Source organism: Chionomys nivalis, chromosome X (assembly GCF_950005125.1).
Source record: "Chionomys nivalis chromosome X, mChiNiv1.1, whole genome shotgun sequence".
NCBI lineage: Eukaryota > Metazoa > Chordata > Mammalia > Rodentia > Cricetidae > Chionomys > Chionomys nivalis.
The window spans coordinates 29292483-29579247 of record NC_080112.1 but is presented as its reverse complement, the minus strand read 5'-3'; the positions used below and the strand labels follow the sequence as shown (position 1 = coordinate 29579247).

At 49.0% G+C, this 286765-nt stretch overlaps 1 protein-coding gene across 6 annotated transcripts; it reads left to right on the top strand.

The window, feature by feature from the left end:
• Positions 1-128772: 128772 nt before the first annotated feature.
• Bcor (BCL6 corepressor) lies at positions 128773-251277 on the top strand. Of its 6 annotated transcripts, none has more exons than XM_057759641.1 (15): positions 128773-128844; positions 226169-226294; positions 227549-227627; positions 228495-231338; positions 231981-232034; positions 232514-232700; positions 238484-238741; positions 239105-239449; positions 240035-240360; positions 240640-240894; positions 245776-245942; positions 247159-247304; positions 248574-248651; positions 248839-248995; positions 250135-251277. In XM_057759641.1, the coding sequence occupies exons 2-15, from the start codon at positions 226209-226211 to the stop codon at positions 250424-250426; spliced, it is 5274 nt and encodes a 1757-aa protein (XP_057615624.1). In that variant the 5' UTR covers positions 128773-128844; positions 226169-226208; the 3' UTR covers positions 250427-251277. The 6 variants fall into 6 exon arrangements, with proteins under 6 accessions (XP_057615624.1, XP_057615625.1, XP_057615627.1 ...); XM_057759642.1 differs by lacking the exon at positions 128773-128844 and adding an exon at positions 159665-159732; XM_057759644.1 differs by lacking the exon at positions 128773-128844 and adding an exon at positions 208061-208803 and having other exon boundaries at positions 239207-239449.
• The last annotated feature ends 35488 nt before the right edge of the window (positions 251278-286765 follow it).

Here is a 286765-nt window from a genome sequence, read left to right as displayed (position 1 = left end):
TTATTTATTTATTTATTTATTTATTTATTTATTTTCGAGACAGGGTTTCTCCGTAGCTTTTGGTTCCTGTCCTGGAACTAGCTCTTGTAGATCAGGCTGGCCTCGAACTCACAGAGAACCGCCTGCCTCTGCCTCCCAAGTGCTGGGATTAAAGGCATGCGCCACCACCGCCCGGCTTTTATTTATTTATTTTTAAAGAGGGTGTCCACACAGCCAGGAGTGGCCTTGAACTTGCTACGTACCCAGAGATGACCTTGAACTTCCCCAAATCTCCCGCTTCCATCTCTGGAGTACTGGGATTACAGCTATTCACAACCATAATCGGTTTATGCTGTGCTGGGGCTGGAACACAGGACTTCGCTTCATGCATGATAAGCATCTGAGCCACATCCCCAGCCTCCTCCTGCAGCCATCTTTAGCCATCTCTCCAGACACCCACAATTCCCCTGTTGCTGCTTTGTCTCAGCCCTGCTTCTGGAAAGCTCAAACTAAGACAGTATGATGGCCAGCAGTTGCCTAGGCCGTCACTGTAGATGGGATCCACTGCGAGATCCTCTCCCCTGCAGCATCACGAAGTGTGGGGAGCTCTGGGGTCTCATACTTTACCATGGAGAATTCTCTTCCTGTGACTGGCAGGGTTTTTTTTCACACCTTTGTTACAACTGGCTGCATGCAAATTAGCTACGCCAAATATGTCTATCCTAGTTATGATTCATGCACCAACCACTAGCCCTGCTGGCTACAGGATTGCTGTGGATATGCAAATTAGGCAACGCTAATTTGTTGATGCTGATAAGATGCTGGACTCGGGCTGCCCTCCTGCATGGTGCTGATAAGGTCCAGAAACTAGAATACAATTCATATGCTCACACAGTGACCAACCCAGTACACTAAGGAGCCAGAGACACTAGCTGAGAAACTGTGACAGACATCTGGGGGCCAGGTGGTAGTTCCTGCTTCTCCATCAGTTGGTTGGGTGTCACATTGCATAAGCCTGACAGAAGGAGCCTACTGACCAAGAGACCTGGTTACACAGCCTCTCGCCAGCACCTCCCAAGTATGCCGTGTGATACGCTCATGGAATGCCTCCTCCTACCTCAGCGCCTTTGTGACAAGCCTTCAAACTGGTAGAATGGGAATTGTCACCATCATCTTTGATACATTTCTCTTTAACTCCTGAGGGTTCAGAAACTGTCTCAGGCCCACTGCTCAATGGGTCTAGAACTACCCTGGCCTTGCTGCCTGGATGTCCCCTACGTATACTACTTGGGCTCAGGATACAGATACATCACCTTTAAATATGACTGTAAGAAAGCAGAATATACCACCCCAAAGCATCCCTCTTTGGAATATTGATTGTTTTGAGCTGGTTATTTTGAGAAACTGCAAACACAGAAATAGCTATGCAGAGCTCCAGTTCTACAAAGGCAAATTTCACCAGTGACAGTGCCTGCATCAGAAAGAAAGCTGCCCACCTTTCGCAAGCCGGGAGACGGGGAGCCACATGTGGAGACAGCCTTTGAAAGGGGTCACTCCCCATGGTCCCGGACATGTTCCAGTCTGGTGAGTAGACTGCTTGAGGGCCACCTGAACAGCATAGTAAGCAAGACTCCAAATTGTAAGAGGCGTGTGTGTGTGTGTGTGTGTGTGTGTGTGCAAGTGTGCATGCTCATTACATGTGTGTACATGCCCACCCAGCCAGAAGAGGCCTCTTAGATCCCATGGAACAAGATTTACAAGTGGTTGTAAACCAAATTATGTGTATGCTTGGGACCGAACTGGGGTCCTCTGCAAGAGAAGTGCACGGTTAACCACAGAGCCTTCTCTCTGGCTCCTTTTTGAAAAATTGTATTTCAAATCTTTTTATTCTTTGTGCATGTCCTCTTTCAGCCTCATAATTTCTTCCTCCCATTTCTAGAAGCCCCAGGTTCCTATTCCTTCCTGTGGCTGAGGATGCGGATAAGTTTCAGTCACCTGACCTTCTCTGACTCACGGTTTTGTGGGACTTGTATGTGTACTTACAGTAATTAAAATGGTTTTTTGTCTGCTAATCTGTTTTACATTCATTTAATGCATAGTGCAGTCAAAATCCCTAAGAAGAATAGGAGGGAGCTACTGCGCCTCCCCAGAAACCCTCCACATCCTGTTGTGACTACATTCCTGGGTGGCAGCGTTTGGGTCAGCCTGGACAGTGCCCCTGCTGCCCAAAATCATCAGGGAACAGGTTCTGCAGATTTCATTCCCACCCTTGCCCCAGCCTGCTTTACAACTGTGGATTTTTCTTAGATCCTGACCTTGGCTTTGAGCAGCCCAGCTGTTTTTTATTACAAGAGCTGAGCTAGCTGGGGGTGGGCAGGCAAGGTCTGGTTCACACAGTAACCTCCTCAGTGGAGGAACGCAGGCCCTGACAGAGCTGTGCACGGAGCACTTGGGTGCCTCAGATGGGTTTATTCAAAGTTCATAATTACCCTGAAATCTCTTAAAATGAAAACATGATTGAAGAATTAAACCTGGTAAACAAATTAGTCAGAAAGAAAACCTCCGCATAGCAAATGACAAAATCCAAAGAGCCAAGCCAGCAAATGAATGGGCCTGCGCTATAATTGGCAGCCAGGGCTGCTGAGGACCCCCAGGCTCTGGTAGAAGCAGGACTTGGGAGCAGTAAGCTCCCTGGGGTAAGGGGAGGCCAGACCGGGAGTGTAGGGACTTTGTGGTCAGTCAAGCAGCCAGCGCTTTGGGAGGGACATGGTCGAGGACCCAAAGTCTTGCACAGCTGGCGCGGGAGATGGGGCAGCAGCTGGCTCCCTGCTGCCAAAGTCCAGGTGGTGACCCTGGGTCTGGCAAGGTTTAGAGGTGTGGCTGGGGGAGGCCTGTCCTGAGTGGAGCTGGAGCTGTTTGTATTTTCTGTGCACCCCCTGCAACTCACTTCCCCTAATCTCTCATTCTTGGTTTCATCTGTCCTGAGGACCCCGGGCCCGATTCATGTTTATATTCTCCCTCCTGTTTGGGTGGAAGCTTCACCTCAGCCCCTGGCATCCATATACCCAAAGAGTCTGGGATGTTTGGATAGAGGCTTCACCCCAGCCTCTGGCATCCATATACCCAAAGAGTCTGGAATGTTCGGGTGGGAGCTCCAGCCCAAGCCCCCTCCCCCGGAGTTGCCTCAGTCCAGACTCCGCTCCTGAGAAAGACAGCCAAGTGATGACCCCTCCCAGAGATGCTCAAGACCACTCCCACAGGGTATTTAAACTGCCCCCCCAGGGAACAAACACGTGGTTTTCGGTCTTCCTTTTCAGTCTCCTCTCTGGAGGGCTGGAAGCCACCCAGGAGCCTTTGTATCCATTAAACCGGGGCTTTTTCTAATTTGGTTTGATTTGGTCTGATTCAGATTATTGTGTTGTCAGAGAGGCTTATGGGGGGCAGAAACTTTTTAGTAACCCTTCTCTCCATCTCCCCCTTCTCTGTTCACCCTCCTCCCCTCTTCTCTCCTTCTCTGATTCATGCCTGTATTCTTAGAAACTGCTACTCCACACTTAGGGGTTTCTCTTTCTGGATGAGAACAATGTTCTGGCTCCCACTGATATGCAAACAACCAACCCAAGCCAAGCACAGTGGCACATTCCTGTAGGCCCCTAATCCCAGCAATCCCAGCACTCCCGAGGCAACTGAAAACCATCCTCGAGTTCCAGGCCAGCCTGAACGCCAGGAGACTGTCTCAAACAAACAAACACCCCAAAACTGAGAAGCGGGACTAGATAGACAGCTTAGCAGTTAAGAGCACTTGCTGATCTATCATGAGGACCTGATTTTTGATCCTGGCACCACAACATTGTGTCACAAATGCCTTCTAATTCCAGCTCTACGTGGTCCAGTGGCCTCCTCAGGCACCTGCACACATGTGTGCATGCATTCACATGGATATACGGACACACAAGTCATACACATTTAAAAATAAGTCTAAAAACCAAGAGCTTTCTAAGCAATCATTGCTCAAACTCACAGACTATGGTTCAGTGCAAGGGCTGATTAGACAACCAGGCTGGAATGACCCAGAAGCCTCCACACTCGCTAGCCATCTAAGCCTTGCTGCCTGTCACTGGGACCTTAGCTAGAGCTACTGATTGTCATGCCCCCATGTGTAGTGTGATGTTTTGCTTATTCTTATTCTTTTGGCTTCTTTGAGGGACCCACCACCCAGCTCCTAAATAAATACACAAGGACGCTTATTCTTTGCTAGGAATACCGAGCCTTAACTTGGCTTGTTTCTTGTCTGCTTTTCTTAGGTTATCCCGTCTACCTCTTCCTTCTGGGCTTTCATCTTTCTTCTGTATAGCTTACTTTCCTTCTTACTCTCGGACTGACTGGGTGATCACTGATGTCCTCCTCTCGTTCTTTCCTTTCTCCTTGCTCTGCTATTTATCCTCTCTGCCTGCCAGCCCCACCTTTCCTTGCTCCTGCCTTGCTATTGGCTGTTCAGCTCTTTATTATAACCATCAAGTGTTTTAGACAGGCAAAAAAAAAAAAAAAATCACAGCTTCACAGTTAATCAAATGCAGCATAAACTAAAGTCACACACCTGAAAATAATATTCCCCAACACCCATGGAGCCTGGCTTTTCTCCCAATATGGCAGCCTGGGGACACTCAGGGGTTCCTAACTGCTCCTGCTCTCTCTCTCTCTCTCTCTCTCCCCACTCAGGGGTTCCTAACTGCTCCTGGTCTCTCTCTCTCTCTCTCTCTCTCTCTCTCTCTCTCTCTCTCTCTCTCTCTCTCTCTCTCTCTCCCACTCAGGGGTTCCTAACTGCTCCTGGTCTCTCTCTCTCTCTCTCTCTCTCTCTCTCTCTCTCTCTCTCTCTCTCCACTCAGGGGTTCCTAACTGCTCCTGGTGTCTCTCTCTCTCTCTCTCTCTCTCTCTCTCTACTCAGGGGTTCCTAACTGCTCCTGATTTCTCTCTCTCTTGTTTTTTTGGGACTGGGTTTCTCTCTCTCTCTCTCTCTCTCTCTCTCTCTCTCTCTCTCTCTCTCTCTCTCTCTCTCTCTCTTGTTTTTTTGAGACTGGGTTTCTCTGTGTTACAGTTTTGGCTATCCTGGAACTCACAGAGACCCACCTACCTCTACCTCCAGAGTGCTGGGATTAAAGGTGTGCGCCACCACTGCCTGGCTGCTCCTGACATCTTAACAAGATCATATCACACCCTAGTGAAAAACCCAACTCCACCTCCAGTATCCAGAGTAGGTTGAATGATGACTTCAACATGATGTATACACGCTAGCCCCTGGAAGCTGCGCGTGCAACTTCAGTGTGAAGCAGGCTCTTTGCATTTGATCCCGCAGCAGCAAGAATATGCGAGGGAGAGCGCCTTTGCTGGTGAGGATTTTGATACTCCAAGTATCCTGGCCAGAGCTCCAGGAGGTATCCTTGTAAGAGACACTGTTGCCAGCCTCTTCCTGGGGGCGTGGCTGCCTCGTAAAGATGCAGATAGTCTAAGGAGCCAGGCTGGCCACTTCTTTTGGCTCTCAGACTTTTGAGACAATGGACCTTAAGAAATGGAAATTATCCCCCACCCCCCAGGAATCTCCTGCTGGGAGAAGGAAATGCTGAAGCCAGGTGCCAACCAGAGGAGGACCTTGTCTCCGGGAAGGAGATTTCCCAGCTTTCTGAGGACTTGTTAGACCACCTTTCTGGGGAGACCTTAGCTATCACGGGTGGGAGCCATGGGTGGTGAGAGCGGTCGGTGGTGGGAGCAGTCAGTGATGGAGCAGGTCCACACCTTGAGCAGGACTACTTAGTGATGAAGCATAGCCCTTGCCCTCTTATTCAAACCTAAACCTCATATCAGGACCCTGAACGTGGACCTCTTTATCCCTGTCTTCGGACTACATAAAAGAAGCTCCTTCACACTATTTTGTTTTCTCTTATTTATCTCTTTAATTGACCTATTGGGGCTGAGTGGCCAAGACTAGTTTGATAGATGGCTAGGGCCCCGGCTCTGACCCTAACAGCTTTGGTGACAAGGAGACATTGAAGAGCATTTATTCCTCCCAAATAGGGTACCAAGAAACGAAAGACTGCCGGGCGGTGGTGGCACACGCCTTTAATCCCAGCACTTGGGAGGCAGAGACAGGCAGATCTCTGTGAGTTCGAGACCAGCCTGGTCTACAAGAGCTAGTTCCAGGACAGGCTCCAAAAAAAAAAACCACAGAGAAACCCTGTCTCGAAAAAGAAAAAAAAAAGAAAAAAGAAAAAACCGAAAGACTACCCACGTCCAGCTTGGTAGAGCAATGAATTTATTGGGGGCTACTTGCAGGAGCATGAGCAACTCAAAAGGAACTGCATCACACAAAAGCCCCCCAAACATGGATGACAACTGAAAAAAACCTGAATCACTGGAGGCCCACCCTCGGTCAGCTTTCCAATCCTGTGTACTCTCTCATGCACACGCGTGTATACACAACAACCTTGGGCAGCTGCAACCCAGGAGGGATCAGTGGGTGGGGTCTCAGAAAAGGGTCTGGTGCCCTTTCCCCACCGTGCTTCCTGTGAGGGACTGTCATTAGCTCCATTGCCACAGACTTAGCTGCCACTCATTGTTCTGTTTGTTTCACTGCTGGTACTGCAGGCTCAAGGGAGTCTGTAGGTTTTATCCTCTTATGCATGGTTGAGCCCCGTACAGGGTCATGCACTGAAATGTGGGGGTGTGAAAAATTTGGCTCCCCTGCACTGTATTGTGAGACTTTTCTGCAGCCATGGGATCTGAAGTCACAAGAGCAATCTTCTCTGTGCATACGCTTTATATACAAACGTTTCTGCTTCTAGAAGCATCGCAGTTTAATTATGGAAAACGACGACTTTTAATATTTCCCCACTACTCTCATTCCTCAGCACGCAGAAACAAAATGAGTGTATCTTTCTATTCATGTATCTAACTGTGCTGGAAGAAGGTCATTGGTTAATTAATAAACTGCTTGGCCCTGATAGGTTAGAACATAGGTAGGTGGAGTAAACAGAACAGAATGCTGGGAGGAAGAGGAAGTGAGGTAAGATGCCTCAGACAGATACCAGGCCGCTGCTCTCCAGGGCAGACGCGATGAAGCAAGCCGCCAGGTCAGACATGCTGAATCTTTCCCAGTAAGACTGGTGCTACACAGATTATTAGAGATGGGCTGATCGGGATATGAGAATTAGCCAGTAAGGGCTAGAGCTAATGGGCCAAGCAGTGTTTAAAAGAATACAGTTTGTGTGTTGTTATTTCAGGGCATAAGCTAGCCAGGCGGCTGGGAGCTGGGTGGCAGGAACACAGCCCGCAGCTCCCCTCAACATAACTGGGTTAGATGTTTATATTTATTATTTTTCTGTGTGTGTATATTATGTGTCTTTGTGTTCATGCATGTATGTGCCGTGTCTCTGGAGGCCAGGGTGTGTATTAGTTACTGTTCTATTGCTGTGATAAAAATACCAAGGCAACTTAGAAAAGAGTTTCTTTAGGGTTCCAGTTCCGGAGCACTGGAGTCCATGATGGAGGCAGCAGGTAGAAGCTGAGAGCTCTCATCTTGTACCAGAAACATATATGAGAGAAAGATCACTTGAAGTGGTTCAAATCTTTAGATTCTCAAAGCCCATCCCAGTGACACACTTCATCCCACAAGGTCACACTTCCTAAGCCTCCCCAAGCAGTATCACCAACCGACAACAAAGTATTCAAATGCTAGGAACCATGAGGGACATCTCATTCAAACCTCACGTGTCTTCCTGCTTTCCCTCCACCTTGGTTTCTGCTGTTTGGGGTTTTCAGACATGTTTATTTGTGTTTCAGTGTTTGTGAATGTGTGCATTTATGTGTATCTATAATCCACACACAGAGGAGGGATCTCTGCCAGAACCTGGGGTTCCCTCTTTCTCCGCTAGTCATAGGGAGCCTCCTGTCTTTCAACACCTTTCAGAGCTGGGGTTACAAGCATGGATGGGTGGCCAGATTCTTACTGTATGTTGGAAAAGGAGTCCTGTCCTCAGGATTTTAAAGCATACTCTTTGAACCTCTGACTCATCCCTTCAGCCACTCTGCTTTGTCTTTTTGAAACAGGGTCTCTCACAAAATCTAGAGCTCACTGGCTAGATCAGGGGGCCAGTGAGCGCTGAGGATCTACCTCCCAAACACACCACCCCAATCTAGGACAGACATGAAAGCCACCATGACCAACGAATCTAAACTCAGGTCCTCCTGCTTGTGTGACAGGCACTTTAATAACTGAACCATCTCCTTGCCCCCCAGAATGCTTTTTTAAAAATTACTTGTGGTAGGGTTGCAGAGATGGCTCAGTGGTTAAGAACACTGGCTACTCTTCCAGAGGACCAGGGTTCAATTCCCAGCACTCAGCAGCTCACACCTAACTGTAACTCCAGTTCCAGGAGATCGGACACCCTCACACGAACATATAAGGCAAAACACCAGTGCAACGCACACAAAATAAAATAAAAATTAACTTCGGCAAGATGGCTCAGTGGGTAACAGTGTTTGGGAGGCAAGGCTAGTGATCTGTGTTTGAGCCTCAGAGCTTGTCCTCAGGCCTCCACAGATGTGGTGGAACATGTGCCCCTCCCAACAACAATAATATTTAAATTGATGTTGAGTTGATCATTTGAGTTTCATTTTAAAATTAAGTGTATTTTGACTCAGGATTAGGACAGAATTTCCAACAATTTCTGAAGTGACCCCAAACGTATTTTTTGCCCTTTTCTTTTTTCTTTTTGGTTTTTCAAGGCAGGGTTTCTCTGTGTAACAGCTCTTGTCCTGGAACCACTCTGTAGACCAGGCTGGCCTTGAACTCACAGAGATCCCGCTGGCTTCTGCCTTCTGAGTGCTGGGATTAAAGGCATGCGCCACCATGCCCAGCCAAGGAATTGTTTTAAAAGAACTTTATTATCTACCAGTAAATGTTTGATGTGTATGCCTATTTTATATTTCCATATACCCAAGGCCACATAACAATTTCTCAGGTAAAATGGCGTCATGAGTGGAAAGAGTTCGAGCAGCCGCGCTGAAGGCCACTGGGACAGTGGCCTGCTACATGACGGTTATGGGCATGTTACACACAGAGGAAACAGCTTCACTACAGGGGACACACAAACGACAGGCATCTGGAAAGACAAAAAGGCCACATGAAAGTGGAGGCAGAGAGAGGAGTGGTGCAGCCACAAGCCAAGAGCATCTGGAGCCCTGAGAAGCTAGAAGAGATAGGAACCATCCTCCCTTGAGCCTCTAGAGGGACCAAGAGCCCACAGCCACACACACCCCCCCACAGGGTTTCTTTGTGTAACAGCCCTACCTGTCCTGAAACTTGCTCTGTAGACCAGGCTGGCTTCAAACTCACAGACATCCACCTACCTCTGCCTCCCAAGTGCTGGGATTAAAGGCGTGCGCCACCACCGCCGAGCTTGTCCACAGCCATCTTGATGACGGACTGTTGGCCTCTAGACTATTCTGTGCTTACAGCCACCCAGCCTGGGGTCGATTTTTCAAACAATCTCAGGACATGAATACACCATGTTTGGGGCCCTGACCACATGGCTTTGCTTCACTAGAGATAAATGAAATGTGGAGGTGGCAGTAGAGAGTGGTGGCCCAATGGTTAAGATCATTTGTTGTCGCTTGCCTCGACGGGTTACTCTGTCTAGGGTTTGTAACCCGCCTGGCTGGCCAGTTATTCCAGGGTCACAGAGAGGCACCACCTGAAAGACATAGGCTGATAAGGGGAAGGAGGCTAAGCGTATTTGTCAAAGCCTCCCTTTATTAGAGTCATGGTTACAGCTTATATAGCCCCTGGATGGGGAGCTTAGGGGGCTGGGGCACGGGGTCTTGCCACGTGGTCCACGCCCCTCACGTCCAAGAGGTTACGATGGGTCAGGTCAAGATTCCTTGGTCGGGAAGTCACAAGGTGACCCACCTAGTTCTCTAGATAGTTTGGAATGTGAGGCTGGTTCCCTTAACAGATAACTCTCTATTAACAGTTAATTTGGGTGTGAGATAGGCTTGGTCAATAAGACTATTCTCAATACAATTGGAAAGTGAAGCCCTCTGCAAAAACTCCTCACGGCGGTGCTTCCTGTAAATTTTGGGGGACACGGCTCCTGACATATCCCCCTTCCTTTTATAAAAGCAGGCATCTATCAAGTGGAGGGCACCAGGTCAGAGTCTAACCCTGGTGTCAGATCTAAATGAGAAGGGACTGGGACAAGGAAGGACCCTCCTCTCGAATGGTGGAGCAATTTACCTCTCCTGGGAACAGAGGGGTGCCTTATGAGTAGCATTAGTTCCTTGGAGGTCCTCAAATAAAAGGTATCTAGCAAGACCTAAAGTAAGCAGGTCTTTGACCACAGGGCACCCTGTCTTAGGCCATGTGGAGGGCAATCCTCGTGCCTGGCACCATGCCTTGTTGAGCCAGTTTCTACAACCTCTGTATGGTGTGCTGTTCAGGCGAGGTTCCACACTAACTCCCGTCATTGGGCCCCTGCGTCTATCATTAATGAAAAGACTGTGAGGAGCCCCTCAAATAAAAGATATAATGATATAATTTTGGCACCAATAGCTCCATCTTCCAGACAAGAAGAAAGGGCGTTTTCCAAACCCAGTATTCACCTTTAGTCTGGCCTAAGGTATATCCTCCTTCCTAAATGCCTACTCCACAATAAGATTATGAGTGCTGCCTGCCAAAAATTAGGGCAGTGTAAAAGGGATCAAAATCTAACATTTTTAACATATGCATTAAACCTAAACATTTTACAGCATGTGTCAAAACCTTTTCCAACATCTATAAGCAGTTACAAATATCATTAGGTCAATTCCAGTAAGAATACATACATTGACAGACATTGTTGTTATCAAATATGACCAGTTCCAGTCTCTGAGCAACAGTCAGAACCCCAATCTTCCCCCTTCTTAAGTAAAGAGGGGTTAGTATTTTAATTAAAATGAGTTTTTGTGTCCCAAAGTTTAAAACAGTCAAATGTTTAGTCTACACCTCAGCTGCAAAGCAAACAGAATGCAGACTGCAGAAGCAGTTTAACATTTGTGCTTCAGGGCAGGTGGGCTTCCTGGGTGAGGTGAGCTGTAGTCAGCTATCTGAAGCACATCCTGGCAATTAGCCCAGGTCTCCCTGGACCCTCTAAAGGCAGCATGATGTCCTGCAGAGTGGCGTAGCAGGTTCTGTTATCAGGCACTCCTCCTTGGGGGCAGAGGAAGACCGGATCAAGGATTCCTCTCCAATGGCCTCTGGAAGTCCTCTCTGGGGTGTCTGCAGCCAGGTCCAGCTTTTATATTTTTTTTTTTCTGTGAAAAAAAGCATAAACATCTCCTCGACCCCAAATATATATAGGTCGGGTTTTTTTTATAATGCATTGTAAGGGCTTTTTTACCTTGCCTTAGTAAAGGTCAGCTTGATGTCATCTTGCTAGATCCGTTTGCATCAGGATCTGTGTGCAACTGTTATAAGTTGTTGTGTGCAGAGGACCAGGGTTTTGGTTCTCAGCACCTACATGGTGGTTGACAACCATCCATAATTTCAGTTCCAGGGGGTCCAATGCCCTCTTTTGTCCAACACCAGGCATGAACATGGCATACAAATATACATTGAGGCAAATCACTCACATACAGAAAATAAGAACTTTAAAAAAAAAAAGAAATAGGGATAAGAGTGGGTGAGGGTACAAGGATTGCCTACCACACACAAAGCCCTAAGAGCCATCCATGACACTGCATAAAGCAGGGGGCTGGTGTACACCTGTAATCTAATACTCAGGAGCTACAGGGAAGAGGATCAGAAAGGAGTTATATAGCAAGAAAAGAAAAAGAAAACAGATGGGTATGTAGATACATTTGTAGCCGGAGGCTGCTTGTTTGTTCCCAGTCGCCCAGACCCGAAATAATAACATAAAACCATATTATTACAACACTGCTTGGCCTATTAGCTCAGGCTTCTTATTGGCTAGCTCTTATATCTTAAATTAATCCATTTCTATTCATCTGTGTATTGCCACGTGGTTGTGGCTTACCAGTAAGGTTCCGTCCAGTGTCTGGCATCTGTCTCTTGTGGCAGCAACATGGCTTCTCTGTCACCCTGCCTTCTTTCCTCCTCTATCTGCTTGGAATGCCCACCTTGCTTTATTCTGCTAAACCACTGGCTGAAGCAGCTTTATTGGTTAACCAATAAAAGCAACGCATAAGCAGAAGGACCTCCCACACCAGACATTAGTGAGTTACTGTGGAAAGGTTCACAACTCAGCCCCTGGCATTCTAGCATTATTGTAAACAGCCAACGTGGGGACACTTGTGAAGAAAAAAACAATTCAGGTGTGCTGGTGCTCACCTTAAATCCCAGGACTTGGGGGGCAGAGGCAGGTGGATCTTTGTAAATTGGAGGTCAGCTTGGCCTACAGTTCCAGGACAGTCAGGGCTACACAGAGAAACCCTGTTCTCCATGAGACCCTGATTAGAGAGGAGGGAGAATCAGATTCGAGACAATGACACATAAAAGCTGACCCCTACCAGGAGTCTTCCCCTTTCCTCGCCTCGTCCTGGCCACTGGCTCCATTCAGGGTTGCATAGGACTCAGGAGCCCCTTCTGGCTGGCTTGACCTGCCCTGCCCTGCTGTCTCTCCCCTTCCTGCCAGCCTTCCAGGCTGCTTCGCTGCTTCTCCATGAAGCCCCTCACTGGAGTGGGTTAGTTGCAGCGTGCTGGTAATGTCTTCACTCCTTTGAAGTCTTTAAGGCTGGGCTCTGTTTCCCCTTCAGTTCTCAGGTCCCTTATAAAGTTGTCAGAACCTCCTGAAGGCATTAATGCCCACAAAGCTCAGGACCATTGTCTAAAATGGTATAATATTTGCACAGAGCACACACACTTCTGAACATTTTGCTTTTGATTTTTCCAAATATTCTTGATTACTTGAACTTGATGATATGGAACCAGGGATATGGAGGGTATATTAGTCAGGGTTCTCTAGAGGAACAGAACTTAAAGCATGAATATGGTTATATAGAATCTATATAAATTCTGTAAACAGTGCAGGGATGATACATTTTAAGGTACTCAGAAGATATACATACATACATGATTTATTGATTTATTGGAATGGCTTACAGGCTGTGGTCCAGCTAGTCCAACAATGGCTATCTACCAATGGAAGGTCCAAGAATCCAGTTGTTATTCAATCCACGAGGCTGGAGGTCTCAGCTGCTCTGCAGTGTATACAGGAATCCCAAAGAAATAGACTGTAATGCCAGTGACGGAATGGATTTGCCAGTGACGGAATGGGTTTGCCAGTGACGGAATGGGTTTGCCAGTGAGAACAAGAGCAAGCAGGCCACGAGCAAGCTTCCTTCTTCCACGTCCTTAATTAGGCTGCCAGGAGAAGGCGTGGCCCAGGCTACAGGTGGATCATCCCACCTCAAAAGACCTGGATTAAAAGTGGGTCTTCCCACTTCAGATGATTTAATTTAGAAAAAAAAAAATCCCTCATAGGTGTGTCCAGCCACTTGAGTTTTAGTTAATCCCAGATGTAGTCAAGCGGACAACCAGGAACAGCCATCACAGAGAGGCACCTGTCTGTCACATACAGTCGTCACAGCTGGGTGACTCATCATGGGACATCGTTATGTTATTCTTACTACTTTGTTCAAGTTTCATTCTGTTTCTGTAACAAAACACTACCGACCAAGAATGCCACAGGGGCAGTCAGAGCAGGAATTGGAGGCAGGGACCTTGGACAGTCTCAGTTGTCTTCTCCCCTCCCCTTCCTCTCCCCTCCCCTCTCCTATCCCCCTTACTCATTTCCAGGCCCATGCTTGCCTAACATATTTCTACGGCCCAGGACCACCTACCTACCTAGGAACAGTGAGGCCCTCCAGCGCCAGTTAGTCCTCTCCTGCAGGCTTTCGCACAGGCCACTCTGACCTAGGCAATTTCTCCTGAGGCTCCCTTTCAGATGCCTGTGGTATGGTTAACTAAAACAAAAATACTTTCAGATGGATCTGAACTTTTTCATAATAAAATATGTACTCCATCAACTGTGTGGGTGTGTGGGGGGGTAGGGGTCATGTCAGCTGTTTCCTGTCTGGGAAAAAAAAAAAACAATAACAGCAACAACAACAAAAGAGAAGCGCTTCACCATCTCCCCAGCTTCCTAAAACAGCTTGCTTGTTTATTTTAATGTCTTTTTTTTTCTTTTTTTCCCCCGAGACAGGATTTCTCTGTGTAACAGCCCTAGCTGTCCTGGAACTCACTCTGTAGATCAGGCTGGCCTTAAACTCACTAAGATTTTCTTGCCTCTGCCTCTGGAGGGCTGCAGCACTGCCCAGCTTCAATGGCAAGTTTCAAATGGAGACTAGGTTCCCAAGGAAGTCAGTCACGTGGGAGGTGGAGTTTGAGAAACAGGAGATTCAGGATGAAAAGCTGGTGGCAAGACAGCAGGAATGGTGGGGGGGGGGATTGACAACTGGGGGACCCCCGCTGATCCCCCCCCCCCAGTTCTAGGTATCTGGGTGAGAACAACTCTTTGGAGTTAGATTCCCTTTCTTTCTAGGTATTTATTTATTTATTTGGTTTCTCTGTGTAGCCCTGGCTATCCTGGAGCTCGCTTCGTTAGACTCACTTTCTAATGGTTCTGCGCCAGATGATAATAATTGACTTGAAGGCAGACATCCACATTCATTCTCTTACAGTTCTGAGGCAAGGAGTCTTAAGCTAGGGTGTCCATTGGCTGGCTCCTTCCCTTCTCCAGTATCCAGAGGTCTCGTGGGACCTTTGATTCGTGGTTCCTTCCTGCGACTTCAAAGGTAGCAAGCACACCACGCTGGCCTCTACTGATTCAGTTACCGCCGTCTCCTCAGAGCTGGCTCTCTTGCCTCTCTTTGTGAGACGGTAGCTCAGTGCATAGCATGCTTGCTTGTTTGGCACACACGAGGCCCTGGGTTGCATCCGCAGTGCTGCATAAACAGGACATGGCGGCACATACCTGTAATCACAACACTGGGGAGGTGGAGGCAGGAGGATCAAGCTTTTAGGTAATCAACAGCTGTAGTCTGGGCCACACGAGACCTTACCTCAAGAAGAAAAATAAAAGAAAGACCTTTGCATTGCTTTCTGATACTTCGAGCTCACCAGATAATCAGACAAGGCTCTCAGAAACCTGTGGCTCTAGGCAAAAGATCTGGAAGGTCAGTAAACCTTGAAGGGGGGCTGAGGGCGTCTGGTGCCCGCTGTGCTGTTCCTTCTAAACCCTGGTGCAGTAACTGGTACTGAATGGGCACTTGAGCTGCTCCAGCTGTTGCTGACCGTTCCCTGCAGACATGTCCCCAGAACAGGACCATCTTGAGTCCTGCCATGAGGCCACACAGCTACGGTAAAGGGAGGACAAATACCGTGTACTGTCCAGTGCTATAAAAATCCAACCAAAGCCACACAACTGTGTGTAGAATGCGCTAGAAACTCATAGGCTAATGGGTCCCCTTGGTTGTTACCGTGTGAGTGTGGGTGTTCTCACTGCTCCCACTAAAATGCCTCTATATGGGCTAGTCCTCATCCTATCCCAAACCCCCAGCGGCCATGACAACTACAGCAGCAGATGTCCTTAGAAACATTCTCACCTATCCTAGCAGTGATGAAAAGTCCCACTGGGAATGGGGTTGGTGGTGCACGCCTTTAACACCAGTATCGAGGAAGCAAAGACAGGCAGCTCTCTGTGAGTGTGACATCAAACTGATCTACACAGTGAGTTACAGGACAAGAGCTACAAGGTGAGATCCTGTCTCAAGTGGTGGGGGAAAAGAGGAGAGAAGAGACAGAGACGGGAGGCTACCCTATCTCTGTAGAAAACTGCACGGTGGTGCTTCAAAACGCTAGCCTTGGCTATGGAGCTAGCTCAGCTGCTGAACCTCACAAGCAAAAGGAGCCGAGTCCGATCCCCAGAACCACTGTGATTTTATAATCCCAGTGCCGAGTCGGGTGGTGGGGGCGCACACCTTTAATCTCAGCACTCAGGAGGCAGAGGCAGAGGCAGGTGGATCTCCGTGAGTTCGAGGACAGCCTGGTCGACAAAGTGAGTTCCAGGACCACCAGAGCTATGTAGAGAGACCCTGTCTCGAAAAACCATCATAATCATCATCATCCCAATGCTGGAGAGATGGAGGCAGGCAGATCCCTAAGAGCTTGTAGGCCAGACCTACACATGTCCACATGTGTACCCACACAAAATTAACCCCAACTGCCACATGAGCTCACAACCCCACTCCTGGAGGCATATACCTCAGATTTAAAGGCAAAAAGCCAAGCAGATTTTTGAACACCCATCTTCGCAGCAGTTATTATACCCAACAGCCCCAAAGAGGAAGTCATCCGAATGTCCTCAGACAAAATGGGGATGATGCTGCCACCAAAACTAAGCTCTACTCAGCCCCCACCCCTAATACACCAATTAAAGAGATAGCTACTAGCGGATGGAGAGACTGCTCAGCAGTTAAGAGCATTAGCTGCTCTTCCAAAGGAGCCAGGTTCGATTTCTAGCACCCACATGGTGGCTCGCAAGAGTACATGGGATCCAACATCCTCTACTAGCCTCCAAGGGCACCAGATATGTACATGGTCCACAGACATACATGGAGGCAAAGAGTCTACACACATAAAGTATAATTTGAGAAAGAGAGAGAGACACACAGAGAGAGGGGAAGGGGGGGGAGAAAGGGAGGGAGGGACGGAGGGAGGGAGAACTACTCATGAGAAGCAAGACATTTATTCAGTGTGACCACAGTATGGGCAGTGATGGCAAATACCTTTTGATTCTAGCACTGGGAAGGCAGAGGCAGGCGGATCTCTGTGAGTTCGAGGCCAGCTTGGTCTACAACAGCTAGTTCCAGGACAGGCTCCAAAGTTACAGAGAAACCCTGTCTCTAAGAGGAGGAGGAGAAGGAGAAAGGAGAACAGATAAAGGGACCCAGCTGTGCTAGGTCCATCTGGTTGGCATGAGCCTGAGGTATAGAGAGGAACCAGAGTGTGGGGCTAGAGGTATAGATTAGGACAGTCTGTGGTCCTGCCCTCGCCATTTCTCCTTCAACTTCCTCCCCAAAGTGCATTCCACAGTCTAGACAGCCCTCACCTCTTCCTTCTATTACTTAGCTTCTCTGCTGCTTTTTCAAGCATTCATTCCTGTGCACAGATCTTTCAGCTCTGGGAACTGCCCGTCTGCGTCTGTTCAGCTGCCAAACTGCTGCTCAAATATCTCTGCCCAAAGCCTTCTGGCTCCTCCCTTCCCGGGAAGCACTGTATTTCCCCCACCTGTCACCTCAGTGCTTTGGGTTGTCATTGCATTGTGTCCTATTTTTAACAGAATGGTGAGTGTGCACATGTGCCTGCATGTGCATGCGCACGTGCGCACACACACACACACACACAGACATACACACTGCTTCTTGAATGAAGAGGCTGCTGTATGCCTAGCAACCAGGACACACAACACTCAGCAGATATCAGAGAATCAATATTAGAATCTTAGAAAGCTTCCTTCTTCTGCATGAGAATTAGGAAGTATCCTACTGGGAACACCTATGCCCAGCTGGCCACAGAGTCCCATGCCTGCACTTCCAGCACTCAGTAGATGGAGCAGAATCTGAGTTGGAGGCTAGCCTGGGAAACACAGTAAGATCCTAGCTCAAAAACCATAGCAGGGACTAGAAGGTGATTCACTGGTGGTGAGCAGAACTGCAGAGGACCTGAACTTGTCAACTTTTGTTCCAACTGTCACCCTGAAGAGGCTTCTCTGAGCATCCTGTTCAGATGGGAGTTTTGGTCTGTTCCAGACCAGATCCTAGCACTTGAGGTCGTGGGTTCCGTGGTAGAAAGAGCCACTTCCCGAATCCTTGCCAAGGTAAAAGCTTTATAACTGCTCTGCGGGTAGGGTAAAGTGTGCCTTTCAGAGGGAGAGAATCAAAAGTTTGAGGTCAACCTGGGCTATATAGGAAGTTTCAGATCAGCCCAAGATACAGAGACCTAGTCTTTAAAAAAAGAGGAGGGACCCGATGATGGTGGTTCACACCCTTTAATCCCAGCTCCAGAACTCTATGAGTTCGAGGCCAGCTTGGTCTATGGAGCAAGTTCCAGTACAATCAGTGCTACACAGAGAAACCCTGTCTCAGGAAAAAGAAGGTGGAGGAGAGGAGGAACTGATGGAAAAAACAAACAAACAAACAAAATCAGTTGCCAGATGTCTCCATTTATCTGCCTCCCCAAACAGGTGCGGTGGAGGAGCTCCCTCCTCCCTAGCATTGCTTCCCCCAAATATATCTTATCTCTGAGCAGCTGCTTTCCTGCAGCAAGAACTATGTAGTCACCAGGTGAACTATGGCCTTAAACCGGAGGAAGGGACCGGAGCCCCAGAAGCAGACTAATGGAGCCCCATGTCCTGTAAGGAGCAGGGAGCCGGGTGGCCCCCTGGTTGAGTGTGCGAGACCTCATTTCCCTTCTCACTTGGGAGTGCCACAGCACTGCCTGCTAAAACTTGGGCTCAGATCCTAGGACAAACCGTCAGGTTCTCAGGTACACACAGGAATTCCTACCCTTGACTAAAGATGGGGAGAGTAGAGCTAATCCCAGCCTCCTGGGCTAAAGTCTAGGAACCTAGGTAGGATCTGCCTCTAATTGGAGCCCAGAGGCAGGCAGGCCAGAATTCACTGGCCTATCCTTCCTTTACAAATAGATTGGGATTCATGATTTCTGGTTTTTCTTTTCTTTTTATTTATTTATTTGTTTATTTTCTAGAGAGGCTCCCGTGTAAGCTGCCTGGTTTCAGCAGTCTAGCCTGATGCAGTACACAGTGATACACCGGCCTTGCTAACCTTCATAGCTGCTGATTCAGTAAGCAACCGGGTCCCTGCCACAGTCAAGGCTTGCTTTGCTGGCCCAGCTGGGGAACAAACAGGAAGAGGCGGCAAGGACTCCAGGGTGGTAGTGGGGGTTGAAGGGATGCTGGTACATCAAAGGGGTCCCCTCAGGCCAAACCCCTGGAAAGTGCTTTGATGTCCTCATTACAGCTATTCATCTTGGGTCCAGCCTGAGACAAAAAAAGAGTATCCTGAAGGGGCAGCCTAAGAGGGCAAGCCCTGTACTGGGCTCTGGCTTTTCTCTGTGGTCTATAGGGACCCCAGGCAACTGGAGGCAGGCACGAGGTCCCCTGAGCCCTGGCCAGGTCTTAGCTGATCAAGACCTGCCCATGAAGAGAGGGAAAGAGAAACCTCTGGAATGAGACCTGAAGCAGCAGCCAGGCGTGGGGGGTGGGGCGGAGTAGGTTGGTCCTCAGTGACTTTTAGCCCTCATCTCTTAACAACACCTTAGAAGAATAGCGCTTGTTTCGGACTTGGCATTGCGCTCATCGCTCATCACTTCCTCTTCTTCCCCATAGCTCCCTGTCATACCGTCTAACAGGCACAGGGAGATTAAGTACCTCATCTCTCCAAAATGATGGGCTGGAAGGCTTCCACCCTTCTGTTCCCTCTCCTGTTCTTCCTTTCCTTGCTCAGTGTTGAGAGATGAACAGTGAACCCCTCACTGAGCCAGAGCAAGAGTCCACTGCTCTTTTCATTCCTCTTCTCGGCTTCCTTAGCTTCCTGAGAGATCAAAGATCTGAGAGGTGTGGAGAGGAAAAGCTGTGGGGAGCAGAGGTGTGGAAATAAAGGTCACTTTAGCTTTCTAGCTGGAGAGGGTCTGACAAACTGTCCTGTCGGGACTTCTGACTCCAGGAGGCGCCATCCACATGGGACATAGTGTTCGTGGCCCCCACCCCCAGACTTTCCACACACCCCCCGTGTAGGGTGGAGAGTGCGGAAAACTTCCAGAAAGGGCGTTTCTGTCAAGGCAGCAGGCAGTCTAGGTCCTGACCACAGCCCCCTGGGTATGGGGAGCAAACCGGAAAGACCTGAGGTGTTGTGGGAGGAGGATGCAGGGAAGGGGCAGAGGCCAAAGAAGGGGTGTGGGGAGGGCAGGCCAGTACTGGGGGCCTTGCCCCCATTCCCACCGGTTGGGGGAGGGTGACCCTGACCACATTACACAGGGATGTGTGCTGAGGAAATGAGGCCTCCTCAAGAACGAGCTGCAAATGAGAACCTTCTGGAGTCTCTGGATCCCCAAGGAACACAGGGAAAGAATACGGTGCTGGTGGTGTCCATGAGAGTCTTAGCATCTCTACTGGTCTTAGCCAGTCAGGAAGGCCTGCTTTCTGTCTCTGCAGCCTGAGAGCTTTGGGACACTCTGGGAGGGGACTACTCAGGAGGTCAGTGATCTGAGAGGGGACTCCAGGACAGAGAGGAGTTGCCTCAACCTGCCAGGCCCTGGGGTGCTCCTGAGGCATGGAGTCTGGTTGATTTTCTCAAGTGCCCAAAGCCATTGTTCTTCCCTCTATGCCTGCTTTGTTGTAGGAGGAGGCAGAGGCCATTGCAGGCCTCCTGAACAGATGAAGGAATAGGAAAAAGGACCTGCTTCCCTAACCCCAGCCTGGCTCCCAGTCTCAGTGAAGCAAAATGGGGAAAGGAGAGCTCAAAGAGCCCTGAAAGAGGGTGAATAGCTAGGGTCTTCAGGTCAGTTCTCCCCTCAGAAGAAAGAATGGAAGAAGTCTGGCCGTGAACCTTGGGTGGTACGGAGGATTCAACATCTGGATGCAGGACTCCAGAATCTGCTGGTGACCTTTAGGAGAATTAATGTGCCTTAGATAATAATTCCCGTGCTGCAGCTGCCCTCTGAGGTCAGGGAGAAGCTGGCCGGTCCCATTTCAAGGGAGCACGAGCTTGGGGCACAGGGTGCTGCTGCTTGGGAATCCCGAAAAGCAGGTACCTATTTGGGGCTCAAAAAGATACCCATTTCCTAAGTATGGGGGTGGCATCAGGACCTGCAGCTTCACAACTTCTCATTCTCTTGGCTCCTGGCCTTCTTGTGACTTTCTGGATTTTCTCCGGTGAATTCTGATGGAGATTTAAGAAGGACCATTCCTGGCATACCCTTTTTCTGGACAGAACACATGGTGTCACGGGTGGACAGGTGGGGTACAGCAGGACATGGGCCATGAAGACCAAGCCTGGGCCCCAGATCTGTCCCTGTCAAACCATACAATCTCTGAGCCCAGTTCTCTCCCTTCCAAAGCGATGAGTTACACTGGTAACCAGACTGGTGGCTTGAGGATTCGCAAACATAGTTCAACTAGCAGGAAGGGAGGCATGTGCTTTCCTTTCTCGCTTCCTTCCCTGTCCAGGCTCAGCTCTGAGGAGACTCAGACACTGAGAACTAGAACTGACAAGTGCCAATCCCAGAGCTAACGGCAGAGCTCTGCACAGATGGGGATCCAGAGGTAGACAGCCTAAGGCTGGACTAGTCATCAGGGACTTGGCCTTTCTACATTTCCACGGCATCTCAAGGTCCAAAGACAGCTGCTGGAGTCGCTAACACGGCTCCAAGTAGGACGAGGGAGGACCAAGGAAAAGGGAAAGAGAGGGACCAGGGGGACCTCTCTGCTGAATGAGCCCCTTTGGAGACTTGCCTTTCTAGCAAGTCTGGAAAGTCTTGCATTGGCCACTTTTAAGCCTCAAGAGGAGCTGGGAATATCTGAGGATGATGTTTGCCACTAATAAAAACAAGCAAGACAGAGAAGCCAAAGCCAATGTTCACAACTTCAGTGATAGTGTTACTAAAACATTAAAATATCTCCATCCTGATGACAGATGGCCTCTTTCTTCAAGACTCAGCCCCAGTGGGCTTCCCTGACCTCTCTTCAGTGTTCCCCATAGCCTAGCAACAAAAAGGCTAGTGCCCAGTGGTGGCCTCAGTACTGGGCAGATGGCTGCTCTGATTGGCCAGTGCTGAAACTACCTGATAAAGCTTCAAACAGCTACCTTAAGCGATTGCAAGCCCTAATAAAAGGTGCCTGCTGACTGCCCAGGAAGAGAAAGAAGGAACTGGCCACTCACAGGACACAGGATGCTTTTCCTGAACAAGGCTGGACTGTTCTCTGGGATAAAAATGATCTAGCCAAGCCGGGCGGTGGTGGCGCACGCCTTTAATCCCAGCACTTGCGAGGCAGAAGCAGGTGGATCTCTGTGAGTTCGAGACCAGCCTGGTCTACAAGAGCTAGTTCCAGGACAGGCTCCAAAACCACAGAGAAACCCTGTCTCGAAAAACCAAAACAAAAAAATGATCTAGCCAAGTGTGGTGGTGCACATCATAATGCGAGTCCCAGACAGGCTAAGGCAACAGGGCCAGAAGCTCCAGGCCATCCTCATCTATATCAATGAGAACCTGACAAAACCAACCAAACAAAAACCTTACAGCTGAGCAGTTTGGCCACACCTGTGCCTATGGAGTAAAATTCCCTAAACCAAAGAGACACCAACCCGGGCCTGTTCTCTTCTTTGGGGGCAGAGTCTGGGACCCTGGCATCCCAGCATTCCCTGTAGACAGACCTCAACCCACTACTGTGCCTGTGTAAGCCTCAGTCACATGACCCCATCTCCGTCCCTTCCTGCTACTGCAGCGGAGTACCCGAGACTGGATGATGTTTAAGTCACAGGCGTTTAGTCATAATTTCTAGAAGTATGGTTCTAGAAGCTGGGATGTCCAAGATGCACTTAGTGATTTGGCATGTGGCAAGAGCTGCTCTCTGTCTTCAAGATGGCATGGCCCCTCTTGCTCCCCTAACTGAAAGGGTGAGCAACTGCTCCACACCTCTTTCCTTTGTAAACATTTCGCTTATGCGTTTGTTTTGAGTGTGTGACAGAGAGTACGTGCATGCCATGGTGTGCCACGTAGAGGTCAGAGGACAATGTGTGGGTGTCGGTTCTGTCCTTTCACCAGGCAGGTCTGGGAGATGAAGCTCAGACCATCAGGCCCGGCAGCAACCTCTACCCACTGAGCCACTTCACCAGCCCCTCACACCTCTTTTATATATAAGGGTACAAATCCAGTGCCTGAGAGCTCTCCCCTTGTCACTTAGTCACCTGCAGGTCCCTGCCTCCCGTGATAACTCACCATGATAATCTGGGGGAGAGGTGAGAGCGGGGCGCACAGGGTGACTGCTGTCAGGAGGGCCAGCTGGAGATGGGGGCAGCTGGAGGTAGCTGGGCGCAGAGAGCAGATTGAGACAAAGCAGCTGGGCTGGGGGTTAGCACAGAAAGCCCAGCTTGGTGTGGTCATAAGAAAGGGAAGGACAGAGAAAATGGGAACCTGCTCTCTACACTTCTATGCTTCAAGTTAAAACAAAATGGAGAATTAAAAGAAAAAAAAATCTCAATTCATGCCTGGCCCTCGATATCACTGGGAAGGCGTGCTCATGAGCATATTCTAAGAAACAGCTTGCAAGCTCCATTTTCATTGTTAAATATTTACAGATATGGTGTGTGGGCCTCTGTGTGTACACTCGTCCTAGATTCCCATAAAGTGAGGGGCGATCAATAGAAAGCTTGGGCTCTGTTTCTTTGAGGAGAGGATTATCAGAGCACAGCACACCAGGATAGAGCCAGCCAGCTGGAAGTCCCAGGAGGTACGCCTGGGCAGCTCCGTCCAATCGCCCCAGTTCTTTCTGCCCAGGCTATACCTTCCTGCCTGGTGTAGAAACCCTGGGTTCCTCCCAGTTGTATGAAGCAGGAGTGTGGCATGAAAGAGTTAGGCTGTGTGAGCTGGAGAGATGGCTCAGTGGGTAAAGGCCCTTGCTGCCAAGTCTGACTACCCGAATTGGATCCCTGGGACCCACACAGAGGAGGGAAAGAGCCAACTGCTGACTGTCCTTGGAACACACACACACACACGCACACACACACCATAAAGTACAGTTTACTGAAAAAAAGCCAAGCTGAGTGATGAGGAAGCGTTCCTGCTGCTGATATTTACTGAGCATGTTACAGGGGCAGGCAACGGCAGAGCCATGGCTGTCGCTCACAGTGGAAGGCAGGTGGGGACGGGGGAACTCTGAGTGCCTGCCATGAGGTCCATACCAAGGTCACACATGGGAAAGTGCTGCATGTGACATAAAGGCCCATTGGCCCAGCAGGTGCCATGGCAGGCAGATGGAAAGGAAGCACCCACTCCTCAGCCCACCGATGGAGAAAATCAGGCACATCCCGACCAGTCTTGGGCTCACCTTTGGAGGCCTACTACAAGGAGCTACTTCTTCCATTCTCCTGGTCTATGACTGACAAGCAGACCCATGACAATGGCTGGGACAGACTTGATTTGTTCCTGGGACTTACCCACAGCCTGCGAGCAGTCTTCGCTCCTCTGGATTTCCCAAGTGTCACTGGCTCTGGCTCTTATCCTGTAAGCTTCTCTAGAAACAGGTGTGACTCCCTGAGCTTGGGTTTCTGGAAGCAGAAGGTCCTGGCCAAGCCATGGCCCATAAAGTGTGGTCTCTGTTTCCCAGGGAACTAAGAATCCGTCCCCTAAAGCTTCCTGCTTAACTTCGCACAATGAAACAGCTTGACATTTGGATTTCTCAGGATCCTCTAAAGGAACAGAACTGATAGACCAAATAGCCAGTAAAACAGGACTTGCAAGAATGGCTAAGGCCGGGTGGTGGTGTCGCACGCCTTTAATCCCAGCACTCAGGAGGCAGAGGCAGGAGGATCTCTGAGTTCTAGACCTGTCTGATCTACAGAGCTAGTTCCAGGACAGCCAGGGCTGTTACACAGAGAACCCCCCCTCAAAAAAAAAAAAAAAGAGAGAGAGAGAAAGATAAGGAAAAAGAAAAACAAACAAAAACCTCACAAAAGAACAGACTGTAGCAACAACCTGGCCCTTCCCTCCGCCCCTCCGCTTGCAGGGTCAGCTGCAGCTGTGGATCGCTGCAGTTACCTCCTATTTCGCTCGCTTCTCCATCACAGGTGTGAACAGTTGTGTTCACACATTCCAGCTGTTGAGCACACCTATGCCGGGAGACAGTGTCTCACACCTGTCCCAGTTATTTATGATTGAGGTGGGAAGTTAGCTTGGGGCCAGGAGTAAGACAACCAAGTGAGACCTGTCTCAAAGAATGCCAGGAGTCAAAAGAAAAGGCCACTGAGTGTTGCAGCCCATACCTGTGATTTCTGCACCAGAAAAGCTAATCAGGGTCAAGGCTAGCCTGGGTTACATAGTGAAAGCCCATCTTTTGTTTTATATTTATCTCCCCTTCTTCAGGCTGGTGCGTTTGAACAATTAACCTCCAGCTTCTGACACTGTTCTGAGAACCTGTGAAACTCCGGGGATCTGGGGTGGGGATGGGCATTGAGGCTCAGAGCTCCACTTCCTGACCACTCTCTCTGCACACATCACTGAGATGTGGAGAGGGAAAAGTGACATGCTCCTGCCACCCACCATGGAGCCAAGCTGTTGCCATGCCTCCCCACTGTGGGAGACTGTATCCCCCAAACCATGAACCCAACCGAACCTTCCTCCCTTAAACTGCCTCTTGTTGGCTAATGGTCACAGCAACAAGGTCGTAATGAATACACTACCCAGTCACTAACTGTGGAGGTGACAGAAAATGGCACCGGAGGCTGGATTATTAATGACGGTGTGATTTGTTCCCTATTATCCATCTATATGGAGGAAGACAGCTTCTGGGCTGAGGGCACTCGAATATTCCTGGAGAAAGATCCACGTGGTGAGAAACTGATCCCCATGACGGACAGCCATGCAGGTCGGCCATCTTGGAAATGACTCCTTCAGCTGAGTCAAGTTTTCAGGTGAGTCCAGCCTCAGCCAGAAGGCTGCAATCTCATGAGAGACCTTGACCCCAAACCACGCTGTCTACACAGCGCTTTGGAATTCCTGCCTCACAGAAACCATATTAGCTGGAATTGGTGAGCTCTGCCCCGTAAGTAAAGCAGAGAAGGAGGGGAGTACAGCCTACATCGACATGTGTCAGGAGCCGTGTCCCCCCAAAATTTACAGGAAGCACCGCCGTGAGGAGTTTTTGCACATGTACACCTTATACATAGTTGTATAAAAGAGAAAAAATGTACAAAAAGAAATGAACTAGTAGACAGGGAGCTGAAGTGGAGATTTAGAGACTGTCAGCTCTTGGCTCCCATGTTTGACCAAAGTTAATATTGGCCAGGTTACCCGTTGTCACGTGGCACCCCCAAACCAAGTGGACTTTTTTTTTTTTGCATTTAGTGTGTGTGTTCTGTTCATGTATGAATATACCATAGCGTGCATGTGGAGGTCAAAGGACAACATGCAAGAGTCAGTTTTCTCCTACCACGGACTGAACTCAGGCTTCCAAGCAAGAGCCATGTTAACAAGCCCTAAGCTGACGGGTTCAGAGGCCGGGGTTTATGGTTTTCTTTCGCAGTTGGGTAGTCACTGCTGGAGGCATTCATGTTAAGTCCCTTGTGTGGTTACATTCAGGCATTCTCTGGGGCTGTAGTCTAGGCTTAGGTGGAGCCGGAAGTCCAAGATGGAGCACCCACAAGGCTGTCAGTTCCTGTTGGCAGCAGGCTGGCAGCTGTTGGCTTATAGTATGTGTCCACAGCATTCAGCTGTTGTGGCGAAATGACAGGAAACAGCTTAGGAAAAACGTTATTTGTTGAGGCAAAGTGGAGGGAGGGGCAGGAATAAAAACAGAAATCAAGGGAGCAGAACACTAAGGAGAAGATAAACCCTCCCAGGGCTTGCCTCGGTGATCTGTTTCCTTCTGCTAGGATCTACCTCCTACAGTTCCCATTACATCCTAAGAGATCATTCAATCACACAGCAGTCAACGAGCCAGTCCAAGAAGGAGATTCCAGAGTGCTCGTGATCCAGTCATGTCCCAAGGTCCCTTATAAACGCTGCTACACTGGGGAACAAAGCCCTCAACACACTGGATTTTGGAGCGCCATTTGAGATAGAATCACGAAAGAATGTTTTGATGCTGCTTCTTTGTGTAGACCAGACTTTTCATAGCAAGGTAACTGGGTTCGGGGGGGGGGGGGGAGGGGGGGCGGGGACGGATTCAAGAACAAGGACTCTAAAGTTGCCCAGGGGTGATACTTGGGTGGAAGCTACAAGGTTTTCTGGGATCTTGCTCTGAGAAGTCAGAGCATCACCATGACCCTGTTCTATCAGTCGGAAGCCTCCTGGAACCCACCCAGACTCAAAAGGATGAGGGAATGTTTCACTGAGGAAGAAACAGGTCCATTATAGGGCCAACTGCAATTGTTTGTTTGTTTGTTTGTTTTCGAGGCATAACTTCTTTGTGACTTCCTGGCCCCGACCTGGAACTTACTTTGAAGACCAGGCTGGCCTCGAACTCAGAGATTCACCTGCCTCTGCTTCTAAGTTCTGGGATTAAAGTCATGCCCCACCATGCCCGGTTTATTGCAGCAATCTTTTAAAAACAAAGATGGATTGTGATAAAATACCAAATAAAAGTATTCCAGATGCCTCTCTGGTAAACTTCAAGGCCACTGCAAGGCTGCTCAGCCACAATCAAGTTAAATGTGGTGATAGGGAGGAAGAGGGAGAAGAGGGAAAGAGAAAATTGACGCCATGACTAAGTGTGGAGGGAACTAGAATGCTTCAGAAAGTCACACCTGTGTCTTCGTTACTGTTCTATTGCTACGAAGAGGTAGCATGAGCAAGGCAACTCTTAGAAAAGAAAGCATTTAACTGGGCTTGCTTACAGTTTCAGAGGGTCGGTCCATTATCGTCATTGTGGGGAGTGGACAGGCATGGTGGTGAGGCAGTAACTGGGCTATGGGGCCATTCTCAGTGGAACCACCACCATCTCTATGGGAGATTCTGCAGAATGACTCCTTAGAACTCCAGGGCTGTGTGGTCTTCTCAACAGCGGTGGATTGCCCATCTCTGTATCTGGCTTACTATCCTTTTAACTATCAGGCAAAGCCTGTGAAACATATTGCCACTAGCTGTCAGCAGACCAGAGCTGGGCCTGGTAGCAGATAACACTTTAACCTGACAGCAGAAACTCAGCCTCCATCTCTCCATCCGGCTCACTTAGGCTTCGCTGTACAGGTCACCTCTCTGATGTCCCAATGTATATGGTGACTGTATAGATTTTTTAAGACTTTCTTTTATTCGACGACTATAAAAAGAAACAAACTAAAAACCAAAAAATCCATGTACTTCCTCCTTCCATGTGGAACATGTCACTCAGGACAGTTTGAATCTGTGTGCCCAGGCTATGGGCACTTGCATTGGGCTCAAACCATCACTTACTCCCTGTGGAGTGAGAGCTGGGCTTTGCATTGACAAAACAGACAACGGGAAGGTGTATTGTAGGAAAAGACAAGCTTCACTTGACTGGAAAATGCAGACAAGTGTTAGTACCAACGAGCTGTAGTACCAACAGGAATCTCGGGAGCTATCCAGCCCAAAACTCTGAACTTCTGCAGGGTCACAGTCAGCTAGAGAAACACCCAGACCTGACGCATGGCTCTGACTTCTGAGTTTGGGTGCCCTCCAAATATTGAACAAGTATGATGTAATGCAGGCAAAGAAAGCTGTAACTAGTCCAAGTTTCCAAGAGACAGCGTCTCTTTATTTATTTTCACTCTGCCAAGGATTAAACCTGGGACCTCGCATTTGCTGATCAAGCATTCTACCATGGAGCAGAACCCCCCAGTCATAATCGCTTTCTTTTTTCATGGAATCCAACTTAGGAAGTTTTCCACCTCCCTAAGGGATCTTGGGAGGTCAAGTCTCCTCTCCTAGTATCTCCTTTGCTGGCTTCCAGCAAGACAGGATCTCATGCATTCCAGACTGCAGTCTCCACCTCCCAAATGCTGGGATTACACGTGTGCACCACCAAACTGATATATGAGGTACTGGGGATCAAACACAGGGCTTTGTATGTAATTACTAATTACTTGGGAAGTTGAGACAGGAAGATCAGATATATGAGACCCTGTCTCAAAAAAGGGGGAGAAAGAATTGGCAAAATATAGCAGCAGTTAAGAGTACTTACTGCTCTTGCAAGAGGACCAAGTTTCAGTCCCCAGCACCCACATAGTGACTTACAACTGCCTGTAACTCTGGTTCCAGAGAAAGAAACACCTCCTTTCGCCTCTGCAGGCTCCTGCACAAACCTGCTGCACATGAATTCACACAGGCACACACTCAGCCTCCACAAAAATGCTAAATAAAAAAGTAGATATTTTTTTAATTCTCATAGGTAGCATTCTAGTTTTATTCTCTTTTAATGATAAAACGCTGACGAAAAGCAACCTAAGGGAAGCTGTGTTTATTTCAGCTTACAGGTATAGTCCATCATTGAAGGAAGTTAGGTCAGGAACTCAAGCAAGGACTGAAGCAGAAATCAGAGAGGAAGGCTGCTAAATTTAGCTAGCTTTCTTATACAAATCAGGATCACCAGCCAAGGGATGGTGTCACCCACAGTGGGCTGGGTCCTCTTACATCAATTAACAATAGAGACCATCGCCCCAGCCTTGCTCACAGGTTAATCTGATTGGGCAATTCTTCAATTGCAGACTCCCTTCTCTGAAGACTGAAAGTTGTATCAGGTTGACAGTTAAGGCTAACTAGGAGAGGTAGTGAGGACAAAAATGATCCAAAATGACCAAATATCTCCAGGACCAAAGACAGGAATAACTCATGGCCCACTTTCCTATTGAAATTTCAGGGTAATTTTTCCAAGACCCAAGGCAAATACTTCCAGCCGGGCGGTGGTGGCGCACACCTTTAATCCCAGCACTCGGGAGGCAGAGGCAGGCGGATCTCTGGGAGTTCGAGGCCAGCCTGGTCTACAAAGGGAGTTCCAGGACAGGCTCCAAATCTACAGAGAAACCCTGTCTCAAAAAACCAAAAAAAAAAAAAAAAAAAAACTTCCAGGGGCTGGAGAGGTGGCTCAATGAGTAAAAATGTTTGTTGTACCTAAATTGAAATCCCTAGTATCCATGAAGGGGAACACAGACACACACACACAGCATGGCCATGCATGCCTGTGATCCCAGCACTTGGGGACAGAAACAAGAGGGTTCCAGGAGCGTGATGGCCAAGAAGCCTAGCTGAAGCAGTTAGCTTCGTGTTCAGAGAGACCCTGTCTCGAGGGAATAAGGCAGAGGGCAATAGAGGAAAAGACTGAGCATCTTCCTCTGGCCTCTACAATGGGTGCATGTACTGTAGATGGACATACACGCATATATTCGCATATACACCCCCCCCACACACACGCATGCGCACACGAGCAAAAAATGCAATAGAAAATTCTTTCCAAACAGCTGTGTCTCCTTGTGCTCTGGGAAATGTGTTCCAACTCTAAACATCACACACACACACAAAGGTCAATGGGCAAGATCAGAATGTGGAGAAAAGATGAATGCATGTAGGGCGATGGCAAGCGGCCATTTTTCCAGCCAGCCAGCCCTGTTGCTGTTGCTCTCCGTGTCTGTTCGTTTGCATAAAGGATCTGCTTTTCCAAATGTGATGTTTAAACTGCAACAGCGAAAAAGCAAAATAAACACAGAATGGTCAGCCGAGGGCCTGCACTTTCTGGGCCCCAATTTCAAGTTAAATTAGCTAGCCAGTAGCCAGGGCTAGAAGATTTATTTTGGTCTGAAGTCAACCCACAGATTAACAATATTGGCAAGAACTGGATGGGGGAGAAAATATTTTGGACAGGGCTGCATATGGTTGCAGATCCCGTGTCTCCCTCTGCTCAGCAGCTAAGGTTAAAGAGAACAGGCCTAGGAAGAGGCCGCCGTGTCTCCTTCTTGGGAACAGTCACTGTCCCTTGCCTGACGCCAAATCATGCCAGCTGGGATGGTCTGCACTTCACACTGTATGACCGAGTAGAGGTGAACAGGAACATACACTCCAGATAGGATTTAAAACAACAACAGAAAAGAGAGGGGCCTCTCATTCCCCCTCTCTTTCCGCCAAGGCCACATTCCATTCAGAGCGTAATTTCCAGGCAGTAACTATTTCCGGATTTTCAAGGACTTGTCAAGAGCGGTATCAGACAAAATTATCCCAAATTGGAAATAGGCAAAAGAGATTATTGGGTGTTCTTTTGGTTGCCTGCACTTTTGATTGATTTCCTGAGGCTAAGGCTATTTCACAGCCCCCACGCCCACACAACCAGGATCAGAGGTTCATTCTGAGAGTTTTTTATCTGCTAGGAGAAATGGAAATAATTTCTAAGCAGCCATCTCTTCTCCTAGTAAATCACCTAGAAATACAGCTCTTGCTCAGACCAGTTTAACATCTGTACGTTCTCCTCAGGAACTGATGAATTAAATCAAATCCTTGCCATGGGATTGCTTTATATTTGAACAATTTTTTTTAATGATTGCATTTTATATCTTCTGTGTGCATACATGCGTATGTGTGGGTACGACACAGCTTACCTGTGGAGGTCAGAGAACATGTTCAGTGAATCAGTTCTTTCTGTCCACTCTGTGGGTCCCAGGTGTTAAATTCAGGGCCTCAGGCTTGGCAGTAGGTACTTTTACCCAAGGCATCCAGCTCACTGGCCCGCGAAGAGTCAAGGGTTTTAAGCTACTTAAGACCCTGCCTTAACAAAGGAGCACTTGTGGATGTTGACATGGCATGACTCTGGCACCTTTGTCACCACAACTGAATCTTTTGTTTTGTTGTCTGCTTTTTCGAGACAGGGTTTCTCTGTAGCTTTGGAGCCTGTCCTGGAACTCTCTCTGTAGACCAGGCTGGCCTCGAACTCACCTCTGCATCCCGAGTGCTGGGAGTAAAAGCTTGCGCCACCACTGCCCAGCTGCACAATTGAATCTTCTGTGCCCATTCTCCTTGAGGTGAATCCCAGACACAGAGCTACAGGCAGTCCTGTCCCCTTTATGTAGAGGGGACACCCGTGAGAGCTTGCCTGTGGTTTCACTCACCTCCACACTCCGCTAAAGTGCTCCGAGTCTCTGAGGAATAACGACAGGTAGGACACACAGGAGTCTCAAATGCAAACCCTCTTTCTTCTCTAGATGTTTGTGAGCGCCGCAGAAAATGTAATTTTCTAATAATTTTTGTTTCAATAGCAAACAATGTAATCATCTTTTTTGTTGTTTTGAGGAAGAAATCTCCCTTTGTAGCTTAGGCTGCCCTCAAACGAGTAGCAATCTTCCTGCCTCAACTTCCCCAGTGAAGGGATTCCAGGTGTGTGTGACCGCAGCCACCTAGTCACCAATTCATTGAACACTTCCTCATCTTCAACTAGGAAGTCAGTGGGGCACATTTCACAGGGGTTGCAGAAGCGTGAGTCATCTGGAGATCCCTCCCAAATAACATTACTTTTGGGTTTTGGTTTTTTGGATTTTTGTTGTTCTTGTTGTTTTTCACTCTTAAAAATTGCATTTATTGGGCTGGAGAGATGGCTCAGTGGTTAAGAGCACTGGCTGCTCTTCCAGAGGTCCTGAGTTCAATTCCCAGCAACCACATGGTGGCTTACAACCATCTGTAATGGGATCTGATTCCCCCTTTTGGTTTGCCTGAAGGCAGGTCACTCATATACACAAAGCAAGCAAACAAACAAATAAGTATTTTTTAAAATTCCATTTATTTCTGTGGTGAGGGAGCGGGTGTGTGGGTGTGCACTCGCCACAGCACACCTGGTGGGGGTCAGAGGACAACTTTCAAGAGTTGGTTCCCTCCTTCCACCATGTGGGTCCTGGCAGTTCGGACTCAGGTCATCATGTTTGGTGACAGGTACCTTTACCCGCTGAGCCATCTTGATTACCGAGCCTACTTTGAAAAGAACAGGGTGATAGCACTGGTCTACTGGGATCTATGATAAACACCGAAGACTCCACTCCCACTTTAAAGCCAGTACTTGTGAGGGCCAGCCATGATAATCTACACATCTTGGAATAGATACCAGGAACAGGCAATCCTGAGCCTAGAGAAGGCCAGAGGACCCCAGTCCCCTCCATATACCTGACCTCTCCACAAGTTGCCTGTGGGGACAGAAACTCTTAGCAGCCCTGACCAGAAAGGACACCCAGACCCAGAGAGAGGGAGAGTGGCCCAGCACCAACTGCCGGTACAGCCTGCCTCGCGAACGCTGCTAGCTCCACTCTGACCACATCGCTTCCTTCCTCACCACAACCCTGCAGACTGTGCAGAATTTGAAAGGGACAGGGGACAGCTTCCCTCTTTACCACATGGCCTTTTTTTTCTGTATAGTTCCCACTGAAGCTGACAGAGGGGGAGAGGAGGACAGCAGGGGCCTTTCAGGCAGCCATCAAGGAGGTCGTATGCCCCAAGAGAAAGTATTGAGTGTACTAACTAACCTCCAATTCACAGATGCCTGGGAGGCCTTTGTTTTAGGAGGCCCTCTGGCCTTCTGGACAGTTCCATGGATCAGTAGAGCTTTTGGTCTAAGGACATAACAATTTTGAACCCCCGCCCCCTTTTTGTCAAGACAGGGTTTCTCTGTAGCTTTGGAGCCTGTCCTGGAACTAGCTCTTGTAGACCAGGCTGGTCTCAAACTCACAGAGATCCACCTGCCTCTACTCCTGGGATTAAAGACGTGCGCCACCACCACCTGCCCCTCCCCCCTTTAATGGACTGGGTATGAGGAAAGGACCAGTCAGATGGCAGGTGAAGGGGTAGGGGTAGGGTGACAACCACAGAGCATTCCCGTTGAAGGTGTGTGCCGATAGGGACTTGGTGCTCCTTTGCCAAATTAAACATCAAACCAGTAAATGTTAATGTAGCATGAAAAAGTGCTGATTTGGGAGAAAGTTCGGGCATTTAAAAGAGTTTGTCACAGAAGGCACTCAGGTGTTCCAGATACCAGAGAAGTGGGGGACAGAATCAAGAGAATGAAATTTTCTGCTCCATTCTGGGTTCTGGTATGCCTGGCCACCTATTTCCTGAAGGGGGAACCTGCAAAGATGATGGGGAAGTTCACAGTGCATGGACGGAGCCCCAAACAGCACACATGAAGTCAGATCCCTGAATAGCTGGCACCAGCAAGGAAGACAAGGAGACGGCCTGGTGCTGTACTAGCATGCCATTCAGGTACAGTGTCTCACACCTGTAATCTTAATATTCAGGTGGAGACAAGAGAACCAGTTCAATGCATCCTTGGCTACATGTGGAGTTCTAGGCTACCCTGGGATATATGAGATCCTGTTGGGGGAGGGGGGGGACTAAAACAGAAACAGCAAGATAGCTCACTAGGTAAAGATGCCCGCTGTGCAAGCTTGGCAACCTGAGGTTGACACCCCAAGCCACATCAAGGTGGAAGGAGAATTGACTTTCTAAAGGTGTCCTGCGACTTCCACGTGTATCTCATGTCTCTCTTCTCTGTCACTGTCTCTCTCTCCAGTACGTACATGTATATATAATTTTTAAAGATTAGAAACTAAAACAAACAAAAATGTCTGTGGACTTGACACTTGCCTTGCCCAAGATTCTTGGCATCTTTCTGGGTTTCCTGAGCTGGGCCCAGCCACATCAGCCCATCTTCAGGGACCCGTTTGTGCCGGGCAGCTTCAATCATTTTCCTCTCCTCCTCCCACGCTCGTACTCCCGTCATATCCCTACACTCTTGCAGGGAGGGGATTGGTGCAGGCTCCCAGTTTGTAGGGAGCTACAAACTGGCTAGCCCCAAACTTGTGACTCTCTTGCTTCAATCACCCACACTTCTGTCACGATCTCCCAAATCTCAGAGCTGTTTATACCTCATATCTGCCAACTTTGTCACCTCACACATGCGCAGGAGAGTCCCTGAAAACATTCATGAACTTGATGCTATGTGGGAGCCACGGTACTAGAGAACAGGAAAGTGTTCTGGAAGAAGACTTGACTTCGGGTTAAAACAACTGGGATCTAAAAGAAGACAGCGGACCTTCCTGAGCCTGTAGACCTCAATTGTTCCATCTGTAGAAGGGGACAATTCCCACAGGAAGAATTAAATGAGGAAGCATACATGTCCTGGTTTTGGAAGCCTGTAAAGTGAGAGTTGTCATGCCCAGAGTGTGGCAGCAGCTGGGTCTCACCCTAGACAGGTGATAGCCAGTATGCACGACATAACGACTCAAATTGAACTGGATCCTAACTTTTCTGGAGATTTTCTGATCCCAAGACGTTGACTGAAGAGAGGGAGAGCCACTCACCAGAATCTGTGGTGTGATAGTTTGAATGCATTCTGACAATAAAGTTTTCTTTGAGTCAGAGGGTAGAGCTAGTCACTAGCTGACCAAAGTAAAGCAGGACAGATAGGAGACAGGAAATAGTAAGGCAGGGTGGAGAGAGGATCTCAGCCCTTTTTCCCTTTTTTTTTTTTTTTTTTTTTGGTTTTTCGAGACAGGGTTTCTCTGTGGTTTTGGAGCCTGTCCTGAAACTAGCTCTTGTAGACCAGGCTGGTCTCGAACTCACAGAGATCCGCCTGCCTCTGCCTCCCGAGTGCTGGGATTAAAGGCGTGCGCCACCACCGCCCGGTGGATCTCAGCCTTTTGACTGAGGAACGAGAGAGGTCACTGGTGGCTCTCTGCTTCTCTGGTCATTCAGGTTCTTACTCCAAATTTTACTGATAAAGAATAATTAGATAAATGCTTCAATTGTCCCCATGTCTTTTCCTCTATTCTAAACTAGTCATTCAATCTTATCAAGTTCACATCTAAGCATCCCTCTGGCCTTCCTCCCCCTGCCCTCTCCCCCTTCTCAGGGCTATGAATTAGGTTCAGATCATCATGATTTTTGTTTCTTTGTTTTATAGTTTTCGAGACAGGGTTTCTCTGTGTGGCCCTGGCTGACCTGGAACTCACTCTGTAGACGAGGCTGGCCTTGAACTCAACAGAGATCCACCTGCCTCTGCCTTTCAAGTACCGGAATTAAAGGCGTGTGCCACCCCTGCCCAGCTCATCATGGCTTTTTTTTTTAAAGTGATTGTGTGCGTGTGTGTGCGTGTGTGTGTGAGGGTGAGTTTCTATTGTTTTGACTAAACATCATGACCAAAAAGCAAGTTGGGGAGGAAAGGCTTTATATATACTTCCACACTGTAGTCCATCACTGAAGGAAGCCAGGATAGAAACTCAAACAAGGCAAGAACCTGATGGCAGAGGCTGATGCAGAGACCACGAAGGGGTGCTGCTTACTGGCTTGTTTCCCCTTATAGAACTCAGGACCACCCACCCAGGGATGGCATCACCCACAATGGGCTGGGCCCTTCCCCATCAATCACTAATTAAGAAAATGCCTTACAGCTGGATTTTATGGAAGCATTTTTCTCAATTGAGGCTCCTCCGTCCTTTCAGATAACCCTACTTTGTTAAGACTAGACCAACACAGTGTGTGTGTGTGTGTGTGTGTGTCTGTGTGTGTGTGTGTGTGTGTCTGTGTGTGTGCTATGTGTGGATATGGGCACACACATTGCCATGGTGTGTGTGTGGTCAGAGGACAACTTCAGATGTCAGTCGAGCCTTCCATCTTGTTTTGAAACAGGGTCTCTTATCATCTGCCCCTACATATGCCAGGCTATGTGGCCCATGACCTTCTGGATTCTCTTAGCTCTGACCCTCATCTTCCATAGGAACACAGGGATTACAGATGGGCACTACTGTGTCTGGCTTTCACATGGCTTCTGAGGGTTCAAATTTGGGCTTTCTCACTTGCGTAGTACTTTACACACCGAGTTATTGCTTCATCCTGTTTATGACTTTTGCCTAAACACTTGTAGCCTCTGGGCTTCAGATTCCCCATCACAGCTCCTGGTGGCTTCTAATTGTCCCACCATCCAGCAACACGGTCTTAAACTTCTCTTCTACCCTCATGTGGCCCTGACCCTGCTCCTCAACTATCTCAGAATCCACTCCCCTATCTCCTCATTTCCCACCTCAGGGCCTTGACACAAGCCGCTTAATCAGAATAACAACTGTGGCCAGTCTTTCTCCACTCAGCAAGAACTCCCAGACCCTCAGCTATGTGAGGTCTTCCCTGTGAGATCCCAGGCCACTATTAGGACCTGTGCAGTGCCCTGCCTTGTAGGACAATAATTCGGGTTTCTATGAAGTGTACTCAAGACACCAAAGCAGGCCAGTAAGATGGTTCAGTGGGTAAAGGCACTTGCCACCAAGTCTGACAGACTGAGTTCAATCCTCAGGACCCACGTGGTGAAAATAGAGAACAAGCTCCTGCAAGTCGTCTTTTAATTTCCACGTGACCACTGATGTTTGTTTTTTGTGATCCCCCACCTCCAACAGTCACAGACCCCTAGATGAGGTCATAACTCACAGATTAGGAAACTGGATTCTAGGTGACCCGAATCACAACACATGGAGGACATTTGGGCCTCTGTGCAGGAGGTCCACTGTCCCCCACCAGGCAGCATCAAGCTGTAGGCCCTGAGCATGTGGCTCCGGGAGCAAGTGCTACTGTGTGCCACACTTTCAGGTAGCTGAGCTCCTAACAGCTTCAGATGCAGCCACTTGAGCCATCGTAAGCACAACTGCCCAGCCAGGATCTGTTCCAAGTCACAGAAGCCAAAAAACAGAACAAAAAACAACTTTTTTTGTTTTATTCGGGGGTTGTTTTATTTCAATAAAAGACTTTTGTTGTTTGAAGCTATTAAGTCTGAGGTGACTAGTTCTCAGGCAGTCTGTTATTAATGCCTTGCCATAGATGATTAGATTCAGGTTGCATCAGGCATAGGAAAATAAATACAATTATCACGATAATAGCTACCAAGGCTGGAGTGTGCCTCGGTGTTGGCGCGCTTGCCTAGCACAAACTAAACCCTGGATTTCATCCCTGGTACAGCAAAACCAAAATTAAACAAACAAAAAAACTCCCTGAAGGGATAGTGGAGATGACTCTGTGGCTGAAGAATCTGCCATACAAGTATGGGTTCATGAGTTCGAATCCACAGCATCCACATAAAAGTGGAGCATCAACACTGGGGTGATAGAAACAGGCAAATCCCTGGGGCTTGCTGACCAGTCAACCTAGCCAATCAATGAACTCCAGCCAGGCTTCGTGAGAGAACTTGTCTCAAAAAGTAAGGTGGATGCCAGGCATGGTGGCAATACCCCTTTAGTTCCAACACTTGGGAGGCAGATACAGGTGGATCTCTGTGGGTTCGAGGACAGGCTCCAAAGTTATACAGAGAAGCCCTGTCTTAGGGGAAAAAAGAAAAAAGTAAGATGGACAGAAATAAGGGCAGATACCCAATGTTGACCTGTAACCTCCACATGCATGTGGACACGTGTGCACATGCACACACAGATGTGTGGACACGTGTGCACCTGCACACACAGCTCTACATATGCGACACACACACCTCAAGAACATTAGAACAGCTACTGTCCGCTGAGTGTCCACTATGAGGCAGGCACCAAGCTAGAATTTTAATAGCTTCTAGAACCTACTTCTGATCGTCCAGAGGCTGGACTTGGCGTCCCCCGTTCAGACTTAAGACACACAAATGTTAAGTCACTTGTCCACACAGGCAATAAGTATCAGAGTTTGGGACACTGTCCCATGGGCTCATGCGAAGAGATTCCCCTTCTGTCATCTCTTTCTCTCCCTTGTACATCCCACTGAACTTAGGCTGGGGCTGGATCTTAGTCCCTGCACTCTGGAACAATGGACACCATCTATTGGGTGGCTTCTAAATGACAGGAATCCTTTACTTTCTGTCCTAAAGACTGGAAGTCTAAGTCCAAGGCTCCAACAGATTTGACATCTGGTAAGACTTTTCTGCTTCACAGATGGGGCCTTCTAGGTGTCCTCACATGGCAGGGACAAGGCAGGGGCAAACAACCTCCCTGGGGCCTCTTTCATAAGGGCACTAATGTGACCTAATCGCCTCCCCAGGGCCCCACTTCTTAACTCTACCATCGGGGATTAGGCATTGACACATCAATTTCAGAGGGACCCAAACATTCAGGGTATTGCAACTATTAGCCTGTGAGCAAAAATATCAACTATTGAGACGCCCCTGTGGGACCCCTGGCCCAGACGCCCCACACTCTCACCGCTCCTACCTGAAGACGTGGAAATCAGAGTGAGCAACAGATTGCGTTTTCCAACAGTGGCTGGAAAATATCAGCCAGCTCTTCTTTGAACTCTGGTAGGCTTGGGACTGCTTCAGGCAACAAGAAAGAGGTGAGGTTAGATGGTCCCCCAAGGCTAGGTCCTCAAGCCTACTCCGTTTCCACTTAAGTCAGCCGAACCCTGAACCTTCTTGCCAGGCAAAAAGTGCCACTGTAGGCTGGCTTTTTTTTTTCTTTCTTTTTTTTTTTTTTTTTGGTTTTTCGAGACAGGGTTTCTCTGTGGTTTTGGAGCCTGTCCTGGAACTAGCTCTTGTAGACCAGGCTGGTCTCGAACTCACAGAGATCCACCTGCCTCTGCCTCCCGAGTGCTGGGATTAAAGGCGTGCACCACCACCGCCCGGCTTGTAGGCTGGCTTTAAGCTCCATGGTATAGCCTGTGCTTGTGGGGCGGGCGAAGGGGGTGGGGTGCATTTAGGAAAGAAGAAGGAGGGGAATAGAAGGAGGGGGAAATGAAAGAATTGCTTCTAAGATGTGTGAAGAAGAAGCAGGATGGTGGAGAATTGTTTTTCTCTACGTAGTCCTGGTTGGCCTGGAATTTGCTCTGTACATCAAACCGAGCTATAACTTGTGATGATCCTCCTGCCTCAGTCTCCCAAATGATGGGATCACTGTGTACTTACGTCATCACGTAACTCATCCCACATTTAAATAGATGACAATAAGTACAACCACCAGCCGGGCAGTGGTGGCGTACGCCTTTAATCCCAGCACTCGGGAGGCAGAGGCAGGCGAATCTCTGTGAGTTCAAGTCCAGCCTGGTCTACAAGAGCTAGTTCCAGGACAGGCTCCAAAACCACAGAGAAACCCTGTCTCGAAAAACCAAAAAAAAAAAAAAAAATAAGTACAACTAGCCTCGGTGCTCACCCTAAGAGGTAAGCTTCCGAAGTCGGTGCTTCCGAAGTCAGCTGTGACTGGCACAGGCCTATAATCCCTGTAATTTCAAGGCCACACTGTGAGTTCAAAGCCAACCTGGGCTACACGTGACCTTGCAGAAGAAAGGAGAAGGAAAAGAAGGTGAAGGAGGAAGAAGAGGAGAAGAAGGAAGAAAAGAAGAAAAGCTTGCTTCTGGAAGGTAAGGTCGAAACTAACAACAAGGCCAGGCGGTGGTGGCGCACGCCTTTAATCCCAGCACTTGGGAGGCAGAGGCAGGCGGATCTCTGTGAGTTCGAGACCAGCCTGGTCTACAAGAGCTAGTTCCAGGACAGGCTCCAAAACCACAGAGAAACCCTGTCTCGAAAAACCAAAAAAAAAAAAACAAAACAAAACGAAACTAACAACAAAAGCTCAGCCTGTTACTAAAGACCAACAATAGCTCATCCAGGCCTTTACCAATTTAGAGCTGTTCTGTAAACTTTTTTTTTGTTGTTTTATTTTGTTTTTTTCAAGACAAGGTTTTGCTGTAGCTTTGGAGCCTGTCCTGGAACTAGCTCTTATAGACCAGGCTGGCCTCCAACTCACAGAGATCCACCTGCCTCTGTCTCCCGAGTGCTGGGATTAAAGGTGTGCGCCACCACTGCCTGACTTCCTGTAAATTCTTTAGGCCTAGCCAATGTCTCCATCTTGAAAGACCTGTCTTAGAAATCCCCCAATATAGGGCCTGGAGATGGAATTCATTGATAGAGTGAATGCTTGTGGGATTCTGCTGGGTCCGGATTCCAGCCTCAGCACCACGGAGAGTAGGGGAATCACCCAGTCTGTGTTCTCCACTCTCACAAATGCCTTTTCTTACTCTGAGAACTTAGTGTTTCCTTGTGGGGTGGGAGGTACTGTCCCTGACTTTAGTGGTTCTGGTTCTGATAAACTTAGTTCTGCATCACTGAGAAGTTTCTCTGATGGTTTATTTTTTGCTTTTCTTTGTTGTGTGTGTGTGTTGTTTTGTTTTTGACAGTTGATAGACAGCACTATTGCCTCAAACCAAGGCTTCTCATTTTGGATTTTATTTGTTCATTCAGCAGCAAGTAGCTACATGTGACTATTTAAATTAATTAAGCCGAGATAAAACTGAGTTCTTTGGTTACATCAGCCACATGGAAAGTACCCTATCTGCTGCTGTGGCTAACCCCAGTTAGCACAGTCATGGGATGTTTACCCCAGAGAATGTTCCCCCAGGCAGCAGGGTTCTCTTGGGGAGAGGGAGCCATTTGCTTCAGAGGATGAGTTCCCCAGAAGAAGCCAGGACTATACATGACTCTGCAGGCTGAGCAGCTGTAAAAAAACAAAAAAGCAGCCAAGTGATCCCCAGTCCCATGCCACCTCGAGCCCTAGCTTGTGCATCCTGCAACATCACCAATTTTGTTTTCAAAACTCACTGTGGCCTTCAGAACCTGCTTAGCAAGTTTCCTGGACCCTTGTCACTCCCCAGGTTGGGAAGAAGCTTGGGAGGACCAAGGTCCCTAGTGCCCTGGTGCCACATTCTCAGGGACTCACTGTGTGGAGCTCTAACTAACCTGGAACTTGCCCTGTGACCAGGCTGGCATTGATCTCTCAGAGATCCTTCTGCCTCTGCATCCTGACTGCCGGGATTCCAAGCATGTGCCACCACCCCCAGCTGAAGAAATTTTAAATTTTCTTCTATAGTAACTTCCTGGTTGGGGACATGTCATTTCAAATAATTCTGTCCTTAAAAACTTTTGGTCTGGGGGAAAGAAACCTGCCATTTCCACCCAGGTCCTCACCAAACAAATCAAACAGCTAGCAATCTGTTGGAGGACTTCAAAGGTGTTCGGGTCCAATTACACTTCATTTGGGGTGTGAATTGAGGAACTCCGGGGGAGTTGGCCAGGGCAGGCCGTGTCAGGGTCTATACTGCGGTAATGAACTGAGCCTTTGTCCCTGGCAGCCTAGCAGCTGACAACTGAGCTATTTCCTGAAGGGGAGCTCTGGGTCCCCTGCCAGGTGCGCCAAAGCCGGGAGCGCTAACAGGGCGTGGAGCTTTAACTGCCTTCGGAAAACCAAAGAGAAAGTTGGGAATGTTGACTGGAAATGCCGTACAGCACTTACCTAGCGAATGGCGTATTCAGGTCCCAATATCATAAATAAATTAGGCAGGCATGGCTGCTCACACCTGTAATCCCAGCTGCTGAGACAGGAAGATTGTCTCAAGTTTTGAGGCCAGCCTAGTCTACAAAACGAATTCCAGGGCAGCTAGGGCTGTTACACAGAGAAACCCTGTCTCGAAAAACCTAAAAACAAAGCAACAACAAAGAAAACCCCAGAGGGTTGCACAATTTAAAATAAAAAATGAGGAAATCGGGGCCTGTAACCTAGGCTACCATATAAATCTTTTCATCTTCTAAGGAGAGCCCCACAATTTGGCTGAACTGGGGGAATCTGATAAGTTATTCCTAACTTGTAGCATAGGTAGCACCTTCATTCCTGAGGCTGAGGGTTTCTCTCCCAGCAGTGGGAGAGGTCGGCAAAGCGGGAGCTGTTTAGCGCTGGCCTTGACTGCCCGGTTACGGTCTGTTCCGTTTTAATGCCTTGTAGTTTGCTAGCTGGTGAGCATGGTTACAATGTACTGCTACTGGCCCTGGAGACCCAGCCCTCTGTGGGCAAGACGGAAGCAAGACTTTAGAAGATTCAAGAAAGAACCATTCAAGTTCTTCTAGCACCCATTCACCTTGGAAAGACCTCAGATCTCAGCCTGGAGTAGGTAGGAGCTAGTGGACTTCCAGACGTGGAGTGAGCTAGAGTCCCCAAACCAAACGCTCCGTCGTCGTCGCCCCTCCCCTGCCCCCCACCCCGCTTACTGAGGTGCTTATCTGCTCCTTCTCTCAAGCCTTCCCGTTCTGTTTTCAAATGCAGATGCCTAGAGAAAGGTGCCACAGGCGCCTCTCACACCTCCACACTAAGCTCCTTCCTGGCAAAAGCTTGCTAGGGCAGAGGCAGCTGGATGAAACCGCCTGTTAGTTGGGAATAAAAACTGCAGATACCGGAGGGTCCCCACCCCCAATTCTGGAGTTTTAGGGTGGAGCTCTAGCATCAGTAGAATTTTCGAAGCTCGCCAGGTGATCTACTCAAGCTACATCCGGACTTGGTGGCTCGCACTTAAAATCCCAGCACCCCCAGAAGTTAAGATAAAAGGATTCTGACAGGTTTGAGTCAACTTGTAATACAGAGACCCTGTCACTGTCTGTCTGTCTGTCTCTGTCTCTCTTACACACACACACACACATGAATAAAAATAAATGAAAAGTAAAAACACCTCTCAGTTGTGAACCCTTTCAGAACTAAAAGAAAGTGAAGAATGGGTTGATAAAGCCAGAAGAGAAAACAGTTGTTCCGGCTCTGCTCGGCATCCAGCTTGCTGGCCCCGAGGTCCAGCGAGGGTTGCTGATCCCATCTCAACTTGGTTGGTTGGTTTTAAATCTGCTAAATGGAGACAATATCAGAGTCTTTCCAAATGCTTGGTAAAACTGATTCCTAGGGAGGTGGCAGAGGCAGGGGGATCTCTGTGTGTATGCTAGGGTTGCTAGGGAGAAGTTACTGGGTTACTAGGGTTACAATGGCATCCTAATAAGTAAATAGATTTCCAAGCCCTAGTCTGACTGTAAAGATTCGGACACAGTAAGTCTAGAGTAAGAGAGTGAGTAAATTGACCTTTTCTGGTGGGTGGCTCCTGACAGTGCCAGGCACCAAGGCTTTACTGCTGAGTTATACCTCAGCCCTTCAGAAACTTAAAATGGAGTCATCAAGATGACTCAGTGGGTAAAGGTGCCTGCCACCAAGCCTAAGTTCAGTCCCTAGGGCCATATACATGGTGACAGGAAACAGCTGATTCCTGAAAGTTGTCTTTAGTTTTCATACCTGTCTGTGTGTGTCTGCATTCACTCACTCACACACACACACACACACACACACACACTAAATACATGTTTTTAAAAGAAAGAAAAAAAGGGGGTGGGGCGACTGAGAAGATGGCTCAGTGGTTAAAGTGCCAGCCACAGAAGAATGAGGACTTGAGTACTGATACCTAAAACCCACATAAAAGCCAGGTATGAGCATGTGCTGTAACCCCCGGGGGGGGGGGGGTCAGACAGAGGCAGGCTGGGTCTTGGAGCAGATTTAGTCATAGTATTGAGTTCAGAGAGAGACTCTGCCTCAAAAACCAAGGTGAAGAATAGGGAAGGAAGGCACTCAAAGCCAACCTCTCGCTTGCACCAGAAAGTGTGACACGCACAATACACACACATGAGAGAGAGAGAGAGAGAGAGAGAACGCATGCCTGCCCTGTCATCCCAAAGAAACCTGGCCTTGTGTCTCTGCCGCACCGTCCGGACTCACTGTTTCAGTGAGAGTGGGTGTGGCAAACCCTGTCAGGGTCTTGATCCGGTTTGTTTTCTCGGCCCATTAACAAATTAAAAGGCAGGGAAGATCTGAAGTGCAGCAGGTCGCTGCAGAGAAATCTCGAGGCCGGCAGGCAGACTCACCAGTGGAAGGAAGGTGTTTACTGGGAGTGAAGAAACACAGAGAAGCCGGGCGGTGGTGGCGCACGCCTTTAATCCCAGCACTAGGGAGGCAGAGGCAGGCGGATCTCTGGGAGTTCGAGACCAGCCTGGTCTACAAGAGCGAGTTCCAGGACAGGCTCCAAAGCCACAGAGAAACCCTGTCTCGAAAAACCAAAAAAAAAAAAAAAAAAAAAAAAAAGAAACACAGAAAAAATGACGCCCGCAAATCTGGAGGGCAGGTGGGCTCGGAAAGCAAAAAATCCAGCCTCTTCTCCAGGGCTCAGGGTTTTAAGGTTCTAAAGAATCTTCTTCCCCTAATTTATTGTTGGCTTGGTTTGAAGACAGGATGGTTGATTAGCCTACAACTGTTGTGTGAAGTGTAGTGTCCTGGGGGGGGGGGGCGCTTGAACTTGCCTAGCCAGTCCATCAGCAGGGGGCCTGCTGGGGGAAGACAACAGCCTACCTGGCCTTTGTCTTAAGTTGCCAGGCTTTTGTCTCCAGTCGGGAGGAGGAGGAAGAAGTAGGCCATCTTTATTACTTAATCAAGACCTCTCTTCTTATCAGTTTGCTTACCAGGGGGTCTGTCTAACTCCTGGTCTCTCTTGGGTGTGACCAATCAAAGCTGCTGTTTGAAGCAGGAAAGACCACTCTGGTCACTTACTCTTTCTTTCCTCTGTTCCTGCCACCTGCCTCAAGCCTGGCACCCCCACAGGGCCCAGGCTCTTCTTTGTCTCCTGCAAGTCGGCTTTCTCTCCACCCAAACCTCCCCCTCCTCCTAGCAGGGGCCGGCACAAACTTCCAAAGTTCTCAGTGAGAAGGTGATAAAGAGGGCCGGTTATCTTGTATTTGGAGCTAGGTAAGGGCTTGAGTACTTTTATGAAGCCCAGCATTTCCCCGGGGACTTTCCAGTGGCGTGGTCTGTGTGGAAGCGTCTCTAGTACAAGGCAAGGGCCAACGACTGTGGGCTTAGATCCAGCAGACTCTTGGCTGAGAGAAGAGAAACTGAACAAAGGGAAAGGCGCACCGCCAGTATGGTTTCATCCGCTATCTCCTCTCCTACCCTGAGCACTACAGCCACCCACGGCCTAGCTGCCCAGGGCAAACCTAGGAGAGGCTGCCCTAGACTCTTCGAAGTCGTGTTTCTCTGAAAATCTTGAAGAATGTCTGATGAAATTGGAACATGCCAGATCATTCTACTTTGACAGGGCCTTGCTCTTAGTTCACCACAGCTGGGATATGTTTCCTTTTGACCAGAGCTGGTAGGCTAGGCCCACTTAGGGCACTCCTGGTCTCAATTACCTTTAAGGCCACCTCCTCCAAATGGTGCCCATTTGATTACCTGCTTCCCTAGGTTCTAAGCTTTGAGACCCAAGATGATCATGACCTGAAGCTACTTGGTTGGGATATTTTGTTTGTTTTGTTTTCTTGAGGTAAATTTTCAAATTTTCATCTTATATACTTGTAAATTATGTCATTTGTGAAAATGCTGGAAATGGCCAAGCCTGGTGGCTCACACCTTTTATCCTGGCCAGCACAAAGACTGAGGTGGGTAGATCTCTGTGAGTTCAAGGACAGCCTAGTCTATATAGTAAGTTCCAGGCCAACCAGGGCATGCAAGTGGAGAGGTGGAGAGATGTATGGATGGCTAGTGTTAGGTATATTTCTCACGAGGAGCCCCTCTGCCGATGCAAATAATTCCAATCAGACCAAGTTAGACCGAATAAAAGATGTCCACATTTAATGCAGCGCTCCCAGGTGGCCGGAAAAGCAAGGTCAGAAAGGAGGGAAGACCTAGGGAAACCTGGAGACCACGTGTTCCTTTTCTAAATAGCCTGTGGGAGTGGTCCACCACTTGGCTGGCTTTTTTGGCCCTCCCTTGGGGAGGGGTCACTGCTTGGAGGGCTTTCCCGGAGGTGGAGTCCGGACCCAAGGCAACTCCCAGAGGAAGGGAGCTTCCAAAGATGGATGCCGATTATTACATTCCAGACTGTTTGTATAAGGGGTGACAGGGAGCTGAGGTGATGCTTAGAACCAACATTTTAGGCTCTTTTTGGATAAAGGGGCGTCGGCTCAAGTCTGACTACATCCTTCCTAGAGGCTTGTCTTAAGATATATATAGCTAACAGCTACAGGAGAGGATAAATGAAAGACAAATGTGTAAGTGAGTAGATGGGTGGAGGATCAGTGGACAGACAGACAGACGTCAGAAGGATGGATGAATGCACTGGTTGTCCACTGTGCTAAGGTACTTCTCCTGTGAATACCTAGCCACTGAGACCAACAGTTCTCAAATTTCTAGGCCTTAGGCCCTGTTTATTTCTTCTTTTATTATTAAGGATGCCCAAAGCTCTTAGCAACACTGGTCATATCGCTTAGTAGTTTTTACATTAAATGTGAAAACGGAGGGGCTGGAGAGACGGCTCTGTGGTTAAAAGCACTTGTTGCTCTTCCAGAGGACCTGGGTTCAATTCAGTTCTTAGAACCCACACAAGGGTTCCCAATCATCCCTCTGTAACTCCAGTTCCAGGAGTTATACCCTGGATCCAACACCCTTTTCTGACCTCCATAGGCAGCAGGCACACACGTAGTACACCAAAACGCATATAGGCAAAATACTTATAAAAATACACATAAAACAAACTTAAAAAAATAAAGCTGCTAGGGGTGCATGCCTTTGATCCCAGCACTCAGGAGGCAGATTCACACAGCCGGGTCTACAGAGTGAGTTCCGGGACAGCCAGGACTGTTGAGCAGAGAAACACTGTCTCAAAGCATCAAAACCAGACAAAAAAGGAAACAAAAAAAAACAAACGTTAAAAGAAAATACGATGGAAACAGTTTTAATATTTATATATCTCTTCTGAGCTCTGTAGGCACCAGAACTCACATGTATACACCCACACAAAAACATGCATATAATTAAAAATTAAAAATAAATATTTAGGATCAGTAAGATGGCTCAGCGGGTAAAGGCATAAAAATGACAATGCTAACTTGAGTACATTTGCAACCGGCAGCCGTTAAGATTACCCACAATCCCACCTTCCACTGTGCACTCAGTGACTGAGAGCTGCAGCCACCTCCTTTCTCTGGAGCTGAATTAGAGGGAGGGCGGCAGGATGCCTCCTGGACCACACCTTCGCTGCAGTCTCCTGGGAGACATCCAGAGCTCCCGCCACCAAGGCTGCTCCTTGTTCTGGGACCCACGCGGAACTGTGTGAAAACAAACACATTTGTCACTTTCAGCCACTAAATGATTGGTATAATTTGTTGCATAACAATAGGTAATTAAGGTACATAGTAACATCAACAGCACACTTTGATTTTTAAACACTAAATAGCGGTTGAAGAGGTGACTCAGTGGTTAAGGTTAAAAGAGCTTGTTGCTCTTCTAGAGGACACCAGTTGTTTCCCAGCACCCAGACTGGGCCACTCACAAACTAACTCCAGCTCCAGGGACTCCCTTCTCAACTCTACAGGCACCCGTACTCACATGTGCACACACCTACACATGCAGTCTCAATTCCAACCCTAGGACCCACGTGGTAAAAGGAGAAAAGCTACGCTGGCACGGCTGTCCTCTGACCTCCACACGTGCCATGCCCTGCCCCCCATCTAATTTTAAGTTTCAAGAAAAATTTACAGTATGTGTGTGTGTATGCGCGTGCGTGCGTGAGCAAGAGGTGGGCAAGGGGGAGGGGAAGAACTAAAATAGTGACTCTTACAATCTCAGCCAGCACTTGGGAGGTGGAAACTGCTGTGAGTTCAAGACCAGACTAGTGAGTTCCAGGAGAACTTGAGCTACAGAATGAGACCCTGTCTCAGAAAAACCGAAACTAAATAAACCAAAAAAAAAAAAAAAAAAATCAAAACCACTTCATTTTCCCCAGACTAAAAAATTTGGAGAGGAAAGTGGCATAGGTTTACATTCCATAAAGCTTTTGGTGTCTGGGACCTTGCTCTCTCTTATTGCTGTACTGAGGGTGAACCCATGCTTCGTGCTTACATGGCAAGCACTCTGGCACCAAGCTAGATTCTGGCTCCTGGATGTTATCTTTCTTGATTTTTAAAAAAATTACATTTATAGGAGCTGGAGATCCATGTGGCAGCTCACAACTATCTATAACTCCACTCACAGGGGATGGGACACCTGGTAACCTCTGTGTGCGCCAAGTACACATGGTACAGACATAGATGCGAGCAAGACACCCATGTACATAATATAAATACTCTACTTGTGTATGTCTTTGTGCTTATGTGCTGTGGTGGTCTGTGGAAGATACTTTACTCCTCCATGTGAATTCTGTGGATGGAACACACTCAGGTCCTCGGGCTTGGCGGTAGCAAGAACTTGTGCCTTTTCTTCTCCTTTCCTTTTATTTATTGATTGATTTATTCTTAGACAGCTGCTTGGGGCATCCACTAAGTTGAGATACTGACATGCAGCCTTGGTTAATGAGAACACAGCCTCCCCTAGGTCTGCACTCCTACACATCTTCTTAGAAGTCTTGGCTAGCAGAGAGGGCCCTGGGCTACAGAGGGATCCCAGAATCACACGAAGGGACCTGCTGACCTAGATAATCAGGATCTTCAAGATTCTAGCTCTAGATCCTTTACCCCCACCCCCAGTTCTGTTTTCCTGTTTGAGACCTTTATTGGTTCAACCACTAAGTTGTGATTGATGTGCCACCCAGGAACCGTTGTCCCCAGCCAGAACGCATTGATGAACAAAGTCCCCAATCTCGCCTGTGTGGTCGCCAAGAAATTATACAAAAGGGAGCGGATACCCTTCTCAAAGACCTATAGTGAAGGCTGTGCTATATCTGGGTGTGTAGGGGGTGCGGAGGAGACACAGCCAGGGTTGGGACAGAGGGCCTTGTTCTACCAAAGAGGGATTCTGCTGTTACTCTTAAGTCTGCGAGGAATTTCAGGGATTTCTTCCTGTCTGTCCCTTTCCTGCACCATGGACTCCTTCTCTCCCCTGTCACCTCCACACAACCCTCCACCACCACCCTTGGGAAAGTTTAGACTGTTTCCAGTCAGTCCAATTGTCCCTGACTAGTCGCTCAGAGAAAGGCACGCAGCTATAGCAGATACTAAAACTAGCCTCCTCCGTGACCAGTGTCTTTCCATGTCCCCTTCTCCATGCTTGCCTCCCTTCTTGTCCCCACTTTCTGTAGTGGCAGGAAGGTCCCCCATGAGGGGTGAGCCTACTGGGACCTGCCAGACGTCCATCCTTGCCTTCCCTACCAAGCAACACAGGTTCCAGGTTTTGTTTTGCTGTGCCCTCCATCTCGCCCCGCCCAGATCCGGAGAGCCTGGTTCTCCCCTGGCGGGTGGAAGGCTAGACCTCCAGGGCTACAGATTTTCTGGCATTTTAGAGGTTAAATAGAAAGCCTAGGGCAGGAGGGAGGACCGCGCCGTGCTATGCGCGCAGGCTCCAGGCGGTGTCCCCAGCGTCGCTCTTTCTCCGTGCGACAGAAGATGGAATCCGAATGCGATCGTTCTTCCAGTTAGGTAGCCAGCCGGGTTGAGCCATCCAGCCTGCGGTCCCCGGCTTGCCAAAGCCTTAGCGTTGTCGCCTGCCTTCCAAGAGATTGCATTTTTGCAAGAATCCACACCCCGCGCTGCGGGCGCGACCCGGGAGCTCGACGTGTGACCCGGACTTGCCTGGATATCCTGGGACCATGCACCGGACAAGATCAGCCACCTCCTGTATTTCAGGGGTGGCTTGTGGTGTCCGGTGACCTTTGCCACTGTGTACTGCTGCAGTTTCGAAACAGCAAAGAATGGGGAACTTTGCCAAACCACACAAAACTTCAAACCACACCAGCTCCAACTGGGCACGTCCGGAGAGAGCTGCCTTTATCTGTCCCCTCTGGCCTTCCCTGCCTTGCAGTTGACTGAGGTGTTGAAAATCACTGGGTCACTTTATCCTTCCCACTCGTTCTCGAGCTCCCTGAAGATCCTGGATTGTTCTGGAAGCTAAACCCAATCCGGCTTCCACCCAGCTCGGGGATCTGAGTTTCCATTATGTGGCAGGAAGCTGGATGCAGTGAGGGGAACAGTTGAAAGGTTTGGGTCCCTGGGAGGAGTGAAGGGGAGAATTGGGAGATGTGGGCCCACGAGGAGAAAGGAGTGATCTACTCAGGGTACCCAGAGTAGGGTAGGTTCCTACAGAACTCTGTGCTTTTTCTCCACTCCCAAGGAATTTCCTCTTCTCATTCAGAGAAACCCGTAGATCCAGCATGCTAAGACTGCGGGTCCCACAGCCCAGCCTTGGGTTTTGAAATTCCAGGAAAGTCGAGGGCAAAAATTGCCTTTCTCTCCAGGATTTTCTCCGGAAACTTAGGTTTAGTGTGGTGGTTTGAATGAAAATGGCCCCCACAGACCCATAGTTGAGTAGCACTAGTGGGAGGTGTGGCCTTGTTGAAGTAGGTGTGGCTTTGTGAGAGGGGTGTGTCTCTGGAGATGGGGCTTTGAGATCTCATATGCTCTAGCAACTCAAGCCAGGGCCCCAGTCTCTCTCTCTCTCTCTCTCTCTCTCTCTCTCTCTCTCTCTCTCTCTCTCTCTCTCTCGCGCGCGCGCGCGCGCGCGCTCTCTCTCCTCTTCCTACTACCTGCTGCCCATATATAGAACTCCTACTACCTCTCTAGCTCAATGTCTGCCTGCAGGCCTCCATACTTCCATGATGATACTGGACTAAACCTCTGAACTGAAAGCCAGACCCAATTCCATGCTTTTTTTTTTTTTTTTGGTTTTTCGAGACAGGGTTTCCCTGTGGTTTTGGAGCCTGTCCTGAAACTAGCTCTTGTAGACCAGGCTGGTCTCGAACTCACAGAGATCCGCCTGCCTCTGCCTCCCAAGTGCTGGGATTAAAGGCGTGCGCCACCACCGCCCGGCTCCATGCTTTTCTTTCTTTTTTTTTTTTAAATATTTATTTATTTATTTACTATGTATACAATATTCTGTCTGTGTGTATGCCTGCAGGCCAGAAGAGGGCACCAGACCTCATTACAGATGGTTGTGAGCCACCATGTGGTTGCTGGGAATTGAACTCAGGACCTTTGGAAGAGCAGTCAGTGCTCTTAACCGCTGAGCCATCTCTCCAGCCCCTCCATGCTTTTCTTTATGAGATGCTATGGTCATGGTGTCTCTTCACAGCAATAGAAATCCTAACAAAGACATTTAGTTTCTTAAAACAGCTTCATGTTGTCCAGAGTGGCCTCAGACTAGGTGCAATTACCCAGAGTTTCCAGTCCTAATCAGATCACAGGCACCCACCACAGGTCAGCATCTTTGCAAACAGCTCACAGGCCCAGTGCCACAGCCATGAGCATGTTTGCTGTTCTCCACAGAAAGAGACCTTTCTGCAGGCCAGTCTCATGGCAGAGGAAGGGAGTGTGTGTGTGTGTGTGTGTGTGTGTGTGTGTGTGTGATAAATACAAACATTTAACGGAGGGCTAGTAACACTAGTGACAATGGTGGGAACACAGGTACAGGCCTGGAAGAGTCTTTTGCAGCTGACTTTCTCTCTCACAGTGGAGCCTGTCATCTTTCTCAGGTGTCTGCGTACCTCAGTGGTGCCAGGCATTGTTCTGTCTGCAGAGAGGGGGGGATCCTCACTCCCAAACAAGCAAATGCCTCTTTAGCCTTAGGAAGCCGGTGAGCTGGAGGAATGATCTGAATGCTTTCAGGTTGCTTTCTCCCCCGGTGACTCTATGTAGAAGTGACGAGGAGCTGTTAAATGTAGAGTGGCTCAGAACAACTCTTCCTCACATCTAGTCTGGGGTGCAAAAGGATATATCCTTCCTCGGAAAATGACAACTGTCTGTCTACAAGGGGCACTATAAACAACATCCAAAGCTAGGTGCCACCTGCCATCTCATGGCATTCCATCAACACCCGGGCGGCGAGCAAAGAGGTGTTGCCACCACTCTGCAGCTAGAGTTCAATTGCAGGGAACAGAGAATGTTTGCAGCTATTTAAAGCAAGAATAGGAAATGACTTCAGGAAATTGGGTGCTCACAAAAGCCCTGGAAGGTCCAGGAGGAGCAATCTCTGAACTCACAAACACTGCCTCTGAATTGGTCCCTAAATTACTGCCCTCTCTGCCACTAGCAGGAAGGTGAGAAGCAAAGGGGGGGGGGCTGCCTGCTTCTAGGGGTGTTCCTTTCCAGATCATAGCTGAGATCCGAGGATTAGGATGCCACTGCCACAACAGCCTCTCTCTATACCCACAAGAGCCAGTGACTGAGGAATGTCAAAATATTGCCACTATTCCCCACACACAGTGTGTCCAGCCACTACAGTCAGAGCAGAAGACAACCTCATGCCTTCGTTCCCAGCCTCCTACAGATATATCTAATTACCAAGATTGAATTTTCATCCAGGGCCCCAGCTGCAAAGGTGTCTGGGAGATGTAGTTTTTAGCTTTCCATTCTTTGGAGTAAGCAGGCTCCATAGGATAGGGTTAGAATGGGGGTGGAGCGCCTGGCATCACACCTCCGTTTTACAGATAAGGAAGCTGAGGTTCCAAAGAGTTAAGGAACATGCCAGACAGAAGCAAGGTGGTGCAAAGGCGGGCGAATCTGTGAGTTCAAGGCCAGTCTGGTCTACACAGTGAGTTCCAGGACAGCCAAGACTACACAGAGAAATCCAGTCTCAAAAAAGAGGGTGGACATACCAGGGTCAAATTGTTGGTGAACAGTGTCTTTATGACTACAAAACTCACGCTCAACCATTACACAAAACCAGCAGCTTCACCGTATTTGGAGCTTTGGCAATCTTGGAGCATCTTTTTACCAAACTGCCCAGAGCAGAGCAGATGCCACCCACAAACCCTTCCACCAGCTCAAAGTCTGGATGGTAGACAATGAAATACAACTGAGCCAAAGGCCAAAACAGCTTATCTAAGGTTGCTAGGCAGAGCATTGAAAAGCCAAGGTTTCTAATTCCCATTTCTAAGTCTGTTCACATGTGTACATAGAGAGAAAGATCACCATTGGGAGGAAGAGGTTCCCTGGAGACACACAGGTCTCTAACATTCATAGAGGACAGCTATTCATTGCTCCAGGAGAAGCAGCTGGACAGCCCTTCCATCCAACCCCTCCTGGAACATCCAGGGAACCCTCCTTATTTGCCTCCCATCAGCCAAGTTAAAACTACCAGAAGGGTACTCTCCCAATTGTCTTGGGCTCTGTCTCAGGATCGACCAATCAGATGTCCCCATCTAAGACCTGGGAATGAGGGGCTGGTGACATTGAAGCATGAGGAACACAGAGATCCACTGTGACAGCAGATGGCACTGGGGCAACGGGGACCATCTCCATGTCCAGATAGGACAATGTACTCCAGGGTTTTCTGGACTTGTCAGATTGGCCTGACTTTGACTCTGCTCCAGACTGCTGGACAGCTTCCCTTTTGTTTAGCCTGCTTTCCAAACCACTCTCTGGCCTTCCTGGTTATTTTTTGACTTCTCAAAGATGATCTTGATAAAGTCTTTTTCTGCTTAAATAAGCCAGAATTGCTTCCGGTTGCTTGAAGTCAGGAACCCTGACTGTTAGAGCTGAGTCGCCCGATTTTGCCTGGCTTCTCTCAGTGAGACCACCCAGAACACCACTAATTCCTAGATACCCCAGGCATCCCCTTCTACTACCGAAAGGCTCCAAGTTCCTGGACCTTTGCCTGTTGATCTGACGTCAATAGTGCTGGCAGGGCATGTTGGGGCACGTCTATAATCCTAGCACTCTGGAGGCAGTGAGAAAGGATCAGGAGTTCAAGGTCAGTCTCAGCTACTTAGCAAGTTCAAAGCCAGCCTAAGAGACCCTCCCTCAAAATAATAAATAAATGCATAAACCACCAAGAAGGGGGTGAATACATAACTCGGTAGGCAGGGTGCTTGCCTAGCACACTCAAAGCTCCGGGTTCAATCTCCAGTACTGTATAAACTACATACAGCGGTAGTACACACCTGTGATCCCGTCATTCAAGAAGGACATCCGGTTCAAGGCTCAGCACTGAGGTTGGTTTTTAGTAGGGTGTTGAATAAATGGCTGTCTCAAAGCCTTAAGAGAGGTGAGGATACAGCTATAGTCTGCTGAGCAGTGTTCCTTATGGACACCAAACATGGAATGGGGAAGCCTAAGGAGGACCTGAGGTCAGAGCTGGGGGAGGTCTGGGAAGGTCAGGGAGCTGGGGAGGGTCTGAAAAGGTCAGTGTTGGGGAGGTCTGGGAAGGTCAGGGAAACCTGGGGAGGGTGTGGACAGTTAAAAGCACTGCTGCCCTTGCAGAGGACCCACATTTGATTCCCAGCACTCAAATGGTATCTCACAACCATCTGTAACTTCAGATTCAGGGGGATCCAATATTCTTTTATGACCTTCACAGATAATACACACCTGTAGGCAAAACACTCAGACACATAAAACAGAATAAGCTTAAATTTTCAAAACCTTTCTTAAAATTTTATATGTGTGATTGTTTTGCCTGCATGTATATGAACCACATACATGCAGTACCCTTGGAGGCTAGAAGGCATGAGATCCCCCAGTGACTGGGGCTACAGATGGTTGCCATCATGTGGGTACTGGGAATCAAACCTAAGTCCTTTGCAAGAGCAGCCAGCGCTCTTAACCTCCGAGCCAACTCTCCAGCCCCAAGTTTAAAATTTTTTAAAGTAATTTAATTAAGGCCAACCAGCAAACAAGCTCGAAGTTTACCAAGAGAACAGTGTGCTACAAACTTGAACTTATTTCTGTGACAATCTCGACAATCCTTACTTTCCTACTAAAATCCCCTCAGTGTGGTGGGAGAGAGGGCTCAGCTGCTAAGCATGCTGTGCTATTGCTCTTCCAGAGGACCAGCCCTGTGCAGAGGCAGGAGGATCAGAAAGAACTGGGGGGGGGGACGCAGGTGCTCAAGGCCATCCTCAGCTAGTGAGTTAAAGGACAGTTTGAATCACGAGACTTGTGCTAAAAAGACAAAAACAAAACAAACAAAACCGGGGGGATGGCGAGAGAGAGAGAGAGAGAGAGAGAGAGAGAGAGAGAGAGAGAGAGAGAGAGAGAGAGAGGGGTGTGAGGGGGCTAAGCCTGCTACGTAAGCATGAAGATCCGACCTTGATTTCATAAAACCCAGGTTTAAAAAACAAACAAACAAACTTATAATTGGAACGGTGAAGAGCACAGGTTGCTCTTCCCGAGGACTGGGGTTCAATTCCCAGCACCCACATGGCAACTCACAACTGTCTGTAACTCCAGTTCCAGGGAATCTAGCACCCTCACAAGACATACACGCAGGCAAAACACCAATGACAAATGCACAAAAAAGTAAATAAATATTTAGTCCCAGCACTAGGGAGGCAGAGGCAGGCGGATCTCTATGAGTTCAAGACCAGCCTGGTCTACAAGAGCTAGTTCCAGGACAGGCTCCAGAGAAACCCTGTCTTGAAAAAACAATAAATAAATAAATCTATCTTTCAAAAAAGTTTGTAATCAAAGCCAACAGAGTGTAATGGATGAGGCCCAGGCCAAATGAGAGAAAAGACAACAACAACAAAAGCCATGAAGAGAACAGGGAAAAGAAGAAAAGGTAAAGGGCACCAAAAGAGCAACACTCATGGTTGACGTCTGGCTTCCACGACCACATGGGAGCACACATGCCTACATACAGGCACACAAAGACACACAAGAAAAAAAAAGTGAGCCCAGACCCAAAGAGGAGTGCATGCCTTAAAGCCAGCAGAGTCAAAAATGTCACCAGTCCTGGTGTGATCCTAAGAGGCCAGGAGTGATGTAGACACCAGCATCCTGGCTGGGACTCCGGAGATAACAGGGGCAGTTTTCTAGAGCCCAGGTTTATGAGAGAAAGACAAGTGGATCCCACAAAAGAAAACAGCTACCTTCTCCTCTAGAGGAGACATGACTGGACTTCCAATAGACCCAGGTGGGGAAGCCCCAAATGCCAGCCATCATGCTTGAAAAAAGAGGATGGACTTTGGAGTTAGACCAGGCAAGGTTTGAATCCCAGCTATGCCAATCAACACTTATGGGACCCTGGGCAAGCCTTTTTAGGCTAGGTAGTTACAAAGGTGATGCCCAAGAAGCCATGCTTCCCAGGATTTGTGTCCTTTTGTCTCTCAGTATGTCCATGTGACTTTCTTTGGCCAATAATATGTCATTAGCATGATGAGAAGTAAAGAAAGAGAGAGTATTAATGTAACAAAACTTAGAATCATCCCTCCTGGACCCCAGCTGCCATACTCCGGGAAGCTGAGTCTGGCTATGTCAAAAGATCCAGAGGAGTCAGCAAAATGGCTCAGTGGGTAAAAGGGCTTGCTGCCACAGCCTAACAATGGGACATCAATTCTTGGAACTCAGGCGAAAGGAGAGAACCAATTCTACAAAGATGACCTCTGACCTCTCCACAAGCACACCATGGCACACATACCCATATACACCACATGCATGCTGATAATAACAAGATTAATAATTTGTTATTGTTTGTTTGTTTGTTTTTTGAGGCAGGATTTCTCTGTGTAATAGCCCTAGCTGTCCTAGAATTAGCTCTTTTAGACCAGGCTGGCTTCAAACTCAGAGATCCTCCTGTCTCTGTCTTCTGAGTGCTCGGATTAAAGGCATGTGACACTACTACCAAGCTTGTTGTTTGGGTCTTTGTTGTTCTTGTTGTTTTGAGATAGGGTTTCTCTGTGTAACTTTGGAGCCTGTCCTGGAACTCACTCTGGAGGCCAGAGAGAACCAGCTCCCAGAAATTGTTCTCTGAGTGCTACACATGTGCTGTCGCATGCTCTCTCCCCCATTAAATATATGTGCTTTCAAAAATTAAAAGAAAAACAAAACAGGAATGAGCAATGACACATGAAGTTGATCTCTGATTTCCACATGCATGGGAATACACACTGTTTTAGTCAGTGGTCTATGGCTGTCAAGAGACACCATGACCATGGAAAGTCTTAGCAAAGAAAACATTTAGCTGGGGCTGGGTTACAGCTTAGAGGTTCAGTCCATTATCATCATGGCAGCAAGCATGGCAGACATGGTGCTGGAGAAGGAGCTGAGAGTTATACATCTGGATCTGCAGGCAGCAGGAAAAGACAGATCTGGGGCTTGGAATTGGGCTTTTAGTAACACACTTCCTCTATCAAGGCCACACCTCCTCCCAATCCTTCCAAGTAGCGCCACTCCCTGATGGCTAAACATTCAAATATAAAGCCTATGGGAGTTATTCTCATTCAAAGCACCACACACTTACATATGCACCTGCACACAGACATGCATTTACACATGCAACACCAACATACATCCACATCCACGGCCACGTGAGTAAATTTAATCCATAGCAACAACGATCATTTCTGGGCACATGCTGTGTTTCAGGCACTGTGGGAAATGTCTGATGTCTGCACGTCATTTAAAGCAGTCTGCAGAGGGACTGATTGGGTAGCATGTGGGTTTAAGCTGTGTGAGCCTCTCACTACGATCAAAATACTTGGGAGAACAATCTAAAAGAAGGAAGGATTTATTTCAGCTCAGTTTCAGTCTCCAGTCCTTGGCGCCACCGATCCTGAGCCCATGGAAGTAGGAGCACATGGCTCAATCTGAGTTGTTCCCTTCATGGTTGACAGGAAGCAGACAGAGCTGTAACAGGAAGACACCATCACAGGATAGAGCTTTTAAGGCTATCCTGACCCCAGCTGTCTCCCTCCTCTGACAAGGCCCCACCACCTCTCAATGCGCCACCATACTAGGAATCGTCATTAATGGGTTGATCTTTTGATTAGGTCACAGCCCCCCCCCCCCCCCCCCCCCGCATCCCCTCCCAGACACACCCAGAGGTGTGCTTTACTAACCTCAGGTCTCTCGAGCCAATTAAGGTGACAATCAAGGTTAGCCATCACAACTACCCAAAGTGGTCCATCCCGGGCTGAAGCTGGAACTGCTCAGGTCTCCAGGGCCTACCTACTATGGCCATGCAGAGCCTCTCCCACTGATGTGAATGAGTGATGAGTGGCTAGGCTCCCAAGGAAACTAAGGACCGGGAACTTCTGCAACTCGCTCTTCATCTGGGGGTTGACAGAGGGAGGCCGGTGCTCGAGGCCAATCATGTCCCTTTGAGGGAGTGTAAGTATGGCTCTGTTTGGTGGCCAGTTTTTTGCTTTTGGCCCTGTTCCCACATGCCCTGGTGTCACAAGAGATGACAGAACTTGAAGCGAATCCATTTTCACTTCTGGAAACAGCTAATAAGGGTTTGCAGCGCCTGGCCAAAGCCAAAGCCAGCTGGTTACTCAGGACGGGAAGAACGTCTGCCGAAGAATCTCAGGGAAGCAGAAGCTAGGAGGCTGTCCCCTGTGTTCGTGGACACACACACACACACACACACACGAGGGAAAAGGGTACCCATGCGACCTGACTCAGGAAGAGGGAGTGGGGGGATGAGGCATGAATAGAGCTCCTGCCATTGGAGACTTTCCTTAGCCCCACAAACCAGCCAGCAACACTGAGAGAAGTACCAGAGAGATCTGCCCTCAGGCCGAGCTGGCAGAATCCTTTTCCACCCCAGGCGGTGGCTCAGGTGGTGGGCAGAAGAAAGCAGCTGAACAACAAGCTCGCTACTCCTCCAGACTCCAGCAAGCCTTTGTCCCCAGGCAAGTAAGTCACCCTCTCCCCTTCACTGCCTCCAAGACAGATTTTCACTTGGTGTCCTGCAGTCCATTATGTAGAAAAGGCTGGTCTCGAACTCACAGAGATCCTCTTGCCTAGGTCTCCTGAGTGCTGGGATTACAAATTTGCACCACGTCTGGTTGATGTGGTGTGGGAGGATGGGATGCAGGGTGTCAGACATGTGAGGCGAGCACTCTACCCACTGAGCTACCTGCCAGTTCAGCCCCTCTTTCTTTCTCCATGAATCGCTTTCATGCTCAGAAAGTCTATGGCTACCTGGGTTATATGTATACACATGTGGAGAGGCCAGAGAGCAACAGCGGGTGCCCTTGTCTTTCTCTACTACCCACCACCTTTTAATTCAATTAATTAATTAATTCATTCATTCATCCATTCATTTTTATACAGGGTCTCACTATGTAGCTCTGGCTAGGCTGGAACTCCCTAAGTATACCAAGCTAGCCTAGAATCCCAGGATTCACCTGCCTTAGCCTCTCAAGTGCTGGGGAAAAGGGTGGGTGTCACCAACTGGCTCCCCCTCCATTTTTTGGAAACTGTCTCTCACTGAACCTGGAGCTCACCAATGGTTGGGCTGACTGGTCAGGGAGCTCCTGAGATCCTTCTGTGTCTGCCTCCCCAGCTCTGGGGTTACAGGATTGCAAGGGAAAGTGGGAAGCCAGGCTTACTGGGGCCCGACATTTACAGGAATGGCCCCTACCTCCCAGGCAGTTCTGAAGAATGCCTCTCACCAGCACCAACTTCTTCAGGAGAACTTAGCACTTCTCTCATTCCAAGCCAGACAAGGACCTGGCTGTGCCTTGCCCTCAGCCAGCCAGCCTGTTTGCTTTTCTGTTAGATCGGTTGTCTTCACAGACAGACACATTTTTTCCACCCCTGGAAGAGTTTCTAGGACGTGCCACTTTGGCCAAAGCAAGCCTCTTGTTAGCACGGGTTAGGGATGTCCAGATGCTGCACGAAAGGCCATTAAATGGCCCCAGATGGTTGAGGGTGTTTGTTTTGCATCCTATCGACTCTCCTTGGAGCTCTGCCAGCCAGAATAGGAGCCAAGTGTGCGGAGAGGGCCCTGCACAGTTGGGTATGACAGAGTTCCCTCAGGCAAGGCAATGAGGCTGCAGCCCAGAGGTTCTCCCCTTCCATCCTTCAAACTCACCTCATCCAATGACTCTGTCTACCCTGACTCACTGATCACAAGGATAAGTATGAATGTAAGTGTTCCTTGGGCTTCTTTTCTGTGGAATAAAAGGTTTGATCTTCTTTTCCAGGAGTTCTAGCAAGTGTGAGGTCGTTGGCCTTAAATGAGCAACAGAAAAGAATAAGAAAACAAAAACAAACAAAAATAAAGACAAATAAACAGCATGTAAATTTTCTCTGTGCATCCTAAAATAGAAGGATTTGGAGAGTTAAAATGTGCCAAGCTGGCAGAAAGAAAGAGAGAGAGAGAGAGAGAGAGAGAGAGAGAGAGAGAGAGAGAGAGAGAGAGAGAGAGGAAAAAAAGGCCCGAATTCCAGAATGTGCATGGAAAAGATGGACTAATGTGAAAACCTAAAGCCCTTTGCAGTGAACACAGCACCAGGCAGAGACATCCAACCCGGCCCAAATAGGTCTTTTACAAGGCTTAACATTTTTCCCACAAGTACTGGAGCTGTAGCTAAAGTTAGTAGAACATTTGTCTACCATGCACAAAGTTCAGGGTTCATTCCCCAGCAGTGCATATACCAGCTGTAGACTTGCATGCCTATAATCCCATCACTGAGGAGGTAAAAACAGAAGGTTCAAAAAAATCAAGGTTACTCTCAGCTACACAGTGAGTTCAAAGTCAGCTTGGGCTGCCTAAGACCCTGCCTCAAAACAGAAAAAAAAGGAGAGAAAACAAACAAACAAAAAGCTCAGAACTTTCTCCATAAAAATTCAACTTTCCAGCACCAGCACCTCCAGAAAAAATGTCAGAAGATCTAGCACACTCGTTCCCGTCTTGGCGTGCGGTGGCAATTGGCTGGTGGCCAGCAGGGGCTGCCAATCTCAGAAAGCCAGCTTCACTTGTGTGAGTTGCTTGCCTAGCCTCAGCAGGCACCGAGGTTTGCCATAAACAAAAGAGAAAGACGAGAGATACTCCAGGAGACTGTTTACAGAACATCCAGCAGAAAGATTGTATCCAGTCTATGTAAACAGAAAAGCAACAGTTCAATGGACGTGTGGGGGAGGGGTGGAAACAGGTACATCATAGCCAAAGAACTTCAATAGCTAAGAACAGGAAAGACTCAACTTCCTGGCAAGCAGGAAAAAGCAAATGAAAATGAGAAGATACTTTCCCCCTGAGGCTGTCAAATGGCACAGCAGCTTCGGAAAGCTCTCTGACACTGGCTCTTGGTACGGACGTGGGAAGCTTGTGGGTGCTGGTTGGTAAGGATGCTGGAGCTCGTGAGTGCTGCTGATAAGGACAGGACCTACTGCTGTACCTTCCCTAGAGGCCAGTCTAGCAGTTCCTGTCACTATTTTTGTTTGCTTGCTTGTTTATGTGGTTATGTATTTATTGGTGTTTTTGAGACAGAGTGTCCTGTGGACCAGGCTAACTTCAATCTCACTAAGTAGCCTAGGATGTCTGTAAACTTCTGTTCTTCCTGTCTCCACTTCCCAAGTCATTTATTTATTTTAGAGTAACTTAAAAAAAATTCATGTATTTGTGCATCATGGCATGCCTGTGGAGGTCAGAGGACAAGCTGGAGGAGCTGGTTTTCTCTATTCATCACGTGGGGTCCGGGCATTGAATTTATGTCTTCGGGCACCTTTGCCTGCTAAACCACCTCCTCGGATCTCCCCCGGCTCCAAAGTTATTTGTTCATTCATTTATTCAGTGATTCATTTATTTTGAGACAGGAGCTCACTATGCAGATCAAGCTGCTCTTGACCCCTTTTTGCCTCCACTCCACAGTGTTAGGTTTACAGGAATGGGGCAACAACCATCCCCTTCAAAAACCATTCCCTTTTTTGAAACAGGGTCTAGCATGGATTGGAACTCACAGAAATCTGTGTCTGCTTCCCTAGTGCTGGTATTGAAGGTGGTTGCAATATGATCACATTTTAAAACAAGTTTCAAAACATTACAACAGCCACGCTCTCTGCCCCACCCCCACCCCCAGACAGATGGCTCAGCAGGTAAAGGCGCTTGCTGCCAAGACTAACAGCCTTAGTTCTATTCCTGGGACCCACCTGATTGAAAGAAAATCAACTCCTGCAAGTTCTTTTCTGATCTCTCTCTCTCTCTCTCTCTCTCTCTCTCTCTCTCTCTCACACACACACCATAAATGTAAAAACAATTACGACAATGATGCTTCCCCTGGTGAATAATGTATGTACTTTAGATCTTGGAAAGCTTTGCGTACTTAGCACAGCGTCTCTCACTGTGTACAAAGCTGGTAACACACGTAGTGGCGGAACGGCTCCGTTCTTGTGCCCTAGGCACCTTGCACATGTCTATCTGGCTGAGTAAACAAAGGCTTGGTGGAGTCAACAAAGTAGGAGGAACCGCTCAGGTTATCATGAAAAGTGTCACAGTCCAGGAACTTCAATGGCAGGTATGATATGGCCCCTTACTTACTATCATTTGTGATGGTTTGAATAAGAATGGCCCCCGTAGGCTCACGTAGTTTAATGTTTCATTGTCATGCAGTGGCACTATTTGAGAAGAATTAGGAGGGGTGTCCTTTTTGGAGTAGGTCTGGTCTTGTTGGAGGAACTGTGGCACTGGGGGTGGGCATCAAGGATTCAAAAATCCATGCTAGCCCACCCCTGCACACACACCCCCAGACCAGGATGTAGCTCTCAACTACTTCTCCAGCACCATGCCAGTCTGCATACTGCCATGCTCCTGGCCATTAGCAAATGGACTAAGTCTCTGAAACTATAAGCCAGCCTCAATGACATGCTTTCTCTTATAAGACTTGCCTTGAGCCGGGCGGTGGTGGCGCACGCCTTTAATCCCAGCACTTGGGAGGCAGAGGCAGGCGGATCTCTGTGAGTTCGAGACCAGCCTGGTCTACAAGAGCTAGTTCCAGGACAGGCTCCAAAACCACAGAGAAACCCTGTCTCGAAAAACCAAAAAAAAAAAAAAAAAGACTTGCCTTGGTCATGCTGTCTCTTCACAGCAACAGAACGGTGACTAAGACACCATTCTGCAGGCTGCAAGTCACTATCAAGATGTCAGAAGTGGGCACTAGATGGTTCAGTGCCATAGCAAGCTTGTGAACTTGAGTTCAAGGACCCAGGTTTGATCTCCAGAACCCACATAAGAAAGCTGGGCAGAGACCTGGAGAGACGGCTCAGCAGTTAAGAGCACTGATTGCTCTTCCAAAGGACCTGGGTTCTGTTATTCCTGGCTCTCACATGCCTGCTCACAACAGCTCCAGAGGATCAGATGGTCTCTTAGACACGCATGCAGCTAAAACACTCCTACGCAATTAAACAAAACAGAACAAAACAAAAACTGGGCCCAGTGATGAGCACTTATAATTCCAGTGCTGGGGAGGTAAAGACAGGTAGATTCCTAGGGCTTGCCGGCCGGCCAGTCAACCTACACTACTTGTAAAGTTCCAGGCCTTGGACAGCACCTGAGCAATAACACCTGAGGGTGTCCTCTGTCCTCTGCACTCCATGCAAGCACTGATACATGTGCACACATGGACAGCACCTGCACGCACGTGAACACCACCCACCAGTACAAACCTGTGCACCCCCACACCATACATACACGTGCGCGCGTGCGCGCGCGCCCGCGCGCACACACACACACAGGTTGGCAGGACTAGTTCCCTCTGACAGCCATGATCCATCCCAGGCCTGTGTCCTGGGCTTGTACATTGCAATTTTCTCTGTGTGTCTTCACGTGGTCTTTCATCTCTGTCTGTCTGTACCCTAGTCCCCTCTCAGGAGGAAATCAGTCAGGTAGGGTAGGAGGGTCCACGCTCAAGGCCACGTTTTAACAACCTCATTAAAGTCCCTGTCTCCGACTGGGTTACTTTGGAGGTGTGGAAGCTCAGGGCATCAACATACGAAGGATAGGGCGTGGCTCAGTCCCTAACACCTCCCCATCTCCCCTGGGAGGCTGTCAGGAGACCTTTGTCACCACCTCCTGGGTTCTGAGGAGGCTCCAGGCCACCAGCCTTCACTTCCTGTCGGTCATCCTGTGCCCTTGTTTTAGTGCCTTTTGGTACGATAGAGAGGGAGGACCCGAGCCCTGGTGCCCAGGACTAATCCTCCTTTCACTGATTCCCTAAATAAGAAGCAGTCTAAACCAGAGATTGGCCTGCCTTATCTAACCAAGTTGATTCAAGGTTGTAATCTTAGTACTCAGAAAGCTGAAAGGAGAGGTTCACTACAAGTTCAAGGACAACCTGAGCTACAGTGTGACAAACTACTTTGTCTCAAAAAGAAAGAAGCCAGCAGGCTTTTATTCCCAGCATTTGAGTTGAAGGCCAGCCTTGAACTGCAGAGTGAGTTCCGGGACAAAAAAACAACAACAACAACAACAAAAAACCCAAAGAGACAGAAGGAAGGAGGGAGGGAGGGAGGGAAGGAGAGAAGGAGGGAGAGAGAGAGGGAGGGAAGAGAAAAGAAAAACTAGAAGTGGCAGGAAAGAGGACAAGAAGAATGTCTCCTAGTAACTCCACGCCCCCAACCTCCAGCACCTGGCACTTTGGCCAGGCTTGCCTCATGTTCTTTATGTTCTTTTTTTTTTTTTTTGGTTTTTCGAGACAGGGTTTCTCTGTGGTTTTGGAGCCTGTCCTGGAACTAGCTCTTGTAGACCAGGCTGGTCTCGAACTCACAGAGATCCGCCTGCCTCTACCTCCCGAGTGCTGAGATTAAAGGTGTGTGCCACCATCGCCCAGCTATGCCTCATGTTCTTTCACCTCTGGTTTTCTGTCTTACTATGAGTTGGCAATGCCTCATCCTCCAAAGGCTAACGTGCAGCCGAGGAAGGAGGAATGCAGATTCAAGGTATTCCTGGGCAACTCAGTGAAGCCTTTCAAATGGAAAAGTGGAAAGACTGGGGATGTGGCTCAGTGGTAGAGAGCTTGCCTAGCATGTACAAGGTCCCGGGTTCAATCCGAAGCACTGCAAAAAGGGAGCAAAGGCCATGTGCTCAAAGCCTGGTCCTCAGTGGACTGCTCTGGACAAGTGAAGGAACCTTGAAGGGGGGGCCTAGTGGGAGGGGATTAAGTCAGAAGATACGTTCTGATGAATTGGTTGAAATTAATCTTCAGAGATTGGGTTTGGAACAGGATTAATATTCTGAGAGTGGGTCAGATTTCCTGCAAGAGTGGGTTATTGCATATCAGATTAGTTTTCCCTTCTCCTCCTCACTATTATTATTAATTATTATTATGTATACATGATGTAGAGGGTTCTGCAGGCCACTTTGTAGAGTCAATCCTCCCCTTCCGCATTTACATGGATCGTTCTGTAGAATGATGCAGAAGGATCGAGTTCCAGGCCAACCTGGGCTACATAGCAAGGCTATCACATTCCCACGAAGAGAGAGCCAGCTGTGGCAGGGCATGGCTTTAAAACTCAGCAGTCAGGAGGCAGGGTGTGGTGGTTTGGAAGAAAATGGCCCCCATCGGCCCATAGCCGAGTGGCAATCACTTACTGCTACCTGCCAATCTGCAGGCTGAACTCGCAGCTCCTTCTCCAGCACCATGTCTGCCTGCACGTTTCCCGCAATGATGATGAGGAACTGAACCTCTGAAACCGTAAGCCAGCCCCAATCAAATGTCTTCCTTTAGAAGAGTTGTACTAGTCATGGTGTCTCTTCATAGCAATAGAAAAACTGAGACAGAGAGGCAGGCAGGTATCTATGAGTTCAAGGCCTGTTTGGTCTACATATTAAGTTCCAGTATGAATCCTACCAGGTGAGAATAAAACCACTACCACGATTTTTGAGGCAAATTTTAAGCAAGGTTTATTAAATACAGGCCAGGATGATGGACACTGGCCAGGCCCATACTGGGGATTCCCAGAGTACGGCACCAACTTACATCAGTCAGAGGCTTATAAAAGCCAAACCCATAGGGCTATGTGCTTCCCACCTTCGTCTAATCAGGGACAAACATACATCTTGACGTGCTTCCTGCCTATGCTTAGGTGTGACCGAGCACATCCTGTGCAGTTGGGGCAACCAAACTTGTTGACAGAAGCTTTCTATCTTCTGTGAACAACAGCCCCCAGCCTTCCGGGAAGTTATCTGTCCTTGGCAAGAGGGGCTTACAGGTTAGAGACATTTTTGATTTCTAATCTCTTAACCACAGTAATTTAAATTTAAATCAACTTCAGCCATCACACCAGGTTAGCCAAGGCAAAATAGTGAGACCCTGTCTCAAACGAATAAGCAAGAGTGGACAAGGCAGATGGTTTAGTAGGCAAAAGTACTTGTTGTGGAAGCATAAGACTTTGAGTTTGAAAGCCTAGAACTCAGTAAAAGTTGAATATCTATCGCCAGCATCTGTAATACTGGCTCTCCAGATGGGAGGTAGAGGAAAGAGAATTGCTGCGTGCTCCCCAGGCACACTAGCTTAAGGTATGTAGTCATGAACAGAAAGGTCGGATCTATTACTTGCAAGGTAGCAAGTGAGGACTAGCACAAGAAATAATCTTCTGACATCTATACTCCTATCACGGTGCACGCCCCTCCCCCTTACAAACACACCCACATAGATTCACACATGGAGAGATTTAGCATTAAATGTATGCATGGATATTGTGTACAGAAAGAGGCAGTGGGAAAGAAGTGGGGAGAGGGAGATGAACAAATTGGAAGCACAAAGATGCAAGTTCAGATTCCCAACACCGCTGTGAAAACTAGAGTGTGGCATCTGTAACCCCAATGCTGGGGCAGAGACTGGAGGATCCCTGGCACTTGCTGGCAAGCTAGTGCAACCAATCAGTGAACTTTAGGCTCAGTGAGAGACTCTGACGTCAAAATAGAAATAAATAAATACGATGGAGATGGGCATAGTGGCACGGGTCTTCTTGTGTTTGTGTGTTTATATTTCGAGACAGAGTTTCTCTGTGTAGTCCCTGGCTATTCTAGAACTCACTTTGTAGACCAGGATGGCCTCAAACTCAGAGATCTGCCTGCCTCTGCCAACCGAGTGCTGGGATTAAGGGCATGTGCCACCACTTCCTGGTTCAGCACTTGTCTTTATTCCCAATACTTGGGAGGCAGAGGCAGGAGGATCTCTAGGGTTGGGGCCAGCCTGGTCTATATGGATTGTTCCAAGCAAGTCAGGGCTACATAGGGAAATCTTGCCTCAAAAAAAAAAAAAAAAAAAAAGTAAGGCCGGGCGGTGGTGGCGCACGCCTTTAATCCCAGCACTTAGGAGGCAGAGGCAGGCGGATCTCTGTGAGTTTGAGACCAGCCCGGTCTACAAGAGCTAGTTCCAGGACAGGCTCCAAAACCAAAGAGAAACCCTGTCTCAAAAAAGCAAAAAAAAAAAAAAAAAAAAAGTAATTATGAAAAAGTAAAATGAAGAGACAGAGGAAGACACTCAATATCAACTTCTGGCCTCCACGCATATGTGCAAACTCATAGATCTGCCCACACGTACAAGTACACACACATGTAGCTATGACTATACCACATACACACCAAAATGAAGAAGAGGTAGGGGAGGAGGAAAAGGAGGAATTTAATAGGGTGTGAAGTATGGCTCAGTGATATGGCTCAGTGACATGGCTCAGAGTTTGGGCAGTAGCATGTATAAAGCCCTGGATTCAATCCTTGCCACCAAAAACAGCCCAATAAATTGAGAGTAGCAATGAATTAAGTCCAGATCAGGCTGGAGATACAGCTTGATTGGAACTACCTGTCTAGCACGCTTGAGTGCTGGGCCAGATCTCTCCCACTGCAAAACAAAACAAAAGATAAGATGCAATTATAGTGAATACACGTGTGCATTTAACTATTAAGCAGGGCTTTTGCATATGAATGGTGTTATCCGCAGCCCTGGAAGAAAGAGGGGCAGAGTTCCCAGAAAGGTAGGAAAAGGATTTTTAACATTTTAAACAGATTTCGTACAACAGGTCCTGCCCCCAGGAGGTGGGAACTGCCCAAAAGCCTGAGGGTTGGAAAGCCTGAAAAGACATTGGAATCAGCATGTGTAGTTGTTGGGAATATAAAATAGTGGAGGGTGCCAGGCAGTGGTGGCGCACGCCTTTAATCCCAGCACTCGGGAGGCAGAGGCAGGCGGATCTCTGTGAGTTCGAGGCCAGCCTGGTCTACAAGAGCTAGTTCTAGGACAGGCACCAAAAACTTCAGAGAAACCCTGTCTCGAAAAATAAAAAAAAAAAAAGGTGGAGGGTCTGTGGAACACAGGGATCCAGGCAGAAAGGGAAGATGGGTGGTGATTTCCCTTGGAGGAGACATCCCTATCCATCCAACTTAGGGAACAGAGAGTAGAAGGGTGGGTGCGAGGAGCTGGGGAGGAATTGGAGTTGGTGCTTAACATAGGGGAAGAGTTAAGTTTGGCCTGAACAAAAAGCTCTGGGGATGGACAGTGGCGATGCACAGCAGTAGGGGACACAGTGATAAATGCACAGAAATGGTCACTGAAAATGGCCTCCTTGACAAAATGAATATGTATCATACACACACACAGCCATAAAATTATTGCCATTTAAAGTTGGGAATAGGGATGCTTCCCTATTATCCCAGCTTTGGGAGATGGAGACAGTAGGGTGGCAAATTCCTTGTAGCCTGGCTTAGATTGAGAGATTCTGTTAAAAAAAAAAAGTCTTCTAAAGGAAATATGAGAGAGACACAAGACAGAAACACAGACAGACAAACAGGCACAGAGATTTGGAAGAATCTGTGCTTTCTGAAGATGGGATATACCAATGATACCAGTTCTGCCACTAGAAAAACTTGCCCTCCTCCGTCCTCTACCACAACCAAGGTTGAAAGCTGATAATACCCAGAAACCCATGCACCTTCCTCCACACTTCTACTCACTGCCTCTCCTCTTCCTGGTCACTTCCTCTGCAGACTTCCACAAAGCCCTGTATGGTAATGGCTATTATCCACAAGCCTTTCGCCAGGTCTGCCTTGCTGCTTCATATATATATATATATATATATATATATATATATATATATAAAATTTTTTTCAGTTGATTTCTGTTTTGGTTTTGAGACATGATCTTCTGTAGCTGAGACTGGCCTGTGACTCACTATGTAGCTGGAAATGCCTAAATTAATTTCTGACCCTCTCACCTCACCTGCTCAGCACTGGGATTACAGGGCACACCAGCATGCTAGATTCTATGTGGTGCTTAGGACCAAACTTAGGGTTTCGTGCCTATCTGCCACCTGAGCTACATGCCTTTCATGCACTCCGCCAGCTAAGCTACATCCCCACCCCTGAACCAACTTCTTTGTTTGAGGCAGAACTTCACTATGCAGCCCAGGCTGGCCTTGAACCCAGAGAGTGAATGCTGGGTTTAAAAACACACCCAGCTTGAATCAATATTTTTTAAGTGATTAGATATTAATTTATTTTTATTTTATGCACATTGGTGTTTTGCCATGGGTATTGAGTCCCCTGGAATAACAGACAGTTGTGAGCAGCCATGTGGGTACTGGGAATTGAACCCGGCTCCTCTAGAAGAACAACCAGCGCTCTTAACCACTGGGCCATCTCTCTAGTCCCTTGCATCAATATTTTAATGCAAGATATTGATGATAACAGAAGATGGTTGGTAGAATAAGAGTTCCAAACATATATTTAAAATTGCCAAAAAAGCCAGGTGGTAGTGGTGCATGCCTTTAGTCCCAACACTTGGGAGGCAGAAGCAGTTGGATCTCTGTGAGTTCAAGGCCAGCCTGGTCTACAGAGTGAGTTCCAGGACAGCCAGGGCTGTAACACATAAAAATCCTGTCTCCAACCCTCCCCCCCCCAAAAAAAACCCTAAAAACAAAACACCAAAAACTGCCAAGAGAGACACAGAGACGACTAGTCAACAGAATACAGGTTAGATACCCATGTGATTTAGTCCCAAGACTCACTGAAGCCCTAGTTGGGCATGTAAGCGTAAGCATCAGAGGAAAATCCAGGGGAGTTGGTTCTCTGTTTATCATGGGGATTCTGGGAGTGGAACTCGGCTCACTAGACTTGGTGATAAGCACTTTCACCCACTGAGCTGGCCCGTGGTTTTTGCCTGTAAGCATGTAAGTGAAGCACTTGCATGCCTGGTGCCAAAAGGCTGTTGGATTCCCTGGAATTGGAATTACAGATGTGTGCTGTAATTGTGAGCTGGGTGAATGCTGGGAATCTAAGGCAAGTCTACTAGAAGAACGGCCAAGACTCTTCAGCCCCCGTTTGTTTTGTTTGAGAGAGCCTCATTTATGTAGTCCAAGCTAGTCTGCAACTGGTGATCTTCCTGCCTCTACATCCTGAGCTTGGATTACAGATGTGTGCTACCACAGCTGGCTTTTTACAGTCCCCCTACCTCCTACCACCCAATTCTCGAAACCAAATCCAAGGCCTGTGTCATTGAAACGCACCTCTGGCCTTTGACTGTTGGAAACAGTCTTGCTGTGTAGCCCAAGGTGCCCTTGAACTCATGTAGTCTAGGTTGGCCTTAAACTCACTATGTAGTGAGTTTGAATTTGGGGCAATCTTCCTGCCCCATCCTCTTGATCTCAGAGATTACAGGCCTCTACCCTGAAACCTACCTATTTAAGAATTTTTTATAGAGAAGCAAAGTGTCCTTCATTGTATTTAACATCCTCTTTCCAGACTTTGCCATCACCCTGTCTATAGTTAGTCTGGCTCTGGGGCTCCCAGATACTGGCAGTCCTTGACTGGGCAAGCTATGGCTTGGCTTCCTTGAAGAATTAAGAAAGACACTTAAGCATGGCGATGGGAGCACAGGTCTCTAATCCCAGCATTCGGGAGGCAGAAGCAGGTGGATCTCTGAGTTCTAGGCCACCCTGGCCTACTGAGTGAGTTTCAGGACAGCCAGAGCAACACAGAGAAACCCTGTGGGGTGGAGGTAGGGGGAGAGAGAAAGAAAAGACAGGAGTTAAATCCTATGTGCACCAGACAGCAGCACTGCCTGCCTGCAAAACAGCTTGTGGAGAGTGTTCAGGGAGCCACACTGCAGAGAGAAACACAAAAGCTTGGCTGCCAAGAGATATTTATCAAGAAACAGCTCAAGCAAAAGGCAGTGGCATTCGACAGCCATTTCTGGAGGCTGGTTTGTTTCCAGAGCAGACCAGGACAGGCATCTATCGCAGACACACGTCAGCGCCTTCCTTCCTCCAGCTCTACCTAGGACGCTATGGCAGCAACAGCTTTAAGTCTGTTTCCCTGGTGTACAGCGGGCCTTTGCCAGATTGCTTTTCCAGCATCTGCAGTAGCCACACTGAAGAATGTTATTTGGTTGCTATCAAGGCTCTTGACCTCAGGGTGCAGGCATGCAGCAATTTAGTGCCTCCAGCTGGGGGTGGGGCGGGCTGGGATGTGGGTGGGTGTGTAGGGGGGGTGATCCCCACTGCTGGGCTTAAGAGGGTGCTTCCTGCTGTTCCTGGCTCCCAGGTGACTGCTTCACTCAGAGGCACACTGCAACAGCCACGTTTCATTTGTCATCCTACCCTCTGATGCCAGCTTCTGATTAGAGGCCTAGGAAATAAGCCCTGAGAGAGAACTAATTACTTAAGTGGGGGACAGAGAGGCAGGCCAAGGAATGGCTTGGTAACAGCTTCCTCGCGCCACCAGGGTTATTACCGCAGGCTGAGGTGACCAGCAATGTCTTGGGTCAGGTTCCCTGGGATCAGAGCCCCAGACAGGGATTCTAGGGTGACTTGGGGGTGGGGAATCTCAGAAGAAAAGAATAAACATGGGTAAAAACCAGTCGGCAGGAGGAAGATACTCACGGGAAGGTAGTCTTTGGACATTAGTCTCACCTGCAAGTGTCTTGGGGCTGCTGTACAGTGTGAATGAGCATCACTGTTCCTATGCTCGGCACAAAAGATCCAGGCCTTTACACCCCTGAATGGATCAGTCACTGAGTCATTTTCTCCCATGGGGACCAAGGGACATCAGCTCCAAGTTATCCTTTCTGGATGGGGTTATTCTCCTAGGTCCAGAGTCATCTTGCTTAAAGAAAGCTTAAGCTAAGAGTCACTGTCTGGAGATGAGGCAGTAGTGGTCCCGGCTCCGGGGTACCCGGGTGGACAATAACAGCATTCATGAAGGGCTGGCTTCAGAAACAACAGCTGGGCTGGGGTAGTGGTGCATGCCTGCAATCCTAGCACTTGGTAAGAAGAGGTAGGAGGATCTCAAGTTCATAGGCAACCTGCACTCCAAAGTGAGACCCAACCTCAGGAGACGGGACTGAGGGTGCAGCTGAGTGGCAGCACATTTCTGAGGTCTGTGTCGGGGTCCAAGGCCCATACCTATCACAAAAGGAAGGAAAGGGCTTGGAGATGGCTTGGTTAGTAAAGTGCTGGCCACACAAGCAGGAGGCCCCAATTTCCGATTCCCAGCATTCCCCTAAAAAGGTAGAACTGTGCTCTTCCAGCCCCAGCACTGGAGACTCAAAAGCAGTAGGCTCGTAGGCCATACTGGCTAGGCAGCTTATCAGAATCGATGAGCTCCAAGGTCAGGGAGAGAGACCCTGCCTCAAAAAAATGAGGTGAATAGGCCAACAAGATGGTTCCATGGGTAAAGGTGCTTACCATTGGGACCAACGACCTGAGCTGGATCCTATAGACTCGTGTAATAGAAGGAGAAAACCCATTCCCAAGTTGTTCACAGGAAGACTGAGGCACACTCAAGCCACATACTTATATGGAATAAATAAATAAATAGTTTAAATATTTTAAAATAATACGGTGATAAGAGATGGAGGAACACATCCATCAATATTTGACCCACACACACCCTTCTACATATGTGCATAAACACTCACACATACACATAAGCATGTACACACACACACACACACACACCATACACACACAACAAGTGAACAGAATAAGAGCACGCCAGGCAGAATCTACGAGAAGTAAGCCTGAGAGCCCCTTTCCACTGCCTGTTGCCATGGACGACGAGTGGGAGAAGGGCTTTCACTCAGGTGGGTCTTGGTAAGCAGTCCTGAGCAGGATGTTCGGCCAGGTGCCTTCAAAATGAGCCAATCTGAGCATCACGGGGAACCACAGCTGGTGACCCTACCACCAAATGCTGGTCTAGTAGACTGCAGGGATTCCCTGGGAACGTTTCAGAAGTAGGTTAGTTTTAATAACAGCAGCAGGGGAAGAGGTTATTCTGTCAAGTGCTATTCTGAGTGCTGAGCGTCTCGTTTAATCCTTAAAACAACCCTCAAGTGGGGTGTCCCCATTTTATAGACAGAGAGACTGAGGCCCAGCAAAGTTCATTCATTTGCTCATGTTGCACAGCTAGAGATAGCTGTGAGTTGTCCTCTGGCCTCCACATGTGCCATGGCAAGTATATACACACATGAATAAGTAAATGTAACAAATAATACTGTAGGGGCTGAATGGCTTAGTGATTAGGAACACTAAGTATTCTTTTTTCTTGCAGCACGCGTGAATTTGATTCCCAGCACCCATATGACGGCTCACAAACATCTGTAACTCCAGTTCCAGGGACCTAACACTCTCTTCTGGTTTCTGTGGGCACTAGACACACAAGTGGTGCACAGACAAAAATGCAAGCAAAGTACCCATGCACATACACTACAACAACAATAATACATTTAAAAAATATTGTTGGTGGATCAGTGTTGGCGCACACTTTTACTCCCAGCAGTCCGGAGGCAGAGGCAGGGGAATCTCTAGGTTCAAGGTCAGCCTGGCCCACTGAGCGAGTTCTAGGACAGCCAGGCCTACGTGGAGAAACCGTGATTCAAAAACAAAACCAAATAAAAAATTGTCAAATGTAAATGATGAACCATAAGTCAGGCAGTGGAGTGGTGGCACATGCCTTTAATCCCAGCACTCAGAAGGAAGAGGCAGGCAGAACTCACTTGAGTTTGAGGCCAACCTGGTAGACAGAGCAATTTCCAGGACAGCCAGGGCTACACAGAGAAACCCTGTCTCGAAAAACCAAAAATAAATTAATTAATTAATTAATTAATGATGAATCACTGTTTATACCATGTTGTAGTTGGTTTTTATTACTCTTTGGTTCTTTGTGGGGCGTGCCACCCAGCTCCCAAATAAATACACATGGAAGCTTATTCTTTCTTATAAATGCCCGGCCTTAGCTTGTCTTGTTTCTAGCCAGCTTTCCTTAATTTAAACGATCCCATTTACTTTTTACCTTTTGGGCTTTTTCCTTTTCTTACTTATGTAATCTTACTTTTACTCTTATTGAGTGGCTGGCTGGCCTTTTCTTTTCTCACTCCTTAATCTCCCTTGCTTCTTTCTAGACTTTTCCTATTTATTCTCTCTGCCTATCCTTTCTCCTACCTTGCTATTGGCCATTTGGCCCTTTATTAGAACAATCAGATGTTTTAGACAGGCAAAGTAACACAGCTTCACAGAATTAAATAAATGCAACATAAAAGAATGCAACACATCCTTGCATCATTTAACAAATGTTCCACAGCATAAACAGATGTAACACATCTTAAAAAAATATTCTACAAAACCATGTACTCCCATACATATGAAATATATGTATTCCCATATATCACTGAGAACTCTTTACATCACTGAGTTACAGACAGTTGTAAGTCACCATGTGGGTGCTGGGAATCGAACCCAGGTCCTCTGGAAGAGCAGTCAGTGCTAAACTACTCAGCCATCTCTCCAGCCCTGACTTAGTATTTTTTTGGCTTTATTGGAGTCCTGAATTCAGATGTTTCCTGGGCGAGTGATAGGGGGTCCTGTGCTGCCAAACAATAGCAGTGAAACCACCGCCCCACAGTCAGTCCCTGATAGCAACTGAAAGGCGATAAGCAATATTCTGCAGCATGCTGCAACTGCGACACTGTTATGGGCTGCGAGCAGGGTGGAGTGGATGTGTTTTCCAATTACCATATTTCTACCCTACAATGGGTTTATAGGAGTGGAAACAATGGAACACCTGTACATAGCTGTATCCTATGGACATATAAACATTTGACAAAATTCTGATAGGCCAAGCAAGTTCTTTTTTTTCTACTTGTTTTTGTTTTTTGCTTTGTTTTTTTGTTTGTTTGTTTTTTTCAACACAGGGCTTCCCTGTGTAGCCCTGACTATCCTGGAAATTGTTTTATAGACCAAGCTGGCCTCAAACTCACAACTCAGAGATCCTCCTGCCTCTGCCTCCAGAGTTCTGGGATTAAAGGTGTGTGCCACCACCTGCTGCCAAGCAAGTTCTTAAGGATGGAAAGCTCTTAAGAGGTGAGGGGACAGTGAAGAGGGCTGGCTAAAATAGACTTTCACTTTGTACTTAGCAAAAAAAAAAATTACATTTGTCTGTGTCTATACGTATATGTGCAAGCGTGTGCACGTGACAAGGCCTAAGTGTGGGAATCAGAGGACAACTTTTGGGATTTGGTTCTCAACTTCCAACCTTGCGAGTTCTGGAGACTAAACTCGAGTTATCAGGCTTGGCAGCGAAGTCCTTTTATCTTGCCTGCCCTTGAGACGGGTTTCTCTGTGTAGCCCTGACTGTCCTGGAACTCACACTGCAGACCAGGCTGGCCTTGAACTCACAGAGATCTGCTGGCCTCTGCCTCCTGAGTGCTGGGATTAAAGGCATGCGCCATCACCACTCTGCCCTCGATTTATTTTTTTTTTAATATTTTTTATGGTTTATTTAACTTTATTTTATGTGCATTGGTGTGAAGGTGTCAGATCCCCTGGAACTGGATCTTCAGACAGTTGTGAGCTGCCATGTGGGTGCTGGGAATTGAACTCGGGTCCTCGGGAAGAACAGTCAGTTCTCTTAACCGCTGAGCCACCTCTCCAGCCCTCGATTTATTTTTTGAGAGAGCATTTTATGTAGCCTAGGCTAGCCTGGAACTGGTACAGAGTCAAGGATGACTTTAAACCTATAATTCTTCTGCCTCTACCCCGTCAGCACTAGGATTACAGGAGTGAGCTACTATACTTGCTTTACTTGGTTCTAGGGATGGAACCCAGGGCTTCACGCGTGTCAGCGTGTCAGGTAAGCACTCTACCAACTAAGCCACATTCCCAGCCCTGTGCACTCGACTGTAAGTTTATATAAAGAGAGCATTTTAAAGTATCACATAAATAAAAATTTTCTAATACAAAATGAAATGATTTCAAATAGACTCATCTCTAAAAGTTCCCAGCACACAGTAGGTGTTTAATGAACAGGAACCGTCAGAAATACTATTACCATCCACAAGCCGTTTACAGAGTGCCTATTATGTGCAAATCATATTTAGTATCCATCGTGAGGCACAGAAATGTAAGACAATGTCCTTGCTCTGAGGGGGCGGGGGGAGGGAGGGAGGGAGGGACAGAGGGAGGGCGAGCAACCAAAGCACCATGGTAGTGTTTACTTTAGATCTAATGAGTGCTGTACACAATGTAGACTTCAAAGAGTTGAAATAGGGCCGGGCGGTGGTGGCGCACGCCTTTAATCCCAGCACTCGGGAGGCAGAGGCAGGAGGATCTCTGTGAGTTCGAGGCCAGCCTGGTCTAGAAGAGCTAGTTCCAGGACAGGCTCCAAAGCCACAGAGAAACCCTGTCTCGAAAAACAAAAAACAAACAAACAAACAAAAAAAGAGTTGAAATAGAGATCGTTTCCAGCTGGCCTCTTTAGAGGAAATAGGGCTGGAAGGAGGCTTTGAAAAAAGGATAAGAATTCAGTAGGAAGATAAAGGGGGAAAGAGCCTTGCTATAGCAGAAAGGGACTTGGTTGGAAGAGCTGAGGGTCGTGCACTGAGGGTTGTGCTAGGCAAGCACACGGGAGGCTGAGTAGACACGTGACTTGGAATGGTTGGGTGTGTGGGAATCCTTAAGCAGAGCAGGGCCAGCCCCAGCACACTGCCTCTCCCCTGACAAGAGCATAACCATGGGCTCTGGTCTTCCCAGAGGACAGGACCAGCTGGAAGCTATCGCAAACTTTCTTCCTTTCTTATTCACTTGTGGGGGGCGGGGTGAAGGGGAGGTGGGGAATGCACAAGCAAGCCCCGCATGGAAAGTAGAAGACAACTTGCATAAACTCTCACCTTTTAACCAGGTAGGTCTCTGAGATTAAACTCAAGCTGTCAGGCTTGGTGGCAAGCACCTTCACCAGCTGAGCCATCTCACTGCCTCATGGATTTTCTAACATTTCATTTTTGTTTCCCAAAGGTGTGAATCCCCAGACTGGCCTCTGCTAGCCAGACAGTGTGGGAGAGATGTGACCAGACAGTAGGAAATGAAATCAAGCCCTAGAGCTGGGCACTGAGGGTGGGGTAAATAGTGAAGAATTTCTGGCAGTCTCTGGTTTGCCCTGCCACCAGCAAAGTGCCATCCCATACATGGGCCTAAAAACAAACAAGCTAACTAACTAATACATACAACGGACCCTAGCAAAGGCACCTGCTGCTGAGTCTGACTTCCCGAGCCCAGCTCCTGGGACCCACAAGCTGTCATTTGACCACCACCTATGTGCCATGGCATGCACATGGGTTGCACACACAGAGACACATACACAATAAGCGAACAAATAAACCAATGTAAGAAAAAGACAGACCCCAATACTATCCCTGCTCTGGGGCCTGGGTGTCTGCATACACCGTATGTATGGAGATAGCACTTTTTAAAAAGTTACAACTTGCTTAATTAACCACAAGATCCCGGGAAATTGAGTTTTAAGAAAAATTTGGATAATTGGACCAGCATATAATATCAAGAATGTTAAATACACAAGTCAGCTGAGCACGCGGAGTTTACAGCAATCTCTGATTAAAATGAAGTTTCTGATAATCAAAGTTTTAATGGCAGAGACTCATTTGAATTTCTTCTGTATAGAAGGGAGATTGGATAGGATGTGTGCAGAATATCTTGTGCTATTTCCCCATTCTCTTTAGTTCCAGTGAGGGCACAGAAACGCTTTTTTAGATATTTATTTCAAGAAAATAAAATGGAGGGGGGTGTCTCTTGGTTTGTCCCAGGCTAGCTGAAACAGGACTTCATGCTAACCGGAGGAGAGGGAGAGCTTGCCTATCAGCTAAGCCCTTTCAAAAATCAAAGCTTTCCCAGGCACACCAGAAGCCTAAAGCAGCCAAGAGATAGGCCACGTTTATAAACGTCCAGAATATGTTTAGGGCGAGGATGTCAATTACTCAATATCCCTGCCCTCTTGGGTCTGAGATCGGAATATTTTCACAAAAAGAAATCTGTGTGTTACTGCATTTACCCCATCATAATTCCAGATGTCAGTAAGATTCCAGCGCCAGGCGTGGGGTAGGGGAAGGAGACAACAAAGCTGTGGGGAATTCTGTCACATTCTAGTCCAACTGGGAGGTAGCAGCGGCAGCAGGGGTGGTGTGTCGCCTGCGGTGGCTTGTTCTTCCTCCTCTTCTTCATGGTCAGGAGCCGTCATTGCAATCAGGGGAACCGGCTGTTCCCAGCGTCAAGCAGGCTTTCCTGTCTGCCTCTGGAAACCTGACACGTCACAGCAGAGAGTATTTCTTAATGAAATGGCTGCAGTGCGCCTAATTTACGCCAGGACAGAAAACGCCGACAGGGCACAAAGGCCACTTGTTTCTGCTGCGGTAGGGAACACATATGGGCCACATCAGTCACAAAAGAATGGGAGTAGCTTTGCAAGGTAGCCTGCTCAGAGAATTGCCTTCTTTCTCACTGACTCCTAGAAAGTGAGAGAGATATTTACTGTGTGCTCACGCGCTGGCCCGTTCAGCCCTGTTTATTGGAACATGAGCCTGTGTGCCTGCAAGCATTTCTCCAGGCCTGCTCATGAGCAAGCACATAGGAAAAGCAGACTGTGCCATAGAATTGTCAGTGGCATTTCTTCTCTCCTTTCTCCCAGGCTCTGCTGGCGAACACTGTCCAACACAGCCCCCTCTTAAAGAGAGGCAGACTATTTTCTGGCGTGTGCTGAAGGTGCAAGGGTGGGCTGCAGAGATGGCCTCCATGACACTGTAAAGCCACTGGGATAGACTTTGTATCCCAGCAGACTATGTGTGAGCCAACCTGTTTTTTTTTTTTTTGTTGTTTTGTTTTTTTTTGTTTTTCAAGACAGGGTTTCTCTGTGGTTTTGGAGCCTGTCCTGGAACTAGCTCTGTAGACCAGGCTGGTCTCGAACTCACAGAGATCCGCCTGCCTCTGCCTCCCGAGTGCTGGGATTAAAGGCGTGCGCCACCATCGCCCGGCTCCAACCTGGTTTGTAACCAAAGGCTTGGGGTGGCATGGCCAGGGAGGTCGGGGCTGTTCATGATCATTGAAGTGCTCTTCAAATATGGGAGTCTGGTCTCTGTTCACCACAGGGGAAAGGTACCTGTCATGGTCAATAGCTCAGAGAGTAAGGACAAAAGAAGATTCTTCCCTGGCCTTTACGCCAAAAAGTCTCTGAAGTAGGGGATGCATACCTCGCTAGTATTCAAAACATGTCTTTAAATTTTGTGGCAGTTTCTCTTGCAGCCCAGGCCTGCCTTGGACTTGTATTACAGACGATGACCTTGAATTTCTGATCTTCCTGCCTCCTTATCCCAAGTGTTGAGGTTCCAGGTGTGTGTCACCACCCCAGTTTGTCAAGTGCTGGGGACTGAACCCAGGGCTTTGTGCATGCTAGGCAAGCATTCTATCAAGTGAGCTGCATCTCCAGGCCCACAAAACAACCCTTCGAGGGATAATGTGAACTCCCCCCCCACACACAAGTCAGACGCTTGAGTCCTAACTCTGGTGGGCAGCTCACATTACCTCACTGTGAATCAGACTGTAAAGAGGAGATGGAGCTAAAACGTTTCAATAGGCTGAGTCCCCATCCAGTCTGACTGGTGTCCTTAGCAGAAGGGGAAATATGGACATAGATGTGTCCAGAAAAAAGAGAAGGCAGTTAGAGACGGGAGGACAGAGCCATCCGCAAGCCAAGGAGAGGCCTAGGATAGACAGTCTCTCAGAGCCCCTGGAGGAAACCGACTTTAAGCCAAGGGCAATGGCTGTGCACTTTGTCACAGGAGCTCCCCTGAATTAACGCAGGTGGGAAGAGAATGCCCCCCTTCAGAACTCCCATTTGTATTACTGTGGTCAGCTGACTGATGGAGCCAGATGTTTAACTCAGCTGGGAGAGAATGCTACCCTTTGTCCTGTGGTTCTGCAGAGACCTCACTCCGGGTGGGAATTACCGCCTGACCCCCTCAATGCAATTGGCCTTGATAGCATGTCTTGCAGAACACTGGCAGACTAGGCTCTCTCTCTCTCTCTCTCTCTCTCTCTGTGTGTGTGTGTGTGTGTGTGTGTGTGTACATGAGCACAGGTACCCTTGGAGGCAAGAAGAGGTTGTCAGATCCCTGGAACTGGTGTTAAAAGGTGGTTGTGAGACTGTAGACATGGTGCTGGGAACGGAACTGAACAGGGTTCCTCTTTCATAGTCATGTTCTTAACCCCTGGGCTGGCACTCAAGTCGCATGAGCAGACATTTTAAGCACACTCTGTGGCATGATATATCTTCTTGGGCATCAGGAGCTGAGCCTGCCACCCTCCAGCCAGGTCTTGCCAAGCCTGGCTAAGATGCACTGAGTCAAGGCCTTTCAGGACTATAGCATGGGAAGAAGGCGTCTGCTTCTGTAAGCCATTGAACTTCAGCGTGTTTCTTCTGAAGCCTTAGCAAACCTGCAATAGCTGGGTGGTGGTGGCACACACTTTTAATCCCAGTACTTGGGAGCAGAAGCAAGTGGATCTCTGAGTTCGAGACCAACCTGGTCTACAGAGTGAGTTCCGGGACAGCCAGTGCTTCACAGAGAAACTCTGTTTTGGAAAAAAATCAAAACCAAAAACCAACCAGAGAAACAAAAAATGCAACTGCAAACTACTGTGTCACCAAAAGAAAGCATGTGAATGCCTCTGGTTCCTTCTTCAAGCTGAATGTCAGCACTCAGCATCTAGTGTGGCAGATGAGGGCCCTGTTAAGCCCCAAGCTGTGGCATTGACAGGATCTCCTCTCGCGATTTTTCCACGTTCAGCAAATGACTGTTACCAGTACCATGTTGAGTGGCTTTGTAGATGATAACATCTAACTAAACTAATCCTCACAAAGCAGGCAAGGGGCTTAACAGAGTTCCCAAGAACCATGACAGAAGATGGGGTGCCAAAATAGGCAAGAGAAACACAGGCAGCAACCACAGTCTCGGTCACGTGAGAGCTCTGGAAAGTCACACTCTTGAATAGGAAGGGCTGTCATCAGCTTTGACAAGGTGTACATTTTAAGCTTCTTTTATTAAAAAATTGATTCATTTTATGTATATGGGTGTCTTGCGTGTATTTCCACACACCTGCCTGGTCCTTGGGGGGGGGGTGTCACAAAATGGAGTGTGGTCCCCTGGGACTGGAGTTACAGATGGAGTTACAGACAGTTGTGAGGCACCCTGTGGGTGCTGGCAATCCAACTCCCATCTCCGATCCTCGGGAAGAGCAGCCAGTGGTCCAAATTGTTGAGCCACCTGTTGCAAATTAACAAGCTGGACCTCTATGGTTAACCCAGGGCACACAGCTTTAACCCCCGCACTCGGGTGCTGCATGGACTGCTTCAGACTAACTGCTGAAACTGATTGCCTAGACTGCACTGAGCTCCTGTCTCCTCCCACCTTAGATTCCTCTCTCTGCCCAGCCATATCACTCCCATCTCCCCCTCCCTAGTGCTGGGATTAAAGGCGTGGGATCCCAAGTACTGGAATCACCTTTGTGTGAGCTCTGTTTCTCTTTTAGACTGGATCAATTTCACAGAGCCTATGGTGACCTTGAACTAACAAGGACCGTCTGTCTCCAAATCTTGAGACCTAAAGTTAAGGGTGTGTGCCACCACTCCGCGGCCTCTAGTGGCTTAGCTCTGCATTCTGATCATCAGGCAAGCCCTATTTGTTAACACACAAACTATCGCTACACTTGGGAGGCAGAGGCAGGCAGATCTCTGAGTTAGAAGCCAGCCTGTTCTACAGAGTGAGTTCTGTCTAGGACAGTCCCAACTACCGAGAGAGCCTATCTCAAAACAAACAGTGAGTGCATGTAGTTTCCTGTATGATATAGCAGAAGGCATCTATTGTTGTAATCCAAACACTTTTTGCTGTGGGATAATCAGTTTGTACTCTGTAAGGATGTGTCTCTGCCTAAGGCACCTTCTGATTGGTTTAATAAAGAGTTGAATGGCCAATAGCTAGGCAGGAGAGAATAGGAGGGATTTCCTGGAAGAGAGAGGAACTCTGGGAAGAAGAGCAGCAGAGAGATGTCATTGAGACGTGGAGGGAGTCAGATATACAGAATAGAAGAGAGGTAAAAAGCCACGTGGCAAAATGTAGATTAATAAAAGCAGGTGAATTAAGTTCTAAGAGCTAGTAGGGACCAAGCCTAAGCTAAAGGCCAAGCTTTCATAGTTAGGAAGCCTCCGTGCCATCATTCGTTGATTGGCAATCCTAGTCTGATGAGAAAGTCCGACTACTTTTCATATATAGTATAAATAAATATAATCCTCCCCAATATCTGAGGAGCAGTGCTCCAGGATTCCGTGTAGACACCAAAATCTCTGAATGCTTAAATCCCTTGTATAAAACATGTCATGTTTGCACAGAGCCTTTATACAGCCTCCCATCTATCCTAAAGTTCCTCTAGGTTACTTATCACACCTCATACAATGTGAATAATATGTAAGAGGTTGTTATACTATATTCGTTAGAGGATGATAGCAAGACAAATTGTCTATGTATGTTGAGTATGGGTGCTATCTTTTCCTGAATACATTTTACCCAGGGCTGACTGAACCCACAAATACATAGTCTATGCACACAAAGAACTGACAGTACATGTGGAGCAAGGAGGGCGTCAAAAATATTTTTGCGGTTGGGGTTGAGAACACTTGGAAGTGAGGTCAGCATGCCAAGCAGATGCAGTAACTTGCTGGGTGAACTGTTGTCTTGAGGAGATACTACAAAGCTGTCACTGATATAAGAAACCCATCCCCTAGCAGCACACTGGGAGGAGTCACAGGCTCTTGGGTGTGCCTTTTGTCTGCAGGCTGCTTCTAAAGCTTGAGGGGAGAAAATGATGTCACAGAAAAAGTAAGGACACGTGTTAGTGGGAAGTTTGAAAAGTACCGCTCAGAGTCAGGCATTGGGTGGTAAGGGCGGCGCCCTGGGGCCCTCAGGTGTGGCTCATTGTCCAGAGGCCTCAGAAAGTTCTAAAAACAGCATTTCATTAACTTTTCCCGTCACATGAGCCCAGCAGCATCGTGGAGCACGCGGGCCACACCCCAGTCTGAGCCTGAAGCTCTGTTCTGCCCATTGCTTCCTTAGCTTCTGTTGGAGTCTTGCTCGGGACAGCACTGAGTGGCCAGGCTATGCCCACCTCTGGTTTAACAAGCGTGTCAAGTAATCCTGCCTGCTACTTGCACTCTGGGAAGAATAGTCCCCCCCCCCCCCCGAGCCAAGTCTGCTTGCGTGTTGGGTACTCACAGCTGACTATGCACATGTATTGTCCTCTCTTGAGGATCTGGACCACAACTCAAAGAGGGGAGGCAGAACCTGCGAGGGAATCAGGTGCAGTCCTGGCACTCAGGTCCTTTTTCCTCCAGGGTTTACCAGGGCTGTTGGATAACTGTGATTCAAAGATGGAGCGAGAGCCCTGGTCAACCCTGATATGAATTATTAAGAATTGTCACATTCACGGGGAGCCTCCCACGTAGTTGTAAATTTTTACTCTTTGTGAGGGGCCTGCCACAGCTCCCAAATAAATACACAGAGGCTTATTCTTTTATGAATGCCCGGCCTTAGCTTGACCGGCTAAGTTTCTACACAGCTTTTAACTTGAATTATCCCATCTGTCTTTTGCCTCTGGGCTTTTACCTCTTACTCCATGACTTGCTGTGTAGCTGGGTGGCTGCCCCTGGAGTCCTCCTCTCCTTGTTCCTCAATCTTCTCTTCCCAGATTTCTCCTCCCACTTGTTCTCTCTGCCTAGCAGCCCCATGTGTCCTTTCTTCTGCCTCACCATCGACCATACAGCTTTTTATTAGACCAATCAGGTGTTTTAGACAGGCAAAGTAACACAGCTTCACAGAGTTAAACAAATGCAATATAAAAGAATGCAACGCGTCTTTGCATCATTAAACAAATATTCCAGAACATAAAAGAATGTAACGCGTCTTAAACTACTATTCCACAACACTTCTCTACCTGGGAACTGCTGCAGAGAAACTGGGCAGAGAGAATGAGAAGGGTTGGCCCAGTCAGAGCTCACACACTGAGCATTGTTGATGAGTATTATGGAAGGGACTTGTGTCCAAGTAACTCCTTCCCCACCCACAGAGGATCCAAGAGGAGGAGTTGGCAGGTCTAAGTCACCAGCCTGCTGTGGCTGGGCAGGGCTGCGGTGAGAAGTGATGCAGAGAGGAAGAGGGCCAGGGCAAGCTGCCTCTAACTGCGAGACCAACTCAAGAGACTCCTGGCAACCTGATTAACCTCCATATGGGGTGATTTCAGCCTAAATGACGCAGACAGAGGAGGCTGGAGGGTTACAGGGGATTGTATTCCCCACCCCAGGTACTATATATGCATATAGAGTGCAGAGGAGGACATTGAGTGCCCTGCCTTATTCCTTTGGGATAGGGTCTCTCCCTAAATCTGGAGCTAGGCTGGTGGCCAGAAAGTCCCATCTCTCCTCCTTCCCTACCACACAGTGCTGGGGTTACTGGCACACGTGACTATTACCAAGATTCTGGGGATTTGAACTAAGGCTCTCAACTTATACAGCAGGTTCTCCTTCTCTCCAAGCCGTCTCCCCAGCCGGAGACTGCATTCTCCAAAGAAATTCCTGTTATTGAACTGAATCGTGTCACCCCAAAATTCCCGTTCGTGATTGGAGCCCGCACTGTCAGTTTGACTGACTGCATTTGAAGATGGAGAGAGACAACAGGGCGTAAGTGCAGCGAAATCGGGAGGTGGAGCTGGAGGCCTAAAGCAGCAAGGCTGTTGATCTTATTTAAAAAAGAAAGGACTGACCGTGGTGGGGCATCTCTATGACCCCAGCTCTTGAGAGGTGGAAATAGGAAGCTAGAGAGTTGGTTATCTTTGGCCACTTAGGGAGCTCAAGACCAGCCTGTACTACGTGTGACTCTATCTCAAAACCAACCAAGCAAACAAACAAAACTAAAGGGAATGCACACCACAGGCGCGACAGGTAAGAGGTCAAGAGAGGGCGCAGGAAGATGGCTGCCAATTGTCCGCAAGCCAGAAATAGAGACTTCACAGACACCATCCTTGCCAGCATCTTCACCTTGGACTTCCAGCCTCTAGAACTGTGGGATAGAAGTTGATTAAGCAGCCCAGTCCTGTCACAGAATTGTCAACAAAGAGGATCACCACATCTTCCATCCCACCGAGTCTTAAACATGATGATAAGCCAAGGACAATGCTACTTCCAGTGGTGAGGTCCTACATCCACTACTGCCCTTGAGCTTGGTCCGGCCTTCATGACTGTCCCAGTCAATACTAGAGGTGAAGCTATGTGACTTTTAAAGACTTTTGTTATTATTATTTCTGAGACCGGGACTCTCTATGTAGTCCTGGCTGTCCTAAAGCTACCTGTGCAGATGGGGTTTCCTCAGACTCACAGAGATTCTCCTGGTACTGCCTCCCAAGTGCTGGGATTAAAAGCATGTGCTGCCACACACAGCTAGCTCCATCTTTTTAGATTACATTTATCTATCCGAGCGTGTGTGGGGGTGCGCATGCACACACATTCGATATAAAAATATGTGGGGGTCAAAAGACAACCTGTGGAAAAGGGTTCTCTTTCCTCACACCATGTGAGACCTGGCGAATCAGGCTTAGTATCAGGCACCCTCCTACGCACTGAGCCATTTCACTGGCCCATGAGTCCCCTCTTTTTAAAGGTACCCCAGAGATGCCTTCTAGAAGGGACTGAAGCTTTGCCCAGGCTGGGAACAATTGGTGGTGTTTTCAGCCACTGCTTGGGAGACTGGTTTATTATGTAGCAGTGTGGGGCAAAGGTCCCTAGAACAAGTTCATCCAGGAGACCACCTGGGGAGAAGTAAAGATGTCAGGATAAGCAGGCTTTACCTGGTTTGTGGGAGCTTTTGGTTGTTTCAGACCATCAAATTGGGTAAAACCCGGACACTAGTATGTGGCTACAGGCCACCGAACAGGCATTTCTCCAACAGTCACACCCACAGTGACAATTTCTATTCTTTGGGTGCCAGGAAATCTTCCTGAAAAGGTCTTTCTTTCTTTCTTTCTTTCTTTCTTTCTTTCTTTCTTTCTTTCTTTCTTTCTTTCTTTCTTTCTTTTCTTTCTTCCTCTCTTTCTTTCTTTCTTTCTTTCTTTCTTTCTTTCTTTCTTTCTTTCTTTCTTTCTTTCTTTGTTCTTTCTTTCTCTCTTTCTTTTTCATAGGGTGTGCAAGCAGAGAGAGAATGGTGGAGTGGAGAGGCTGAGCTGGAGGCTAGAATAATTAAAGGGTAAATTCCACGTTTGCATTTGGTATTTATAGAATTTTCCATGCTTGGCATGAGGGTTTTAAAACCGAGCTACACAGGGATGCTCTTTCAGCCCTGAAAGAGGAAAAGGGATTTTTGCACAAGATACTGAACCTGCCTAGTTCAAAGTTTTCAAAAGGAGCATAATCAAGCGGCTTTGTCACTTCACATGAGTCTGGGAAGGAGAAGAGAAGGGAGAACAGAGGCCACAAACACAGTGGAGCCAAACAAAGCTCTGCCTCCACATCAGGCACCCAGGAAGTCCTTGCGGCCTTGAAAATAGATATTTTTGTGAGGTTTCATTTTGTTTACGCTTATGTAGTGTATGTGTGTGTGAGAGAGAGAGAAAGAGAGAGAGAGAGAGAGAGAGAGAGAGAGAGAGAGAGAGAGAGATTAGCCCGGAAAAGCAGATTTTTGCTTGTTTGTTTTATCTTGGTTTTGGGACTGGGAAATTGAATGTAGGACCTTACATATACTAGACAAATGCTCTACCACTGACTATATCCCTAGGCCTCTTTCCTTCCTTCATTCCTTCCTTCTCTTTCTTTCTTTCTTTTTTTTTTTTTTTTTTTTTGGTTTTTCGAGACAGGGTTTCTCTGTGGTTTTGGAGACTGTCCTGGAACTAGCTCTTGTAGACCAGGCTGGTCTTGAACTCACAGAGATCCGCCTGCCTCTGCCTCCCAAGTGCTGGGATTAAAGGCGTGCGCCACCACCGCCCGGCCTTTCTTTTTTTAATTTCCAACACAGGGTTTATCTGTGTAGCCCTGGCTGTCCCAGAACACGCTCTATAGACCAGACTGGCCTTGAACTCACAATACTGGGGTTAAAGGTGTGTGGTACCACTGCCCAGCTGCCCACTTTCATTTTATTTTATTATTTTCTTTTCTTTTTATGTCTTGTTATGAGACAATCTTGCTAGGTTTCTTAGGCTAGTCTTGCTTCTGTTCTGTAGCCCAGATAGGCCTAAACATAATCCTCCTGTCTCGTTGTTCCAAGTAGCGAGAACCACAGGACTAAGCCACTACATCTCTTTTCCTCACTGTTGTCTGGAAAAGAAAAATTACTGCTTCTATCACTTGCCAGGAGGAGAAGTAAGTTGGGTCCCATGCAAGCATGTGATGTTTACATGAAGGCAGACATAGGGATGTTGCCCTCCCAGGTGTCAAACATCAGAACTGACTTCTACTTTGCTGTACATTTCTTTTGCCTACCACGCCACCCATCCCCTTTTTAGCACTCTACCTCTGAGCAACTCTCCTGGCTTTCAGCTCCCCGATACTTGTTTTCAGGACGCAGCTGTGCCCTGTGGCTTTCGGGAAGTTTTGTTGTCAGTGGGAGGGGAGAAAATCAGAGAAAGAAAGGCCAGGGGTATCTGTGCTGTTGGTTCAGAGTGATGCCCCAGCCTCGCCCCATACACCCGGAACAGGTTGTCTGAATGTGGCCTCTGCATCGCTCTCTGATGGACTGTTAGCACAACTACAGAGAAGAAGGCTTAGAGAGATCACGTGGCAAGTGGGAACTAGGAGGATACGCTGGGACTTTAAATGGGAGATCACCTTTCCAAACTGCCAGTGGTGATGGCCCAGCTGTGAAAGGGGTGGATTAGGGTGGCACCGTGGCACACACCCGTAATTCTAGCACTCAGAGGTAGAGGAAGACAGATCTCTGTGAGCTCAAGGCCAGCCAGAGCTACATAGCAAGACCCCCATCAAAAAGGAAAGAAAAAGCACAATCTATCATCTGAACGTGGCACTGAATCTCTAATACCAGTGTTTGGGAGGCTGAGGCAGGAGGGTTGCCATGAAGTCAAGGCCAGGCTGGGCTACATAGAGAGTTCCAGACCAGCTTGAGCTACAGCGTGAAACCGAGTCAAAAAAACAAAAAAACAAAATAAAAATGGACTGTTTAAAGCAACACAGTGCACCCGTGACAGATCATTCACAGTCACCCAAAGGTGGCAGCAACTCAAGCATCTAGCAGCAGATGAATGACTAAACAAACCGTAGTGCAACCATGGAACCATGGCACTTATACTGCATGGCTAATGGAATACTAGTCAACGTATTAAAGAATGACGTCCTGGGCTGGAGAGACACTACAGGGGGTAAAACACTTGCCACCAAGCCTAGTGACTTGAACTGGATCCCTGGGATCCACATGGTGCAGGAGAAAACGAACTCTTACATGTTGCCCTCTGATCTTCACAAATCAAGCTGTGGCACAGCCATGTATGTCCACACAGTAAACAACTGTTTTTCTGAGTTAGGGGAGTTCTAATACATGCTACCTTGTTGAACCTTGAGGACATTGTGTTAAGTGAAAAAGACAAATACTGCATGGTCCCACTTATATCAGGGCCTAGAGCAGGCAAAGTCACACATTTAGAAAGAAGAGTGGGTGTGGCCAGGGCCCGGGGGCAGGGCAAAGGGGAATGAATGGCAAGTGAGGACAGAGTTTCAATTAGAAAAAACTGAAAACGTTCTGTAGATGGATGGAGTGATGATCACATGACGATGGACATAGGCCTGGTGCATTGGTGCACATCTGTCATCCCAGCACTAGGGAGACAGAGGTCAGACGGTCAAATGCAAGTTCCAAGCCAGCCTGGACCTATGTGAGGAGAGCCAGTGTCAAAAGAGAAAAACAAAGACTAAACCGGTAAATTTTATAATCAACATATTTTGCAATAAAAATTAATTTTTTGAGATGAGGATTGGTGGGTTGGCTGTGAGGCAGGGGACTGAAGAACAACAGCTTAATGGAACAGACATAATTTATGGAGGTGAGAATGTTCTGGAACTAGGTAGAGTGGTGTTTGCATGGCAGTGTAAATGTACTAATGCTACTGAAGTGTTCATTTGAAAATGGCTAATTTTGCCTCGGCTTTTTAAACAGTGGATTAGGAGGGGGTTGAAAGGGAACATAGAAATATAAAAGCTCTTTAAGGCACTACAGTAAGGGACTGCAGATGAATCCATTTGGATTTCTGAAAACAAAACAATATAACAGAACATTGCTCCAACAGTTTATGCAACACATGTTTTATGTGTTTAGGGAAAACCTGTCTGATAGAAATGCTATCACAAAAAAAAAAAAAAAAAAAAAAAAAAACCAAAAAACTGGTTGTTAACAAGCCGGAGTAAAACTTTTGCCCTTTTCTTAGGACTTGTGAGACAAAATCGTACCAGGACAGTGTATACTAATTTAAAAAAGAAAGAAAGTGTACTAGGAGAAAAACAATAAGCAAAGAGAAATGAGAGGATATTGCTTCTCACTTTTGAATCCATATTATGTATCAGATGCTAATATGCTGATAATAAATAGCACACATTAATACTCAAAGATATGAGACATGATCACAGGATGGATACAACGATCAATGAAATTACACGGTTAGGGGATTGGACTGTAGCTCGGTGCTAGAGTGCTTGCCTTGCCTGCACAAAGCCGTGGCTCCAACTCCCGGCACCACAGAAACCCGGTGTGTGGGGCCCAGTGAGATGGCTCAGCAGGTAAAGGGTGTGGAGAGTTGTATAAGTGTGTGTGTGGTATCTACAGTTCCCAGTGTGGTATTGGACCCTGGGAAAGGCCTAGAGTGACAGACGGAAGGTAGTCCTTTACTCAGGGTGACACCTTGTGAAGAGAAGGGGAGAGGCTTGGTGAGAGGGCGATGTGCCTTCCCTCTTCACCTGGACTACGAAGAGGTTGAGCATCAAAGGAAAGAAGGTGGGAGGATCAGCACGGGGCAGGGGAAAGAAGCTGGGAAGGTCCTGCCTTGAAAGAACTAATTGGTGGACTGGGCACGGTGGCGCTTTAATTCCAGCACTCAGGCAGACCTCTGGGAGTTCAAGGCCACCCTGGTCTACAAAGCAACTTCCAGAACAGTGCAGTTACACAAAGAAACCCTGTCTCAAACCTCCCCACATACACACAGAAAGAAAGGAAGGAAGGAAGGAAGGAAGGAAGGAAGGAAGGAAGGAAGGAAGGAAGGAAGGAAGGAGAAAAAGAAAAACCAAAAAAGAGGAAGAACTGCTCAGTACTGGGACTGGGGGCGGGGGGAAGCTATGGCTGACCCCCAAGTCAAGGCATCTTATAGCTTCACAGATTTATCATGCCCAAACAACAGCAGACCCTAGACCTTTCTGCCTTTACCCAGTGGTCCCAGACAGCCCACAGTTCAGCCAGAGTGCCCCCACCCCACCCCAGACCTAACAGGTAGAACAGCCACAGCAGGAAGCAAGTTCGGAAAAGGAAGGCCTGCAGAGAACACTGCTATGTCTGGTTCCCACGGCAGGATTGAGCTCACACAGTCGTCCTTCTTCTTCCTTGGGAAACAAAGTAACAGATTGTCTTCCCAGGCTCCTGCTTGGGAGTGCACAGAGCAGGAAGGTGAGGCGGGGCTTTGGAAGCAGCAGGCACAGAGGTCTTCTGTGACCAACCACTACTGGGGCTGAAAAGGCTGACTCTGGTGTTGCCATGGGAGAAAAGAGGGCGGCATCCCGAGCTACATGGACCAAGCCTCCATCCTCCCAGCAAAGGCTCAGAAGTAGCAACAGAAGGTGCTCCTAGAAGTCAAGGTGAAATCAAAGAGGATCGGTCAAAAGCCTATTGAAGCAACAGTCACATGTCCAGAGGCTGCCCCCTGTGCTGGCACCTGACAGGCTGTTTCCTTGTCTCACACAGGGCGCGGGGTGGGGGGGGGGTGGGGGTAGGAAGTGGGGAGTGGAGAGAGACAGAGACAAACAGGGACAGACACACACAGAGAAAGAGGGAGAAAGAGGGAAAGAGTAGGAAGTCCCACTGAAAACAAGATTATGTCCAAGTTCTCACGAGGAGACTTGTGCCCTGGTCAAGGCGACCTGCTCAACTGACTCTGAGGAAGCTAAAATTCAGGGTTTCTATTATGTTTATTTATTTGTGTGTGTGTGTGTGCGCGCACACACACACAAGCCATGACTTGCATGTGAAGATCAGAGGACAATTTGGGAACTGTTTGTTTTCCTTTTATCATGTGAAACCGAAGAATTGAACTCAGCTTGTCAAGTCTGGCGGTAAACACCTTTACCTGCTGCACCATCTTGCTGGCCTGACACTCAGGGTTTCTTTCTTTCTTTCTTTCTTTCTTTCTTTCTTTCTTTCTTTCTTTCTTTCTTCTCTCTCTCTCTCTCTCTCTCTCTCTCTCTCTCTCTCTCTCTCTCTCTTTCTTTTCTTTTCCTTTTTTTTTTTAAGACAATGTTTCTCTGAGCAACAACAGCTTTAACTGTCCTGGAACTTGCTCTGCAGACCAGGCTATCCTGCTATCCTGGAACTCACAGAGATCCACCTGTCTCTGCCTCCCGAGTGCTGGGATTAAAGGTGTGCACCACCACTGGCTCACTTAAGGTTTCTGATTCAAGAAATCTGGGGTATATCTTCCCAGGAGATAGTCCTGCTGCTGACCTAGGGACCCCGCTTTGCAGAACACCACCTGGGCTGACTAGTTTATGTCAATTGGACACAAGCTAGAGTCATGTAGAGGAGGGACGCTCCGTTGAGAAAATGCCTCCGTTAAGATCTAGCTGGGGGTATTTTCTTAATTAGTGCACCCCCACTGCCCTGCTAGTATTTTCTTAATTAGTGATTGGTGTGGGAGGGCCTAGCCCATTGTGGGTGGTACCGTCCCTGGGCTTGTGGTTCTGGGTTCTATAAGAAAGCAGGCTGAGCAAGCTGTAAGACCTCCGGCAGCCTCTCCACCGCACCCCAGGTGCGTCTCCTCCATCCAGACCAAGCAGAGCCTGTGCCCAGCTAGCAGCCTCCCAACCCTTACCCCCATAAACCAGGCACCATTTCCCCAAATTCACACTTCACCGCTCATACTTTCTTGGACTATGGCTGAAGTAACATGAAGAGCATCAATTTTCCCCTCCTCCTCCTCCTTTTAAAACAGAATCTCACAATATAGCCAAAGACTCCTGATCCTCCTGCGTCAGCCTCCCAAATGCTGTTCACCTCATCTTACCAAAAAAAAAAAAAGATATCTTACTACGTCACCTAGGGCGACCTTGAACCCTAAACTCACCTCCCTCCTAGTCCCCAGATCACTGGAATGCACCACCATGCCTGTCTTTGAATGAAAGCTTAAGCATAGAGACTAGCATGGGGCAGCATGTAAGAAGTGCTTTCTGGTGCTTGAGAGATTGATAGCTCAGCGGTTAAGAGCACTAACTGCTCTTCCGCAGGACCAGGGTTCAATTCCCAGCAACCATATGGCAGTTCACATCTGTCTGTAACTACAGTTCCAGGGGATCCTACACCCTCACAAAGACGTACATATTGCAGGCAAAACACCAATGCACATAAACTAAAAATAAATAATAAAAAGAAATACTTGCAGACTGAATGAAGAAATACTTTCAATGAATGCATGAATGAATATGGCTTTAAAATGCCTCATGATGTTTTTGTGTCACATGACTTCCCCAAAAGGCCGATATTAAAGGCATATTAACTGCCCAGCATGGACAACTTTCCAGCTTTACTTTCCAGCTTATTCTTTAGGATAAATAAGTATGTGCTGTTAGAATACAAACACGAATTGTGATTGATTCAGATTGATTTACTTTTTTACTGGTACCTTGACATCAGTATGACTTGTCTCCATGGATCACTGCCACACTGATTGTCACTCGGGAAAGGCCTCACCTGGCCCAAATGACTGTGAGTCATAGTCACCTCTGCCACTCCCTCAGAGAAGGTGACCTGCTCCCTCCTCCCCCGTCTGTGTATTGTGACACACCACAGCTGACAGTGCCGACCGAGCTGAATTCACTCATCATATGACCTACTTGTAACTTAAGTCCCCAATAAGCCATAGGACTTAAAAGAGTCCTGCAAAGAAGAAACCACACACTAGAAATAAGATCAGTGATGCAGGCTCTGAACAAGATGCGGGGAGAACAGATGCTTTTGTAGGTTACGGGTCTTTGTCAGTGGCCTTATGAAGCAAAACAAACCACAATCCACAGATATGAGATGAAGCTGGTCCTCAAGCTGAAGATAATCAAGAGGTAACTTGAAGCTCGAGCTCCCAGTCACTGCCACTTCCAGGCCAACCCTGGCTTTGAATGTTCGCTGTCTGTTGGGAAGCTCTTAGGAATGGCAGAAACCTTCAGAACAGAGTCCTTAACCACACAGCATCAGATCACTAAAGAAGGCAAGGATGCTGAAATCATTATCAAACTATTTTTTATAAATTATTTAACTTTTATTTTATATGTATTGGTGTGAAGGTATCAGATCCCCCAGAACTGGAGTTACAGACAGTTGTGAGCCACCATGTGGGTGCTGGGAATTGAACCTCGGTCCCCTGAAAGAGCAGCCGATGAATGCTCTTAAACACCGAGCCATCTCTCCAGCCCCTATCAAACTATTAAAACAAATCCGTGGTGTAGGAATCGATGCTCGCATCACATAACAAGACAGTGTGGCCGGGCTGGGCAGTGGTGGTGCATGCCTTTAATCCCAGCACTCAGGAGGCAGAGGCAGGAGGATCTCTGTGAGTTCAAGGCCAGCCTGGTCTACAAAGGGAGTTCCAGGACAGGCTCCAAAGCTACAGAGAAACCCTGTCTCGAAAAAACCAAAAAAAAAAAAAAAAAAAAATAGTGTGGCCGGTCTAATAAAGAGCATCGTTTCAAAGTGTTGATGAACATGAATAGTCTTGCTAGCTATCTGCAATTTTGGAAATGTGTTGTCGACTGGTGACAGTCTCAGGTAATATAGATGCTACTGTGGCTTTTTGGCTACATTCATATTTGAAGGAAATGCTAAATGTTTGGGAGAGGCAGAAGAGAATGAAGATGCTGGGTTTTATCCCCATCAAATCCTCCAACTCTGACTTTTTGGGGTTTTGTTTTGTTTTTTTGAGACAGGGTTTCTCTGTAGTTTTGTCTGTCCTGTAACTCACTCTGTAGACCAGGCTGGCCTTGAACTCACAAAGATCTGCCTGCCTCTGCCTCCTGAGCGCTGGGATTAAAGGCATGCACCACCACTGCCCGGATTCAACTCTGAATTCTATTTCAACACCAGGTTAAGAGTTTCTGGTGTAGAGCAAGGTCCCCCATGACCTCATTAATAGGTGTGCTGTTAAAACTAAACTAAATTTTAAGGTGAGCTTGGTGGTGCACATCTGGAATCCCAGCACTAAAGAGGGAGAAGCAGGAGAATTGCTAGTTGGAGGCCAGGCTGAGTTATACAGTGAGACCTAGACCCAAAATTAGTAACAGGGCCAGTGAGCTGGTTTGGCTGTTAAAAGTACTTGCCACCAAGCCTGGCGACCTGAGTTCAATTCTCAAAACCCTCTTAATAGGAGAGAACCCATCCCCATAAACTATCCTCTGCACTCTTTGTGCCCCTTAAAAATAATCAAGTGCAGTTTTAAAACTAATAACCATAGAGCCAGGGAAATAGCTCAGTTGGCAAAGTGCTTGCCACACAAGCATGGGAATCTGAGTTTGATCCCAGAATCCATATAAAAAGCCAGGCATAGGGATGCATTTACAACCTCAGCACTAGGAAAGCAGACACAGGTAGATCTTTGAGGCTCAGCGTAGCCTAATCAGCAAGTCCCAAGTCTTCGTGAGAAACCTAGTCCCCAAACCCAAGGTAGACAGTACCTAAGGTAGAACACTTGAGATCATCCTCTGCTCTCCATGTGTCCATACAAAAGACAAGATGGAAAGCAGCTGGAGAACACCGGAAGTTGTCCCCTGGTTTGTGCATGCACATATGCACACACATGTACACACACGCAAACACATGCATGTACATGAACACACACAAAGACAAAGACAACGTAGATTAGATAGTGCCTAAGGAACAATACCTGAGGCTGACCTCTGGCCTCCACATGCGTGTGTGCATGCTTTCATGCACACAAAAACACATACACAAAAATAGTAATAACTAATGTTAATAAATTTAAGGGGCCTATGAATGTGATTTTGAGAAAAGCCCCGGGTTCACTCTCCAGCACCACACACACACATAAATAATGGTAAGTGTTCAAATCATAGCCATCCTCCTTTGGAACCAGGAATCACACACAGCAGCGTTTATTACAAGCGGGCATGGGAGGTGTTGTGCAATGTGCTCTTCTAACTCAGTAAGATGCCAAGTCTCTGCCCTTAGGCATGCCAACAAAGACTTTGCATGAAAGGTACACCAAGCATAGATGTGACAATATTTAAGTGTCAGGATTCAACCAACCCTCCAGTTAGAACAGACACAGTGTCCTCTGTTGAGTCGCAGGCAATGGCAATGAACAAAACCTGTAGCCTGAGGCGGCACACACGGGGCATTTGTCCTGCCAGACCTGTGGGAAGTCTCTTGATAATCCCCATGCCCTACATTTCTTTGTTTGTTTCTGAGGACAGTTTCACTATGACTCCAAGTCCTGGGCTCAAGCCATCCTCCTGTCTCAGTTTCTCAATTACTTGGGACTGCAGATGCACCCGGCTAAGCCCCATATCTTGAACACCACGAGTTCTATCAATGAAAGTAGACTTCTTTTTTTTGGCATGTGTATGTGTGTGTGGTATGTGTGCATATGTGCATGGGTGTTCGAGTGCATAGGGTGCAGATGCATGGGTGGATACATATGCATGTAGAGGCCAGGGGCTTGTTAGAAAAGATCTTTCTCGATCATGCTGGATTTCTAGACGACTAGATTCTGTCACGTTAACAGTGAACACTAACTGCTACATGTCCCAAATATCACTACCAGCTGGAAGCAAGCAGTGACCACATGAGCCCATGAGGGATGCCTTACATTCACACCTTCCCAAGGACTGAACCCTGGAGTACGGACTTCTGATAATACTTTGCTGCTTTGCAGATGCCAAGCATCCTTCATTGGGCTATTTCATTACAGATGGTTGTGAGCCACCATGTGCTTGCTGGGAATTGAACTCAGGTCCTCTGAGAGAGCAGGCAGTGCTCTTTACCTCTGCGCCATCTCTCCAGTCCAATTGGGATATTTCAAAATGTTAACCCACCTCTTCTAGTGAAGATTAAAACAACTAAAACGTACATATATGCAATGTCTAGCATGAGCTGAATTAAGCCTCCTTTGCATACATTAAAGACCTCATTGGAATAGTGGGTCTTTAGAAAGGTCATTAAAGTTAAATTAGGCCATAAGGATGGGGTGCAAATTCAAGAAAGCCAGGGTCCTTCAAAGAGAATGGGAGACAGGTTTGCTCCCTCTTCACACACATTGCAGAAAGGCCATGTGATGGTACAGCACACAAACCAGGAACAGAGACCTCCGGAAACCACCCTGTCAGTGCCTTGGTCTTGGACCTCCAAATTCCAAAACTGCAAGGTGAATCACTGTCTGTTGTACAAGCCCCATTGTAATGTGCTATGATAACCTTAACCGACTCAAGGCCCCTGTCCCCGAGGGATGGACTACCAACTGTGTTAACCATAAGCTTCATCTCTGAAGGTGAGGAAGAGAAGACCATATAAACTCTGCCTTGTTTAGGGGAACACATGCTCTTCAAGTCCTGAGTCACTGTGTAAGAAGTCCTTGGTGACCCATCGTGGTGGCTCCTGGCACTCCAAAGGCAGGGGCAAGCGAATCTCTATAAGCTTTGAGCCAGTTTGGTCTACATAGTGCGACCCTGTCTCAAAAACCAAATGTCCTTGATGATAAGTTTGAATTGGATTTCCAAAATCCAGTGGAATTGAGTACAGTACAGTCAATTTATTCAACGTATTCCAATGGTTCTCAACCTTCCTAATTCTATGACTCTCTAATGCAATTCCCCTTGTTGTGGGAACCTCGACCATGACATTATTTTTGTTGTTACTTCATAACTGTAATTTTGCTACTGTTCCAAATCATAACATAAATATCTGATATGCAAGATATCTGCTATGCCACCCCTGTGAAAGGGTCATTCAACCCCATAGGTTGAGACCCACTGGAGGACACAAACCCCAGCAGATGAATTTCTCTGGAAATGAGGTGGGGACAGCTGTGGTTAGCTAAATTAAGATGAGCTACATAGTGAGACCCTGTCACAGGAAGACAAAGAAAACAACAAAGGAAGGGATTATCATGTCATGGGGGAAGTCCTGGATCCATTGGAACTGGTGTCCCCTGATAAGATAAATTTAGAATGAGAGATGGAAGGAGAAAGGAGGCAAAAAGGAAAAGAGAAAGAGAGGAAAGTAGTGAAGGGGAGAAAGAGGAGAGAAGAGGAGGGGGGAGAGGATAAGGGAGAAGAGATGTATTCATAAGCCAAGTGGCTCGGGACTTCCCCAAGCCGGAAGAAAGAAGAAAGGCCTTGAAGAGAGTGTGGCCAACATAAGGATTCACTACGTGGCCCCGGCTGACCTAGAACTTTCTAGTAGAGCAGGCTGACCTTGCATTTATATATATATCTATCCTCCTTGACCTCCAAAAGCACTAGGATTAACAGCGTGTACCACCATGTCCACTTTAAAATCATTCCCTTAAAAAAAATCTATTTATTTATTTGGGTAGTGGGGACAGGCAGCGTGTGTGGAGAGCAGAGGGCAACTTGTGACAGTTGATTCGTCCCTTCTACTGTGTGCATCCTGGGGCCAAACTCAGGCTGTCAGACTCAGAAGCGGGCATGCACTGAGCCATCTCACTGGCCAAAGGCCAGTCTTTTAAGAATACTTCCAGGGCTAGGAATGTTCTAGCGATCAGTGCTAGAGTACTTGCCAGCTGTGGGCGAGGCTCTGGTGTTCCATCCCCAGTGCCACAAAGAGCACTTGCTACTTCCAAGAAGTTGCATCCTAGACTTTCACTTACATTCCATTAGCCAGGATGTCATGACATAGCCACATTGAGCTGCAAGGAAGCCTGGGAAATATATCCCTTCTTTTCTCCAGGAAGCCACATGCCTGGCTAAAAGTCTATAACTTAGAAAACTGGGGTTAGAGGAGCTCTCTAGAAACTAGTGCTTCTTGCTGTGGGATTCTTCCAGCTTTGGAAGAACAGGAGACACCTCCAACCCACTGCCCATGTATATATAGCTGGTGCCTGTCTTTTCTTCTAAATCAGGGGCTTTCTATACAGCTTAGTAAATTGAATTTAGAGCCTTCGGAAGCCTGGGGGTGGAGTAACTATCTGTCTAGCCTGAGATGTCCATCCTCTGTACTCACGCCACACACTAAGGATGAGTCTTAGAAACCAGACATGACCATTTTCCTCTTCCCTTCCGCTGGGTTGGTTAATGGCTAGCCTATCAACTGGCAAGAGTCTTTATTTGCCTCTGGGAATCTTTTTCTCTGGAAGAAGCAGGCTTCAGTGACTCTAGGGGATCTGCTCTTGAGGAAGGGTTTAGAATTCCAGCAGGACACAGAATTGCACCCACTCTGTCCTCGAGAGGACATGCGCTAAGTAGCTTTGAACAGTTTTGTGACCATGCCCAGCTAGATGGCTTCATGCCAAACACTTCTGGAGTCCTTCATGGACTCTGGAGCTAAACGGAGAAGAAAGAAATCACCAGCCAGGCTTTTTCGAGAGCCAGTGCTGCTGGGAATGTACACTCAAATGGACGTTTGCTTCAAATGCTTGACACCGTGGTTTAAGTTTTTAATTCATCAAGGGTTGGAAGAACAAGGCTGCAAAGAGAAATTGATTAACACTTGGAGCCAGTGGGCACCAACATTAAGCAAAGAGAAAAAGTGCTTCACTATAGGGTGAGGGCGGGGCTCCTTTGATACAAATGATTTGGGCAAAGTAGGAAGTGAAAATGTGACAGAGACAAAAAAAAAAAAAAAAAAAAACCCTCTGTGTGTAAATATGCCTTAGATGGCTCATGGGTGCCTCTTCTTTCCTGCTTCCCGCACAGCTCAGCACGTATGTGTTCGTTACTTTTCTTGGTGTTCTCAACAAACACCTGACCCCCCCGCCCCCCAAAAAAATATTAAGGAAGGCAAGGTTTATTTTGGCTTATGGTTTAGGAGGATATATAGTCTATCACATTGAAGAAGGCATGAATTCAGGAGCAGAAAGCAGACAGCTGTGAAGTCTGGTGCTCAGCTCACTTTCCCCTCTTAGTCCTCAACTCCAGCCCAGGGGGATGGTGCAGCCCAGGGGGATGGTCCAGCCCAGGGGGATGGTGCAGCCCAGGGGGATGGTGCAGCCCAGGGGGATGGTGCAGCCCAGGGGGATGGTCCAGCCCAGGGGGATGGTGCAGCCCACATTCAGGTTGCTCCTCCTTCCTCAGTTCAACCTCCTTGGAAACCCCCTCACAGACACACCCAGAGGTCAGTTTCCATGGTGATTCTAAATGCAGTATAGTTAACAGTGAAGGTGAACCTTAGCAGCCAACAGCCACATAATTTTGTCTGCAGTACCTACTCCTTGATCATTCTCCTTTCCTTTATCTATTCTTTCTTTCTTTCTCTTGACTGTTTAAGGTAAGATCTTACTAAGCAAACCAGGATGCCACTGAACTCCTGGCAATTCTCCTGCCACCTCTCCCTCCCGAGTACTGGAATTACATCACCATAACAGGTCCTCTCTCTCTCTGTCTCTCTCTCTCCTTTTTTTGTTATACAGGTCACACTGACCTCAAACTCATTATAATTCTTCTGTCTCATCCTCCTGAGTTTTGGGATTACAGGTATGTGCCACCTTGTGTGTGGTTTTATTCTCTCTTGTGTGTTTTTGCTGTTTCTGTGCTGGTTACTAAACCCAGGGACTTAAGACTAGCGCACACTCTACCGCTGAACTCTTATTTCTCAATGAAGAGTCATAGTATAAGCAATGCTTCAAAAAGTATACTATCAATGCACCTGCACACATGAGCACACACACATACACAAATTATACTACATTTCCTTACAGTTCTTTTAAAAAATCATTTCTACACACTCTACTGCTCCATGATGTTTGCAATTCTTTCTATATAATACCATCATGAATAACAAATATTCATAAAGGACCTCGTATATGCCTAGGGCTCAGAAATAGAAAAAGAAACAGGCTTCTTCCCAATAGGGACGTTGTGTACTTTCCATTACTGAAAATAGAACCTTATACTGGAAGTGGGCAACTGTAGCCAAAACTAAACTGGGAGTAAAATGATAACACTATAACAAAATGCATGAGGCAATCCACTTACAAAATAGAAAGGTATGTTTTGACTTCTGACTTCAGTCCATGGTCCTCTGAAAGCATTGCTTTGGGGTCTGTGGAGACCTCATGGTGGAATTAGGAGCAGAGGAGGCCTGCTCCATTCATGAAAGCCAGCAGAAGGAAGGAGGGAAGAAGGGAGGAAAGGAAGTGAGTTAGTTACTTTTCTATTCTTGTGATAAAAACACCATGACCAAAGCAACTTAGAGAGGAAAGAGTTATTTTGGGCTTCTGGTTCCAGAGGGTGCGAGTCCATGATGTCAGAAACGGGGGTAGGACATGGCAGGAGCAGAAGCTGAGAGCTCTTACCTCAAACCGCAAACATCAAGCAGAGAGAGCTGACTTAAAAGAAAACAAGTCAAAAAAAAACATAAAACAAAAAAAACAAAAAACAAAAAAAAAAATAAAATAAATAAATAAAAGGGAACAAGTCTTTTGAAGGCTCAAAGCCTGCACCAGTGGCGTTGTCCTCTATCAAGGCCACACCTCCTAATCCTCCCCAAACAGCCACCAACTAGGAATGGTAAATGTCTGGGAATCTTATCTCATTTAAAGCACCACAGGTGGCGGGGTGGAGGGGTGGGAGGGTGGGGAATGGGGGGGTGGGGTGGGGGGGGTGGGGGGGGGAGGGCACTCAAACTGAGATTAGAGGATTCACACCTGTAGTCCCAGCCTTGACAACATAGCCAGATCCTATCTCTAAACAAACAAACAAAACCAGAAAACCTACATCCAATTGGAAACAACTCTCACAACCGGAAAGTCCCTCCTAACTTCTAAAGTCAGCTTCCTCTCTTTGAGTTCAGCTTGGTTCCCAAGCCCAACACACCACAGCCCTACTCTCATACCCATACCCCTTGCTTGTTATGAGAGGAGGAAGGTTCTGCAAAGCAGTCTAAATTGAGGCAAAGGCTGCAGGCTCCTGGAGCCCAGCTTTAGAATTATTTCCTTAGCATCCCCTAGCTCCAGGGAAAGGTGCCCAGAAGGCCAGGCTTCTACCAGGCTTTCTTTTCTTTGGGGGCAGTTTTCCTTCCCTTCTGAGCTGCAGAGCTTTGCCATCTCCCTGCCTTCAAATCTTGGATTGGGGCACAGCAGGACAATGCTGACTGCCTAAGGGCAGGCTTCCAGGCAAAGAGAACAGCTTCAGAGATTGCTTAAGGGGCCGGGGAAATGCCAACAAAAAATTAATTTTCAATTGCTGATCTTCCTGGGTTCATGGCTGGCAGGAGATGGTCACCTGGCCCCTGTACAGAGCCCCAGATCTCTCCCAGCCACCGTTGACTCAAGGAAGAGGTCAAAGAGAGAATGCAGTTTGTCTCACACACCCTTGGCCCCACCACCGCTGACCAAATGACCTGCTTTGACAATAACTCTGGCGGACCCTTCCTTCAGCCATGGGATTGCGGTTGATATATATATTGACTTTAATTCCTGTGACCCCACGGAGCTTGGAGAAGAGACACCTTGCCTGTCTTTGTTTATCACTGTGCCTCTGAACCTAACAGTGTACCTGGAACCCACTGAGGACTCACGATGGGTGTCAGAAAAGAACTTTCTCATAATTCTCCCTTTTACTGCTGGCCACATATCCGTGTGTTTTGGAGTTCACCTGTTGCCCCACGTTGTGGGTGCCATTTGTCAGAGACCGGCTTCGACAATAATACCACTTACAGGGGGGAGGGGCATGGAGATTAGAAAAACAAATAGCAGGAACAAAGACGTGAATGAAAATACTGAAACAGCCGGGCGGTGGTGGCGCACGCCTTTAATCCCAGCACTTGGGAGGCAGAGGCAGGCGGATCTCTGTGAGTTCGAGACCAGCCTGGTCTACAAGAGCTAGTTCCCGGACAGGAACCAAAACCACAGAGAAACCTTGTCTCGAAAAACCAAAAAAAAAAAAAAAAAAAAAAAAAAAAAGAAAATACTGAAACAGAAACATAGGGTAGTACTGGGAGGGAGTTCCAGTGAATACTGAAATCCAGAAAAGGTCTCTCAACTGTTATTCCTCTCTGAGCATAAGCTCTCTTAGGTGGCTGCCTGAGCCTTATCAGATGGACCTGTGCCAGAAGACAACAGGTCTTCCATTTCCTTGGTGTCTCAGGGATCAACTACCCCAGGTCAGAGATAGAAGTACCTATTAACAGATGTACACAAAAGGAGCCAGGCCTCATGGCTTAGGCTGGGAATCCCAACTGCTTAGGAAGCTGAAACAGGGAGATTGGAATTGAAAGGTCTGCTTGAACTATTGAGTTCAAGGCCAGGCCAGCCTGGGCAACACAGTGAGATCCCGTGTCCAAAAGAACAGGAGGCTCTGGGTGGTGACGGCGCATGCCTTTAATCCCAGCCCTTGTGATGTGGGAGGTGATGTATACTGTGAATATGTTTTATTGCCATTGGTTAATAAAGAAGCTGCTTTTGGCCAGTGGTTTAACAGAATATAGCCAGGCTGGAAGAGATTTATAGAGAGAGAGTAGGCAGAGTCAGAGAGAAGCCATGTTGCCCCACTGGAGAAAGACACGGGATGCTGGACAGAACTTTATCCAATTAGCCATAGCGATGTGGCAATACACAGATTAATGGAGATGGGTTAGTTTAGGATATAAGAGCTAGCTAAAAATATGCTTAAGCTATTGGCCAAACAGTATTGCTATTAATATAGTTTCTGTGTGATTATTTTGAGTCAGGGCAGTTGGGAAATAAACTAACGGCCTCTGCCAACACACTCGGGAGGCAGAGGCAGGCAGATCTCTGTGAGTTCGAGGCTAGCCTAGTCCACAAAGCGAGTTCTCAGACAGCTAAGGTCTTTTACACAGAGAAACTCTGTCTTGGAAAAAAAAAAGATCATGGATTTGAGAGAGCAAGGGGGGTACTTGGGAAGGGTTGGAAGGAGGAAAAAGAATAATTTCAAGAAACTATATATATAATTTATATATGCAAAAATATATATCTCCTGTAGAACAACATTCCTCAAAATAATAAAGCTATATATGACAAAAATAAATAAATAAAAATTAGGAATGGAAAAAGCGTTATGAAAAATTTTATTTTGTTTTAAGGCACTGAGGGCTGGGAAGAAGACAGTCAGTAGGAGAACATTTGTCTCGCGTGCAGGCCTGTCCTACGCTCAGTCATTACCGTGGGCCTGCACTCTAAGACGGAATAGGATGGGGTGAGGAAGACACGCCAGTGTAAGGGAGCCAGAGGATGGTCCTCCAGGTGGCAATGGAGTCTTGTCTGCTCCTTTCAGAGCTTGCTCTCTTGGGGAAAGGGGGGAACTGAGGCTGGAAAGTGCACGAGCGCAGTACATCTCAGAGCCGAGACTCACCTTCGCTCTTGCCTGTGGCCCTCACACTGGAAGCCTGAGGAGGCTGATACAAGCTGCGGCTGAGCTCTACTCTTGCTCATCGCCTGCAGTGCAGGCCATAACTGCAAGGGCCTCCACCATCTTGCCTGGGGAAGGCCTCAGGAATTCTATGAGAAGAGAAAGGTGAACAGGGAAATGGCAAATATAAGGGTTTGTGTGTGATTGAGACAGGATCTCATTCTGTAGCCCAGGCTTGCCTGAAACTTGTTGCATAACCCAGGCTGGCCTAAAACTTCTGGTGATTCACCTACCTCAGCCTCTGGAGTGCTGGGATTCCAGGCATATGCTATCATACTAGCTTCTTTTTCCCTGATAACTTCCCACTTTTCACTGAACACGTGGTTTGCCAGAATAAAGTCCTCATTTCACAGTAAGATGTAGCCAAATGGCAGAGGTTTGGGCAAATAAGTTATGAAATTGTCTGAGAATGCAGCGCAGTGGGAGAGCATGTGTTTAGCATGCAGGGAGACCAGGGTTCCATCCTTGCACAAAAGGGGGTGGGGGTGGAGCTGAACCTGCCCTGAGTTCCTTGAGAGAGCTGTCTGTCCTTCACTGATATTCCCGAATGACTGCAACCTGCGCTGGAAGCTGAAGTTACATTGCAAAGGGGAGCAGGGGCATTTGTACACCACGGAGAGAAATTTCACACCCACCATGAAGCCAGAACCACAGCACAACTACAGCCAAGGACACCCTGGGGGCAGGCAGCTTCCTGGCATTCTCAACCACAGAGAAGTGGAGCCCTGCACACTCCCTCCTCTGCGCCTAGAGCAAAAGGGGCTGTGAGGCAGAAAGTCAAAAGACTGGGTACCAGAGCACAGTCAACAGACTGGAGACCAAGGCAGAGCTGAGAGGGCAATGCTAATTATATCAAAAAGACTGGTCTACAAGTGGCCTTGGCACTGTTTAGAAGTTCACCTACGGTTCCAGAACCTTTCTTCATCAAGTCTGTTTCACTCTTCTCTTAAAATTGGGCATAGCAGCAGGGCAGGGTGCCTCATGCCTCTAATCTTGGTGTTTGGGAGGCTGGGTAAGACAGCTATAGTGATCTGAGGCCACCCTAGGCTACAGAGCAAGAAACATAAACAATATCCATATGTATAATAAGAAAAAATAAAATTAACCAAAGGAGGAAAGAAGCTGATCAAATCAAAGAACCAAAGAGAAATGAGACCCTGCCTCCCCCAACCCCAACAGCAAATGAAGCAGGTCTTTGTGACTACCTTGACAAACAGGGTAGGATGGAAGCCACACTATTTGATTTCTGAAGACAAGGGCCATGAACGGCAAAGCGACTTCCCCTGCTATTCCCCACTTACCAGTGAACCAAGCTGCCATGCTATGCTACAAAGAAGTCTAGGCCACAAGCAGAGGCCATGAGCTCCAACTGACAGCTCCAGATGAAGTTACTGGTGACAGCGTTAGCCACTGCCATAAACACCCCATAGACGATCCTAGGCCCTGTCCTTCTAGCCACCCTAGCTGACAGCAAGTGGAACAGAGATAAGCTGCCCCTGATAAGCGCTACTCAAATCACAGACTTTATGGGGAGAAAAAGAAATGCTCCTTTTGGTTTGCTAACTGGAGACAGGCTGAATGGGCTAAGTCACGGGGGACCAGCATGGCGATGCGGGAATTGTCCTCAAGTTGGGAACAAGCTTAATTACCTTCCAGAGAAAGGACAGAGGAGTAGGGAGGAGGGGGAGTTATCCCGAAAGGGACGACCAAATGCTGGTAATGCCCAGGCTGCCTGGCGTTGACTCACCTGCTTGAAATAGAGTTTAAGAGCCAAGAATATTCTAGCCTCAGGAAAAGAAAGAGCACTGGTCTTTGCATGCCAGATTGTGACCAAGAAGAAATTCCTAACCACTGTATAATTTGGGGCTAGAGTGTTTCCCAACTCAACTCAGATTCCAGTCCCCCAGGTAGCACTAAACAGACACACCAGTGTTTGTGGGCACAGTCAACAAGAAAGCAAGATTTAGCAGTTGAAAACCCCGACCCTGCAACCAAGGACTCTTTAACTTCGTTCATCTAGTGCCCCTAGGCTGTCTGATACTTCTGGCAGTAGAAGGGGAAGGACTGGTGCTGGGTCAAGGCTTGATCTTCACACTTAGCCTCACCCCCACCCACGTCATTCACAGCAGGGGGCACACTGCAGGAGGCTTGCTTTGACTGTGGCAGCCAGAGACTGTAAAAGGGCTGGAGGCTACCGGACCTCTTCTGCACAGTCTTGCTATAGCTGTGCCACTTGTTTCTAGAGTCTCTTCCTGGAAGCCGCCCAGAGAGTCACGTGTTGGTCAAGTGCCTTACAAACAATCTAAGAAAAACAAGATGAGGCCAGATAGTGTTAGCGAATGCCTTTAATCCCAGCACTCAGGAGACAGAGGCAGGCAGATCTCTGTGAGTTCCAAGCCAGCCTGGTCTACAGAGTTTCAGGACAGTCAGGGCTACACGCTAAAACCCCATCTCAAAAAATAAACAACAGGCCATGCGGTGGTGGCGCACACCTTTAATCCTAGCACTCGGGAGGCAGAGGCAGGTGGATCGCTGTGAGTTCGAGACCAGCCTAGTCTACAAGAGCAAGTTCCAGGACAGGTTCCAAAGCCACAGAAAAACCCTGTCTGGAAAAAAAATAATAAATAAAATAATAAATAAACAAACAAACAACAACAACAAAACAAACAAAGAACAAAAAGCCTGGCAAGGTGGACCAGACGAGTCATTTCCACATTTCCAACTCTGAGATACATTCAATGACTCCGTAGTTTGAGGAGGTGATTTTCTTTAAAGCTTTGTAAGTATGTGCATGTGTGTGTATGTGCATGTGTATATGTGTATGTGTGTATGTGCATGTATATGTGCATGTGTGTATGTGCATGTGTATGTGTGCATGTGTGTATGTGCATATGTGTGTATGTGCATATGTGTGTATGTGCATGTGTGTATGTGCATGTGTGTATGTGCATGTGTGTATGTGCATATGTGTGTATGTGCATGTGTGTGCATGTGTGTGTGCATGTGCGTGTATGTGCATGTGCGTGTATGAGCATGTGTGTGTATGTGCATGTGTGTATGTGCATGTGTGTATGTGCATGTGTGTGTATGTGCATGTGTGTATGTGCATGTGTATGTGCATGTGTGTGTATGTGCATGTGTGTGTGTGCATGTGTGTGTATGTGCATGTGTGTGTATGTGCATATGTGTGTATGTGCTGAAGATCAGAGAAGCAGAACAGCCAGCCACTACCTCTCACCTCTACCTCAGGCCGAAAGGGCTATCCTGTCTCCACGAATCCTTAGACTGAATGCTCTCTAGGGAACCTCAGGCTGCTGCCTCAGACTCCAGTGATCCCCTGTCCCCTCCAGCCTTATATTCCTTTCTGCTCATCCCTATCTCTTCCTGTCTCCACCTCTCTAGTGTTGAGATTAAAGGCCTGTGATCCCAAGTGCTGGGATGACCTTTGTGTGAGCTGTTTCTCTTTTAGTCAGTTTCGATTTTGTGTATCCCAGGATGGCCTTGAACTTGCAGAGATCCATCTGCCTCTGTCTCCCGAGTGCTGGGATTAAAGGTGTGTATCACCACTGCCTGGCCTCTATGGCTAACTAGTGGCTTAGCTCTGCACTCTGATCTTCAGGCAAGCTTTATTTGTTAGAGCACAAACAAATATCACTACAGGTAGGCCCGGCTGCTGGCGCCTCTGAGAGATCTCAGCTCAACTAGAAATATGCTGCACAAAGAAAGGGAGGGAGGGAAGGAGGGAAGGAAGGAAGGACACGGGTAAAGCTATGTAATTCCAATGTCCTCCCTCAGGACTTACTTCCTTCAGCCTCGCCACGCCTCCTAATCCTCCCCAAACAATGCCACCAACTGGGAACCAAGTGTTCATATCCCTGAACTTATCGGTGGCATTTCTCATACAAACCATTATGTTCTACTTCCTGACCTTCATAGGCTCATGGTCACGTCATAATGTAAAATGTATTCAGTCTCACTTCGAAAGTCTCCATAGCCTTTCACCGTCTCAGCATGGTCTTCATGATTGAGGAGCAAGTAAGTGTTCTTCTTTATAATATTTTCATTCATCCATTTATTTATTTTTAATTAAGTCTAGGGTGAATGTCTCTGTGTGGCTAAGTGCACGTGAGGGCAGGTGTCCTCGGAGGCCAAAGGGGTTAGATCCTCCTGAAACTGGAATTATAGGCAGTTGTGAGCTGTCCAGCCTGGGTATTGAGAACTGAGCATAAGTCTTCTCTCTGCATGGGGTAGTAGGGGCTTTTAGCCACTGAGCCATGTCTCCAGCACCAGAGCTAGAGCTGTTTTAACTGGAGAGCCATCTCTCCAGTCCTGGGAAAGCATTCTCGCCCCAACCGTTCCTATTATAGTCTGTAGCTAATGTTGTTTACAAGAGGAATCCTTTCCTTTGATATACCTGAAACAGTTATCCATCCCCAGATACCTTTGGAACCCTCTGGCTCTCTCCATGTGCTAAGCGATACTGTATTTTCTTCCCCTCTAACAAAATAGGTGAATATTCTCAGGAAGAACACATTTTCTCCATTGAACTATTTCTTTTTCCCCCCCCAAAATAGTGAATAGAACTACACAACACAAAGGCAGTTGCTTGGCTTAACCTTTCGTGTCTGTCAAGCAATGATTAAATCTGGACCATAATACTACCACTTACATTTCTTTCTAGAAGGGCAGGAAGAAATGGAAACATTGTGATGATTGCTTTTAATTCATTAATTTTGGTTTCTCAATACAGAGTTTCTCTGTGTAGCCCTGGCTGTCCAGGAACTCACTCTGTAGACCAAGTTGTCCTCAAACACACAGAGACCCAACTGTCTCTGCACATGCCCCACACAAAGAAATCGGGGCTAGAGAAATGGCTCAGTGATCAAGAGCTCACATTGCTTATCTAAAGACCTGGATTCAACTCCTAGCACCGATGTCAAGGAGTTTATAACTGCTTATAATTCCAACTCCAGGGACTGGATGCTTCTGGCCTCTGTGTGCACCCAAACACACACAGCATGCATTCAAACAGACACATACACATTATCTTAAAAAAAAAATAAAATAAATCTTAAAAAAAAAATGTTTTCAGCCGGGCGGTGGTGGCGCACGCCTTTAATCCCAGCACTCGGGAGGCAGAGGCAGGTGAATCTCTGTGAGTTCGAGACCAGCCTGGTCTACAGAGCTAGTTCCAGGACAGGCTCCAAAGCCACAGAGAAACCCTGTCTCGAAAAAAAACCAAAAAAAAAAAAAAAAAAAATGTTTTCAAAAGACTTCTAGGCCAGGAATGATTGCATGCATCTTTAATCCCAGCACTTGGGAAACAGAGGCAGGCCTAGTCTACACACTAAATTCCAGTCCATCAGGGCCTGCATCATGAGACCTTGTCTCAAAAAAAGAAGAGAAATTATTTTTTCTTTTTTGTAGCGCGCCACAGCGCCGCCATGTTCTCAGGGTCTGGCACTAAGCCCGCTGCCGCCATTTGCTAGTTGTCTCTAGTTGGTAAACAACTTCTGCGCATGCTTGCCTCCGGCCCAAGAGTGATTTGATTCCCACCTATCACTTCCTCACACGTCTTCCTCACACGATCGCCTCAGTGTGGGCCGAGCCAATCAAGCAATGATACATCATAGGCGGACCAGGCACTGTATATATTCTCTGCGCGGTCGGGCTCGGGGTCTTTTCGCCTTCATCTTATCTTCAGTCTTCTGTGCTCCAATACGTTCCAAGAAGAATCCTGTTGTGGTAGTCTTCTCTGCTGGCGGAGTTGCACGCCACACTTTTTGAGGAAAAAATGGTAAGTTTACTGAGTCCACTACAAGGGAATATATCAGGTATGGCAATATTGGAAGAACTACCTACCTTTTCCAGAATGTTCCACAGAGGAAGTAGAGGTTTAGTTATGCAGATCTCATCCTGGGTTTTCTTATTCTACTTTCTGTTGCCTTGAAACAAATCATGTCAGAGCACCCATGTAGGAAGCAAGCGTTTCACAAGGCTCCCAGGTGGTGTGGACCAGGAGTCCTGACTACCTGTCTCTGTGCCTCCATTTCTAGTTGACAGCAGAGAGGAGTGGGTAGCCAGGAGGGCTCCCATGAAATCATGGAGAGGGGACCTCAGCAGGGGCTCTGGAACAGAACAGAGTCCTGTGGCCCCACCCTACAGACCAAGGGTCCTCACAGGAGGGTAGCCTCAGACTCCACAGGCAGGCTCTGTTCCTGGCAAGAAAGCAGAACCCTCCTCCACCTTTTATGCCTGAGGCTCGCAAGTGCTGTGCTGTCTCTTCCTTCCACTGGTCACAGATCAATCCCACCTCTCCTCTTGAGAACTGCATCTAAAGCACAGGGAGGGGCTGCAGAGATGGCTCAGTGGTTAAGAGCACTTGTGACTCTTTCAGAGGACACGAGTTCAACTCCCAGCTCCCACATGGAGTCTGTAACCCCAGTTCCAGGAACTCGAATGCCTTCTCTGGCCTCCTGGGGGACAATGTACACATGTGGTGCACAAACATGCATGCAAGCGAAGACATACATGCACATACAATAAAAATGAATAAATCTTTACAAAAATGACGGTGGGGTAGTGGTAGTACAAGTCTTTTTTTTTTTTTTTTTTTTTGGTTTTTCGAGACAGGGTTTCTCTGTAGAACTAGCTCTTGTAGACCAGGCTGGCCTCGAACTCACAAAGATCCGCCTGTCTCTGCCTCCCGAGTGCTGGGATTAAAGGCGTGCGCCACCACCACCCGGCAGTAGTACAAGTCTTTAATCCCAGCACTCAGGAGCAGAGGCAGACAGTTCTCTATGAGTTTAAGGCCAGCCTGGTTCACATACCCACTTCCAGGACAGCCATGACTGTTACACAGAGAACCCCACCACACCTAGCTGCTTTATATTTTAAGGTAGGGTCTCACTGAACCCTGAGTTCACCAATTCTGGCTAGACTAGCCAACCAGCTTGTTCTGGGAAACGTATTTGTCTTTGAGTGCTGGGATTCCAGGCAGCCACATGCTTTCCTGACTTTTACATGTATTCTAGGGATCTGAACTCAGGCCCTCATCTTGCTAGACAAGCACTTTTTCTACGGAGCCATCTGTCCATCACTCATCACCTTTTTATGGTCTCTCCATCCAATTATGGTCGCATTCTGAGGTTAGTGTTGCAAGAGGTGAGAGTGAACACACACAGAGAGACTATTAGAGGCGAGCACCACTAGGGATGGAGTCCAGGCCATTAATAATCACTCCTCTCATCTCTCGCTTGAGGTGTGTGCTACCCTGGCCCTGGACTTTGGCCTTGACTGTGTGACATGCTTTAATCAATAGACTGTGAGCAGGTGTGTTAGCAGAAAACGGCTTTATCCATGCTTGCCCCATCTGGCCTGTTTTCGCTCTCTAGGGATCTACCCTAAGAAGAGAATGAGCCACCACGGAGGCAAAGGCTTCTAATTCTGGCACAAGAAACCGAGGCACAAGTATCAGGAGCTTAAGGTTAGCCTGAGCAACATGATAAATAGGAGACCATTCTGAATTGCATAAGCAAAACCTTGAGGTGGGGGGGGCAGAGACAGAGAGGGAGAGAGAGAGCTGCTGACCTAAGCACTGGGCCGAGTTCCCAGAGTCCAGTAAAAGAGGGGGAGGAGAGATTATAAGAGCAAAGAGGTCAAGATCATGATGGGGAAACCCACAGAGACAGCTGACCTGAGCTAGTGGGAGCTCACTGACTCTGGACTGATACCTGGGGAACCTGCATAGAACTAAACTAGGTCCTCTGAATGTGGGTGACAGTCTGTGCTTGTGCAGTCTGTGTGCCCACCGTCAGTGGGACCAGAATTTATCACCAGTGCATGAACTGGCTTTTTGAAGCCGGTTCCCCATGGTGGAATACCTTGTTCAGCCTCAGCAAAGCGGGGGAGGGACTTGGTCCTGCCTCAACTTAATGCCAGACTTTGTTGACTCCTAATGGGAGGCCTTACCCTTTCTGAGGAGTGGGTGGGGGTTGTGTGGGGGAAAGATTGGTGGAGTGGGAGGAAGGGAGGGGGAACTGTGATTGGTCTGTAAAATGAAAAAAGAACTTTTTAAATAAATAGATTAAAAAAAAAAAGAATCTGCTGGCCCAAGGTGAAGAAAGAGAACCGGCTGAGTCCAGCAGCCCCCAGGTACTTCCACAGCCGGTGACATGAAGTCTAAGGCTGAGTCTGGCTGTGCTGAGAACTGATTCACAGCGTCATTGCCATAATAGCTGATTAGTCTGCTAAGCACTAAAGAGACTACCATGTAGACCAATCTACGCTCAACTGTGTCTTCTAAAGATTTAGGAGCGATGTCTTGCTTGCTTTTTCCCCTCCCCTTGATGACAAAACCAGAGCAGGCATAAATTCTTTTGGTTATCTAATGTAAGGACCACCACAGCGAGGGGAAGCTTTCATCAAACACATTGCAAAGATTTTCCTCCCCGGAGGGTCAGCACGGTTCCTTGGGAGTTAGCAATGTGTTAAATGCTACTGGAACCCCAGGAAGCAAGGCTCCTGCCCAGAATCTTCCATAGAGTCACCTAAGGACCACGAAGCACATGAGGTCACAAGCTAAGAATTTCTTCAGGACCTGAAAGGATTGAGAGCAATTATGCGATTATGCGGGCAATTAGAAGCTCTGGTCCACACAGCAGCCATGTCAGGTATGAGTTTCTACAGATTTCCCAACTGAAATGGCTTAGAGCTTGTGTGGCCCTGGCATGTCCAGTTTCTGATTTCTAACCCCAGGAATTCGATCCTCGTGTTGGAAGCATGCCTTCCGCCCCACAGAGTTCAAACCTAGTAGCAGTATTTAGCCATCCTTAGTTTTCTGATAACCTGCCAGGAGGCAAGATTTATAATCAACCGCATGGTATTTTGAACATTAGTTGAAATTACACTTGATATGGGCTCCAGATCATGTTTCATTCAGTCGGGCTCACCCGTTTCCATTGCATCTAGAAGCAAAGGTCACGACCTCTTTAGAAAAGGGCTCAACGGAAGGGAAAATAGCAAGTCTCCGTGTTGAAGTAAAAGAATTTGGTTTATGAAATAAAACTAAGGCGACAGAAGGCAAAGGGAGTTTCCGCTGTTTGAAAAGGGGCTTTCTCAGCACAAGCTTGGAAAAAAAAAAGTTGATGATTTATGCAAATGAGAGAGGAAATGTGCCCCGAGGGATCTTGGCATAGAAGCGCAAGTCGGAATTCTGGATCCGAGGCTGGCTGTGTGTCTGATTCACTTGGGGACTGGGGCTGAGCCATTTAACCTCTCTGCTTCGAAGTCCCCTCATCCATAAACGCAGCCTAACAACGCTGTTCTTCTTGCCCCTGAAGGGGAGGCAGTAAAAGGGAATGAAATGTTGGGGAATTACTTCTAACAGCCATCGATTGGAAATAGAGCATATGGTCTTAATGAATGCTTGTTTCTGCCACAAATTTTTCCCTGTTCCTTCTGATCACTCCAGCTAGTGCCGCCGACATCAACTTGTATCTTGGGCTGGCTCTGGGACCACTCTCCGCAGGGTAGAGGTCCTTAAGGCAATGTTCTGCACACTCTGGGGGTACAAAATGAGACATTGGTTCTTGACCCCCCCCCCCGCTTTGCCACTACCCCTACAATGAAACCACACTGCCCAAATCTGCCGAGACAGTGGATATTTAAAATATTCTGGCCCATGTGTGGAAACATGTGTCGGAAGACGTGTCCTTCAGAAGTGTGGTCACTCACATCTTTACAGGAAAGGAAACACCTAAAGTCCTCGGGAATGGCTGGAAATAGGCAATAAAGCTGGAGAAACCCATTGATTGATGGAGAACTAGTTAGAGAAAAGTGAAGCCGTATACAGGGGAGGTTCGGTGAGTTATCTACTTATAAAGAACCAACATTTATGCCAGGAACTGAATTAAACTCTGAGGGTCTCTGGTGCGGGGTGGGGGGTGGTTTCAGAAAGGACAACGTTCCTGGCCTTGGTAGCTTGCAGTCCAGTAGGGAACAGATAGGTAACCCAGGTAGCAGCTTGCTTTTGTGCTGTAATGAGAACAAGGGCAGCTTGTGGGAGGCAGGGAGGGTGTCACCCAGGTCCTGGTGCTGTAACCGCGAATGAAAGGATACTAAGGTACTAAGAAGTGCAGACATTCCGAGCAGAAGGAATATGGCTGCACAAACCTTGGAGGAAGGGTTGGGGGCGAGGCTCAGTTGGTAGAGTATTGGTTTAGCGTGGACGAAGAAGCCCTGGGTTCAATTCCTAGCACTGCCTAAACTGGGCATGGTGAAACCTTCTTATAGCTTCAGCACTTGGGAGGTAGAAACAGAAGACTCATGAGTTCAATGCTACCCTTTACTACTTAGGGAGTTCAAGGCCAGCTTGGGGTACAAAAAAAAAAAAAAAAAAAAAAAGACATTGGAGGAAACTTTGTTGGCCCTACTCATATCCTTACATCCTCAAAAGCACCTGAGACTTCCTAAACATGGTGAGGACTTGGGGCAACTTGTGGAGTTGTACTCTTGGCTCAGAAGCATGGTCAGCTGACTGTCACGGACAGGGCCAGGTCCTAAGAGTTTGACTTTTAGAAATACCCACATGGACGGAGAAGAGTGGCCTGTAGTGGCAACAGGGACTCACTCTGGAAAGTGGTGGGAATATTTCCAACAAAGAAATGGGCCAGCGCTGCAAACTGAGCTCTGTGTCGGTGGTATCTACTTTCCAACTCCCTGCTGAACGAGTGCTGTGTGCTGCCTCCTTGGCCCTCACTGGGGCTGCTCCAAGGGTACCCGAAGGTCACTAGCAGGACTGACCCCCAGGGGCCCATCTGCTCTGGTGTCCACCCTCCTGCCTGGTCTTAGTGTCACTCCTGTTCCTGGACTCAACCCCTTTTGTGTTCCCAAATCTTTTGTTCTGTGTCAACTTTTGGTTCTTATTTATTTACAGTTTTGGAGATAGGGTCTCACTATGTTGCCTTGGCTGTCTTGAAAATTGCTATGGAGGCCAGCCTCAAATTTATTGAGATCAGCCTGCTTCGGCCTCCAAGTACAGGGATTGGAGGTGCCCCCCCCCCTGCTGTCAGCTTCTAAAGGTACTAGCAATAAGACTGGCATGTGGGAGGGGACAGGCACCCTGTCTTAAGATAGAGGACCATGACAGGATGTTCAGATTAATCACAGAAATGGGCCCGGTGGCTTCCTTAAAGCCATAATCTCAGCTACTTGGAATTGTGAGTTCAAGGCTTTGCTTGGTCTATAGAGTGAGTGAGCTCCTTAGCCAGCTCATTGCAAGACCCCGTGTCAAAAAGGAAAAAAAAGCCCGGGAATGTAACTCAGTGGTGTAACACTTATTTAGTGTTACAAGACCCTAGCCTTGATCCATAGAACCAAACACAAAAAGAAAAATTGTTACTGTTTCAAGGTCTCAAGAGAATTTAAGGACTGTGGGTGCAGCTCAGTGGATACAGTTTGCCTAGCAGCCCCAGCACCTCACAAACAGGGCACAGGAGTACAGAACTGTAATTCCATCACTCCAGAGGACCAAGATTTCAAAGGCCGGGTGGTGGTAACACACGCCTTTAATCCCAGCACTCGTGAGGCAGAGGCAGGTAGATCTCTGTGAATTTGAGGCCAGCCTGGTCTATAGAGCGAGTTCCAGGACAGGCTACAGAGAAACCTTGTCTCAAAAAAACAAAAACAAAACAAAAATTTTTTAAAAAGTAATAATAATTCAAGGTTATCCTTGGCTATACAGTAAGTTTGAAGCCAACCTAGGCCACATGAAACCCTGTCTAAATAAAGAAATAGGGATTAACAATATGTTTCAGTGGTTAAGAGCACTGGCTACTCTCACAGAGGACTCAGATCCAATCCCCAGCACCTACATGGCAGCTCCTAAACTCCTGTAACCCCAGTTCTAGGAATCTAACTCCAGTTTCAGCACCCACTTATGACCATACACATGAATAAAATTGAAATTTATATTTAAAAATAGTGAAATATATGAGTAAATTAATTTTTTAAAAGCCGCACAGGAAGATTGGCAAGACCAAGTCTGCCTTTTAGGAAGCTCACACTGGAAACTGAGACAAATAGATAAGAAAAGAAGAGGGCTGGAAGCAGGAGGGGGAACGGTCCCTGTAAGGAGCCAGGAAGGTATCAGGTTTTTGTTGGTTCATTGGTTTGTTTATTTGTTTGCTGTGAGAAGTACCTTAAAGGGAGGAATTGTTGACTTTGGCTCAGGACTTTGGAGGTTTCCTTGGGAGGCACAGAGGACCTGATGGGGCAGAAAAGTTCACACCATAACAGCCAGAAAAGAACAAGAGGAAGAGTCTGCTTCTCAAGTTGTCACCTTTTTGCCCCTGTGGCCCTAGTCTGAGATGATGTCACTCATGTTCAGAATGATGGGTCTTCCTTCTTCAGTTAGCCCTCTCTGGAAAGACCCTCCCAGACTCACTCCAAAGGGTGCCTTTCTGATCTCAGAGGTACTTCTCAATGCAATCAAGTTGTCAGTAAAACTTATTCATCCAAGAGGAAAGACAAGGGTGACAAGGGATTAACAAAAGCCACCGGGAAGCTGTGGAGATTGCTCAGCTGGGAAAGCATTTGCCTGAGAAATGGGAGGACCTGACTTTAGATGCCTAGAACTCATGTAAAAAGACTGGCACAGTGGCTGGAAGCGGTAATCCCTGTGCTGGTGAGAAAGTATGGCAGAGACAGATCCTGCAAGGCTATGGGCCACTTAGCCTGGCTTACGTGCTGAAGGTTCCAGGTCAATGAGAGACTCTGTCTCAAAAGATGGAAGGTACCTGAGGCCTGCCACCCATGACAATCCTCTGACCTCCACACATGCGCTGTACACAGGAGTACATGTACACACACATGCACCAATACACACACACACACATGCTGGAGGTGACACTTATGTAGGACTCAATGCAGCACTGCTTGTGTACTTGAACCCTGTGACTTCACAGGACGTGTAGAGGACTGGGGGAAATGTCCAAAGGAAGAGGAAGAAGACAGGCTGCTAAGGAAGACTGCGTTCAAGAAAGAGGGGAAAAGGCATGTTGAGATAGTGTCACCAAGATGACAGGACAAAGAGGTGGCTGTGATGATGAAACAGATCAGGCCTGATAGAGACTTCTCATTGGGCCCTCACAACAGAGGCTGCAGATAATGTGGTCCACCTCCTCCAGTGTTTCTGGGCTCCACTTCTCAGCACCACATAAACTGAGCATGGTAGCATATCCCTATAATCCCAGCACTGGGGAGATAGAGGCAGGAGGGTCAGAAATGCAAGGACAGCCTGTGCAACATAATGAGTTCCAGGCTAGCCTGGGCTATGTGAGACCCTGTCTAGAAGTAGGAGGAAAAGAGGAAGAAACCTTACAAGAGCACTACATCAAATTCAGTGGTCTCGCTCAAATCACCTGCAACTGCTTTGAACAATAGTTGGATTAGAGTTTCTTTGGGATTTTCTTATCTTTGTTTATTTTGAGACAGGGTTTCTCTGTGTAGCCCTGGCTGTCCTAGAACTTGGCTCTGTAGAGCAAGCCATCCTTGAACTCACAGAGATCTGCCTGTGTCTGCCTCCCAAGTGCTGGAATTAAAGGCATGTACAACTACTGTCTGGCTGGGATTTATGTAATTAATGTAAGCATGTCATCTGCAATCAATAAGTTTCACTTTTTTTCTTTTCCTTTTTTTTAAAACTATTTTATGTGCATTTGTGTTTTGCTATGAGTGTTGGGTTCCCTGGAACTGGAATTATAGACAGTTCTGAGCTCACATGTGGGTGCTGGGAATTGAACCCAGATCCTCTGGAAGAACAGTCAGTGCTCTTAACCACTGAGCCATCTCTCCAGCCCCCACTTCTTTTCTAATTCAGATGGATTTTGTTTCTTTTTCTTGCTTGATTGCGGTGGCTATGGCTACTACTATCATCATGAATAGAAATAATCACAGGCATTTTAATCTAGTTCTTGATCTCAGGGAGAAAGTGTTTAATATTTTACTATTTGTTGTAAGGTTTGTTTAGACATACTTTATCAATTTAATGATTTATCAATGAAGGAATTTCCATTCCCTTTTAAGTCTGCTAAGCATGTCCACCATGAATGGGAGGTGATTTGTTTTCAATGTTATTTCTGCATGATCTTGGGAAAGTTACTTTAACCGTAAACTTTAAAATGACTCACAATTTGGCATTAAAGTTATAATTTCAGCCTCCAGTGGTACCATTCCAGGTAACTTAGTTAAATTTCCACATAAAGAGCCAGGCGGTGGTGGCACACACCTTTGATCCCAGCACTCAGGAGGCAGAGGCAGGTGGATCACTGTGAGTTTGAGGCCGGCCTGGTCTAAAAAGTGAGTTCCAGGACAGCCAGGCCAGAGTGGTAACACAGAGAAACCCTGTCTCATACAAACAAACAAAGAAACAAACCAAAACCCAAAATTTCTACATAAAGAAGATAGAAGAAGTAATTTTTTAAGATTTTTAAGCCGGGCGGTGGTGGCGCACGCCTTTAATCCCAGCACTTGGGAGGCAGAGGCAGGTGGATCTCTGTGAGTTCGAGACCAGCCTGGTCTACAGAGCTAGTTCCAGGACAGGCTCCAAAGCCACAGAGAAACCCTGTCTCGAAAAACAAAAACAAAAACAAAAAAAAAAAAAAAGATTTTAAAAAAATTTCATGTATATGAGTGCTTTGTCTGCATATTTATCTGTGTGCCACATGCAGGCCTGGTGCCTCCAGAGGCCAAAAGAGGATGTTAGATCCTCTGGAACTGGAACTACAGATGGTTGTGAGCTGCTGTGTGGGAATTATAGTAACTCCCATGTAGAAAAAGAGACTTTTCCTAAGTTCAAGAGATTGAATTTGAACCATGACTAGAGGGTTGCTTTTGTTTGTTTATTTGTTTGTTTTTGTTTTTTTAAACAAGGTCTAGCTACGTAGCCCAGACGTGCCTTGAACTCATGACCACCCTCCTTCTTCTGCCTCCCTGCATTGGGATTATAAGCATGTACCACCGTACCGGGCAAGTAGTAGCATTTGACAAGCAAAGCCTAAGGATTTAGCTCTCAGCTGTGCTGCAGATGCTGAAGTTCCCAGGACCTTTCTGTATCTTGCTGTCTCCTCAGGGCTTCCTACATCCCTTGCAATGATGATCGGGAATGGGCATTCCCCTTCATGTAATCGTATCTCTTCCACCTCCCCAGCACTAAAGATACAAGCACACATGAGTAGCTCACTATGAAAGCTGGTTTCCAAAATGCTCGCGTGATTGACGTCGGCCGGTCTTATGCAGCTCTGCTTTTGAATCTGAGTGTGTTTGTAAGTCTCTGAATGACATCCAGATCAAGATGTCATATGACTTCGATGGAGGGCATTGCCCTAGAACACTAGTTCTCAACAGGTGTGTTGCAACCCCTTTAGAGTTCGAAGGACCCTTTACAGGGGTTGTATATCAGATATCCTGCATATCAATATTTAAATTACTATTCATAGCAGTAACAAAATTACACATATGAAGTAGCAACAAAATTAATTTTATGGCTGGGGGTCAACACAACATAAGGAACTGTATTAAAGGGTCACAGCAGTAGGAAGATCTAGAAGATCAAGTCCTGCTTCTGGCAGGGATGCCTCTGGAGGATGAGGCCTCCTGCTCACCTCACCCATGCTCCCACCTTGATCTTGGGCTCCCTATTTTGTGAAATCCTGAGCCAACACACACACACACACACACACACACACGGTAACAACAAAATAAAATGAAGTTGTTTTTTAAGGTATTTGTTGTTATATGGTCAGAAAACTAACACTCTGTTATATACTGTTTTTTTTTTTTTTTTTTTTTTTTTTTGGTTTTTCGAGACAGAGTTTCTCTGTGGTTTTGGAGCCTGTCCTGGAACTAGCTCTTGTAGACCAGGCTGGTCTCGAACTCACAGAGATCCGCCTGCCTCTGCCTCCAGAGTGCTGGGATTAAAGGCGTGCGCCACCACCGCCCGGCTTGTTATATACTGTTTGAATGTTAAAAGTAGAGGTGGCCAGGCAACCAAACCAGTATCCATACCTCCTTCCTCCTAATCAAAGGCAGCCATGTGCCCAAGACAAAAGACATACTTTCTCAATGCCAAGGACTGATTACCAGTAGCCCTTCAAAATTCATGTCGAAATTCTAACCCCTAAAGTCATGGCATTAGGAGGTAGAGCCCTTGGGGATGAATTGATCACAAGGGTGGAACCTTCATGGATAGGAGTCATGACTTTCTAAAAAGCTAGGAAGGAGATAGTTTGCATTGCTTCTCTGTTCTCCCCCATAGGAGTATGTATTGAGAAGACAGCCAGGAAATGGGCCCTCACAAGACACCAGACCTACCAGGGCCTTGACCATGGTCTTCTCAGCTTGAAGAATTGTGAGGTAGAGATAGATGATGGTTTTAACTGAAGCCCTCCTGTCAGGAGCCATTTCCCCCCAAAATTATTGCAGGGACCATTGCCCTGGGGAATTTGCAGAGAGCCCCACACTCCAACGGTATTTAGAACTGTTTTATTGGCAGAGCCCACCCCACACCCAATTATCTGTTAACAGAGAGCTATCTGTTAGCGGAACCCGCCTCACATTCCAACTATCTAGAGAACTAGGTATGCAACTTGTGACTTCCTGACCAAGGAATCGTGATCTGACTGATCGTAACCAATGACCTCGTGACCGGCTTGGACCATCGCAGCAAGATCCCTTCCAAATTCCTCATTCAAGGGCTATATAAGCCACAACCATGACGCTAATAAACGGAGGCTTTGACAAGAACTCTGCTTGGCCTCCTTCCTGTCTCCCGCCCATGTCTTTCAGGTAGCGCCTCTCCGGGACCCTGGAATAACTGACCAGCCAGGCGGGTTACAATCCCTAGACTACTGACTGACCTGCCAAGGCGGTCTACACCCTCCCAACCTACAGTAACTTGTTAGCAACTCTTGACGACTGAGATACTCAGCCACTTCCTGGCAGCCAATAAAGCAAGAGAAAGCTCCAGGTGGGGCTTCTGAGAAACCTTCTCAGGATCTGGTTCTGCTGAGAGGTGGTCTCCCTTCTCTTCCTTTTTCCCCCCTTCTCTTTCTTTTTAAAGAGTTCTGGGGAATCAAATTTAGGGTGTTGTGCATGCTAAACTAATACTCCACCAACGGAGTGGCACCCCCAGCTCCCCCTTTTTCCCTTTCTTGCTGTTTCCAATGCTTAAGCTTTAAATGTGGGGTATTTTGATCGCACTCTTGACACTCCTGAGACTGCCCAATAAAGTTATACTTTGAATCAAGGGGCGGAGCAAGTGACTAGCTCAACAGAATTGGTCATAGAGAAGCCAACCATTTTGATAGAGAAGATGACCAGGAAGGAAAGGGTGGGGATGAGAGTTTGAGCTTCCTCTTGGTTCTGGGATGAGGGAAAAGATGTGTCTCTTGTGGTGTCTCTGCCCCAAAAGCAAGGTAAGCTAGTTGTTGTTCAGCCTCTCTGAGCTAACAGGTTTTCACCGCAGCCTTTGACTACTGAGTCTTATTGATAAACAGAATGGTAGAGACTTTAAATCTACATATCTAAGCTATCGAAGAGCCAGGGTTGAGGGACCAGAAGCCCTACTAGGTCAAGGCCTGAGTTGCCTGAGGGGCTCTGACTGGGGGGGGGCGTGGGGCAGCAGAAGATAATTAATATACCAGTAGATTCATGTATAGCTGCTAAGCCGACAGAAAAATATCACTTAAAGCAGTGAATACCATAGACAGAGATTTTTTGTTTTATTTTGTTTTTGAGACAGGGTTTTTCTGTATAGCTTTAGTGCCTGTCCTTGAACTCACTCTGTAGACCAGGCTGGCCCTCGAACTCACAGAGATCCACCTGCCTCTGCCTCCTGAGTGCTGGGATTAAAGGCATTTACCAGCACTGCCCAGCTGACAGGGATTTTATTTTTTTATTTTATTTATTTATTTTTTTTCTTTTTCGAGACAGGGTTTCTCTGTGGTTTTGGAGCCTGTCCTGGAACTAGCTCTTGTAGACCAGGCTGGTCTCGAACTCACAGAGATCCTCCTGCCTCTGCCTCCCGAGTGCTGGGATTAAAGGCGTGCGCCACCACTGCCCGGCCTGACAGGGATTTTAAAACACAGTTTAGGTGTGCTAGAGTTGGCCTGTAATTCCAACACTTGGGAGGATCAGGAATTCAATGCCATTCACAGCTAAGTGTCAAATTCAAGGGCTTGAGAGACCCTGACTTAAAAAAAATTAAAGCAATCAAAATAAACAAATAAAAAGAATGAATTGAAAATTAAGATAAAAAATAAGAAAATTAAGATGGAGATCCACAAATTGCAGACAATTCTGGGATACACACCTCTTGCGTTATACAGCCGAGTTGGAGGACAGCCTGGATCATACAGTAACAATGTAGTGGGTACTATAACTAGATGTAGATTTTTTTAATTAAGAGGAGCTAGGTGTGCTGGGCATGGTATGCACACCTTTGATCCCAGCATTTGAAAGGAAGAGGCAGGAGGATCTCTGTGAGTTCTAGGGCCAGCCTGGTCTAGATATTGAGCTTCAAATGGCCAGTACTACCTAGAGAGACCCTGTTTAAAAACAAAACAAAAAGACAAAAACAAACAAACAAAAAAATCCAAACAACAACAGTAAAGACTATGTGTGGTGGTTCTTGTCTACACCCTCAGTACCTGGAAGCTGAAGAAGAGTTGCTTCAAGTTCAAGACCAGTCTGGGCTACATAATAACAAGACCAGCCAGCACTACAGGATCTTCCTATGAACCTTGGTTGACTGGGAAGTCACTATATAGATCAGGCTGTCCTCAAACTCAGAGATGCACTGTCCTCTGCTTCCCGAGTTTGGGGAGTAAAGGCATGTGCCACTATGCCCCATAAGACCTTGTTTCAGAAGAGAAAGTAAAGGACAGAGGAAGAGGAGGAAAGGATGTTATTAAGGGACTGGGAGCCAGCAAGATGGCTCAGCTGAGCTAGGCGGTGGTGGCACAAACCTTTAATCCCAGCATGTGGGGAGGTGAGAGGCTTGCAGATCTCTGTGAGTTCAAGGCCAGCCTGGTCTACAGAGCTAGTTCAGAATAGGTAGGTTTGTTACACAGAGAAACCTTGGGGTGGGGGCTAAAAAAAGGTGGGGGAGGGGGAGGGTGGCTCAGCTGGTAAAGGAGCTTGTCGCGAATCCTGACAACCAACCTGAGTTTGATGCCTGAAACCCACATGACAGGAGAGAATCGACTGACTCTCATTAGTTATGTTCTGATTGCATGTGAGTGTTCTGCTACACACACACACACACACACACACACACTCACACAGACACACTCACACACACACACACACACTAGAATGTAAAAAAAATTTAAGAGACTGGGGGAATTGGTAATGGAGTCGAGGATATAGCTCAGTGTTAGAGTGCATACACAGTAAATATTGTAAATACGTGACTTTTGTCCCCAGGACCAAAATGAAATAAAGAAGGGAGGAATTTATTACAGTGCTCTTATCCCTATCAGTGAATTTAAAAGAGAGAGAGAGAGATGAATTTGGAAAAAGGTCGAACTGTTTGTTTGTGTTCTTGAGAGTCAGATGTCAAGGCAGGAGAGCTGGAAGGATATGGTGGGCAGATAGCCTGCAGCTCCTGCAAACAGGGACTGTGCCTCTTTGGCTCACCACTGTACACTCAGCCTGGCACAGTTAGCAACTAATAAATGCACACTAAATGAAGGAAGAATAAATGAAGAACTGGCAGGGGAGGCATGTTGCATGTTAATAGAGAGCTCCCCTAACATTGATGGGTACTTGGGGTCCATCCTCAGCACTGAAAATAGAATAGATTTTAAAAATAGATTTAGTGCTGGAAAGATGGCTCAGCAGTTAAGAGCACTGGCTGCTTGCTCTTGCTGAGGACCCGAGATTGATTCCCGGTACCCATGTGATGGCTTACAATTGCTGTAACTTTGGTTCCAGGGGATTGACCACTCTCTTCTGGCCTCCTACGACACCAGACATGCATGTGGTGTATAGACTTACATGCAGGCAAAACACCCATATACATAAAATACAAATAAAGCTTTTTTTGGTTTTGTTTTGGTTTTTCGAGACAGGGTTTCTCTGTGGCTTTGGAGCCTGTCCTGGAACTAGCTCTTGTAGACCAGGTTGGTCTCGAACTCACAGAGATCCGCCTGCCTCTGCCTCCCGAGTGCTGGGATTAAAGGCGTGCGCCACCACCACCGGCTAAAGCATTTTTTTTGAAACAGTATTTCTTTGTGTAACATCTCTGGCTGTCCTGAAACTTGATTTGTAGACCAGGCTGGCCTAAACTCACAGAGATCCACCTGTCTCTGCCTCCCGATTGCTGGGATTAAAGGTGTGCACTACCACACCCAGCTCAAATAATTTTTAATTTTTTGTTTTTTGACACAGGGTTTCTTTGTGTAGCCTTGGCTATCCTAAAACTAGCTCTGCAGACCAAGACTAGTTCTGTAGTTCAAGCTCTGCCTGTCTCTGTCTCCCAAGTCTGGGGCTAGAGGTGTTTGTCACAACTTCCCAGATTCAAATAAATCTTTTTTTAAAAAAATTATATTTTAATTTTTTCATGTGTCTATGTGTCTTACTGCTTGTCTGTTAAGGGTATTCAAACACGTGTGTGTGGAGGAGTGTTTAAACGTGTGTGTGTGTGGAGGAGTGTTTAAACGTGTGTGTGTGGAGGAGTGTTTAAACACGTGTGTGTGGAGGAGTGTTTAAACACGTGTGTGTGTGTGGAGGAGTGTTTAAACGTGTGTGTGTGGAGGAGTGTTTAAACGTGTGTGTGTGGAGGAGTGTTTAAACACGTGTGTGTGGAGGAGTGTTTAAACGTGTGTGTGTGGAGGAGTGTTTAAACATGTGTGTGTGGAGGAGTGTTTAAACGTGTGTGTGTGGAGGAGTGTTTAAACATGTGTGTGTGTGGAGGAGTGTTTAAACGTGTGTGTGTGGAGGAGTGTTTAAACATGTGTGTGTGTGGAGGATTGTTTAAACGTGTGTGTGTGGAGGAGTGTTTAAACGTGTGTGTGTGGAGGAGTGTTTAAACACGTGTGTGTGGAGGAGTGTTTAAACGTGTGTGGGAATGTGGAGGACATAATGGGACGTCGGTGTTCTTTCCAGCACTCTGCCCATTCCTCTAAGGTAAGGTCTCTTTCTGAACCTGGGGGTTTCATCTTTGCTAGGCTGGAAGACAACAAAGCCCTAGCTATCCTAAATTTGTGGTGATCCCTGTTTTGCAATGTGACTGCTGGGATCTGAAATTCAGTCCTCATGATTGGGAAGCAAGTATTCTCCTGAGTCATCTTTTCAGCCATTTTGCATTCCCCATCCCCTACAAGAACAGCAAAAGATTATAAAAGACTGAATGAGATATGCCCATAAATTCACTATCGGCTTTGTTCTCCTTCCTAATCAGAACCGAACTCAACAGCTCTAGAATCACCCATAGGACCTCTGGGATCCTGGTCCCTGGGAAATGATTTCCAAGTACTGCTGACTTTCCTTGATCCATGCCAGCGCCAGCTGTATACATCCCATAGTCCCGTGCGCAAAGCCAGCGGAGGTTTCCTAGGTCCTGGAGCAGTAGAGCCATAGGGGTGCCGCCACCTTGCCTGGAGCTTTTCCCAACTCCTGCCCGTCGTGGTTTGCTGGCCAAGTCAATGCCACTGTTTCCACAACATCACTTCCTCTGCAGCGTGAGAAAAGAGGAAGAAAACTGCCTCTGTGACTCTCTTCTTCCCCCAGGGAAAGCACAAAGCTGTTGGAAACAATCAAAGCAGCCCTGTGTGCAGGGCAGACTTTTGTCTGTGCAGTCAGGGGTTGCTGAGCCCGCGACTTCCTGCAGGGACATTCGGCAGCTTTGCAGATAAATAAACGCTCACATTCAGAATGACCAGCCTAGAACACTTTTATGAGCCTTTCTCCTCCTCAGGCTGTACACAGATAATAAATCAAATTAGCATCTCGAACCTCCGGTTCAGTGCTCGCCAGTGTCCTTTCCGCTCAAGGGATGAGTGTCTTTCCGATGGCTGCTTTCAACTACCATCAGCTGGTGAAGTCCTTGGACAATTTCAGACCCTTCCAAGGCTGGATAGGCCTCAGACTGAGGCTATAGGGTTCTGTTGGCCATTCCAGACCAGACTGTAAAAGAGGCAGCCAGAACCCCAGCCTTTGGAATCCAGATTGGGTTGTAACTTAGAGAGAAAATACACATTTTCATTTCTCGGTCAATAATCATAGGAACATGAGCCAAAATAGACAACTGTCAGAAAGAGAGGGAGGGGTGGGAAGGGAGGGTGAGATGCGGAGGAGGAGGGAGGATTACAGTAATAATCAGAAACAGAACAGGCATCTTTCCCATTCCCTGCTCTGATTCATACATGCTGCGGGATACTACTAAAGAAAGGAGAAGATTTTCTTTCAGGTAACCAGAAGTGAAATCTGCTCTTATTTCATAGCTACCAGATTGTGGAACGGAAGGGTTAATTGCTTAGATTTAGGGGTGTGATATGTTATAAAAATGCCTTCTACTGCACTGTTTAAATATGAGAATGTTTTGGAACTGCATCCTGTCTTGGGCCACCGGAAGGAACAGGAAAGCATAGAGTACCCATGGCAGCTCTCCAGATCCCAGATGTCATTCCCACTGACTAGCACTGCTGCACTGTCCGTTAAAACTGGATGGCTGTCTTCCTGAAGATGTGACCTCACAGCTGGTGTGAACTGCCACATGACCAAGCTGGGTAGTATGCTCCTTAATCTACTAAAATAAAATAACCATGGGCTAGAGAGATGGCTCAACAAGTACAAGCTCATCAGTATGAGGACCAGAGTGTGGCTCCCAGCGCCCACACTAGAAGGCTCACAGACACATCACTTCAGCGCTGAGGGCACCAGCACTTGTGTGCACATAAACACACACACACAGACACACATACTCATAATTTAAAATAATAAAATAAATCTTAAAAACAAAAGAAACACATTGCAGAGAGAGTGGCAATTTATATCCATTGGTAATTCTACCACCCAGAACAGTGAAGCAAGAGGGTTGTCATGAGTTCCAGACCAGCCCGGGGCTACAGAGGAAGATGGTCTCATAAAACTAAAATATAAAATAGCCACGGACTGCAATACTTAAGTAGATTTCCCAGCTCCACCTATGAGAAGGGAAGTCAGTGAACCTTGATTGCTGGGTGTATCCTCCAGCTTTCTTACTAGGTCCAGAAATATCATCAGCTGTAGCTGCAGCTTTTCCTGTATCTCAGCATGGAGAGTATATACAGCAAAGTGTGTGTGTGCAGAAGTAGGCTGAGACCGTGTGTGTGTGTGTGTGTGTGTGTGCAGAAGTAGGCTGAGACTGTGTGTGTGTGTGTGTGTGTGTAGAAGTAGGCTGAGACCAAGCAGCAGTAACTTTGAGAATGTGCCTTCAGTTGCTTGCCAGGATGATTGACCTGGGTAGAGGTGGGGGCAAAGGTAGGGATGAGAAGTTAATATATTTTTGAATAAAATTTCCTGTTACCTGGAAACATTCAACAACAACAACAAAAAATTTTTAAAGAAGGAAAAAAGAAAGGAAGAAAGGAAGGAAAAGAAAGATGGGGCGGAGCGGGGGGTGGGGGGAGTTGCAGGTTTTATTCAACCAGGACAATCCTGTTAGGAAGAACAATGGTTAGTACTTTCTGTAAAATCACTGCCATCAATGAGCTTGTCAATCGTTTGTTCAGACACCCATTCTCTCAATACTTAGTGTGCGCCTACAAAATGCTAAGAACAATGCTCCATGCAAATATAATAGGAATCGAGTGAACACTAAGTTCTCTAGATGAGTCTGGACTTTGGATAACAAGGTGACTGCTGCTACAGGCTGCTTAACCAACCTGGACTGGCTTGGTTCACATTCTCACATTAATTTGGAGGTAACAGAACCAGCAGCATAACTACGCATTCTCTGTGCCTCAGTTTCCAGCTCTGCAAAGGAAGGTCCTAGCACAGAGCGTGAGAGTGAGGTCATCAGTATTTCCACAGTCACCTCACCCCAGAACTCCCCAGTCCACTTGGTATTTCCGACGCAGCTAGCCAGGCCTTCTGCCGCTGACCCTGGAAATCGGGTCACAGTAAGACAAGGCGGGGTGTGCAGGACGCAGAGGGAGGGAGGGGTCCTTTGCGCGCGGTCACTCGAGTTTCCCTAGAGCCTCCGGATAGTCTAAAAACTCACTTCGGAGGAAGGGAAAGAGAGTGAAGTGGCTCTTTCGATCTGAGACACCCCCTCTCGGAGACATCACCCCCTCCCCCCAGCCAGGCGTGGAGTGAAATCTTAGAAGCCGAGGCTGCTGGGTTCGAACGGAATGCCGGAGTCGGTGGAAGTCGGCGCTAGTCCACCCGAAGGTCAGCGAGTTGTTTTAAGTTCTCGTACCCGGAAGGGGGGGCAGGGAGGAGAGGACGCCAGGGCCCCAGAGACCCCGCGTCAGAGCAGAAATTGTTTGTGCTCCGGAACAGGCAGCTCAGCGGAAGCCGCGACGGGGGCAGGTCACGTGCGGCGGTGGCCGTGCAGCTGGCCGGGGAGCCCGGCTAAGACAAGGGCCCGGCCGGGCGTGGGTGGCGCGGGGCGGCGGCTTTTGCAGCCTAACGTGGAAGCCGAGTAGTCGGGGCTCCAGGAGCTGAGGGAGCCCGGAGCTCGAGCTCGGGAGGCGTGCGCCTTAAAGGAGGGGTGCTGTGGGATCCGGGGCGCTCCGAGCTCCGCGTGCTGCGGCGCCGGGCGGGAGGAGAATGATGGCCGAGGGCAGTGTGAGGGCAGAGGGACGCCAGCGGGGCTCCCTCCTGGCAAGAGCCAGATCCACGCGGAGATTACGCGAATGTCTGAGACCCGAACAGGGAGGCGCTGCTCTTGCAGTCACCGGCCTTGTTTTCTTCTCTCTGGCAAATCCCGGAACGACCGGAACCGCCATCCTTGCCTGAGTCGCAGGGGCACCCCACTACGCTTGGGGGAGGGTGCGTCCTGCAGTGCTGTCCCGGGGGAGGACAACAGAAGTGGCTTAGCAAGATGTGAGCTGGTGTCGCGCCCGAATTCACACACACCCCCTCCTGGAGAGAGGAGAGCCACCATGGGCCTCCTCAGGAGTATTTCGAGGTCGAGGAGGGGGGTGCTGGAGAGAAACCACCTGCACCACTCCGGTGGAGTGGGCCTCACATTTGCTCAAAGTGGCGCGAAAGACTTGCGTGGGAGGGTTAAGGACACAAACTTGGTCACCTGCCAAAACCCTTGGGAACTCTCTACTTTGATGTGGCCATCATTTGCCAATGACCTGGAATACGTTCCTCTTTCTAGAGGAGTCCACGAGGCTCAGGACTGAGACCTGGGAAGAGTGTAATGGTGTGGGCTGGCCTGGGACGAGAAAGCTATCCCTGGTCCTCTAGCGAAGGCACAGAACAGTTGTCTTGCAAAGTTTCCTGTACTCCTCCCCACACACCCCAGTTGAGGAAGGGTGGCTCTTCCGGAGGTGAAGGAGGAGAGAATAGCCTCGAAGCTGGGACTGGCGTGCTAGTTCCTTTAACTGTGACCCTGCAGGGACACCCGGGCCCCGGCGTGTTCGTGTTCCAGACGCTGCACTTCAGTTAGCTGCAGCGTCTGCTTATGGTCGCGGCAGCGGGTGCCAAGCACAGTCCAGGGCGACAGGAGACGCCATTTGCAGCCCCCCTCCCCCGTAGGTTGGCGGGGGCGGGGGTGTCGCCCTCCGCAGAAGCGTATTTCTGGCAGTGACACTGATTAGATGCTGTGCCGCTACGTGCACGGAATCGGGGTGGGCCTTCATCACTCCTGTTCGCCACAGACTTTTCTGGTGGGAAAGTTGTGGGTTCCCCCACCCGCCCCTTTCGCCGCACAGCTGCTGTCCCCGAGGGCGGAATTAGGAGAGTGTGTTAGCTCAGCCTGGGGCGGGGGGGGGGTGGGGGATCTCGCCGGCCCCGGAGGAGCCGCCGGGCCCGGGCCTCGAAAATCCAGCCCTGGCTTTGCGTCGAGCTGCCGAGTGAGGCGCTTACGCGCGCCCGGCCAGCCGAGGCCTGGTTTCCATCTGCCCCTTTTGCCTCCGTGTTAAGTTCGCCGGGGAAAACCCAACGATCCGTGCAAAGCCCCTCGGAGGAGCGCTACCCCCACCCCAGCCTGATCCTGACCGATGGAAAAAATGACAGTATAGGTCAGAACTGGCTGCCTGGGAGTATTAATGTGGCTGCCTCTGTTCCCGGTGCTAGAGGAGGATGGGCGCCTCGCCAGGAAACCGCCAAGGGAGGAGCCATGAGGGCTGCCTGACCCTTTTGAGGCCAGAAAACGTGGATTCTCAAAGGAACCAAACAAATGTGGTCAGACAGCCACGGGAACGTATCCCAGGTTAAATACGGAGTCACAGTGCATATTTCAAGCGCCATCCCCTCCCCCACAATCAAACACACTGAGTTGGTAAAAATAGGATGAGAACAGGTTAATCTGTAGAGGCAAACGTTACTGTACTACTGTTTACTTATGCATCATGTCTTCTGGAGGGTCTGAGCTGAACCCCATTGTCTTGGTATGGTCAAGACAGAGGAGTCCCCGTTGCGCTCCACCTTCGAGAACCTTTAATTAATAGAACTCAAAGGGAATATTTTAGGTATAGTTTCTACTTGAGGCTGCTTACTCTTCCTTGCATACGCCTGCCTCGGGTTGTTTGTACTTCGCTTTTCCACCCCACTCTTGTGGGTTTACTCTTGCCTTTCTTTTCCTGCTTACGTGCTGCAGGGTGCGGGCAGGAGGAGGCCACCGAGCTCTGCTGCTACCGCCGCCGCTGCCGCCCTCGGACTCTCAACTTGCGCACCACGCGGCCTCGGAGGAGGGGAAATGTGAACTCTCCGGGTGGCGCTCGAGAACTGGGATTCTGATTTGGGTCTGAGAAACTGTTTCAGAGAAGCAGGTCGGTCAGGGTTTGTAGGGGATTGGAGAGAGTACAGGGCAAGCGCCAGAGGTGACCCAAGCTCTCAGGAGCAAACCTTAGAGGTGTCTGTGTTCTTTGTCTTTCTCTGGGCTGGCAGCCCAGAGAAAGCTCGGATAGAATCTGCTAGGAGTCCAGTCCATCGCCGGCACTTTTAAGTGAGTAGCCACGTATGAGAAATGCCTTGTCTTCTAAAAGAGAAAAAGCAACCTATGTTATGAGTTATAGTTGACCATCAGGCCCTTCTTTGCCACTGGCACACATCTCTATATCGTGCCAGGCATAGATAGTAAAAAGATTCTTAAACAGGATTCTGGCCAATCCTGTTCACATAAACAGTACTTACATTTGGGTGTCAGTAAAATGTGATCCAGCAATGGCAGGATACTTGAACTTAACCCAACTCTCCAGGAACAAGGTAGCCTGGAATCATCAAAAAAGGTGGCCGCAGAAGAGTATTTTGGAAAATCTGTATTGCATCCCCTAAGATTGCTGGGAGAGTGTGGCTATGATGTCTGATCCATGACATTAATCCAAACTAAATGAACGCCATTAAAGCGCACTCTCGCAGGGCGTGGAGGCTCCTCCTTGCAATCCTAGCACTTAGAATGTTGAGGCAGAGGATTGTCTTAAACTCCAGGCCCACCCACCTGGGAAGTAGAGACCCTGAGGGGAGTAGAGGGGGGGCTCTCTTCCACACCGCCAAAACAGGCCTTTAAGGACAAAGGGTTAAGAAAGAGTGTGAGGACTTTTTGCTTTAACTTTTCTGGGGACTGCCTGGCGGTGGTGGCGCCCGCCTTTCATCCCAGCACACCCAGCGCTCAGAAGGCAGATGCAGGCGGATCTCTGAGTTTGAGGCCAGAGCTAATTCCAGGAGGACAGCCAGGGATACATAGAGAAACCCTATCCCACAAAACAAAACCAAAAACTTTTCTGGTGACAGTAACAATGCTCTCTTTCCACTTTGCCTGATGATGCCTCTGAATAGACCTGGGGGACTCTAAGGAGGAGGTGCCCCCTCCCAGTAAGGGACTACCAAATCCTAAGGGCTGGCACTGCAGTGGCCTAAGCATTTATTTGAAAGCAGATTCTTGCGGGGAGGTGGTGGCGCACGCCTTTAATCCCAGCACTTGGGAGGCAGAGGCAGGCGGATCTCTGTGAGTTCGAGACCAGCCTGGTCTACAAGAGCTAGTTCCAGGACAGGCTCTAAAAACCACAGAGAGCCGGGCGATGGTGGCGCACGCCTTTAATCCCAGCACTTGGGAGGCAGAGGCAGGCGGATCTCTGTGAGTTCGAGACCAGCCTGGTCTATAAGAGTTAGTTCCAGGACAGGCTCCAAAACCACAGAGAAACCCTGTGTCGAAAAAAAAAAAAAAAAAAAAAAAACAAACCACAGAGAAACCCTGTCTCAAAAAACCAAAATAAATAAATAAATAAAATAAAAAAAAATTGAAAAAAAAGCAGATTCTCTTAGAAACAACTCTATTATGAGGTGACACTAAGACTGCTTCCCTTGCCCCACAGGTTGAAGACACTGAGGTCCAGAAATGTTAAATAGCTTGCCCAAAGCCCCAACGTTTGGAGTAGACCCTGGACTGACCAGAAAGAGGGCTGTGTTGCCTCGCCCACAGTGTAGTCTATGTGATTTATTTAAGGGGGTGTTTCAAAGGGACTGGCTGGACACTTCCAAAAGAAAATGTGGCTTGAGAAGCCCCACAGTTTGGGCTATTTTACATCTCCAGATACGGGGAACAGAATCTGTGACTCTGCAGCACAGAAAGGGCCAAGGAAGGCAGGGCAAAGGCCCCTAGCCCACCTAGCCACACAGCATCCGGCGGTCACGTCCGCCGGAGGTGACTAGGGCCTGAGAGGAGCAGATTGCCTAGGAACTCCTTATCACTCATCGTCAGTGGTCCTGGGCGGCTAAGCTAAACGGCCGCCCTCGGTGGTGGCTGGTTCGTGCAGGTCCCCTGGCTCCAGGCGTGCCCCTCGGATCCTTCCGTGGATCTGGCTAGGTGCATAGTGGCGCCTCCCGAAGCTCCCTGTTTCTCTTCCACTGGAGGCGCCAGCCCTGGGCTAAACTCCATTGCCTGGGGCTAGAGAGCCCAGACCATCATTCCAGGTCGGGACTGCTGGTTCTGGTCGTTAGCATTTAACCCAGTCGGGTTTACCACTTGCTCCCTAGGACCCACCCCCACCCCACCCCCCACTCCCGCGCAAACAAACACGCTTTCCAAGCTCCGGACCTCCACTTTCCCTTCCTCTTCCTGGCTCGCTTTGGTGCTTCGAAAGCTCGCTGCGATTGTTTGCTTCGCAGAGTCCAGGTGGGGAGGCTGTGCTGCCCTTCCCCCAGCCCGCATATGTGCAAACGCCGCTCAAGCCTGGGGCGCACTGCCAGGCCTGTGGATCCCCTTGTCCCCCAAGAAGTGGCAGCTGCTGGCGAAGATCTATTCTATCCGTGCTACGGAGTGACCCTGGAGTAAAAATAGACCTGTGCCTGAATTAGGGGGATGGGGGAGTAAATCCCACCTCCCACGAAGGTAGTAGGTCTGTCCTGCACTTTATGTTGACCACAGTGTGACATTCCTACGTGCCCAGTGTGGCTGAGTGGCCTAGGAGGACTTGGGGGCTTAGCGGTTTAGGAAGCCCAGGAGAGGTCGTTCGGGCAAGGGAGAGCTAAGCAGCCCTTGCGCCTCAAGGCAGAACACCTTTCCTGGAGCCTTGAAACCCAGGGGATCCGCTGCCATCTTCGCATGACTAGTAGCGAGACGCTGGTGATTATTTCTTTCAGGTCCCTTCAGGGTGGCGGCTCTCTTGCTTTCCACAGGGCTAGAAGGATAACACCGGGGCGGGGGTGGGGGACATGGACACTAGGACGACGGCTCACCAAGTTTCCTCACCAAGTTCAGTGTTGGCCTAGAGTGTGCCCCCCTTTTCCGTCCCAGCCCACACCTCCTCGCTGGGGCTTGAGGGCTTCTGTCTCCATCTTTGTTGGCTCAAATGTCGAGTTTCATGGGGAGGAGGCATATATTGCCAAAGCCATCAAACCCCTCCTCCACTCCTATAGGGATAAACCTAAACACAGGATTCCCACACCCACACCCCGGACTAATCCTTCCTCGCCTCTTGGGATTAACTGGACTCACAGGTCCATAAAACACTTCCGGAGGGGCCAGAGGGTCTGTCTGCAGAAATACTTTAAAATAGTTCTCGGTGGCCGAGAGGCAGAATTGGCTGTGTGTGTGTGGGGGAGGAGTGAATAAAAAGACAATTCGTGATTTTTTTTCTCTTTTCTTTTTTTCTTTTTTGGCTGTGAAGGAAGGGCGCCACCTCAAGTGGGGGAAAGCTAGGCAAATTCCAGAAACCTTGCAGCATTTTACCAAAATGACACTGACACGGGCTATGATGATTAATGGACAGGAGCGGGGGTTCCACCTGGCTTCTGACCTCGTTTCTATGATGAAGACAAACACACGGAAACTTGAGAGCTGGTGGAGGCAGCCTTCTCACCTGTAAAATGGGAGTATTAACACTTCCTCTGTCGCCTTAGGTAGGTTGAAGAAGACGGAAGTGTTAGAGTTCTTTGCAAATGCATCTTGGGCTGTCCAGTTCACGGTGTTCAGTGTGTTCTCTCCCGCACATGGCAAAACCAGTCTTTGTTGAGTAAAAGGGCAGCAGAGTAACCTGCCCCCAGATCCCTGCACGACTGGAAGAGACGGGACGGCCAAAAAGCACCTTCAGACTGACCCCCTTTTTCATTTACACCGCTTCAAATTAAGTTTCTGAAGAACGGGAGAATCTTTGGAATGTTCTAGGAAAATTCCCCATTAAAATTTGAGGTTAATGAGAACGAAAAGAGTCCTTTAAAATGGATTAAACCACATTTTAAGACGAAGACCGGAAGAATATAAATTCAAAGTAGCTTCCTGGCCTTGTCCCCTAATGTGGGTCTGGAGAGCAGATGCCGATGGATAGCCCACCCACCCACCACACACACACAGACACACACAGACACACACAGACACACACACACACACACACACACTCAGGGACCCGGAAGTAGGGCCTGACAGATTTGAACAACTAACTGTAAGGTGATTTAGGGATGTATGCTGGGTGAAGACCGGGAAGCTAGGCGATGACTTGCTTAAAATTAATATGAAAAGAAAGACTTAGGCTTGCTTCTGTTTCCTGGAGGCCTAGAGCTACTAAAACTGAGGTGACAGGTGGCCTGTAATCTTCCCCGGAAGGGTTTAAGTAACCTGTCTGGCCCGGTATGGTGGCCAGGTGCACAGGGGATGAAGACCCAGGATGAGCATTTGGCGCAGTGAGGGTAGGAGTGGTATGGTGGAGACACTCGGGTTGGCTCCACAGGCCTTCCTGTCCCTTCCCTGGCTCCGTGACCTCTGGCCGGGGCTAACCAGCCTCCACCTCACTGTCCTTCGCCCTAAGCCCTTCCCGCCCAGACGCCCCAGCTGGATCCCCAGGCCTTCGCGGCCTGGCAGTCTCGGCTCTTCCCATTCGTGATTCATTTAGCAGCGGTTCAGAAAGCCTGTTTACCTCGGCAGTCTTGGGCGACTCGATCTGCGTAAAAAGCCCCTACTCCAGAGGCGACCAGTAGGGGGGGATTGTCTTATAGATTATTTTTCCTCCTGGTTTTTGTTTTGTTTTGTGTTTTTTAAGCCAGAAGGCGAGGTTGGAGAGGGGGTGGGGTGGCGTGTTGCTGCTGTTTTCGAAAACACTGTATTTGAAAGAGAAACAAAAGCCGTTTAGGAGGTAGCAAGGCTGCTTTTACATATAAAAAAGTGCAGCGAGTACCTACGGCCCCCAGCAGTGATAAACTAAACGCTCGGCGGATTTCGACAATTAGCAGTTAATCTGTTATCTGCGGTCACCAAACAAGTTTTAAGGCTGTGAGGATACTGAATTCCTGTTCCAATTGAGCCGGGATCTGTTGGGCACATCCGATGCCCATAGTTTCTCCCAGTGCAAATCCGTTTCTCAGGTTGGGGCACTGATTTGAGCCACGTTAGATTTTCTGGGGCAGCCAGAGAGAGATCTGCCTGCATCGCGGCTCGGAGTCTGGCCTTGTTTGTTTGATTCAAAATTGTCCAAAGTGGTTTCACCCCCTAGTTTCTCAGGCCTCTGAATTTTGCATGTAGTAGACCCCCCAAAATTAGCAATGAACGGTAGAAACTAAAGTGAATCTCTCGGCCTGTAAGGCAGACTGATTACACAGCCTCGTCCTGGGAAGCCCATTTCGGTGCCCAGACCTCCCCCAGGGCCGCTGCAGTCTGCGTTCATCTTCGGCCTCCGCGGGCCAGGGCGGGCGGGGTAGGCCAGAAGGCTCTAAGCGCCTGGAGCCTGCACCATGATAAATATTGCGCAGACAGCCCATAAATAATTTGCATTATGTTCAGCTGACAACGCAGGGCGATTAATTTTAATAGCTACATATTTGCCTGGGCTGCTGCTTTCGTAGGCCCGTTAATGAAAGGCGAGAGGCCGCCCTGGCTCTGTGCTCGTGGTCCCGGAAGGCAGCAGGGAGGGACGGGAAGAAGGCCCGCTGCGGAGTCTCCTCCAGGCAGTCCCCAGGGATCCCCGGTCCCTGGGTCCCCCATATTTCCCTCTGCGCAGTGTAGAAGAAGTGGGGTGCGCGCTCGGCCCGAGCAACCCCGAGGCCTCAAGCAACAGGAGCCACCATAATGACACTGCAATTTGTCTGGGTGGGGAGAGCCACTTGTGGACAGGGAGACCCTACTGGGACCATGAGCCCCACCCAGACCAAACCCGGAGTGAATTCAGGAGGATATAGCACAATCTACTTTGGTCGCCAGAGGAAGTGCTGATGTTCTTCAATGCCCATTCGCCAGTGGGCCGTAGGCTTGGCGGGGTCTCTGCCGACCGCTGGGCAGGGGCAAGGGGTAAAACAATGCCGTGGTGTTCGGGTATCCTGTCCCCTCTTGTTTGGTTCAGAGTCCTCTTTGCCCATCCCGCACCCCGAAGGAAGCCCTCCTCCCCACTGCTCCGGGTTGCAAAGCGCGGCCCATCTAAAGGATGGAAGAAAGGGTCCCGAGCAGCTCTTTAAAAGAGGGGGCGGGGAGGAAGGACACAGCACAGCGGCTGCCGCGGTCCTGCTGTGGCCTGGTGCGTGTGGGTGCGTGTCTATGTGTGCGTTGCGATGACAAAGCCCCGCTGCCGACAGCAAGCTCCAGGCTGCTAGAGCGTGGGTGGGGGAGGGGAAGAGAAAGTAGTGGGGGTGGAACCCTCGCTCGCGTAGGTAGCCGGGAACCAAAGCTTCTCTGGAGAAAGAGTTCATTCATGAGCTACAGGAGTCTCCCGGGCTCGGCCAGGTGGAGCAGGCTGAAGCCAGCACCTGTGTGTTTGCCTCTTTGGAAACAAGCAAGCGCATCGATCATTACCATATTTTAATTGCCTTTCTCAAAGGTCATCTCTAATTATGGGTTGCGTGGAGGGCTGGCTAAGGGGTCTGCAACCCTTTAGAGTGTGTGTGTGTGTGTGCGCGCGCGCGTGTCCTCTGAGACAATGCTCCTAGCTCTGATGGAAATGCCATTTCGAGGGTGTCCGCAAGCGCCTGCAAGACGGTCACGAAGTGCTGGATCCACGCAGACCTGGCTGCGTGCACAATAAAAGCCGAGCAGGCGGCAGAGGGCCGTGCAGCCCCACGGGTTTTCTTTTTAGAAACGGTGGTGCGAAGAGACTTGACAATAATAACACGCAGCAGGATTAAATCAGGGCGGGAAGGAGAAAATGCATTTTCGTTTCTAGGACTGAAGACTGTGTTTAACCCATCCGGTCCCCCAAGAGCTTTTTTTATGCTCACATAGAGACAGGTGTGGGACACACAGCGGCTTGGGACAATCCAGTTTTCATATTAATCTCCTTCCTTCTTTGAGCATAATTGTCGATTACAGTGAGGGGGCTTTTTTTTTTTTTTTTTTTTTTGGTTTTTTGAGACAGGGTTTCTCTGTGGTTTTGGAGCCTGTCCTGGAACTAGCTCTTGTAGACCAGGCTGGTCTCGAACTCACAGAGATCCGCCTGTCTCTGCCTCCCGAGTGCTGGGATTAAAGGCGTGCGCCACCACCGGAGGGGGCATATTTTTAATGTTTATCCTTTTGTTTTATGGGAAATTATGGCAGGCTAGCTCAGAAGGAGAAATAACGTTGGGGTGGGTTTTTCTTTTAAACTTTTGGAAAGTGTGTTTTTCTAAGGATGCTTTCTCCCTACTTCCCCCTTTCTTTCTTCTTTTTAAATCTCCTCCAGAAATTCTTGAGGGGAAAGGCTGTATTCAGAGGGAGAGCAACACTGTGCGGAGAAACCAGTAAAGAGCTGTTGGGGAGAGGTGGGCCACAGCCACACTGAACTTGACTTTCTGAAAAGAGCCTGGCAGCCCTGAGCCACTAGGCTGTTTCTGGGATGGAGCCAGGGCCTTGGAGAGTTGGAGGGTCTTGACTGCCTCTGCTTCCTGCCTGCCCCCACACCTGGCCTCCTGGCCCCACTAGCAGCCAGCTCTGCTAGGAGGAAGGTAGGGCCAGATGACTGGTCCAAAGCCTCAGAGACCGCCTGGCTTTCTCCTTCCCTGTAATCATAACCAGATGCACTTAAACGCCTTTCATCAGAGGAAGCCCGAAGCCCTTTAACAGGCTGCAATGAAAACCATGGGGGGGGGGTCTATCAGCCTGCCTGGTGTTGGGGGCCCCTGAGCCCATTTCTCAACCAAATCAGCCCAGGGTTGCCAGAGTGTAAGCTTCTTTGATACCTTCGAGGCCAAGAAATTCTACCCAGTCAAGGCAGTTGGGGTGCCAGGATGGCTGCTGGGTGTGTGGATGCAGTCCCTATAGAAACAGGCATAGGAGGGAAGGCAGCAGCTAGTCCTGAAGGAAGGACCAGGCGGAAGAGGGTTAGGGAGAAAGATGGAAATATTTAGGACAGTATCCCTTGTGCCACTGTAATCTGTGTCCCCTACTTAACTCCAGATTCTTCAAGGGCAGCAACTGTTTTATCTGTAAACCCTGGCACAGAGTAAGCCATTCAAATGTGTGGACGATAACAGCTATGGTGGAAAAGCTCTGGAACAAGATATTTCTGGAACATAGTAGTTCTGCTCCAACAGCTTTTTTTTTTTTTTTTTTTTTTTTTTTTTTTTTTTTTGTTTTGGTTTTTCGAGACAGGGTTTCCCTGTAGCTTTGGAGCCTGTCCTGGAACTCCCTTTGTAGACCAGGCTGGCCTCGAACTCACAGAGATCCGCCTGCCTCTGCCTCCCAAGTGCTGGGATTAAAGGCGTGCGCCACCACCGCCCGGCTCCAACAGCGTTTAATCCCCCATGACCTCAGTTTCCTCATCTGTAAAATGGGCACAAGAATGCCTCTGTCTGTTCACGAAGTTCGGAAAAGATCAGATGAAGTAGTTGCACAGAAAGTTCCAGGGAGATCATAATAAACTTTCAGTAAATATCCTGCCCTTGTTTTTGAAGAAGGAGAGGGAGGATTGGGACTGAGTGTTTGGAAAGCAGTGTGTGTTGTAGCTCCTAGCTGAGTCTATGCCTTACTGGCTTGGGGTTTGAACTAGAAGAAAGAATTGCATCTAGGACTGGTGGGGGTTTAGTGGTGAGTGTCCTGGTGCCCACTCTTGAGGGGTTGGGGAGAGTTTTTCTGTACCTAGCACCACTAAAAATGAAGGAGGAAAAAGAGGGGGCGAGGCGGAGGAGGTGGTTAGGAGGAAGAGGAGAAGGAAGAGGAATTGCTTCCAAATGTGCATTTACCCAGTAGGGTGGCTCATGACATGATCTCAGTACTGCAGGAGCTATCCTGGGTTAGCTAGTGAGCTCCAGGTGGGGTGCAGTGCAGTTTAGAGCTACATGCAGGCCAGGCAGCCCCAAAGCTGTGAACAATTGGGAGGAGCCTTTCCAGCCCTAGGTCTCCTGACCTGAGGCCAGGCTGCCAGAGTGGCCAGCACCTGTGGTAGAGTAGGGAGTAGCATCTCTTTAGCCTTGACCTCTGCCTGTCCGTCAGGTTGTATTTGACCTTTGAGGCTTCCATCCACTAGCCTTAGGCAGGGGAGGGGAGGGTGTTGCCAGCCTCTCTTTACTGCTGCTCCGAATTCTAGCCTGTACCAAAGGTGTCCTCCCCACCCTATCCCCATCAGACACCCCCAATTCGGTCATTTTTCCTCCTTCGCATTGTAGGTTGTATTGCATGCAGCACTGGGGATCAAGCCCAGTGTCTTGTGAATGCCTGACAAGAGCCTGCCCTCCCTTGTAGTGATGGGGATCCAACTTTATGCGTGTTGGGCAAATGCTCTATCTATCGCTGAGCTCCATCCCCAGCTTGCTTGAGTGCCCCTCCCATTTTCTCGTGTTTGTGTGTGTACTGCCCTTCCACCTTATTCACCCCACCGAGCAGGGACTCTTAATCAAACCCAGAACCTGCAGACATGGCTAGTCTCACTAGCCAGATTGTTTTGTCTCCTCCTTAGGAGGCTAGAATTACAGGTGGGCCTGTGGGCCCACTGGGCATTTCTGTGGGTTCTGGGGATCTGAACTCCAGTCCTCAACAATTGGATGATGCTGTCTCCCTCGCGTCCACCCTCCACCCCCAATGAAAAGATCTTTCTTTGGTAGCCCACATTGGTCTTGAACTCCCGGCCTTGAGGGATCCTTCTACCTCAGCCTCCTGAGTCAGCAGCTGGCTCTTGTTCTTTGCTCCTTAGCTGCTCTGCTTGCAGTATTGGCAGGGGTGGGGGTGGGGTGGGGTGAAGGCATTCCCCTCTTCAGCCTTTTACACTTTGGGTCTTGTAGTCCCCTACTCAGATCTTTCCCAGGAGGACAGACTGAAGACCAAGGTCAGTGGGTCGCCTGCTTGGGGAAAGGGTGAGGAGCAGAGAGAGTCCCCTTGGGGTGATTCAACTGGAGCGCCTAGCCTAGTCAGGGGAAACGCATTTGACTGGGGTGTGGTCAGGGGATTAAAAAAGCATCCATTTGTAAAGGATCAAGGAAGGAAATAGTGGAAGCTGCCTCTGCCATTCCCTTTTTTCTCAGAAACGGAGAGACCAGAGTCTTCATTTACCAGAAGATGAGAGAAATGTGGGTGAGGAAGAGAGTAGGTGGAACAGCTGCTGAGGGAGGTACTTTCTCTCTGCTGCTTGCCTGGGCAGCCAGTGCAGGTGAGGAGGGAACAGCAGGGTCTTGGAGGACCTCCTTCACAGGGAGAGGGAACAGGAAGTGAAATCTCAGGAAGACATAGGTTTTGTGACTATCACAATGTTGTAAGCTGGCTGAGGTGACATATGCCTGTCATCTCGACCCTTGGGAGGCACAAGCAGGAATTTTGTCAATTTTTGTTTGACTCTAGCCAAGGCCACATATTGAGACTATCTCAAAGCAAGAAAAAAAAAAAGCCACGGTTTAAGAAACACATTTAAAAAGCATTTATGAGTGTTTTCTGTACATGTATTATCTGTGCAGCATGGGAATGCCTCATGCCCTCATAGGCCAGAAGAAGGTGTCAGACCCCCTAGAATCAGAGTTAGGGATTGCTGCTAGCTATCCTGTGGGTGTTGGGAATCAAACTTGGATCTTCGGAAAGAGTAACCAGTGCTTTTAACTTCTGAGCCCTCTCTCTCTCTCCACACACACAGACACACACACATTTGGCTGGGTGATGATGGTGATTAGACAGGGTCTCCCTATGTAGCCCTGGCTGTCCTGGAACACGCTAAGTAGACCACCAGGCTGGCCTCAAATTAATAGAGATCCATCCACCTGCTTCTTGAGTGCTGGGATTAAAGGTGTGTACCACCACTGCCTGTTCTAAAATTACAGAGTGTGTGTGTGTGTGTGTGCGCGCGTGCGCGCGCCTTCTACCATATTGGTCGAGAGGATGAACTTCAGGTCCTCAGGTTAGGTGGCAGGTCCCTCCTCCACAGATTTAGCAAGGTGCTGGGAAAGACGCCCTGCTGCACATTTGGTAGTTCTGAAATTTGATGGAAAGACTCCACAGTTTGGGGGGTGGGGGATGTTGGGGTATCCTCACCCCACTTATGTCTGGCTGTTAAATGGACCCTGACCTTCACCCCATAGCAAAAGCTCAAGATTCCCCTTGTGGCCTGGGCTTCCTCACTGGTGGCTGGAGCGGTAGGAGAGAATTCCCGAGCAGCGCCTTGGGTACTAAGAACAAGTACTCCAGCAAATGAGTACTAAGAACAAGTACTCCGGCAAATAAGGCTGAGACTTGACCTGCCCTCAGAAGCCATGCTGTGTTGCTTGTGTCACATGAAAAACCAAGGGGAAGGGACATAAACTATACCCTTTAGGAAGAGTGGCAAAGAACTTGGGATGCCATAGCAGGCACTCTTGAGAGCTTAGCTTGATCAGCAGGGGCTCTAAACAGAGCAGTCTATGTTCTGATAGACACTGATACCCTCCAGAGGCCTCATAAATAACATGGGGGCAGGGAGAGGCAAAGAGCTAAAATTAGACCAGGGTGGAAGAAATGCAGCTATAAGGCAAATATGGATTTTATGAAAAATAGAAAATATCAAAAGACAGCTCTCTCTGTGAGCTTGTCAAGCGTAGGAAGGACTGAGGAAGAATTGAGTGGTAGGTCAGACAGCGTCGTGGCATTTCAGCATTGAAAGGGAACTAGGTAACAGAAGAGACTGCCCGTGTCTGCTGCTATCTTTCACGTGCCATTTGGGGTGCGATGTGCAGCCATCATCCATTGTTTTAGGCAACATTGTCACTATTGCCTTACAAATAACGCCACACCCCAGTATACAGATATCTTTATGGTACAAAGTTAGGAATATAGTCAACACATTTCGTAGAGGAAGTATGGAGAAAAAAAGAATAAGAAATTATTTGCATACTTGATGTTTGTGCCCCCACCCCCGGTGTGGTTTTAAATACCCAGCATGGATAGTATTGTGACTGAAAGGGGCTGGGTACATCTCCAGGGCCCCAGGTTCCCATTATCCTTGTCTCTAACCCCTGAATGGAGAGTTTGACTTCTAATTTCATGCTAGGGTTTTCACAGGCAGCATAATTGTATTTGCCTCTGCCTTTGATCTGCTATTTCATTGTGACTCTGACTAGGGGACAGAGATAAAAATGTGGTGGAAAAACATGATTTTGTCTGGCTTTGGAATTTGTGCTTATTATTTTCCATAGCACCCCTAAGATGACACACCTCCAAATCTGAAATCTAAATCATTTCCCCCATTTTTGAACACCCCAAAGATCCCCCAGGGATGCTTTCCCTTTCTTTAGTGGAAATATCATCAAGATTTTTTTTTTTATGTGTTTGGATGTTTTGCCTGCATGTATGTTTGTGTACCATGTGAATGCCTGGTACCTGTGGAGGCCAGAAGAGGGCATTGGAGCCCCTGAAACTGGAGTTACAGAAGGTTGTGAATGGCCCTGTGGGTGCTGTAGGAATTGAACCCAGACCCTCTCGAAGAGTAGCCAGTGCTCTTTACCACTGAGCCATCTTTCTAGCCCTGAGAAAGATAACATTTTCCGCAAGGATTTGGGGGGCCCTTTGCTGCTCATGTTCTAGATTTCAATGGAAGCTAAAATCCCTACTGAGTAGAGAAGCCATAGGTGAAGTCTGATCTCCCTTATGTTGTGCTCACCAGTATGTATCTGGTTTTCTACAGTTCCCTTAGGATGACTAGGGTTTGCTGGACTAGTTCTTATGCTAGAAACCAAAGGAACTCACATTCAGCAGGAACCTTGTGGATGAGAACTAAGCAACACTTGGGGGGGGGGAGCCCCTGAAATGGCTGACTTCAGGCAGGGTCACTCTATCTGGTTGTGTAGTTTGTCTGCTGCGCAAAGATTCCTAGCCAAGACAGAGAGTGATAGCTGGAATTCAGACTCAGGGGGACATTTTTCTAATTCTAACAAAATTACCAGGTAGGCTAGTGACTCAGGGCAAAAGGAGAAACCCACTCTACCTCTGATCAAGAAGAAAAGAGAAGGTGACATACGGTAGGACATCCTAGGAACATAGCAGATCAGCCTAAGACTACAAGCCAAACCAATATTGACCAGCTCCTTGGTGCAGTAGGTCCCACACTTGATCTCTGTTTGATCACATCTCATCTGCAGACTTTAGTGTTCTTAAGTTATTGGAACTATTTTAGTCTTAGGGCGGGTGTATGTGTCTGTGTGTATGTATGGCAAAGATAGGTATATTACTGTACTTAGGTATCTTGTTTTGAAAGTAAGGTTCTGGGTACTTTGGGGGTGAGACAGATAGTTTCTTTGGTTTGGAACATGTAGCCTTTAACGTGTGCTGATAATGACAGGCCTTTGTGTACTTTGCGTAAGTGTCTGAGCATAAGACCTTACAAGGTGGTATAATAGAGTTTGACATCCTTTTTTTTTTTTTTTTTTTTTTTTTTTTGGTTTTTCGAGACAGGGTTTCTCTGTGGTTTTGGAACCTGTCCTGGAACTAGCTCTTGTAGACCAGGCTGGTCTCAACTCACAGAGATCCGCCTGCCTCTGCCTCCCAAGTGCTGGGATTAAAGGCGTGCGCCACCACCGCCCGGCTGTTTTGTTTGTTTTGTTTTTGTTTTTTCTCAAGTAGAAGCTCATGTAGCCCAGCTTCAAAGTCCTACACAACCAAGGATAACTTTGAACTTCTGATTCTCCTGGCTTTACCTCATCAGAGGTAGGATTACAGCATGTACCACCAGGACCTGTTTTATGATATGCTGGGGATTGAACCCAAGGCTTCATGAATGCTAAGCAAGAACTTTACCAACGAAATTTCCTCCCTGGATTGGGCATAGTTTTGGTTTTTGCCAGGGCCTCATATATATCCTAGGCTGATCTTGAACTTCTGGTTCTCCCACCCAAGAGAATAACCCAAGTTTTTATTCAACTTTAAAAAAATTAAAAAATATTTTTAAGGATGGCATATTTACCTAAAGCTTATGAAACCAAATTATAAGTAAAAGCTGGGCACACAAATTAGTCCCTTTTGGGTATTCCCCTGGTTTCCTTGCTGTGGAGTATCATGATGTCCCTAAATAATGTGGATGTGTATTACTTCTTGAGTAATAATCCATGTCAGCTTTATCTGTTGATGTCTTAAAATGGTAGAGCAAGATTTTAGATGTCCATACTTCTCCCTGTCCTTATTATAGTATGAGATCACAGTATCTTATTAACTTTGTTCCCATATTTTATAATCACAGTCACATTGTATAATCCCATAGAGAACATGCTCAGAGAAAAGAATCTTGGTGATTACACCTCTTTTTTGTCTGTTTGTTTTGTTTTTCAAGACATGGTCTTACTATACAGCTTCAGCTTTTGTCCTGGAACTCACTCTGTAGACCTGGCAGGCCTCAGACTCAGAGAGTCTGTTTGCCTCTCTGTGTTGATCTGCCTCCCAAATGTTGGTATTAATGGCACCATTTTGCCCTACTTCTCTTTATGTATATATTTAGAGATTTGGTGCTGGAGAGATAACCTAGTGGTTAAGAGCATTGGCTGTTCTTCCAAAGGGCCCAAATTTGACTCTCAGTACCCACATGGCAGCTCACAACCATAGGTTAACTCTAGTTCTAGGGATTCAATGTCCTCTTCTGACTGTCTCAGGCACCAAGCTTACACATGGCACAGAGACTTACATGCCGTTAAAACACCTGTGCGCATAAGATACATTTAAAAAATATTTATTTTATCGTGTGTGTGTATAGGCATGTGGGTTCAGGTGCCCACAGAGGTCAGAAGAGGACATTAGAACCTTAAGTTGAAGTTGAGTTGGCCAAATGAATGATGGGAACCCACCTCCAGTCCTCTGCAAGAGCAGCAACTACTCTAAACTGCTGGGCTATCTAGTCCCATCTAGTGAGATCATATCCCCGCCCCTACCCTGGCCTCCGTGGAATTCATTTTGACATCTTTGTCTTACCATGTCGCACTCATTTTATAGATGAGACTGACCTTAAATTTGTCAAGACCAACCCCTCTGTTCAACCTGTCATGTGCTGAGAATCGCAGGCTTGTGCCACTCAGTCCTCTGTTAGTTTTATTATTTATTTATTTTGGTTTTTCGAGACAGGGTTTCTCTGTAGCTTTGGAGCCTGTCCTGGAACTAGCTCTTGTAGACCAGGCTGGCCTCGAACTCACAGAGATCCGCCTGCCTCTGTCTCCAAAGTGCTCCACCACCGCCCCGCTAGTTTTATTTTCTTAAAACTTTTATTTTTCGCCTTTAATCCCAGCACTCGGGAGGCAGAGGCAGGTGGGTCTCTGTGAGTTCGAGACCAGCCTGGTCTACAGAGCTAGTTCCAGGACAGGCTCCAAAGCCACAGAGAAACCCTGTCTCGAAAAACCAAAAAAAAAAAAAAAAAACTTTTATTTTTAATGAAAATGGGGTGGGATAGTTTACTAATTTCAAATAGAATGTTTTGATTGAAAATTGCGTCTTTACCATATACTGAATGTCAGGAGTTGTGCAATGAACCAGAGTTTCTCATTCTTCATGTTTTGCTTAGTTTAAATAAACTTTTATAGCCGGGCAGTGGTGGCGCACGCCTTTAATCCCAGGGCTAGGGAGGCAGAGGCAGGCGGATCTCTGTGAGTTTGAGGCCAGCCTGGTCCACAAGAGCTAGTTCCAGGACCGGAACCAAAATGGTACGGAGAAACCCTGTCTCGAAAATACAAAACAACAACAACAACAACAACAACAACAACAAAATACTTTTATTCTTCCTCCTAAATAGCAGCCCTTCAGAAGACTGTAAATTCCCTGGAAATTTGGAACTATCCACTGTTTGTAAATTTTAGTTAATTAGTTAATTAATTAATTTTTGAGTTTTCAGGATAGTTTTCCTGTGTATATGTAGTCCAGGCTGGCCTGGGACTCACTCTATAGACCAGGCTGGCCTCGATCGCACAGATCCACCGGCCTTTGCCTCCTGAAGGCTGGGATTAAAGACGTGCGCCACCACACCCAGTTTACTGTTAGTAATTTTTTAGCCTCCTTTCCAGCACTGATGTATGCTTCTAGAAATAAAGGCGATTTAAAAAATAATTTAATGGATCCTTCCCCAGGCCTTTGATTTGCGTCGATTTCACAGGCCTTTTGTTTGTGTCTAGACATTTGCAATTCTGCCTTTTCACTAAGATTGTAAATTGCTAGAAGATCCGAGGTGTCTTTAAAAAAAAAAATCACTTTTGCCCTTCTGTATTCCCTTAAGTCCTTACTAAGTTTTCCTTCAACACATTTTACACCGAAAAAAAAAAAAAAGGACACATGAAGTTCCGTCCTTCGCCAATCAAGGGCTCTTGTAAACCGTGGTGACTTTCAAATCCTCTCTCCTGAGAGCGAGCCTTGGAAAGCCCTTGAATGCTGGGGACCTGGCTGCAGGCCTCACATCTCCTCCCCCTCGCTCACAGCTCTCTGAGAGGATTGCACTTGAGGGCAGAGGCCCAAGTTCCGGGCTATGAGGACCGAGCACTGTGTGCCCAGAGTTGCTAACGTGCTGCCCATCTCAGGAATCCGTGAACAAGAGGTGGTTGTCGGAATTACAACCCGCTCTGGCGACTCGACAAGGGAGGCTTGCGAGCGGCAGCTTCACTGAGGGTCGCCGCTCTTCTGTCGCCTGTAGGGAGAAGGCCCACGTGGCCCACAGTGGGGAGGGAGTTCCAGAGGGAGCGCAGGCAGCACGCTTCGCAGCCCCAGGCAGCTTGGAGACGGCCGCGAGGTCCCTTCCGCCAAGCCTGTGGCTCTACGGAGCCACCGCCGGGGGCAGCGCGACCCGCGCCTCCCGGTCAAGATGGCGGCGGGCGCGCAGCCACGCGGGCCACTGGTGCCCGCGAAAGGTGGCTGCAGTCCCCGGGCCTGGAGCCGCCGCGCGCTCTGTCCTCGGGCTGGAAGTCACACCTCCTCCAGCAGGAGCGACCCGGGGCTGTTCCCCACTTCCTCAAACAGCCCCACTGCTCAACGTCATTCCAGAATACTTTCTCACACCCCCACTATGATCGTGATACTCCTGTTACTAGAAGGTAGGGCCAGGTTCTTGGGACAAGGAGCGTGAGGTGGATTCCAGGTTACACCTGGTAGACAGGCACCTGGGTACAAGCTTCACACCCAAGACGTCGTTTCCTCCAACCTTGGAGCACTGTTCCACAATATTCAAAGCCACCACGGAGTACCCTTTATAAGACACAGAGCCCAGCCCTGTTGAAGTCATCAGAAATGTCTTGGAAAATCCATAGTATTTTCTAGTAAAAGTTACAGAATAAGCACCCCCCCACACACACACACACGTTTGCTCAGACATCGGTATGTGCGCTGTGTAGGCTGCCTTCCTCCTAGGAAGAAACCTTAGGTCCAATTTACTAGAAATGGCATTGATGAATGCGGTGCATTCTGAGAGATCTCCCGCAGGGCTCAAGTTGAGAGGTCAAAGCCCCCCCCCTTCAGGGAGGGGCTGATGCAGGTAGACTCTCAATGGGAGGAACTGAAGAACCCCCAAAAGCTCCCCTATTACCTTTTGTAAATTGTTGGCTGACACCTACCACCTCAAGGTTCTGTCTGAAGTTAGCGTGTTGTACAGCAGCTTGAAAGAGAGGCTGAATGTGAAATTTTGGGTTTTGTTTTGATGAAACGAAGTCGTTCTGCATAACATTTGCACTGGCTTGTTATTCTGAAGGAAAACACTTCCTCCACCCACCTCCGCAGCAGCCACGCCAGCTACTCTTTCCTTCTTCGGCAGTTCCCCTTTTAATTACCTCTCTCCTGCCCCAGTTTAGGCAGCCCCCGGCACTTTGTTCAAGTACAGCAATAAACCCTAGGCTAAGCCTAATCCTCTCTGGTCCTGACCTTCCCCGCAGTAGGCCTGGAGTCAGCCTGGCCCTCAGGGTCTCCTACTTGATTAGGATCAATGATGCTGTTAGTTGTTGTATTCCAAGTGTGCTTTCTCTGTGCACTTGATGCTTTTCAGACATAGTGCTTTGCAAAATAAATACATAGGAATAAAGAAATCGTGTACAAAACAAACTTCAAGACACTAAAGATTCTGGACTCTGAGTTGGGTTCATTCCCACCCGGAACCAACTATCAGATTTTTTGTTTGTTTGTTTGTTTGTTTGATGGTTATTTTGAGTCAGGGTCTATGTAGTCCCGGCCTCAAACTCACAGAAATTTGTCTGCCTCTGCCTCCTGAGGGCTGGGATCAAAGCCGTGTCCCACCATGCCCAGTTTAACCATCGGATTTCTTAAGCTTCCACAGAGCCAACACATTACCGCTGACCTAGTACCTACCCAATGCCTCTCCAGGTGCCTGGGGTCTGCACCATCACCCCTAGTCCCTGTCAGCCCAGTCACTCCCAGGAAGCACTATAACCTTAAACATTTAGACAGGTTGCTGGCTGAGCTGCTTTCAGCGAGGCTCTCTAGAGACAGCAGCCTGAAGCAGCAGGCCCCATCTGCAGCGCAGCTGAACGAGTTAAGCCTCCCCAGGCGTGAGTGGTCCAGGGTGGAGCCTGGACCTGAGAGAACCGGCGGGAACCCCGAGTAAGCCCAGCTTTAGGGGTCCCTAGGTACAGGATTTGAGTCCTTCTTCCACAAGTCCTGTTTGAGAGTTCCAAAAGACCCATGCCTTGGGGGTGGCGTCATAAGGTCAACACAGAGTGAAGACAGCGCCAGGAGGTCCTTGACCTCTTGATCCTGAAGGAGTTACTGTAACTAGCAAACCTCTAAGACCAGAAACATTCGAACCTCAGTGCAGAGAAGGGGACCTCAGTTGTCGGTGTAATTTCTAGGTGAGCTAGGGTTACAACCTACTTCCCAGAGAGCGCGCCCCCCAGCGAGTGCCAGAACCTAGGGCCTCAGGAGCTACTGGCTCAACCCCACCCGACCCCGCCTGGGCCTCACAAAGACTGTGTGGGGCCAGGGCCGACCAGAAGCTGCCACCACTCCCAGATCTTTAATTACGCGCTGAGACCCTACCCTTCCCCCACCCCATCGCCGGCTTCCAGCCCTTTAATCAATTTCACGATATTAAATATTAATTTCCCGCCAGCCACGCGTTCTCGAAGGAGGGGGAGGGGACAGGCAGGGCAAAGCCAAGGAAAGGATGGCTTTGCTGGGTGTGACCAGGGTAACTGGGTGTGGAGGACATGCGGGCTCCTAAGTGACCGTGCCTGGAACTCTGGAGCCACCGTGTTTGCACTCCGCAGCTGGGGAACTTGAATAGTTATGAACACCAAGGTGCATGTCTCCGGGAGGGGCAGCGAGGTCCGCAGAGTTCGGGTGTGCTGGGTGACCACCTCCTGCTCTGCGGACCCCTCCCCACCTCCCAGCCGCGAGTCAGGCTCACACGGGCCTGCGGAGCGCTGCGATGATGGATCGCGCCTGGCGGGGGTGATTTGGTGTTGATCGCACATTATCACTGGCAGGTTGGACTGGTTGCTGATGGACGACTTCTAGCGGCGGCAGCAGCGTCTTCAGACACCGCGCGGGGATTCGCTGGCTTTACGAGGGTCTTTCCCCCTATCACCCTCCTTATCACCTATGCATGTCGGAGAGTCTGGGAGTGACCGTGGGGGTCTCCCCGTCCCCAAGGCCACCCACCTCGGTCCAGGACCGGGTGTGAGCCGCAGGCGGGGAGAGGAGAGGAACCAAGACGTCTCTCCCACTTCCTCCCATTTCTGTTTCCCTAACAGCCTGCCCACCTTCCGCTTCCCCATCGGAACACGAAGGGCCTAGGTCACTTGGCCGGTGATTTCCTAGCTGCCCAGCCAAGTCCGCGGGGGTGCAGACTCCCTCTCCCCACCGCCTACGACCCTCTCAGGGCTCCCAGCAGCGGCGGCGCTGGGGTGAGCCCCTCCTTGCTTCGTTTTCTAAAGTGCCTGCAGATACAAAAGCGGTTTCGTAATGCCTTCCGTCTGCGAGAGCCGGAGGACCTTGGCTGACCTTTCGGAAACTGATTGCAACTGCCTGTTAACAGCCCGTACTGACCGCACTGAGCGGAGCGGAGGACAATCATTTAAGTGACAGACGGCGAGGTGGCCCGGGCTCAGTCGAGCGGCCTGGTTAAGCCCGCCCCTCCCCCCAAGCTACTCCCCCAGCCCCGGGTGCACTGCGGGCCGTGGCCGGCGCTCTGGCGAGCGGGGAGGGCGCACTGTGCGCGCGTGTGAGTGTGTGTCTGCGATTATGGGCCGCAGGGTTAACCCTTTTCGGGGCGGCCGGGCCCCTTTGAAGCCGAGCGCTGCCGGCTTAATCTGCCATTTGCAAAAGAGGAATAAAGGGGCCGCCTTGTCCGACTTTTTCCCTAATGGGTAAACTGTACCCTTTTAGCGTGACCCGGGCACTGTCTCTGCTGCTGCCAGGGAAAGATCTCGACCCTCGGATCTTCTGCCAGGGCGCTATGTAACCTCCTTGCGCTTTCCTCCTTTTCCTCACAGAAACAAGGAACAGCACGGGGACAGCGCAAGGCGTCCAAAGGTTCCGAGGTTCGCGATGCAGTGGACGTGGGTGTTCCTGGTCATTTCTGTTTGGGAAACTGAAAAAAGGGGAGGTGGGCTCACAGCGGGAAGAGCAGGTGGGGGAGGGGAGGCTGGTGACAGGGCACCTCGGGCTTCTCTCTCTCTCTCTCTCTCTCTGGAGAGATCGCCAGCTGCTCTCCAACAGGCAGCGCCCTGAAATCTATTTAAAGAGAGGGAAAGGGGAGGAGAACAAAGGGGGAGGAGGGGGGCGGCGAGCGGAGCCTGGGCGAGAGCGAGCGAGCAGGGAGGATCCGCCGCTCCGCGGGCACATCAAGCGCTCACATCTGTACACTCCGCGATCGATGGGGAGAATGGATAATATTTGTCAGCTGCAGACCTTTCTCTTCCCGGTTCCCAGGAAGGGGAGGGGGTGAGGAAGGGGGAGGGGTAGCCAGACCAGGCGGGGGAGGCCGCGTCAAGGACAGCGCGCTTCCCGCTGCAGCCACGCGGAAACCCAGTGCCAAGAAAGACGGCGGATTTTTCTCTTATTATCATTATTAATTATTTTTTATTATTCCACAGCAGCCAGCGAACGCTCGGCCGCGCCCCTCCCCCGCTCTCCTGCGGCCTCTCTTTGTTGATTCTTAGCTGCGAGCGTGGCTGGCCCGAGCCACCACTGCCGCGGAGCAAGATCTGCTCTTGCGCCCTGGGTCGCAGCTGCGGCCCAGGAAGTCAGGGCTGCGTCCCCGCCCCCGCCCCCCGCGGCGCGGCAGATCCTGCGCACGCACACAGGCACACACGCGCGCGCACGCATACACTCACATTCTCCTCTCTCTCTCTCTCTCTCTCTCTCTCTCTCTCTCTCTCTCTCTCTCTCTCTCTCTCTCTCTCTCTCTCACACACACACACACACACACACACACACACACACACCGTGGCCAGCCTAGCAGTACTTCGCTGCGGCTTTGAGTCCCCAAAGCCCAGGCTATCTCCCTGGACCTGGAGCCCTGGGTCGCGCACCGGCCTTCACCACCCCCTTCCCGGCCGCTGCACTCTGATGCCGCCATCCTCACACATGGTCTTCATTTAGCACACTAGCGGCTGGCTTCCTCTCTGCTCCTCTCCTCGGGGCTTTTCGGAGCGAAGAGGGAGGTTTAGAGGAAGTTAGAAACCTTGCGAGCCCACGGGGAAGGGGGAAAACCCTCATTCGCAGTCTGAGCTTCCGAGACGGAGGGGAGCGTCCCACGGGGAAAGGGGACAGAGACTAAGTGCCCTCCCCTTTCTTAAATGTGGGGAAGGTTAAATGAGAGGTGGCAGTTGGTGGGGGGGGGGTGACAGCAAATTTGCCTTCACTCATCCTTTTGCCTGTTATGCCGGCTAATATCGCTAACCTGGTGGTACCCTGAGCTAGGCGGAGACGGGGTGGGAGCAGTAGGGACAGGCAGTCAACGGAGGACATCTAAGACATCACAGACTGACTCAGCCGTCCTCGCTGGCTAGATCACTGCACCTTTGCCTTAAACCCCAAGTTGAGAGCCTGAAGCGGATGATCCACCAACTGGCCTGGCTCTACTGTGTTGCGGATGGTGGTGGGGTGTGTGCACTGTGCTGAAATCCGGGGTTTATTTGTATACCCTCATCCTCCTGTGATACCAAGCCAGCCAGAGGTGGCGTGCCTTACTGCTCCGCGGTCCTGGGCAGGGCAGGAAGCTGGCGCAGCCGTCGGCTGGCCAGGCACCACTTGGCCTAGCCGGCTGTTCGCTGGAACTCGCGAAGCACCGTCACGCTGAGTTGAGTTCCTGAGACTCCGGCCCGGACAGCCTGAGCTGCTTTCTTCCCACGTCGTCAGTTTGGTCTGTCTCTCAAGTCTCCCGGTCTCCCCCAGCCCTCGGCTTTTCCCTTCCTTGGCCGATCTCGGGAACTTCGAAGTTCAGTCAGCTGCCCTTTCCGAGATTCAAAAAGAAGTTTTGTGTTTCCCTCGGGGCAGCAGCCTAATGTTTCCCCTGTTTTCGGGAACAAAGCTAGTATTCAACGGGGAGGGGGACAGGCTGGCTCTCCCCTCCCAGCAGCACCTGGCGCCTCTGCAGGTTGACCACACTCTCTTCAGGATCCAGGTGGCGGCCCGCGGGCTGGGGGAAGCCATGGGGGCTTTCTTTCCTCAGTCCCTGCCACAGAAACCTCGCCTGGGAGCTCGAGAGGACACTAGGTGTTTGGGTTGGGGCTCCCACCCCGGGCTAGGCGAGCGCACGCGGCTGTTTACAGTGTGTCGGCAACTGGAGATCACTTGCCCACACTTGACACCCTCGGGCACTCCGCAGCACTGGGGCCAGGCTGCGCCAGGAAAAGCGAGAGGTCGCTCCCAATCTTGTGTCTTTGCAGTCCACAGACCTTTAGCCCACAACAATAGCCTGGATCGGGTAGTCTATCAAAGGAGTTGGGGGGAGGAGTGAGGGCTCACAAAGAGGACTCGAAGGGTTCCAATCAGAGCCCCCCCGACCCCCGTGACTTCTCAGACCCGGGCTTCGTTCGCGAGCCAGACGTGCTTTTCCCTCTGGGCAGCACTCCGCACCTCCGCCTGCCTTTGCCACCCTACACGGTAGACTTTCACCTCTGGCCAGGAGGGAGGGCTACACTAGTTGCGGTCACCCGTGGCCCGGTCTTCTCGGCGATGCAGCGCGGCCTTAGATCCCGCTCCAGCTCTTCCCTTCTCCCCGGCCTGTGGCCGGCCCCAGGCGCCTCCAGCGCGGCCTGAAACTTGATCCCGTGTCGGAAGGACAGTATGTAAACACCAGGCGCGCTCCGTGAGCCCAGGGAGGGGCCGTGCGAGGGCCGCCCGGGCAGCTCCGGGGCCCCGCGCCCCCTCCCGCCTGCTCGCCCCGGGCACGATCGGCAGGGCCGCTGCCTCGCTCTCTGCCTTCCCTGTTGGCTCAGTTAATTGGAGCCGCCGCCACTGTGGCGGCCTCTTGTTGAATTTTCTAGATCGCAACCGTTCAGTCGTGGCTGCCTGCGGCTCCCTTCCCCCCTCCCACAGCTGTTATCTCGGCCAGCAACTTGTTGATGATGGGGACAGTCCCTTCACTGACCCTGGCCATAGGCTCTGCATTCACCTCAGCAGTTCTGGGAGTAGTTTTTGGTGTGTGTGTGTGTGTGTGTGTGTGTGTGTGTGTGTGTGTGTGTGTGTAAAGAGAGAGAGTCTTGTTAGAAGTGCGAGGATGCGAGGATTCCCGCCAGGATTCGAGGTTCTTGGTGTTAAACCAGGGGGACCTCTTGGCAGAAAGCCTTTATTCTCACGGCCTTGCACCAGGAAGTGGCAGGCAGTCCAGAGGGCCTCCAAGAACAAATCCACTGGCTTCGCTTCCTAACAGGAAAACAGTACAAAAGGGTGGGGTGGCAAAGGCAGGCAAATAATTCCCACTGTCCTACCCAGTCCCCTATCTTACCCTTGTCCACACTACAGTTTGCAAGTCCCTCCTGGCAGAGGTCGCCCCCACTTTTGGGTATAGGCCATCTAAATGCCACGAAGCTGCTTGCTGTCAGAGTTGAAGTATCAAGCAGGTTTAAGGAAAAATACCACTCTGGGTTCTGGAGGTGTAATCTTCCCTAGCTGGGTCAGCCTCAAGCCTGCCGTGCTCCCCCCCCCGCCCCCCCCCCCAGCCTCTCCGGGCCTGCCTTTGCTGGCCTTAGCCACTCCTTCCTCCTGGATGCAAATCATTTGCTGAGCCTGTGAAGTGGAGTGGCTAGTAAGAGGGCGGGAGTTTGGCCTAGCGGCCGAGTGAACTAGAGAGCAGTTCCGTTAGGCTGGGGGAGCGGTTGCTCTATTGCTTTCTATCCAACATGCCCATAGAATCCCAGGCCCAGGGTCCAATGCTGTAAGAGTAGGAATTCCAGCCAGGAAGCCCATGCATATACACAGGCAAACTCTCAGGGGGCTGGCTGAGTGAACCACCATCAGGGGATCTTCCGCAGCTGCTTTTCCTGTTTGGGCTCTGAGAGGAGTGTCTGTTCCCACCCTGGCTTTGATGGTTCTAGGACAACTGTTAGGGAACAAAGACTGGAGACCATAGGCTTCTTACTGCAATTTCTCAACACCTCTGGTCTTCACTTCTGACTTTTACCTGAATGGCTACTGTGAGGTTTTCCTGAGGGATCTTTCCAAGACTTCTCACTAGTTCCATGTTAGTTTAAACTATGATAAAAAGGAAATTCACGGAGTTGCTATCATTAACTTGATGTGTAGGATGGTACTTCAGTAGGTCAAGTTCACTTAGGGTTTTGTTTTTGTTCCTATGTATCTAAATTCTCCAGACCCTTTCAATCAGTTAACTTAAGCTTGATGTCTCTTATTGTCAGTTTTTCTTCCATTTCCATAGCTGGGCGAGGGGTGGAATTCCTGGAAAATGTTTATTCTCCTTCACAGGCCTAATCAGGCTGTGAATGCCTAGTTCTTTTTTTTTGATAAAGCATATTTCTATGTTTTGATAAGGAAGAGAATAATTGGTGTTCCTTGCCAGGCCTGAAAAGATAATTATGTATCCCAGGAGCTTGCTGTCTCCTGTCTCTTTAACAGATGATCTTGATTGTGACTCCAAAGTGCAAGTGCTTTCTTGGCTCATTCCCTCTGTCACTCCCCTCAAGCTCCTAGCCACCAACAGGTCTGAAGGTGGTGGTGGTACTGCAGAAGACCCTGCAACTTAGGCATTCCTCCTCCTTCTCTTCTTCTCCTTCTTTTATATCATATGAAGAATATCCTGAGCCACTGGAATTTCTGCTTCATCTCTCTGAAAGTTTATGCCAGGAGCTCCCCCACGGGGCCTGAGGTGATGGATGTCTTGAGGCCCAGGAAAGGAGCCATCATGGTGGGAAAAGTTGAGAGCCTGCACACAAGACTCAGCCCCGAACCAAAGGAAAGTACCAAAAGCTACGGAATAGCTCCATGCACCTGGCTGGCAGCCTGCAGAGAAACAAGCTCTGGTCCTGCAGCGAGCCAAGCCCACAGGCATACCATTTAGTTGGCTTTGCTTCTGCTCAACTTAGGACAGGAAACTGAGATGCAGCCATGACTCCTCGGTTCCCTTGGTGCCTACCTTAGCTTGGCTGAACTTGCTGTTCCTGTCTTTTTAGGGGGACTGGTTGTATTCTTGAAGCAGGATCGCATTGTGACACCTCCCCAGGGGTCCCTAGCTATTGATTTTTAATATCCGTATTCAATATTGTATATTAAATATTGAATCCGTGCATGAGAGGATGTGATGCAAATCATCAACCATGCTTTGTGACTTTAATAGTGGTTTTATTGCCCGGAAACCACAGTTGGATGCGAGGCATCTTGCAGCCAAGGCTGGGGGGTGGACAGGGATGGAAGACAGAGGGGAGGGCTAGGACTTGAGACCTCCTGCTGAAGGGATAGGGAGGAACTTTACAGCCTTTGCCCAAGGGCAGTGGGGGGGGCACTCCATGTTTCAATGTAAAGAGCTAGGACTTCTGTATGGGGCTTGGACAGAGGAAGAGGTGTGGAGCTCTGTCCTTCCTTCCGGGACTTCCTTAACTGGATGGCTGTTCCTGGTCAGGAGTCACCCTCCCCTCTACAGACTCACCCCAGACAAGCACACAGCCTCCTGAGCAGGAAAGTGAACTCCAGCAGGAAACTCCGGGCCTACTCCAGCAGCTGAACTCTGGGGCCCTTTTCCTCTTCTGCCCCCGCGGGTAATGCTGTCTACTCTGGCTCCCTTACAGATGGATGGAACCACTGGTGCAAAAGAGAAACTATTCAGGGAAAAGTCAACTGCTGTCCCTTGGAAGGCAGGCTGAGACTGGTATTGGCCTTCCCTTTCTGCTTTCTCATCCCGTCAGGCTGAGACGCCTAGATGCCTTCTTTCTCAGACGGAAAAGTTCATTCCTCTTTAAAGGCTTTGGCCTTCACTCCCCAGTGGCCTCCACTTGACCACCCAGACTCCATGACAGCCACCTACTACTTCACTGGGTTAGACAGTCAGGTTTTGAGAGGACAACCAGCAGGAAGACAGAAGGGCCAGAAGAAGCATGTGTGTGTTCCAGTGTGTGGGTTCAGGGAGTGTCTATGGGCACAGCCAACAGCAGTGGAAAGCACTTGGCTTCATGTGAGGGAGAAGTTTTACAGCCATTGCCAGTGCAGGGGAGCCGGTGGTGGCAGGAAGGGAACTGAGGCTTGCTAGGCACTGATTGGCCCAGTGTGATGGCTGTGGCCAGAGAGCCTTGGTACCTACGCTAGATCTTTACTCGAATTGCATTACAGGGTTAGTGGTTGAGGGAAACCCAGCTTGGTTCCTAATTGCTTAAAAGTCAAAATGGGTAGTGTGCCCAATGATACCATCATAGGGAAGCCCATTGGCACTTCTAAGACCATGCTCCTCCTCTGAGAATGTGCTGAACTGCTATTATTAACCTACTATCTTTGTCCCAAGCTCTGAGAAGGGTGGATGGACACCAGAGGGGCCTGGAGTCTTAAAGACCGCCCCAGGGACCCCTTCTCTGCTGGGAAGTTCCAAATATACTTGACCTACCCCGGACAGACAGAGACCAACCCTAGCAGCAGGGCCCTCCTAGAGTTCGGGTGCGCGTTCTCACATGAATGGAGATGTACCGGGCAGGGCCTGGCTGCGCACGCCTCCGCTATGGGCTCTGGCGGCTGCTGCTGTTGCCTGTGTTTCTGGGTCTGCGGCTGAGCCTTCCTGGCGTTCTCTGGCTTTGTCTCACTGCCAGCTTCTCGCCTGTCCTTACTAGTCTCCTGGGTCCACGGGTCGCGCTCTGCCTCCCTGAGTGCGCCTTTGCGCACGTGTGGCTGGCTTCCTGAAACCTGGCCTCTTCCCGCGGGCTACTAGGCACTGCCTTAAGGTCGCTGTGGGTGTCCACTTCTAGAGGGTTCCCCAGTCTTTAGAAACTGTTGGCAGGACTACGAGATCCGAACCCCGGAGGGCTAGGGTTTGCCTCGTTCCAACCCAAGCCGAAACTGGCGAGGGACTTTTATTAGACCTCCTATGCAGAGTCGAAGGGGCACACGTCTGCGGCTGACCTCTCCCAACACTCTGGAGACTGTTAGTCGCCGTGAAGAATTTGGGCACACTGTTTTGCTGCCTATCGGAAAGTTGGCGGGACATGTGGGCTGGGGTCCGAGTACCCAGAGTGTATGCGCACGTGCCAAATGCAAGGACCCGCTGTGGATCAGCGGACTGGGAGTGGCGACTGGGCTGAAAGCCAGCGAACACCTGGGAACACCCTAGGCCTCAGGGCAGGTGACACCCTTCGGAGCCCCGACTCCCTCCTCCCCACCCCCCCACCCCCGGTCCGCAGGCGGTCGGCCTCGGCGGCGGAAACACGGTCCAACTCCTTGAAAGTAAACTTGCCGCGAGCTGCCAGGGCCGGGAGAGAGGGAGCTCGCCGGTGGGGGTGTCTGCGTCGGGGAGGCTGGGAAGGCTAGTGTCAAGTTTCAGCCCCTAATGACTATCGATGGCGAGGTGCCAAGGCCCTGGGAACGGCTTGGGGGAACCGGGGTGAGGAGGGGGAGGCGCGGGTTGAGTGAGAAGGACCACGCCGTAGGGCCCAACTTGTGAACCCCGAGAGGCGAGGCGGCGGGGGCGGGGGCGGGGGCGGGGAGGGGCGCTCGAGGAGCCGCGGGAGTGGAGCGGAGCGGAGCGCAGGCATCTTCCGCAATCCATTCATGCACTGAAGCGCGTGCAGAGCTGCTGCTCGCTGCCATTGTTACTCGCGGGCGGTGTGGGAGCCGAGCCTCCACTCTGGCGAGAGATAAATGGCCTCTGACAGCCCCTCCTCGCCAAGAGAGCTCCTCGGATTTCACCGCGCCGCGGCTCTCAGGTCTGTGCCTTGCTCGCTTCCCGGTGAGAACCTCTAAATCAGCCTCCCCGCCCTCCCTTCTCTCGGACTCTGTCCCCCCCCCCGCCCCCCGCCCTCTCCGGCCGGGCCAGGGCTCCCGGGGGCGCTGCGCACAAGCTCGGGTCGCCTCTCCAGCCCGGGGTTACGAAGTGGGAGCAGCGAGAGGATCCGGGGGCCGCGGGTGGGGAGAAGCGGCTAGCGCCCCCCACCCGGGCTCCGTTCCCCCGCCTGAGCGCCCCGCCTCCGCGCCCACAAGATGGATCAGGCTACCGTGCGGAGAGCGGGCTGTAAATATTTTAAAAGTCTCTCGCGCGCCGGCGGTAATGGCTTTCGCAGTTGGAATGTGTGCTAGGGAAAGAGGAAGGGCGACGTTTGTGCTATGTTGCGGGTTGGGGGAATTGTTCCTACACCCTCTCCCTAGGTTCGGGGTGGGCTGTACAGCCAGGATCCCCGGTTTCCCGGCCCACCGCGTCCCGTGATAGCATCATGAACACCAGTCGTTAGGGAACTTGAGTATATAGCAGGGCGACAAAGGGCCCAATCGAGGTGACCCCAGAGCCACTCTTCTTTGAGGGAGGTCTTTCAAGGTTTTGGACTGGGACTGGTTCGAAACCTCTGGTCCAGGTCCACTTCTCACGGTTGATCCAGGGAAGGCGGGAAACGCACAAATAAGAGCCCCCCCGCCCGAGTTTGCGTGGCCACTAAAACCGGGGCTGGGGTTTCTGCAGCGGGAACGCGTCCCGTTTGTTTCTTTGGTCCTCTTTCCAGCTCCTCTGTAAAGCCTGGATCCACTCAAAAGGCGCCATCCGCTTTGCATTTGAATCTGAAAGTAGCTTTGTGGCTACTTAGGTTTGAAACCTGGGAGGAGGGAGCGGGCCCAGAGAGGTTCATGCCCAGGCTTGGTGGCAGTCACGTGTGGGCATGGAGGGACTCTTTTTCTTCCTTGGTTAGTGTAAGGTTGGAAATCTTTAAGGCTGAGCCCAGCCGGATAGGAGAGGGTGGGGGAGGGGAACCCAGTATCTCTGTGGGGAAGAGACTTAATGGGCCCACTACAGGGTGTGTGTGCGGGGTAGGGTAAGGTGGTCACCTTTGCCAGCAGCAGCTTCCTTGCAGGGCAAGGATGCCGAATTGCACGGAGCTGGGGCTGGCCAGGTACTCCAGATTATCGCGGAAGGTTCCAGGCGTGTGGGCCTAGGCTAGGGCTGTTCATCTGTACCCTCTACCTTGCTAGGCCCCCCGACCCGCCAAAGAGTGGGTGTGGGAGTCTTTTTGGGGTGCACCAGGGCTGCCCTAGGAGTTCCAGTGAGTGGAGTTCCCGGCTCTGGCAGCTCCGCTTCCAAGGGCTTGTGTTGCGCCCTTTTCGCTTGTTTGTCTCTTGTGAGCCTCGTAAACCGCCCTGATTTATTACCCAGACTAAATGCTTAATTTGTGAATATGAAACAGATTAAAAAGGGCGGGGGGAGGGGGCTTGAGGTCGGCATATTTTAGCAATCAGACCAAAGCAGCCCGGCAGATGTTTCAAATTTGTCGACATTTTCAGGCTCATGTGGAAAGCCAGTCAGAATGGTCAAGAGGTCTTTTTTCCTTCCTTCAACCTGAGAACTTGGCAGTGATCAAAAGGAGGTGATTAGTAGCTACACAAAAAAGACACCAGCAGTCAAGGAGTTAACAGAGGCTGAGCTCTTCACCTCCAGGATTGGGGTGGAGGGGACGGGGCCTGAGGGTCACAAAGGCAAGCTGATCACAAAGCCTGGAGGGGGCCTAGCTAAAAAGGCCCAAGTATTAGAAGCTAACTCCGAAGAACAAAGTCGAGGGTCCATTAAAAGTTAATTCAGTAAATAAACTTCAGTGGCGATAAAACAAATAAGAAAGATGGCAACTCCAACTTAAAATAAGCAGCAGCTAATAGAAACTAATGGCTTTGATGTGGCCTAAGCATGTGCTTTCCCTTTAGACAGGTCCCCACAGTGAGAGGCCCAGGACAGCCCTCTGTGGAGCACCCTCTCTTTGAAAAGACCCCATGTGTACAGGCAGTGCTTTTTGGCATTTGTCGTTTGGGAGCAACTTCACACATCAAAGGCGGCCACACTGTTCTTTTCAGCTCCCTGGTTCCAGCCGCCCAGTGAAGCAGATACAATTTCTATAAATTGGCCTTCTCCTCTGGGTTTTGATTGATCATCACCATATGAGATTATTGAAAGTCTAATGTCTTATTTCACTTTCTCCAAGGGGTGAGGAGGGGAACAGTTTATTGGAAGTCTGGCCATGGGAAGACTCCAGTTTTGTGCCATAGTAATTTCCATTAGCCCGGTTTTCCCAGCCTCCTGAATGCCCCCTGCATTTCCTGCCGGTGCCTTGTTCCACCTTCCCCCTCCCCCTCCAGGACTGTGCTTCTGTGACTGCTCACAGGTACAGTCCCCCCCCTCCCCTCATAGGTACAGTCCCCCCTCCTCTCCCCCTCCAGGACCGTATTTCTGTGACTTTTCACAGGTACAGTCCCACCTCCTCTTCCCCTCCAGGACTGTGTCCCCCCCCCTTCCCCTCCAGTACTGTGCTTCTGTGACTGTTCACAGGTACAGTCCAAGCTAGAGTCTTCCTATTGGGAAGGAGAAAATGGCTGTTGACTAACGTAGAGAAACAAAAGATGTCTTTTTTAAGCATATATCTTCCAATGCCCCAAATCCCTTCTTCTGCCTTTGTTTCCCACTCCGAACTTTCCTGTTCACCCTTTGCCTGGATATGATCTTTCATTTTATTAAAGTTGATCATGACTCTTCTGTCTTGTCCTGAGCCAGACAAAGGCTTAGAGAAAGTCAAAGAACGTGTTAATTATATGTTTCTTGTAAACTGACTTTTCATTTCCCCCTAACACATTTAGCTGGCTTGGTGTTTAGTTTAACACTCAATTGCTGCAAATATGCTGCTTAAAATGCTGTCTTTATTAAAACAAATAAATGGATTCAAAGACCTTTCTAATTTCCACTTGCGTGGGCTAGAAACAAGAGAAAAATGTAAGAAAAGAGCATAAGCTGGGGAAAGGTAGCAGGGAGACTGGGGAGAGAAAACACACACACACACACACACACGCACGCACACACCACGTACACAGACACACACATTATGTTCCTTCTGCCATCCCTCCCTGCAGCCGCCCTTAAACTGGTCCGGTCCGTACAATTGTCCCTGGCTGCGCCCTGCAGCTTGCCAACCGGCCTGGATTTTCCATCATTTGGTGCCTAAGGCGATCATTAGCTGCGAATGGACAGCCCTCTACCTGCTGGCCGCCAGTCACTTACCAACCAGGGGAGGCTGGGTACAGGCTCCTACATCAGGCCTGGGTCCCATTTGTTCAACCTGAGAGGGGTCCTTGGTTTTTGCCCCTGGGTGAGTTGGTACCTAATTAAACTCTACCCAGGGCAGCTTGCACTAAATATACGTAGGCTGACAGGAAGCTGGGAGGAAAAGGCGGTCATTACTTAAGCAGGGAAAGTGACTTTTCTGAGAGTGGGAAGAAAAGGACCCCTTGGATCACTTTGTTTACCCTAAGCAGAGCTTCAGAGGCCACATCAATGCCAACAGTGAAACAAGTAGAAATGGGAATGAAGCGGAAAATCCAGAGACCACATGTCCCTAAACCAGGCCTGTGTCATCATCTGGGAGCAAGAGGGAGGTTTATCAGAGCTCTAGACAATGCTGGCTGCAGAGAAAAAAAAATGACCCACACGCCCTTGTGGCTTTGGAGTCATCGCTCATGTGCTATACAGGCCTATGTACTCGGGAGCTGGAACTGTATAAATGGCTGTGGAGACAGAAAGGAACAGATGTGTCAAAGAGCCCAAGGACCCAGTGTATGGTCAAGTTACGCGGAGCACGGAGGAACAGGAGAGTATGCAGCCAAAGCCGCTGGCCCCTATGCAGGATCCAGATGATCAGAGCTGCCTGCAAAGAAAGGTGGCGGAAGACCTAGAAAGGCCTTGGGGCTTTGAACCTTGGCTAATTCAGTGGAGGAAATTGATTCTGAGGGTGAAAACATTGGGTCAATGTGACAAAAAGTAAGACCAGAACCCAAGTACCAAGGACACAGAGTTAGAGGACTAAAGGAGCTCCTGATTGGACAAAACTGCTCTTCCTGGGTGAAAATTTTAGCCATTTTTAAGACTTGCTGTATGGAAAGCAGTATATTGGGCATCTGGGGCCACCAGAGCTAGAATCCTCAAAATGTTCCTACCTTTTCTGTGGAGGACAGCAAAGGCCCACAGTGAGTGAGCTGAGACTGAGAAGGAAGTCAGCCTCTTCCAGAGCTCCACTTTTACCCCTAGCCTTCAGCTAGATTCCTGAAGGCAGCCTGTGACTAGGAACCTCTATGCCAATCTGAAGTGAACCCCGCTGGGGCTAAGCTCCAGGGCCTTCCAGATTGTTCAGTCTAGAAGGTGGCAGAGTTCACATGGGCCCTTTACTTCCCCTTCCTTGGAAAGCCTGCCTGACTTTATTTCCCCTGGGGGGTGCAGGCCAGAGATTTTGATGCAAATCAAGAAGGCAGCTTTTCTAGTCAGGACTAGCCTGGGCTGCTGCCCTCCGCCAACAGAAAAGAATAGCTTGTACTCCACCCCCCCAACTCATTCTCTCTCTCTCTCTCTCTCTCTCTCTCTCTCTCTCTCTCTCTCTCTCTCTCTCTCTCTCACACACACACACACACTTGATAAGGGAATACTGACTCCCTTAACAAAACAAAGTTGTGAATCTCCAAGGTTTCGAATTGTGAGGGGAGTCTCCCAGTAGAGAATTCGAACTAACTTAAATACATCTCCCCTCCCCTGGGCACACTCCCTCTGTGCCCCCTAGATTCCACTTGCCTGTTGGGGTGTTTCAGTGTGATCACAGGTGCCCTCCTTCAAGCCACCTGGCCTGGGCCCAGCCTTTGCTCTTGGTTTCCCTCAGCACTGGCGAAACGTGCTGGAACCTTCAAAGCATTCCTAAACACTACCACGGAACTGTAGGGCAGCGCAAACAAAGAGGCAAGGAACGCTGGAGCAGTGAGCTTACTGAGTCTGTGGGCCAACAGGGCTGGCCCAAGTTCAGTCAGACTTCTTGGCTCCAGGCCAGCCAGAGCTGGCAGTGTGCCCTCTCCAGCCCACTACTCAGACCAAATTGCCCCCAAATTTGGGCACCCTTCCCTGAAGCTAGCTTAAGTCCCAGGAAGCCCTACTGCCGCTCTACAGGCCTCTCAGAACAGTACTTCCCCATTCAGGTTTAAAGGTGGATAATTTCCTGGCTTCTGTGAGAGCTTCCCAAAAGACTGAACGAGTTGGCCAATAGCAGGGTTCCTTCCCTTCATCAGATGGCTTGTGGGGCTTGGGATAGCCTGAGTCCCTGCATGTTAGCTTCAGGACTTGAGTGTTTGTGAACACTTGGTGACTTAGATCCTGTACCACACAAAAATGGGATCATTGTCTGCATAAGTCAAGGTTGGGAAGGGGAAGTTCCCTATACATAGAACTAGGGGGCGGGTGGTGGGTGTTGAGTCCCGTGGTTCTCCATGGGTAGCGAAGGAGAGTGCTTCAGTCACTCATTCATCATCCTTTAGCTCAAGTCCCTTTGGTCTATTCAATACCATGCTATGGCTTGTACAAGGGAGGCAGGAGGAACAGCCACAGTTTCCAGGAATCTGCTTTCTCTCTCACTCAAAAGCTAAGAGAAAGCTTGTGCTTTTACTCTGTGTGTGTGTGTGTGCGTGTGTGTGCACGTGTGTGTGCGCACGTGGGCAAGAGCAAAAGACAGGCAGATGTGGGGTGGGGGGAGCAGTATGAGACATGGTAGCCCAGCCTGGCCTGGAATTCAATATGTAGCCCAGGTATTCTTGAACTCCTGCTAAATCCCCTGAGTCCTGGGTTACAGGTGGACGCCACTATTGCCAGTTCATGTGTACGCTTTGCACAGGGGCTTGGGATGCCCAGAGCTCCTGGAAGACATGTTGGTTGCAGATATTAGGGGTAATACCTGTACATGACAAAAAAATTTTTTTGTCGGGGGGGGATAGGGAAGCAGTATTTATTTTGAGACAAGGTTTCATGTTGCTGATGTTGGCTTTGGACTCCTGACCCTCCTGTCTCCACCTACTAAATACTGGGGTTACTGATATGTGCCAGGATGGTGGCTACATGGCAAAAAACTCTAAGGATCTCAAAGGATGCTGGGGGAGAAGTGTAGGCCTCTCTCACCCAACTGTTAGCTACCTCTCTGCAAGATTGCTGCTCCCTTTAGTTTCCTAATTAAACTTTTCAGGATAGTTAAGAAGATTAAAAAAAAAAAGATTTAATTTGTCCTGAAAAAGAGGAGGTTGGAAACAAATAGAATTTTACCTTGAAGAAGTACAAACCCACAGAAAAATTAAAAGACCAGTGCCACAAACACCACCCATATTGGAAGGCACATTTTTGAAGGTACACTATTTATTTGGCATACCTATTACAAAGAATTCAAAAGCCTTTCAAAGGTCTGAATTAGTTTAGATTTATCCTAAACTGTTACATTTATCCTAAATTGTTACCAAGGAATGTATTAACGTCATAAATACAGTAAATTTTCTTTCTTTCTTTCTTTCTTTCTTTCTTTCTTTCTTTCTTTTTTTCTTCCTTTCTTTCTTCTTTCTTTCTTTCTTTCTTTCTTTCTTTCCTTTTCCTTTCTTTTTTATTTAATTTTTTTTTTCGAGACAGGGTTTAGCGCTGCCTGGCTTTGAACTCACAGAGCTCTGCCTCCTTCTGTCTTCCAAGTGCTGGGAATAAAGGTGTGCCCAGCGATGCAGTAATTTCTTATCCCTTATCCTTACCCAGTGTAGTGACTCATGCCTACAATCCCAGCATTCTCAAAGCTGAGGCAGGAGGATCTCCATGAGTTCAAGTTCAGCCTAACAACAAACCAAAATAATAGGCACAGTCATGAATACTTATAATCGCCCATCAGGGAGGGAGACCCAGAAGAATTAGTAGTTCAAGGTTATCCTCACCTGTCAAGTGGGTTCTTGGTCAGCCTGTGCTGACCTGTCTCAAAAACAAACCAACAAACAACAGGGACTAGCGAGATGGCTCAGTGGTTAAGAGCACTTGACTGCTCTTCCAGAGGACCCGGGTTCAATTCCTAGCAGCTCCATGGTGACTCAAACCATCTGTAGTAGGATCAGATTCCTTCTGGTGTGCACGAAGACAGAGCACTCATATACATTAAGTAAATGAATAAATACGCAAAAAAAGAAAAGAGAAACAAAAAGGGGGGGGGGCATTGAGATGGCTCAGTAGGAAAAGGAGCTTACTGCCCATCAGGACCACCTGAGTTTGATTCTCAGAACCCAGGTGGTAAAAAGAGAGAACCAACTCTTGGAAGTTGTCCTTTGACCTCCATAGTTGTGCATGTGCACTATGAATAAAGGTAAATACATCTAAAAAGTAAAGACCACGTAGAAGTTAGTTTGGGGAAGCAGGATTACTAGGGCTCAAAAGCTGCCTCCACCAGTTGCCTTGCTATGTGACTAGGTAGTTACTCTCACTCAGCCGGGGTTCCTTGCTTCTCAGCCCGTGTAACAGAAAATATCGACATGGCCCATTTCATAATGGTGAGGTGATTAAATTAGTTGACGGGCATAACAGGTTTAAAATAGTACCTAGCACCCAGAAAACACTCACGGGGAGTTGGGGAGACTTGAACCACACCACACACATCTGGTTGGGTTCAACCTTGTGCTGTTTGTGTATAAGCCCCTCTGAGTTAACAGCCTTGGGAGATAGGAGGCAGTACTTGCCTGTAATGCCCTCAGTTTGAAGCATATTTTCTTCTTCCAATCTGCAGTGTTGAGACAATAATCCTCAACCCTCAGCATTCCTATTTAAGACATTGGAAGGGGCTGAGTACTTAACCTAGCATGCATGATACCCCGAGTTTTATCCCTAGCGCTACATTAAAAACCAGGCATAGGGCTAGCGAGATAGTTCAGCCGGTTTGCCTCAGAGACTGAACACTTGAATTCTATCCCTGGGACTCATCTGACAGGAAAACTGGCACCTGCCATTTGTGCTTTGATCTCTATATGCATACTGTGGCAACTGGTACCACCGTATGCTCTCCATAAGTAAATAAATATAACAATAATCAAAAGAAAATAGGTATAGTAATAACACTCTAGAGGTGGAGGGTACATGTGAGTTTGAGGCCAGTTTGGGATACATGAGACTATTATCTTAAAAATAATGGCGACATTTGGATGGTAGGAGCTGTGGCTCAGTGGTAGGTATAGTGGTATCTTATTCTTAGCTTATGTTAGGTCCTGGGTTCTATCCCAGTGCTAGAAGGGGGAGGGGGAATGACGGGGGAAGGTCACGTGAATCCCGCCATTCTATACCAACTGCTGCCCCACTGCTAGAACCATCTTAGAAGATAGAACCTGCTGTTACATAAAGAAAGCCAGATCTTTTCCCCCAGGGAGATGTGATGGTGCACTCCTTTAATCCCAGCACTCAGGAGGCAGAGACAGGCAAATCTCTGTGGGTTCGAGGCCAGCCTGGTCTACAAGAGCTAGTTCTGGGACAACCAGGGCTACATAGTGAGACTCTCAGAAACAAACAAACAAACAAACAAAACCAAAGTTGAGGGTCAGATGGAGGAAGCAGGTATGACTCCATGAACTTCCTACTGTCCTGCAAGTTAGAGAATTTTGTGGGGTGTACCCCCTGCACCTGATAAAATCGTCCAGGCTATCCTCTCATAGGATATGTTGAGAGCTGGGCAAAGACAGAGGAGTTTGTTTAGAGGTATACTTTGCTCTGTGCTAGAAAACACCTCACTTAATGTTAGGCTTTGAAGGCTGTAATATCTGCTCTTGACATTGTGGTGTTTCTGCCATATAATTTAATTAATGTGTGATGCAGGCACCATGCCAGAGTCAAACGTTCTGACAGCTCTTGGAAGCCACCTAAATCCTTTTAAAGTCCCTCCCGGCACCCCAGTAACATAGACAAAGCCACTAAGGTTGAAGACAGTCCCTGATATGGGGCACAGAATTTTATCAGCATTTCCAACATTTTCAACTTCCCTGATTTTTTTTTTTCTTCCAAGAAATGTTTTGTTTTAGCTGGGTGAGGTGGCATGTACCTATGGACTGTCTGGACTATTAGAGAGACTGAGACAGGAGGATCACTTGAGTCTAGAAGTTGAATGCTAATACAAGCAATGTATGATGTACCCTTCAGTCAGTCTGTCTGTATGTTTCTCTCTCTCTCTGTGTGTCTTTCTCTGGCAGAGTTTCACTATTTATGGTTTTGGTTGGTCTTGAACTTGCTAGGTAATCTAGGTTGGCCTAGAATTCTTTGTCATCCTCCTGTCCCAGTCTCTCAAGCGTTGGTGTTATAGACATGCACCACACACCTGGAGAGATCACAGCCCTGCCCCCCCCAAAAGAAGAAGAAGCTTTTTTCTTTTTTTCAAGTTCATCTACCATTAAGTCTCTGAGCTTCCCCCATAAATTGGACAAAAGACTTAAGGAGGAAAAGAATTATGCCTATGTATCTATACAAAATTACTTAGTGCCTACCACTCTCCTACCAATGCTTTGGTTACTGAACAATGTCTTTTTTTTTTAGATTTATTTTTAGATTTATTTTTTATTATGTATACAACATTCTGCCGCCATGTATGCCCGCACACCAGAGGAGGGCACCAGATCTCAGTACCGATGGTTGTGAGCCACCATGTGGTTGCTGGGAATTGAACTCAGGACCTCTGGAAGAGCAGCCAGTGCTCTTAACCTCTGAGCCATCTCTCCAGCACTGAACAATGTCTTGTATATCATAAAATTTCATTTTATTAAAAACAAAAAGGAGAATATTATAAGTTGTGCTAAGTTAAGGAAAAATTAAGAAGGGTAAAAACAAGAGAGAGATAATATTGTTTTAAAAGGTAGATAGTGCATTGTGAGTCTTGAGTAGGCATAGGAATATGGTTAGGTGGTGTATCAGTCAGTTCTCGCTGAAATGACGCTGTGGAAGAAATCACCCAAAGCACAGGTAAGCACTTACTTTTGTGGAAACGTCTGTTGGTCACGTGGGCTTGGATAATGCGCAGAGGCTCGAGTAAGAGCTGTGTCCACATTAGCTCTGTCTTTCATCCTCTGGATGAGCGGGCAGCAGCCCAGCTGGGGCAAGGCAAAACTGAATGAGAACACAGTGTTTCTTAAGTCTCCTGCTCAGAAGTTGCCACTGTTACTTTTGCTCACTTCCTGATGGCTACAATGAATTCTGTGATCTGATAGCAGTGGATTGGGGAGGCAGGCCTCAGCTCTAGGGAATGAGTTACAGAGTCACCAGGATGCAGATAGGGAGGGAGTTCAGGGCAGTGGGCTGGATGGGGAGTAGCCCAATCTGAAACAGATGGCTCAAACCAAAACTGTGTGTCTCTAGCTATGACATTTATATATACAAATGCGTATATCAAATGATAAAACCTCCTTTGGTGGAATCTTGTGTTTTAGATTAAATTTAAATAAACCCATATGATAATTACGCATCAGCATCCCTAAGGTGGCTTATGGATCATTCCTGCCAGCCTTGGGAAACCTGGGAATACAAACCTCAGGCTTTGCCAATGCCAAGAGAGAAGTGTGTCATGAGGGAGACCTTTTTTACCTCCTGGACTTGTCATGCAGAGAGCAGAGGTGGGGGAAAGACCAGAGGAGACCCCAAGGCCAGCAATTGTCCCTGCTGGTCTCTGTGCATGTCTTGGGATGGCACTAACCTGTTTGTTGCTCTGCTGCCAACAAACCCTTCAGGCTGGTCTCCATGGCTGCCCAGGGGACCCAGGGCAGGGATGAAAGATCGCAGTTGCTCTTTGTAGCTCCTTGCTCACTGCACCTACCCTGTTTTTGTCTTGCTGTCATTGAGTAGTGTGGAAAGGATCTCTTTAGCATTTTTTAAGAAAGTGATCAAGTCTTGTTGGGCGGTGGTGCTACACACCTTTAATCCCAGCATTCAGGAAGCAGAGGCAGGCGGAGCTTTCTGTGAGTTCCAGGCCAGCCTGGTCTTCAGAGCTAGTTCCAGGATAGCCTCCAAAGCTACACATTAAAACCCTGTATCGAAAACCAAAAAAGAAAAAAAGAAAAAAAGAAAAAAATGCCGGGCGGTGGTGGCGCACGCCTTTAATCCCAGCACTCGGGAGGCAGAGGCAGGCGGATCTCTGTGAGTTCGAGACCAGCCTGGTCTACAAGAGCTAGTTCCAGGACAGGCTCCAAAACCACAGAGAAACCCTGTCTCAGAAAAACCAACAAAAAAAAAAAAAAAAGGAAAGAAGAAAGTGATAATGTCTTCATTTGAATTCTTGGGCTCTGCAGCCAGCCAAAGCTCTGGAAGCTGGCCCTTTTCTTTAGGAAAGGTCATTGTTCAATTGATTCCCACAGCTAATGGAATCTAATCACCGAAGCCTGGAGTGATTGCAATCAGAGGAATCCACCTGGTGGAAAGACATCTAAGTTTTCCTTTCTAAGCAGGGAGAGTGAGGTGCTGGGGTAGGCATGGCTTCTACCAGGTCTCTGGATTCAGACTGTCTCTTACTTGGGTGTTCAAAGTCAATGTGAAGTGACTGGCCTCCTGTGAGGAAACCTAGCCTAGAAGTGGACATAGGGTTGCTCCCAAACCAGCCACCATCGCGATGGAACATGCTGGGGAGTCCACACAACTGCAACTTGATTTCTGAGCTCACCAGCAACCCGGGTTTGATTTCCTATGGTTCACCTTGAACTTAGCACTGTTTAGCTCTCCCACTTAACTGCCCCCTCTGGCTCCCCCCACCAGGATAAATCTTTTTTGTAGTTCTTTCCCAGAGGCCCTCCTGTGCTTTCAGCCTCCTTTCCCTATTAGACAACGATGACGGGATTGGGAGAATCTTTATTTTTAGTGAAACACAGTGGCTGGGCAGAAAATTGCACGCATCATTAGCATACAGCCAGATAGCAGCACACCCAAGGAGCTGGGACTCACATCAGAAGTCAGAATGGCCAGCACCGCCAACCCCTCCTCAGGCCTCCAACCAGGCGCCTCAGCCTTCCTCACGCACACCTGGTGAGCCTTCTCACCTTGGAGGCACATTGCCACTCTGTCCTGCTTTCTAATGGTATCGCTTAGCTTCCCTTGATTTGGTACTTTGTAGAAATAAAATATACAGGAGTATACTATGTGTCTGCTTTTCTCCCCCTCTGCATTATGTCTGTGAGATCTGTACATATTGTGTGTAGAGCGATTGGTCCCTTCTCCCTACTGTATAATATTCCGCTGTATGAGTCCACATTTACTTACTGTTTCACTGTTGATGGGCATTTTGACAGTCTTGCTTTGGAGCCATTACTGATAATGTGGTTGCGAACGTGTGTAGTGCCCCACAGCATCTACGTTTCTGCTGTGTCGTCAGGGCCATAGGATCTGTCAGCTTTTGTTGTTGTTATGCAGTACTGAGGACTGAGCTCAGGGCCTTGAATATAAATTTTCTACCACCGAGTTATGCCCTTAGCCTTATATTCAGCATTCATAGATGAGCTGAAAAGTGTCCCAGAGCAGATCTGAGCAGGGCAGCGTGTACCTGTGATCCTAGCAGTCAGGACTGTGATTTCAAGGCTAGCTTGGGATAGAGTGAGACTGTCTTCCAAGGCAGGAAAATCTCTTGCTTTTCTTCTTTTAAAATCCTGAGCCATGGTCCTGCAGTGGTGGCACATGTCTTTGATATCAGGTGCTTGGGAGGCAGGCAGAGGCAGGTGGATCTCTATGAGTTCAAGGCCGGCCAGTTCTACAGAGCAAGTTCCAGGACAGCTATACACCCAGAAACCCTGTAGTTGGCTAGGGGTGCACACATCTTTAATCCTAGCACTCGGGAGGCAGAGGCAGGCACATCTACATAGGTTCAAGGCAAGCCTGGTCAACAGAGTGAGTTCTAGGACAGCCAAGGCTACACAAGAGAAACCCTGCCTCAAAAAACAAAACACAACAACAAAAATCCCAAAACAAAGACACACACAAAAAAATCCTGAGCTATCAAGATAAAGGCACTTACCACCAAACCTGGCCATCTGAGCTTGATCCCCAAGAGAGAACCAATTCCTGAAAGTTGACCTCTGACCTACACACACACACACACACATACACACACACGCACGCACGCATGCTCACGCGCGCACTAACCAGCTAAATAAATAAATGCTAAAATTTTGTTTTTAAATTCTCTCAAACTGTGCTACCTCAGCCCTTGGGAGTCTGAGGCAGGAGGATTGCGGTGAATTTGGGACCAGCTTGGGTTGCATAGTGAGTTCCAGGCCACCCCACTTTCCACAAGCCCATCCTCTCAGGGAAATGTTCTCCCATGTTCTGGGAAACGGGGGACTGTAGTTTGGGAATCTTCAGTAAAATCAGAAACTTGGTCCATGATCTTTAGTGACAGTAGCTTTTGGACACTGAGAAACTGAAAACCCAGATCAACTCAGGCCTGTCATCTCAGCACTTGAGAGATTGAGGCAAGGGGATTGCTGCAAGTTTGAGGGAAGCCTAGGCTACAGGGTGAGTTCCAGGCTAGTTTTAGCTACAGAGTGAAACCTTGTCTTTAAAGAAGAAAAATGAAAAGAAAAGAAAAACAAACCAAAAAGATCCAGGTCTGGTTAATTCCTCCATGGCCTGTCCCTGCCCTTGCCCTACTCCAATAGTTTTGCCCAGTTCATGTCCACAAGGCAGCAGGACCTCCCTGTGCACTCAGGCCTCCGCTGACTGCTGCTTTCTTGGCTAAGGTCCATCCAGAGCCCCACTGGAGTGCTAGTCCTGCTCAGCCTAGCTTTTATTGTTTTGGTTTTCTGTTGAGATGGGCTGGCCTGGAACTCTAAGCTGTCCTCAGTCTCACAGAGATCTGCTTGCCCAGTAAGGAGACTAAAGGTTTGTGTCACCCTGCCCAATTCACCCTAATTCCTAACTCCAGGTGTTAGCTTCCCCGGGGAGCCCTGCCCGAGCTTCTGACACCCACTATTCTGTCAGGTTCTCGCTGTTATCTTTGTGCTGATTGTCACAGCCACAAAACTTACACTGTGTTGTTCTAAAAGGCCTCCTATCTAAGTTCCTGCTTTAGTTCAGTTATATGGTTTGTTTGGTTTGCTTTGTTTACGTTTGTTTTTGGCTTTCTGACAAAGGGTTAGTTTTACTGAGTAGCAGAGCCAAGGCTGACCCAGGCTGGCCTTGAACCCCAAATCCTCCTGCCTCAATCTCTTAAGTGTTGGGCAGTCTTAGAAGGCAGGGAGCAGAGAGCCAATTCTGTCTCCTAAGCCAGCATGGAAGCACATAGCAATCCCAGCATTTGGGAGGGAAAAGAGGAGGATTATAAGTAGAGGCCAGCCTCCACTACTTAACAACAGCAAAAAACCAAAATCCAAAAAGCAAAACAGACTGGAGAGATGGCTCAGCAGTGAGAGCACTGGTTACTCTTCTGAAGGCCAGGGTTCGAGTCCCAGTACCCACAGCTGTCTATAACTAGTTCCAGGGGATTAAACACCCTCTTCTGGCCTCCAAGGGCACTACATGCATGTGGTACACAGATATATATGAAAGCAAAACACTCATACACATAAACTAAAACAAAAAACCAAAAATTTTGTCTCTTAGTTGTGTAAGAGTAAAAAGGACTTCCCAGGGTCTGGACGAGGAAATTTTGTCATTTGTGTCAATACACACTTGTATCAGCTACACGTTCTTGGGTCAGCCTGGATAACACAGTGAAACTCCATCTCACAAACAAAAGGAAAAGGGGAGAGAAAAGAGAAAAGAAGAGGTTTTCATTTAATTTGATGAGCAATCCATGAGCGGCTTTCTGGTCCCTTCTGTTTGTCTTACAAATATCGTGACTGAGTAGAAGGGCTCCCTGGCTGGCTCACACATCAGTGACCTCAGGGTTGCTTGGGATGCCAGGTTAGAATGTGGAGCTCTGGCCCCATGCCTGAAAATTCTGATTCAGTAGGCCTGGGGTAAGACCCGGAACTCTACCTTTGACATTTAGCACAGGCAGCTCTGACCCTGACGAATGGCCCACTTAGGAAGCTAGTTGAGTCTGAAAAGAAGGTCCTCTTTGGGGGAGTGAGGAAATTCCGAGTCAGGGGCCCTGAATCAGATCCAGAGACAAGGCTGGGATCTCAGCTCTCATCAGGTGTGTGACGACTTATACAGTTTTTTGGGCCTCACTTTTCTGTATGTAGGAAGTTACGCCAAATGGGATTCACACCGTAGATCTATTTGGATTACTAGTGGTGGACAACAAAATGGCCCAGAACTCCATTAAAGCATCTTTTTTAAAAATATTTATTTATTTATTTATTATGTATACAATGTTCTGTCTGTGTGTATGACTGCAGGCCAGAAGAGGGCACCAGACCTCATTACAGATGGTTGTGAGCCACCATGTCGTTGCCGGGAATTGAACTCAGGACCTTTGGAAGAGCAGGCAATGCTCTTAACTGCTGAGCCATCTCTCCAGCCCAAACAGAATCTAAACAGCACTTTTTTTTTGTTTGTTTTTTTGTTTTTCGAGACAGGGTTTCTCTGTGGTTTTGGAGACTGTCCTGGAACTAGCTCTTGTAGACCAGGCTGGTCTCGAACTCAAAGATCCGCCTGCCTCTGCCTCCCAAGTGCTGGGATTAAGGCGTGTGCCACCACCGCCCTTTTTTTTTTTCCGTTTTGAGACAGGGTCTCTCTATGCTGTACTGGAGCTCCCTGTGTACATCAAACTGGCCTCAAACTCACAGAGATCCACCTGCCTGTGCCTCCCAAGTGCTGGGTTTAAAGGTGTGTACTAACTATCATGTCCATTGAGAGCTGACTTCTTCTTTTTTTTAAATATTTATTTATTTATATATTTATTTATTATGTATACAATATTCTGTGTATATGCCTACAGGCCAGAAGAGGGCACCAGACCTCATTACAGATGGTTGTGAGCCACCATGTGGTTGCTGGGAATTGAACTCAGGACCTCTGGAATGCTCTTAACTGCTGAGCCATCTCTCCAGCCCAAGAGCTGACTTCTTAGTGATACTGGGGGGGCGAGGGGACAAGAAAGCCAGGAAGGAACCGGGTGGCGTTTCCTGAGTTAGTCATTATTCACAGTATCATTGAAAGCACTTAAAAGCCCAACTTGGCTTCAAGGTGTATCATCCACCTCATGGTGAAAGACTGTGGCTGCCAACACACATAAGCGTGTTTGAGAGCAGCGCTATATGTCGTGAGCCGTCAGGCAGAGTCGGTGAGGTCAACTCTTAGGCAGGCAGAACGTCTCCTTCGAGTCTGGGGCCTGGGAGCTCACAGCAAAGCCAGGACCATGAGCATCACCTTTCCCATTGGGGGGATGGGTGGTGTTGATGATGCCATAGAAATAGAGAAAATGGTTAATACTTCTCAGTTCTTGGTCATCTCTAATCACTTTGGATAGAATTCAAGGTAGCAATGGGGCACCATCCGACACTGAGTACCTGAACTCCCCAAAGAGGGTCGTCAGATCCACGAAGCTTCTCTTGGTTCCTTGGAACCCCAATATTACCCCATCCACCCCCTACGTCTCATCTCAGTTGGTCGCTCTTTGGCTTGGAGGAGAGACTTCAGACACGCAGGGACCCACTTGTGATGGGGTGACGCCTAGAGAATAGCATTGGTGGCACTGGCTCTTCTCCCTCACTGGTCTCTTCCAACTCCTTTTCTGAACACCAGGTTTGATGGCCTGAGGGAAGGTCAGGCAGAGACCTCTGGGGGCAATCCCAGGGAGAAAGGAATGGCTGCTTCCTCAGGGCTACATTTCATAGGCCTCTTCTGAGGCTGCATGGAGAGGGAGCTGGGGCTTCCTGCAGTGCCAGAGTGGGCAGAAATGTACCCCGAAAGGTAGGCCAGCAGAGGGAGAAGCCATGACAGGCCTGGCATTTGTCAAGGGTGCCATTGACCTCTTCGAAAGGGGCAGAAAAGAGTCCGTGTGCGGTGTTCTGAGGAAACTGCTCTCCGGGTTTGCTTCCTTTCCTCCTGGGGTTCTCCAGCTGCTCCGCCAACACCCTCCTCCACTGGCATCACATTTAGCAACTGGCTTATTCAGAGCTGCCTGGAAAAGCACTCACAGGAATATGGATGCTTAACCTCCACTGCATAGTGTGTATTCCTTGTATTTCACAGTGCACAGCTCTGATGGATGTAAATGGTTGGATTTTGTGTGTGTGTGTTCTTTTTTAGTTGAGGTCTCCTGTAGCCTAAACTGGCTTCAAACTTACTAAGTAGCTGATGGTGACCTTGAACCTCTGACCCTCCTTTTGACTGGTGGAATTACAGGTGTGCCCCTCTGTGTTTGGTATTTGTCATCTGTCGGTGTCCTGTCCCCTCCCTCCCCCAATCCCAAGTATGTGTATGTGTGTGCAAGTGCCCATGAGCTGTTTTTCAAGGCACCAGCTACCTTTACATTTTTTATTTATTATTGTCTGTGTGGGTATGTTCCAGTGTGAGTGTTTAGAGTTCAGAGGACAACTTCCTGGAGTCAATTCTCCCGTTCTCCCCTTCCACTTCCTTTATATGGGTTCAGAGGTTCCAATTCAGGTTTCCAGGCTTGTGCAGCAAATGTCTTTACCAGTTGAGGCATCTTGTTCCCTCTCCTTTTTTTTTTTTTTTTTTTCTGAGACTGGGCCCCTTTCTGGCCTAGAATGCCTTGCCAGTTAGGCTCAGTGAGCCATAGGAATCTGCTGCTTTATGGGTTTCTGTGTCCTCAATGTTGAAATTACAAGCCTGCTGTGTGTGTGTGTGTGTGTGTGTGTGTGTGTTTATTCTGGGGATCTAACTTAGCTCCTTATGCTTGCCTTGCAAGCATTTACCAACTGAGCTATCTCCCATCCCCCATGCCCAGTTTTCTGCGATGCTGCAAATTGAACCCAGGTCTTCATGCATGCTAGGCAAGCACTCTACCAACTGAGCTACATCCTCAGCCCTCTGTGTTGTCGTTGATAAATACACACCACATGACCCAGGGTAAGCACCCAAGGAATCCATGGGATGGAAGGCAGGGCCAGGAGAGGCCTCCCCAGGGCCTGGAGTAACAGGTCTGGGCCACAGAGCAGGCTGCCTATTCTCATCTGCATGCCTCAGTTTTCTTACTTGTAAAATGACGATAAGGAGATGCTCTTCTCATTAGGAGGAAATGTGAGGTGCCCTTAACCAGGTTAGTCCCCAGCTGTTAGGGGCTGGCATAAGCGGGAGTGTAGAAAGGGACCAGAGGTATCTGGAAGGAGAGGCTGAGAGGCCAGAGTGGGAACCGAATTTAAGCACTTAGCTTCATAGATAGGTAGGGTAGAGGAAACACTGCGTGGTCCACTAGCTCTGTGACCTCAGGACAGCTCCTAAACCTCAGGTCTCTGTTTTTGAGAAACTGTTTTGAGAAACTGCAGTGGAGGGTGACTTTGAACTCATATCTCTCAGGCTGGCTTTGAATTTTTTTTTGGTAAATTTTGTTTTGTCTTTATGCAGCTTTGTTCAGCCTGGAGCTTGATATGCAGACGATACTGGCCTCAGCACACAGAGATCACGTGCCTCTGCCTCCGGAGTGCTGGGATTAAATGTGTATGCCATCATGCCAGGCTTGGCTTTGAATTTATGGTCCTCCTGCCTCAGACTCCCAAGTGCTGGGATTATAGGTATGAGCCACTGTGTCTGGCCTTAAGCCTCAGTTCTATCACCTATAAAATAGGGTCATGGCTGTGCCTTATTTTTACCATACATTCATGAAAGTTATATAAAAGAATGCATTAACTATATGCCTCATACTTCATTGGTGTTTACCATGTAGTGGCATAAATGAAATTAGTAAACAAAGGCTTTTTCCCTACTGGCTCACAGCTGTGCATCCAGAGGGGGTTTGGTTGCTGTTGCTGCCATGCTGGGCATTGGACTCGGCTTTGTGTTTACCAGCCAATTGCTTTACCACTGAGCTACACCCGAGCTCCTGAGACAGTGTTTGATTTATAGATATCTGGAGAGCTGACTTACATTGGCAGCAGCTTATTATCAGAGGCAAAAATGGGGCTTGAGAGCTGGACATGGATGGTGGCTCACGCCTTTAACCCAGCACTCAGGTAGGGGCAGGCGGATTTCTGTGAGTTCGAGGCCAGCCTGGTCTACAGAGTGACTTCTGGGACAGCCAGGTCTACCTCCTACACACAGAGAAACTTTGTCTGGATAAACAAAACAAAACAAAAACAAACGAAAGAAAGGAAGGAAGGAAGGAAGAAATGAAGCTTGCAAGGGTTGCTGGAGAGATGGCTTAGTGGTTAAGGGTAATAAGTGTTCTTCCAGAGGGCTGGGATTTGGTTCTCAGGAACCATGTTGACTCAACTGCCTTGGGCACACTGCAATAATTAAATTCAAATCTCTCTCTCTCTCTCTCTCTCTCTCTCTCTCTCTCTCTCTCTCTCTCACACACACACACACACACACACATACACACACACACGATAGTATCTTACTGTGTAGACTTGCCTAGCCTGGAACATTTTGAGACCAGGTTGGCCTTGAACTCAGAGATCCTTCTGCTGTGGCCTCTGCCTTCGGAGTGCTGGGAATAAAGGCGTGCACCGCCACACCCAGTTCGTTTCTACTCTTTAATATATTCCATGATCCATGGCAACAGAAAATGGACTAAGACGTGGACACACCTTCACAATTGAGTAGCTTTCTGGTTAGTTCTGCAGCTGGATCTAGCAGGGCTAGCTCAAAGAGCTGGAGTCATTGACAGGATAGTTTAAGATGGCTTCCAGAAGAGCCTGACAGTTGGTGCCCATTGTTAGCTGGGACGGGACTGCAGCGCTTCTTTCGGTGGCTTCCTGTCGTCTTGTGTACGAGACTGGCTTTGCTTATGTGGCAGTCTCAGAACTGTCCTAGAGGGCAAAGAAAAAGCTACAGGAAGGCCTCTTAAGGTGTCACCTCGGAAGTCATCCACCACTTTCTCGGGACAGATGTTATTCAGAGCACATTTTAGGCCTGTCCAAATTCTAGGGCCAGAGCTATAGGTATACTCTGTTAGTCGGCTCAGAATTTTATCAACAGAATTTCAACAACCTGAGAGCTAGTGGCATAACCAATGATTCTGTGGTCTGGCAGTCAAATCAGGGTGACAGTGGGGTTGGCTTTTTGTGACGTTCCTGTCCTGGTCATTGTGGACGGCTACCTTCTCTTTGTGCCCTCATATGATCTTCCCTGTCTTTGTCTGTATCCTGACCTCTTCCCATAAGACAGCAGTCAAAGTGGATTAGGGTCGACCCTGGTGACAACATTTTACCTTAATCGCCTCTCTAAGGGTCGTACTTTCAAATAAGGTCACATTCTGAGGTCCCAAGGCATAAACGTAAAAGCGTACTCTGGTCCCCACCTTGGTAGCAGGTACTGTCAAGGACCCATGCCTGGGTTTGAGGGACTCTGAGGGGACCCAGAGTCTCACCTTGTCAGGGTGCAAACTGCTGTTATATCTTCTGTTCACCTGGAGGTTAGAGAGAAAAAACTCGGACTAGGCCTCATCCTCCATTTTCAATTTCTCCCGTAAACCGGCTCCTTCCTCAGCTTCTGAAGTGGCTGCTGTCCCTAAGATGTCATTGCTGGGTGCACAGCGACTTCTGGGACCACCTCACCTGTCTTTGTCACTTGTCTTTCCCTGCCCCCTTTCATCTCACCATAAGTGGACTGTGTGGGTGGCCTCCAAGAACAAGACAGGGCAGACTGGCCACACCTGCCTTTGTCACCTCCTGGGTCCAGCTCTCCATCTTTCATCTGACTTCTTTTCCCCAAGGTGTCAAATGTCTTTCCAGGGCAGTTCTCCTTGGAGAGAGTATCTCACTTGTTCCCAGACATAGGGGATGTTCAGAAGACATTTACAGAGGAGAACTCGTCCCGAGTCTTCATGGTCCCTTCAGGCCCTAGTTCAGAAGCCCAGAAATCCCTGTTGGGGATTTTGGCTCTCTGTCTCTCTGTCTCTCTTTCTCTCTCTCTCTCCCCCCCCCCCGCATGTGTGTGTGCACACCCATGCACTCGCACTGTGTGGGAGACATGGGCACACGTGTGCATGGTGCTCGTGTTCAGTCTCCCCTTCCATGATGGGTTCTGTGGATTAAACTCAGGTCACCATGCTTGTGCAGCAGGTGCTTTTCCTGGCTGGCCCATCTCTCTGTCACTTTCATGAGGACGATCTTTCAAATCAGAGCCTTCCTTCAAGGCCCCTGTCCCTTCCCCATTCCACAGCTGCTCATTCGAAAAATTTTTTTTTTTTTATTTTTGAGACTAGGTCTCTCTATTTAGCCCTGACTGCCCTGGAACTCTATGTAAACCAGGCTAGCCTTGAACTCAAATATCTTCCTACTTCTGACACTGGAGTGTTGGGATTGAAGGCATATGCCACATGTATCTGTTTGTGAGTATGTGTATGTTTGTGGGGGTGCCTTCAAAGACTAGAAGAGTGCATCCTATTCCCAGTATCTGGAGTTACAGCTGTTTGTGAGCTGCCTAATGTGGATGCTGGGAATTGAACCCAGGTCCTCTGGAAGAGCAGCAAGTGCTCCAAACCGCTGAGCCATCTCTCCAGCGCCTCTGTAAGTACTCCTCTTTACTGTGTCCACCCTACATGACATAGGGTTTTGACCTTGAACCTGCTGTGGGCGGAGGAACACTGGTTTGGGAGTGAGCTGGCTTGCCTGGAATTTGGTTTGGTGACTGGTTTCGAGAGCTTACTAGCTGGCCTGGAACTTGCCATCTTCCTCCTTCCTCCACTGCCTGGGCATGGTGACAGGTGTGAGGGAATGGTGTTTAGTAAGAGGTACCATTTCTGCTTGGTCCATATCCTTGTGTAAATACCCCCTCCCCAATTGTCCCCCATCCCAGCCTCCACCTCCTCTCAGGTTTTGCTCTGCTCCTCCTGGAGCCAAGCAAATCAAGGACAAATACACTTTGCAGACGCAGCCACCCCAAGAGAAATGAGAAGGGAGGAAGGAAGCGAACAAAAACCAGCACGGAGTGTGGGACCTCAAATGTCCCACTTCTGGAAGCCCAGGGTGCAGCTGAGGGAAGTGGCTTTGGTGGCACCACCAACAGTAAAGCTGACAAAAGCCAGCACTTCCTGGATCCTGGATTGGATTCACTTCTGTCAGGCAATTGGGTTGGTTCCACGTGCCTTCTATCTCTGAACTCCTTTAGGCTTCGATAGTAGCTCGGCAACGTGTTCAGCTGACTGGAGCAAGCCGCCATCTCTCCTCAGCCTCCCCCAGTGCCCCTCTACTGATGCAACCTGATGGCATGCCACACACGATAGATAGTCCCTCCACAATGGTGACAAGGTCTTATCCAGAGGGGGAGTTCGCCAGGCATTCTTAGGAGAGCACCCAGCCAGGAATTGCTAGTGCCTGCACCCACACCCCTTGTTCAGTGTTGCTGCTTGACTTATTGTGGGTATCTTTCAAGGAAGATTAAGTGTTGGAGCCACGCAGTCCTCAGAGTTGCCTTAGGCCCCAGGAATGAGGTCAGACGTGATAACTGCTGTGCTGTGGCCAGAGCCCCCACCATGCCTCTTTGCTAAACCAGAACATGTTTTCCAAACAGTCTGGCCAGTCAGTCAGGCCCGGGGCAGTGGTGGGCAGCAACAGGCTAAGTGTGTCGCTGGGCTGTATCCCAAAGCCAGGGCTTCCTAAATCAGCACGTTCCTTGTCACTCTTTACTCTGACTTCTGTGCCTAGAAATAGAAAACTCCCCTGCCCTGGTGGGGAAAGAGCTAAGCCCTAGTGACAGGGGACTTCGAATTCTCAGGATGGTGACCGAAGGCTGCTAAGAATAGCCAACCTGAACACAAGCCAGATGATACCCAGTGTGGTGGCTTCTGTTGTCCTTCGGACATGGGAGGAAGGAGGTTCCTACGAAGTCCCAGCTCATGGAGCTAGAAGTATGTAGACATACATGGGAGTGAGGACAGGACATGAAAAAGCATGTACCTGATCCTGCCTTCTAGGTCTATAAACCTGGAAAAGCATAGACCCATGCCCATCTCTTCCAAAATGAAGGCCAGCCGTCTAGAGGGCACCAGCAGCTAGACCAGATGTATCTGAGGCCTAGGAGCTGGGTGACAAGAGACAGGCAGACCCTGGATACGCCATTCCAACAGTTAGCCCTTTTTCTTATGGTGCAAAGAGTAGGGAACATTCCACAAATATCTGCGTCTTGATCCTCTCGCAGGCTCTCTGAGGTAGCAAAGAGGCTGCATATACAAGAACACTGTTTTCACATTGCTTTCAGGGTTGCCTGGGCTGCCCAAGGATTCAAGTAATGACTTCAGTTTGGGATTAGGGTTTGTTCTCAGAGGCCTGCAGAGTGCTGGGAAAAACTTGCGGAGAAAGCAGATTGAAAACTGAGCAGGAAAGTTGGTAGACCAGTTGCCTGGTAGAGCCTGGGATTTGATCCCTAGCACCACGTACACCAGTTGTGGTGGTGCACACCGATGATACAGCACTAGGAGATGCAGTGAGGAGACTCGGAAGTTCAAAGCCAACTTGTTTCAAAAAAAGAAAACAAAAATTTCAACCAACGAAACAAAACCAAAGTAAAGAACAACAAAAGAGCAGAACAGGGTTTATACGTATGCCTTCAGAGTCTGTGGGTAGAGCTTAGAGGGAAATATATGCTAACATCTACAAGGCCTTTGCATCCACCCTCAACCAAATAAAAGACAGAAGAAGGAGACAGAAATGTGAGTACGTGTGTTGTTCGTGTGTGTGTGTGTGTGTGTGTGTATGTGAAGCAGAGGTTGGCACTGGGCATCTGTGTGGATGTTTGTGTGTGGGTGTAGGCAGAGGTTGGCACTGGCCATCTTCCTCTATCCCTCTACGGTTTACTTATTGTTATTTGTTTTTTTGAGACAGGATCTCACTATGTAGCCACTACATCCAGCCTTACATTTGTTAATTTGTGTTTTATTTACGAATTTTGTTTTATTTATTTTTGAGACGGGGTCTCATGTTGCTCTGGCTGACCTGAAAACTTGCTGTGTAGACCAGGCTGCTCTTGAACTTGAAAAGCTCTGCCCGCCTCTTCCTCCCAAGGGCCACCACACCCAGCCCCTAGCCACTTTTTACTCATTCATTCGTTTGTTTGTTTGTTTTAGTTTTTTGAGACAGGGTTTCTCTGTAGCCCTGGCTGTCGTGGAACTCACTCTGTAGACCAGGCTGCCATCGAACTCAGAGATCCACCTTCTGCTGCCCCCCAAATGCAGGGATTAAAGGCGTGTGCCACCACTGCCCTGCTGCCACTTTGTTTTCTGAGATAGGGTCTTTCACTGAACCTGGAACTCACTGATTTCAGCTAAAGAAGTTAGCCAGCAAACCCCAGGGATCCTCGTGTCTCCATCTTCCAGGTGCCGGGATTACAAGGTGCAGAGCCACATCTGACTTTTATGAGGGTTCTGGGGATTTGAATTGACGTTCTCATGCTTTCGTAGCAAGCATTTTTCCCCAGAGCCGTCTCCATAACCCTTGTGTCAGAAACCTTCAGATTCCACAAAAGCAAATGTCCGTCAGCTGAGCTAGCCTGAGGGATAGACATAGCCACAGGGGGAATGCAAAAGGCTTCCGGGCTTCCAGGCTGTGGAGCCATAGTCCTAGAAAGTGTCACTGTGGTTCAGCCTTAGGAGCTAGCCTTACTTCCTCAGAGGAACTCTCTTAGGATTTCTTTTTTTTCCCCTTCCTTCCTTCCTTCCTTCCTTCCTTCCTTCCTTCCTTCCTTCCTTCCTTCCTTCCTCCCTCCCTCCCTCCCTCCCTCCCTCCCTCCCTCCCTTCCTTCCTTCCTTCCTTCCTTCCTCCCTTCCTGGGTTTTTGTTTGTTTGTTTGTTTGTTTTTTCGAGACAGGGTTTCTCTGTAGCTTTAGAGCCTGTCCTGGAACTAGCTCTTGTAGGTCAGGCTGGCCTCGAACTCAGAGATCCGCCTGTCTCAGCCTCCCGAGCGAGCATTGGGATTAAAAGTGTGTGCCACCACCGCCCGGCTATGTTTTAGGATTTCTATTGCTGTGATGAAACCATGTCCAAAAAAGCAAATTGGGGAGGAAAGGGTTTGTTTGGCTTACTCTTCCATATCACTGTTCATCATTGAAGGAAGTCAGTATCGAACTCAGACAGGGCAGGGACCTGGAGGCAGGAGCTGATGCAGAGGCCATGAAGGGGAGCTGCTTTCTGGCTTGCTTCATATGGCTTGATCAACCTGCTTTCTCATAGAACCCAGGATTGCCAGCCCAGGCATGGCACCACCCACAATGGTGCCATCAATTACTAATTAAGAAAATGCCCCTCAGGCTTGCCTACAGTGCGATCTTATGGAGGCGTTTCCTCACTGAGGCTTCCTCCTCTCTGATAACTCTAGCTTGTGTCAAACTGACAGAAAATTAACCAGGACAGAAGCCAAGGTCAGTTATCCTTCAGGGCCTGTGTACTTGTACTTTGTCTAAGCCTGGAGCGATCCTTGTTAGAGACTCATCTAACTGCTGCCTTCTCAGCCTTCGGCTGTTTCCTGACTTCTGGTCACCCTGACTAAAGGTGTTCTGGCCCACCTGAGCTCACAGTGCCCTGGGTCATCTGTGTAAACCTGCCCACTATCCCAAAGTTGTTTTTATTTGCTTTTTGTGTGGCCATCTCCTAGGTATAAGCTTCTTGGTGGTTCAGGTCACCACTGGGCCTCTGGCATCCAGGGAAGCTCATGGTACAGAAGAATGAACCCTCAAATATGCCACAAACCATGTGAGCCCATCATTGGATCATAGGTGTGGTGCTAAGTTACCACGTACTGAGAGGAGGGAGGTTGTAGGGGAAGGACTGGGGACAGTTTGAGATGGTGAAGCCCTAACCCAGGGCCTGGACCATGGTCTGGAGAAGGGTTCTTGGGAGCAGTGTTTTCTTCAGAACTCTGGGTGCCTGGACAAAGGGGACCAAGGTAGAGTAAACAGGAACAGCCTCCAGGTAGGCCCCAAGGTGAGTAGGGAGTGAAAACAACCCCAGGCCTGAGCCTGGCCTGGAGAGCGGCTGAGGTCTTTCATCTTTATCTCTACAGTGAATACCCTGAAGCTCCTTGGAGTTTCATAGAGGCCGGGCCACAGAACCTGCTTCCCTATAACCCACATCCTTTCTCCTATTGTAGTTTAGCCATGCTAGGATCCTGTTTTTCCCCCTTACACAGAGCAGGCACCCTCTTTCCCCAGGGCCTTTGCACACTGCCCATGCCTGTGCCTCCAACACCCTTCCTGCAGAGACAGGTTCACTTGCCTGACCCCTCACCGCTTTTCAAGTTTTCCTACCCTCTTCTGTTTCTAAAAGGCCTTGAGCTGGTGAGGTGTTCTAGTGTACAATGGAATTTGCCACCAAACCTGAGGCCTGAATTCAATCCCTGGCAGCAGGGAACCCATTCTAGCAAGTTGTCCTCTGATCGCCACATGAGCACTGTGGCACATGCATACCCACACACTCTCACTCACACAAGGCTCCGACCCCTGGTCACCTAGGGATCATGCAGAGGCTCCCCACTCTGTTTCTTAGATGCCCTTCACCTGCTCTCACTTTTTCTCTTCTGTCCATTGTCCACCATCTTGGATCATTGTATGACCTGTTACCTTAATTGTTTAGTTGCCATCTGGCCTGCTGGCACACAGATGCCCTGAGGACAGCCATTTGGTGTCTCCCCATGGGGTACACAGTGCCTGGACTGGCTTTTGCACACAGGTGAGGTATAGCTACGGGCCTCCGCGTAGGGAGTGAACCAGAAAGAGGCAGACACGGAAAAAGGAAAGCAGTCAGGCAGTCACTGCCACGGCATTGACAAGAGGCTGTGCTGGGCAAGCAGGGCATTGGATGACAAGCAATGGAAGAATCATGCTCCAAAGAGCAAAGAATGCAGCATTTGGTGATGAAGGAGCAGTGGAGTGAGCTGGCAAGATCAAGGATTCCCGCTCGGGCTGCGTTACTGAACGGTAGAAGGGGGACAGAGGAAAGTGGCAACTCCAGGGACTGGAGACCAGGGACTTTATAAATAGAAATTTAAGCTGGACATGCTGGGGCATGCCTGTAATCCCAGTATTTAGGAAGCTCCAGCCAAAGGATCAGGAGTTCAAGGCTAATATGAATTATATAGCAAACTTGTGACCAGTCTGAGTCATTATCTCAGGGGAACATAAATAGGTCCCAAGATGTCTCAGCAGGTAAAAGCACTTACCTGAGTTTGATCCCTGGGACCCCCATGGTGGAAGGAGAGAACTGAGTCCTGGAAGTTGGCCTCTGTCCCCCGCAAGGGCCACAGAGGAATCACACATACTCTAAATGAATAAACAAAGAAAATTTAATTTCTTTAAAAGATAAAGATTAAAAATTTAATCTAGGGGTGATGGCTCACACCTGTGGTTTCAGCACTCAAATAGCTAAGGCAGGGAGCTTGCCAAAAATGCCTTGTCTAGCGTGGGTTGTAGGTCGGTTTGGGCTATAGAGTAAGGAGTGGTGCTTAGTATGTGGGAGAGAGGGAGGAGGGAAGGAAAGAAAGGAAAGAGAATCTGACCACTATGAAAAGAAGAGACAGTGAGGGAGAAGTGAGGAGAAGGGAGCACAGGGGTTCATAACTTAAAGTTCCAGAGTGAGGAGGCATCTGGTGAGGGTCTCCTTGCTCTAGGACAATGTGGTGGAGGCATCATGAGGCGAGACACAAACACATGCTATTTCCCACAGACCCACCCCCAAATAGCACTAGCAATTGTGACTAGTGGGGGTTACATAGCTAACGTATGGACCAGAGCATTCACTGTGGGCATCAATGGATATCCCTATGTCCCTGCAGGAAAGGCAGCAAGGCTAGAGGAGGGAGGAGAGATCTGGTGTTCTGTCCTGAGCAGAGGCTTTCGTAACATCTGCTCGGCATAACGTTCCAATCAGCCGGGCTGGACTGTTGAGAAGAAAGGGTATTTCTGTTCACGAGATTTTGGGGTATAGTTTTCTTTTTTGAGACAGGGTCTCACACTGTGCATAGCTCACACTGCCTTTCAACTCACTGTGTAATCTTGTGTGTGTGTGTGTGTGTGTGTGAGACAAGGTTTCTCTGTAGCCTTAGCTGTTCTGGAACTCGCTCTGTAGAACAGGCTGACCTCAAACTCAGAGATCCGCCTGCCTCTGCCTCCCGAGTGCTGGGATTAAAGGCGTGCGCCATTACTTCCCGGCTCCTTGTCCAACTTCTAATGCTCAGGCACTTTCAGAGGGGATAGCAGGGGGATTCCGCAGTACCTGTTTCTGTGGGCAGACTTCCTTCATGCTGCAGTTCGTATGCTAGCTGCGTCCATGCTGTCTGCTTCTGTTTCTCGGCAGGCAGGGCTGAGCCCCAGGAGCTCTGTTGTGTGGAGTACACTCAGAGGAACTCAGGCTAAATACAGGCAGCAGTGGGTCCCTTGTGACTTTGAATGGGACAGAGAGTATATAAGTTCCAGGGTTTCCTGAGACCCACTCTTACTATATGTAGCTCAGGCTGGACCACCTCTCTCTCTCTCTCTCTCTCTCTCTCTCTCTCTCTCTCTCTCTCTCTCTCAGTGTGTGTGCAGTTTTCAAGACAGAATTTCTTTGTGTAGCCTTGGCTATCCTGGAACTCGCTCTGTAGACCAGGCTGGCCTTTGCCTCCCAAGTGGGCACCATCGCCGCCTAGCGGGACTGGAACTTTTGACCTTCCTTTTTGCCTCCTCCACCTCTCCGGTCCTGGGATTATGGGTGTGTCATCACCACCCCTGGCTTCCTATCAGTCTTTTTAATGGAGTGATAGGCTAAGCTTTGTGTTAGGTGCTGCTTGGGATTTCAAAGTGGAAGATGTGGTTAATGGGAGTGAAGAGGAGATAAGGGGCCTCTAAAGTCAACAGCACTGCTTAAACTGCAGTACCTTGCTCCTTCCCGGGGACCTTCCTTCACGCCATTCTGGCCTAAGGATTGGAAGTGGAATCATTGCCACAGAATAGGAGACAATTCAAGTTCTACTGTCTGGGTCATCCAGGAATGGGAGAGAAACAGAGACACAGAGAGCAAAAGATGAAGGAGAGAGGACTTCTGGGGCCTGGAGGTGGTTTCTTGAACAGGATTCTTTTTTCTTTCTTTGTTTCTTTTCTTTTTTTTCTTTTCTCAGTGTAGCCTTGACTGTCCTGGAACTCACTCTGTAGACCAGGCTGGCCTCGAACTCACAGAGATCCGCCTGTCTCTGCCGCCTGAGTGCTGGGATTAAAGGCATGTGCCACCATCGCTTGGTTTGAACAGGATTCTTACAGGGGCCCCTTATGCTAGAGGAGCATTGTTGGTTTCTGCCTCCCACATCCAGGGGAACCTCCAGGACTTACAGAGACCTGTGGGGATCCCAGAGTCCAGTGTCCAGAGAGGGTGAATGCTATGACCTAAGCATGGTGTGAACCCCCTCCCCCCAACAAGGATTCACATGCTGGAAGCTTGCTTTCCAGCCGTGTTGAGGTGGTGGCAACTTTAGGCAGTGTGATCTGGTGAGTGGTGATTAGGTGACTGGATCCTAAAGAGATTATTAATGCAAGTCTCAGTGGAGTGGATTAGCTTTCTTGAAACTGGGTTCTTGCAAAGCAAAAGTCATTACCTGACTCTCTCTTGTCCCCTTCTTTATGCAACTACTATCCTCTCTGCTTCTTTGCCACATTGTCATGCAGCCTGGGGTCCCTCACGAGCTTCTGGGCACCAGAATTATGAGCCAAGTAAACCTCTTTACTTTATAAACTGCTCAATCTCAGGTATTTTGTTATACCAACACAAACAGCTTGTCCAGGATCACACACTGAAATTGCCAGCCTTACAGAACAGACCCCTTGTCCTTTCCGAGTCCTTTCCAGACTGCCTGACACCCTTTCTCTTGACAAAGAGCCTAGTGTTGCCACTGAAAGAACTAAATTACCTCATTTTTGAAAGGCGTTATGAATTCAGCTCTATTATGTGGAGTGGGGCAAAGATGTCTCGAGCAGGCATGACATTGTAATTCACATCCCACGCCTTTTATTTATCTTTGCTTGGGTTTGTGTATCTTTGGAAACGGCCTTAAATCATTATTGGAACAAAGTAGGGAGAAAAATAATAATATATAATTACAAATGAGGAATACACCGTATGATCCTATTAATTGCCTTCCTTGCAATCTTTATTTTTGGCATTTTGAGAATAATTAAAGGATTAGGCCTCAATTGACGGCAGTGGCGGGTTAGCCTTGAACTCTATAAACAGTAGCAGTACCCTCTAGGAGTAATCTGGTACCATCTGCCACCTGGGGCTCTGTCAGAGCAGCATGAGGGGTTTGCTCTGCCAGTATACTCTGAATATTTATTTACTCTGCTCTGAAGAGAAACTGTGGCAATGGTTGGAAAATAAACCCTAAAGAAAGGAAGAAGCAGAGGAGAGGGGAGAAAGCATACGGCGTTAATCATTGCCAGCAGACCTAGCGAAGAGGACCATGGTTACTTCAAAAAAGAGAGAAGCTAAATTATCTTCAAGATTGGTCTCTCCTCCAAATTCTCTGTGCCAGCAAGCAGGCCAGGAAGGTCCCAGTGTAGCCATTGGCGCTGAACCCATGAAGGCATTCAGCCTTCATTCTGGAGTTTCTGCCAGCTTTATCCTTGGCCACAGGAGGAAAAAAAAAGGCTTCTCCTAGGGACCAGGCAAATAAATTCACTGCAGGACAATGATATCCTTAGGGGACATCATTTGCATGGCAGGATGCAGTGAAGGACATTGACATCAGAGCCTGTTTATGATGAGCCCAGCAAATTCGCTGTCCATGGGTCCTAGAAAGTATGACATTTACTTGCCTATGTCCCACCATGAGGACAGGGGAAGCAATGACTTGGGTAGCAGTTGGGTTTTGGGGAATCAGGTGGTGAGTATCCAGGCAAACCGTTATGTTTAGTGTCTAGGCCTTCATTCCCTCATCTGTGAAATGGTGATTGTAGTTTTCTGTAGGAATGAGATCAGTGTATATTGTATTTGGCAGACAGAAAGAAAGCCCTTAGGAAACTGAAGAAAGTTAATCTGCTCTCCAGATCTCAAAAGCTTCAGGAGAGGAGTTGGGTGGAAGGGGCATGGGGACCCCTTCCCATTCTCTCTCTCTCTCTCTCTCTCTCTCTCTCTCTCTCTCTCTCTCTCTCTCTGTGTGTGTGTAGCAGTGGTGACACGGACTTTTTGCTTGTTTGCAGGGCTAGAAATGGAACCTAGGGACCTCACACATGCTCAATAAGTGCTCTACTGGCAAGCTGGATCTGGTCCAGCCAGCCCTAAGAGTGATGTCCATGGAAGCTTAAAATCCAAGAAACTTACCCAAGAGTGGGAACGGACAAAACGGGTCATAATATCATCCATTACAGAGCCACAGTTTAGTAACATCGGGAAGGAGAATAGAGAGGTTTTTCCAACTTCATTCCAGGGTCTGTTTGCTTTGTCTGAGGAGTAAGTCTTTGCCTTGAGTTTCCTGGGAGGAAGGCACTCTTCAGTCTTCATGGAGATGCATTTGTTCAGGTTCCTATGGTGGGCAGGATGGATCAGTTGACACCTGCTGATCCTGAAAGCAAAGAAACACCTTGTATGACATTTACTGCAGTTGGCAAATGGCCAGGATGACCCAAGAAAGATGTGATCGGAGAAGCTGCATAGGATTTGGTCCCAGAAGCACTTGGTCTGCGGAAACAGTGCAGATGCCTGACTGAGAAGCCATGTACTCACTCTATGTAGCATGCCAGAGGGGTGTGAAGTTAGGGGAATCCCTGTGGCCACACGTTCCTAAATTAGCCATATATAGGTTTGGGGTTTTTTTGGGGGGAGGAGGGGCAGTTCTAAGCGCTTTAGTTTCCTCAGCTGTAAAGTAGATGGTAGTGTGTAACCACAGGGTTATTAGGGGGCATAATCGAGATTGCATGGAAATGTACCTAGTAAAGAACTGGAAGGGAGCGAAGGTCCTCAATAAACAGTAGCTATTTTTATCCTATACGAATTATTCAAACAGACTCGCTTGCTATGAAGAATAGCACAGTGACATAGTTCCTGTTAGGAGGTCAAAGGCATGGAACCGGGAGAAAAAGACTCAGTGGCCCAGTGCCAGTTATGACCAGAGCCCACATTGATGGGCCCTGAGGGTCTTGAGGAGGAAGAGCCTACATTTTTTGGCACCAGGTAACAGCTGAATTAGCTGAGCATGGTGGTGTGTGCCTGTAATCCTGGGCTATACAGTTAGACCCTGTCTTGAGTGATCAGGAATAGGCAAGGAATACTAAAGGGGTTTTGTCTTGATCTTGGCTAAGGGCTCCTGATGTCACCTTCTGGGGATGATATTCTGCACTTGGGAAGACTAAGGGGCCTCCTAGGGATCTTCCAGAAACATATGCACCCAAGTAAGTCACTTGGCTCCTCTGACCAAGAAAGATCTGTGTATATTCATCTCATGCTCCCGTGGGTCTGTCCAGATGGTATTACCTCTTCTTGCCTTGTACTTGACTTAGCTAATTACTTCTGCCTCAGTCTTCCCCAGAACCACAGATCCACTCCCTGCACATTAGCACCACCCCTACAGCTGTCTTGCTTTCTTGAACTTGCTTCAAATATCAGCCTGTGCTACATACAGAATAACAATGTATCAGGCATTCAATCATTTGTTCATTTATGTTGCATTCAATCTTTCTTTCATTTTTGTTTTTGAGACAGAGTCTCACCATGCCTGCCTGGAACTCATTATGTAGGCTGTGTCGCCTGCCTCTGCCTCCTAAGTGCACCATCAAACTGGGTCTTTGTTTTGTTGTTGTTTTTTGAAACAGAGTCTCTAATGGCCCAGGCTGGCTCCCAGCTTTCTATGCAACTGAGGATGACCTTGAATTTTTCTTTTCTTCTTCTTTTTTTGTTATTGTTGCTTTTGGTTCTTTGAGACAGAGTTGTTTCTTTTTGTAACCTTGACTGCCCTGGAACTAGCTCTGTAGACCAGTCTGCCCTCAAACTCACAGAGATTCACCTGCCTCTGCCTCTGGAGTGCTGGGGTTAAAGGGGCCTTGAATTTCTGATCCTCCAGCATCCACCTCCAGAGTTCTGGGATTACAGGAGTGTGCCACACCCAGTTTTTTAAAAGTGTATTGCTGGGGTTGATAGGGGTAGAAATCAGGGCACTGTAACGAGTGAATGACATCCCGGGCCCTTGTTTGTTTTTGTGGCAAGGTCTAGCAATGTAACACCGGCTGGAGGGCACTGCCATTCTCAGCTTACTCCTTGATTTGTAATCAAGTTATACATAGTCTGCGTGTGCTAGGTACCATGATTGGCGCCAGGAGGGTACAGTCTAGAAAGCTAACAACAGAAAGAGCTTATTCAGGAGCCGTTAGTAGGCCTGCTCAGATGATGAGGCAGACTGTGGCAAGCAGTGAAGTGGTAGGTTGCTAGGTCAGAAAGTTCGGGTTTGTTGGTCTGTTATTTAGAGACATGACCTCACCACGCTGTTCAACCTGGATTGGAACTCGATATGTAGCTCAGGCTGACCTGAAACTAGAGGTTCTCCTGCTTCCCTCTCCCAACTACTGATGTTTTGGGAGACCACACACCTGCCTAAGAAGTTTGAGATTTGTTTCAAATGTGACAGGAACTAAGGAAGGTAGTGCTATCTGGCATGCCGTGTGTTTGCTTTTAGTTTTTAAAATTCACTTATTTACATGTGTGTCCCTGAGTGCTTATGCAGCACAGGCTGAATGTGGAGGTCAGAGGACAACTTTCGGAAGTCAGTTCTCTTTTTCCACCACGATGCTCATGGGACTAGAACTAGGGCTATTAGACTTGGCAACAGGTACCTTTAGCCGATAAGCCATCTCACCAGCACCTAGTTGATTCATCTTTTGAAACCTGATTTTGCCTGGCCTGGAATTTATAATCCTTCCTACTTCCTAAATACTGGGATTGTAGGTGCTCACCACCAAGCCCAGATGCGACACGTTACAAAAAGGCCTGTCTAGCTGCTATGTGGAGGATGGACATGAGAAATGATACCTGGAATTAGACCCCTAGGTCATCCAGGCAAGAGAGTGAGTTGGCCTGGCCTATAGTTACTGCAAAAAGTTGAAGTTTAGGTAGAATACCGAAAGTACAGTTAGTTGTATTTACCAGAGTGCTGCAGAGAAGCAAGGAAGAAGATGAAGGAGGGGACTTATTCTCATGTAGTATTTTGTGTATGGCTCTGTAGTGGGGGGTGATTAAGAACATGGGACTCTGGACATGTTCTTAATCCTGTTGGCACAAATTCCCGTGAGTGTTCTGAAGTCCTTTACTTTAGTTTTTATCTGTGACCCGTGGATAGTGACTACCTGCTTTATTGAATAATTGTAAGAATTCATAGACAATTTATATTGTGTGCTTGGTTACCAAAAAACCACTGTGCAAATGTTAGCTGTGGTTACTAAGCTGAATATGGATGACAAGGTGAGCTAGCTGGTCTGCAGTTTGATATGGGGACCTGGAACTTGGGAAAGAACAAACCAAGAATCACCAAGTGAGAATATTTAAAGTCATAAACGGGGATGAAATTTGTCAGTCGGGGGGTTATCCAGGCTCAAGACCATCGGAGGAGCAGAGACAAGAGCCCAGAAAGAAACTGAAAAATGCCCCTATATTCTGCCACCAGGAAGCCAATAAAAGGGAACAGTTGGGAATTGGGGTTAAGGTGGTCCTAAGTGCCTCTGGGAAGTTAAGGAAGACAAGGATTGAAAAACCTGGGTGGTGACACACATTTTGATTCTAGCACTCAGGAGGCAGAGGCAGGGAAATCTCTTATGACTTTGAGGCCAGCCTGGTCTACATGGTAAGTTCCAGGACAGCCAGGATTATGTAGAGACACTGTCTCGAAAAACAAAACAAACACTCCCCGCCTCAGCATGAAGGAGGTGTCTGGTTCCCAGTACTTTCTGCGGAATACCTAGGGAGGATGGCTAGAATGGTGTGATAAATGATGATGTATTATATAGTCACAAACAAGGACCATTTCCCTAAGCTGATAGGAAGTTATATGCTAACTGTCTGTACCTGTGAATCTGCTTGGAAGGCTGATACAGGAGAATTGCTTGAGCTCAGGAATTGAAACCAGTTTGTGTAACCTAACCAGCCCCCCCCCACGCATATTTTGGCAGCTGCAAGATGTAGCATTAAGTTTTCCTGAATAAAGAACAGAATAGTTTAGGCAAATAAATTTGGAGCATAGGCACTGCTGGAGATCTGTGACCCACCCCCAGGGGAAGCTCCATAACCCATGCTTTTTTTAAAAAACAAAAACAAGAACTGCAACGTAACCATGCACAAAGCCCGGTGTGTTTCTCTCCTTACCACAGACCCTGCCGGCTTCCCAAACAGAGCGGAACTCTTCATGCGGGGGGGGGGGGGGGGGGGGGGGGATCCAAATGGTTGATGCACAATTAATTACATTGTTTAGAATCCTATGCTTTTATAAACAAACAACAAACTTGGAAACCAACAAATAGGAGGAAGGAAAGCCTGATGTGGTGGCCCAGGCCTTTAATCACTGTAGTAAGGAGGCAGAGGCAGGCGGATCTCTGATGTTAGCCTGGTCTCAGAAAGCAGACACATGAAGCCATCTGAGGCCCTGAAAGATGTTGTGTCAGGGGAGAAAGTAACACTACAGAGTCATAATGGAACCTTCTAGAATTGGAGATGGGAGATAGCTAGGAAGAGACTGGTGTTTATATTAGCAGGTATAGAGGCGACTTTAAAGCACCAGCAGGCTGTTCTGGGTGCTGTGGTGACATCAGGATAGATGGTTGGCTTTCAGCAAGACAGGTAAGCTGCTTTTACAAGTTACCTGCAATAGTGCTAAAAAGTGGTTAAGTTTATCACTAAGGTACAGGATCTGGGGCCCTTGATAAGACGTTATCTTGTGGGTGGGTAGGGGTGTGTGGAATTGTCAGAAATTTATGTAATTTTTTCCCATAGGAGATGACATATATGTCCTGAAAGACTTTGGGAAAATTGAAAATAAAAATCCCTAGAATTTATAGCCCTGATGGTTTTGCTGATGGTCTTGTAAATTGTATATTTAATCAAAGGCACTCGAATGTCTCTTTTTTTAACTATTGAAGAGCCATTTAAATGTCAACATAAGTGATTCCCTCCCAAATAGTGCTGTTTAGACATTAGTTCCTCTAATAGACCATAATGATTCATAAGGAGGCATTTCTCGACTCTAAATTGTAGGCCTATTGAAATATAAATTAAGATGATAAATAATTTGACCTTACCTGAGAGTACTAAGTATTTACACGTGTCAAATACGAAATTACCCTGCATATCAGGGCCCCTAAAAAGGCTGCCTTCGTCTCAGTAAATAAAACGGGTTAATGAATTTCCCTTGGAGAGCGGAGGAAAAAGGGGACTACACAGAAGACTTTGCTCCAGGGGCTCGGCTCTCCCAGCCCTGCAGACGGGCAGCGGGCTGGGGAGAGAGGTTCCCCCGGAGTGCCAGGCGGGTGCTGGCCGCCCTTGGCGCTCGGCGCGTTCCCCTCTCCCCCTCCTTCCGCAACGCCGCTGGAGTTTCAAAACATGGAGTTTCCACAGGAACTTTGCCAGGCCGAGCTCGCAGCCCTCCCAGGATCCTGCAGCGAAATTCGCTGCAGCCGCCCAGCTCCTCCTCCCCGCAGATCGTGCTGACCCGGCGGCCACCCAGAGCAAAGCTCGTCGGCCGGGTTAACTCCCCGAGAAGGCGCAGAGCTTCCGGGGCCCGGCGCCCCGACTCGGGTCCTGCAGAAACGATTATGTCTTCCGTGGGGCCCCTAGCCGAAGCCATCGGCTGAGCCAGTGTGCTGGCCCGGGGCTTGGGACTCTGAGGGGCGGGGGACGCCGAGGCGATTGAGGCCGAGTGGGCACGCCGGCTGCTCGCGCTGGGCTTTGGTTTTGTTTTAAAGCCGTGTTGCGCGCCGGGGTTGGGCGGGGGGAGATGAGATGCAAGGGGGGGAGGGCGCGTAGCACCTTGTCAATGAGAAATTTCCTGTTCGCAAGACTCAGCTTGCAGTTTCTGTCCTGCCCTTGAACTGACAAGTGGATCTCCGCTGCGAGAGTCCTGGAGAGTCTCGCCTGGCGCACGCGGGGGTGGGGGTGGGGGCAGCGGCGCCGAGGCCCCGGGAGCCGGCTGAGCTGGGCCGCCGCCTGCCCTCCCTTTCCCCGGCGCACCCGTGAGCTCCGAGCCGAGCGGTGACTAATCTGTGGCTCCGGGCCTCTTGGCGCGAAGCCCGGGCTCGCCTCCCGCCCCCTTGTCCCTCCTCCTTCCCCAGGCCCTGCACGCAGAGCTTCGCGGGGTGAATCTTGCGGGCTGCCGCCGCCGCCGCCGCCTTGCCGGGAGTGTGGGAAGCGGCTCGAGGCGGGCGACTCGGGAGTCGTTTCCAGTCATTCTCCTTCGACCCCAAGCCCCGAGTGTGCGTGTGTTTCCTTCCCCGTAAGGCACTTTGATCAGCATTTCCTCTGTGCAACCGAGGAGCCAGGGCGAACTGGGGCTTTTTAACCCGTTGCGTGCCAAATCCACCGAGGGCTCCAAGGGGGCATGCCTTGGGAGTCAGGTCCACTCGATTGGCTAGGTTGGCAAAGCCGGAGTCATGTGAAGGCCCGCTGGGTCCGGGACACTTGCCCTGGTGCGGCACACTCCTATGGACAGCAGGCTGCGAAGCCCGAAGCCTGGGGGCTGCGCAGTAACCCAACCTGCCCGGCGAGGCACGGTGCGGCTGGAAAGGCCCAGCGGGCTTAGGCTTCTGGAGGATACAGAGAAGGCCTGCAGGAGCTGTCCTCGAGCATCCTGTTCGCTGGCGCGGGGGATGGCGCTCACCCCAGGGTTGGGGGCCTTGCTCTTGCCCCCCGCACTGGGCTCTGGCCACCGCCCCCTCCCTTGACTTGGCCTCGCTAGGGAGTTAATGATTGATTTACTGGCTCCGAGAGGCCGGCGCCCTCCCAAGCTATTTGTCCAAGCTAAGGAGTTGCTGGAAAGAGGTGCAGAGGCCTAGAGAGCGGGGGTCCCCTAGGAGGGGAAACCGGGCTACCGACGGGAAGGAACGACCGCTTGGTTAGTTTCCAGTGGGAGATTCTAGCCGTGTCCGCGGCGAACCCGCGGGAGGCCCGGCCTGGACGAAGAAGGGTGCATTTGGAAGCGCCACATGTAAATGGATTGGCAGCTGGTGATTAGGCTGCCCGGTTTTATGAGTCATAATAGGCCGCCCGCCTGGCCCTCAACCTGCCCGTTGTAGACTTGGTGTGCTGGGGCCCAAGCCGTGCACTACTCCCAGCCGCAGAGGGGGATGCTCCAGGGGGCCCCGGCCGCGGGAAGCGTTGCACAGGATTTCCTCTCATTTCTCGTAGAAGGCAACACAAACACCCTAAATCAAACTGCTCCGACAACCGGAGGCTCCACACAGACACATCAATAAGGATTTCGCCTCCCGCGTTCGAACGCACCGAAACACTTGTCCTATTTTTATGCAAATGACACCACACAAATAGATCTCGCAGGCCCAGGAGAGGGGCGGGAGGAGGAGGGACGCCGGCGCCCCACCAGGGGGCGGTAAGGGGGGGGCGTCAATCCCGCACCTCGGGGCCCGCGCTGGCTCGGGTGCAGTAGGGCTGGCATTAACCAGGAGGCCCGCCCCGCGTGCGGTGGCTCCCTGCCAGCGCCGCCTAGTCGGCCGCGTCCCCAGGCTGCCTGCAGAGGCGGATTAGGGAAGGAGCGAAGCGAGCCTGTGACTAATCGCAGGGCCTCGGACCGGAGCACCAAGGCCATGTGCGACTGACAGGATCGACACTAGCCGAGGACACGGCGACGCCTCGCTTAATTGCAGGCTTAAAAAATTGCCGCCTGAGCAGCTCTGGTGCAGAAAGCCACAACATATGCGTGGGTTTGGGTCTGGGGAGTGCGCCCTGGGAGGAGGGGGTTGTTCAGATTTCTCGCCTAGAGAGCGGAAGGTTTGGCTTCTCCTGAACCGAGGGAGCTAGATCTCCGGTCCTCGTCTCTGCTGGGTCTTCCAGGGGGGCCCACTGAGTGGCTGTGGGCGCGGTGGCCAGCCACCAGCAATAGCTTTTCTATCATTTGTCCGTAGAGTCGGTGCCCCCCTCTTGTAGGCGACCCGATAAAGGAGGCCTACAGTAAAGGGTAGGATTACAGCGAGCCCTTTAAAAATAAGAACCACACGCTGAACACTTTACTTCGCTCCTCTTCTTTACCCACCGACCGAGACACAGGGCTCCGAATGACCAAAGGAAAGCCAAGTCAAGTAAAAGCAGCCAAGGAGCAAGGTCATCGAGTGCCAAAAGTCTGGGGTAACAGACACGAACCCTCGTCTCTTCGAAGGCCTGTGGTTATAGTCCTAGGCCTCCTTTTTGGAGCCCTGGGGCCTCTCAAGAGCGAAGCGTCGACGGGGCGACTGGTCTGTGAGTGGGGGTGGGGATAGGAAGGCAGTGGCGGGGAACCCTGCGAGAGAAGTTTCCACCACGCTCTGGTCTGCTGCTGCCAAAATCCCCTGGCCCCTCCCCGCCCGCACTGCCTTCCGTTGCCACCACAAGTTTGGTTTAACGAGAGAGCTCTATAGAAAAGCAAACCTTTTCTATAGACCCTGAAAACAAAGGGGAAAGAGACGCGCGAGGCCGCAGAGAAGCGTCTGCTAGCGTAATGGTGCCAGGCCGAAAGCAGAGCATTAGAACTGCAAAAGCCGCGCGGGCGGGAGGAAGTGCGAGGCGGGAGGCGGGAGCGCAGGGAGGGCGGGCGGGGGAGGGGCGCTGCGCCATGTTTCCGTGTCACCCGCCGAGTCGCCGGCGCTGGGCTCGATCGCCAGCTCCCGCCTGCCTCCGTAACAGCAGAAAGCGTGCGATTAGCAGCCAGACAGGCGGGGACTCCGGGCCCGCGGGGCCGCCGCACACGCCACCCGCGGCCCCGGCCCTCTCCCCTCCCCCGCCCGCCGGGTAATCCTCCTCCTCGAAGCTGCGCGGTGTGCACTCTCATTAGAGCAGGGTGGCTTTTCTCCGCGCACTCGCTCCGCTCCCGCTGGCAAAACAACGCCTTCCCCGGCCGGGCCCTGGGCCAGGGAAGTCGGAGAGGGCCGGACGGGGGCGGGGTAAGGCTGGGACAGCCACGCAGGTTGCCTCCGCCGCCCGACCCCGGGCATCCAGAAGATGGGGAGGACCCTTTGGCCCTCCTCCGCGAGCAATGGCAAAGCCGGAGGTCCGTACCAGACTCTCTGTCCCTCGGGAAAGGGGGGGAGATGCTGGTGCCATCCCGACCTACTGCCGTCCGCGGCACGAGGCGAGAATGCGCGGGGCAGATGAGTGTCCGTGTTGAAGAGCGGGGGTGGACACTGGGGACGGTCCCCAGAACTGCATTTTGCCCCCATGTGATTGCGAACGACCTCTTAAGGCCAGAAGCTGGATCTCAGGTGTTGTCGCCCTCAGCCCCTCTGGGAGACCAGTGCCCTCAGCAAGCCTTTGGGCTGTGCGTTTGACCGCCCCAAGTGAGGAGGAACCGGGGGAGGATGCTACCCCACTGCTTTGGAGCCCCATTTTCTGTTCCGTGCTCTCCGTACATGACACTAAGCAGCTTCTCCCAGCACCACGCGCCCAGCTGCAGGGCCCGGAGCAGGTGTTCCTGCTTGGCCGGAGTGGCGGCTCCGCGCCCCTCCTGTCCCAGCTGCGGGGCCGGGGGACGAGTGGGGGGAGGCGCGTTGGTGCTTGTGACTGAGGGGCGTCTCACCGGACGTCTCCCGGGAGGGTCCTCCGTGCTCAAAGGGGGGCATCCCAGGGTGCGGACAGCCGCCTGGAGCCAGGAGAGATTTGGGGTGACGGGAGGCAAGCTCCCGTCTGGAACTGCCCTGGGGGCCAGAGCAGGCCGTTCGGGGTGGCGGGAGGGCTTCCGGTCCCCGTGACTGCGGCGGCGGGGCGGCCGGGAAGTTCCCGGCGCGGCCGCGAGGAGCACCCTCCCCTGGCTGTCGCCGCCGCGCAGCTCTCGGAGCGGCGCCCTCAGAGCCTCTGGGCGTCTGGCGACGCCGCCTTCACCTTGTGCGGAGATCGGGGCTTCAGGGTGGTCCCCGCCCAGCTCCCCCACAGAGAGGCGGGGGTCGGGGACCCTGCCGGAGCGGCCGCTCGCCTCCCAGCCCCTCCTCGCCGCGCCGCGGCTATGGCGGGCACGTGAAGCGCAGCTCGGCGCCGGGAGCCCGCCAGGGAGCGGCCTGGCCCGCCGCCTCAGCTTCCCCACGGGTCCAGGAACGCGGAACCAAATCGGGCCAGGCCCCGCGGAGCTCGCTGCGGCCCTGCACCCCCTCCCTGCCCGAACCGGGCCTTGAGGCCGTGCCAGACGGCTCGCCCGAGGGGAACTCAAGCTGACTAATGGGACGCGTGTGGGCCTTCTGAGAGGCCCGGCTGTCAGCAGATGCCCGCTCGCGCGGCGCTGACGCCGCGACCAGGCTTTTCGGGGAAGGGCAAGAGGAGGGGTTTCCCCCGACCGGTGGTTTCGGCTCCCTGGGGACAATCCGACTGCGGCTGACCCTGGGCTTTGGGTCCTGAAGCTTGGCCCCGAGCGGGCTCCAGGGTGTCGAGCGGAGAAGGTGCCTCAGACCCCGGAGCCGGTGGTGGGCGAAGGCTGAGCTTGGCCTGAGGGACCAGCCTCCTTCGCCGCTTGCGGTCTGGGGCCAGCACTTAGATGGGGGGATTTGCAGGCCATCCTGGGTGCAGGAACTTCGATACCAAAACCTTCAACAAATAGAAAGTCTTCCGGAAATCCCTCAGTGAGATCCCTGTGAGGAGAAAAGGATTACTAAAACTCCGGGAGAGTCCAGTTTAGCTGGGAGTTCTCAGGGTCTAGGCTGCCTTTTCCTCCCCTTAACGGGCTTGTGAAAGCCCGCAGAGTTTCTTATTTTCAATTAACAGCCACCTCATTGTTGACATAGTTATATGACCCTCCCAAATATAGCTACCTGTTTAGTTTCAACACATCGGCTCGATGGTGAAACACAAATATAGACCCGTAACTTAGAGAAGAAAACTGCCTTTGCAAGCTTGTGTAAGACGCAGAAGAAATCCTCATCACACATCCCTGGTTTTACTCAGCTTGATTACACTAGAAATTTTGCCCCCCACGAGAAAGACTGAAACCCCGCAGTAGAGGTGCGACTTTTCCTGGGGGTCCTTGGCGTTGGAGAGGGGTTGCTGGTGGAAAGGAGGTGGATTTTAAATGTCACTTCCAAATGAAAATGCTTTCCTTCGGCTTCTTTCTTTCTTTCTCTCTTTCTGCAGTTTTCGAAAGGAGCATTTTTTTTCGAGATAAGTGACCGATCAAAATCGTGGAGGGGAGGTTGTAAGCAGCCGCTTTGCCCCAGCTTAGCCTTATCTTATCTTTCACACTTGCATGGCGGAAAAAAAATTGGCTTATCTTTATCCCCACCCCCTTCTCGCCTTAATTGCTAAAAAACACTGGTGTGTTAAACGGGCAGGAAGGAGGTCTCTGGATTGTCAGTAGAATAGGAAGATTCAAAAATGTGGGGTCCTGGGGGAAAGAAGGGTGACAGAGTTTCTTTTTTTCTTAGGCCTTTCTTGTACAATGTAGAGGGTCCAGTTCCAGCTGAAAGGCACCATGCCCAGGTTTCTTTAAAAAAAGAAAGAAAGAAAGAAAAACAAAATCCCGTATGGCTTTGGCTTAGGCAGCTTCCCAAGGCCTCTTTTTCTCAGTATCCTATTTACCAACCTCTTTCCTTCATCTCCTCCCCAAACCGTCACTGGGTCTCTCCTTGAAACCTCTACCTTCATCTTCTCTTCTACACATATCCTCCGTTTGGGGGGTGGGGTGGCGGGCAGGATGCAAGGCTGGGACGTGCAGCCTGCTGGAAATCATTAAAATATATGCGTGTGTCTGCAAACACACACTTTTAAATCATGGCGTTTCCCCTCCACGCTGGTATATTTAAACTCCAGAGCTTGCTGGATCTCCTCCCTCTCAGTCGTTTGTCTGTGTCACCGACAGGCCGCTAATGGCCAGGCTTCCAGGCGCTGTGCATTATGCATTAGCCTCCTCCCACCGCTGCCCCACTGCCTCGCAATGCAAACCACTCTCCATCCCTGTTTCCCCAATGGAGGCATGGGGAGGGGACTGTAGGGTCACTAACAGACAGGAGATGCTAGGTTATGGGGTGAAGGCACAGCAGAATGGACCTTAGGGAGAAAGGGAATCAGGTAAAATGTGCATAGATTAATAACTTAAACCATTTGAGATTCCCAGACTTGTGGTCCTGGCCGCGATCACCCCACGGTGACCACCACCCCACAGCAATCACTTCTGGACATAATTTTGGGTGTGTATGTATTGTGAGGGCTCTCAGTTGCTTAGAGCTACACTAGTTGTGCTTTTCTATCTGTTGGCTTGTAGTCCTTTCTTACAATCGGGCAGCCACTGGTGATGGCAGCTTTGGAAGCTCCCTGGGTGACCCCCAGGAAGAGGAGAAGAGAAGCTGAATTAAAAATGGTTGGGGAGCCGGGCGGTGGTGGTGCACGCCTTTAATCCCAGCACTCGGGAGGCAGAGGCAGGAGGATCTTTGTGAGTTCGAGGCCAGCCTGGTGTACACGAGCTAGTTCCAGGACAGGCACCAAAAACTACGGAGAAACCCTGTCTCGAAAATCCAAAAAAAAAAAAAAAAAAAAAAAAGGTTGGGGAGGGAAACAGCTATGCTGGGTGCAAGAGCAGCTGTCTACTCGCTTCCCCCTTTCCTGACACTCCCACTTACCCTGTCCACAAACAGGGTAAGATATGCACTAGAGAGCCTTGCTAAACAAGAACCCTGGCCTAGAGGTAGTATCAGGGTTGATCTGCAGGAGTATTCAGCTTTGATGGAGGGACTAGGCAGCTCCCCAAAGCCCCTATGTTTATGCCATTTGGTTAACACCCAGTCAACCTTTGGCAACAGCAGTGTAGACTTTGAGATTCCAGAGTGCAGGGCCTGACATAAATGTCACCTAGACCAGGAATTTTCTAATGTTGTTTCTCTGAACCATGTTGCTTCTATTCTTTGGGCCTTCCACCTCCAAACAACCTAGAACTTTCCAAAGGTAATTAACCTGTCCAATCCCAAATCCAACAGTTTTCTGCCCAGGGAAGGCAGCTGTCTTTAAATATTTCACAATTAGTAAAATTCTTAGGGTCAAGGATAGACTTCCAATTGTTACTTCATTTGAGTTTTGAAAGGAAGACAGGAGCATAAGCTAGATTGGTCTCCCCGCCTCCCCCCATCTCAGCCCATGAATTTTTTTTTTCTTTCAAGTGCCATTGGGTAAGCCTGGCATTCCCTGACTGGAAGACTGTAACTGTAGCTATTCATATGTTTTTGAAAGAGCATTTTAACATTAACAGGATACTTTTCTCGTTACATAAGCTAAAATGTATCATTTTTACCATTCAAGTGTGGCCTCTTCCAGTAACTTTACTATCTAGTGTCATAGGCCAGCAAACACCAGCTGAGGCGTCTACAGAACTAGGCTTTCCACTCTGCACATACCTGTCATAAATGAAGCCCCACCATACACACAGTTGAAAACCCACCGGTGCCCCAATTGCAGGTAGGACCTCATGACAGGATGCAGGGCCTTACTCCAGGCCTAGGGGTAGCCAGACTGGTAGAAGCCTGGCAGGTCTGTAGCCAGCATAATCCGAAAAGGGCAGGCAGGTTTCAAGTTTGCTCCCAGAAGCTCCAGTTTGCTTTCCCAGTTTCAGAGTCTGCTTAGAATGTGCAGCAGGAGAAGGCCTGGGATTCCGAAGTCCAGCCATTTATAATCACAAGACCTTTTTTTGGGGTGGGGGAGGGGCAGACTGGGCAGCTCCACCTCGGAGTACTTCTCATTTCCTTGCTGATTTATTTTTCAGCTGGCTAAGGGGCCTCCCTTCCCTTGCGCTCACTTGCGGGTCCACTCCATCTATTCCTCTACTTTCATTGAAATCCTCCCCTTTCGGATGTCAGGGTATATCGGTGGCCTGACACCTGGGTCAGTTCCAGAGGGACGTGGAGGAGGGCAGTTGCCAGCACTGAGGAAAAGCCAGACCTTGAGCATCTGAGGTACCCCCCCCCGGGGGGGGGGCGGGCGCCGCTTAGGGATCTGGTAGCAGCCCTGTGAGTACGGACACAAAATGGGACTGCCTTTTGACAGCTTTCTCTACATAGGCAAAGGTTGGACTAACCAGGCCAATAGGTGTGATCCTTCTCCACTTAGGGGACCTGGGAAGATCTCACATTTCAATTCTTAGTGAATTAGACACAGACAGACACACACACACACACACAAAACACACACACATACACAGCGCGTGCTTAATAAGATATTTTTAAAATCCCATGGAATTAGGAAATGCATCCTAGGAGATGGTAGAGAAAGCCTTTAATCCCACCAGCCCATTGGGGAACACCATAGATTCCACAGACGCCCTTAAAGGAGAGGGGGTGACTGCCACAAATTACGTCAAAGGCAAATTTACTGGCCTGTTTGTCTCCAGCATCAAATTTCCCAAGCAGTCAGCCCTCTCTAAGGCCCCTTCGCCCTTACAGCACCCCCTCCCATTCATTTTAGCTCTAGGACTTAAAGTTAGACAAACAGACCTCTTTGTCAGCAGTCCCGGGAGGCCATAGGATTCGGAGAGACCTCAGGCTCCGTGCTCGGCTCCTGGATTTTCCGAAAGTTCTGGACAGTTAATGTGACTCGGACTCTGGGAAAAGCCTGTTCCTGGGAGAGTTGGGAGGTGAGAAGAGGGGGAGAGAAGGTGGCTGGGCATCGAGCCAGGGCTTCTGTGGTGCGGCCTAACCGAGCCGGATGAGCCTGGCACTGCCTCTGCTGCTCGCCCAAGCCAGCCCTCCCGCGCAGCCCGCAGCCGCACAGCGGCCTTTCTGCCTGGAACCGCGTTCAGAGTTTACCCCACAAATACCCAACTCTAGCTTTCTAGGTTATTTTAGACTTGTTTTGAATAAAAGGAGTCGCTTCAAAAAGAAATGTTGCTACAACACACAACCAGCGGCCTTTCCCCCAGCTGTGTCTGTAACTCGCATGCGTTCACTCTAATAACTTTTAATGTCTAGCCTTAAAACGTCTTTATAAAAAATAGCTTTACAGCATAATAGTCCAGGTGTCTTTCTGCTGGTTACAGGAGATGAAAAAAATGTGTAGGTTAGCTTTCAGAGACACCCACCCCCCAGAAAGACCTGGAAGAAAAAGGCGTACATTCCATTCTGCAGGCGCGGGTCCTGGACGCATTAGCAGCCCAGAATGGCTAGGCACAGCTCACTGGCCCGCCTGCCTGCCTGTCTTTTGCATCAGTTGTTACAAGCAGCTCTGGAGCATGAAGATTTAATTCTGCTCCAAGTTTCGGGTTTCAAACGGTAGAGATGTTTCACTTCTGCTTTGAGAAGGGCTGTTTTTATAACTATGGGCTGAGAACTACAACAGAATGAATAAAATCGTACCTAATATCAGTCCCACAGTCAGTAGTGGGCCTCACTTTTAAAAGGGAAAATATCTTCTAGCTAGGGATGATTTGGGCCTTGACCTTGACTTAGTAACCAACTTGAGATGCTTTTGATTATTTTTTGGCATGTAGACGCTCTAGGATATTTAAAAACTTTCCGCGTGGGTTTACTAGCCACTTCCATTTCGGACTTTGGTTCTCATCAAGCCTGCACACCATCCTGTCCCTAGGCAGAAGAGATACTCCACCCCCTTCCCAGAATCAAAAGACCCCCTAGAACCACCGTATAGGGTCAACTTTGGCCTCGGTGTCCGAGCCCCCAGCCTGGGTGCCCTGATTTTCCTTCCAGCCAGCTTCACGAAGTGGAGCTGGGTTCGCCCTTGAGGCTCTGCGCTCCACGGAGGCCGGAACCTCGCTTCTCGGCTTCCCCCTTTCGCCTATCTGCTCCCCCCCCCCACCCCCCATCTGGCACCCAGAGCTGCTCCGGGTGCGCTGTAGAAGCTCAATACGTGTCAATTGAATTGAACTGCTGCGGGCGCAGGCTGTACGCCGCCGCCGCCGAGCCCGGATCTGCACGACGTTACCCAGTGGAAATTTATGTGCTGAACGATGAAGCCAAAAGTTGTTCCTGGCCAAGTAAAATAAAACGCGGGAGATACTCTCACGAGGCCGAGGTGAGAGACGAGGGCAGACCCACCAGCTATCCATCGGAGGTCCGGACCGGGAAATGCTCAAGAACTGGGAGGAACTCAGGCGCATCCCAGTTCCCTTTACGGCCCTCCTACCACCTTGTGCCCCCAGGAGTAGCACCCCCCCTTCCGACGATTCCCACACAATTGAAACGTTCGGGGAGCTAGGACGCAGAACGGCCACCGTTGCCGGTGGTGGTGTTTACGTGTAGCTCTTTGCGCCTGCAGGGAAAGTAGCTCCTCTGGGAAGAAGGGGCGAGGTGGGCTGGGTGGACGCCCACGCGCACTCAGGCTCTGCTCGGCCGGGTCTCGGAGGGGACGCGAGGCCCGGAGAGCGCAGCGCTGGTGGCGAGTGGCGGCTGTGGCGCCTGCCTCTGGGGTTTGACAGCTTTGGCTGAGAGGAGTGCGAGGCGCTTTATGGTAATTGCGGTCCTCCACTGGCCTTCTGGGTAGCAAGGGGAGTCTCGGCGCGCAGCAGGGGAAGCCGCCCCCTCCGCCCCCCAGTCTTCTGGCTGGGGATCTTTTGGCCGACCTAGCCGTCGCCGCCGCCCCAGTCGGTCTGCACTCCCCTAGGACGGGAGCCCCGGCTGGGCGTCAATAGCCAACTCGGCCTGAGCTGGGACAGAGAGGACGGTGGAGTGTGTGTGCGTGGGGGGGGGGGGGGGGAACGGGACACGACACGACCCGACCCTACCACCCAGGTGGTTCGGGGTTCGGATGCGGCGAGGCCCCAATGCACCCGGGTGGGAATCGGTGACGGCCGGGGAAAGTCGGGCGAACCTTTTCCGAGGAATTCCCCCCCCCTCCCGAAACCCCACCGCGGAGGCGCCGCAGCGGAGGGTGAACGGAGACTGGGGAGCTCAAACTTGCGAGAGCTGGAGGCGGCGGCGGCGGGCGGGCGGCTGTCGCCCGAGCGCTGCGCTTGAGGGGGGAGGGGAGGCGGCTGTTGGGAGGGAGGGAGGGCGGGCAGAGGGAGGGGGAGGAGGAAGAGGAGGGAACCTGGGAGGGGGGACGCGTTGGGATCGCGGCGTGCGGCGGCAGACGGAGCCCGGGCTCCCAGCGGCAAGGTGAGGCAGAGCCGCGCTCCGGGCTGAACGGCGACCGAGCTCTTCGGCCGAGGGGGAGACGCGCCGGAACCCAGAGCACGACCGAAAGCGGGAGCAAGGCGGTGGCGAAGGGGGAGCACGCGAGCCGCCGGGCGGAGAGCCCGAGCCGCGCTGTCGCCGCGCAGGGACGACTTGGCCAACACACTCGCTCACACACACTCACACACACACCCAGCCCGAGCGGGCGCTCGCGGCGAACCGTCAACATGGCGCTGGGGCTCTTGCCCGGGCGCGGGCGGCAGCGGCGGCGCGGGAGCTGCTGAGGCTGACCGAGCCCAGTCCAGCTGCGGGAGCAGAGGACCGCGCGGGGCAGTCGCCACCTGCCCGGAGGCTCGCAGCCCGCCCCGCCCCGCCCCACCCCCACGCGGCCCAGAGCCCACCCCTCCGCCGGGCCGACCCGGAGGGCAGCCGGCTAGCTGCAAAGGGAGTCGGAGGCGAGCGAGCGAGGCGCCGGGAGCGGGCTGCGGGCACCCGGGGAAGGCAAACTTTGCTGTTCGCTGCGCTTCCCCTGCCCGGTTCCTTCTCTCCTTAACGTAGCCGCCCTCCCCCGACCCCGCACACGTCCACCCACCCAGCAAGCCGCCCCCGGATCCTCCTCGACGCCTGGACTCGGCTCCGGGGAAAACTTCAAAGCGCCGGATCGCAGGCTCCCTGCCTACTTCCCGACTGGGGATTTCAGGTCAGTGCCCGGAACACCTTTCCCCGGGGAGGCCGCGGGCGGGCTGGCGCGCGGGGGACTGCAGCCGACCCCGTCCCTCGGGACTCACACCCTCCGAGGGTTTCTCCTTCGACTTTAGTAGACCCCCGTCGGGAGGTTTAGCTACCTTGCTCGCTTTCGTTTTTACATCAGAGCTGTAAGTTATTAAAAATGCAGCCAAGCTAAGCGTCCCCCGCGTGGGCACCGGGGAGGGAGGGACTCGACAGGGGACCAGCGGTCTCCCGATGGGCTTGGAGGACGGGGAGTTCAGTGAGTGGAAGTTTGCAGCCTCTGTGTGTCTGCGCGGGAGCGCGGTCGTCGCCGAGCGTCGGAGTCAGGCGCGGGGGGTGGAGTGAGGTGGGGGGGAGTGCTGGGCTGGAAGCTGGGAAGCTCGGCTCGGCGTTACCTCGCTAGCAGGAAGGGGAGGCGGCGGGTTCCCGTCTGCTTTCTTTTTCGACTCGGAAAAGAACTGTAAAAACCCCCAGCCGCCGCCGCTTCGTCTGGCCTCTCCAGGGGCCGGTGGTGCCTCCGAGTGGAACGACGGCTTGTGCGTGCGCTAGTGTGCACGGCGGGCGCCTCGGACCGAGCCGAGCTCTACCTGCCGTCGTCGCGCAACTCCGGTGGGGAGTCCCGGGTTTTTTTGTTTTTTGGGTTTTTTTTCCCTTGGCTTGCCCCAAAGCGTGGATCACGTGGATTTAGGTGGAAAAAAATAACTACTAGGAATCCGTGGAGAGCCGGAGATTCGGACTGGGCCAGTCCGCCCGCCTGCCAGGTCAGCTGCTTTGTTTTGTAAATGTTCTTTTAAGATTCTAATTCGACCTCCTGCCACCTCCCTTTGGGAGACGTCCTTAGGGTAGGTTTTAAGTTCTGAGCCCCTAAGAGCGGGTGTAGACTGCTTGCGTGGGAGCAGGGGCGGGGCGGGGGAAACGAGCAGCTCCCCCGGCCCTCTGCTGGGCTTTGGGGAGCCTGGTGGGAAGCCCTGATGGGCGTGTGAAAGTCTGCGGCCGGAGGAAGTTGGTCCCACTCGGAGGGCGGGCGACGCGGAGGCTCTGGGCAAAGAGGAACTTGCGCACCGGGCGCGATCCTCGGCTGAGGCGGGGAGGGCGAGGCGGCACTGGGCCACAGCGCTTGGAACAGGCGGGAGGTTGCGCTGCAGAGCCACCACCAACCCGGGGGCTCAGGGCGGTGGCGACGAGCGCCTGCTGTTTACGAAGGGAGCGGAGGAGCGCCCTGTACTAAGGCGACTAGTGGCACGTGTAGTCCCGGCGGACTTCTGGCTGCCCGATTGCTCTCGGGAACACGTACCCACGTCCCGAAGACGACCGAGCCTGTCTGCTTTTAGGCCGAGGGCCGAGCGAGGCTTAATTTGCTGCTAATGAATCTTTTCCAGAAGTCTGCGACCTCCAGCTAGACGTCGTGAGTGCCCGCGCGCGAAGGCGCGCGCCGCCGGCGTCTAGGGGATGGGGGTTGGGGAAATGGGAAAGCGAAGAAGGAACTGGAGGAGGGTTATGTTTATTTAAAAACAAACCTCAAAAAGAAACCAGTGCTCTTCAAATAGGTAATCGTACTGCCTGGTTGAGTCTAGACTGTCCGGGGTTTTAACTGTGTAACCCCCTCTCCGCGCACCCTTATTCAGAGAAGGCTTTGGGAGGAGTACTGCTGTATGGTTCTAAGGTTAGTCCCTTGGGCGAAAAGAACATCTTTAAAAATGGACCTGGACTTTACAAATAATGAGGAAATAGCCCACCCCAGAAAGTGGTGGGTTTGGAGTAAACGGACTTGGGTATTTCTAGCCATCTGACACTTCCTGTGGCATTGGAAACGGACACCACCTGGAGAGATGGACCTGTACAAGGTGCTGGATTCGGTTTTGCCAACAGAATTGCTTGTGTGGAAGGCATTTTAATTGTCGACCTCAGAGACACTTGTGTGTGGACATTTGGGAAATACTCGCTTCTCGGTCCTTCCCGCTTCATCCCCCACTTGTTACCTGGTCTGGGTTGCAGTGTTGGCTCTGGTGTTTATTTTGGGTTGGATTGTGTCGTGTAGAGAGCTACGCGGAGGGGTGATTAATGTGCCGCCCAGGTTTACTCTGTGGCTGGCCTTCAGTCCGAGGGTGTACACGACGTACAGGAATTGCCTGCGGTGGTTAGGGGATCACGCGAGGTTCGGTCACCAGGCGTTGAGCGGGTAGGTCTGGACTTGGGCTCGATCGGCGCTGTCCTTTGAGGCGCTGTCACCAGTAGGTGACTGAGAGTTAATTAGGAAGTGTTCTCTGGATCAATGGGCCGCACAGCTCATTAGCGATTCTCTCCAGCCCTTTGCAGGGCCGGCCTGGCCTCCGCCTCCCACACAGCTCCGGCCCCCGCGCTCCGGGCTGCGGAGAGTGCCGCTGGGAAGTGGGGAGGGGTGGTCAGTGAGGGACAGCTGGCGAGCCAATATAACTTCGCCGGGCTGCGCGTTGCGTGCGGCGCCGCGAGGTCCACACAGCCCGCTCTTTCTTCCTGCTCGCGGTCGCCTCCACTGTGTCTTTAACTCGCTCTAGCTGGCTTTGCTGCCTGGCTGCTCCTCCCCGCCTCCCTCGCCTATCTCTTGTTCTCTAAGCACGACGCCTGTGCTCCCCGCCCAGTTTGGGATTAGACAAGATAAAAATAGGACTGCCCAGCGCGCAGAGCTGTGACTGTGCCCGTGTAGCCTAGCCGGGCTGGTGCGAACGCAGGGGGTAGGGTCTGGGGAAGACTAGCAGGGAGCTCGGGGCGGTCAGATTCTTATGGGACCCTCACCCTCTTCCCCGCAGGCGCTGTCACGCTCGCTGGACTCCGTCCGCTGTGAACCGTGCGGGCCAGGGGGACCTGAGCAGGGTCTCCGCGCTCTCGCGGGTGTTGTTGGTGTGCGGGTGATAGATCGGTCTAGACAGGCATGCAGACTCCCTCCCGGCTGAAGGACGGAGTGGGTGGGGGCAGTGGAGAAGGCAGCAGACTCCCGAGAGCGGCTAGGGAGCAAGCTAAAGCTAGCCTGCGGGTCCTGTGGGCCCAGCAAGCCGGGTGGAAGGCAGGTTGCCGGGGGGGGGGGGGGGGGGGGGGGGCAGGGGGCGGTGGTCCTCTTAACCCTTGAAGTACGGTAAAGAGTTTAATGGGGGAAGAGGGACTATGAGTCTAATAGAAGTGACTGGAAGTCGAGTGGTCTGCAGGGGTGGGGGACTGAGGTCTAGATCTGCTGTTTTCCTTTCTCTTCTGGGTGTGCATTTGCCGATTCGTTCACAAATCGAATGCAGCTGCTAGACAGAGTAACTAGCTTAACCCAGTGCTTCTTACTGGGGGAGCTGTGAACACAAAATGGGCACCCTCCCATGAGGATCTGAGTTTAGGAGCAAGCAGGCTATGAAAACCTGTTTCCTAGAGGAACTGGCATGTGTAGGGAAACTCAAAGTGAGAGAAAGTAGTTGGCAAAGGCTCTGACCCAGGCTGCTGCAAATTAAAGGCCCTGAGCCCGAGATGCCAGGCCAGTAAGTTCTGGAGGGAACTTGAGCTGTCCATACATAAACACTTAACCATGAACTTGTGAACAGTTATATTCAGACATGTGCTGGGAAACGATCTAAATAGGAGATGGTCTGGACACTTAGAGAAATCTATCATTTGTATCGATGGTCTAAAATTTAACATAACTCAACGTACGTTAGTTTAGTTCTCTCCAGAGCTGGATATTGATGGGCGGGTCCGCCTATAGATTCCTTCCCCTCTTTTCCTCTTAAAGATTTGTGGTCTAAGATTCCTCTATTTACATTTAAACTGTAAAGCCATGCTGGTCTGGCCAGGAAATGAACTGCCTTATAGGGAAAGCCAAAGAACCTAAAAGTAGTAGGGAGGAATGCTCAGATTAAGATGTACCCCGAATGGCCTGTGCTGGGACAAGTCAAGACACTTTGATCTCTATGCCCTAATGGAACAAGAGATTAAAGAATTGGCCAAGAGGAATACAAACATAGGCATGCAAACGCAGAAATGTATAGTGATATTAGAAAAGAAAAAGTACTGATGTGAATCTGGAAACTGAGGCAGAATTGCTGTGTTGCAAAGACAAAAAAAAATGAATTTAAAGTTGTGAAGAGGGTCACTTGGGGGGGAAAGCACAAAAGGCACGCATATGTATACATGCCTGCCCTAAAATAAGGGCCAATTTGCCAAGACCTCCCCTTTACCTTGAGGAAGACTTCTCACCTGGTGAGACCCAATTGAAAGTAAGACCAGGCAACTACATTGACACAGTCTCAGAAATAATGTCTTTGGGCAGTAGAAAATGGCAAAGCAGCTCCTAAACTGCTGGATGGCCCTTGTTTGGGGTTACTTCCAGTTTTTGCCCTTGCTGATGAGCAGGAATTCTGAAGAGGCTGGGAATTCTTGACCTTGGGTGGCAGGGAGAAAGATGTGAGACTTTGGTAAAGTCTTCTGGGCGAAGGTGGTGTCGGGTTTGGACTGAGGTCGAACACGAAAGAAGCATACCCTCTGGGAGAAATAAAGGAGAGAGTGGCATGCTTTCATTTTGCTATGCTTTTAGCATATATGTTTCCTACCCGCTGGAGGAGACCATACCTGGGGTGACCTGTGCTGGGTGCATTAGCAGGCACCTCAGCGCCCCTAGAAGGCCCTGTAAACTCCTGCTAGGGTTTAGCTTGCTCGGGGCACCGGTTTGCCCCGCTCCCTCTTTGTTTAAACCCAGTCAGGAATTCCAGTTTTTATTGGGAAGATCACACTTGGGTGGAGCCCAGGCCGGCGGGGCAGGGCTGGGCTGTGCCGAAGGCTGGCAGCCTCCTAGAAGGCTTCAAGTGCTGCCCAACCTTAACACAGCCCTCGGGAGCTACCAGCAGCCCTTAACAATGCCTCCCTGGATTTCCTCGAGGACTCTTCATCCAGACACCTAGCCAGACAGGGTGGGGGAATCTGGGGGAATCGCATGGGCTATCAATACTGCGACCTACCGCTCTTTTAAAGGAGCTAGGAAAGGCCCTTTGTTAGGGGTGTCCTGGGAGTCGCTGAAGAGAGTAAATGCGGTGGTTCGGTGGTTTTTGCCAAGGAGTCTCTTGGAACAGTCTGAATCCGGCCTAGTGAGGTCTTCTCCCACACTTAGAAAGGCTTTGGCTGGCCACCATCTGAGGAATTTGGTCAGTGTTGATTGATGGCCAACGGGATTCCATCTTTTTTTGCCGAGATAAGACCTACTTGGTGAAGTTGAGAAATCCAAAAGAGCTGTATTTGTAAGACTGTCCACCTCCGTTGGTAGCTCACTCCTGTTCATCGTGAGCACTTGGCCCAAGGCATGCACTGGCCTCTTCTCCAGCAGCTTCCAAAACTCAATCCCCAGCATGTTCCTCAGGAACGGACATGTGGCATGTTGTGGGGTAGCTCTTGAGGGGATGTTTCTGGAGGTTCTCCCATTCTGGGCTCAAGCTCAGTTCTGTGTTTTCTCAATTCAGATTCTTGTGGTGTGTCCCCACTTCTTTTTTCCAGAGCCCGAGGATGGCTAGCCAGCATCCACAGGCTGGACTCCCCATGATTAGACAAATGGAGAAGTCCACTCAGAGAAGATCCTGACAGCATAAAATATAATTTGTGATCTAAAAGACAGTTTCCAGTATAATCTCATTATGCACCACAGACTCCCGGTGTTATTTTGTGGAAGGCGGACAATGATCAATTTACATTGACCCGGGGCTGGGCAAGCTTTTAGATGGTAATTGCCATATTGATTTGCATGCAAAAAGGAGACCTGCTAAAATTAAAGACCGGAAGCTAAATTAAACTAAATTTATTGTCTAGGTGCAAACCAGGGGAACTATTGGGGGAGGGAGGTGAGTCAGGTTAGGTTGCCAGGGGCAGAGCAGGTAAGAGGCTCTCAGAGCTTGGGTGGGGGCAGTTTACAACTTTCCGGGATATCTTTACCTTGTGATTTCAAAATGTGGGGAGGGAGTTGGGTTTAGGGGAAAAGTTATAAAAAGATACAATTGCAGTGAAGGCCCTAGGTCTTTTAATGCTAATGGTAACTATAAGGGAGAGGGGAGGTTTATAGGGCTATAGGGGGTCTTCCTGCACCATTTCCGGCACTCCCCACCTCCCATTTCTATTGTTCTGGCTCTCTCGAGCCTTTGCTCTGCCAGAGACACCAAAATCTAAAGAGAAAGGAAGAAAAAAAAGCAGCCCTTCTCCCTTCCTGCCTTGCCGCCCCCGCTGTAGACCTTGTGGGCGTGAATGTGTTAGGGGCTAAGCACGCCCTCCACCTAAGCAAGGCCGCCCTCCACCTAAGCAAGGCCGGGTGGGTCCGCACCGACGGGACTGTGGGCAATTGTCTCACTACGGAAGCTCTGCTCGCAAACTCGGTTGGGTGGCAATTGCTCGGGAAGCCGCGGACTCCAGGTGGCCGATGTTGGGGGTGAGGAATTCGGGTGAATGATTGCATTGGAGCGGGAGAAGGTGTTTCTGGGCCTACTTACTGCCAGGGACAGGAGGTTGCATCTAGAGGTTCTGGCGTGCTAGCCGGTTCCGAGCCGGGGCAGGCGGGACCTGGAAACTCCGCCGCGTAGCCAAGACTGGAAAGTTTTTTAAAAAGAGAAAGAAAGCCACTTGCAGAGCACTGGCTGGGAGCCAGGTCAGCTGGGCCGCCTGGCCACTCGGCTGGGGAACAGAGGGAGTGTGCTGTCTCTCTCCACCTGGACTCTTCCTCCTACTCTCTCTGCGGGTCTATTTCAGAGGCTCTCCTCAAGCAGAGCTGTAGACACTGGCAGAGGCACCAGGTGTCTAGTGCCCAAACAAGTCCTCACCAAGCAAAGGTGAAGATTTAAGCCTTCCCCGTGAAAGTTCCAAAAGCAACTGAAAGCCTGGGGTAGGCCTAGAAATTAGGAGTAGGTGGGGAGATGTTGGGGCACCGAGGTTTGGAGGCCATATCCTCTGAGGAAAGGTTGGGGAAAGGAGAAAGTCTTCCTGTTTGCCTTGGTGGTTGGCTTTTGATGGGGACTTTGAAATGCCCAATAGGGCTGATACCTTGCAAGCAAGCCACTTGGCTGATATTTTCTCTCCCACCTCACCGTGGTTCCTAGGGTGTTTTCTTGGAGTCTTAGAAGAGGTAGATAGACATAGGGGCACCTTCCGAAGGCATTTTGCTCGAACTAGATAATCTATTGCATTATGTGCCAAGTCCAGGGTGGAAATCTCAGCTGAAAGACCAGTAGTCAGCTTTTTCCCTGAGAACTGAAAGGCCAGGCCACCTAGTGGTGCCTGCTGCAGGCTAGCACCCTAAAGGAATGTGGCACCTTGTTGGAAGCCTTGGCCCTCACACCAGGGCATCTCCGCGGGAGAGATTTGTAGTGTGTAGGGGGAATTGTGAAAGCCTTTTCAGCAGCCTTAGAGATTGCAGTAATGTTTTGGGGAGACGGCTCTGGGCTCATACTGGATGAATTACATAAGGCTCACGAGCCGCCTCTTTACCTTGTATTTGATACACAAGACCCAAGAAACCTTCCAAATTTATTTGAGGTGAAAACAATATGTGAAGATGGGGATTTCAAATGACACAATTAGACCAATAGTTGGCTCCTCTCTGCAACTCCAGGACCGAGTTTGACCATGGCCCACTTTTTACTAGCTGTGTGACCTTGGGGGCAAGTTATTTATGGCCTCTGAACCTCAGTACATTTCTTCATTTGTATGACTGGGGATAATTATCTACCTTTAGGACCGAAGACAATGCTTGGCACATAGTAGGCTAGAGGGTTAATAATTGCCCTGAATGACTGCCCATGTTTCTATAAGTTGCTCCTCAGTTCTCTATAGCCCCCAAGACCTGCTAGGCCTGTGTCCCAGGGACCAAGTATGCAGGTCAGCTACTCCCTCCAGGGGCATTTCTCTGGGTCAGCCTATGTGGGCGCCTCTCTCCCTTTGTTAGAGTTCTTTGCCTTATGCCTTTAAGAGATTCCATATGCAACGACTTGGATTTTTTTCCCTCTAAGTGGGATCATTATATGGTTAGGAATTGATTCCAGAACTGCTATCTAGGTGCTGTTTGGCAAGTTTTCCAGCCAGGATTTCAGGCGAGGGACTGGAGCTGCTGGAGGAGTCCTAGTTGTAAGAGATGAAGGAATGGCCTGCTGCAGAGGCCAGAGGTGCTGTGGTTTGATAGGGATTAAGTCCGGATGTTATGAAGGCTCTATGTGGTTTTCAATAAAGTCAGCCAGAGATTGCTTCTTTTATATCGATATGTATTTAAAAAAATTACTAGCATGAGAAGAAAACCAGACCTGTGTGGATCCAGGGCGGTAGGAAGCTACTGTGATCAGGTTTCCTCTTGGACTCCCAGAGGGGAAGTCAGCTTTTGATTGAAGCTACACTTGGTTCTTGACTCTCAGGGGAGGCCTGCTCTGAAACAGGAGCCCTCCCTCCCTCTCCCCCCTTCCCTTCTTTCCCTAAAAGCCTTTGTGCTGAAAGAGCTTCTTTAGGCACGAATCCCTGGTCCCTCTAAAGAATGCCTTACAGCCTTTGCTGACAGTGTTTTGTGAGCAGGGTGTTTTACCAGGCCAGCAGTTTTGCCCCCGTTTCAGCTCACTATTTTAGAGGTAGTATAGGGACTGACTGCTCCTCCTAACTGCCGTGATGGCCACAGTGTGGGGCCCAGCTGCCTGCAATCTGAAGGCCCTGTAACCTTTGCCCTAGGGGCCCATTCACGAGGGGGCAGAGGTGGGGAGCTTGAGGACCCAGAATTGTTTTCGAGGATGTTTGTTTTCTCGAGCCCAAGAGGCTGAGGGTGGACACGGGCAGGAGTATGTCCCAGCTTTTTGAGTCTGATTTCAAAACTTGCTTTAATTGGAGAAACTCCTAGGCATTTCACAGTTCTGTACAAATGCGAACTTGAAATAGCTCAAGACCTACGTCATTTAGGAAAGGATAAATGAAGTACAAAAATGTTCAAACTATGTAAATCCTTGGAGTTGTCTGCCCTCCCATAAACACATGACAAGTGCCAAGGCATTTCCAGTCAAAACACCCATGGACCCAGCAGCCTCCATCCTTTGTATTTATTATTTTATTAACAGCATTTTACACAGCATTTAACAAGCCCAGACTGCCTGCTTTCCACAGTGACTGGGGTGGAAAGTGGGTGGGGGTGGGGGAAAGTGGTCTACAAACCCACTAGCTGGAGAGATCTCTCCAGATGGAGAGGCATTTTATTTCTACCATCCAAAAAAAGAGCCAAAAGTAGTACTGAAGAGAAGGCGCTCCCCTCCCATCCTAGGAGCATGGTTGGCTTCTATAATGTGTCGGCACCCAGCTTCCACTTGGAAGGTAAAACCATGTCTACTGTAGGCTACTCTGTCCCTCGGTGATTGGTGCTCTTCGAAGAACAAGTATTTGTCTGTCGTTATTCCATATCCTGGTGGAAAGTTTCTAACGAAAAGTAATGCCTTTCTTAAGTCATAAAATGAGCCTTGTATGATTATTTAATTAAAATCTATTTAAAGACCGATTAGGCGTGTAATTTGCGCTAATAATGACGATTATGGAAATGTTCAACTTAACCAAAAATCATAAAGGAGACATTTTGATCAGTGGGGCGACCAGTAAGTATTCAATGAGTTGGGCAATTTCTGAAGGACCAGAGGCGGACCTCTGTGGGTCTGCACAGAGGGCAGACATGCCCAGCCTCTGTGACAACTTGGAGCGCTGCAGGCCTCTCTGTCACAGACCAAGCCTGGCCACCTGGCCCAGTGGTCTAGGAGTGTGAGCAGCCATGTCTTCTTCACTCCACACACCCCCAGACTCTACCAGAAAGAGTCTCAAACTGCTAAACCACCGCGAAATCTCTGCGAAATGGCGGTGCTCTCGGTTTAACAAACTGCACAGAGAAAAGCTGGCCTTGGCTAGAGCCCGGAGGGCTGGGGTGGGGGGAGAGCCAGGGTCCCTTGTTCCGGAGAAACCTGCCAGCTGCTGGGCTTGGTGTGAAGGCGAAGGCAGACACAATGCTGCTGTTGTTGGTTTGATCTCTAACTGTGGATTGTTAGTCTGGCTTTAACTATGTGGTAAGGGGGAATGTGAAGGCTGTTTACAGCGAGTGCAAATAATGTGACAGCTGTTGGCGCGAGCAGCACTGCGCCTCCTCAGCACTCACACAAAGCGCGCACTATGCAGGCCCCGCAGAGGAGCTGCAGAGGTGGCCACCACTTTGTCGCTGGGCTCCATCCCGTCACCAATAAATCCCCAGCACACACCTTAAGGACTTCCCAAGGGTGGAGTGAGGGTGTGGAATGGTTTATGTGTTGTGGTTTAGGGAACTTGTTAGGCAGAGGTGTCAGAAGAAGGCCCAGGGGGCCTGGAGTGTCAGTGTCTGGAGGGGTTTGGCCAAGATCCATGGACCTAGGTCCTCAGCTGCTTGTGACAGAGTTTGCAAGATTTGGGAAAACAACCAGCAGCTCCAAGTAAGCTTGTTGGAGAGAATGTGTTCTTAACTGAAGGCTTTCTGGGGATTCCAGGGGCTCTGAAGGCTGTCGTCCCCCCTCCCCCATGGCCCTATTCAGACAAGTTAGAGACGGGGCGGCTGCTGTGTTCTGGGCACCATTCCTCGGAATGGAAATGCAAATATGTGGGTTCAGGATCCAGAGGGTGTACATCGCAGGTTGACTTGGACTCACACATCTCGTAGCCTTCCCTCTTCAGCTAGAGCCACAAAAGGCCTGCTGAACGCTCGCTCTGTGGGCACCAGGGTGGAAAGGAGAACAGTTGGGGGTGACAGTCACCCCCTCCAGTCCTAGAGATGCATAGATGGTCAAGAACTTGGGTCCGTCTTTTAGGTGGCCTGGGGCAAACTGAGAGGTCATCGGCACCCCAATCCCCCAGGAATCCCAAGGTTGAAAGAAGCTTCCTAAGCCCCGGCTGTCCATGGGAGATAGAGGATCTTTTCAGGCTAACTTAATTCTGTATTCTCCCCTCCTGAGTGACTTTGGCCCTTGGGTGGACAACCTACAGGATGTCTGAGTCTAGAGACTCCCCACCCCCCAGGTAACATAAACACGCCGAGCTTTAATGTGGACTTTTACATATTCCCCTTGGGGAGCTGGAAGATGCTTCTGGAGTGATACATGAACTTCGTTGCCAGTTCTATAAATTGGTCTCTTTTTATGACGTGTGCCATTTTCTGTAGGAATGTTGCTTGCAAAACGAGTTTCGCCTTGGAGGAAAGGCGGAAAGATAAACAAGCCTGCAACGCCAAAACACTGGCAGTCTTTCCCTCCTTCCAGCTCTCTTAAAGCAGCCCGGCTGTATTTCCAGGATTAGACTCCTGCGTGTAAGGAGGGACTCGGTTGGCTTTTTTTCCCCCCAAGCAAATGCAAATTAGAGAAAAATAATTTTCTTTCAACGATATGCAACGTATTAGTCACTTGTTATCGGGCTCCAAGGCAGGCCTCATTTGCGCGTCTGCCAGCTCGCTCACATCTGCTCAGCGCTGTTGGGGCATTTTAACCTTGGCGGTGTCGTGTCTAGTCCCATGGATCAAGGAGGAGTAATTAAGCTCTGAACAGCCACAGAAATTCGTGGGTCCCCATCTATATGGCTTTGTTTTGGGGTGCTTTGAGTTCTGAGACCGAGTAGCAGACGTGGAATTCCTATTGTTCCTTGTAAAGAAAGTGAATGTCCCTCTCCTAGCCCTCACCCCCAGCCTTCCCAGGACTTCCAGGCTCTGCACATTCAGCAAGAAGCCTGCATGCAAATTTCAGAACCCTTGCATTTTTCACATCTTAATTCCTTAAAAAGTTCCTTTGTGCTTACCAGGGATAGCCCTCCATGTGATTTGTGACTTTCTGTAGCAGGGAGTGACATTAACTGTGTTTCGTTTATACTTATGCAAAGCTGTAGTGGAGACCCTTACACTACTATGGCCTTGCCGGGGATGGGAGGGTGGGAGGGTGGGAGGCATTTAGTTGTATGGATTCCCTGGTGGGGACTAAGCTCTGTTGCACTAGGCCAAGTATAGGGAATGGGGGCATGTAAGGAGGATTCCTGGCTTTCTTCTAGGTTTTGGGTGCTGAATTCGTCTTCTTTTTAAGGAGCCCTTGTTTCTAAATTCATCCCTCCTGTACTTTGGATGTACATAGTTCACTGACTAGTTGGTATGGCCCAACCTGGAGGAAAGTGAAAGGAACAAAGCCAGTTAGTCTTTGGCCACCCCTGTAGAAGGAAGAGGGGGAAGTCCCTCTCTGTCCTTGATTTGGGGAGCAATGATAAATCTGATCCTAGGAACTGGGTGGGGCTCTGGCTAGGGTAGAGAGGATGTGTGACCAGCGGCCCTTTTTGGATAGGCTCCCAGGGTCGCTCACTCTGTGCAGAGCTCTACACTGCTGTATGCTATACTTGGCTCCCATCTTCCTAGCGGGGAGGGTCCAGAGGAGCAACCTGAAGGGAGCCCACAGTGAAGCTAGGAAGGTTTGGAGTCCTGATTCTACCGCGGGCTTGGGAGCTTGTAGTTCACTGACTGGTTGGTGTGGCACAAACTAGAGCCCTCAAGGGCTCAATTTGCCTGAACCCACTCAAAAGTTAAGTTTCTGTCTGAAATTTCCTGGTAAGTAGTAAAGGCTCCAGCAGAGGGATCCTGGAAGTTCTCATAAGAACACAGGGTCCCAGAGGTTGACTAGGGTCTTGGAGGAGGGTGGTTGCTAGAGTTTCTGAGGGGACTCCTTGCAGAGTCATCACCACAGGCAGAGATGTGGTGAAGGGGTGCCCCTCCCCCACTACTGCCACCAAGGGCCAAGTTTATTCCCACCCTAGTGGTTCCCTGCTGTGACCCAGGAGCTGCAAGAAGAAATTGGGGGAGGCTCTAGATGCTGGGGAGATCAGATCTGTGCAAGCATTGTCCCTCTCGCCTTCTGCTCCCTGACTTAGTCTGTTACTGGTATGAAATTGGGGGTTGTGGGTGGTCACACCCACAGAGCCAATGGTTGTGGCTTGGAGTGGCAGCGTGGATCACACCTCCAACCCCACACCTCAGATGTTAAGGTGGCTCAGGACCTGGGAGTAATTTAAGGGTCCCCTACTCATCAGCTATATGACATCTGGAAAAGCAGCCCAGGAGGACCCACCCTGCATTGCACATCCGGGAAAGCATTTTCTTTTCATTTCCCACCCCCACATAGACCCTCCCCCCAACATTCTAAAATAGAAACTTCTTCCCCTTCTCTTCCTTGACACCCAGAGCGTAGTGCGGCTGTGACTCAGACTGGGTTTGGAGCAACCCCAGGAAGGGCTGGCGCTAGCCTTATAGGCTTGGGGGAAATCCACACCAGTCGTCGTCGTCCCCCCAGCGTGGCCCCTCTGTATCTCCTTCCTCAGCACCACACCCGTGGTAAAGACCATGTAGCCAATTCCGGGACAATGTGTTTAATGGAGTCAGATGCTCTTGGGGTTAACCATGGCCAGCTCCAGCTATTGCCAGGCAAAACTCGAGTCCATAGTGCAGCCGAAGCCTCTGGGAAACACAGTGCCAAATATTTACAGAGGGCCCAAGGTTGGAGAGATTCGGCCACCTGCCCAGGGACACAGGGTGGGTGAGGGTAAGAGCAGGAGCCAGGAGATGGATGACCATAAGAGAACCAGCCATGGGAAGAGAGGCTTTTCTCACGAGGAACCCAGTGTTTCACTGTTCCTCTCTTCTCTCTACTACTCCCTGTTGTCTGCAGGGTGAATCTTGGATGCCCTTAAAGAAGAAACAAGGAAGTTGGGCATGGTGGTGACTTTAATCCCAGCAAAGATATATAAGTCGCTTGATTTCCAGGCTAGCCAGAACAGTAAGACCTTGTCTTGAAAAAAGAGAAGTGTGTCCTTTTGCTGGATCTGCAGTGTGGTCTTGGCAGGGATGAATGAGATGGCGTTAAAAGGTGCTCTTTGGGGATCACCTCATGTCTTCTCAAGGATGCTGGGGTGGAGGGACAGCACCTAATCTGATCCCTCTGACCCTCTTCTGCCAGACAGGCCCTTCTCCCCTGTGTCCAGGCCAAGCTTGGGTTTTCTAGCCACAGCTTTTGACTCTAGAGCAAAAGATTGCTCCGCCTGTCCGGATGACTCCAGTTACACAGGGTATCGGGAGTTGTAACCACATACCGTGTGTTGCTGTGCATGTACGCTCCCCCAGACCTCTGTGTTCAGCAGGCAGGTACTGCAGTTAGTAATCAACCTGTTCCATAAGAATCAGTCAGCCTTCCTTGCCTGGCTCTCCTGAGTCCTCATTTCTTGGCATTTCCTTTCTTGCCCTTGCTTTTCTCTCCACAACTGGCGAAAGGGGTTAAAACCCAGAGCCAAGGTAAAGCTAGCAGCTCGCCTTCGGGACAGGCTGGTGCTTGTAAAGTGCTTTCTTTTTTCTCACAAGTGACTTCACACATCCTGGCACTCCTAGAGGCATAGCCTGTGTGTGGAAGACGGGGCAAAAAGTAAGCCTCTTCCTTCTATAGCAGTCATGTGCCTTGAGGTATTCGGTATTCTCTCTACTGTACCTCACAGCCAAGGGTCAGCAAAGTCAGTTCTGAAGTACTTTGCCTTAGAGGTAGAAAGCAAAACCCCAGCTGTTACCAGCACTTTCTAGAAACTGGATGGGATGAGTTGAGTGTTGCTGTTTTCTGCCTCTTGGTCTCTTTTTGGTTCTTCACCTGTGATTTTGGGTGATGATAATCCCTGCTCCTCAATGGTTTAATGGAAGCTCAATGCTCGGCTGATTATGTTCCTGGACTGCCCTTGTTTGTCACCCTAGGGAAGGGCCTCCTGCCAGGCAGGACCCGCTAGTCACTGGTCCTTACTACTATGTTCCTCTCTGGCCAGGCACCTGAAGAGTTAAAAGTCCTTAGCTTGTTGCAATGAAATTATGGCTGGCAGTGGCGCCGCTGTTTGTTCAACAGACCTCCACTTTTAAACAGTTCACAAAAAGTTCACGGAGCAGCTAAAGACTGTAAGTGTGTGTGCACGAGTGTGCACAAGCACTCATGTACATGCGTGGATAGTCCACAGTGCAACTCCCCTTGGTTTAGCCCCCTCCCCACCCTCAACCACATACAGAGGAGACTGAAATGCACTTCAGGGCTAACTGTCTGACCCTGTGTGTGACGCTTCAGCCTGATGGCTAATGCTATTTATCTGTGACAGTAATACTGAAAATCCTGAAGAACGAGCCCCAGAGAGAGACCAAAGCTTCTGTTGTCTGGTCTATTCCAGGTGCCTTACAGTCTGGGTGGCCTTTTTGGGGAAAAGCAAAGGACTGAAGATGCTCGTGGGCTTTTGTGGGGGAAGACATTCCCTAAGCTGATTCTGTTCCTCCTTGAGGTTCCCTGAGGTGCTTTCCCCAAGATGGGCCACTTTTGGGGAGGTCGCTGGGTTTCAAGGAAAGGCTGACTTAGGAACTGGAGCATGGAGTTTTGACTTTTCTTAGGCAGGTTCTTTTTCCTGGTATTGTTTGTGGGATCCTTCTTCTCCCAACGCGATGTCTGCACTTCATCAGTGCTCCAGGAAGGCATGGTGTCCAGGACACCTGCTGCCCAGGACACCTGCACCACGGAATGGTGCTCTCCCTGATTAGGCCACCCACAATGTCTTTCTTTTCTTGTGAGAACAGGCAGCAGATCCTCTGGGAAGGGACACTATGTGGAATAGGTCTTGGGGCTTCCCAGCACTGGTGGTTTGGTGTTCTGGTTGCTTTGTGTATTCGGAAGCTACAGCCCCACACAGCCTTCCCCAGCACCCCAGTCAGTTTCCCCATGCACTGTGGCTAAGTCATTTGGAGTTCTCATGTCAGAAGAAGTAGACCCTTCCCAGGAAAAGACCTTCCATTCCCATGATGCCTTCACAGATTCCAGCCTCTCCAGGGTCCTTCCTCCCCTTCCCGCTTCATTGTTGTGCTCTAACTGCACGGTGTGTTGGTGCGTGTTGTTCTATGGTTGGGGGCTGGTGGGGGTTGCTGGTGGACAAAAGACCTAGTTAGGACAAAGAAAGGAGCATAGCTGAGCTTTTGGATTCAGTCCTCCCAAGCCTTCCCCACCCCCACCCCAGTCCCTGGCAGAAGAGTCCCTGGACGGGGTGCCTCCACCCAACCGACCTGGCAGTGTGCTAAAGTGTAAAAGCAAGCATTTGCATATTTTCTCCTGCTAACAAAGGAAATGTGTCGACTTAAGGGAACATTTGGGCTTTCGGAAACTGTGTGGGTGGGTGTGTGAGGGAGGAGAGAGAAAAGTTCCCCTGATGATCTATCTGCACACCAATTATTTCACATTCGGGTTTGGGTCCCGTGGAAAAATGCCATGCTCTGTCCTGGACAAGGGAAACTGAGATGTGTTTGTGAGCAGGGAATTGCCGAGGGCCATCGGTCCCAGGCATTAAAGGCTCCCCTACTTATTAACCCAGCATTTAACAGCAGGATATGGGCTGAAGCGCAGTCAAAAGAAACGGCTCAACCTCCAAAGAGCAATTAAAATCCTGCACGAGGATAAATCACGCGCCGTGATAATCCTGTTAATAAAATGCAGCTTGTCCTGACCCTTCACTCATGCAGCAAACTAGAATGTGGTGGGGGGTGGGGGCGGTGGGCTGAGAAGGTAAGTGGGGGAGGTGATTTGGGCTCCTTTGCACCCTCCCCACCCCCGCACACACATCCTCGCCCCTCCCATGAGGTGGAAAATGGGTGGCTTTTGCCTATTCCTATGTGCCAGCTACTCAGAGCCCATCAGCATCAGCCCTGGCTGCAGAGACTTATGCGCTAATGATTTCTTGTCCCCAGTGAACAGGCGTCATTGAATTACTCAGCTGCCTCCCCCTGCAGTTCCCAGGCAAAACCACCCCTGTTAGGTGCTTAATCTAATCCAGGGCTTCTGTGGAGAGGTTCACCAGCCCACTGGACTCTGCCTTTCACCCTCGATCTTTGGGTCGTACACAGGACAGCTTGAAAATTCAGTCCTGACAGTGTGCTGTGATTTGAATCACAAACCTTCCACTGCCACCTCACTGTCTCTCCTTCTACCACCCCAAGACGGATCAGTGTGCCAGCGATCTAGCATCCCGGGTCTCCCTAGTCCCTCCTCAAATATGGCTTCTTCCTATGGTGTGTGGGGGTGGGGGTACAGAGCTGTGACTTGGATGGGCTTTTCCTGTTAGCTTGAATCTGTTCCCCTCGATCACTGTGGGTCAGATGTGTTCTTGGCTTGTGGTCATTTGTAGACAATCCCCAGGCACAGGCTGCATCCTGTGTATGACTTGCCTTGAAAGAGGCCTTCTCTGTTTCGCCAGTGCCTCTCCTTTCCCTAACCTCTTGGGGACCCACTATGTTTTTTTTTAAACAGACTAGACGCTTGAAGCCAAGCTGCCATCCAAGAAGACGACATGCTTTCAGCCACTCCCCTGTATGGGAACGTTCACAGCTGGATGAACAGCGAACGGGTCCGCATGTGTGGAGCAAGTGAAGACAGGTGAATGGGCTCCTCCCCCACACTTCTGAGCAGAACCCATGCCCAAGCCCCTTGCCTTCTCACAGCCAGAGAGGGACCCAAAAGGTCTGAGCAAGAGAGATCTCCTAGCTGGTGGCCCTTGATTTACAGTTTTACCAGGCAGCCTGGCTCAGCGAAGCATTGCCGCCCTTTAAAAGATTAGCCCCTGAAGCGGCCTTTCAGTGCACTTTCGTCCTTAATTTATTATTTCATATTTATGAAGGAGAATTAATCCCCGTCTATATGCTGCTTTAACTCTAAATGTCAGGAGTGTGGGCCCAGGTGGATCGGCATTCGATGTGCTTTTAAAACAAATAGTTTGCTTAGTAATAAATGAGGAGATGGCTACCCTTTCCTTGGGTGCAACCCAAGGTTTCAGGTTGCCCTCTCCCGCCATTCCTCGTGGCTCTTTGCCCCATTCTGATCACCGCCGAGCTCAGTTAGGCTTTCTAATCAGTAGACTAGGGTAGAGACAACTGAATAGCAGATGATTGAAGTAGCTTTGGGTTTGATGGGGAAGCTTGTCCTGCTTGTCAGCGATGTTATCCTGGATATTTGGAAGTTGGCATAGAACACTTCCTTTATCAATTCTCTGATAACAAGTCCTGGGACAGCCAACAGCAGCCTGGCACAGATGTGTAGCTTCCTCTTCTGCCTGGAGTAGCTGACATTTCTCTGTTACCATTGTATATCCACACACATCACATCACTTTGAAAAAGGCCGCAGATATAGCTTCACTATCACCATGGAAACTAGTCTTATGGATGTGCTCCCTAACTTTGTTTGGGGGAAAGTTTTGAAAGCATGCCCTCAGGGTTAACGCAGATATGGTAGGTGAAGGGTCTAGCCTGTAGACTTTTAGCTCACTTGGTCTGTGCCCATTGTACTTAATTCCTGCCCTCCAGGACAGCTCATAAGGGTTAGCTAGGACAGCACTTGGCCTCTGTAGTGAAGGTCACGTGAGAGAAGTGTGCTTAATTTCTGACTTGCCCACCTCTGGGACATATGTGTTATTCATGTCCCCACACATGAAAGGCCTGCCTTTGCTTTGTTCTGCCAGGGTAATATTGAATCACCATTTGGGAGCAACTTTCACTATAGGTCATGGCAGGGAGGGTTAGGAGAGTTCAAAAAAATAAATGAGATTAGTAGAAACTGGTCTGGTCCAGGGAGATAGATGAAAGACATATTCAGCAAGAACTGTTTTCATGAAATTGGTGTGTCCTTTTAAATAGGAAAATTCCTGTGAATGATGGTGACGCTTCAAAAGCCAGGCTGGAACTGAGGGAGGAGAATCCCTTGAATCACAACGTGGTAAGGGATGAATGGCTTCTTTTGATAGGGTGGCTGAATATCAGTGATCTGTAATCAACTGTGCGTTAGTTTGTATACAATTAAGTATTGTGTGTGTGTGTTTGTGTATGTGCGCACGCACGCGCATGTACATTCAGTGTGGGGAGGGGAGAACATCAGGGCCTGACTATATTGCTTTTAACATCCTTTTGCCCCCCCCCCCCGTGCGCACCCCAGTTCTTTATCTCTTATTCACTGGTGGGGCGTGTGGCTTCCAGAAACTGTGTGTGCCCCATTAGTGCTCAAAACTGGATATCCCTGCCTCCAAAGTAGTTGCTGAGACTTTACTTTGCCAGTAAAATGTGAAACACTGGACTGTCCTTTCAGACACTAAGGAGAGGAAGTCAAAAGATGCAACCGCACTTTGACCCCTGGCCCCTTTATTGATTTAGAAATGAGATAAGCTAAAGTTCCCCATACCCGTTGTCCCGTGGAAAATTGTTTCTTGTCCTGTTAAATGATCCCTTTCTGTCTCCAGGAGAGATGAATACCCCACCCCACTCAACCTAACAGGCTCCACAGGATTAGCAGAAGTCATGTACCTCTCAGAGTGGTGCAGAGAGTGTTGTATTTGATCTTGTCTGCTGCAACAAAGATTTGAACAAAATAATGTGTTGGCTTCTAGTCTGAGTAGAACTGAGTACTCATAGGGTACTAGTGGGGCAGAAATGTGGGAGGAGGGCCTCTGGACACAGCAAAGCTGTCTTTAACCTTTTCTGTAAAGTGTTGTGGGTGATATCATGTGACCCAGTGGGTGGCTTTTCTTCAAGACCAGGACTGCTACTGTGACTGGTGCCCCCAAGTAACATGCGTTGTTCTTTTACAAAGGTGGACACCAGTGGAGCCCATCGGATCGATGGCCTGGCAGCACTGAGCATGGACCGCACAGGCCTCATCCGGGAAGGGCTCCGGGTCCCTGGAAACATCGTCTATTCTGGCTTGTGTGGACTAGGCCCAGAAAAGGGTCGGGAGGCTGCCTCAAGCTCTCTCGGTGGCCTTGGGTTTTCTTCAGAAAGAAATCCAGAGATGCAATTCAAACCGAATACTCCTGAGACAGCGGAGGCTTCTGCTGTTTCTGGAAAACCCCCAAATGGCTTCAGTGCTATATACAAAACACCGCCTGGAATACAAAAAAGTGCTGTAGCCACAGCAGAAAGCTTGGGTTTGGACAGGCCTGCCAGCGACAAACAGAGCCCTCTCAACATCAACGGTGCTAGTTACCTGCGGCTGCCCTGGGTCAACCCTTACATGGAGGGGGCCACTCCAGCCATCTACCCTTTCCTTGACTCACCAAATAAGTATTCACTGAACATGTACAAGGCCTTGCTACCTCAGCAGTCCTACGGCTTGGCCCAGCCGCTGTATTCTCCTGTCTGCACCAGTGGGGAACGCTTCCTCTACCTACCACCCCCACACTATGTTAACCCCCACATCCCCTCCTCCTTGGCTTCACCCATGAGACTTTCCACACCTTCAGCCTCTCCGGCCATCCCACCTCTTGTCCACTGCTCAGACAAAAGCCTCCCATGGAAGATGGGTGTCAGCCCTGGGAACCCTGTTGATTCTCATAATTACCCCCACATCCAAAACAGTAAACAGCCCAGGGTGCCCTCTGCCAAGGCAGTCAACAGTGGCCTGCCAGGTGACACAGCCCTCCTGCTTCCCCCTTCACCTCGGCCCTCACCCCGTGTCCACCTCCCCGCTCAGCCTGCTGCGGAGACCTACTCTGAGTTCCACAAGCATTATCCCAGGATCTCCACCTCCCCGTCAGTCACCCTGACAAAGCCATACATGACAGTCAGTAGCGAGTTCCCCACAGCCAGGCTGTCCAATGGCAAGTACCCTAAGGTCCCAGATGGGGGTGATTGTGCCCAGTCCATGCCTGGGCATCCCCGGAAGACAACGGTTCAAGACAGAAAAGATGGGGGCTCACCACCTCTGTTGGAGAAGCAGACTGTTACCAAAGACGTCACAGATAAACCACTAGACTTGTCCTCTAAAGTAGTGGACGGAGACGCTTCCAAAGCTGACCACATGAAAAAGATGGCTTCCACGGTCCTGGTTCACAGTCGGGCTGCAAGTGGGTTAGTGCTCTCCGGAAGTGAGATTCCAAAAGAAACATTATCTCCTTCAGGAAATGGCTGTGCTATCTATAGATCAGAGATCATCAGCACTGCTCCCTCATCCTGGGTGGTGCCAGGGCCGAGTCCTAATGAAGAGAACAATGGCAAGAGCATGTCGTTGAAAAACAAGGCTTTGGACTGGGCAATACCACAACAGAGGAGTTCCTCATGTCCTCGCATGGGTGGCACAGAAGCTGTGATCGCTAATGTTTCGGGGTCAGTGTCCAGCTCAGGACGCCCAGCCTCCGCATCACCAGCCCCCAATGCTAACGCAGATGGCACCAAGACCAGCAGGAGCTCTGTGGATACCACACCATCAGTTATTCAGCACGTGGGCCAGCCCCCAGCCACGCCTGCCAAACACAGTGGCAGCACCAGCAGCAAGGGAGCCAAAGCCAGCAACCCAGAACCGAGTTTCAAAGCAAGCGAGAATGGCCTCCCGCCAACCTCAATATTTCTATCTCCAAATGAAGCATTCAGGTCCCCACCAATTCCCTACCCTAGGAGTTACCTCCCCTACCCAGCGCCAGAAGGCATTGCTTTAAGTCCCCTCTCTTTACATGGCAAAGGACCTGTGTACCCTCACCCAGTTTTGTTACCCAATGGCAGTCTGTTTCCTGGGCACCTTGCCCCCAAGCCTGGCCTGCCCTATGGACTGCATACAAGCCGGCCAGAATTTGTGACCTACCAAGATGCCCTGGGTTTGGGCATGGTACATCCCATGTTGATTCCACACACACCCATGGAGATCACAAAAGAGGAGAAGCCGGAGAGACGGTCCCGCTCCCATGAGAGAGCCCGCTATGAGGACCCAACCCTTCGCAGTCGGTTTTCTGAGATGTTGGAAGCTGGCAGCGCCAAACTACACCCAGAAGCCCCCACTGACAAGAACCTAAAGCCAAACCCTAGCTGGAATCAAGGGAAAACTGGGGTGAAAAGCGACAAGCTAGTCTACGTAGACCTTCTTCGAGAAGAAGCAGATTCTAAAGCTGATTCAGGAGCATCCAAACCAGGCCTTGTAGCTGAGAATGTGAGCCAGAGTACCGAGCCCACTAAGCCCGCTGCCGACCCTGTGATCCCGCAACACCGTGATTTCATCTCCCTCAGAGAGGAGCTGGGCCGCATCAGTGACTTCCACGAATCTTACGCTTTCAAACAGGCTCCAGGCCAGCCAGTGTTCAGCTTAGGCAAGGACAGTGTTGCAGCAGGAACCAACAAAGAGAACCTGGGGGTGCCGGTGGCAACTCCATTCTTGGAGACAGCTCTGGGCAGCGAGGGCCCTGCTGTGACTTTTGGTAAAACCCAAGAGGATCCCAAACCATTTTGTGTGGGCAGCGCTCCACCGAGCATGGATGTCACCCCCACCTATACCAAAGATGGAACTGATGATGCAGAGTCCAACGATGGCAAAGTTCTGAAACCGAAGCCATCCAAGCTGGCAAAAAGAATTGCTAACTCAGCAGGTTATGTGGGCGACCGATTCAAGTGTGTCACTACTGAACTGTACGCGGATTCCAGTCAGCTCAGCCGAGAGCAACGGGCATTGCAGGTGAGCCCCCCACCCGAATTTCACTGACTTTATCAGTTATCAGTTTTGCAATGTACAAAGGGGTTTGGGGGGGAACGTGGTAGGACAGAGCACCAGGCAGATTTGGTTAATGACACTTAGGATAATTGCAGTGTATTAAATGTGTTCAGTAAGGGGATGGCAGTAGTAGCTTTTAGAAGGATCATGTGTCTGGATACTTTAAGCTAGTCTGTAGATTATATGAGAACTCTACTGGAATGCTGATAACAAGTTGTAATTATTATGAAGGATGTCTAAAGACTGCATGACGTTTGCCTAGCAATTGCTTTGATGTCTCTGCCTGTAAGATAACAAATATATCTAGAAGCGTTGCTTAGAGTACCTTACTTGATACGTGGTGGAGATGTGTAGCAGTCGCATGTCTGTGGGAATCGTGCAATTTTTTCACCAAAAAAAAAAAAATTCGCTTAAAGGGATAGAGTATGTATTTAATTTGCTAGTGAATTATGATAGATGTTGTATAGGAATTTCCTTAAGATATTTTAATTAAAAGATGAATAAAGCCAAATTGTTTTGCAATGTTAAGAAAAAAATTGGTTTATGCTGATAAAAATGGATGAAGTTATCTAAATGATCCATTGAGTGCCCATTTTAATTACATAGATGGAAGGATTACAAGAGGACAGTATTTTATGTCTACCCGCTGCTTACTGTGAGGTCAGTTCTTCAAATTTTTATTACTAGAATCTTCCATAAACCTTTTGAGTTAAATTTCATTTCCAAATATACAAAGGGAAGTTTGTGGGCCATGGTCGTCTTTATTCATTGTACATTTTGTTTCTTTTCTGTTGTGTTTTTCTTTTGTTTTCTTTGCGTTGTGGTTTTGTTTTGTTTTATTTATAACCTTCAAAAGAGAATGTCTGTCTCTATGCAATGGTGTATGTATGGCTATACATAGACATTGCATCTGTATCTATATACACATGACTTTATGGATAAAGAATGTGACTACTCACATAGACACTCTTAAATTTTATCTGTTAAACTTTAAAATATCTGAGTTGTATCTCATAAGTTGTGGTTGGCTTTGGGCAAGCTTTTCTTTGAAAACGCTTTCTTTTATAGTATAAGGCACATGAAATAGCCTTTATGGTAAGATGTTGTTTTTTTTTTTTCCATCTCCGTTCTCTTTCTAGCGTGCAATGATGCGCTTCTCAGAGTTGGAGATGAAAGAGAGAGAAGGTGGCCACCCAGCAACCAAAGACTCCGAGGTGTGCAAATTCAGCCCATCCGACTGGGAAAGGTTGAAAGGAAGTCAGGACAAAAAGCCAAAGTCAGTCGCCCTGGAAGAGGCCATTGCTGATCAGAACGACAGTGAGAGATGTAAGTAACCTGAGCAGTTGGCTTGTAGTACCATGTCCCTGTGAGAACAGGGCCACCCTGCTTCCAAAGCCTGGGATGGTGAGAGGAAGAGCGATTTGTGGATAATGGCCCTGGCTCCAGTAGGGGATTGCTCAGAGAAAGGGGTCGCTTTGGCCATTAGTGCAGTGATGTCTGCTTGCAACAGCAGGGAATTGGGTGTCTGTGGGATTCTTTTCTGGGACATCATCTCTGTTTTCAAAGAAACACCAGGCTCAAAGTGAATGACAGCCCAATACAATGTAGCAGTAGGAAGTGGGTGGTGAGGGTCAGTTCTTTTTTGTAGCAGCGAGAATGATGCTCTAGCCCTGTCCCTCTTCCACGTGACAGGCTAATGTAGAATGGAAACTACTCAGGCTTTTTCCATCAGGTTGGCCAAGGTAGCAGAAAGATGGGAACAGGCATTGGTTGAGTTTGTTTGCTGTCATTGGGAGTTACCAATAGACCCCCAGTGTGGTTTACGTGAAAGATCTCTGTCCACCAGACAGATGGTGGCTTACAATACGGGAAGAAGAAAATGCCTTTCTAAGGATATGCGAATACTTCAGTCTCAACAGCGGGTCCCCTGTTGCTCTGAACCATGGAGAATTCTGAGGGTGTGTGCAGTGCTTGGTGAAGGTCTTTGGTTTCCTCAAGTGTGCATGCCTAAGGTTGGAGGCCAGCTGTGTCCAATTAGGGTGCCTAGGTGAACATGGAAGACGGCAGGTGCAGAAACTTCCTAGACAAGCCAGGCAGTGACGTTGAATGTTTGAGAGTCCTGGGTTGCTGCCCTTGAAGGTGTAGCACACGTGATATAATTCCTCAGTGCCTGATGGAATCTGAGGGGTTCTGGTCCAGGAACATGTGGTTGGCTCTCTAGAGCACTGTCCTTCCTCCACTTCCTCCAGTTAATCCCTAAGGTCCCGCCAATGGTCTGGTCAGGCTGCAGCGACAGGCAGGACCAAGATTGTTTGCTGTGAGTTAGTCCCAAAGAAAAGTAGTTTCTATGGCAAGCACAGTGCCCTTTCTTCCCTAAGGGACTCTCGATGGGTATGATTACGAGTATCCTTACACTCCTCATCACAGACGTGTACGGGGCAGTAATGGGTCTGGGCTGCTCTTGAGTGAAGTAGCAAAGAAAGCCTTCCTTCAGTCTGCTCAGAATGAACACAAAGCAATCCCATCACCAGCAGCTTGTGAGCCCACAGATCTTGGCAAGGCCTGTAAGAACTGAGAAGTAGGCAAGGTGCTTCTGAAAGGGAGGAGCTGTCCACAAGTGGGAGTTCCCCTTTGTTCTGAGTGAATGGAAGAAGAGCTTGAGAGGTGGGAAGGAACTTGGACAGCTTCCAGCCTTTTGGCCCTTTCTTTAGTTTGCAAGTAACATAGTCAGGCACAAAGTGGCTACTGCCCTCATAAAAATCAGAGGCCACCCACCTACCTGCCTGGGAGGTCTACCTTCTTCCCAGTTTGTTTTGGTTTGTTGTTGTTGTTGTTGTTTTCCCCTGCTGATCCTAGTGACAAGAAATTGGAGTGGCTTGAGAGGCTCCTTCAAGATTCAGACAGTGGGCTGTTTTGGAGCACCAGGACAGGGCTCCTGCCACTCGTAAGAGCCAGAAATTGTCACCAAGTGCTCTGCAGGTGATGTATAAGAGGCTTGTTTTTCAAGAAGGAACTATGTTACTATACTCATACTTTTCTGGGCACTTGGTATTTGTGGCTCACTGGCAGGGACACCCTGAAAGAACTGTTGTACTCGCTCTCATTACTTTCTCAATATAAGAGGACAAGGACTCCTAGATTTTTTTCAGCCGTTACTTACTGAGCCCTCTTGGCCATCATAGCTCAGGTGGGTTTGGGCTGTGCTCTGCATGGATCCCTTTACTTCTCATAGATGTCCCAGAGGCAAGAGCCAAGCTGTTTGCATATGAGAGCGTGGGTGGGGATTTGGAGTACAGGGCACAGGATTCCAAACTCTACCTACTCCCCACAGTTCTCGGTTGGTTGGTTCTTTTTGGCTTTTTGGTAGGCATGTCGTACATGAATCTTAGCACGTAACCCATGCTGGCCTTAGTCCTCCTGCCTCACCCTCTCAGATGCTGCGTTTGTAGGCATGTGCTGCCAGTCTCCTCTCCCTTATCCTTCTGAGATGGTGGGTGCATCTGGTTGAAGGGGCCATGGTCAGGATTTTATTTGGCCTCTTTGGTACGGTGGCTGAATTTAAGTATTGTAGAAGTTGATCAAATGAATGGATCACTTCTCTGCACAGTTCGTAGGTAGGAATTATCAGTGACATTTTAGAGATGGAGAAGGACGAGGAAGCATTAGCCTGGTCTTTCTTGAACATAAACTACTGTGTCCCTTGCTAGTCTCTTGGGTGACACAGACCTGGTACCTACTAACTGGTAGCCTGAGCAGGAATTGGAGGAAACCTGAGTCAAGGGACTATGTGGGAACTTGTCCCTTGGAATTTCTCCCCCAGGACAGCAGCAGCATGCTTTATGAACTCCTCTGAGTTTGGAGCAGAGAGATGCCTTGGCATCAGTCAGTCACCTGGTCTGTTCTGCTGTGGGTGACAGACCTGCAGAGGGGACTGACATTCAGGACAACCCTCAGAAGTCTTAAACTCTCCCATCTTGTTTAGCGCTCTCTGGGCATGGCTGCCACAGTGATGAAGTTGCTTTGTTGCCATGGTGATTTGTAAATGTTGCCATGGTGATGCTTCTATGAGGTATAGTATGGCAGCACAGTCATGATAGATTATGGGATATATGTGGTGCAAGTCACATGACCATGCTATAGGGGAGCAAGTATCAAACACAGCCACACCCTCATCTGCCCACATGGCATGGCCAGGGGGCCAGTACAAGCAGTGGGTAGAGCCTGGTGGTTAGGGCTTCTGTTGTTTCTTTCCATCAGCCCATCTCATTTGCTTTAAGGGTAATCTTGTAGGTAGTGGCTGGACTGGTCCCATTTAAGGAGGTCTAAGTCAAAGTGTATGGAAATGACATGAAGCATCCCATGGCTGATGGCAGGCAGTAGGTAGGGATAGGTTTGCTTCACGATTGTTGTTAGCTCCTGGAAGGTCACCCTGGTGCAGATTTTTGGGACGTGTCTGAAGGGAATAGGAATCGTTGCCCTAAGATGCTTGCATGGGGGGAGGAGGGTTCCACCCACCCAGTTTATTAAGATTTGGAGAATGGCGGAAAAAAAGTTACGTTAATGATCTGTGGACTAGTGTAAACCCCAGACTGATCAGAGAGAGTTCTTGAAGATAATTTAGAATGGAGAGATAACAATGGGCACTGCTCTGGCGTTTTCTTGGGATAAGGCAGAAGGGGACATGCCATAGAGCGATTCACAGCCCCCAACGCTCAGGAATCCAGTGGCCAGATGGATGAGTTGTGGGGAGTTGAAGGAGCTAGTGAGCAAATGTGTTCTCCATTCTTCCCTGCCAGCTTCCCTGTCAGTGAGAAGCTGATGGTAATGGAGCAGTGGGGACACCTTTCTACCCGCTGTGTACAAGTTTGCCCTGATGGTAAAACCCAGAAGAAAAGGACATAACAGAACCCCTGGTTTTGTAGGGATGCCCCTGTTTAGTGAGGAACAGACAGGCCAGGCCATAAAATGGGTGGTTTTCGAGGGCAGTTTGGGCAAAGGGTCACATGATTGAGATAAGCCGCATTTCACTGTTAGGAGTTGGCAGTGAGGCTGAAAATGAAAACCTCCCTATGAAAGTTAGCTCAGACAGTGGTACAGGTGCCTACATGAGACCTGGAGTTCAACTGCAAGACTAGGAAGTCAATGTAAAACACTCGGAGTAGAGAGAGTTTTAGAGATTGGCTGCATAACCAGTTACCTTTGTTTCACCTCACAAGCAAAGGGTGAGGTGAAGTATACTTTAAAATGCTGGGGCAAGTGCAATCCTGCATAAGTAATTTCTCTGGCCTTTCCCTTTGCCCTGAGCAGCCTGAGTTGGTGAAGCTTACCCCTGGATGAGAGGCAGCTGGTCATAATGTTCCCACTTTATAGCCCAGCGTGGCCAAGTTGTAAAGTGGTACTGTTAGTGCCAGAGCCGTTAAGAGGGTCACAGAGTAGCTAGCACAAGTGAGACCCTGCCAAGCTGAGTGCAGTGGTCTATGGCAGCCTGCTTGTCTTATCTGGCTGATGTCAATCCTTATGACAGAACATTGCCATTATTACCAGAGGCCTGCTTTGACCGTGTCCTTGAGTTAGGTATACTCAGAATCACAAGGGGCCTGGCTGCTGGCTGTTGTCTATAAGGTGTACCACCATGGAGAGGAGGAACGGCTGTGGATGTGTGGCCATTCTTTAGCTCAGATTGGATCCAGCTTTCCATGCCCAAGGTACTGCTCACCTCGCAGCTGACAGCCACTCAATACTGGATTGCCCTTGAGAGAAGCTGATGAGGCACGAGCTGCTCGGAAGGAAGGGTGGAATTTGAAATGGATTGAGCTCAGCCTATGAGGTGCATGCTTATTTTATCTACAAAATGACTTCTGCATCGCTACCCAAAAGTCAGACCCACATCCCCAGTAACATGTGGGATCATTTTAGTGGTCCATGGGTAAGCACTGACCCTTATGGTGATTGGTACATAGTGGCTTATTTTTTTTGTTTAGAGGATTTATTTTGTGTGCGTGCACACACATGTCACAGTTAATGCATATATGGAGGTCAGAGGACAGTTCTCCTTCTACTAGATAGTTTCCAGAGATGGAACTCAGTTCCTCAGCTTTGCAACAGGTACCTTTTATCGGCTTGTTTCGTTTCTATTTTGTTGTTTATTAGAAAATCTGCCATACCAGAGCAATTTGTGGGGCAGTTCTTAGCTAGAACACTAGGTACTGGTGCTGGGCTTTGGTGATTCAAGGAAAAGGGGGATGACTACTGGTCTTCTTGGAGAACAGGAGCAGCCCTGGGTGTGGGGGGAGGGGCTGGAGCCAGCATTTTTGCTAATACTTGCCTGGCTACAAAAGACCCAACTGTGAAAGGGGTGAGGTCTTGTCTAGAGATGTTTGCTTGAGAGAAAGAGTGCAGGTTAGGTGACCTGAGTCCCCATGGGGATCCCCTATTTTGGACATTAAATGAGAGCAGCTACTTGATTTAGTGATAGGGATTTCTGTAGGCAGCTATCAGATTGAACCCTTTGAAGTTGTCTCTAAGGAACCCTTGCCTTTGGCTAAGCCGGGCCCCTCCTCCCAGCAGCCCTGGGTCTGCAGGGTTCTCTGCCCCCTCTTGCCCATCAAGGTCCTAGTTTCTTTCAACACTCCCATCTGCACTCCTCATTTTTCACCATCTTCTGTCTGTCCATTTAAGTAAACATAGATGTTGCCCCTTGGGTACATGACATTTTAGGGATGTTTAGTCTTTTACTGCAACCCTCTGTCCCTCTGTATTTTATAATAATGACTTGGAACAAATGCTTTCCTGGAGATTTTTTTTTTCTTTCTTTCTTTTTTTTTTAAAGCTTAACCAGACTGGGTTGAGAGAGTGTGGGTACCTTAGGCCCCAATTACAAAAAAGTCAGGAAGACAAGGTACCTCCTGCCTTGCCTTCTGCTATACTTGCTGACTCGTTCTGGCATGCCCTTCCTCTGGAAGCAATGATTCTGATGGGTGACGATTCAGTCCACCAAGACCTTCGGGTGTTGATCGCCTTGGCCATGGCAGTCCTGCTTATTCCCCTTATCCCGCCTCCTTTGGAGAACCTGAACCTCATTTCTGCATTCTTTTTTTCTTCTCCCACAGGCGAGTATAGTACTGGAAACAAACATGATCTCTTTGAAGCCCCAGAAGACAAAGATCTTCCTGCGGAAAAGTATTTCTTGGAAAGGCCACCTGTGAGCGAGCCACCCACTGGCCAGGGGCTGGTGGACATGCCGCACAGCCCCACCCTTCGGCTAGATAAGAAACGTAAAGCATCAGGTGACAGCATCCACACTGAGACCACTGTGGAAGAGCTGCCAGAGGACCCTCTGAAAGCCAAGCGGCGACGGATCTCCAAAGGTGAGCTTGGCCAGCTTCCACTGCCTGCTTGGGAGGCCTGTGCATGCAACCGCAGAGGGCACCCCTGCGGTGTGGGACACAGTGGGGTTATTGCAGCACCTGTTCCCTCCCCTCCCCCCATAGACAGCGAATGGGTATCTGGTACAGCCTTGACATTCCCACGACACATCCTGAAGCCCTGGGGAGGTGGCACCCACTTTCCCTCCCTCCAAACCCAGAGGCGGCCAAAGGAAAATAAGTGACCTGTGGAAGCAGAGACAGTGGCCATACCCTCCCCCTTCCCCACCCCATTGGTGCTATGTAAGACAGTTTGTTCCCTCCCCAGGGGGCTTTTTGATTAATTTGTAGTTATTTCTCCATTAGATGACTGGCCTGAGAGGGAAATGACAAACAGTTCCTCTAACCACTTAGAAGACCCACATTATAGTGAGCTGACCAACCTGAAGGTGTGCATTGAATTAACAGGGCTCCATCCTAAAAAGCAACGCCACTTGCTGCACCTTAGAGAACGCTGGGAGCAGCAGGTGTCGGCAGCAGAGAGCAAACCTGGCCGCCAAAGCAGGAAGGAAGTGACCCAGGCTGTTCAGCCTGAGGTCACCTCCCAGGGGACTAACATCACTGAAGAGAGGGCTGGCAGGAAAAAGGCAGAGGCCAAAGGCAACAGAGGCTGGTCTGAAGAGTCCCTCAAACCCACTGACCATGAACAAGGTATGCAGAGGCTGCCTCTTGATTATCCACTCTGCCCCTAGAGGTTGGGTCGTGCCTTCCTTCCATGGGAGAGGGCCTTTGGAGAGAGCCAGGGGACCTTGAGGCATCCAAGTTGACTGACTGGGTTGTGTGGTAGGTGGTGCATGTCTTTGCACACCCAATTTCTGGATTCTCCCCACTTCCTTGCTTATTTCCCAGTCTATAACTGGTCAGGAAGAGAAGGCTGGGTGGCCGCACACCCTCGCCAACACCGTCCCTCCAGGCTCAAGCTGCCTCGGTCATCCAGATTCTGGGCACCCTAGTCCAGTGGATGGGGAAGAGTAGAAAGAGCCAGTTTCTGTCCTCTTGTCCCGCCCTTTATAGAAACTTAGCTCTTGGCATTTTGAGGGTTAACCTATTTGCCATTTGAATGTGGGATAATTAAAATATTAATGCTTTGAAAACATAATTGGTATATCTTTAAAAACTGAAGCCGCTCCAGTGATCAGTGCTAACAATGGGCTTTTCTTTCTGCATGGGCTACAACTGTGTAACGCCTGCTTCTTCTCCCCCTCCCCCGCCTGTCACCGCCCCCTCCGTATTTAGGCTTGCCTGTGTTCTCCGGCTCTCCGCCCATGAAGAGCCTTTCATCCACCAATGCAAGTGGCAAAAAGCAGACTCAGCCAAGCTGCACGCCAGCCTCGAGGCTGCCTGCCAAACAGCAGAAAATTAAAGAAAGCCAGAAGACAGATGTGCTGTGCACAGACGAAGAAGAGGATTGCCAGGCTGCCTCCCCGCTGCAGAAATACACTGACAACAGTGAGAAGCCATCCGGGAAGAGACTGTGCAAAACCAAGCACTTGATACCTCAGGAGCCCAGGAGGAGCTTGCCCGTCACAGGAGACTACTATGTGGAGAGCACTGACAGCAAGGTACCTTCTGCCTGCTCCCGCCTTGGGCCTGCTTCTCATGGACTGAGCCCCCCTCTCCCCTTCTCATCACTTCTGTTCTAGAGGGGCATGTGTTCTGAATGGCCATGAAGTTTCAAACCTAGAAAGAATGAGACCCCAGCCCCTCCCCTTCCTAAGAAGGAAAAGAAAGTGTCTTTCTCTATGGGTTTGCCACTCTGTCTGGGAAGAGGCTAGAGTGAAGCGGTGGATGTGTTGAAGGTTCACAGCCTTACCTGTGCATACCTTTTTCTCTTGTGACAGATGACTGTGCGGAGATTCAGAAAACGACCTGAGCCCAGTACAGACTATGATTTGTCGCCAGCCAAACAGGAGCCAAAGCCCTTTGACCGGTTACAACAATTGCTACCGGCCTCCCAGGCCACACAGCTGCCACGCTCAAGTTCTCCTCAAGAGACCACCCAGTCTCGCCCCATGCCGCCAGAGGCTCGGAGACTTATTGTCAACAAGAATGCTGGCGAGACCCTCCTCCAGCGGGCTGCCCGGCTAGGCTATGAGGTGAGTGGACTTGTGGGCACCGTGGATCGGGAGCATTCAGTACCCTCTGCTCCAGGCTGGGGGCAGCAGCTTCAGGGAGGGACTTATTGAGCAGAGCCCAGCCCCCTCCACATCAGGAGGTGTTCCAAGACCCAGCAGGATGTTTGTGTTAGCCCCACTCTGGCTGCTGTCTCTGGCTAGGTCAGCCTGGTAAAGGCTGCAGATGTTCAGGTAGGCCTCGCCGACCAGGCTTTTGCTCATTTATGTCCGATACAGAGTCTGACATAACCTAGGACTTGGCGCCTGGGGCAAATTTTAATGAATTAATTGGGTTTTTGATTACCAAGGGTGTAGAGAAGTGACTAGCTCTATTTAGGGTGCCTTATGTTATTGCTGGTAGAAAGGTGGTCTTTGTGGGTAAGAAGTGACTATGAGGAGACTGAGGTGGGGAAGGCAGCGCTGACCGGGGCAATGGTGGCCTAAGGGCTCTGCCCCAAGCTCACTGCTGCCAGTGTACCTGTGCTCTTAAGCCCGTGTGGTCCACAGCAACTCAGATTGCCCTTTCACCGCCTTTGGTCTGCTCCCTGCTGTTATCTGCACTTTCTGTTGAGGAAAGTTGAAGAGAGATGGAAGAGCTGAAAGATAGTGATCCCGTACAGCGACTGCTCAGTTCAGTTCGGCCCGGCACCTTCCCTAGCACTTCTCAGCCTCTTCTCATACTGGGCCCTTTCCTGCAGTTCAGAACCTCCTGGCGCTAACTGCCTCCTTCTGCCCCCTTGTGCACCCCGCACACACTTACTTACCCGTTGGAATTGTGATGCAATAGCCCACAGGGCAAAGGTTGTTTTTTTTTTTTTTTTGCTGACATCAGCCCTCTGGGAGTTGGATGGCGAAAATAAAAAGCAGCTCAGCAAGTGTGGAGGTGTGAAGAAAGACATTGCAGCATCCATACTGGCCCACAGCAGGGTAGGGCCAGCAGGATTTAGCCAGAACCCCTGCGGCCTGAACTTCATTGTGATGCCATTGTAGTTCCTGGTGGGATCACCCAGCCCTGTGCTAGCTAGTGACCCACAGCCCACCCTGGGAATTGTGGCTTTGTGGGTGAAAACTTGAGGCAAGGATGGTTCTTGGGTGCACTGGTGTTTCTTTTTTTAGATCTCTGGATTATTTCAGGAATAACTAGATGAAAGATTGGTAGTTAGCTCAGTTAATGTGGATTAGGTACAAGTGACCACCGATGAAGGGTGAGGCTGTGTGCTCTGCATCCGTTCCTTCCAGGGGCTTCCCTTCAGCTGTACTGAGGCTTCTGGCAGCTCACCAGGGGAGACAGGGAAGGAATGAGGCTTCCCTCAAGGGCAGCAGGCTGCTTTGCTCATAAAGAAACAAGGCTTCTATCCTAGCCTTTGATCTCGCATCATTTCCAAAGGTCTTATTCCTTTGCAAAGAGAGTTGGCAAGGCTCAAGAGACCCTTGTGGCTTCTCTAAAGGAAGAGTTTTATACAGCCAGTAGGTCTGAGGCCTGGACTAAGAAGCACTTTGTAGGCTCTGTTCCTTTGTCCCAGGGAATATTTATTGAACTTGTCTTCCAACACACAGGCACATAATTTTCAATATGTAAATTTCAATGCCCAGTGTTTTAATTGTTAATATTAAAGCATTCCTCTCACCCAGAGGCTGACTTTCCTGCATTTCTTTTAGCAGAATTTAAGATGTTGGATGATAGGTCATTCAGATGTGGCGGTTTTTAGCTTTCTAAATGAAGGACAGTTTCCATAGTTTCGTAAGGGACTGCTTGAACACACAGCTATGGGAGAGCTCCCCAGGAGTGAACTTTGACATTGTTGCTTCCTGTTTGGCTAAAGATGCCTTGTGTGCAATAAAAAGGCTCTCCCTGTCACCCGCGCCTCATTCTATTCCTGCTAATGTGGGTCTAGGGGTTCACAGCAGCCCCCTCTCTCCATCCAGCTTTGTCTTAACCGCTGATCAGGCCAGGCACACTCACACTGCTTGGCTCCTGCTAAGAAGGCTTCCATTGCTCCAGCTAAAATGTCAGTATGCAACCACATGCTTGTGCGTTTAGTGGTGATGGTTAAATTTTCTATGAATTAAATAAATCATGTTTTTAAAAAAGTTAATGAGGCATTTAATTAATTAACAATGTCGGGTTTATGGCCTTTATGGTTATATTTTGCGGTTAATGGCATTCAGCTTATGGCCTCTTAACAGAATTGTCCAACAAAAACAGTTTGATTTTGTTTGGGAATGGGTGGGCTGTCCTTCAAACACACCCATTTCTGATGCAAAAAATAACTGAGAAGTGTGTTGGGCAGGCACACGTCTTCACCCTTCTCTGTTGGGGACTGCAGTTGGCATCTGTAAAGAGGCTAGCACTCTCCCAGCTAGGAGAGTGATGTTAGCTTGCTTGAGCCCAGCAGAGGGTCAGAAGGATGCTCTTGACAGCTGGATCAAAGCCTTCCAGCCAGAACCTTTTACTGGGCTTTTTGACTCTTCCCAGCAGACGTGGGAGTCTTGCCCCTCTGTTCCGCAGTCACCCTAAGTGTTGGGTGAAAACACTCCCACTTTTCTTCCTTCTGTTTCCCAGACTGTGGAGAGTAGTGTAGGACATACAGCAGACAAGCAGATCTCAGGCCAAGTGGCACCAGTGCAGCGGAATGAGGGCAGACTGTGGCAAATGCCTCACCTTGTGTCTGGTCACTGTTGCCTTTCCCGCCATTCTCCAGGACAAGAGAGAATCGACTTAGTCTTGTGCTCTGACTTCTTTCATTTCTAGGTTCCCTCAGATTAGCCCTGTAGTGATGAAGGTTTCCAGGTGAGGGCCATAATTGTCTGAACAAATAAACCCTGGGTTGAGAGGACACCAGGCAGACTGCCGGGATCCACATAAATTGATCTTTGCACAGCAGTCAGTGGTGCTCAGGGCCAATCCCAGAGTCACATGACAAGGTCTCGTCCTGGCTGGGGCACACAACTCATTAGACTGCAGCCATCCACTCGAGTCTGGCTAGTGAGGACCTGCTAAAAGAGCAGCAGCTACATGCGGTATCCTGGATACTGGGGCTCAGGGCAGGTGGCCTGGGAGCTCAGAGGATTGTGGGCATTCTGGCAGGTTAGGACCTGACGGAAGAAATACCTTGCCAAGCATGCCTTCTCTTTTCCTCCCCTTGCTTTAGAAGGGAGCTGCTGTGGCGACCTGAAGCAACAGGGCACGGATGGTCAGATTTACCAGTGTGTAGCCTTAGGCTCACAGGGAAGCATCTGGAACATCCTAGGTAGCACCCAAGTGAGCCTTTACCTTTGACTGAACTGTCCTAGAAAGGGCGTTAGAGATTTTTCACAACCCACTTCATGTCTATGGGTGGCCAGAAGGAGCCACCCATATTTTATGTCTAGCAGGCGAGTTCTCCAGTGTCACAAATGGTAGGCTACCCTGCATTGTCTAGCCTCAGTCTTAGAAGTTAGTGACAATTTGCTTGGCGTGTCTTAGGAGAAGATAGTGTAACCTGTTTCCTGGTGACAGATACTGTTCAATGTGTTTGAAAACTTGCTTAATCGTGGTAACAAGACATTGGGTAAATTACTGCTGTGCTTACTAGGAGTGATTCATGGTAATATTTTAACATGCTAAAGAAGTGAGATTAATTAACAATAGTGATTCTGATGCAGACTGTTGACACTGGGTGCCTTCTGCTGAGGGGGAGGGGCGCACTTGTTCTGTTTTGTTCTAATATGTGATCTGATTCCTGTCATTGACTTAAGTAAATAAGTGTGTATTGCATGGATTCAGTCTTTAGTAGAGTGAAAAGGGAGGAGAGGTGGGGTTATTTGAGGCCCTGGTGTCTGTGTGTCCATGTGTGTGGTGTGAATGGAACCCATGCCAAGGCTCTACTGCTGAGCTACTTACTGTTCTGCCAATCCATTTTATGTCTCTTTTTTTCCACCTGTCTGGGCTGGTTGACTGGTTGGTTGGTTGGTGGTATTTTGAGGTAAGGTTTCTCTTTGTAACAGTACTGGCTGTCTTGGAACTCACTTTGTAGTCCAGGCTAGCCTGGAATTCAACAGAGATTCAACTACCTCTGTCTCTCCTGAGTGCTGGGACTAAAGGTGTTTGCCGCTGCCACCACCCAGCATCTTGTTTTCAAGAGGGCATTTTGCTTTTTGTATCGCAGGCTTACCATCAAGGCTGGTCTCAAACTTAAGTCATCCTCCTGCCTCAGTCCCTTGAATGCTGAAATTACAAGTGTATGTCACCTCCCTTGGCTTCATCTCTTGGTGAGGGCTAAGATATCTGGCAAGAGCCCCCTTAGAGCTCTGCCTTCTGTCTGCACACAGGGATGCCATCTGCCTCACCTGCTCTGGGTTACAGGATGTTATGGCGCTCTTCCATTTTGCTTCACTTTGATCATCCTTGCTTTTATCTAAACTTGGCTGTTTACTATCTGTAGTGACCCTGGTGGAGCATAAATGCCATAGTACAGATGAATATGCCCTCGGACTTGTTTTGATGAGACAAGATCTCACTCTATATCCTAGTCTGACCTCAACCTCATGTTGGTTCTCTGGCCTCGATCAACCTTCTGAGTGTTGGGAATTACAGGTGACTTCCAATGAGCCCTTTTGAAGTCTCTACAGCTGAGTCTCTGCATACTCCCTCAGTAATGAGGCAAGTGTTTTGGTTCATAAACAGCCTATGGAGACTTGAGAGAAGGTAAAACACATTTGATTGGGGATGGCCAGCTGTAGGTCCCTCAATAAACATTCAGGCACCACCCAAACCACAGTGGGTTCTCAGGCCTCAGCTTATAGTCTTAAAACTATGAAGAAGTCTTCTTTATGAGGTGACTGTGTGGTGATCGGATGGTATTTCTTGCTCCCTCCCCACAGGAAGTGGTCTTATACTGCCTGGAGAACAAGATCTGTGACGTGAATCATCGTGACAATGCTGGTTACTGTGCACTACATGAAGCTTGTGCCAGGGGGTGGCTCAACATCGTTCGCCATCTCCTTGAATATGGCGCTGATGTCAACTGCAGTGCCCAGGATGGAACCAGGTCAGTGGTGTATCTTGTTCTTCCTGCTTCCTGGCATTGCTGTCAAGCAGACAGTAGCTCTCAGGGAATGCCGAAACCCCAGGGGGGAAAGGTGGAGAGCAAATTGCACCTGCATTGATTCCAGCCTAGAACTGAATTGAACAGATTTTTCTGGTAGGTGATGAAAACCTCCCAGTCTTGACCAGTTCTGTAGTTCTCCCACAGACCAAAGCCTCCCAGAAGGCCATGGCCCTCAATGAGTCAGAGAGGCAAATGCTGCCTTATAGATACCTGAGCTGTTCATGGCCATCTGTGAAATCCCCATTCAAAGTATTTGAGCTGAAACACCCCTTGGGACAGACTGAAGGCCATCTATGCCTCCTTCCACTGGTTCTTCGGTCATCACCCACATCCATCCAGGCCCTTGACCTCTGATCAATAAGACCCACATCTGAGTCAGCACAGGCATCTTGCTGACATTGTGACAGGGCATTGCTGGGATTCAGGACACTGGTTCCCTTGATGGTCAGAAACACCCAAAGGGTGACCTGTGGATCTTTCACGCTTTCTTTTTTTGAGACCAGGTCACTCTTAGATAGTCCTGGCTGTTCTGAAACTTGATATTTAGACCAGGCTGGCCTTAAAATCTCAGAGATCTACCTGCCGTTGCCTCCTGAGTGTCATACTTTGATAATAGCATTAGCTCATGGGCCTGGGGGTGGTATGTGCCCTCCTGAGAATATGCCACTGCCAGGCACTTGGCTTCTGGACATATAGTGCTGGAGCAGGACTTAGAGAATGCTTCTCTTAGCAAATTCTGCTAATAGCAAAGGTGACTGGCTTTTTGTTGGTTTGGGGGTTTTTTGTTTTGTTTTTGTATAGCAATTGCTTGTTGCACTGGCTTCTACAATGGTGGAAAATTTCCTGTCTGTATCTCATTTCACTGAAGATATTTTCATCATAGATTTAAGCTCTTCCTTAGGCCTAAGGATAAAATAGGTGTATACTTGAGAACTGACCATGAGATAGTCCCTTCCCTGGCCCTTTTGAGGGTTAGGTATCCGTAACAGTTGCTTGTTTAGACTTTGCTCCCGTCACTATGCCTTGGTTTTCTTCTGTATGTAGTGGTACCCAGGATGCTCACTGTAGGAGGCATGCATGTATTCTGTTTCCCCTGCTTCTAGATCAGACAAATATGCTGTGCACAAGCTTAATGCCACTGTGTGTCTCTTCCCAGGCCTCTGCATGATGCTGTGGAGAATGACCACTTAGAAATTGTCCGGTTGCTTCTTTCCTATGGTGCTGACCCCACTTTGGCCACGTACTCAGGTAGAACCATCATGAAGATGACCCACAGTGAGCTTATGGAGAAGTTTTTAACAGGTATGATGGAGTTCAGTGAATGATCTTATTCAAAAGTTCAATTCACCTGGGCGTATGGTGCTCAGCTCCAGTCCTATGTACTCTGAGAAAATAAGGGTGTGTAAGGCCAGTCTGATTGACTTATCAAAGGCTGTTCTGGGGAAGAAAAAAAGTTAGGTTGGGCCTGGTGCGTGTGTGCGTGCCTTTAGTAGTTGAACACTTAGCATGTATGAAACCCTGGGCTTCACCAAAGGGCTAGGTAGGAAGAGCAGAGATGGAAACTGCATATTTTAGATTTGGGTGTGACTAGGCAGAAAGCAAAGGTTTTTCTATGGTGAAATCCTATTATAGTGAAACCACTTGGCTTCTTCACTATAATATTTTTAAAGTTTTCTGTTTGTTCTTGTTGTTGTTTTGATTTGGTTTTTGCTTTTTTGAGACAGAGTTTGTCTCTGTAACAGACTGTAACTGTCCTGGAACTTGCTCTGTAGACCAGGCTGGCCTCAACATCATAGGAGATCCGCCTGCCTCTGCTTCCTGAGTGCTGGGATTACAGGCGTGCTCCACCATGCCTGGCTTTATTTTTTTGTTTGGTTGTTTTTTGGTTTTTGTTTTGTTTTTTAATATAGTTTCATTTTCTACAAATCCATTTTTCACCTAAGTATGACCCATGGGTTTACATAGCAAGTCTCTGTGAAATTACCCAAGCTCCCAGGCATGCAGTTTTGCGCTGTGGTGTTTGGTCTTAGGATAAACCCATCTAAGCCCCCGATGTTATAAGATCCTGAAAACAAGCTCAGTTTCGTGACTGTTGGACCCTTGTGGTTAAGTTCCTCATCAGACACTGCCAAAGAGTTCCTTCAGCTGACTCACGATCCATCCCCCATGCCCACCTTAAGTTGTACTTACTGAAAGAAGTTGTCTGGTGGATTGGAGACAAGTTGGAAAAATACAATTCTTCCTCCCAAGCTTCTTTGCTCTCATTTTGGTAAGCCAGGGTAGCCTGTCCCTCAGCAAGTCAGGAACCAAACTGAGAGGTGACTTGCTGGCACAGTCACGAACCAGCCTATTACGAGTTTCTAGGGAAAAGGCATCCTAACTGCTTTAACATTTGTTCTTGTCAGATAGAATTGTGTTTTGTGTGGGGACTGGATCCCATTGTATGGCCCAAGCTGGCCTCAAAGGTAGAATCCTCTTGCCTCCGTCTCATGAGTTCTGAGATTATAGTTGTGTGATACCCCACAGAACTTGCCATTATATTTTATCTTCTGTCGCCCCCTCTCTCTGCAGATTACTTAAATGACCTACAGGGTCGCAGTGACGATGACTCCGGTGGCTCTTGGGAGTTCTATGGCAGCTGTGTGTGTGGTAAGCATCACTGTTCGTGCGGGCTCCAGTGAAGAACGAGTGACTGAGTGAGAATGTTGTTGTCTGCTCTGGGTGAGGGAGGCAGGGCATGGGCACTGGCACAATGATTTGATTGCTCTGACTGTCACCACAGCCAGCTAATACTCTACAGCTAACTGCTGCCTCTCTCTCCTTTGCTTTCCACTAGAACCAGACGATGAAAGTGGGTATGACGTTTTGGCTAACCCCCCAGGGCCGGAAGACCAAGATGAGGAGGAGGATGCCTACAGCGATTTGTTTGAGTTTGAGTTTTCAGAAAACTCTCTCTTGCCGTGTTACAACGTCCAAGTGTCCGTCGCTCAGGGGTAAGATGGCTCTCTGTGGAACAAACTACCAAGCTGCTCGAAAAGCAGTTTGTCCCTTTAGGCAGATGAAGGTGGGTGAATGGTGGATGGCTTCTTAGCTGTCCTCAGACCTTGGTTAAGGGTCCAGATCAGTTATTTATGCCCAGTGGAGGTAGAGCTTTCCTATAGCATGCTTCAACCTGCCCTCATGAGTAAGTGTATGTTTTCAAGTCATTCTTGGGGCCAGTGGGCATTGAAGCCGGGAACTGAAATGCCACGTAAAAGCCGCCATCTTGGATAGTAGAGCAGCCAACAGTGAAGAAATGAGTCTTCCCCTAGCAGCTGTCATCCCATCCCCCAACGAGTCAGCCTTACGGGCTCCCCCAGGCACTTGAAATATAATTGGACTATAGTGATAAACTACTTCCTCACCTAAGAATAGGACAATTATCTAGGACACTTGGAGTCCTTAATGTGTCATCAGATTTGGTTAGATCCCATGTTTTCCCTATGGGTGTGCCACTGCACCTTAATAATCAGTCCTTTGGGGTGTCCATGTCAAGAAGCTGCTGTGCTTTGTGTTAACAAAGGTGTTTAATGAGTAAAGTCCTCCTCTGCTCTGAAGGTATAAACACGTATGCCATTACTAACAGTGACAGAAATTCTAAATTGTGTCAGGCTCAAAGACTTAACTAAGCATCCCTTCTCAAAGGTGTCCCTACCCAGATAACTGAAGGATGGGGATAGAACTGGGAAATGAGAGGAGAGGTAGCCTATGTTTAGTGATCTGTTGGTGAGGTTCCTCAGAGAGGTCAAAGAGGTTGGGATATAGGCCTGGTTTTCCTCACTGAGTCAGGGTCCACTGGAGAAGCACGATGCAAGTTTTAGGTGTGCAAGACTTTCCCCATTTGTTTCCATCCATGGCAGTGGGCACAGTGAAGCTTGTGCAAATTCTAGTAGATGCTCTCTTTATAAAGCTAGATCTGTCCCAAATTCTTAGGCTGTGGTTCTTCTCCTTATCTTAAAGACCAGCGGTGGGGTGTGGTGGAACAGGGCAGAAGAGTTGGCTAGAAGATCCCTGGCCCTGGTTAGTACTCAGCTAGTCAGGGTATAGTGGTACCTTTCCAGAAATCTAACTCCCATCCCTTTTTGTCTTCTAGGCCACGAAACTGGCTACTGCTCTCAGATGTGCTCAAGAGGTTGAAAATGTCCTCCCGGATTTTCCGCTGCAATTTTCCCAATATGGAAATTGTCACCATTGCAGAAGCAGAGTTTTACCGACAGGTCTCTGCAAGTCTTTTGTTCTCCTGCCCCAAGGACCTGGAAGCCTTCAACTCTGAAAGCAAGGAACTGTTGGATCTGGTAGAATTCACCAATGAGCTCCAGACTTTGCTGGGCTCCACTGTGGAGTGGCTCCACCCTAGTGACACGGTCCCTGAGGACTACTGGTGAGCCGCCTGCCCTGCCTGCCACTGTGTACAGTGTGTTATAGTGTTAATCCTTGTGCATATGTGTCATAATACAACGATTTCTGTAAAGAAAGGACACTATTACATATTAAAATATCTCTTCTTTATATAAGAGAAGTTACTCCAGTCAGAAGAACCTAGAAGTCTGTGTTTTCTTTCTAAACTTTTAAGTCAGTTTTTATGAACCTGTTCAAATGTCTTTATTTTTCAGTGCACACATGCTTTGAGATATGTATGTTTGTTTTTACTTGGAACATTTTTCTTTTCTAAGGAGAAAATAAAACAAGAAAAAAAAGAAACAGGAGCCCCATACTTTATTGTATAATTTCATACAAAGCTTTGGTGGCAGGCCATGACCGCAGCATGTGGTTAGAACTGTGTGGTTGGTTTGGGGGAGTGGATTGGGCAAAGGCACTTGGTGGCAATGTACTTTTATGTTTTGTTTACAGACTACCTGCTCACGCCAGGTAAATGCTATTGGAGGCAATCCAGTAGTATGTAATATAAATTCAAACGATATCCACACACAACAACTAATTGTATGAAACTTTTGTATCCTAATTTAAAAGCTGTGAAATTACTTTTCACACATCAAACCGGATTGTTTATATGTTTAAACATTTTATGCTCTTATTTAAAGAAGACTTTGAGCTATTTTTTTCTGTACCCTGTAAAATATTGAGAACTAACATAATATGTTGAGGTTGCTTGAAAATGTACATAAAACTAAAATTTTCTGAATTGTGTGTTTATGTTTGAGATCTGTGTTTTAACTTTGTAAGTAAATTCTCTGCCTTTGTATTTATATTTTACAAAAATTTTCTTAAAAGGCAATAAACCTGTTGAGGAAAGGAGCACATTGCAGTACATCCTTTGTATTTCTAGAATGTTACTAGTTTCCTTTAACTGTTAGTGATGAATTCCAACTTGCAACCGATTTTGTTTCTGTAAACCAAGGTAGAATACAGAGTTCAGGGGAGCTGTGCTGAGAATCTGATCTATCATCCCACTCTGAGCACTGATTTTTAGATCTCTCTCTCTGATCCTTTTTTGAGGTACTGAGGAACAAACCCAAGGCCTCAAATGCTAAGCAACTATACTACTATTGAGCCTCACCCCCACCTCTTTTTGAGACAGTGCTCACTTTTGTCCCGAGCTCAAATTCAGTCCTCCTACCTCAACCCTCCTGAGATCCTGGGTTTATAGACATGTACTGGCACATCCGGCTCTCAGCTCTTCTGTTGCCCTTGCTCTTTTGATTGCCAAGCTGAGTTGCATTGCTGTTGACCTTCATCAGTTGCAGTCCCATGCCATTGCCAGCCCTTAGTCCTTTTGGAGCGTTTTTTCTCTGAAATGGTGTATTTATTGTCATGTCTGTCCCCCTTAGGCCTCCTTTTGTTCTATTACTGTATTTAAAAGCCTAATCAGCAAGGCTTACAATTTCAACTTTTGTGCTACTTCTCCTTTTCGCTAGAACCATCTACTAGTATTAACAATTAGTCCATCCCACAGTCATTAAACTCCATCCTCCTAAAGACAAAGACTGGAAAGCTGTAACTACTGGATTTACTTGCAGCTGGTTTTACCCTCCAACACCAGAAACAATCAAAACAGGAAGATGGGTTGTGAAAAGACACTTCCAGTCACTGCCATAGCATTCCAACATCTGGTTATCAGGTGGAGTCTTCAGTACCCTGCGATGAAGAAGCCTACAAATGCCGTGGCCTGACGGGTAAAACAATCAACGCACGCTTGGGAGTGAGAAATTTTTGTTAGGAAGATGATTGCCAAGTGAAATGTAGAATGTGTATTGAAAACAAGGCAGCAAGCAAGGTTTCTGTTCGTTGTATTTTGGTGAACTTTTCTAATCATGAAAGCAAATTGTCACACATTTTTCGACAGAGTACTCTTCCCCACTCCAAACGGAACTACTGTTAAGATTTTGATGAGATTTGATTACCCAGAGTCTCCTTAAACTGTAGATAAGAGGGCCAAAGCGTGGGAGGGGGAGAATTGGCTAGCAAGCAAGACCAGCCCACCAGTGCTGCCCGCTGAAGCGAAAACTCACCATAATAATGTTTAATATTTTTAAAAAAGACATTGGATAAAAATAGAGGAACCAAGACAAAAACCAAATTTGACTATAAGCCAAAACAAAGTTTTGTGTCACCTTGATGACATGGGAGAAAGACAGCCGATGTTCCAAACTTACCACTGTGGTCCTTCCGAGTCAGCACTGTAGTGCTGGGTTTCCAGGGTTACCTCTCTCCTAACACGGAACTTCTTTCTTTATTGTTATCTTGTTGGGTACTTTAATTGATGACTGTTGTTTGAGAATGGATGTAATGTAGCCCAAGGATGACCTTGAATTTGCCTTCTTGCCTCCACTTCCTAAGTACTGAGATTATAGTACCATGATGCCCTGGGGCACTGGGGATCAGACTCAAAGTTTCATGGTAGACTCAAGTCTAACAAAGGCAAGCATCTACCAACAGCTACATTTCTATCCCAGAACATAGCACTCTTGCATGTTAATCCTCGGTGGGCTATAATCAAAGCACAAAATAAGACAGGGGCACAGATCTACTGTGCTGGCCCTGGAGTAGTATTTGTATTGTACTACTAAAAAGTCTTTTGTTACATTATAAGGCAGAACAAGTACTCAACATGATGGGGATAAGAGCTGCTGTGACTGGGGACACGCTCATAGGGAATGTAGGGAAAGGAAAAAGAATCTTAGGGTGCCACGGGTGACTTGGAGTTCAGGAAATAAACAAGATTTCCAAGCTTGGTTTGTTAAAAGGGCCCAAGAAACCCTGACAGCCCGGCACAGTAAGAGTTCTCAGACCAGGTTCTTGGTCTCCAGGCTCTAATCTCCACTGTCAACACTTTTATGGTTTTGTAGACAGCTGGCCCTAAGTCTGTAGCAGGGCACACACAAGCAAGCCTGGCCAGTTGAGGTCCATATGCCCCCTGAGGTGACCATTAAGAAAGCCAGATGGAGGCAAAAGCAGGCGAATCTCTGTGAGCTCAAGGCCAGTGTGGTCTACAGAGCTAGTTCCAGGACAGGTACCAAAGCTACAGAGAAACCCTGTCTCAAAAAAATGAAAAAGAGAGAGAGAGAGAAGAAAGGATTTTTGTCAGGAAATGTTTGACATGAACCAGGTTTTGAGGAGACAAACCCAGAATGTAGGCCATTCTGTTAGACAACTAGCTTGGCTGCTTCTTAATCTATGCTTGTTGAAGGGACCTGGGCCTCTTGTTCTGTCCCACCTGGCTAGTTAATACCTGAAATAATCACACAGAAACTGTACCAATTAAATTACTGCCTGGCCCATTATTTCTAGCCTCTTATTGGCTAACTCTCACATCTTGATCTAACCCATTTCTAATAATCTGTGTACGCCATGAGGTTGTGGCTTACCGGGAAAGATTCTAACCTGTGTCCGTCCCAGGCAGGAGCTTCATGGTGTCCCCCTGACTCTGCTTTTCTTCCCAGCATTCTGTTCTATCCTGTTCTGTCTTCCCCACCTACCTGAGTTCTGCCCTATCAACTAGGCCAAGGCAGTTTATTTATTTATTTGTTTGTTTGTTTGTTTGTTTTGGTTTTTCGAGACAGGGTTTCTCTGGCTTTGGAGCCTGTCCTGGAACTAGCTCTTGTAGACCAGGCTGGTCTCGAACTCACAGAGATTCACCTGACTCTGCCTCCCAAATGCTGGGATTAAAGGCGTGCACCACCACCGCCTGGCTTGGCAGTTTCTTTAATAACGAATGAAAGCAACACAAATACAGAAGGACCTCTTACACCATGTGCTGATTTCGTCACTGTCTTCCTCCTCCTCCTCCTCCTCCTCCTCCTCCTCCTCCTCCTCCTCCTCCTCTTCTACTCCTCCCCACCTTTCCTCCCTCCCCTCCTTCTCCTTCCTTAAAAATCAGTGTCATGGGAAAGAAATTTAAGGAAGGGAGAATATCCCAGATCAGACAAGGCTAAAAAGAAAGGACAACAGAACACAGAGCACAAACCTTGACAGAGGACTAGACGCAGACAGGGAGTAAATAGTTGTAAGGCACATGGTCACTTTTTTGATTTTTCAAGATGGTCTTTCTGTGTAGCCTTGGCTGTCCTGGTACTCATTCTGTAGACCTCAAATTCACAGATATCTACCTGCCTCTAGGCATGATCTGCCACCACCTGGCTGAGGTGTTATTCATAGGTAATAAAAAGATCTCATATCTGGATGTGGTAGAGCATGCTTTTAATCCCAGCATTCCTCTGCAGGCAGATCTCTGAATTCCAGGCCAGCTTGGTCACAAACTGAGATCCAGGACAGAGAGGGCTACACAGATAAACCTTGTCTCAAAAACAAAACAAGAAGAAGAAGAAGGAAAAAAAAACAGCCAAGTGGTGGTGGTGCACCCCGTGCTTGGGAGGCAGAAACAGGCAGATCTCTGGGAGTTGGAGGCCAGCCTGGTCTACAAAGTGAATTATAGGACAGTCAGGGCTACAGAGAAACCCTGTCTCAAAAAAGAAACCAACCGGGCTGGACAGATGGCTCAGTGGTTAAGAGCACTGTCTGCTCTTCTAGAGGTCCTGAGTTCAATTCCCAGCAACCACATGGTGGCTCACAACCATCTGTAATGAGATCTGGTGCCCTCCTCTGGCGTGTTGGCATACACGGAGGCAGAATGTTGTATACATAATAAATAAATAAATCTTAAAAAAAAAAAGAAACCAACCAAACGAAAAATAAATAATAAACAAAATAAAACAAAAACTCATGTAAATGTCCTGTTTTCATTTTGTAAGTTTTACACCCATGTAAATATTCCCAGTTCAGAATCCAGTAGAAAACTAACTTCTCATGACATTGCAGTAGCGCTCGCCTTTAATCCCAGGACTCAGAAGGCAGGGGTAGGAGGATTTCTGAGTTCAACGCCAGCTTGGTCTATAGAGTGAGTTCCAGGACAGCCAAGGCTACACAGAGAAACCCTGCCTTGATGAAAGGAAGGAAGGAAGGAAGGAAGGAAGGAAGGAAGGAAGGAAGGAAGGAAGGAAGGAAGGAAGGAAGGAAGGAAGGAAGGAAGGAAGGAAGGAAGGAAGGAAGGGGAAGGAAGAGGAAGGAAGGAAGGAAGGAAGGAAGGAAGGAAGGAAGGAAGGAAGGAAGGAAGGAAGGAAGGAAGGAGAAAGAAAGAAAACCTGTCAACACCAAAGTTCCTTTATGACCTTGTTCTTTCAACACCTCCTTTACCCCATGGAGCCACTGATGTGGTTGCATCCAATTGGGAAGCTGAAATAAAGACACTAAATTCTTGGAGCTAAAGAGACAGCTGAGCAATTAAGAGCACTAACTGTTCTTCCAGTGGACCATCTCCATCCTGGCCCACAGTCATCCACAACTCCAGTTCCAGGGGATCCGCTGCCCTCTTCTGATCTCTGAGCACACCAGGGACACACCTTGGAGAGAGAGAAAGACAGAGAGAGAGAGAGTTCATAATCAGTTCAAAGTTTCCATGTAAATTTGGTTTGGGGGAAAGGTATTTTCTCACATTGAAGCTGCCTTCCTCTTAAGTGCACTATGGTTTAAAAGGTGATTTACTGACCAGATTTCCTCCTGATCTGAACACACTAAAGCCAGAACCGCAGAAGCCAGCTGCTAGGGAAAGACTAGCCGCCCCCCCAACCCCCCAACTCCCCCCCCCCCCCGCTATTGTAGGGTCACAGCACTCTCAGCTAGGGGTGGCCACTTGCCCGCCATCACTTCCAGTGCCCGACTCATTCATCCAGATAGGATACAAGTCCAGCCTAGCTACTTTGGCTCGAGGAATCCTCCTCAGCCCAGCTGACCTTTCTAAGAATTATGTTGGCTGCCTTCTGGGACTTTCCCTACTCATCTTTTTTCTCCTTTCTTCCCTCAGAAGGCTCAGAGGCTGGAAGCTCCACCCACCTTCCTCCCTCCCTTCTAGATGCCTGCCCTGTCAAAGCTCATGGGGCCGGTTACCAGAGTCACATACATTCAGGAGAGGCCTGAGCTCAGACTAAGGCCTTGTCCCAAAATAACAAAAGAAAAGGGGAAAACCGGGTAGGGTGGGGAAAAGATTGAAAATGTTGTGCTTTAGGTAAGTTTTGGGCTTAGGGAAGGGACCTAGAGAGGGAAGCTCTAAGACAAGTGGACATAGAAATGAGCGTTTAGTGAAACAAGATGCTGTATCCCAGCTGCACCACTCCAGAAAGGAAATGTCACACACATAATAGCGACCAAAATAGAAGGCAAATTGCAGAAGAATACGTATAATGTGACACATTCATATAAAGTTTAAAAATAGGCAAAATACCACGTTACATTCTTAATGTGGTTCTGACTAGCTAGTGATGATGTAAAAGCAAGAAAAGGAGGCATGTGAACTGATGACAACTGCCTATGACTCCAGCTCCGGGAACCTGCGCCCGGTCCACACACATGAGCAGGGGACCTGCACCTCCGGTCCACACACATGAGCACATGCCCACTCACAGACACGCACTAATACACATAATTCAAAATAAAGAGAAATCTTTTTTTTAAAAAAATAGGGCTGGGGATGTTCCTCCTTGAAGTCTTGGGTTTGATTCCACAGCACCGCATAACCAGGTGAAAGCAAGAGGATCAGGAGGAATTCAAAGTTTTGTCTACTACACAGCAAATTCAAAGTAAGCCTGCTCTGTGAAAACCCTATCTCAAAACACACACACACATACACACACATACACACACACACACATATCTTGGGACAGGCATGATGGTAAACACCAGGGTTGAAGAGGCAGGTCCTTTTGGGCTCACTGACCATCTAAGTCTATACAGTAAGACCCTGTCAAAAAGGGAGGTAGGGGCTGGCAAGATGACCCCGTGGTTAAAGGCACTGCCTGCTCTTCCAGAGGACCTGGGTTAGATTTGCAGCATCCAGATGGTGATTCACAACCATTCATGATTCTGCTTCCAGGGACATATGTGCTCAGGCACATATGCAGGTAAAGCATTCATATATCCAAAATATAAATTTTAAATAATTAAAAACTAAAAAATAAGGTGGAGAGCTCCTGAGAAAGACACTTAGTGTCCACCCCTGGCCTTCACACACACACACACACACACACACACACACACACACACGACCTAAATGTCGGTCTAATGAATGGTTTAAAAAGGGTGGTGTAGCCATGCAAGTAAGAATATTTAGCCGGGCGGTGGTGGCGCACGCCTTTAATCCCAGCACTCGGGAGGCAGAGGCAGGTGGATCTCTGTGAGTTCGAGGCCAGCCTGCTCTACAAGAGCCAGTTCCAGGACAGGCTCCAAAATCACAGAGAAACCCTGTCTCGAAAAACCAAAAAAAAAAAAAAAAAAAAAAAAGAATATTTAGCAATAAAAAGGAAAGAAATACTCGAGTAAGAACACGCTACCACAGGGGTGAGCCTCGCAGCACACTTAGCGAAAGCAGCTACACAGAGCAGGGGAAAGCATTGATTGGAGATGTCTACAGCAGGGAAATGCACAACAGAAAGCCAACTGGTGAGTCCCAGGGAGTGGGGAGCTAGCGGAGGGCACGGGGAACCTTCAGCTTTCAGAAGGGCAGTGATGTGTCCTTAGTTCCCTATGAAGTTTCCCAACCCTGTGACTATGTTAAAACCACTCAGTTGTACAACTGAATGAGTGAATTTTACGGTTTGTGAATTATATCTCAATAAAGATTTTGTTTAAAAGGAGCTTCATGTCTCAAAGCAGGAACAATCTGTTTGCTTGTGAAGCTGCAGTTTGAGCAGCTGTCCCGGGGACAGCTCACCTCTGATCCACTAAGTGTCAGCTGGAGTGGCGCAAGGACTGGCTGGAATCTTCTAGACTAGAAGCTTCTAGACTCTGGAGGCTCCTTTACCCCCATCTCCAACTGGTTGGGACTGGCTAACAACTGGGTGCAGCACATGAAACACCTTAGTTTTGCCCATTAGTTCTGAGACAAGTTCTGACTATATATATAATCCTGATTAGCCACTATGCCTGACAATGACTTGTTTTTTGAGACAGGATCTCCTGTAGCTCAGTCTTGCCTGGAAATCACTATGGAGCCCAGACTGGCCTTAAACTCAAAATCTTCCTGCTTTGCCTCCCAAGTGCCGGGATGACAGAGACCAGTAGGTACCACCATGCCTAGCCCAATACCATGCTCTATCTGTCGTTCAGAGCTTTGAATTTGAGTGCTAAAAACAAACAGGTGAATAGTAACGACAGCCACCAAAATAATAAGAGCAGGCCATGGTAGTGACACAGGCCAGTAATCTCAGCCTCAGGAGTATGGAGTAGGAGCACAAGCTTGGGTTTGAGGCTGGACTACATTGCAAGGACCAAGCCAGACAGCAAGACCCTGCCTCAAAAACAAAAATATAAAGCTGGAGAGAGACCGGGTAGTGTAATACACCCACGACCCCCAGCCACCTGCCGCCAAAGCCTCTAGATACAGAACTGCAGGAGGTTTTGAGGCCCCTGACATGAGTGCCGGGACCCCATCTCCAGTCTTCTTTCTGCAAGAACAGCAAAGGCTCTTAACTGCTGAGCCATCTCTCCAGCCCCCTTTCCAAAGTTCTCCATCACACACAGCACAGCTACCAGCCACGTGGGGGGAATGTTTCCAAAAGTCCCATCTTCCTGTACTCCACCTCCAAACCTGCTTCTCTCTCGTTTTGGCTCAGCACCATCGTTCTGAAAATAAACAACACGAAGTGAAATGCAATTGAGGCCTCTGCAAGTTTAGCGGCAAAGGACACAACTCAGTGGATAGTGTGAGAGAGTCTTGGAGCTCGGGCTTCTAGCTCTAATCTGGAAGGATTGGGAGTTCAAGGTCATTTCTGGCTACCTAGCAACTCTGGGGCCAGCCTGGGATATGTGGAACTCTGTCAAGAAAAGAATTCCATGTTTCAAATGAAACTTCTAGAGACCCACACAAAGGTCTCTGTGTCCACTTTCTTTTCTGGTCCCAGGTGCCCTACATTTCTTTCTCCGGGAGTCCTAAGTTCCCTGAACATAGGCACCAAGGTCTCCTCAGTCCTTGCTGCACAATGGGCCCTTCATCAGTGATGGGGACAGACTTGGCCTGGGTTCCTTATATACCAGTTTAAAGGAGAGAGACAATTTCATCTCTTTGCCCTGGGTTACTCTCTGTACACTGGCTACTTCGTATCCCGGGCAACCTACCTGCAGGAATTTGTATTGTCTGTTGCTAAATTGGAGATCTTGGTGGCTGAGAGTTTTCTTTGTGTCCTCTCGGCCCTGGTACCAGACCCAGCTGGGGGAAGGCCTTGTCTCATGTGTGGAATTGTCATTAGTTAGCAAAGAGAGAAGACATGTGCTCCTGTTCCCTCCAGGAAGCCTAGTGCACAAATGCCACCCTTTTTACTCATTTGTCTCTTTGTTTTCAAGTTAATTAAACCATCCGGAGTCTTTCTAGAGTTAAGAGACCCAGTGCAGTTTCAGAGCTGTGATCTCCCCAAGGCAGCAGGGCCTACGGCCTTAGAATTCTATGTTCTGTCTGATACTATGGAGGCTGAGGTGAGGGGAATCACTTGAACCCAGTAGTTGTGGGAAAGCCTGGGTAACAAACTGAGACTTTGCTTTAAACACACAAAACCAAACAAAAAACGAGCTAGTAAACAAAGGGACTGAGGACGGGGCTCTGGTGGAGTACTTGTTCAATATGTGTGAGGACCTGAATTCAATCCTTAACATCACCAATTAAAGGTAAATGAGAGGACTTGAAGAGGTCTGAAGACTGTCAAGAGAAAGAAAGAGGCAGAAATGTTCCAAGAGCCCCCAACCCCAACTCCCACTCCAATCACTTGGGCCATCCCATCTGAGGCCCCTAACGTTTGTTGGAGCAGAAAGGAAATATCCTACCATTCTTCTGCCTAGGTTCTTTGAGACATCTGACCATGTAGCTCTGACTGTGCAGGAAATCACTTTGTAGATCAAGCTAGCCTCGAACTCACAGAGATTCACCTGCATGTGCAGCCCAAATTCTGGGATCAAAGGTGTGCGCCACCACCACCCTGTTTTATGGGGGTTGGGGTGGGGAGGTATGGTTATGCATGCCTTCCTTTAATCCCAGTACTCAGGAGGCAGAAGCAGGCAGATCTCTATGAGCTTGAGACTAGCCTGGTGTACATTGTGAGTTCCAGGTCAGCCAAGGCTATACTGAGACCTTTGTCTCAAAAAACACCCCTTCCACTCTGTGCGTGAGAGTGTGTGCGTGTGCATGTGTGTGTGTGTGTGTATCTTTTGCTAGGGATAGAAGGACTACATCCTCAGACGAGATAAATCCATCGGAATCTGAGGGTTCAAAGTCTGAAGTCTCATTATGGTCCTCCCACACATCTCCATCCCAAGTTACAGGATGCCGTCCCTTACCACTCAATGCCTTTATTTTAGCTGCCAACACTCTCCGTGACTGGGACTTGAATTTTCATTGTAGGTTAAACAATCTTATCATGAGGCTTGGGTTTAATTTTCTAAAACGTAAGCTCTTTGGCTGCTAGAGAGAAGATTCTTTTCCAGGGCTTGCTGAGAAATCTTTAGACTGTTTATGCAAATCTGGAGCTGGTTAATTTTTTTTCACTGAGCTCATACTTTTCCTCTATCAATTTTAAGCTTATAGATGCAACCAACTAACAATGTCATTTCCCTTATTTTCCCACAAACTGTCGGAAGTTTATATACAGAGTCACTACATTCCTTGTTTCCCAAAAGGACTTTGAACACAAGGGCTTGGCATGCATGGAACATACTTCTCCCAGAAGGCATGAGTTATCAGATGAAAATTTCAGTACCACGTGTAGGCTACCTCCCTAGGAATAGTCAAGGAGGGCCCAGTGGCCTCTAGAACAACACCAGCTATCAGCCTTTCTCTTGGCTGCCCACCGTAATCACACAGCAAAAGACTACTGCTGAAGATAGCACACTTTGGTCACAGAGAAACCGAGCTGGAACTGACATGAAAACGTCTTCCCTTCTGGCTGGATTTCATAGTGTCAGCAGGTGCCACGCAGACCGCTGGGGTGAAAAGCTATCAGTGGTTATCAGTCGGTGCTGCACTCTGCATGCTACACTACTGACCTGCCAGGCGAGATGTGCCCACTGATGTGGCATAAAGGTTACAACAACAGCCAATTGTTATCTGATTGGATCTGGAGCCTGCTCCACAAGAGGGACTTCATGCCTGGTATTAATAAACCTGATCGAAACCCTACGCTAAGAGGCCATAGGCCCTAGTGTAGAACCTACCGCTGTGGTTTTGCTAAATGAACATGCTGACAAACTGCCTTCTAAATATACATGTACATGTTCAGAGACCTGTTCTCAACCTTGGTCAGAGAAGCCTCTTTCTGCCGTGGGCAGCAGTGACTGCGAAGACTCAGAACTGCTCATGGAATAAGAAGTGACCATTCTGTGCTTAACCCTAAACGGAACATCTGTAATCAAACCCCTCAGGGACAATGGAAGAAAAGGGGGTTGGGAAGAAGATGAGAGCAGGAGGGTGGGTGGAGTACCCTGAAACGTCTTATGGACATAACCTGACCATTGTAGTCCTGAAGTCACTGCTGCTATGATCACCTGCACAAGATCTGCTCAACAGCAAGCCAACAAGATCAGTCAAGAGTCCAGCAGGTGGCCGGGCGGTGGTGGCGCACGCCTTTAATCCCAGCACTTGGGAGGCAGAGGCAGGTGGATCTCTGTGAGTTCGAGACCAGCCTGGTCTACAAGAGCTAGTTCCAGGACAGGCTCCAAAACCACAGAGAAACCCTGTCTCGAAAAACCAAAAAAAGAAAAAAAAAAAAAGATTCCAGCAGGTGACACTAATTGGATTCAAGGTGTTACAAGATGAAGAAGAAGAGGAAGACCACATGAATGTGGGAGGGGTGCATTGGGATGGATAGGATTCATATACATTATAGATATGCATGAAATTAAAAAGTATGAAAGAAAAATTGTAAAAGCCCTATTGTTTTAGCCCCTAAATTTGCAGGATACTTAGTTACATAAAGCAGATAACCACAAACACTTAAAGAATTTGCAAAGATTATAAATTAAATAAGATCAGCTTACAGGCCCAGCAAACATCATAATTTTGAATTAGTGATGCATGTGATCAATACATTTCGATATCTGAATCAATTGTAACCTGATATGAAAATCTTGGTAATTTTGAGTGGCAATGAAGTCCTGGGCACTTCTGCTATGGTTGCAGTTGCTGCGTATGGTATATCCCACAGGGAGTGTTAACTTGCAATCCAGGGTAATGAAAAGAAAACGAAAAAATGTTTGCCATTCAAGTTCACGAGTCTCCTGAATTCGAGCTGTGGATGCCAAGGTAAGAATCCATTTCAGAGAGAAATCGGGGCATCCCTTTGATGGTTGATCCCAACCTTAAGAATTGAAGGACTCCATCTTTATAGAAAGCTAAAGACACTGTATTTTTGTATGTGTAAGCAGAAGCTTTAAAATACCCATTTTATTCTCCTTTCTGCTTTCAGAGTCCTTCTCATTCTTCCATTGACTTGCCCCTTACAATCATCTGTTCTGCCCCTCCCCCACCCCACCTCTCTTCTTACCCAGACCACATTCAGGAAAGTTTTAGGTCTTCAGTTCTCTGCCACTTTTTATTTTATTTTATTTTATTTTATTTTTGTTTGTTTTGTTTTGTTTTTCGAGACAGGGTTTCTCTCTGTGGCCCTGACCATTCTGGAACTCACTCCATAGACCAAGCTGGCCTTGAACTCAGAGATTCTCCAGCAAAGGCTTGTACCGCCACCGATGGCTTCTGCTGTCACTCTTGAAGCGAGCTTCTTTGAATTCAAATGTCATCATGTCCTTTCCAGGACCTTTGTTGCTTTGAGATTGGCTTAACTTGGGCCACAAGGAAAGAAGAAAGGACAGACACAAATACAAAAAGCTCGAACTGAGTGGGCTGTGTGCTCTGATGGAGACAAAACCTGGGAACTCAAAGCGTTTGCTATGCATAGCATGAACCAGGTGGAGGTTGGAACACGGTATGAGGTCTCTGTAGGGGAGCTGACTCAGGTTGGAGTCATCTTGGAGGAGGGAACCTGGGAAGGTTCTGCATGCAACATCAGCATCCAGACCCTAAAAGGAAGACACACTTGATATTTTCTGTACACACTGGTTTTAGCTAAAGGTCAACCTTTGGTCAGCATTTGTACTTGGACCAGATTGCACTGCCAAATGCTGCTGGTAAGAAGGGCTAAGAAGTGTTCGCCACAGCTGTCTTTTCTTCCCTAACCACTGGTTCCCAAGACTACTTCCTTAGACTACTTCCAGTGCCTCAGTTCTTACTTGAACACTTATTTACCCATCTATTTATTGGGCTAAAGTCTACACGGGAAGGTGTAGACCAAGCCTGAGATGGATGTGGTACATACAACGGACGCTGTGAATCATAAAAGATTGCCCATTTGGTGGTGGTGATGCACACCTTTAATCCCAGCACCCGGGGAAGAGGCAGGTGGATCTCTGAGTCTGAGGCTAGACTGAGCTAAAGAGTGAGTTCAAGGACACACAGAGCTGTTACACAGAGAAACCCTGTCTCAAAAACAAGCAAACAAACAAACAAAAAACACAAACCAAACCAAAACGACAACAAAAACCAAGAACTCATCACATTTTGCAGGATGCAGACTTCCCACTCTGTTCCCTCTTTTCTTCCTCATTGGCCCATCCCCTCCAGCCAAGGGAGGACCTTTGTGGGTTTTTAAAAAGCACATTTTATGTATGTACTGAAGAGAGGCAGAAAGTGCAGGTATTACCAATGGTGTCTCATAAACTGGAGAGACTTGTCGCACTTGGACATAAGCAACACCCAGTTAAGGAACAGAACATTCCCTGACTCCTAGGCTCCCTCGGTGGCCACCTCCCCATCCTGTCCCTCCCTATATCGAAATAACCATCTTCCTGACTGCTGACTGTTGACTGCATGGGGCAGTTTGGCTTGGTTTTTAAACTCTGTCTATGGGAAATCATACAGTACTTACCTTCTTAAGTCTGGATCCTCCCACCCTATGCCATGCAGAAGGGATTCCTCACGCTGTAGTGTGCCGGTGTCGATTGTTGGCGCTCACTGCTCTATAGTAGTCCACTGTATGAACGCACCGCAGTTTCTCTGCTCACCCTGGTATTGATAGGCAGTTGGGCAGTTTCCAGCTTGGGGTCATTACTAACAGTCCCAGTATAAGCCATGACTTGGAGAATATATGTTTGTAATTCTGGTTTCCTGGCTATTAAGTATTCTTCAATTGCCTTTTGCTTTTTAAGATTCAGTAGCCCGACTGGGCCCCAAACTCATTGATCCTTCTGACTCAGTCTTCTGAATGCTCATATAAAAGACATATATCACCATACCTGGCTCCAAAGACATTTGTGGAAGTAGCTAGAACATTAGGTTGCACAGCACGCTCTACTCCACTCTGAGCATCTTGGTTGTTTTGTGCTTGGGACTGAACCTAGGGCCCCTCACATGCCAGGCAAGCACTATACTCATGAGCCACACCCCCTTGCCTACATATTTTTGAATCATTAACTTCTACTTTACAATAGTTGCTCAATAAATATCATTCAAATGAATGAATATTGGGTGTTTCCATCCCAATGGCCTTCCTATCACTGCCTCCCTGGATTCCCCCTGGGTTTAGGGTATAGCTCTGAGATAGAGCACTTGCCCAACGTGCATAAAGCCCTGGCTTCCATCACTACCAGCCTAAAAAAAAACAAGAAAAGCTCCTCCCTGATTCAGTGGGGTTTGTTGTTTTGTTTGTTTTTAGCTTATTGAGACACATTGTCATGTAGCCCCAGCTGGCCTGCTAGGTAATGGAGGATAACTTGGGACTCCTGGTTTTCCTCCTACCACCTGAGTGTTAGAATTACAGGCATGTACTTCTAGGTTCCTTCATTTTGTGTGTGGATGTATATATGTTCCTGTGTGTACACATGTGCATGGGGGTGAGTACACACATGTGTGGGTGGGTGTGCTCATATGCTTACATGTGTGTGGAGATCAGAGGTCAATGCCAGGTGTCACCTTAAATTGTGACTACAGAGTGAGTTCCAGGACAGCTGGGGTGGTTACATAGAGAACCCTGTCTCAAAAACAAACAAACCAACAAACAAAACATATCCCGCTTTATTTTGAGGCAGGGTCTCTCACTGACACTGACCCTGGAGCTCACTCAGTGATGCAATTTAGTGATTCAGCCGGCAAGCTTCAGGAGGTCGTGGCCATGCTTGGATTTTTACCTGGGTGATGAGGATCTAAACCCAAGTCCCCATGTTTGTCAAGTCTTCTGTGGATGATATTTTCTCCCTCTCTCTCCTCTCTCTCTCTCTCTCTCTCTCTCTCTCTCTCTCTCTCTCTCTCTCTCTCTCTCTCTCTCCTTTTCTCTGTCCTATTCTCTTCTTGTCTCATGTGAGTGACTAGAAAGGAGTGAGAAGTCTTAAGTTGACTCTGTAATGTGCCCCTTCTGGGGACAGGAAACAATCTTAGTCATTTAGGTCACACACCAAACATTTTATCATTGTAGTTGTTGAAAAACTACCAAGAAGGAGGGAAAGGAAGTTGCCTCTTCAGCAAGCAGCGCCCGGGGGCATACCTCCTCCAGAAATGAATGATCCTGCTTCCTCTTCAGACTTTGGGTGTGTTTGCTTTCATTTTGACTCTACCCTCAAGAATGGCTCCTCACAGTAAGTGAAATGCTAATGAGTTCTTACAGAGATCCGACTTGCAACTGCAAAGTGATCAAAAGAACTATTTAAAACTGCTTCACCGCCTCTGCTTCTGAGTTTATAGTCACGGGAAACTTGATTTTGCTCCATTCCTTCACTCCTTTCTCTCACTCCCAGCCATGTGATGTAGGTTACTCCTCACAAGGTTTTAGGAAATGGTTCTCGAGGTTGAAGGAAAAAGATGGTGAGGGAATGGTGAGATGGCCTTGTGAGTCAAAACCTTCTTGCTGTAAAGCCTGAGGGTGTGAGTTTGCGTCCTGTGACCTACATGGTGGAAGGAGAGAGCCAGCGCCCCTGCAAGCTGTCCTCTGACATCCTTACGCATGCCATGCACGCGCATGCCCACACTCATACGTGCACACAGTAGAGAAATCTAGTGTAATTTTTTAAAGTTGGTGACGTTCCTGCTTTGAAGATTGGAAGAGGGCTTCTCTACTGCCTTAAACAGTGTCAAAGTTATTAGAATGGTCTAGAACGGCAGAGGATGTGGCTCAGTGAGAAAGCACTTACCTAGCGTGCATGAAATTCTCAGCACTGTAGAATGTGTGTGATAGCTGGGTGTGGTGGTGCGCTCCCTTAATTCCAGCATTTGGAAGGCAGAGGCAGGAATAGCTCTGGTATTTTGAGGTCATCCTGGGCTACATACATATTAAGTTCCAGGACAGTCATTGCTCCATAGAGGGATTTTATCAAAACAAACAAACAAACAAAAGAAATAACATTTAATACGTGTGTGGGGGTAGGAAAAATGGATGGAAGCGAAAGTGTCTGCATGCAAGACTGACTACTGCTGTATAACACAGCACCCTACCGTTTAGTGACTCAAAACAGCACAGGTCTAGTTCCCAGAGTTCCTAGAGGTCAGGGAATGATGAGTCCCGTATTTAGGCAGTTCTGACTCTCGTCATGCCATGCTGTTGCTGCCGAGATGTCATGTGAAGACCCAACCAGGGACTTCAGGATGTGTTTCCAAGATGGCTCCCTCTCGGGGCTATTGGCATGTGCTTCTCTCCACGGTCATCTGACCGCTAAGCTTCCCCCAGGTTGCCAAGAGGAAGCTGTAATGCTTTTTATGTCTTACTACCGGCGGCCACACAGTCACTTTTGTCACATTCTATTTATGAAAAGTGAGTCACTAAATACAGTTCACAGCTCCAAGGAGGAAAATTGGGCTCCACCTTTTGGAGGGAGGAGTACCAAAGAATTTGTGTACATATTTTAAAACCAGTGCAGACAGTAAATAGGCTAATTGAGCCCAACCAAGTATTTCAGGAACATGGGTGGTAGCTACATATTTTCTTTTCCTTCTGCCAGATGACAGAGCTGAAAGACAGTGTTACAATGAATCAGGTTGCCGGGAGGTGGTGGCCCACGCCTGCACTCGGGAAGCAGAGGCAGGTGGATCTCTGGGAGTTCAAGGCGAGCCTGGTCTACAAGAGCTAGTTCCAGGACAGCACCAAAGATACAGAGAAACCCTGTCTCCAAAAAAAAAAAAAAGAATCAGGTTAGGATTTTCCTTGAACCTGAAACTTGAAGTTGAGGAAAAAACTTACATCTGAAGGGTATGGCCTTGTATTTTCAGTTGTCATGGCAATTTTATATAGGATAGAAACTGGGGTGTGGTGTATTGACAGAGTGTGTGACTGGCCCCGAGGCCCTGGTCCATCCTCAGCATCCTCAGTATCACTAAAAAGCTCCCTTTGCTTGTCTAGGGTGGAAGTACATTTTCCTTGGAGATTTCTACCCTGACTTCTAATTGCTATCTAAACGCAATGCTGAACTGTTGACTGCTGTTAAAAGTTAATTTTCAGGGGCTGAGAAGATGGTTCAGTCAGTAATGTGCTTGCCATGAAATTATGAGGACCCAGCACGCCTTTAATCCCAGCACTCGGAGGAAGTCAGAGGCAGACGAATCTCTGTGAGTTCGAGGCCAACCTGGTCTACAAGAGCTAGTTCCAGGACAGGCACCAAAAACTAGAGAGAAACCCTGTCTCAAAAATCCAAAAAAAAAAACCAAAACCAAAACAAAAAAAGAAATTATGAGGACCCAAGTTTGGACTCCACAGCACCTATGCCAAAGCCAGACAAGGTAGCACATGCCTGTAAACTCAGAGCTGGGGAGGTGGAGCCAGGTAGATCATTGAAGCACACTGACTAGTCCAGTCAGTCTAGCTAAAAAGGTGAGCTCTAGGTTCAGAGAGACTCTGTCTCCCAAAATGAAGTGAAGAACAGTAGAGGAAACCCTTCCTCTGGAGAGGAAGACCTCTTTTCCTCCAGAGAGGAAGACCTCTATCCTCTAGAGAGGAAGATCTCTATCCTCTAGAGAAGAAGACCTCTATCCTCTAGAGAGGAAGACCTCTATCCTCTAGAGAGGAAGACCTCTATCCTCTAGAGAGGAAGACCTCTATCCTCTAGAAAGGAAGATCTCTATCCTCTAGAGAGAAAGACCTCTATCTTCTAGAGAGGAAGAAGACCTCTGTCCTCTAGAGAGGAAGACCTCTATCCTCTAGAGAGGAAGACCTTTATCCTCTAGAGAGGAAGACCTCTGCTGTGCACATACATGCCCCTTCACCCATACTCGAAAGATGTTTTCAGTCTGGTGAGATGGCAAGTGATTAAGAGTATTGCTCAACCAGAGGACCTGATGCCTTCTTCTGGTCTCCAAGGTATATGTGCGTGCATGCCTTTTAATCCCAGCAACCGGGAGGCAGAGGCAGGAGGAAAAGAAAAAGAAGGCAAAGTTATGACTTTCATACAGATATCAGCAAAGGGGCTGGACATGTATCTCAGTGGCAGGGTGCATCCTGGGTTCAATGCTGAGCATGGTACAAAATAAAAAAAAAAGTTATATTGAGTCTGTAGTTGAGGGAGTGGGTAAGATAGTCCCACCTACTAATTCAAGGGAGAATTCTAAGAACAGACCTATAGATAGGAATGTTAAAATAAGTTTGTAAATGGAAACAAAACTGACTTTTGGGGTGGGGTGGGGCTGACCCTTCTTTCAGAAGTTACTTACTTGTCTAGAAGCTACAAGTGAGCTGGGCGGTGGTGGCGCACACCTTTAATCCCAGCACTCGGGAGGCCTCTAGAGGCAGGCGGATCTCTGTGAGTTCAAGGCCAGCCTGGTCTACAAGAGCTAGTTCCAGGACAGGCTCCAAAACCACAGAGAAATCCTGTCTCGAAGAAAAAAAAAAAAAAAAAAGAAGCTACAAGTGTTCCCATTTCTACCAATTGTGATTTACTCTTTTTTTAAAAATAACTTTTTGTTTCGTTTTGTTGTTTCTCTGTGTAGCCCTGGCTATCCTGGAACTCACTCTGTAGACCAGACTGACTTCTGTACCAGGCTTTTTCTTTTGGGCCACCAATCAGATCCCAAATTATGACACGGAGACTGATTATTAGTTTTGAAAGCTCAGCCTTGCTTAGGCTCATTTCCGGCTAGCTCTTTTAACTGAAATTATTAGTCTATTTCTCTTTATCTCCCGTTTGTCTCCAGGCTTTTCCCTTTCTCTCTGTATGTCCTACTCTCTGTCTGCTGGCTGGTGGCTGGTAGCTGCTCCTGGCATCTCCCTTTTTCTCTCCCTCGTTCTCTCTGTTCTCTTCTCATTCTTCTATTTATTCTCTCTGCCTGTCAACCTAGCCTATCCCTCTTTTGCCCAGCTATTGGTCATTTAGCTTTTAAGTAGACCAATCGGGTACCTTAGGGAGGCAAGATGAAACAGCAACACATTGTTTTGTAATTAAACAAATGTAGCATAAACAAATGTAACATTCTTACATTGTTACATTGTTAAATATAACATACCTCTATACAGTTAAAGTAATATTCCACAGCATAAACAAATGTAACACATCTTTACATAGTTAAATATTTCCACCACAGGACTCTGACTCACAGATTGCCGCTTCTCCCTCCTGAGTGCTGGGGTTAAAGGCATGTGCCACTATACTGCCTGGCTTGAGTAACTTATTTTATAATGAAATTTGTAAATTATTTTCTACTCTTACAGCATCCCACTGGAAAAAATACCTAGGAACCCTTTTCTTATTCCAAAGTCTTGATTTTTTTCCTTACATCAAGTAACCTTGACTCCCTAACACATAAAAACATGTTCTTCAGAGAATGTCCTTTTGACCTTAGTGTCAAGTTGGGAGTGTAGGCCCCAGTCCCTCACATCTATCCCAGTCCCCAGGCCTGGTCTGGACTCTAAATCCCAGCAGGCCAGATCCTGACCCCTTCCTGGGGATGGGGTCAGGATCACTCCCCAGGGTACTTAAGTGATCTTCCGAAAGAGGAACACATGGTCTCCCTTTTTTCCTCTCCAGGTCGCGTTTCTGTGGCTTCCCGGTTTCCCCCTCGGGGTCACCCAAGAGCGCAGATCTCCCATTAAACCTGGATATTTCTTTTTTCTTTCTTTTTTTTTTGATTAAATTTTTTTTATTGCATGTAATGGCTTTGTGGGAGCCCAGGTAGTTTGGATGCTCACCTTAATAGACCTGGATGGAGGTGGGTGGTCCTTGGACCTCCCACAGGGCAGAGAAACCTGCTTACTCTTTGGGCTGAGGAGGAAGGAAGACTTGATTGGGGGAGGGGGAGGGAATGGGAGGTGGTGGCGGGGAAGAGGCAGAAATCTTTAATAATTAAATTAATTAATTAATAAAAAAAAAAAATTTCCGCCTCCTCCCCGCCTCCCTTTTCCCTCCCCCCCCACTCCCCACTCCCCTCCCCCTCCCTCTCCAGTCCAAAGAGCAGTCTGGGTTCCCTGCCCTGTGGGCAGTCCAAGGTCCTCCCCCCCTCCATCCAAAACCTGGATATTTCTTAATTTGGCTTGTTTTGATTTGGCTTGATTGGGAATTTTTGTGTCGGCAGGAAGCTAATATTAAGAAATATTCCTAACACTTAGGAACGTTGGGAATTGAATATGGCAAAGAAGAAATGGATTCAATATACTGTAGCAATATTTTGGTGTTAAGGAAAAAATAACGTATGCAATTCAATTTCTAGAGCTTACAAAACTTGAGAGCATTCCCTCTAAAAAACATTGGTGTAGCAATGGGACTCGGTGCTTCATGCCTACAACCCCAGCACTCTTGAGGCTGATGCAAGAGGATAGTAGGAGTTTGAAGGAAGTCTGGGCTACTGTCTTAGGTTTCTACTGCTGAGCTAAATACCACATAACCCAAAGTGACTTGAAGGCAGGAATTTGGAGGCAGGAACTCAAGGCAGGAACTAAAGCAGAGACCATGGAGGAACACTGCTTACTGGCTTGCTCTCCTTGGCTTGGAAACAGACTTTATTTTTAATTATTTGTTTAAAATGTCTTACATTCATGTATTTCTGTGTGTACACATGTGCCAAGGTGATTCTGTCCTTCCAGGGCTCCAGGGCTCTAACCTAGATTACCGGGCTTGGGGCAAGTGGCTTTACCCATGAGTCTTCTCTTCTTAAGTCTCCTGTAACAGATTTTACACTTGTGATTTAAAGGTAAAGGAAATTTAAAACGTGACTTTCTACCTGGTACCGTAGTCACCTAATTTGGGAATGGCCTTGGGTCTGATTCTCAGTACTTTGAATAAGTAAATGTTTACTTAAGATAACTAAAATCCCTTCTTTATCTGAGACAGTGTTCTTTGTAGTCCCTGCTGACTTCAAACTCGATTAAGTGTAGCTGGCTTCGAACACCTGATTCTTCTGATTTTACCTTCTGAGTGCTGGAATTACTGTCCGGCACCACTATTCTTGCTTTAAAATAATTAAACATTTTTATCCAGCAAACAGACCTGCAGTATCTAAGACAAGTACACATTTTAGATGTTAAACAAATTTATTTGATTTACAAATTTGTTTATGTCCTTGGAAATATTTTGCTTATCAAGGTCACCAATTTGTCCATCCAGTCAGGCATAATTAAATAAAAAAAACAATAAAAATTTCATATGCAAAGGTGTCATATTATGCAACATTGAGAAATAGTTAACTAATCTTGTTGGATCTGCCTTGAATGAACCTTTATCAAAGCTCCCTTCCCCAGAAAATAACTGCATTAATTTTTGATAAAAAAAAATTAGCAAAGCCAAAAACCTGAAGTTTAGGCTTGTTCAAGTCACTGAGCACTTAGACTGAAGGACTTAATTTGACAAAGCAGCTACCTAGCATGCTTGAGGTCCCTGAGTTCCATCTATCACCAGACCCTCAAAAAAAAGTGGGGTTACCTAGGCGGTGGTGGCACGCTTTTAATCCCAGCACTCGGGAGGCAGAGGCGGGCGGATCTCTGTGAGTTCAAGGTCAGTCTGGTCTACAAAGTCAGTTAGTTCCAGGACAGCCAGGGCTGTTACACAGAGAAACCCTGTTTCGAAAAGCAAAAGGAAACAAAACCAAAGTGGAGTTAAGCATGAATGAAGAAATGAAGCAATGCATTCTGTATTTTTCTGAAGTTACATATGTAGCAGTTTTCAAACAATAGCACTGACTTCTCTGACACACTTCCCTTTGTGGGAAGGGCTTGTTTCCTTTCCTTTTGAATCTGGGCTCTATGACTGCTTGAGCAATATATTATCACACAGACGACACCACCATAGGGTGCTCTTTTTGTAAATCTGTGTGTGTGCCTGCCCAGTGCATGTGCTCCTGCGTGAACGCAGGCAGGCATGACGGTGTTATGGTACTTATGTGGAGATCAGAGAACAACCTCTGATGTCAGGCCTCACCTCCTTCCATCTTGTTTGGGACAGGGTCTCCTGCTTGTCTTTGTACACCATGATGGCTCCATCTCCCAGTTCAATGTGGGAGTGCTGGATTATGAAATCAATTTACCTTGCCAGGCTTTTCTGGGGTCTGGGGATCCGAACTCCGAACTCAGATCCTCATACTTGCATGTTCTCTCTCTCTCTCTCTCTCTCTCTCTCTCTCTCTCTCTCTCTCTCTCTCTCTCTCTCTCTCTCTCTCCAGAATTTTACTGCACATCCCAGACTTTCCTTGAGATCAGGATGCTCATGTTTATTCCCATATGTGCTGAGATTTCAGGTATGGGCTGCCACACCTGGTTTGGGTACTTTCTTAATACAGGTAAGCTAGCTGGTCCATGAGCACTTACAGATCTAAACTGTTACTCAAAGCAAGAGGCCAAAAAGGCTTTGGGGAATCTTTAAGCTGGGAAAACTCCAAATCTGCTTCTAGGCTTAGGCTTTAAGTAACTGGCAGCTTCCATTTCCTCTCTCTTGGGATGCTCTGCTCTTGGCACACAGCCACCATGCTGTAAGGAAGCCCAAGCCACCCTGTGGAGCAGCCCACATGGAGGAGAAGCATCCAGCATGGTCCTGCCAGTTCTCTGTGTGTACCATCCTGAAAGTGCATCTCAATGGAGCTACCCTCACCCACACAGCACACATCGTGGTCAGGCCCCAGACTAGATTCTTGAGCCAAATAAATGAGTATTGTTTTAGACCATCAGCCTTAGGGTAGCTTAACTCAGTAGTAAGTAACTAACTATGACTTAGCCATAGCGGAGTGCGCAAATCTTAAATATACTTTTATATGTTTATAAAACCATGTAATTGTTAATTAAGTTGGATAGAGAAGGTCTACATCTCTCTAGAAGTTCTCTGGACAAACAACTTTTTTTTTTTTTTTTTTTTTTTTTTTTTTTAGTTTTTCAAGACAGGGTTTCTCTGTAGCTTTGGAGCCTGTCCTGGCACTAGCTCTTGTAGACCAGGCTGGCCTCGAACTCACAGAGATGACAAACAACTTCTTGAAATCCTATCCGGTACCTGGACTCTGAGTCGATGGCTCAACTATTACTACTACTACTGCTACCATTATTATTATTATTTTGCAGTGACGTTTTCAAACTTAACTGAACAAAAAACGGTCTCTACAGCATCCTTTGAGGAAGTAAATACAGGCTCTGATGTATAGGCCAGAAGAATGAAAATTCAGTGAAAGCCAAGCAGACTTCAATCTGCAGCCACTGGCAGGAAAACGAGCTAATCTTAAATCTCCCGTCAGCAAAGTCGCCTCGTAAAAAGCAGGCGCAAAAGCATGGGGTGCTATCTTAATACCTGTGATCGGCAGCACTCTGAGGCCTAACTTGTCCCTATCCCAAACATCAGAGGCCAATAAAGGCTTTGGGGGGGATCTGTAAAGTGGGTGGAGAGAGGACCCACCCCCCTTCCCAATCTGCTTCACCAATTGCTTTACTTCAAACTGTGGGCTGATTCCCATTAATCACACTTGGCCCTAATTACCCCGGAGCAGCCATTCTTCCCCTGGCCTGGAGCTGGAATTTTAAGGGGCTCCTGACAAAGCAGGTCCGTGGGTCCGAACAATAGTGGTGGATTCAGGAAAAGGCTGGGCGAGGAGGTGTCCATCTCCAGTCCTGTCCTTCCAGAGTCTGGAAGTTCCAGGCCTGCTGGTGATCTCCCCAGGTAGGAACCCGAGTTCCTCCGCTAAATAGATTTTCCTTTTGTTGTCACATTAATTTGCAACTCATTAATAGTGACAGAAGTGAGGTACTGCAACGTCATTTGCATATTCATGAGCGACTTATTATTAAACAAATAAGATTTTCCTATCTTCGCAGCACCCAAAGTAAGGCTGAACAGTACATTACACCGGCCCCATGCTTTATTCTCTCTTTAATATGTTAATAGATGCAGTTGATTTCTTTAAGTAAATACGCATCTATAAAACAACACGTACTTTATAAAAAAGAAATTTAAATAATAATCCATTAGCAAAGTTGGCAACAATTTAAGAGGAACAACCCATTAATACTAACGCGTGGGAATCAATTTGCAAATTTTTAACTCGGGTGGTGGGTTGCGGACGATAGAGGGGAAGGACTTGCAAGTGTTTTGTGAGCTTAAAAAACATTTTAGTGAGTTTCACGAGACAAGGACTGGGATCCTTTACATCTTTCGGGTATTGGCTCCCCGTAGGTGGAAACTTCACCTCTACATCGCCGTTTTTCCGGCGTCCTCTAGGGATCCGAGCCGTGGGCTGACATCTAGCATGTGGCTTTTCACCGGGCAGCACCCGGCTAAGCGGGGTGGGGGCGGGGCAAGGCCTGGCGTCCAGGCGCCGCTCCCACCCGGGCTGAATCTGGGGCTCTCCCTTCCTGCCCTCTCTCCCCGGGCACCGGCTTCATCACAGCCGGTTCTTTCCAGCTGGGGTCAGGGTGGCCTCCCCCCGCGGTGTCGCGGAGCTCAGGGCCAACCGCGCACCCTTATCTCAGCCGAGTCAGACACTCGCCGCGCGGAATCTGTTGACATTTACTATTGTTCGCAGGAGTCCGGAGCGCCAGGCGGGAGCGGGCGGGGCGAGGCGAGGGAGGGCTGCAAGTGTGAGGCCTGCGCTCCACGTGTGTGTGCGCGCGCGCGTGCTCGCGAAGGGGGTGGGGAGGGCCGTCTTCTTGGAAAATAAAAGTGGCCGGCGGGCCCGGAAGCTTCCAAGCCCACGCCGGGAATTAAAGTGGTGGCGCGCGGGGGGTTGGGGGGGTGGGTGCAGGAAGGAAGACAGGGCGGCGGGCCGTGGGCCCCGCGGGGGAGGGGTGGGGACGGCTCCAGCCGCACGGCCCCCAGTGACCCACAGGACACAAGTGCATTTGTGCCGAGCCGTGATAGGGATTAAAGTGCCATACGGCCCGAGCGAGGGGGGCGAGGCGGGTAGAAAACAACCCGCGCTCACAAAGCGCGCATTGTTCCAGCCACCTCCATTATGCCGCGCTGCAGCCAAGAGCCTGTTTCGCAACTGCCCTCCCGGCGATCGGGCGCGCGCGCGCGTACACACACACACACACACACACACACACACACACACGACACGAAGTCTCCCCGGTCGAGACAGGGTGTGGGTGCGCTCCACCGGGACAGGGAAGGGCTGCCTGGGTGCCTGGGCTGGGCTGTTGAGTAGTGAGGACTCGTCGGTATCTTGGGGAGCTCGGCTGAGCTCTTTATGTTTTTTTTCGTCCTAATCTCGGCACTTTTTCGTTTTTCTGGCTCCTGCCCCGAGCGCACCCCGGAGCGAGGAGCTTTCCCTGGGGAGGAGGCGATGGCGGGGGTGTGAAGTGGAGAGGGCGCGCTCTCAGCCGCTGTCACCCGCGGATCGCAGCCCCGGGCGCACAGCGCTCGCCTGCTCTGCTGAAGACACGTGCGCAGGAGGAACGGGGACAGCATCCCTGCTTTCCAAGGAGAGGCTCCCTGAGCACCCACTCCAAGGCTTCCTGGCACTCTGGGACTTCCCCCTGCGGAGAGCGGGAGCTGTGGAATCCCGCACCTTGCCGCTTGGCCTGCCGGTGCGTGCGTGCCAAGTGGGCCAACTCAATCTCTTCCACACTAACCGCGCAGGGCCCAGGCCCTGGCCTCCACCCTCTGTGGCATTCGGCGCCTTGCTTAGGCACACTGAGTGAGATTTTAGCCTGGACAGCATCAGAGGGTTCCTCTCTCCTTTGGGTACAGAGCAGAGGGAGGACTAGAAGCCCCCCTACTCCCAAGGACCCCTGTTGAGGGCAGGTGAGGATCGAAGGCGCTCGAGCTCCGCGAGCTAGAGAAGTCTGGTTTCCTTTACGTTTTACAAGCTATAAATAAACTTCCCCTTGGGCGGATGAGCGCTGCGTCCAAGGGCGGCTTCCCGCCGAATCCGGCGGGCAGTTTACGATCTGGGCCGGGAGCTGGTCCTAAAGCGGACTGAGCTCTGGGTGGGGCGCTGGCTCCGGGAGAGCTCAGAGGTCGTCCAGGAGTGGTCGAGTGATCCTCCTCTTCCCCGCCGGGCTGAGGTGCCTCAGCTCTGAAGCCTGGGGGTGGAGTTGGTTGATTTATGAGCCGTCACCCCACCCCGCCCCTCCCGTTTCACTTGTTTTCCTCATCTTCTTTAGCTCAAACTGCGTTCCCAAAGCCTCACCCCGCAACTCTGCCCTGGGACGATTTGGCAACATCAGGCGGCTGGAGCACTGGCCCGGGCCCTAGCGGGGAAGGGGGTGCAAAGTGTGTGGATGAAGCCTTTGGTGTTTTTCAGCCCCGTGTACCTCCTCCCAGAGCAGGAGGCTAGCCACCCTAGCAGGACAAAGCTGAGTTGCCAAGGGTGGCCTTAGTCTGAGAGGCTGAGTTGAAGGGCTGGCCTCCGGAGTGGGAAAATCCCAAGCCTTTGGGGTAGATCCCTGACTTTCTCAAGGTCACCGGGCTGGGGACTGGAACCTTTGGCTCACACCAGAGCAGAAGCCGCTGCACCAGTTAACACCTTGCTGAAAGTCTCCAAATCGCCTCATCTTTAATGGTGTTCCATTTCCCAAGGAAGTGTAGAGATCACCATAAAAGACATGGCAAGGAAGCCACCATGAGTCCTAACACTGCCTTTCATTGAGGGTGTGCTATATTTTGCTCTGCTTTGGTGCCCACACTGCCAACGTGGGAGGCCAGGCATCCAACACACACGTGTGGATGGTGTATGGATGTGGGCCTATGCAAGAAGTAAAAAAAAAAAAAAAAAAAAAAAAAAAAAAAAAAAAAAAACGGAGGCGACTCAGGTAGTTGGTTGCTTCTTTCTCTCTGAGATTTTGGAGAAGCTAGAGGGGCAAGCACAAGTGAAGGCTGTCCACAGCTTGGGACAACCCTGCTCCTTTGCCTTCTGTTTGTTTAACTCTACCCAGCCTAGGCAGCTAGTGGCAGAGGGATTCCTGGTGGCATTAATCTCAGGGCTGTACCCCAACCTCGGGTCTTTGGGGGCACCCCCTCCCTCTCTGCATTCTCAGGGCCAAAAGTCCCAGGGTACTGCCCCCACCTAAATGTGCCTGGGGAAAGTAGGGGTCTCCAGAAGGGGTCCTTTGGCAAGGTCTCCATTGTTCCCCGGGGGTTGGGAAGCTGACTCACTCTGAGCACAGAGCGATGCGGAGTGTTTTCGGCAGCCTTTACCCGAGTGCTTTATTTAGACAGGCTTTATTTACAGTACACATGTTTTCAGCTCGGCTCGTTATTCTGGAGGCGGAATGGAAACTGGGCTAGAGCTGTTCTCCCCCATGAGCGTCGCCTTTAGAAGGGGGTTGAGGATCCAAAGTGGCGAAGGATCCCACTCTCGATCTCTCTTACTCTTCAGTAAGACCATGTCTAAGAAAACTGAAGGGAGCAGAAGAGGATGCTGGGAGACCCACGGTGGGCCCACCTTCCCCCAGTACCCTCGTACAAATGCATGACTCCGGGAGGGAAGCGAGACATCCCCACGACCATATGACAACAGTTCAGAGTGGGTAGGACGGTAGAAGGTCACAGGGCCAGCAATCAGTTTAGTGTGAAAAAAAAAATCTTAATTCTGCCTTTGGACCTCCGGGTTCCCCGGCCTTGATCTCTCCTGGTTCTGTTAGGAGTCTTGTGGCTGCTCCAGCTGGAGGGCCTCTGGTTGCCAGCCTGCAGTCAAGACGGATTTTTGGCAGCCTCTCACTAAGTGGGGTGGTCCGGTTAGGGACTGCAGGAAATTGTCTGAGCTAGATTAAATATTTTACAAAACCTTTGGGGGGGGGGCTACGGTTGACTTGAAGCTGGCAATGTTAAACCAAACAAAAGTTAACGAGTTCTCCCTCCTGACTTTTAAGGTACAGTTCAGAGAAAGGGTGGGGGTAGTGCTCTTTAGAGAAAGCAAATTTAATGGCTTTTCCTCTTATTTTTCTCCACATCCTTCTCCCTGCTGTTTACGGAGTTTATTAGTCTCTGGGACCGGGTTGGTAGAAAGACCTCTCCAGAGGTCCCCTTCTGAGGGGCACAGCAGCTGACTAGGTATCAGGTGACTTCTGAGTTCTGAGCCTTAAGCTGTTAGCTTCTGGTTACTACTACCCCCTAGTTAACTACAGTCTGTCAGGAAAAGCACAGGTCCTCGGAGCTACTGGGTCACAAAGTATCATTGCAGATACCAGAGATGGCTGTCCATATCCATCCCTCGAAGGCGAAGTGCCTACGTTCTTGCTGCATTTCTGGGTTTTTTTTAGCCCTTTCTTGAGTCTCTGGCTACAAAATCTGAACTGCTCCTGGGGTTTGCAGTATTTCTCTCTCTCAATCCTGCACCCTTTGGTTCTTGCCCTGAACTTGGGTGTAACCTCCCCACCCCACCCCCGTTTCCATATGTACCTTGCTGTAGTGTGGGAGCGCTGCAAGGCACGCACTAAGCGGTGACCACTCAAGAGGGGGAGTCTTGACCTTTGCAGGACGGGAGAAGGCAGATCACAGCCCGAAGGTCTGCAGGGAGACCCAGAGCTGCAAGGGAGCCTCAGGCATTGCCACAGCCCCCGCATCTCGAAGAAAGCTTGTAAAAGGAAACCAGTTCTGGGAGGCAGGAGGCCAGGAGGCTAGCGAGCTTCTGTGCTGTGAGTGTGCCCTTCGAGAAGGCACAGGCCGCTGGGAGCAAGAGAAACTGCTTTGGGAAGCTTAAGGTTGCCCTTAGGGCTGCTGGTGGAGCTAGGGAGTGGGAGGCAAGGCTGTAGTGGAAGACAGTTGCTGGAGGAAGAAGCTATAGTGAAGAGGACCTGAAGATGGTTCATCAGATGGGGCCGGGGGATGGGAAAATGGAGGGAGGAGGGGACCTCCAATTGTCAAAATACCTATGTATGGAGACTGGTTGGGTTTTAAACATTCATATCTGGGGTGGCATTTTCTTGAGGTAGGGTCCTTTCCATAGAAAACAGCAAGCTCTTAGCTACTGAGTCCCGAGAACACCCCCACCCTACACACTGTTTTAATTGGACCAAGGGGCTCCCGAAAATTGCTGCACAGGTTAGTCAGGTTTAGGGAAGAGGGACCACAGTAGACAAGATGGTGTCCCTTTGGGGCTGCAGTGGGGAAGGTGCAGCTAACCATTGTTCTGAGTCGGAATCCCTGCTTCTCCAGCTGGGTTACTTCTGCACATGTCCAATTTTGGTGTCTGAAAAAAAGGCAGCACAGAAACAAAACCATATGACAAGACTGGCTGTAAACCTTGAAGAATCAGGGGGGCTGGGGGAGGGGCGGCCTAGAAGTGGGAGGGTAAATTATGCGAGGGTGGGGTGGGGTGAGGTGGCGTATAACTCCGAAGTTCGGGTTATTTTCTAAATCCCACCACCCGTGGTGATCATTCGAAGCAGTTCCAATTCCCTCAATGGATTCCTCAGCTCCGTGCTCGAGGGAGTGTGGAATTGGAGTCTGCAGGCAAGGTGCTACCACAAGAGGCAAGGCGAAGCGTAGCCCGGGAGTGCAGAAGCTCAGGCCAGCAGCCCCCACCCCCACACCCCGAAGCCTCTGGCGGCCTCTGCTGCTCGGTCCTCCTTGAGGTCCACAGCCAAGAGGTCGATTAACACAGTGCGTACGCTGCAGTCTGGGTTGGGGGTGGGAAGAAGGGGAAGTGTGGCGGAAAGGCTTCTCCCAGCGAGCTAAGTGGAGACTGCTTACTTCTCGGCCCTGCCCCAACTTCCTGAGAGCCAGCTTAGAGGCTACCAAGAAGGCCAAACATTTAGACTCGAGTTGAGCCGGTCTACACTGACTGCCCCTCTTTTAAAAAAGTCTGTTTTTCCCCTCCCCCATCTCCTTCCTGGTCCCCAACCCTTCTTCCTCCTGTGCAAGAAGGGGTCACTTGTCACTTGGAGTCCAAGGGCCAGGAGTTTTGTTCTCCAGGGGCCTCCTCCCCTAAATTATCCCCATTTCTGTATATTATCTACCCCCCCACACCCGAATACAAACAACTGGGTTTTTAAATCTCATTAGCATAGGCTTAGGTCTGGGTGACCTCGAAGCTGCGTCCCCATAGGGCACACTCTACTACGCAGCAAGCTCACACACACACACACACACACACACACACACACACACACACCACATGCTCCCGAAAGTGGGGTGGTAGTGGCTATAAGGAATATTTCGTACTGTGTTGGCTTTGGGGCACGCTGCGAGGAGAAGGCCCCCAGAGGCAGCTTGAACAGCCGGAGGATGACCCCTCCCAGCGCCCAGTTGCTGTGGTCCCCGGAGCAGATGGCAACTTTGTCTCCTAGTGTGCGCGCAACCACTTTCAACACATTCAAAAGACAGCGCTCAGGCTGTCGGGGAAGCCTCACTGACATTCAGAACCGATTAAGGACCCGAGACGGTGCCAGGCACAGTGGAGGGTTATGAATTAATCATGGGGGTTACCGATATCTGAGGCTCCCCAGGGCAGCCCCTCTATTATTAAGCAGCCCCACTGCCCATTCTTGACCCCCACCCCCACCGCAAAGGGGTAGGAGCGGCGTCTTTTGCACTGCCCCAATTAACAGCAACCCGGTAATGTGAAAAGTGTTTGCCCTGCCACCCTCCGCGAGGGCTCAGGCCGTGTTGCTGGGCCTGCCAGACAAGCTGAGCAGAAAGCTCAACCTTTGGGACAGGCTCGAATGAACGTTGGAATCAAACCCTGGAGTGAGAGCTGCTTTCAGTCGAGGAGGCTCAGACCCCGCTCTCTTCCCTCCACGAGGCGGGAGCGTGGGGTGGGGCGGGTCTGGGCTGGTGGGCGATGCCTGAGGCCACCCACAGCTAGGGTCTGTGTCCTGGGACCCCAGAGCAGCCTCAACCTTGAAGCTCTGGCGATGTTCCAGACACGAAAAAAAATCAGGTTCTTGTATTCTGGGAAACCCCTTCCCAGGTCCTGGGCCTCTTAGGAGGCCACTGACTGGCATCTCCATGCTCCAAGCAGCCTAGAGCTGCCCTAAATGATCCGTACTCCCCCGGCCCCCCGAAACCCAGGCACACATCTTGACCACGGAACCGGCTGTCTGCGCTGTTCTCATCTCCCCCTATTTATTTCTCAGGCCTGCCTGGCCACCGATTTCTGCAAGACAGAGCAGTCTTCGGGTTCCTCCTGCTTCCAGAGGGGCCATAAAAAACAGATGGTCTCATTAGGAACAATTTATGCATATATATTTCGAAGAGTTCAGCAGAGTCGGGGTAGGTTTGCAGCCCCTGCGTCAGGCAGGAGCAAAATATCACCATTTGCAAATGTTTCCAGTTTGCAAAATAATGGCCTATCCAAAGTAGCTAAGCAACGAATTACTCAAACACTAGAAGGTTGGACGCCAATATTATCACATTTGTCCTGTTCCTCAAACCGTCCTTCTCCGCGGTCATTGGATTTCTGAGGGAGGCTCCCGGGCCTCACACCCCTAAGCCTGCGGCTTTCTTTCAATGACTATTTCCAATCTCCAAGTCAAATCACTTATTAATTATAGAGACAACTCGAGCAAACCCAATTACCCGTAGGCAGCCCTTCCCAGATGGGAAGTCTGTCTCGCACGGCTCCCACAGTGGCCCAATTTCTGGGGAGGCTTCTTTTGCGTCCGATTTCTTTTTGTTACTGCTCTTCCAGCAGTCAGAAATGTTTCTTTTCCCGGATACCTCTTTCCAGAGGCAACTCCTTTTTCCTAACCGGTTCCCTTTCCATCCTGCTAGGAGACATTCCCTAGTGCCACCCCCCCCCCCAACTCCGCCCCACAGGAGGTGCTGCCTTCAGGCTAAATTTACTGCCGCGCCAGGTTTAAGCCTTAGGCGTTGTAGACCTGGCGTTGGAATGGCGGAAGCCGGAGACAGAGCCCTATTCATTTGCAAAGGAAGGCTGACTGATTCGCTTGGTTGACTGCCCCTAACCTCCACTGTCCTCCCTTCAGGCCTAGCTCCTGGCTTGAGTGCGCCTCGTTTTGTGGATCTGTGCTAGAACTCCGACAGGCCTTACCCTCCGATGTGTGTGCTGATGGTGGGAAACTCACTTTTAATGTCGCCACAGTTATGATCATGTGGCAATAATGTTTACCACTAGGACACTGTGCCAAGCATTTCACATACTATTTATGTTTATCTCTTCCCAATCCAGGCAGCCACTCTTACTTGGGCATCATTTCTTCCACTTTGCAGATGAAACACCTAAGGTTAAGAAACTCGCTTCCAATCACGCAGCTGGTTGAAAATAAAGCCATAATCCAAAGCCTGAGTTTCTGTTCACAGCTTCAAGACACCTTCCAGAATTGTAGAAGCCATAGAGGACGGGAGGGCGGAAGGACTGTTAATTCGCAGCCAAGGATGCACTCCTAGCAGAGTAAAGGCTTCAGAGTTTCTGGCTAAGGTCTAATGATGCGTTGGGACTAGGAAAGGACACACGGAGCAGGAGGCACCAATGAGATTGGAGGGGAGCTTGAGGGTTGCTGCAACGCCTTGGAGAAGGATTGGACGGCCCTTTCACCACTAGCAAAGTCGTTTCCCAGGCTGTCGGTGGTCGGGAGGACGAACTGCACAATACGACGGTCTCGCCCCAGCGATATGAGCGGTTCACCCAGAGCCAGGAGCCCAGGGAAGTCCCCAGAGGCCGCTGGCCGCCGGCCTCCGCCGCGTTTTCGCGGCGCCCTGGCTAAGATGGCAAAGCAGTTGTGCGGAGGAGGGAGGGGAGACGGAGAGGGATGCGCGGGTGAGCTGGTAACCGTCTGCAGCGAGGAGTGTAATTGCCCCTGTGACCGCGGGCGGCGAGGGCGGGGTGCTCTTCCAGCCTCCTCCCTCCCACCCCGCCTCAGGCACGGAGCTGGCCGCCTTTTGGCTGAGTAGGCACTGAGCACCTACGGGGCCAGTTTGTCCGCGCCCGGGTCCTGCGCACACATCACGATCTTAAGCTCCAGGCCCGAGCAGGTCGCAGCTTCCCTCTCCTTTACCGTGCGCTTTGCTGGAGGCCTGGGGCTGCTGTTCAGTTTTCACCGGGTGACCCTGTCTGCCCTTTCCCTAGAAGGGAAGCAGCAGCCTTCATGGCCCTGCATTTCATTCTTCAGGGCCTGGCCGAACCCCAAAGCCTGATGCTACGGCTGTGCTGTGCGACACTCCGGGAGGAGGAGAGATGGGACCTCAGAGTGGACTATGTGTCCCCGAGCTCCCACAGCCCTAGACCTGTGCACTTTGCCTCTTCGTGGTTTCCTGGCTCTAGGCCCCATCAGAGGTGGAGAAGGGGATGGGCACCAGCCAGGGACTCCGGAGTTTGTAACCCCTGTGGTTTCTGGCTTTTCACTGCTCTGTTGAAATCCTCCCGTAGGAAGATGTTTGCCAAAGAGGCCTGCTCGGCCCGGAGCCGCGCTTCATCACCCGGGTGTGAGAGTGCACGAGTGGACGGACCCGCGGGCGCGGTGAGGGGGGGCGGTTAGAAGGAGCATTTTACCCTGCAGTAGCACTGTGAGCACGACTGCGACCTGAGCCTGGCACCTAGGGATCCCTGTGCTGAGGCCTTGACCGGCCTGGCATCTCAGTGTCCCTCTTACACCTTCCTCTTGCTCCCATGGCAGGCACTGTTAACCCAGGCAGGTGACAGCGCTCTGGTGCCCATCCTGCGTTGGTCTTTATACCTCATGAGTTCAACACTAATGAGTTATGGGTTGGCCCACAAAAACATAATGTGTAAATTAGGAATTTAATGATGTGTAAGATTAAAAGCTGCGCAGGGTTGCATTTATTTAAGGCTGCCATCTTGTGTTCGCTGAGAAATTACTTGAACGACATTGACCTCCTCCGCCCATAGGATTGGGAGTGGTGCAAGGGCTGGGTGGGGTCTGGGAGGATCCCGTGCTTGGGACTTGAGGCCCCTTGGGCTCTTGCAGGGTCTGAGCATAATCTGGGGAGGTAAGAGGGCTCACTTTGGGCGGGCCCCTTGACTGGAAGCCTGCCCAGGGCCAGATAAAGCCCCGGTTCTTTCCCTGGTCCCAGGTTGGCAAGGTACCAGGGGTTGCCAATTCCTGGGAACATTTGCTACACCTTCTAGTCCAGGTGCCCTCTCCCACTGTAAGGACTGGTTTTGGTTATTTTTTTTTTTTTTTTTTTTTTTGGTTTTTCGAGACAGGGTTTCTCTGTGGTTTTGGAGCCTGTCCTGGAACTAGCTCTTGTAGACCAGGCTGGTCTGGAACTCACAGAGATCCGCCTGCCTCTGCCTCCCGAGTGCTGGGATTAAAGGCGTGCGCCACCACCGCCCGGCTGGTTATTTGTTTTTGTGTCAAGGATAGGGCCCAGGCCAGGAGCACCCCCCAGCACCCCCCCCACACACACACACACTGATCTGAGATGGAGCCTGAGTTCTTGAGTTTTATTGTGCAATCTGACCGTCTGGTGATGTGTGCATTTTGAGGCCTTCTCTCAAGTGATCCTCCCATCCAGGGAAGACCTAGGAAAGTGCCAGGCAATGTTGGTAAAGCCTGAGGTGCATACAGAGCTGGCTGCCTGCTTGGGAAACTCCTCATAGACCCCTGGGAAATGAGGGCTTTTCTTCCTAGCTAGGGATGCAGCCGGAACAGATGTGGAAGACCTCAGAGGAAGGAGTAAAAACAGAAGGGGAAAGGTTGGGTTCATGAACTTTGGTTTAGGAGTGAAGGCTTGTTTTGGCAAATGATAGAATGGCAAGGTGCCTAGGGACCTGTTTGGTTTTTTTTGCTTGTTTGTTTGTTTTTCAAGACAGGGTTTCTCTGTGTAGCCCTGGCCTTGGCTGTCCTATAATTGGCTCTGTAGACCAGGCTGGCCTCCAACTTGGAGATCTGCCTGCCTCTGCCTCCCAAGTACTGGGATTAAAGGTGTGCACCACTACTGCCTAGGGACTTTTAAAAACTTCCCGTGAGTGTTTTCTAGGCTTTGAAAGAGTTAATGGGGACACTGTCACTCCTGGTTTCTCTGTTTGCTCTGGCCCCGCTCTTATCTAACCAATGACCAAAGGGTTATATAACTTTAGAAGTTTCTCTCTTCCCTACTGGCTGAGCGTTTTAGAAAACCCCTGCTTAAGTAATCAAGATAATCTTTTCAAATTCCTTAGAGTCCAAGTGTTTTGGTGTTCTCCACTGGAGTCCTGTTTGAAAAAAGAAAAAAATGAGGAAGAAAAGAAAAGACAGAAAAAAAGAGGGCATAGTCTCTAATCTCTAATATTCCTTGCAGCCTGCCTGTTTGGCATAGACACACTGTCCAGATAAACTTCCTAAGTGTGTCCCCAAATTTCTGAGAAAAGCTTCTGCTGGACAATGGCCAGGAAGGGAAAGAGGAGCCAGGTGAGGGACAAATTTTCCTTTTGGATGGAAAGGCGAAGGGCACACGTGGCCTGGCTGGGGAGCCAGCCAGGAGTAGGTCAGATCAGAGCAACAGCCTGATAAGGCTGCCTGCGCTGCCACTCACTGGAAGACAGATGGTACATGGTGATCCTGAACACCTTCATTTTCTCTCCCTTATGTATGTAGTATGATGGCTGCGAGTGTGGGCGGCAGGCCACAACCCTGCACCTGCCCTCAGCCCAAATCAACCCATTCCTAGCCACACTAATCTAAGCTGGAGGAGCCACGGACTTTCTTTCTCGATGTTTTTCTACCCTCCCCCGCTTCATTTCCTTTTTGTTTTCTATTGCTGAGTCTTGCTCTGTAGCCCAGACTGTTCTCAAACTTTTTTTCTCTTTTTTTGAGTCAGGGTCTCTTTGTAGTTCTGGCTGTCCTGGAGCAGGCTGGCCTCGACCTCACAGAGATCCTCCTGCCTCTGCCTCCTGAGTG

Coding starts and splice junctions, on each gene's coding strand:
- Bcor (XM_057759641.1), top strand. CDS start 226,209: ATGCTTTCAGCCACTCCCCTGTATGGGAACGTTCACAGCTGGATGAAC. Junction 240,361..240,639: donor TGGAGAGCACTGACAGCAAG/GTACCTTCTGCC, acceptor CTCTTGTGACAG/ATGACTGTGCGGAGATTCAG. Junction 248,652..248,838: donor CTATGGCAGCTGTGTGTGTG/GTAAGCATCACT, acceptor GCTTTCCACTAG/AACCAGACGATGAAAGTGGG.